The 236,368-nt window shown below is 45.1% G+C and overlaps 2 protein-coding genes and 2 long non-coding RNA genes across 13 annotated transcripts; 2 read left to right on the top strand and 2 right to left on the bottom strand.

Moving 5' to 3' along the window:
* Positions 1–3,227: 3,227 nt before the first annotated feature.
* LOC121855096 lies at positions 3,228–17,726 on the top strand. Its single transcript, XR_006086712.1, has 2 exons — positions 3,228–4,344; positions 13,121–17,726. It is a non-coding gene; the product is annotated as an uncharacterized LOC121855096 (long non-coding RNA).
* Positions 17,727–26,141: 8,415 nt separating this feature from the next.
* Positions 26,142–26,920, bottom strand: LOC121855094. Its single transcript, XR_006086711.1, has 3 exons — positions 26,750–26,920; positions 26,380–26,544; positions 26,142–26,254 (listed from the first exon to the last, which is right to left on the bottom strand). It is a non-coding gene; the product is annotated as an uncharacterized LOC121855094 (long non-coding RNA).
* Positions 26,921–45,249: 18,329 nt separating this feature from the next.
* On the bottom strand, positions 45,250–166,074 carry LOC121855095 (fasciclin-2-like). Of its 10 annotated transcripts, none has more exons than XM_042349928.1 (19): positions 165,694–166,074; positions 123,825–123,873; positions 100,700–100,775; positions 86,036–86,204; positions 84,137–84,145; positions 77,787–77,935; positions 77,405–77,539; positions 76,061–76,679; positions 75,382–75,587; positions 74,747–74,958; positions 74,268–74,412; positions 73,765–73,865; positions 73,096–73,257; positions 72,552–72,738; positions 69,879–69,962; positions 56,367–56,577; positions 55,218–55,340; positions 53,058–53,189; positions 45,250–48,098 (listed from the first exon to the last, which is right to left on the bottom strand). In XM_042349928.1, the coding sequence occupies exons 3-19, from the start codon at positions 100,749–100,751 to the stop codon at positions 47,987–47,989; spliced, it is 2,808 nt and encodes a 935-aa protein (XP_042205862.1). In that variant the 5' UTR covers positions 100,752–100,775; positions 123,825–123,873; positions 165,694–166,074; the 3' UTR covers positions 45,250–47,986. The 10 variants fall into 10 exon arrangements, with proteins under 10 accessions (XP_042205862.1, XP_042205860.1, XP_042205865.1 ...); XM_042349926.1 differs by having other exon boundaries at positions 123,806–123,873; XM_042349931.1 differs by lacking the exon at positions 123,825–123,873 and having other exon boundaries at positions 69,945–69,962.
* A 1,038-nt stretch (positions 166,075–167,112) lies between these two features.
* Positions 167,113–171,313, top strand: LOC121855099 (proline-rich protein 2-like). The gene is made up of 2 exons (XM_042349938.1): positions 167,113–167,175; positions 169,790–171,313. Exons 1-2 carry the CDS (start codon positions 167,113–167,115, stop codon positions 171,311–171,313), a joined length of 1,587 nt encoding a protein of 528 aa, XP_042205872.1.
* Positions 171,314–236,368: the final 65,055 nt, after the last annotated feature.

Raw genomic sequence — 236,368 nt, forward strand, 5'->3', positions numbered from 1 at the left:
CGAGTTGCATAATATAGTTGTTGACGACACGTATGATTTATGAGGAGTGAGTAAGCAAATAGTAGTTGATATTAGAGTGAACGGCTACAGCAATATACACTTTATTGGTGTAAATGGGATCTGCCAAATATTATTGATACGTAAATTGTATCGGTTTAATGCCAAAATAAGATTTTAAATCGGCGCGTCGCCGGTCGTTTCGTGTCGGGTAACCCATCGCGATGCCCGTGGGTTCACTCGCCCCAGACTGGCAAGTTATCCGAGCATTACGTATGCCCTCGTCGCGAAGGCCAATAATAGCACCTCTCGTCCCGTTGTGTCTTTCTAATAATTCCTCTGTTCATTTGATGTGTGATCCCATTATTGACCGGCACGGCGTTGGCGTCCATTTACGACACACAATGCGAATTTGCATAATGCGCGATCCGAATCCTCGTAGGATTTGCATCTTTCAAAAATACGTACAGTCGTGCGCCGGTTAACGTCCAACCGAACAACGTCCGATCGCACATACGTCCGTGGCCTCTCCAAAAAACACTTCCGTGACGCCTGCCGGACCACCACTCCACGACCCCCCGACGGAGACACGACGATCCTTCCCGTACTGGCCAGATATTATGTGTTAAAGGAATATCCTTCCTTAGGCTTTAGTAAGCATTTTCCTCCAGGTGTAATGTTAACCTACATCTATTGAGGATAAAATCTTTCACCTACAAATTGACAATAAGACATTTGCTGTAATCAGACATATCTAGTTGGCTCAACATTTGCAACTCCAGTTGCAATTGGGGTTGCAATTTCAAATTCTGTGTCATTACTAAGGAATAATGAAGTTTTTGGTGCACTGCACTCTAAGATTAAGAGAAAACGGATTCGCGCGTCCCGAAGCGAGAGAAAACGGACTCCTACGACGGGGGACGCGAGGACTCACACGTGCCACTTATACTGATGGACTTGACACTCACTCACTTGACAAGTTTTACTAACCATTAGTTGTCTAGTGAATTTAGTCATTATTGTACAGTACAAGTACACTGCAATACAGTGGTCCCTCGGTTAACAATGGAACAAACCTGTACTGTACATGTACTAAATGATTACGGTACTTAAATTGTTATGTCTATTGCAAATATAGATTGTTTATACAGGTATTCAAATACCATCTTACAAGAATCCCAGCAATGTAAGTTATATTCACCCAGGTCGTTTGGGTGGCAAATTAAGAGAAGAGCCGTGTCACTCTCGAGTAACGATAAATAAACACGCAAGCCTTCAGCGCCAACTGTCAAATCTTATGTCAAATAAATAAACAAACACCAGACACTGTCACCTCAACCTCCTCCCCCCCCCCTCTTCCCACGCTCGCTGGCTACCTCTCTCCTTGTGTTCCCAGACACAACATTGGTGATAATTTTATGCTTTAAGGTGTTTATTTTATATGATATCTCAGACTAAAGTTAGGAGATTACAATTTGCATTGCTGGAATCCTTGCAAGACAGCCAATAATTTGAATATAAACGTCATATATTTTGCTCAAGATATAAAAATTGTAGTACATTAGTATACAATACTGTAGTACATTTTATAATATAAAGTTTATCAACTGTATTTTTGGGTAGATTTACATAAATTTCTTCATTTATTGTCGTCCATTTACATGCACAGACCATACTAAAAGAAACGTAAAAGAAATAAATGACGTTAGTGCAAAGCTGGAGTGTACATGTACTTATTTGATTACGGTACTAAAATTGTTATGTCTAGTGCAAATTACAGCATGTCTATATTCAAATTAATCAGTATGTTACAAGAATCCCAGCAATGTTAATTATATTCTCCCAAGTCATTTCACTGTCTTTTTATAAGAGAGAAGCTTAGTCACTTAAGAACTGATAAATATACATGCGTTAGACCTGGGCCTGTGCCAACTGTGAAACCACGCCCCCTCGCTCTCTCCCTCTGCCCCATCTGCCCAGCTTTGCTGGAATCCTTGTAAAACAGTGAATAATTTTAATATAAACGTTATGTAATTTGCATAAGAGATAAAAATTAATCACCTGTATCACATTACAGTAGTGATTTAAGAGTAAAAGCGTATATAGTATTCCACATACACGTAAGTATAGATACAAAGTTTATGCGACGATCGGACGACGTCCATTTCGGTTAACGTCACGTTTCCAAGTACGTATCTAGGACGTTAACCGGCACATGACTGTATACTCATTCGTGCTCAAAGGTGTAGATGTAGAGTTAGCAACAATTCTGAAACGGGTTGTGTAACATTGCTCTGAAGCCTCGATTGCCAATATAGGAGCTTCTCGACAGACAAACGAGTCGAGTTCCCGAGGCTTGTTTGCGAGTCCAACTTAACTCTTGTAGATAATGATATACAGTACAGTAGAGCAATATATACCCAGCACATTACGATACGGTCGGTCCCCGACTTACGACGGGGTTAGGGACCGGCGACCGGGTCGCAAGGCGAAAATAATACTGTACATAGAAAATCTAAAATGGGCGTCTCTTTTTTCTTCTCGGCACCACGAGAACTCTCACTCTTACGCTTGCCAGCCATTTTAAAGGGAATTACAAACCAAAAATTTTCAGTACACGGCGCAATCACTAACGCTGGGATTTGAAAATAGGTAATTTGACAAAATTTTGGTACGACCGAGGCGGTCGTAAGTCGAGGAGTAGCTGTATTTAACTAATGATAACAGAAAAAGTTATTTCTTTAATGTTTTGTTTTTTTGTGTTTTAATGTTTTGTCAGCGAGTCACTTCTTGTCTTCAACGTTTAGGTCACGAGGAAGGCTTAAATATATCTAGAAAAAAAGTTTTTGCTCCTGCGTAAACATCACAATAGATTTGAACTGTCCTCTGATTGGTCACAGCAGATTATGTGAAATTCGAGTGAAAGATTTAAATAATAAATCCCGCAAAATTGTGTTTCTCCCGGCAGCACAATAAGAATCCGTCGACATCGTCGTAGTTTCGTTCTACGTCGGTCACGTCTGCGAAATGTAAACGCTATTGGACGTGTACGAAACCGGGCATGCCGATTAAGTTTTTGCTCGTCCGTCGCAAGAAGTCGGGTAGTTTAGATTAGGTTAGGTAGGGTTTTCAATGTTGTTTTTTTAACCCTTCATGTTTGGAAGATTCATTGTTTTTGTTAGTGTAAGGAAATTAGGTCATATTTATTTATTAGAAAAAATACATATAAAAACGGGTAAAATTATCGTTTCGGCCGTGCGCCTACTTTCCGAAGGTCATAAAAGTTCAAAATAAATAAAAAACCATTGGAACAAGATAATTTCAACCTACCCTAACCTATTTGAGTAATCAGTTTGTCCATGTGGTAGTAAACTAATAAGTAACGTTTATTTTTAATACAAAGTTGTTATTTGACCCGGATTCTGGGCCAAATAACCGTCGACTATTTGACCGGGACCTGCGGGGATCGTATGGGATTTTAGTGGGATTGTAGTCGGGATGGTTGGGGACATTAAACAAGTCATTACATTATGGTAATATTTAATTGTATAATTTCTGTGGGCAAAAGGATTTAGTTTTGTTTTAGATCTCGATCAAATAACCAGTGGTTATTGTGCCGAGTACTGGTCAAATAACCCCTGCTTCAAGGACCAACAACACATCTCAGTATGACAAGTTCAGACTCGACCGTACAGACCCGTCCGGTCTCGTATACGACGCCGTTAACGGCAACCGGAGAAACGCCGCCGACTCGTAGGAGGCGAGACCGACGTCGTCACTTCACGTCGTGTCGCCGGGCGTACAAGCCGAGTGTATTAGAGGACTTGTATTTAAGTGCACTTGTACAGTAATCCTATAAAAGTGGTCATTTATGTAAATGTTTGTGTATAAAGTCACGTCCCATTGGTGTCGGCGGTACGGGACCTCTCCACGTTTTCCATCCCATAGAAAATTTTGAATGTGTGTTTATTTAGTTTTTCTCTAAAGTACAGTACAGTTTATTAATAACTTGGAGGTTCGTTTTCAAAACATAATGTCATTGTTTATTAATTACGATTCTTTACAAATGTTGTACTACTTTTTATACCTTTTTCTGCTTGTATGTTTCAATTCAGTTAATGAAACTTTTATTTGCATAGTTTTGAAGAAGACTGCAGTACTTGGTACTCAGTTTAAATGTTTGCATATCAACAGTGCAGTACTTTATCTTAAGTAATATTTTCAGGTACTTTCTCCATCACTGCCTAAAGTGGACCTGAACATTTGGACCTGATGTGAACTAGAATGAAGTTGGCTGGATATAAAGTTAACTGGACCTGCAGTGAAGTGGACCTGAAGTAGTCTGTGGTATTGTATTTCATATTGTTGTGGTACTTTGAATGTTAGGAAAGTTCTACAGGCATTCCCCAGTTTATAAGAGTACCTGTACTGTGTGTTATAAAAACCTATAGTAAATCGAATCAATATTCCGATAGACTCACATTATAAAAGTCAAGATACTTTTCTACAATGTAAAAAGTTCCCCCCCAAATTATGTAGTCACCAAAAAGTATCGATAGATTTTTTAGCGGTAAAATTTGAAACGCTAGATGAAATAGATTGATGTGATCCCCAGTGCATCAGCATAAGTTGGTACAGGTACACCCGGTCACTATATCGGCAACGGCTATAGACTGCGGGTAGCGAGAGAGGGAGTCATCTTTGTGTGACATACAACTGTACAGTATATGCTTTACTATAATAAGAAATCCATTAAGCTATATTAATGTATGTATCGTGTTGGGTAGAAGCAAGGCCCCAACCGAGGATTACAATAATATCAAAATATACGTGAAATGGAAGAGTTTTGGAACGTCAGAAGCGAGACCGAGACGTACCTCGGGGCAGACATTTCACCGTCGTGTCGTCGTAACGGTTTCATTCGTACCGATATGCATAATATAGTTGTTGACGACATTGAATTGAAACATCTTATTTAGCCAGAAAAATGCAGATACAGAGTGGATAGAAATAACAATATTAACATGGCTGAGCCTACTTGCATATATATATATATATATATATATATATATATATATATATATATATATATATATATATATATATATATATATATATATATATATATATATATATATATATATATATATATATATATACACATACATACATACATACATACATACATATAAATTAGAGTGGAATTTAAAAACATAAGTATTATGGGGGAGCAGTACAACCTGGGTTGTGCAGTAATAAGGTTGAACAAGAGGACAGAGCTTTCAGGATTATGTCTAGTAGGCAACTATTTGTATTGCAATGGTAATTACTTATTTATTTACATGATAATTTCCGATGAAACTTATTTGGTGGTACAATAAAAGTAGGTATTGTAAATATAGTAAGTGTTACAAGAAATATTAATACTTCGACAATAGATATTTTTTTAGAGATGATTTAAAGGAAGGGAGCGTAGTCTTTGATGGATGGGTGGGGGTAAGTTGTTCCACACCTTCACACCATGATATTTTATGGAGGTCTGGGACTGAGAGGAGCGCATGGGGAGTGGTGTTAGTAGCTCAGGGTGCCTTAAGTTGTATCTCTGATTATTCCGGAACTGGAAGTAATTATTGTCAAGCAAGTGATTCATAGATTTGTAAACAAAGAGGGCACAGCAGTAAGTGATAATATCTTTGAATTTTTAAATTTTCAATATAGCAAATTTTTCGTTTGTGTGGTCTGTTTTTTTCAAGTAGGTCATTGTCTGTACAACTCTCTCTTGTGCAGTAACCAGAGATTGTGTTTTTGAATAGCCAGAGACCCCCATAGTGTGTGACAGTGTATCAGGTGTTGGTACAGAAGATCAAGATAGATTTCTTTCATTGCTGTGAGAGTGAGTGACTGTCGAGTGTGATACACGATACCGCACTGTTTAATGATTTTATTGTGAATGGCTTGTATGTGGTTTCTCCAGTTAAGTTTCTCGTCGACAATAACTCCGAGGAATTTAGTATTTTGTTCAAGTCTGGAGGCAAGTTTTTCTTCTGCGAAAGATCGTGTAGTGGATTTTCTGGAGATTTAGGGTCGGTTTATTACGTATTTCCCAGGTCCCGACTTAAGTTAATTTGGTGTTCGTAGTTCTCATCAAGGAATGGAGGTCTGAGTTGTTGGCATAGAGATTACTATCATCTGCAAATAAGTTGTATTTTATGAGTGAGCTGGCGTGGACTATGTCGTTTATGTACAACTAAAACGGTACTGGACCGAGAATTGAATCTTGGGGGAGTCCATACAATATTGGCTAGGAGTCAGATTGATGGATATTATAACAGACATACTGCATCTTGTTGGACAGATATGAGGTAAACCAATTGTGGGACGGGCCCGTAATGCCGTAATGTTCAAGATTTGAAAGGTGGATGGTGTGGTCGACAGTATCGAAGGCTTTAGAGGGGTCAAAGAATATACTGACCGTGAACCAACTGTCATCAAAGGCATTTAAGATGTCATTAGTAAAGGATAGTAGAGCACTGTCAGTTGACCTTCTAGCTCTAAATCGAAACTGGGAGTCTGTAAAGATTATCATTGGCATTGCAGAAGGAATTTAGTCTATAACATGCTAGCTTTTCCAGTATCTCACTGAAGGGTGGGAGGACTGCTATGGGGCGGGATTTCTTGAAGAGACTTCTGTCCCCAGATTTTTTATATGCCGGGCGAACTTTAGCAATTTGCAGTTTATCAGGAAAGACACCACTAGTGAAGGAGGAGTTACAAATGTGGAGGAGAACAGGTAGAAATAAGTGGGCCACTTTTTTAATGATGCTCATTGGTATATTGTCTTCGCCTGCTGCTGCATCTTTGGACATTTTAATGATTGCCAGTAATTCATCTGCTGTGACAGGGGATAAGAATAGTTCATTTTGCTGTCTGTTTTGCAGGTAGGCTCTAAATTCCTCATGGTGATCAGGGATGCTGTGCAAGATTTTTGCCAATATTAATAAAATATTCATTGAAGTGGTTGGCAATGAGGGAGGGTTGCGTTATAACCGAATCGTTTATCGTAAAAGCCGAGTGGGGGGCCGAAGGCCGAGTGTTCCCTTTCTGAATAGAATTTAGGACCGGAGCTCGTTAGTATAATAGTTACGTCTGGCATTTGTAACTGCCGGCGTTACTCTACTTCGGTAAGCATCACCGAAAGTTATGGGTCTTTTTGCAAATTTCCTTTGGAGTTTGTGTTTTTCCTTTATCGTTATCTTAATTTCGCTTGTGATATAGGGTTTGGAAATGGATACAGTTTTCGCTGACTTAGTCTTGAGCGGGAAGCATTTATCAAAGCGAGCATCGAAGATGCCAGAGAAGTTACGGCCGTTCACGTGAGGGTTGTCGTAGGCATAGACAAGATCCCGGTTAGCATTCATTAGGTTGTTTTCAAAAAGGAGCATGTTGTCGGTGTATTGAATTGAGACTCTACTAGACCTTTCAGGTCTTGTGGCTGTTTTATATATGGCAAAAACTGGGAAGTGATGTGAGATATTGTTATAAATAATTGCACTTGCTAGGTTGTTAGGAGTGTTGCTAGTCCAGGTATGATCTATCTCAGTGGCAGAGGTGGCAGTTACTCTAGTGGGTTTGGTTTTAGTGTTGAAGAAGAGTTTAGAATGACAGGTAGCAAGAAGGTCTAATACCGAGGTGTAGGTTTCTCATTTTAATAGATTGAGGTTGAAATCTCCCGCGACGAAGCAGTCTTTCCTTTCGGAACTTACGATAGAGATGAGCTCCGAAAATTTATGAAGAAAATTTCCGACATTAGTGTGAGGTCTTCCGTAGGTCATCCCCACTTGGATATTTCGGGCGTCGTTACGAAATTCAACGAAAACACTCTCCGAGTACTCCTCCCGAACCTTTAAATCCTCTCTCACAGAAGTGTTATACTCGACATCAACACACGGGGCGACGCCACCTCCACCGTGTCGTGACGTGTCGACGCAGCGTCTATTATAATTAGGAATGTTATACAGACGGTCAATATTGTTAGTGAGTTTGGTCTCACAGATTCCAAGTACATCCGATTTGTGGATAATAGAAGATAAACATCGATCTAAAAAGGTATCTAGATTATATAAAGATACGTACATTCACCATTTTAAACACGAGCACGCGGTCGGTCCATCGTTAAACTCGGGTAGGAAGTTGACGCTTTTGGAGGATGCACTCAATATATACGGTACTTATTTTGACCCACGATAAGGCATGCCGAGACAAATTTCACATCGTTAATATTGCATCGCCTCACATCTCGGCCTACGAGGCGACCGGGCGTTTGAGACGACCCCCAAAATTTCCATTTATAAATAAGGCTGCATGAGACTGGTACCCCAAATGTGACACTTACCATTGGGACCTTATGGACCCAGTAGTCCTTTACCAACCATCCTCGGTTTTTAAAAATAAGGCCAATTGACTCGAAGTAACGTCACCGGCGACGTCACTCGAGCGTCTGCCATTTACCGGCGAGTGGAATTAATGTTGGTGTGGAGTAAAATTTTTGCATTTACTTGAAACGGATTTACCGATTTATTTTTATATTTATTTATTTATAATATACTGTAACATATTAAACACAGTGCAAGTATTTTCTTTAATTCATGAGCTCGTTTCGCAAGAGACGATTGATCGGCGGCGGGACTGCGTTCCGACCGTTTATACAACGGGTACCGTGTTCTAATTGTGGCATTTCATTGGGATTCGAGCGAAAAAGATTACGCATCTACTGCGCACGTCGTGTCGTTCGCGGCATTTTACGATCGGAGTCGCGTACCGAATATTGCGCGTAAAAAAAATTAATTTTAAATGAATTATTTATGGGAGATAAGTATTACGATCGGTAAATATAGGGCGTCACCTTCCACTCGAGACACGGAGACGGGATAAAAGTAGCCCAATCTCCCTCTCTCACGGCTGCCGACGGGAAGCGCGTCGGTAAATAAATTTGATGTTTATTTTCGTCGTTTGTCTAATTTATGACGTATCAAAGTAATATTACTAAAAATTGTGTGGGTAGTAGGCAGCTACCAAACGGGTAGATACCATCGCCCGGGAAGACATCGGAAGCACGACGCGTGTCGTAACGGTAGACCCCGCTGCCCCACGGCATCACGAAAAATGGGACCGAGTCACGGGTCGCCGACGCGACTCCGTGCCCCGTTTACACGCAATTGCGGTTTCGACCCTTTGTGTTACTTTGACAACACAACATACATACAGTCGATTGTTTCTCACTTGTGTTTTTTTGTTTGTAATATGTGTGTTTATTTATGGTAGTTATTTAAAATAAGGCCAATTCACTTCAAGTAACGGCATGCGACGTCACCGGCCGGCGCGTCTACGTTCGGTAAATAGTCGCGGCGGTTTTCGTCGCGAACGGACGGAGTCCCGGGCGTGCCGAAGGCGGCCCGTGGCCGGCCTCCGTCTCGAGTCGGTCCGCGAATGCGGTCCCGCCGAAGTTTCGGCCATTGCGGAGCACGCGCACGGACGCCGGAGAACCGCCCGTCCGTTTAAAATGTCGCGTGCGGTTCGTTGCCCTCTCCAGCGACGGACCGGTTACGACCGCGCGCCGGTTCCGCCGCCGGCCCGGGACGCTCCTCCTTCCAGTCGACTCTCCGGTCGCCGACGCGCCGCATAGACGAAATCGATCGACGCGACATTGCACGAGGGCATTACGATTGATTTTTAATACCTTATGCAGTGGTTATAAAGATGTAGTGCAGTATAATTATTAGATGCAGGCAGCATTCACATTGCAAACTTAATCCACAGAAGAAGCCGCCTCGGGGAACGGCGGCAGTCGTCCGCGGAAGTGCGTGTAATGAGAGAAAATCTCACACGAAGAGGTAAGTTAGGAGTTTATAGTAGTAGAGTATTATAGCGAGAGGAAATGGTAGCGTGTCTCGAGGGTGTGATGTCAACACTGTATATTAACACAGGCACAGTACAAGTGTAGTATATAAAACACCAATGCGTGTTACAGCTTTATTTTACTAGTTCAATAGGGGGGGATTAATAGGGGTGTTCGTACACAATTTATGATAGACTATGGTATTCTCGTATAACCTAACCTCACAATTAGAATGGGCACTTCACTAAGTCGATCGTTGGGGAGGTTCGGGATCACTGCACTTCCACAGACTACACAGCCAGCACTTACTGTTACACGTGGAGTTGACAGCACTCTGTCGATGGACACGGGCTGAGACTTCGTTACACTTAGTGGCGGTCTTCTCTCGAGCGGGACTCGGGGACCTGGTAGCTGGCCCTTCCTGGTTACAGACACTCTCTGCGTGAGAGGAGCTCCAGCCCCTATATATTGGTCGAGCCGGGGGGGTGACCTCTCCTACTGAACTGGGTGTGTCTTGACCGGGTTGTTGGGTCAACAGGAGTGTTGGCTAATTAGCGGGTCCTTGAATTACTAAGGTCATGATGCCGGGTAGAGCTGATCGAGTGGTGGTGAGAATTCTGGTTCCCTAGTGTCAGGTCTGGACGGCTGTGTGCAGGTGTCGTCCTGCCCAGGTGTCTTGGTTAGGTGCGGTTGTAGGTCACCCGGCTAACTCGAGTCATTAGCGGACGAGGTCAAGTCCCTAGGGTCGACCCGAGGTGTGTCAACCCGGGATGTGGTGGTGCCACGAGGTCTGTAGTGTGCTTGCTGTTACATGTGACATAATTCTGGGCTGTAAGCTTTGGTCCGAACAATCAATCATTACACGCGAGCCGGGAGACGTCGGAAGGCGGGCGCGACGAACGACCGTCACCGCCGGCGGCGGCTTCCGGGACGGCACGTTCCGTACGGAGACGGGTCGGCACTCCCCGAGCGCCGCTCTCCGACGCAAGACGACCGCGGAGAACGACCTACGCGTTTTTCTATTTTTATGGATGCTATTTTAAGGATTAGCAAAGGTCAACGAACAGATATTTTAGCTTACGGTCACATTATACGCGTATTTGTAACGTACGGTATTTCAATAAGCGAGAACAGTAAAAGTTGCCCGACGGTTGACCCACAAAACAATGGTGGTGATGATTATGATGATGTGATCCAGCAGTTGAGAAGATGGTTTGATGACTATACCATCCCTCCTTCCCTGCACCTACCACCTGAACCTCCTTCCACATATCACCTCTTTCTCCCTCCATGTATCACCCTTTCCTCCCTCCATGTATCATCCCTTTCTCCTTCCACATAGCACCCCTTCCTCGCTTCACGTATCACCCCTTCACATACCACTAACTCTCCCTTCTTCCAGCTAACACCTTTCTTTCTCTCCACCTACCACTTCTCCTTCCCTTCCTCCACTTATTACTCTTCCTTTTTCCTTCTCTCCATCTACCACCTCTGCCTTTGTCCTTATACCACCAGTCCCTCTCTTGCTCCCTCCACCTACCAGCCTTCCCTCTCTCCACCTACCACTCTTCCCTTCCTCCCTCTACATACCACTCCTCCCTCTCTTTACATACCAGCTGTCTCTCTCTGCCACCGCTTAGCATCTAACACCCTTCCATCCCTCTCTCCATATACCACTTCTCCTTCCCTGTGTCCCTCCCACCACCACCACCACCACCACCACCACCACCCCCACTTACCACCTACCTCCTACCTCCCTTCCACCCCTCTCTCCACATACCACGTTTTCCTCCTACCACCTGTAGTTCATTCCACTTGTGTTTATTGAAGAGGTTTTATAGTATATGATGATCACCTTACTAATATTTTAACATTTTCTGTGATTACACGACATATATTTAGTCAAAGTGACCAGTTATTAGTGTTGATGTTAATAGTAAAAGTAATTGATAAGTTTATATTGGAGTTTGTTATAAAATATGTGAGTATACTTATAAAGTGTGAGTGTCAAGGCCGGGCGGAGGCGTTCCCGCGGACCGGTTCGCACCGCGAGAAAATTTGGCATTTTTATACGCGATTCATTCCGTATTTCGGACCGGGAGAACGCGGTAATTGGAAGAAATCGTTTTGGTCCGTAAAATATTGGAGACATTCCGTTTCTATTTTTCAATTAGGAATATAAAGTGACATTCTATCACGTCGGATACACTTCACGACGCACGGAACGTCGAAAATTGCACGTCGACGCCGTTCATTTGTACGCGTAATCACGGAATACGCGGTCGCTCCGTCCGCCGCGAACTCGCACGAGATACGGAAGGAAGTCCCGACCGGCGAGAGGGAGGAAACGAGACGGGAACGTACGAGTAAAAGAGTAGAACGCAGAGACGACGACCGAGAAACGAAAACGTCACGGACGACAAGACTCGGGTGCCGTCGAAAACGCGTAGACCGTAGAGGGATCGATATTACGAGCGTTATAATGCGAGTACTTAACTTAGCATAGAGGTATAGTATTGAAGGTCTCATATGTGGTGTAAAAGTGTTGGATACAATATGAAAAGTATTATTAAAACATGGGAGTTTAACCCACAAGCCACGGGTTAGGGCGCCACCGGCACGTACCCTCCCTTTCGCGTGGGGATAAATCGAGAAACGAGATCAACCCCCCTCTTAATAAAAAAACGGGGAGAATAGACGGACGTCGTGGAATGTGACCTCGGGTGTAAGGGTTAAGAATGTAGTAGCAAGTATATGTATTTCTGTCCTAATTTTTATTGTGTATTGTAAGTAGGTGTTATTGTATGTATATTGTGGGGGATATATTGCAATGCAGTATCGCGATCGTCTCCGTCACGACGGAGCGAAGAACGTCCCCGGGCGGGGGCCGTTTACGGTCGCGTGCGGTACGGACCGGAGACGGAATTTGGGGCGTCGCGCGGTCGCCGTCGCGGGCACTCGCGCACGGCCGAATTAACGCCCGCGGCACGTAATCGCGGGGCAGACGAGTGCGGCGGCGCAGTTTGTAAATTGCAGCGGGTATGCTCGTGTATGTGTGGTTTAGATGGCAATAGTGTATACTGTAGATATGTTTGTGTGGGGTGAGTGTATACTGTAGAAACAATGAATTCTGATGTTTTAATTGAAGTTTGTTTGGGAAGTAGGATACTCCGTATTATTACATAAATGTTTATATATTTTACGGTAATCTTTCCGTTTCGGTTGCAGACGAGCGAGAGACGCGGGCGGAGACGGAAGGCGCGGTCGGCGTCCGAGAGCCCGTCGGAGTCGCTGCGGACGAAGACGCCGTTCGGAGCGCCGGGAAGACGCCGGGGAACACGGGAAGAAGACGCCCGCCGACGAGGGAAGACGCTCGTCGACGCAGAAGAAGACGCTCGTCGACGCAGAAGAAGACGCTCGTCGACGGAGCGGCGCGACGTACATTTTGTGCCGGCGCAGCGGGATTCCCGTAAACAGGATTTTAATTTGTTTAGGCGTAAAAGTGATGCACGTCTTGTAATGATTTTGGAATAATGTATATCATTTGTGGACTTTGATTAATTTATAATGTTTGTGAACTTTGAATAGTCACGATGTTTTGTGGACTCGGAATACCGTATATCGCGTGTGGACTCGAAATATTTTTCATCCCGTGTGGACTTTGAATATTTTGTAATGTATGTGGATATTGAATAGTTGTGATGTTTTGTTGACTTGATATATTTTTCATCCTTTGTGGAGTTAGAATAATGTATATCTTTTGTGGACTTTGATTAATTTATCATGTTTGTGGAGTTTGAATAGCTTTGATGTTTTGTGGACTTTGAATAGTTGTGATGTTTTGTCGAGTTCAAATATTTTTCATCCTTTGTGGACTTAGAATAATGTATATCTTTTGTGGACTTTGATTAATTTATCATGTTTGTGGACTTTGAATAGCTTTGATGTTTTGTGGACTTTGAATAGTTGTGATGTTTTGTGGAGTTTGAATAGTTGTGATGTTTTGTGGACTTTAAATAATTTGTGTCCTGTGTGGACTTTGAATATTTTTTAATATATGTGGATTTTGAATAGTTCTGATGTGTTGTGGACTTGGACTAATTTTCAATGTATGTGGACTTAGAATAATGTATATTCTTTGTGGACTTTGATTAATTTATTATGTTTGTTGACTTTGAATAGTTGTGATGTTTTGTGGACATGGAATAATGTATATCCTTTGTGGACTTTGAATAGTTGTGATGTTTTGTGGACTTTGAATAGTTCTGATATTTTGTGGACTTTTAATTGTTTTATGTTTTGTGGTCTTAGAATAATGTATATCGTTTGATTAATTTATTTTGTTTGTGGAATTTGAATAGTTCTGATATTTTGTGGACTTTGAATAGTTTTCTGTTTTGTGGTCTTAGAATAATGTATATCGTTTGTGGACTTTGATTAATTTATCATGTTTGTGGACTTTGAAAAGTTTTGATGTTTTGTGGATTTTGAATAGTTGTGATGTTTTGTGGACTTTGAATAGTTGTGATGTTTTGTGGACTTGGAATAATGTATATTCTTTGGTGACTTTGATTAATTTCTAATGTTTGTGGACTTTGAATAGTTCTGATATTTTGTGGACTTTTAATTGTTTTATGGTTTTAGAATAATGTATATCGTTTGATTAATTTATAATGTTTGTGGACTTTGATTAATTTATAATGTTTGTGGACTTGGACTAATGTATATCGTTTGATTAATTTATAATGTGTGTGGACTTTGAATAGTTGTTACGTTTTGTGGACTTGAAATAATTTCCGTCTCGTGTGGACTTTGAATGTTTTTTAATCTGTGGACTTTGAATAGTTGTGATGTTTTGTTGACTTCAAATATTGTTCATCCTCTGTGGACTTAGAATAACGTATATCTCTCGTGGACGTTGATTAATTTATCGTGTTTGTGGACTTTGAATAGTTCTGATGTTTTGTGGACTTGGCATAATGTATATCCTTTGTGGATTTTGAATATTTTTTAATGTATGTGGATTTTGAATAGTTGTGATGTTTTGTGGACTTGGCCTAATTTTCAATGTATGTGGACTTAGAATAATGTATATTTTTTGTGGACTTTGATTAATTTATGATGTTTGTGGACTTTGAATAGTTTTGAGGTTTTGTGGACTTTTAATAGTTTTATGTTTTGTGGTCTGAGAATAATGTATATCGTTTGTGGACTTTGAATATGTTTTAATGTATGTGGACTTTGAATAGTTCTGATGTTTTGTGGACTTCAAATAATTTTTGTCCCGTGTGGACTTTGAATCTTTTTGTGGATTTAGAATAATGTATATCCTCTGTGGTCTTTGAATAGTTGTGACATTTTGTGGACCGTGAATAGTTTGAAATATTTTCCGTCCCGTGTGGACGTCGAATACGTTTTGACGTATGTGGAGTTTGAATAGTTTTGACGTTTTGTCGAGTTAAAATATTTGTCGTCGTTTGTGGACTTTGAATATTTGTTAATGTATGTGGACTCGGCCTAGTTTTGACGATTTGTGGACTCCGAATAGTTCCGACGCTCCGCGGACCGAAAATATTTTCCGTCCCGTGTGGACTTTGAATATTTTTTAATCTGTGGACTTTGAATAGTTCTGATGTTTTGTTGACTTCAAATATTTTTCATCTTTTGTGGATTTAGAATAAGGTATATCTCTTGTGGACGTTGATTAATTTATCGTGTTTGTGGACTTTGAATAGTTGTAATGTTTTGTGGACTTTGAATAGTTGTGATGTTTTGTGGACTTTGAATAGTTGTGATGTTTTGTGGATTTGGAATAATGTATATCCTTTGGTGACTTTGATTAATTTATAATGTTTGTGGACTTGGACTAATTTTCAATGTATGTGGACTTGGAATATTGTATATCCTTTGATTAATTTATAATGTGTGTGGACTTTGAATAGTTGTGACGTTTTGTGGACTTCAAATAATTTCCGTCCCGTGTCGACTTTGAATCTTTTTTAATCTATGTGGACTTGGAATAGTTGTGATGTTTTGTGGATTTAGAATAATGTATATCCTTTGTGGTCTTTGAATAGTTGTGATGTTTTGTGGACGGAAAATATTTTTCATCCCGTGTGGACTTTGAATAGTTTTGAGGTTTTGTGGATTTTGAATAGTTGTGATGTTTTGTGGACTTTGAATAGTTGTGATGTTTTGTGGACTTGGAATAATGTATATCCTTTGGTGATTTTGATTAATTTCTAATGTTTGTGGACTTTGAATAGTTCTGATATTTTGTGGAGTTTTCATTGTTTTATGGTTTTAGAATAATGTATATCGTTTGATTAATTTATAATGTTTGTGGACTTGGAATAGTTGTGATGTTTTGTGGACTTGGACTAATTTTCAATGTATGTGGACTGAGAATAATGTATATTCTTTGTGGACTTTGATTAATTGATCATGTTTGTGGACTTGTAAAAATTTATGTCCTTTGTTTATTTAGAATAATTTATAATGTTTTTGTACTTGGAATAATTTATATCGTTTGTGGACTTGAAGTTTTATAAGTCCATAAAGGATGAACAATATTCTAAGTCCACAAAGGATATAAATTATTGTAAGTACAGAAAGGACATAAAGTGTGACAAGTCCACAAAGGATGAAGAATATTCTATGTTTTTTGTGTACTTAGAATAATGTATAATGTTTGTGTACTTGGAATAATTTATATCCTTTGTGGACTTGGAATAATTTATAATGTTTGCGTACTTGGAATAATTGTGTATCGTTTGTGGACTTGAAGTTTTAGAAGTCCACAAAGGATGAACAATATTCTAAGTCCACAAAGGATATAAATTATTCTAAGTACACAAAGGACATGGAATATTCTTCATCGTTTGTGGACTTGTCAAACTTTATGTCCTTTGTGGACTTAGAATAATTTATAATGTTTGTGTATTTGGTATAATTTATATCTTTTGTAGACTTAAAGTTTTATAAGTTGACAAAGGATAAACAATATTCCAAATCCACAAAGGATATAAATTATTCCAAGTCCACAAAGGACATAGAGTATTCTTCATCCTTTGTGTACTTAGAATAATTTATATACTTTGTGGACTTGGAATATTGTTTATTGTTTGTGGACTTGTAATAATGTATTATGTTTGTGGAGTTGTCAAACTTGATATCCTTTGTGTACTTAGAATAATTTATAATGTTTGTGTATTTGGAATAATTTCTAGTATTTGTGGACTTGAAGTTTTATAAGTCCACAAAGGATAAACAATATTCAAAGTCCACAAAGGATATAAATTATTCTAAGTACACAAAGGACATGGAATATTCTTCATCGTTTGTGGACTTGTCAAACTTTATGTCCTTTGTGGACTTAGAATAATTTATAATGTTTGTGTATTTGGTATAATTTATATCTTTTGTAGACTTAAAGTTTTATAAGTTGACAAAGGATAAACAATATTCAAAGTCCACAAAGGATAGAAATTATTGTAAGTACACAAAGGACATAGAATATTGTTCATCTTTTGTGGACTTGTCAAACTTTATATCCTTTGTGTACTTAGAATAATTTGTATCCTTTGTGGACTTGGAATATTGTTCATTGTTTGTGGAGTTGTAATAATGTATTATGTTTGTGGAGTTGTCAAACTTTATATCCTTTGTGTATTTAGAATAATTTATATCTCTTGTGGACTTGGAATAATTTAAATCCTTTGTGGACTTGAAGTTTTATAAGTTGACAAAGGATAAACAATATTTCAAGTCCACAAAGGATGAAGAATACTCTATGTTCTTTGTGTACTTAGAATAATTTGTATCTTTTGTGGACTTTGAATATTGTTCATTGTTTGTGGACTTGTAAAAATGTATGTTCTTTGTGTACTTAGAATAATTTATATGTTTTGTGGAATTATAAAAATTTATAATGTTTGTGGAGTTAGAAAAATTTACAATGTTTGTAGACTTATAAAAATTTGTTATCCTTTGTGGATGTTGTATAGTTTTCATTTGTTGTGGACTTAGAATAATGTATGTTTTGTGGATCTATACAAAATTTGTCTTTTGTTTACTCAGAATAATTTATATCTTTTGTGGACTTTGAATAATTTATATCTTTTGTGGATTTTGAATAATTTATATGTTTTGTGTACTTAGAATAATTTGTTATGTTTGTGGACTTTAAATAATTTATATGTATTGTGGACTTATAAAAATTTATATTGTTTGTGGATTGTTATCCTGTGGATTTGGAAAAATTGACAATGTTGTAGACTTATAAAATTTTGTTATCCTTTGTGGAATTTGTATATTTTTCATGTGTTGTGGACTTGTAATAATTTTTAATGATTGTGGGTTTGGAAAAATTTCTTATCTTTTGTTGACCTAGAAAAAATTTATAATGTTTGACCTAGAAATGTTTGTGGACTTATTTACTTAGAAAAATTTCCTATGTTTTGTGGACTTGTAATAATTTTTAATGATTGTGGGCTTGGAAAAATTTCTTATCTTTTGTTGACCTAGAAAAAATTTATAATGTTTGTTGACCTAGGAAAATTTGTTATGTTTGTGGACTTAGAAAAAATTTCCTATGTTTGTTGACTTAGAAAAATTTCCTATGTTTTGTGGACTTGTAATAATTTTTAATGATTGTGGGCTTGGAAAAATTTCTTATCTTTTGTTGACCTAGAAAAAATTTATAATGTTTGTTGACCTAGGAAAATTTGTTATGTTTGTGGACTTAGAAAAAATTTCCTATGTTTGTTGACTTAGAGAAATTTCCTATGTTTGTTTACTTAGAAAAAAATTTATATTTGTTGACTTAGAAAAATATTTATAATATTTGTTGACTTAGAAAAAAATGTATAATATTTGTGGACTTAGAAAAAAGTTTATAATGTTTGTTGACCTAGGAAAAATTCTTATGTTTGTGGACTTGTAAAAGTTTTCTGTTTGTGGTCTTTTAAAAAATCTATAATGTTTGTTGACTTGGAATAACTTATTATCTTTTGGTGAGTTAGAAACTTTTCTTCTGTTTGTTGACTTAGAAATATTTGTTATGTTTCTTGATTTAGAAATTTTTTTTCTTTTGTTGACTTGGAATAATTTGTTATGTTTGTTGACTTAGAAAAAATTTATAATATTTGTGGACTTAGAAAAATTTCTTATGTTTGTTGACTTAGAAAAAATTATAATGTTTGTGGTGTAGTGGAATTCTCCCCTACAAACGCTGTTTGTCGCTGCCTAGCCGACCCCACCAATTCCCCAGTGTATGCCTCGTGTTCTAGGTCAACCAGCGCCGCCATACACCACGGAGCGGGGGTCAACTGCTAAGCCACGCCTACCCCCGCTATTTAAGACCTGACCTCGTGGTGATCTGTCTCTCTCTCTCTACCTACACCAACCAGCCAGCAACACCTCCGTCTGCCTGGTGGTCCTCTCTCCCGCTGGCGAGCATGGCGACCCACAAGCTGATCCTCCTCTGAGCGTCTTCACCAACCAGCTCTCTCTACATCACGCTTGTAACCATGCTGCCTTCCCAGCACCAAGCTGCACTGTACATCCAATACAACATGTATACAGAGAGCACATTGTGAGTTTCCTTTCTCCATCCCATCCTGAGTGTGAACCAAACATCTTGAACCCCACAGTGGACTTAGAAAATTTTCTTATTCTTTGTGGACTTAGAATAATTTCTTATGTTTGTGGACATAGAAAAAATTATAATGTTTGTGGACTTAGAATATTTTTCATCTTTTATGGACTTAGTTTTTTTTTTCATGTACACGGACATAGAAATATTTTCAATGTATAATAAAAGGAAGCATATAATTAAAGTTTTTATTTTTCACAAGTTAACATACAGTCAGTTTTGGACTTAGAAGAAAAAAAGCATGATGTTGTAGAAAACGGGATCACGTAGAAACTGGACTTGTAGAAAAAAGAGGAAGGGTTTCCCATTTTCTTTAGTTTCCCCTTTTCTTGAAATCGAACAGAAAACGGGGATTGTTTTTGATTTGTTATCTTTTAAGATAGGCCCTGGCCATCCCTTCCTTTTTTTTTTTTTTTTTTTTTTAGAGCCAACCGAGAGAGAGTAGTTATTCCATTTAGTTAAGTTGATGTTTTAATGTTTGTTTGCTCAGACTGTAACCTCTTGTCGGTACCGACAATAGGTTCAGTCCTCGTATAGCTCTCTCGACACAGATGTCGTGTCTATGGACAATGTCCGAGCTTACGTTTGCAAACATACATCAAAACACCAACTCACCAATGAGGAATAACTACTCTCTCTCAGTGGAAAAATCACCTTTGAAGCTCAATAAACACTCTAAAACAACACCACGTGTGTTCCCGTGTACCTGCAAGTAAAGGAAGAAAGAAAAAGAAGCATTAGAATTCACGCAATTATGTCAACACTTCCTATTATTCAACACCTTTACTTTACTTTCAAAAATATCTTATTACATTAACCAATCTCAATATCAACAATGCTTTTCAATTAGATTTCAACACCTTTACTTTACTTTACTTTACTTTACCAACAATCATATTACATTAACTAATCTCAAAGTTTCACACATTACCTTCTTATAATGCCTCAATCACTTGTCATCGTCATCCTCCACCACCTATGTGTGTTTCTACTTCACACATCATCTCCCACTCAAAATGCACATCAGGCCATAAACGAAACACAAAGTTCAACTCAAATACATATATTCTATACACATAGCAATATAATACAGTACAGTACATCAATTTCTGCTCCAAACATCATATTAATGGCTATACATTCACAGAACATCTTCTCGGCTCCATACACCCGGGTCCCAGGGACGACAGCTATACGTTCACAGAAGGTCTTCTCGGCTCCATACGCCCATCACAGGGACAACGGCTATACATTCAAAGTACCATCTTCTCCTCGACTACACGTTCAAAGGACATCTTCTCAGCTCCATACACCCCGGTCCCAGGGACAACGGCTATACGTTCACGGGACGTCTTCTCGGCTCCATACATCCATCACAGGGACGACGGCTATACATTCAAAGGACGTCTTCTCCTCAGCTACATACACCCCAGTCGCAGAGACGACAGCTACATGTTCACCGGACATCTTCTTCGAGTTTCCGTACACCCCAGTCACAGAGACGACGGCTATACATTCAAAGGACGTCTTCTCCTCGGCTCCATACACCCCTGTCACAGGGACAACGGCTACACGCTCACAGGACATCTTCTTCGAGGCTCCATACACCCCTATCACAGAGACAACAGCTATACATTCAAAGGACGTCTTCTCCTCGGCTCCATACACCCCTGTCACATGGACGACAGCTACACGTTCACCGGACATCTTCTTCAAGGCTCCATACACCCCTGTCACATGGACGACAGCTACACGTTCACCGGACATCTTCTTCGAGGCTCCATACACCCCCGTCACAGAGACGACGGCTATACATTCAAAGGACGTCTTCTCCTCGGCTCCATACACCCCTGTCACAGGGACAACGGCTACACGTTCACGGGACATCTTCTTTGAGGCTCCATACACCCCTATCACAGAGACGACGGCTATACATTCAAAAGACATTGTAGGGGTATCGAGATATTAATGTTGTCTAGCACTCAGGATGGAAGGAAACTCTAATGTGGTTTTCTTGTATAATATATAAGTTATATGAGAGACAGACTGGTGCTGCAGATGTCGTCTGGTGAGGGGCTGCTCGGTAGAAGACGTTCGGTGAGTAGCGTGTTGTAGGAGGTAGATGTGCAGGACCTTCGTTAGAGAAGATGTTGCCTGTTGCTGGCCTTCTGATTGAATGAATGCTGGACAGCTAGGAGCTTGCTGGAGGAGATGTTGCTTGTTCAGGAAAATGGGCAGAATCACATTTGGTTGGTGAGGAAGCTCAGAAGGACAGCTGGTGGGTCGCCATACTCGCTGGCAGGAGCGAGGACCGCCAGGCAGGCAAGGAGATGCGAGGGAGCCAGGCAGCAGCGGAGGAGGTGTTGCTTGTTCGAGAACATTGGTCAGACTGAATCTCAAGGGAGAGACAGAGCTTATATACCCAGCAGCCCCTATGAGTGGTGTTGGGAAAACCCAAGAAGTCGCCGACCTTTTGGCTCGGTTGCTAGGAAACGGCGGGCATTGGAATGCGGATACACTTGGTTGCTAGGGAAGACAGTAGCAGGTGATGTGCAGCTACACAGTTTGTAGTGGAGACGTCCACTACAATGTCTTCTCCTCGGCTACACGTTCAAAGGACATCTACTTCTCAGCTCCATACACCCCTGTCACAGGGACGACAGCTACACGTTCACGGGACATCTTCTTTGAGGCTCCATACACCCATCACAGAGACGACACCTATACATTCAAAAGACATTGTAGGGGTATCGAGATATTAATGCTGGCTAGCACTCAGGATGGAAGAAAACTCTAATGTGGTTTTCTTGTATAATATATAAGTTATATTAGAGACAGTCTGATGCTAGAGATGCCATCTGGTGAGAGGCTGCTCGGTAGAACACGTTCGGTGAGTAGCGTGTTGTAGTAGGTAGATGTGCAGGAGCTTCGTTACAGAAAATGTTGCCTGTTGCTGGCCTCCTGATTGAATGAATGCTGGACAGCTAGGAGCTTGCTAGAGGAGATGTTGCTTGTTCAGGAAAATGGGCAGAATCAGAATTGGTTGGTGAGGAACCTCAGAATGACAGCTGGTGAGTCGCCATGCTCGCTGGCGGGAGCGAGGACCGCCAGACAGGCAAAGAGATGCGAGGGACCCAGGCAGCGGCGGAGGAGGAGATGTTACTTGTTCAAAAAGATTGGTCAGACTCAATCTCAAGAGGGAGAGACAGAGCTTATATACCCACCAGCCGCTATGAGTCATGTTGGGAAAACCCAAGAAGTCGCCAGCCTTTTGGCTCGGTTGCTAGAATACAGCGGGCATTGGAATGCAGATACGCTTGGTTGCTAGGGAAGACGGTAGCAGGTGATGTGCAGCTACGCAATTTGTAGAGGAAAAGTCCGCTACAATGTCTTCTCCTCGGCTACACGTTCAAAGGACATCTACTTCTCAGCTCCATACACCCCTGTCACAGGGACAACGGCTACACGTTCACGGGACATCTTCTTCGAAGCTCCATACACCCCGGTCACAGGGACGACAGCTATACATTCACGGGACGTCTTCTCCGCCCCAATCGCAGACACGACGTATTCTCGGCACCGTACACCCCGGGGACAGCGGCTGTGAATTCAAACGACATCTCGGTACGCCGGTCGCGGCTACGCGTCGTCGTCGACGGCGAGTTAGCCCCCTTCCTTCGATCTGAAAAAGAGAAAACATTTAACAATTTCCAATTTTTCCACTCTCCCACTAAAGATGAACGTCACAATGGCCTCTTCCGTCAAATATATTACCCGTGCTGCGGAGTAGCCCCGTGCCGCTTCTTCCCGCGTCGATGGCACTCCTTCTCGAGGCTTCACCGCTGGGATCTGTTCTTCGCCCACTTCTGGGTGACGCCACACAACTCCCCCTCTGCACAATAATTCGTGACGCATTACCCGCTTCCGCTCGGGAGCGACGACCGGTACCTCAGGATCAAAACGACATACCCACAGAGGTTATTATAAACAAACCGCTCCTGCAAATGGATGGCCTTTACTCGTCTTGGAAAAGACAAATCTCGTATCCATACGGTAAGTAATACCTACGATATCCTAGGACTTGCCGGCTCTCTTCGCAGAGCCTTTCCCCGTCGTCGCCGACGCCCTCTCGTGCCCCCTGCGTCGACGTGCTTCTCCTGGTCCGACTCCCACACCTCTAGTGTCTACAGCCGATGCTCCGCTGAAAAACGGGGACGGAGTTCAAGAGGGGTTACGGCGTCCAATTCTTGCCCGTCGACGACGCCTCCCTCTTCTCGAGAGTGCGTTGCCTACGACGGACCCGCCTTTACCTCGGCTTGACCCATCTACGGAGAGCGCGCCTCTTCCGAGGCGCGTCGCCCTCCGACAATTTCTACCCTCCGCCGCCGACTCTTCACCCGCTTCCCTCAGTCAAACTCATCCGATCTAACTACGTACTCTACATTCACCGAGGCTAGTACCGATCATTACACAGCCTCGAGTGTGTAACAACAATACCAGCCTCCTACCAACAAACTTCACCACAACTGACCAATACTAAACAAATTACACTCTTCTAAAACATGCATTCCACTATAATAAACTCAATTCAAGTCATGGACGATTACTCACGCAATCGTTAATACTACGTCGGCTCCTTCCCGTACGTTATACTTCCTCCGACGAAACGCGCATCTCATTTTCCGCCTCGGCTGCTCTGCCATACCTCCGCCTTTTCTGCAACCCGGTTACGCTGCATCCTGAAAAACAACAACAACAACAACACTTATTTCTCACTACAACCTTCTATAAACAATCTTCCACAACACATACAAAAACATTACTCTATTTCATATCCATTCTTGGCTAAAATTGAAAATGGCATTTCAACTTACCATTCCTTTTATCCTCATCGGCTGCTTCGTCACGTCTCTCACTCCTTTTCCAAAATCTTCTTCCTCGGCTCCTCCATTGTTGGTCCTCACACTCGGTGCCATCGCAACACTCTGCGCTTTCTTCGGCTGTAGGACGAGCATCCGCCACCTTCAAATAACGACTGGCCCCTGCACGTGCTTATACACCTCATCTACCTCCAGTAGTAGTAGTAGTAGTAGTAGTCTACCACAAAACATACCTGCAAACATATTTTCAAACAACAACTAGTCATAATCCACTTAGGCAATTTTCTATTACGGCAACTCTTCACAAATGTCGTCCTACGCTCCGTGGCAACATCACTTACTTTTCACACGGCCCCAAGTATTACCTCAATTTACTCTCACCTTGCCCAGGTCAAGTCAAACCCACACACTTTTACCAACCCAAATGCAATCAATAGTCTCATAGCCCTCAACACACAATCCCTACCATAACTACACTATCAATCTAAAGGTCTCATACAAGCTTCCTACCTATTTCCCACGGACTCGTAACAACACATTTCATCCACAAAAAACTTCACCTACAACTCTTCCAATTTCACTATTACATGACAAAATTTAACATCACCGTATGACGAGTCGACGCGCTCCTCTCAACGAGTCGGCCATATTCCGCCACCACCAACATGAAACAAAAACAAAAACACATCAATGTTGCAAATACTGTACTCTACTCTTCAAATTATTAAACAGTATAAATGCACATTCAATTAACCAGTCTTCCTCCACGCACCACAATACTTACACCAAAACTGGCTCCAAAATTCAGTCCAGCGTTAATGTCCCTCTCCAACACCAATCACGTCTTATGCACGCCAACAACTCCTCCTGTACGATATATACAAAACAATTAGTACAAACACAAAACTTACACATTATTAACAACAACCCAAGACGCTCTTCATTTTCATATCACTTCAACCAGTGTACATTACCTTTCTGGAGATGGTGCACGGGCCGCATGGTTACAACACTTGGCTCCTTTCAAACATCAAAGGCTTCTCCCCCACCTCTGGATGGCTACCATACTTCCACTTGCTTAGTCTGCGCCATACAGGTAATAATAGCCTTTCTGCACTTGCCGCCACATCTCAAGCCTGAAAAATAACAACTCCTTCACACAACCACCATATTACAACACCTTTACTTTCGCCTCCACGCGTCCCTCCATCCTCGAAACTCTTCGGCCACCTCATATTTTGACACCTCCTCAAACTGCAAACATAACTTACTTTAGTATCACACAACAAACTCTATACCAATTTCACAAACAGACAACTCTTGCACAAATGTGCTCCTACGCTCCATGGCAACCTCACTTACTTTTCAAACATTCCCAACTATATACCTTGCCCGTCTCAAATATAACCCCCACTCTAATCTCTGACCAAGCAACGGTCCCTACCATCAATACAATATCAATGTATGATTCCTACCTATTTCCCCCACACATGTTACCATGGGGTCGTAACAACACATTTCATCGACAAAAAACTTCACTTACAACTCTTCCAACAATACATAACAAAATTTAACATCACCGTATGACGAGTCGACACGCTCCTCTCAACAAGTCGGCTATATTGCGCCGCCGCCGACAACATGAAAAAAAAACATCAATGTTACAAATACTCTACTCTTCAAATTATTACACAGTATATATACACATTCAATTACCAAGTCTTCTTCCAGGCACTAAAATACTTACACCAAAGCTGCCTCCAAAACTCAGTCCAGCGTTAATGTCCCTCTCCAACACCAACCACGTCTTATGGACGGCAACACCTCCTGTAAAATATATACAAAACAATTACTACAAACAAAACTTAATAGCAATAACAAAGCTTACACAATATCACAGTAATAACAACCCTACCGACAACACAAGTCCACCTGCAATCGGTGTACATTACCTTGCAGGAGATGGTGCATGGGCCGCATGGTTACAACACTGGCCTCCTTTCAAACATCAAACGCTTCTCCCCCACCTCTGGATGAGTACCCTACTTCCACTTGCTTAGTCTGCGCCATACAGGTAATAATAGCCTTTCTGCACTTGCTGCCACATCTCCTCAAGCCTGAAAAGTAACAAGTCCTTCACACAACCACCATATTACAACACGTTTACTTTCGCGCCCCAACATTTTCATCAGCGACGAAGCAAACCTCACATTAGCGACAATATAGACTACCGTGTCCACACCTTTACTCTACAACAACTTTCATTTTATGTTACTTCAAACCTATATGTCATAAACTCTCAACTACAAAATCAATACTTACCCACCAGTAATCCTCCAAACTCTTCGGCCACCTCATCTTTCCACACCTCCTCAAACTGCAAACATAACTTATTTTAGTATCACACAACAAACTCTATACCAATTTCACAAACAGCCAACTCTTGCACAAATGTGCTCCTACGCTCCATGGCAACCTCACTTACTTTTCAAACATTCCCAACAATGTACCTTCCCACACATTTTACTCACACCTTACCCGTCTCAAATATAACCGCCACTCTAATCTCTGACCAAGCAACGGTCCCTACCATCAATACAATATCAATGTATACTGCACATGAAATTAGTGGAAACGTCTCATACAAGCTTCCTACTTATTTCCGCCACACTTGTTACCATGGAGTCGTAACAACACATTTCATCAACAAAAAGCTTCACCTAAAACTCGTCAGATTTCACTAATACATGACAAAATTCAACATCACCTTATGACGAGTCGACACGCTCCTCTCAACAAGTCGCCCATATTCCGCCGCCGCCAACATGAAAAAAAAACATCAATGTTACAAATACTCCACTCTTCAAATTATTACACAGTATATATGCACATTCAATTACCAAGTCATCTTCCAGGCACTAAAATACTTACACCAAAACTGGCTCCAAAATTCAGTCCAACGTTAATGTCCCTCTCCAACACCAACCACGTCTTATGGACGGCAACACCTCCTGTAAAATATATACAAAACAATTACTACAAACAAAACTTAATAGCAATAACAAAGCTTACACAATGCCACAGTAATAACAACCCTACCGACAAAACAAGTCCACCTTCAACCGGTGTACATTACCTTGCAGGAGATGGTGCACGGGCCGCATCGTTACAACACTGGCCTCCTTTCAAACATCAAACGCTTCTCCCCCACCTCTGGATGGCTACCATACTTCCACTTGCTTAGTCTGCGCCATACAGGTAATAATAGCCTTTCTGCACTTGCCGCCACATCTCCTCAAGCCTGAAAAGTAACAAGTCCTTCACACAACCACCATATTACAACACGTTTTCTTTCGCGTCCCTACATTTTCATCAGCGACGAGGCAAACCTCACATTAGTTACAATATAGACTACCGTGTCCACACCTTTACTCTACAACAACTTTCACTTTATGGTACTTCCAACCTGTATGTCATAAACTCTCAACTACAAAATCAGTACTTACCCACCAGTAATCCTCCAAACTCTTCGGCCACCTCATCTTTCGACACCTCCTCAAACTGCAAACATAACTTATTTTTATATCACAACAAACTCTATACCAATTTCACAAACAGGCAACTCTTGCACAAATGTGCTCCTACGCTCCATGTCAACCTCACTTACTTTTCAAACATTCCCAACTATATACCTTGCCCGTCTCAAATATAACCCCCACTCTAATCTCTGACCAAGCAACGGTCCCTACCATAATTACAATATTAATGTATACTGCTCATGAAATTAGTGGAAACGTCTCATACAAGCTTCCTACTTATTTCCGCCACACTTGTTACCATGGAGTCGTAACAACACATTTCATCAACAAAAAGCTTCACCTAAAACTCTTCAAATTTCACTAATACATGACAAAATTCAACATCACCGTATGACGAGTCGACACGCTCCTCTCAACAAGTCGCCCATATTCCGCCGCCGCCACCAACATGAAAAAAAACATCAATGTTACAAATACTCCACTCTTCAAATTATTACACAGTATATATACACATTCAATTACCCAATGTTCTTCCAGGCACTAAAATACTTACACCAAAGCCGCCTCCAAAACTCAGTCCAGCGTTAATGTCCCTCTCCAACACCAACCACGTCTTATGGACGGCAACACCTCCTATAAAATATATACAAAACAATTACTACAAACAAAACTTAATATCAATTACAAAGCTTACACAATACCACAGTAATAACAACCCTACCGACAACACAAGTCCACCTTCAACCGGTGTACATTACCTTGCAGGAGATGGTGCACGGGCCGCATCGTTACAACACTGGCCTCCTTTCAAACATCAAACGCTTCTCCCCCACCTCTGGATGACTACCCTACTTCCACTTGCTTAGTCTGCGCCATACAGGTAATAATAGCCTTTCTGCACTTGCCGCCACATCTCCTCAAGCCTGAAAAGTAACAAGTCCTACACACAACCACCATATTACAACACGTTTACTTTCGCGTCCCTACATTTTCATCAGCGACGAGGCAAACCTCACATTAGTTACAATATAGACTACCGTGTCCACACCTTTACTCTACAACAAATTTCACTTTATGTTACTTCAAACCTGTATGTCATAAACTCTCAACTACAAAATCAATACTTACCCACCAATAATCCTCGAAACTCTTCGGCCACCTCATCTTTCCACACCTCCTCAAACTGCAAACATAACTTATTTTAACATCACAACAAACTCTATACCAATTTCACAAACAGGCAACTCTTGCACAAATGTGCTCCTACACTCCATGGCAACCTCACTTACTTTTCAAACATTCCCAACTATATACCTTGCCCATCTCAAATATAACCCCCACTCTAATCTCTGACCAAGCAACGGTCCCTACCATAATTACAATATCAATGTATACTGCTCCTGAAATTAGTGGAAACGTCTCATACAAGCTTCCTACTTATTTCCGCCACACTTGTTACCATGGAGTCGTAACAACACATTTCATCAACAAAAAGCTTCACCTAAAACTCTTCAAATTTCACTAATACATGACAAAATTCAACATCACCGTATGACGAGTCGACACGCTCCTCTCAACAAGTCGCCCATATTCCGCCGCCGCCACCAACATGAAAAAAAACATCAATGTTACAAATACTCCACTCTTCAAATTATTACACAGTATATATACACATTCAATTACCCAATGTTCTTCCAGGCACTAAAATACTTACACCAAAGCCGCCTCCAAAACTCAGTCCAGCGTTAATGTCCCTCTCCAACACCAACCACGTCTTATGGACGGCAACACCTCCTATAAAATATATACAAAACAATTACTACAAACAAAACTTAATATCAATTACAAAGCTTACACAATACCACAGTAATAACAACCCTACCGACAACACAAGTCCACCTTCAACCGGTGTACATTACCTTGCAGGAGATGGTGCACGGGCCGCATCGTTACAACACTGGCCTCCTTTCAAACATCAAACGCTTCTCCCCCACCTCTGGATGACTACCCTACTTCCACTTGCTTAGTCTGCGCCATACAGGTAATAATAGCCTTTCTGCACTTGCCGCCACATCTCCTCAAGCCTGAAAAGTAACAAGTCCTACACACAACCACCATATTACAACACGTTTACTTTCGCGTCCCTACATTTTCATCAGCGACGAGGCAAACCTCACATTAGTTACAATATAGACTACCGTGTCCACACCTTTACTCTACAACAAATTTCACTTTATGTTACTTCAAACCTGTATGTCATAAACTCTCAACTACAAAATCAATACTTACCCACCAATAATCCTCGAAACTCTTCGGCCACCTCATCTTTCCACACCTCCTCAAACTGCAAACATAACTTATTTTAACATCACAACAAACTCTATACCAATTTCACAAACAGGCAACTCTTGCACAAATGTGCTCCTACACTCCATGGCAACCTCACTTACTTTTCAAACATTCCCAACTATATACCTTGCCCATCTCAAATATAACCCCCACTCTAATCTCTGACCAAGCAACGGTCCCTACCATAATTACAATATCAATGTATACTGCTCCTGAAATTAGTGGAAACGTCTCATACAAGCTTCCTACTTATTTCCGCCACACTTGTTACCATGGAGTCGTAACAACACATTTCATCAACAAAAAGCTTCACCTACAACTCTTCCAACAATACATAACAAAATTTAACATCACCGTATGACGAGTCGACACGCTCCTCTCAACAAGTCGGCCATATTCCGCCGCCACCAACATGAAAAAAACAAAAACATCAATGTTACAAATACTCCACTCTTCAAATTATTACACAGTATATATACACATTCAATTACCCAGTCTTCCTTCCAGGCACTAAAATACTTACACCAAAGCTGCCTCCAAAACTCAGTCCAGCGTTAATCTCCCTCTCCAACACCAACCACGTCTTATGGACGGCAACACCTCCTGTAAAATATATACAAAACAATTACTACAAACAAAACTTAATAGCAATTACAAAGCTTACACAATATCACAGTAATAACAACCCTACCGACAACACAAGTCCACCTTCAACCGGTGTACATTACCTTGCAGGAGATGGTGCATGGGCCGCATCGTTACAACACTGGCCTCCTTTCAAACATCAAAAGCTTCTCCCCCACCTCTGGATGGCTACCATACTTCCCCTTGCTTAATCAACACAGTCTACTGCACTTCCCAACACGTCTCCACCCCATCCGCAAGCCTGAAAAATAACAAATCCTACACACAACAACATGCTTATTTTCGCTTCAACCTCTCTATTAAGGTGCGTCCACACGTGTCAATTCTACTACCGGCTCTGCTCGAATGCCATACATCGACCTTTCCTCACATTAACAACAAAATATACACGTGTGTCCACAACTCAATATTTATATTACTTCAAAACTATTTCATAAAATTTCAACACTTACCCACAGGTAGTGCTCTAATCCACCTACACTCTTTGACCACCTCCTCCACCTGCAAAGAAAAAATCATCAAACATTAACACCTTTCAGTCATTTTACTGTCAACACAAGTCGACATTTTACTCCACCATTTCTCATTACCACTTTTTAGGGGCAAGGGGATGTGGCACCCCTCCCTTAATCCTGAGCAACGTGAAGCGCCTACACCGCCCAACTAGGCACCATGCCAACTTCATGCTTGCCTTTATGTCTCATTAGTCAAGTGACCACAAACCTCAAGGACCATGGGATTTTCGGGTCGAGGGCATACAACCCCAAAGACTTTCTGGCCAACTTACTGGAACCTCCAACAACTTGCCCCCGAATACGAATTCGCAACTTTCGATTTACAACAGGTATCTACTTTACCACTACGTCAACAGGGACGTCTAGGAAGCGTGTCCAAACCACTTTCCACCGGCCCGGGATTCCAATCCGTCACGTCTCGCTTGCGAGACGAGACCGGTACCGCTGGCACACCCCCGCTTGCTCCAATGTGCAAAACTATTACAAATAGACTAGTCACTCCTTCCATTTTTAACGCCGCCATATTGCGCCCGTCCACCGCCACACACCAACCTGCAAAAAAACCACTCGTTACCCTCTACTTTCAAATAAACTCAATTTATCTTTAACCATTTACATTTCTTTTTAATGTACACCCGAGGCAGACAACGTCTCAGACTACAATTTAAACTTAACATGACCAAACTCGAGCCACAAACTAACTTCAACACAATGCTTCATTTAACTTTCAAGTACTCTACGGCAACAAATCATTTTAAAATTTCATAACATTTATTTTAGAAACTTTCAAATAACAATGTCACTTACCCATCAGTATTCCCTTAGTCTACCTCAAACTAATAACATTACCTGCTCCTTCCACCTCCAACAACCACCTGAAAACAAAACAATTAGTATAACCCGACATTTAAACAATTATCAATACAAATATATTAGCCATGAACCACTTATCAATTTTCATATTATACCTACGAACTGGACCTTAACTTTAGTCAAATACAATTACAGTAACAGCAACACCTTCCATTTTAAATACCGAATTCACGCTCCACCTCAAACCTTCTGCCACGTTTTCTTCTTTATTCCACAGTATAAGCCATTAGTCTCCCGTACACACACCTACCACCTGCAATAAAACTCGGTAAATTTCACTTTGTCAAAACCCAACATCAAATTACAATTATTTCACACGCCATATTAAACAAATCATTTACTCCAACAGTACTTACGACTCAACCTGCAAACTTACTTACATTTCAAAGTGCCAATTCAAAACTACTGAAACCAAAGCATATACACAATACAATTAGTCAACCTCTAATCAGCCTAACAATATCCAAAAATTAACTTAACCCTAACAGCCACCTCACCTAGCCTAACCTATATCTACGACAACTTCATATTCCCGTAAACACAACCAAAAGTGTAGTACCATTATATAGCCTCCAGTATATAACAGCACAAACACAACACCAGTCACAAATTCCCCTCACCTCACCTCTACCTAAACTCTAACTTCTGGGTCTACCTCGGTGCCGGTCACACCCACGGTCCGTCATCCACTTCACGCTAGTTCACTCCAACTTAACGCTCCTGCGGCACTCCTCTACAGCTTCCTCCTTACGGTTGCTGTAATCTGAAAATAAACATCTCTTATTACAATGATAACCACAAACACATCCACCAATCACCTAGTATTCACAGGTAAAATTGCGAGCACCAAATCCATGCTAGGGTCGGTGCATCCTTAGCCGACTCTACATTAAAACCTACGACTTTAAGCCGCTTATTTCTTCAAACATTCTTTTTTTAACTCATTTCATAGTCGACCAAAAACAATTTAATTTAAACTTAACCACTTACCCTATTGCCAACTATACGGCAAAAAACAAAAAATCATGCTTTGCAAATCCACTCTTCAATATACGACTAATTTACATTTTAACCCGACATGAATTATTTGCCATCGCCAATATTTCTCATTAATCATCAACATTCACACTACGCGCCCTTCCTACACATCACCTGACCATTCCAATAATTATATAACCGCTAGCAACACATTATCCAAACTCCCCTCATTTCACGCTAATAACCCACATTCTAACGCTACCCTCACAATACGTACTGCACATCAACTCAAATACCTATTACAAAACAAATATTAAGTAAATGCTTCTTGTAATCGAGACTAACACCAATTTTATTTTCTAGACACAAAAATTAGGAAATAACTTCAGTAATATACTCTACAACAGGTACCACTCAACTCGGCCTCTCAAACACTATCTTTTCCACGCTAAATAAACTCTCAATATCCATAGTCACTTACCTGCACATGTCCTTCTGGTCCTGTCCCCTCACTCATCTCCGGTCACTGTCGGAAGATTCACTTTCTCTCACATTGACGGCATCACTATATACACATCAAAACGCACACCATTATTCGTTAAATGAGGCAACTTCTCACTCATTTTCAACATTCCACCGCCATACACGGGATTCTTAAATAGATTTCACAGGCCTCAAGTCAAATACAGAGTACGACTTGTGTTAAAGACCTCAGAAAAACGTTTAAGAAAACCGTTCAACTGCAGCAAACTATTTGCCGAATGAACAAATGTTTTAACACGACTTCACATATAATTTTCTTTTCTTCTTCACCTTGTAATGTAGATAATACTACCACCAGACACTAGTATCAGATTGTAACTGATTCATCCTTGCTGGTCCAGCCTTTAAATACCCTACCTTCCAACCGACTCGCTGCTCGACCAAAAAATTAGTCGCTCTCAGCTCACTCGATCCACTCATTCGATTAACTTCCAATTTTCACCATTTTAATTCTTCACCTCGGCGTCAAACTACAAGGATACATTGAAAACTCTCGTGTAATCTTCAACAGTATTCAAACAAAGTCCATTTCGTGAAATATAGTCCAAATTTCTCCACCTCAAAACCGCCAGAGTCGTGCTTTCTGAGTCCCCGACACCCCGAACTTCTCCAGCAAACAACGGCACAACCAAACGAGGGGATTAGCCCCCCTCTGCAACATCGCGAGATAACCAACTCTTGGAGATTTACACCACAAAATTTGTGATAAACGAACAAATTATCATAGCAACTCACAGCCTACAGTGCCAGTATCGTAGTCAATACAGTTTCTTTCAACATACCCTTACAGTCACTCACATCTCCATTGCTTGGTGAGAACGCTCAATTTAATAAAGTCGCCACCAGCATAATGTTTACACATTACAGTAAAAGCCATATATTTATAACTTAATTATAACAATGTCAAAAACGCCATGTTACGTGTACTAATCCACATGATACTACATGTTATATAATAATTCCTGGAAATAAATGGACACTATATTATCAGGTACCACATTCACTCTACAAGGTACTGTACTGTACGTGTTTAACCTTTATCACTAAATATCTCTCTAACCAAACACTGGTGTCATAGACCTACCATGAGGACTATAACATATACCCGACGTAATTGACTCCCCTCGGGGCAACTTTACGAGTACAATATATTTTAGTCGTCCGCCGAGTACAAGCAACACTCTACTTGCTTTTAATGTGTAGGTTTTCTTTATATACTCACCTGTAGGATTTAAAAGCTTCTCTTAGTTTGGCTGTATGGTTAATTGGAAGTCAATGTTAATAATAGCTCAATGGTTACAATGTAATCTTATTTTACTCGTCGTATAACTTTTTACGCTATTCTCTTTAATTTCAGGAATTTTTTACATTACAATAATACTCATTTCATGTATATGTCTGACACTTAAAGTGACGCCAATATTGCTATTGTAAAACATTTTATACATTCGCAATTTCTACCCAGGCATTTTCACACCTGTAAATACGCTTTCATAATTATTTTTTTCACTTCTCTTATGTCACAATAAACTTTTAATCATTTACTCGTCATCAAATAGTCACTTGCACATACGGGTTCACAAACCTGCCGGCGTTACAACGATTGGCTCCGTCATAACGAGGTAATGTTCCCATTCGCTAACAATTAACCTAATCTATAACAAGCAGCTTGTGATTGGTCGGGGAATGTGGGCCGCCTGTATATAAAGCCCGGTAGACGGCCGTGAACACAGAGCACTGCAGCACGACGACCATACGACCTCTGCTGTAGTGTTAAACTCTGCTCAATATTGTCAGTGTATCTTTAAATATTTGCTTTACATATTATTTGTTTGTCAATATGTAGCTTTACTTTCACTCGACAAAATTTCGTTAGTCGTTGGATATTAACAAAACTATACCGTTTAATTAAGTCTTGCGTTGCACCATTCCACCGGGCTCAAACTATATTATCTTCTTGCTTTTTATTTGATCTTTAGAACACGCTCGTTAGACGAATTAGAGTTGACCGAGGAAGCTGCAGTGTGACCTACACCCCATCAGAACCGTTGGGATATTCTACAAAACTTCTCTTGGTTTCTTAACTGTTGCTGGAGAACAGTCGCAAGAGAGATGGGAGATGGATTCTTTACGCAACTTCAATGAGATACTCGGATTCCTTCTAAGTATATGTTGACCTACAAGCAATTTGTCTCTTCAAAACGACGGTTTCCTGCATCTTCGTCATTTCTTCAACCCCCCCCCCCCCCCTTTATGGATAGTGTCCAGGTGTATTCCCCGTAAAGACCTGTGTTGCATTATATACTCTGCAAGTGAAGTCGAAGGTGTATGGGTTGACTACATATTGAATTGTACAGTGTATGTAACGAATAAAATTTTAATAAAATTTGTCCATTTATATACCATTTATATTTTAGGGAATCATCTAATTCCTCGATTTTCCTGAATCGACACCTTGAATATAACAACTGGAGTAGGTCTGCTATTGGGAAAGTTTGTCCCAAATTTTTCTCAAATACTATACTTGAAGATATTAAACCCTTCTACGGCAAGGGCCGGATTTACCATTGGCCAAGGGCCAACCGATATCTGGTGGCCCACTGGTACTAATTTGTCGCACGCCGAATATTTCACTATATAATATAGTCACAGGGCCCCTGTACACTAAATATAGGCCCGCAGTGGGCCACGGACTGCCACACTGGGGCCCCTTATTCTAAGGGGAAATACTTAACTCTAATCTTAATTTCTAAGGGTCGCTGCCACCAGACCCCCCTCTGGACTAGGCATTGGGTTACGTTTTTCATTGACCAAGGGATGAAACCATAACGTGTCTAAATTAATTTATTCCTTATAAAGCAAACTGGTAAAAAGCATACAAATGAATTGCCCTTCCTCGGAAGAACAACGAAAATGTTCCTTAACCCGCTCGGAACCACACGTCTTACATTAATGGCGTGTCATCCACATACTCATTGCATAACAATCCGTGACCTCGGTCATTCCTTATCGCACTGCTCCACCTGTATGGAATATAGCACCGTCTCGACACACCTGCAGGTATGGGACTCCTTGTAATTTTTACGTATACATAACAGGCACACCGTCCTCGGTGGGTAAAGACGACGAGGGCTTCACCAACAGACATACCGGTACTATTTCTACGCCTGGTATTATAATAATAATAATAATTAACGGTTTATTGAAAAAATTAAGCAGCCCGAAGGCTGAAAATATACATTGGACATAAATGACTTATTACATACATTGGTGGTTTAACAAAAGCCTTCATTAGAGAAAGGTAAAGGAACGTACAGATTAATGTAGGTGTTGAACAGCAAACTCGTAGTGTAGTAACTCCCTCCCAGATGGTGTTAGGAGGAACTCGCGTGGTGTAGTAGTTCCCTCAGATGGTGTTATGAGGGACCTGGCGTGGTGTAGTAATTCCCTCGCAGATGGTGTAGTAATTACCTCACATATGGTGTTATGAGGGGCCTGACAATTAGTACTAATTCCTTCACAGATGGTGTTACGAGGGGCATCACGCGGTGTAGTAATTCCCTCACAGATGGTGTGATGAGGGACTTGACGTGGTGTAGTAATTCCCTCAAATATGGTGTTATGAGGGACATGTGGTGTAGTAATTCCCTCACAGATGGTGTTATATGAGTGAGGTTTGGTCTTAGGCCTTCCTATCGTAGACGGATTAACACATCGCTGGTTGTTGTTGTTGTTCGGTCTCACGGGCCGTTATCACTGGGTATCTGGGACCTCACTGTGTGAAGGTTAACTTGGGTACGACTGTTACTGTTGAGTTGTTCTCACTGACTTTGTTCACCACTGTACACCTCTGTTTAACACTGGTTCCGTTCCTTTCCTAAATAAAATTGTAACTTCTGGCGAGAACTTGTTCATATTCCGGTGGGGAGGAGGGTTCAGGGGAGGGGGTTGGTATGGGCCAACTTAACAGTTGACCTGGCTGCTCCGAGAGGAGCGCCAGGTACGTCTTGACCCTTCGGTGGTCAAGGATGTAGTGACGACCGCGGAGTTTCTCGCGGTCTCCTTATTTCTTACTACTCATTTGGGGTCATGTGCTGGGAGTAGTCAGTCACCACCTGGTGGGACGCTCACAGGGATAATGGCTGCCACGCAGCAAGGCACTCCGACCTGAGGTGACGGTACAACAGAGGCTACTGAGAAATAATGCCTCACGGCCGGTTATCACATTACTGCTACACCAGGCAAACCTTTAAACTGTAATAACTTCTATATAAACCTTTTTTACAGGGCGGGATAGGACACTGACCCGAGGGCAGTGCCCCGTAGGCCTACGGTTTCCAAGCTTTAATTTTTACTTTTATTTCTTACGGTTCTCACCCGAACACTCTCCGGTATATTGTCACTCGTGTCTCATATTTTAATCTTAAATTACACACTAAGGTAAGGTTCTGCTTTGCTAGTTCGTGGGTAAATTCATTGGGTTATACACTCGAGGCGAATGTTCGTGGCGTGGGTGTATCCACTTCACTTAAAACTGTAATTACGGATCCCCCTCTCACACATAACATTCACTGTACCTGTTGTGGGCATATGTCACGTCAGGATACGAGGTGTATTAAGTTCACATACAAGATATTTCCTTTCAAGTACACGTTCTGGCTCACTTCCAACACCTCACATAGTTCTGACACAATTATTCCTTTTCCAGATCGTGTATTTTCATATGCTATCTCTGGAAGGTATATCCGCAGACCTAAATAGTATGACCTTCAAACCATGATCCACCCTTGGTCCGGCTCAACTGGACTTTCCCTATCATCTGAGTTCTCCTTAATGCTATGAATACAAACAATTAACATTACATAACTGTACCTGGGTACAATACAACACATGATCTAGTAACATTGAGTAGGTGAGTTATCAATGTTTTCTGAGATTTTACAAGCGCGCTCGATTTCAATGTTATGTACCGTAATATGAATTAAAGTGACAATGATGTGCGCAGTACACTAAGGCCCTATAATAAAATGAAGATAATAAAAAATATTATATATATATATATATATACATTTTTCAAATGCCCGTGTCCCACCATCGATCTATCTATACAAACATATATACTGGAGACAGAGACAGAATAAAGTTCAACAAACCTTCAGCGCCTTGACGTGTGAAGGACAAGAACGTTACCGTTGGTTTGCAGTCACTCATTGAAACGTGCAAACATTTCTATAAATTTGGGGGCCCACAGCTACGTAAAGCCGGCCCTGCTGCTTCTACCTCTTACCAAATCCCGCTATATTCATCTTAAAATAGGATTACATTTTCACACAAAAAAACCCAAATGATGAGATTAATGTGCTCGTTTATATTTTCCAATAATTCAAAATGCCCATTCTCGTATCCAGAATGGGCAAAAAACCAATGCCCTGTACTGTAGATCGATCTTCACTGGTTTAAACTAATCTTCTTATTGTCTGATAACACCACAAGTGGTCACATACTCAATTCCAAACAATATATTTCAATATCTAACCTATAAATAAAAATATCAACTTCCATCTTTAACATGGGCCACAAAATATTGACCCCAAGTCTGTCAATTTAACACGACCAATGTTTATTCGAAATTAGACTCAAATTACAAGCCTAGTCATGTAATGAATTTAAGAGTTGCAATCCGTAATTTGGACATTTGCAAAACCCTTTTCTTCTTCTATTCAATTTCTGCCACAATGTATATTTTTAGAGTATTTACATCTATAAAATTGCCTTTTACTTGTTTAACATGCCAACAGCTTTGAAATTGAGGACAAATTGGCATTAAAAAAGGGGTTTCAGATGCAATGACCTCGGTCGTTAACGACAAATCTCAAACGTCGTGTTACACTTAAAACGTGTAGCTATGCCTTCTTTATTGAGTGCCCCGTCTGAGGCGCCCGTTTTCTCATCACTTCAGGACCTCTCCGTTTTCTCTCAATCTTACAGTGCACCCAACACTTGGTTATTCCTTAGTATGACAATTTGAAATTGCAACTGTGGTGGTATATGTTAGAAGGCTAACTTAGATAAGTCTGATTATAGTTGGAACATCCAAGATTAAAAGCTTCACCTGTCTTTATTGTTAGTAAAACTTGTCGAGTTTCCAAGTACTACTGAAATTTGTGATGCCCAAACATCACATCCAATTTACCAACCGTATTGAAAGACTTTGATACGCTCTGTACCGCCATCTACGACCTACCCCTGCCTCTGGCTGCTTCCACCGCCGCCTGGCGTCCACCTGGGGCCCTTCCTCGACGATTGACCGACCGCCGTGGGGAACTGCTAGTGGACTGCGTATCTACGCCGAAAAGAACGTCCCATACCGACCTCTCGTACTGCGCACGTCATAATCATTCCTAAAAACCCACTCGAATTCATATTACGCGATATAACGTTCAAATCCACCGCGCTTGTGCAATCTCACAAAATGGGAAACATTGATAAGGAGTTGTAGCGTACTGTATGGGCACACAAACGTACGTACATGTAGATATCTCACACTCAGGAATGAGGTAGGATACAAACTCACAATGCGCTTTCTGTATATATATTGTTGTACAGCGCAGTGCTTAGGAGTGACTAGGTGAGGAGAAACTTGCTCAGAGGTCCTGTAGGGCGAAGACGTTTCTGAGGAAGCTGGGTGGTGTGGAGCTGTGAGAGGTGCTGCTGGTCCGGTAGCCGAGTGTAGAATGGTCTCCCTGGCCAGGCATGGCCGTATTTATACAATTTACGAGGTTCACGATTTGGGGTGAGCGTAGCGAGAGGGCCAATCACAGCGGCTTAGGCGTAAGGTGTGAAAGGCTCTGATCCTGAACCGGAAGTTGATGGTCGAGACTCGGTCGGCGATCGTACCCCTACGTCCTCTGCATAGACCTATAGTCTCTCGGCATAGCTGGCTGTACGAGAAATCAAGGTCAGCTGCAAGATGAGTGAGGCCAGGTCTCAGCATAGTTGGAGGGTGCGGTCTACTCTAATTTTTATTGAGGGCATGCTTGCGCCGTCGCCGTGGCGGGGCGGTTCTTCCTCCGCGTTGGCCCTTTGCTTGCCCGGTCCTGCTCCCGCCCTCCCTCTGCCTCGTCCTGGTTGTGATTGTTACACCTACCGGGCACATTGCCTACCCCCTCACGCAAGCGCTGTTTAGCCACTGCACCTGTTCTCTCCTTCTACAATTCACTTCTATCCTCCCCCTGAACCTCTTTCCCCCCCGTCACTAGCTTTTTTGTCTTGTCTTGTGTGCTGTACGCTGGTAGGCGCGCGGCCGGAGCTCAGTTGGGAGTTGTAGGGGAGAGGAGCCACTACAGAGTAACTCACCTACTACTCAATGTTACTGAATTATTGAATGAATTGTACCCAACTACGAGCATATAATATTAATTGTATCAACTCGTAGCATTAAGGGCAACTCGAAGTATCTATAAGATGATTGGGAAACTCCAGTTGATCCGGAATAGTGTAATTTAGGACTACATGTACATCGTGGTTTCAAGGTTGTAATGTGGGTTACGGGTTATTTGGTTCACACTCTGGATGGGATGAACAAAGGAAACTCACTCTCTGTATACACATTGTATTGGATGCACAGTGCAGCTTGGTGCTGGGAAGTGGCAGCGTGGTTACAAGTGAGGATGCTCAGAGGAGGACTAGGTTGTGGGCCGCCAGGCAGGAGCGGAGAAGGTGGTGTTACTGTCTGTACCTAGAAAATAGAGATAGGTCACCACGAGATCACGTCTTATATAGCGGAGGTAGGCGTGGCTTAATAGTTGACCTCCGTCATGTAAGACGGCGCTGGTTGACCTAAAACACGAGGCATACACTGGGTCGGCGACAAACACCGTTTATAGGGGAGTAATCCACTACAGTACTATTTACGTCTGTTAACGTTTAGCGAACGTAACTTCCGCAGATATCGTAAGAAAATAAGTGAGAAAGATCATCTGGATAAAGGTGTCCGAACTATGTCAAGTGATTCAAAGCGAATATCTTGTATACCTGTCGTATGAGAAACTCCAGAGACAACTATTTGGTGACTTACAATATTATTGATATGGATATGTATTATTGTAAGCTTCGAGGAGGAAAACGTCAATATGTTTTGTGAATCCGCCCTAGAACGAATATGGGGGGAGAGACGCCATGCCGTTGTTTACATCCCGGGGGCCCAGTAGCAGGTGTGTCTTGCTCTGTTAGTGTGTGTTTGATAGATTGAGCATAATAAATGTTATATAAACAATGTGATGATCTCGTGTAGGTAGTCTGTAAGCCAGAATAAGGCTAATTCTAGCATTGCTCTCCAGACATTCACCCTGGAGTGAGTCTACACCACCCCCTGTGTTACACTGTGGGTTGGTTTTATTATTTAGTGTTTAATTCCTACGACTGTGTGGTACAAATATGACAACGGTTGATGCTTGTTTTGTAAGTATAATAACTAGTTATGTCTGATCTAGGTCCCAGCCTTTTCCTTCTCGGGTGATTTCTACAGTAAATAAATGAGACAAAACTACATGTGTGTGTCCTATCCCTGCTTTGTTACACACCCACGCCATGATGTAATGACCACGGTCATACACGTCAGTTAACGCCAAAATCAGACGAGTCATATTACGCCCACAAAACATGTAACGCTGCCTTCGTTTGAGTCCTTCATCTGACGAGTCCGTTTTCTCAAGACGCCTCAGTCCTCCGTTATCCCATTTTCTCTAACTTAGTGAAACCAACCCCTCTATATAATGAATTGGAATGTTACAGACAACACCCTTGTTTTCAGTCAACTTAAATAGGCTCGATTACATTTAAAGCATACAAGATCCTTTGTGAGTGATGTTGACAGGGCCGGATTCAGGGGTGGGCAGCTGCCCAGGGGCCTCCACATATTACAATATTTTATTGATTTCTTTATTCATTTGGATTATTTTTATTTTCATTCTTTAAAATTCATGTTTATCTATTCCATCACGTAAAACTAAGTTCAGCAAGAAGCGTGATAGAAATTAGGCTAGCTACTCCTTGAAATTCATGATTAATGCAAAGATTCATCTCTCTGTAATAACTAATAATATATTCTTTTCTGTCGAGTCTCTTGAAAATTTGGGACGTGTTGTGAGGGCGCGTGTTTCCACACTATCTACACCACCCTCATACTTACTTACTTCTCTTGGTTCTTACTCGTACTCAGTTCTGTCACCTATTCTTTTGGTAGCATGGACATTCTTTTAAACATTTATTTGCTGAAGACTGAAAGAGCTGTTATATGGGCCTGTAGTGGAATTCTCCCCTACAAACGCTGTTTGTCGCTGCCTAGCTGACCCCACCAATTCCCCAGTGTATGCCTCGTGGTCTAGGTCAACCAGCGCCGCCATACACCACGGAGCGGGGGTCAACTACTGAGCCACGCCAATCCCTGCTATTTAAGACCTGACCTCTTTCTACCCACACAGACCGGCCAGCAACACCTCCTCCACCGCTGCCTGGCGGCCCTCACTCCTCCTCCTCCTGCCTGGCGGTCCTCTCCCCCGCCGGCGAGCTTGGTGACCCACGAGCTGTCCTTCTCTGAGCGTCCTCACCGACCGGCTCTCTCTACATCATGCTCGTAAACGTGCTGCCTTCCCAGCACCAAGCTGCATTGTACATCCAATACAACATGTATATAGTGAGCACATTGTGAGTTTTCTTTCTCCAACCCATCCTGAGTTTGAACCAAATATCCCATACCCCACAGGCCCCTATTAATCGAGTTAATTGCAATCCATATTTTACGCCTAATATCATTTATTTTTGGCTAGCCTATGGAAATTTATAGCCTTTCATGTTATCATACGCCATATACATGAGAAAAGAGGCTAAGGCTATTGGTTAAATATTACAAAAACAAGGCAAAGTCTTGGCAGGAATGTTACTCGACCTCACATTTGGCTTTCGTTACCGAGGGATATTTACGGCTATACGACATTAATGAGATCTATCTGCAAGTTTACTCGGTCATAAAATATATTTTTACCCTAAGTGTGAACGATACAAACCTGTTTTGGTAAAAAATACTTTACAATTTGTAAGAAGACAAAAGATGCGTCTCTTCCGCACCGAGACAAATACAAACACTCGAGCCGCTTATTATGGCGACAAAACATTTTCTTCGTTATTCTGTGATAAAACAAGTCGAACGAGCATTATTACAACGTATGTCATTATTATTTTTTATACGGCAATCCCTCGGTTAACGATTTACCTTCCGTGAGATTCTTAACTTCGGTTAACGAGCAATCCCTCGATTGACGAGTTTTTTACGAGCCGACTTCGACACGTTTTCGCTCGCATTTGGCGGTCCGCCGGCTGTAGTATTAATCCGCCAATACAGTAATTGGTTTTAGGGCTTAAATTCCTTACTATTTTAGTAAATATGAAGAAGTTTATACAATTCAATAATTTTAAGTTTAATATTAAAATTTTTAGTCATTTTAACAATTATTGAACATAATTGAAGGTAAAGAAACTAGTTTCTGGCATGCCATCCAACCTGTTAACACACCAGACAGGAGTTAGTCTCTGTTTTCAGTGGAGGTAACATTTTGCTTGAGAGACTCAACTAAATGCTTTTTTTCTGCGTTTCCAAGCAAATTATTGGTCATTTTGAAATTTAGTTTACATATTGACAATATATAATGATTTAAAGAAAATAATCTTGAATTACACCAAGAGAACTAAAATTTTATGGGCGAAATGGTGCCATGGAGTGACTTCTCTTCTCCCTTCTCCTCCACCCCCATTCTAATTCCCATCATCATCATCCAGGAGCCTTCTACATACACACCTCAAAGTAAGTGTACTTTTCTACCTTTTTTGTTAATTTAGGCAATTTTCAGTGAGCTGGAACCAATTACCCAAAAACCCATTGAAACAGTGGTTTCGGTTAACGAGCAACCTGCCTAGATTCTCTCCGACAATTTAATGTTAGCCGATGAATACGCAGAAACGAGATTAATACATACCGTCGTCGTCTCGGCGTCGGCACGTGTGTGTGTGTGTGTCACCTAGAGAGTCGATACCCTGTGATTGGGACTTGGTATTCAGTCGGATCTCTATGTATTTTTGCTAGATACAGTATACACAAAAATACATAGTTATTTGTGTACTTCTGTAGTTGTCCCCTTTTCAACGTTCGTGTTCGTGTCGTATGTCTGTATCGCCTTTCCCGTGTGTGTGTGTGTGTCCGTGTCGTCGGACGAGCGTGTGGGTGTCTGTCCTCTTTAGAGGCTTCAACAATTGCCATGAAAGAGTTAAATTGTTATCCTCACAAAGGGTTAAACCATCATGCTCAAAAGGGTTATAAAACAAAATACAATAGCAGACATTTTATTTTTACCACACTGGAGTAGAGACAAGCTTAGTCATACACAATCGCAATAAAAAAGCCGGCCTTACGTTAATTCGCGGGCTGGGCGGACGCGCCCCCGGACTATCTTAAATGCTACCACACCGAGAGTACTGGATGAGTACAGACATATTTTTTCTTTACATTAAAGACAGAGCTATGACTCTAAAAGTGAGTTAGAGAGATGTCATTAAATTTAACATTACGAAAGTAACCATTTGGGTATTTTGGAAAATCGCATAGACGTAAAATTGTGCCGAATCGTCGATTTCTACGGCACCGTCGTGCCTCGACCGGCTCGCCGACGATCCCCGATTTCTCTTATTGTTACAAATATAAACGGATCGTTCCACTCGCGCCGACGTGCGTTCGAGTGCGGCGCTCTCGTCGACTCGATCGGGCGTCTCTGGCACGGCCAAAACTTTCGGTTAGCAATTTTTTGTTCGGACGTTCGGATTAATGTATACTGTATACGACCTCGCGGGGAGAAAGCCGAGCCCGCGACCGACAGGAGGGAGGCGCGTTCCGTCGGTCCGACGGACCGCGCGCGTCCGTCCGGGCGTCGACCGTGCGCCGTCCCGTGCAATGATGGCGAGCCGTACGGCAGTCAAATTCTTAAATGGCACTCGAGCGTGGGTAAGTACTCGTGACGCGGCGAGACCTCCACTCGACAGACCGTGCGGAGAGATCGGTCCGTCGCGTCGAGGGTCCGCGAGGTGCGACGCCCCCATCCGGCGGATCGAGTGGAGAGAGGTCCGTCGTGTGGAGGTTTCGCCGTATTGGGCCGGAGCGTCGGATGCCCGCTTCGGCGAGGAGAGACGGGTCGGGGAACCTGCCGTTTCCACTGGTCTGCGGCGACTCCCTCTCTCGAGGAACTTTCCCGATTAACTACGGTTCACAAAACTAAAAGGTTTTCTTTACAAAACACGAGCCTGTCACAGTACTCGGACTGCGCCGTGTATTTTATCCGTCGGCTCCAGCGTCGCATCCTTTGCCATACCGGTACGATGCGAGTCTTTCGCCGATCTGCCGTATCGATTATTCCGCCGAACCCGAGTGTCGTTTCATAATTTTTGGCGCTCTTCTGCCGCGACATCTCCGTTACGGTCGACGTGACGCACAGACGGCGACGGCCGTCGCGAATCGTCACGAGCGTCCCGTCTGCTCGTCGCGACGAGAACGCGGACCCGCCGTACGCGTCGGTGTCGCGTCGTCCTCGCGAGCGATCTTTCCTTCCGTCGTTTGAACTTATTTCTTGGCGAAGAATCCGCACCCAATTTCTAACCGCCGCACCGTACCGATACGGGTACTCGGGAAACGACGCGACGCCCGCGCCGACGCTCGCAAAAACTGATCGATCGGAGCAGAGACGGAGTTTGTACGATCGCAGACGTTCGACGGAAAATATCCGTCCGCGTGCGATTGCGACGACCTGTAAATTTACGTTCCGGTTTGTTGAACGTGCCAAAATATTTATTATTGTATATAACCATTGTGTAGTTTCTTGATTGCACCTACTGTACATTATGTCAAAAATAAAGGAATAATATTACACACAATAATAAAGTGTTACTGTATTACCAACAGTGTTTATATCCAGCCAAGTTTCACTTGTTGACTCTCACAACTATACAAACATTACATTTCTATTACAGTGAGCTTACAGCCTTGTCTTACAATAACTATGGAATGAAAACTATACATTTCTGTATCTCACTTGGCTATGCATCACGACCGGGCCTAGCCGACGAAAAGACTCCCTTCCGTAAAAATGTGCGACGACTGCCGGGGGTTCCCGTCCCCTAAAATTTCGGAGATACGAGAGAGGACCAAAACATAGAGCGGCTTAAACGTACATTAAAGGCAATGCCGAGTTTACGTCGTATTTGCACTAATTACTCGTCCCGTACGTTAAATACAATTATAGTAATTAGTTTGTGAACGTTCGAGTAATTATCCTTTACGCGATAAGGCTACGATCAGCACGGCAGAGATGGCGAAATCTCTCTTGCACATTCACACGAACATTACAGAGTTTTTGTACAAAATAACTTGCATTTAAAAGGAATAAGAATTACTAGTGTATATCACTTATATATACAATACTATATATATTCATTATACATATATATATGTTATGTATATATGTATATACAGTAGTATATATACTGTACAGGTATTTTATAAGGGAAGGAAATAAAAAACGCACTTCGCTCCGGTGCCGCACGGCGAGAATCGCGGACCGTCGTTCGCCGCCGGAACGTGCAAATTTCTCTCGCGCGACTCGTACGTACCGGAATGGTGCGGTCCGTCGCGATCTCGACGCCCGCCCGGAGTTCGGCTTCTCCGTCGTAGGTGCAGTCGACGTCGCGGTGACGGAATGCGTCGGAACTCCCGCGAGGACTCTTCCCCGAGGCGCTTCCGTTCCGCGCGACGGCCGCAGAACGACGGCGGAGACCGGCCGAACTTTTCTGCCGGGCGAACGGCTCGATGCGCTCTTGCGATTTCTTTGGCCGCCTCGGTCGTACGTCGTCGCGATGCCGATGTCCCGGACGATCTCTCTAGTTCGAATCGCATCGCGACGGTCCGTTTTCGAAAATTCTCTACGGTAATTTATTTTCTCTCGTTACACGCGAAGGAAACTAAAATAAGTCTCCCCGCCGGTGTATTTAAACTGTTAATGAGACTAGTGCTGTATCAGGCTTTACACTGGGGAGTCCTTTGTAACACTGCTCTTGGATTCACTTTTCTTCAGCTTCTCCTCTTCTTTTTCCTTCTGTTCCTCTTTCAAGATGGCCTCCTTGTCGTCCTTCTCCCTGTAAAAATAGTAACGCGAATCAGTGACCTGCGTAAAATAATTACGGCGATGCCCCGCACCTCTCGTTCCCCGTAAAATTAGTGGCACGTCAGCGCAGTGGCTGAAAATTACAAGTCCTTGACACCCTATCCAAAAATTTCTATTTGAGGATACTCTGTTATATACAACTCACAACTACAGATCAATTTGATGTCAACAGAATGATTCATAAACCAAATATTCAAAATAGTTTAGGTGGAAAAAAAAACAATGGGTGTAATACATAATTGTAAGGCGTACTATACTTCACAACATCATCCAGAATGTGTAAGCCATTCTAATCCTACCGGGAAGCATGCACGGGTTTAGATGAGGGTGGGTTGACCGTACGACCGCAGAGACGCGGACGCTTCCGTTAGACTTCCCAGGGATTTTGCAGAGCTCATCGACGACGGGGCGAAGGACGACGTCCGTCCCGGCGAGGGAGAAGAGTCGAGGGGTCCGTCGAGCTGGTCCGTGCTCCGACTGCGATTCGGGAATCCTGGATTTTCTCTCGGGTGAATTGTCGTCGGCGAACGTCTTCTCGCGTTCGCTCTCCGTGCCGAGGGCCCCTCTGCGGGCGTCGACGGCCGCGGACCGGACGGCTTCCGCGGGGGTGCCGGGGGTATTTTGGGCGGTCGCGCCGATGGCGCGGTCGGCGGCGTTCTGCCGTGTGCGGGCGCCGAAGACGAGAGGGTCGATTCCCGAGGCGACGCGGTTGGCACCTCCTTTTGTTCTGCTAAGCCGGGAGTATTAGGGCATTTGGCGATGGCTCTCGTGCCGGGTGGATCGTCGTACGGTGCAATTACGTATGCAACCAGAGCGTCGTCTCGGTTTCCGGAAGTATTCAGCGGCTGATACAGAGTGCTCGACGAACTTTCGCTGGGCGTCCTGGCCGGCTCACTCGCGTTTTGAATGTCTCTCGGTCTCCGATTCCGAGCTTCCTCGTTTCCCGACGTACCGTAATGACTCTTTGGCTCCTTATTCGGTTCCTCCCTGCTTCCTGATAACAAATAAGGACTTCTTGGTGCCTGGTTCAGGGCCTCCCTACTTGCTGACAAGGCATAAGGACTTCTTGGTGCCTGGTTCAGGGCCTCCCTACTTGCTGACAAGGCATATGAACTTCTTGGTGCCTGGTTCAGGGCCTCCCTACTTGCTGACAAGGCATATAGACTTACTTGGTGGTTCAGGCCTCCTACTTGCTGATAAGGCATATGAACAGGCCTGGTTCAGGGCCTCCCCTACTTGCTGACAAGGCATATGAACTTCTTGGTGCCTGGTTCAGGGCCTCCCTACTTGCTGACAAGGCATATGAACTTCTTGGTGCCTGGTTCAGGGCCTCCCTACTTGCTGACAAGGCATATGAACTTCTTGGTGCCTGGTTCAGGGCCTCTCTACTTGCTGACAAGGCATATGAACTTCTTGGTGCCTGGTTCAGGGCCTCCCTACTTGCTGACAAGCCATAAGGACTTCTTGGTGCCTGGTTCAGGGCCTCTCTACTAGCCGACAAGCCGTAAGGATTCCTCGACCCTCGGTTTAGTGCCTCTCTACTTGCTGAGATATAATAAGGATTTCCTGGTTCTTGATGAAGTGCTTCCCTACTTTTTGATAAATAATAAGGCTTACTGGGGCCTTGGTCCGGCGCCTCTCGACTTAGTGTCGTATAGTACGGACTTTCTGCTTCCTGATACAGCGGTTCTCCGCTGGCCGACGCATGACGGGGACTCTCCTCTCTCCGATTCATTTGACGACTTTCGGAAAGGATCTCTTGACTCCTCGATCTCTGCATATTTGAGACCCCCGTATTGGAGTTTCTTCTGGGTGGCGGCGGCGGCGGCGGAGGCTGGCGTTTCTCGTCGAGGCGATTTGCGCGTCGACCGACTTTTTCGAGTAACGGCTGGGAGTAGATGGAATCTTCCGAGAGGGACGTATCTAGAACGGGCGTACTCTTGCTGTTTTTCGTGAGACCGTACGTTAAGACGGGATTCTCGACGGCCGTCGTCGTACTTCTCGGGTGGCCGTTTATTCCGTGGGCAATATCTCCGGGTGTTTTCTTCTTGGTAAACACCTGTACAATCTGTGGCTGAGACGAGTGTATATTTCTACTTCTCTTATTATTCTCTTGGATAGGGATCATCTCTAAGTGTTTAGGCTCAGTCAGCTGATGTGAAAACTGATTTTCTGAATTTCTCTCATTCAGTAACTGTACTCTATCCCTCTCCCCGTTCTCACGTCCCTCGTTCAGTTGCTTCTGTACATTTTGCCGACTGTTATGAACTTGATTTTGGTTGTGTAGAAACATCCTGAAATTTGGTAAGCAAAATACAACAAAATATAAAACTGTTACTATGGAGAGAAAAAAAATATGGTTTGTGTCTCTTTGAAATTCGAATGACGAATTCTAACGTGTTAAATACTGTAGTTTATGATGGCTGCTAACGTGAACCTAACATAACCTAACCCAACCTGGTCTACTGTAATCTAACCTAACCCAACCCAAAACTAACCCCTGGTCGCTTGGTTAAGTAACTACCAAATAACACAGACCAACATAGCCAAAGGAATTAACCAAACACATCAGTTTGGATCATGAGAACATTAGCCCCACACTTAATTTCACCTAATAGTTATATACCCTTATGTTACCTAAGGAGAGGGGGATGGAGAGGTCAGGTTAGCATTAGGGAAATTAATATCAGGGTGAGATATGTTTGGGGAGGGGGGGAGGGAGGGTAATCTTCAGGTAAGACATTAGTTTTATTTATGCCTTTCTACTGCCATGAATTGTTCAGTGTTAAAGCCTACATAGGGAAAATTACAGGATATATTGTTTAATCTGTCCAAACTGCTTCTGTTGTCTAATCTGTCCAGTACTGCTTCTGTTGTCTAATCTGTCCAGTACTGCTTCTGTTGTCTAATCTGTCTAGTACTGCTTATGTTGTCTAATCTGTCCAGTACTGCTTATGTTGTCCAGTACTGCTTCTGTTGTCTAATCTGTCCAGTACTGCTTCTGTTGTTTAATCTGTCCAGTACTGCTTATTTTAAAGACAGGATGTGACGGCTATAAAATGTGTGTGTATTCGAAGCCCAGATGTGACAAAAATAATGCTTTCTCTTTCTCTCTCTCTCTCTAATATTCTTTGTATAAATACTATCTCAACTGGGACCCAACCTAACCTAACCTAACCAAACCAATTTGAATGAGATGTATGTATGTATGACAGTAAAGTATATGTGAGTAAGAATGTGTTTGTGTGTGTGTTTTGAAACCTTCCATAATGAACCTAAAACTGTAATGACTCACATTAATTTTTACCAATACAATATATACATGACTTCACTTTTAAAATATCATCACTGAATAGTTAAATAAAATACTTCTATAATGACCATTGAATAAACTGAATATAACCAAATGCAAAAATATTGTTTCACAGGGTCATAGAGTGATACAATAATACTCCCACAAATATACAAAAATACAATAATTTATCATACACCCACAAATACAATAATTTATCACACACCCACAAATACAATAATTTATCATACACCCACAAATACAATAATTTATCACACACCCACAAATACAATAATTTATCACACACCCACAAATAAAATAATTTATAATACACCCACAAATACAGTACATTGCTAAACAGACATTACATAGAAAATATTAAGTATTAAATGAACCATGAATACAATCTATCATAAATTTCTAACAAGATCAAATAGAAATTACAGTATGTATATCTGACATGTACAGAATACATATAATTCTTTAGTTTAAAATATCAAATTGGAAGAATCACATAGTTTTTGCTCTTTAAATATCAACAATCATATTTTACTAAGTATATAAAAACACATACAAAGAATTTATTTTTTACATGACACACACACACACACACACACACACACACACACACATAGATGGCTCACACACACATTATATTACAATATCTCCCTGACATACAATACATAAACTTGGAATCACAAGAAAATTACCCTTCTGTTTATTTCACCTATTCACTGCCCTAAAACTACCTCAATTAAACGGTCAAGCTGGGTTAACTTACTAATATGGTGGTTAATCTTGAGGTGAAATAAGCTGGGGGGGTTAATCTTCATGTGATCTTTAACTTATATTGCACATAAATCAGTAACTTACATATAAACTGACAGACAATATGTATCTTATGGCAATGGCGAGAGATTTCTTAGGCATTTAAACATTCTAAGTAAGCTGAGGTAAGGTAAGGTCAGAATGCTCTTCATTGTAAAATTATTACGATTTAACATGCATATGTCTGACAACAATCAAATTCTTCATAATGCCGTTTCAATAAGGGAAACCTTAAAAGTTGTTGGTATTGTACATTAATTAAAACTCTGTTCCATAATCCCTGATAACATTTACAAGAGAATTTGATCAAAAAGAGTAAAAAACAAATATCCTATAGATTAGAATGGCTTAGTTGATAATAAACACATAAAAACAGTTATTAATACAATTGGCATGCATATTATAAGTGGGATATTAATAAGTCTCTTTACTTTTATGAACTGTTAATGCAAAATTTGTGAAGTTTTAAACATGCACTATCAGAAGAACCAGCCATATTAATATCAATGGGTTTAGGATTCCAAGCATTTTAAACAAAAATTCCTCGAGATCAAGAGTTCAAAACGCGAGATCAAACGTCGTGGCTTTAATATTCTGGCGTGATTTTATTTTAACTTTAAAGAACAAGAAACACCATTCGTGCATAATACAGTACCATACAATAAGGTGTGTGATTTAAGCTTTAAGAAGAACGTGCAACGCGGGAGAAATAGACGAAGGAAACGGAGACCGAGAGATGGAGACAAATGGACGACACATAGACGAGGGACAGGAGACTAAGGGATGCTGGGAGGAGGAAGACTGAATTACCCTTGAATCATGGGAGTGGTTTCCGTGGGTTCGGTGGAATCCTTGGTCTTCTCCTCGGACTCCGGTTGTTCCTCTTTGGTGTCTTCGTCCTTCTGAGGTTTCATTTGACCGTTCCCCTCGTGCTTGTCATCGCTAAGTCGGGGGGGGGAAGTAGTGAGGTGAGAAGAGAACGAGAGAGAGAGACAGAATTTATAGGTTAGAACGTTCACATGCAGTACCAATATGCAGTACAATATCAAAAAACAATTATAGTTTGGTTTAAAGTGCACAATAATAAATACCCACATCGTTTAACGAGCATCAAACTACTTCGGCGTGGATAATTGGCGTATAATTACTGAGCTGCATTTACCGTACGGTACCTTTAAGATTATCGGTACTGTACGATAAATACAGAAATAAAAAGATCTGCTTCGGTAATGTTGTCGACTTCCGTCATTCCCGTCTCTAATGTTAATAAATTTCTTTTCGCTATTATGAGGGACAATAAACCATAGCCTAATCATTTACCTATACAAAAATTTTCAAAAATGGTAAATCCTGCAAAATTTTTGATACTAAGTATTTGTGGAAATTTTATATTGTACATATTAATAGTAATTTTCTCAAACAATGAATGTTAACCAAATTCACCAGAGACTGAAGATTCAAGTAGGATATTTTAATATGATGACAGTTATAATAATAAGCGAGGCCCACCCACGTAGCGTTAGTTTGGGGCATTAATGAATTGCCGGAGGTTATTTAAAATCCTTCGGGCAGGTACGAGTCCTCCCGCTTGTTCGTTGACGGGTCTCGGGTGAATTTATATTTAAGAATGATGCAGAACAAAATATTAACCGAGCAACAGTCAGAAAACTTAACTGCCCTTATCGACTGAGGTCCACCCATTTCTGGCGATCTCAATAATTGTACTTGACTGACTGTTGATTAAGTGAAACGTTTCTCTAAATTCTCAACTAAACTCTATCTGCAACGAGAAAATACCGCATAACTTTTCTCGTGAACTGGACGCTTTCCCTTACAAAAATTCATCGCAAACATTAAAAATAACAATGTTTATGAATTCACCAATGTGGCAGAATGACTAACTGAGCAATCCATTGACTTCTCACTACTAAAATAATTCTTAAGGACACCGAGAAGGGGTGGAACTTCTTCGACGGATTAATTCGCGTCACGGCGTGACTCGAGAAATGATTTAAGCTAGCGGGAAGAGAGCAATGAACACGAGCATCGTCTTAACCAAAACTTGCTGTTATTTCTCGACCTCGTATAAAGGGAAGACGCTTTGTCGTGATATCGTATGAATTTCTTTCCTTCGATGTGGTTTTGAAATCCTAAGTCGACGTTGACGTTACTTCACGGGTATCGCTACGAGCGTTTTATCGTTCGTTGGGCCGCGACGCAGCAGATTCTCAGATATTCGCAAGAGTGCGGTAAATATTTCCCGTAGTTTAATGATATTATTAATGTATCTGACTCGCTAACTTGAGCTAAAACATAAATATTACATCTTGAAACATCGTTATAATTACACAGAGACTATTTATTTAATCCCAGTTTGAAGATACGCATTAACTTGCACGATGTTGGAAATGGTTCGCTATATTAATTTTGTACCTCATCTAATCCTTCATGAACTTATATTTGATCAAATTAGTAAAGATTCTTAATATTCTGTTATATGTGGAAGATATATTTGTATCTTTGCTCAAGTTATTTAGTCGAGTGCAATCTTACGTCTTCACTTACGAGAAATATTCATCTAGATCCTTAATAAATGTGTAACTGCACTGAAAGCCATCCAACATTCTCATTAAATTCAAAACAAAATACAGTACAAGCATTAAACTGAATGGCGGGTGGGGGGAGAGGGAGGGAGGCGACGCATTTCTCAAATACAAATAATTCACACGTTCGGGCATTTCTGACCATTTAATCGTCATAAAACTGACGAAAAACAGCATTAAAACAATCTTTAAATGAAACTCAAACTCACTGTAAATGTTAACAAACAATGACATTCATCACCCATGCAAAAAAATGACCAATTAATTGAAGAAAAATAATATGTTTAATTTTTAACTGAAGTGCCCTTAAATGCAAGATAAAATATGCACAGTGATAGAGCAGCCAATAATGAAGCTTCGATCTTACGTCTCTTTCTCGATTTTAGTTTCGACTTTTTTCTCGGGGGATTTCTGGACCTCCTTCTCGGGGATGGGTTTTTCATCCATAGTTTTGGTTTCATCTCGGGACTCTTCGTTGAGTGTATCAGCACTAAGAAGAGTGGAAGAGGGAGAGTGTACAAGGGGAAACAGTTGTAAGGGGCCATTTTTGTTTGTGTTTATGAAAAGTCCCTGAAGGAAGTGATCTTACCAAAACACTGGAGGTACATTGTTTGTATGAGTATGTACATTATTTATATACCAGTACCTTTATTAGGTCCATTGTGTATCTGCATTGTTTAAATACATACAGTATAAATGTAAGTTTATAGGACTATTTTAATATATATATATATATATATATATATATATATATATATATATATATATATATATATATATATATATATATATATATATATATATATATATATATATATATATATATATATATACAGTATATTAAAATGCCCTATAATTTTATTTGAACATGGTAGACAACAGTGGAATACAGGGGATCCAGGAATATCGTAAAATAGGGGTCCAAGAAGTTGTGGGTGGGGGTTTGGGGGCAGTGTAAGCCCCCAACCCCCCCCCCACCCCAAGAATGTTTTATTTTATTTTTATTTTACCAATATCATGGGCATTTTCATGCCTAATGCTATGTGCACTTGATATTAGGAGATATTCTGAAATCAGTAGTATTTACTTTTTGCTATATAAAAATGTCCAAGTACAATACAGTATTACTGAATGTCTTGGAATTTTCTGAGGAAATGGGGGGGGGTGTCCAGACCCCCAGGACACCTCACTGGATCCGCCCTGAATATTATCTATACTCAAGACTTTTATCTCCTTCAAGAGACTCTTATAAACTCAAACATTAAGGGACCCTTCCAACAACACCCTGTACAGAGGATGACACACTACCATGATTGCTTGTACAGGTATTACACTACTTTATAAAGCACAAGTGAAGTACTGTATCTTTACAGGATAGAAAGCTATTGACAACAAAATATCACTGGTGTATACAATAAATATTTACACAAGCATCTAAGCTCACTAACACAATAGTCTACGTTTAGCTATCGTAGAAAATGGGAAGCTCAGAGAAAATGTAATTGGGGTAACTTACCTGGTATTCTTTCCATCTTCCAACATTGCTTCTTTGTCCTTATCCTTGGAGTCACGCTTACCACAGATGAAGGCAATACAACCGGCATTGTTTACACAGAAGCAGGTCACATCAATCACCAGAGCAATGATTAACAGAGCGATGACCACAATGAGGATGATGATGCCGATTCCAATCCCTCCATTCGCCTTTTCTTCGTCGGGAGAGGCGCCTGAAGGTACGACAGTGTCAGCTACGACCGCTACCGCTCACCACTACCGCCAAAGTCCCGTCAGCCCAAATACTCCGTGAACCGATCTTTCTTGGTCGGCACCCGAGTATTGCCGACTTTGGCTCTTTGATCGACGGTGGTGAGCTCGTCTCCCAATCTCGCTCGTGTTACGCAACAGAAACTTGGTCGGCTATTTTATTGTACGTAACTTGAATTTAATGGTCCGACTGTATTGGTTGGCAAATTGTACATCTGCTAATTTCATAGTGCCAATAATTTAATTTCTTATATAAAAAGTTTTGAACCAATCAGTGTAAAAATTACATTTACTTTTAGTCCATATGAATATAATTTCAATAATTGACTTTGTGTAATCTTAACGAGTTATATATTATTGAATTTTGGGTCTAAACAAAAATGTACGTTATTGACAATTCTGGAAACCATACGAAAATATTCAAATTATTGATAGTTTTACAATGGAAATTTTAGTTGGTATTTCTTGTTGTTTGTAATGGAGCGAGAATGGTTGCTTATTATCTGATGTTATTTTTTTGTTTTAGTAAATATTATTGTACTGTACCACGAACTATTGAATAACTCTTGCCACCTTAAGTTACATCTTACAAAGAAAAGAGTGTCCTTAAAGAGACCACAGTAGGTTATTGTACTTGAACACACTGAATAAATAAGAGACATTTGAAACATGTAGAACCTTCCTGCCCACATGGTATTTAGAAGACAGAGCAAGAAAGAGAGAGAGAGAGAGAGAGAGAAAGACAAAAACGAATGGTATACACTGACAGCCAGCTACGATAGTTGTAATGCTCAAGGGTTTAAATATATATGTATAAATATTATCACAGAGGCTGCTGTAGGGAAATCCGTTTATGGTGACCTCACTTACGGTGGTAATGGCTGCTCCCGAGTGCGGTAGACGGCGATGGCGGTGGTGGGTGAGGGTAAGGCAGCCATTGCCCCTGGCCAGCCCTACATAACCTTAGCGACCAGCAAGAATAACCACACCCCAACTAACGCGGGTGAGGGGGCGTGACGGCAAACGTCAGCGGGGGTTGGGGGAGAGGGGGCGTGGTAGGGAGTGGACAGCACATGGTTACGTAAAGATAAAAAGATGAATTAAGGGAGTGGAGAGGAATTTAAAAAAAAAGTTCTCAAGTTGAAGATGCAAGGCGTTACTTCGGTAGAACTTGCCAGCAATAGAATCGGGTTGTTTTGAGACTTCAAACACATCCCAGGAGACGATTATATGCAGATTGAAAAGGGGAGTTATTGTACGAGCTACCCGGGCAATGGGAGATGCCTTGTTAATCCGGGCTCAAAAGCAGAGGCAAGGTGACCCAAATAAGCCGGAACATTTAATTCAAGTGAACTCAAAATACTCGCACACGACAGACAAGCAAACGCATTAGATATTAAGAAAAGCGACCGGGTTACCCGAAGATTCACGCCTTCCCATCTTATTTCGCCTTAAGATCGACCGCCCTAACACTCGTCTAATCTAACCCCACCGGGTAGCACTGGGGTGGAAAATCTTCAGACGAAATAAACTGGGCGAGCGTATCTTTGAGTGATCCGAGCAATCTGTCGCACCGTAATTATTAGTCTTTTTATGTAATACTCATATTCACAATTTTCACATCCATTTTTCATTTTATAAAGCTCATTAAAGTTTTGCTTCGGCGGTTTCACAAATCGGATCGCTACGACTCGGTCGAGTGAAAACGCAAAAGGATTTGAAGGCGCTGCACCCTCGAGGTTAGGTCAAACGCGCATGCGCCGAGTGACCGCACAACGGGGCGAGCCCGGCGTGTGGCGGTTGTGTGATGCCGAGACCGATATTGGTCCCACTCTTAAACAGACCCCGGTCAGAGCTAACCATGAGAATTGGGGCTCAATCCCAGTAACCTGGTCCTAATATGTTATTCTCAATTGCATGTTAAATCATTTTTGGCCATTAAGCTTCTTGGGGACACTAATTCGCCTCACAGACTGTCTCTGCGCCACGTTACGCTTACCCGCACGTCCGTCGAATTCTCCGTGCCGTGATCGAAGCCGCCGCGATTACGCTTTCGTAATTATAACCCCACTCCGCGCCTGTCAGAACTAAATCTTTGCTCCACACACTTATTTCGTGTTTATAAAATGACGGTAATTTTGAAACCGTGAAAATAGTTAAGGGTTGTCAATAAACATTCGAATGTCATTTACGTTTTTTGTTTCAACTTCATAACCTAACCTAATATGCAGGGTAATTCAATAGCTCTATGGCATTTACTTCTATTCATTCTCACTTGAAAATATTACATAATTTTACTCAACCAAACTTTATCAATTGTAACTCTTCCTGGTCCGAGGCAAGAGTAATTAAACGGACGTATTTCTCCTCGTCCGTTCGCACTGCCGTAAAAAATAGTTTACCGACGAGTTTCCTCCCCCCCCGGGCTGTCCAATCACACTGACACACACACGCTGCTGTTTCCTGAATGTGTTCTTCACCCCATCCACCCTCTTGGTCTTCCTCTCTCTAGATATCATTCCTTCTCTCTCTCCCCATCTACGTACAGTTTGCATCGGAAGCGAGAGAACGTGTGGCCGATGGACATGTTTGGCATCTCCTCGAGGTAGTGGGTAATATTTTCTTTATGCCAACTGTATATAAAAAATAGTAAACATAAAGATAATTTAGTAAGTAGTGAGATTGAATTCATAATTGGGGAACTATCAATGATATAAGAATATGCTCGAAAAACAGTTTAGAACGTATGTCCGACTGCGTCGACGAATTACGAGGACTCGGTACGTGCACAACGGGCAGATGTTAGCGTTGCCGGTACAGTGGTTCGTCGTCGGCATCGACTCGCCCCATAACCCAATAATCCCACCGAGGTCAAGTTTATTTCTCGTGCAGGAGGTTTTAGCCCGAACGGAGAAACCGAGTTCGTAACGGAGGTAAGACCGATTGCTCCAAAGGCTGGCGAGGTGCGAAATGAAAGTAATTTTACAGCACAGGAAATGTGATGAATCTATAAGGGAGAGGCTTACTAAGAACTGTTATTTCCATGTATTGAAAACTAAGAGAAGTCAACCAGAATTCCCCAATAACAGAAGGATCCTGCACCATAACATGCCTTCACATTTACTCAGACCTGACACTGGGCATTGGAGGTTGTAACAATAAACATATCAATGACTTGAATGGTTATTAAGCTAATAAGTGGTGAAAAATAGTACAGTACAGATATATAATTTAGATACCGAGATAATGTCCCATATATGCTACTCGCCTTACTTTATTTTGTCTGACTTTTATATTTTCTAAAGTGTGTGGTAACTTTTAGATAAATATCACGGGATACCTTAACATTAAATAAAGTGCCTCTGTACACACGAGGGCATCTACTGGCGATGAAGCTCGTGTCGGGAAAGAGCTTCGAGCAATGAACGGTAGGGAACAACCCGAAGGTTCCATTCGCCATCTGGGGACGGTTTGCCGAGACCGAGTTCGGCGGCGAGACTGGCACACCGAGAGGGACGGGATAAATGCGCTTTTAGAGAATCGTTAATGCGACGCCGCCGATATTCCACGACTACTTTTCCGTCTATGCCGTCAATCTCGATGCTCATTTGATGGCCCTCGCAACGATCTTGATTTCGATAGTTAAAGCACGGGGGATCGGGATCTCGGGTCAAAATCAGCCAACGTCAAAATAAAATAACAATAAAAACGGATTTCCAAGAGGGTCGGGGTACTTTGGATGGAAGGATTAAGGTATACAGAAATTATTCTCTCGGGCTATTAACTAAAGATGGGAACCATAGTCTTTCTACTACTACTACTACTACTACTACTGTACGTTGAAGTTTATTGTGATGATAAACCGACTTCATCCTTCCTCAACTACTGGTTCTGTGATACTAAAACTAATCACATAAAATCCAAGTTCGTTAAGTTTCTTTGGGCTATCGGGCTGCACGTGGCAAAACCACTCCGGTTCTTCACACGTTCAAGTGAAATGCTTCCGCTGATGTCATTTCTTTACTTTCAATTTGCCTGGACGAGTGACCGTACTCGTGTTTCAATCGCCGCACCTGAAAAAATGGTGTAGGCAGATGCAGTACACAAATCTTCTTCCTAGGAATCATGGGGAGAAAAACACCTGAGAAATTATCGAGAGTTCTCCCTCGGGCCATGCAAAAATCTCTCTCTCTCTCTCTCGTGAGCACGCTAGTCTCGGGCAGCCAAAGAAAGTAAGGTCAGTGTCTAAATACTTCTCTATATAACTCGGGGGTAAAAAATACAACACACACAGAAGACTGTCGTACGCGACAAAAAATTCTACGGTGCCACAAACTGAACTCCAGGAAACGAGGCGGGTCGGGCATAACGAGCACTGTAAGCACGAGCACGGCCACAGCGCATGACTGGTCTTACCGCTAGGAACTTTAAGGGGTGTTCTGTAATAAAATGATCTGCCTATTGGTGACGGGATTTGGGCGAGTGATCGGACGTGGAGGTGTGAATGATGAAAGTTACAGACGTGTGATGGATAAAGGCACGGGTAAAGAGGATATTCCTTGGTTACCTAGCGTTCACATGACAAAATTACTTCCACAAAATGTGATTTCCTCGACTTTAAAGAGACCGACAGACGAACATAACCTCGACCGAGTTTCGTCGTGTCCTTGCTGGTTCTCGCAGTTCTGACTTGACGACCGTTTCCCCTAACACTCGTGCTATACTGACTCACTAAACTTTACTGTTCTTTCATTATTTACCCTCGCAATTATGAGTATAAAGTGACACGAGTGCCTTTAAATATAGATACACACAAACTAATTGATTATATTAAAATGACAATAAATGATAATGTATTTAAACAACCAATTGAGATCCTTTTGAGATATTTACCATCAGAATATACTGTACTGTAATGATAAAATTGACAATGAGGATAAACAGCTGAAGCTCTAATCTATTATTGTACGTAGAGCATAAACAGAACCGATAGATCTTATAACGGGCGAGATACGTTTGAGGCTGGTCCGCCAGACGAAATTCCATTGGCCGAGGTTCTGTTAGAAAAGGTATGACGAACTGTATTTTGGGTAAGGTATTAACTTCCCTGAAGGAATATTACGAAGTTACCACTGTGTTGACTCGCTAACAAGACAGTAAATGAAATCCCGTACGGTATACAGTATATAATGAATAGCCACCACATCAAAGGCGAACCGACAAACTCGCACTTGAATCTTAGCGTGCACTTTAAAATCTGAAGACAGTCTTTTTTTTAACGTTATGGGCTTTTCGACTACGGATTTTTAATGTTTGAAAGTAAAAGTAAAAAAAAGTAATGTGGTAACTTCGCCTCACTCGGCACAAAAACTTTTAGTCGCCTATCTGTGATGTAAACCGAGGAACACTTGTACGGACAACTTCCAACGATACACAAACTCGGTTGCCTTGTGGGAGATCGACTAAACAGCGATTGGGTAAAGATTGGCCGAACGTATGCGAGAAATTAAGCAAATATTAAGATTGATTCATTGACGGGGATGATATATTATTGATAAGGTAGGAATAATGGTAATGAAAGAGTTCAATACTACGGACAGTGGCAGATCAGGGAGGACACACATGGCAGTAATGTATAAAGGAACAAGAGGATACAGACCATCAGACTAAATACTATGTGTAAAACCTTTAAACATCTATCTATTCCTAAGACTCGTGCAACTATGGGGAGGAAAAGAGCACTGACAGGGTTAAATGTAAGGAGATGCATCAGATAAATCATTACTATTAAAAAAAATATATGAAAAAAAAACTACTAATTGCAATTTTCTTCATGAAGTTACTACACACTACCGAGACGACGCCTTAATGATCTGCCGAGCCGACGTTGGACTTCTCGGACACGCTGCTCTGACCTTCTCGACGGACTACGGGTTAGCGATCATTAAGGCTTTGCTCTTCTCGTTCTCAATGTGATAAATAAAAGTTCCACCTTATGAATATCTTGTATTTCCAAACAATTTGTACAATATCTTAATTACATTCAGCATCAGAGTAAGTGGGCAACTGGTTCTCAGCCAAAGGCATTTGCTAATTATTGCCTGTGGTAGATTAAGTCACCAGCATAATGGAAGTAAGGAAACAGTAGGTATGAACCACCACACAAGAGTAACACGAGGACTGGGAGAGAGCCGAGGTGGTAAGTCTAGATGTAGGGTCGGGCAGGCGGGCGGGTGGGTAGACGGGTGAGCGGGTGAGGGAGCTAAAATATTTTGAGAAGCACCACCAGTACCTGGCTAAATATGGTTTGGTAATACTGGAAGGTTGACGTCCATGTCGCTTCTACTCACTACAGTACGAGAACCTCCATAACTTATTCACATTGCAAAGCCACCGAGGTGTGTGGCATGACTGCACCGTGAGTGTTGTCTAAGAGGGGTTGAGGCAAGGTTTATCAGCACCACATTTAGCACAATGCAGCCATATTATCACACTAACCATACGAATATTACCCACAACCTCACCACATCCAATCATAAAAAAAAGTATACAAGTAAACTTGTGTAAATCCAAAAACTGTTTCTAATCTATTACTGTTTGTGTGACCTATCATTAATTAACTCACCTTGGGAATATTTCCTTTACAGTTTTTAAAAAGTGGCTAAATCTTTAACATACTTTGTAAAATATGTAATAGTTAAAGAAGAAATCACACTGACAAAATTTCAAACATATCTTTTCCTCTTATGATTCACATGCAGTATTGTGAGAACACAGGGCTGGCTTCACCAAGTCATATGCAGTGTCAAGAGAGAGACGCATTTCGGCTTGGGATCCTCGGGTACGCGTACGATAAAAAACAAAACTCCGGGGATGCAGGCGTGGCCGAGTTAGTTCGACGCACGTCAAGTGGTCGGTGCTGGTGTGTGAGGCCGTGAGAGCTACAGGTGTTTGAGCGACGTGCTAACATGCATGTCTTTTGGATATATAGGGCAGCAATAATCGACTGTTGTTAAAATTGGGGCTTACGCACTGCAATGACCAAAATTTCAAATACACGTTAAACTCGCAATCACGTTCTGGCACGAACCGTATTTCTTCCTGTACCAATGAGTCAATACAGTACAAGGTATAAGACAATACTGCCCTGGTAGGTGGCTATACTCCCCTTGCACTATGACCTACAAAAACTCTCCATGAAAGAGAGTTTAAACCAATGTGTGTGTGGAATGATTCTAGGAACCTGTTATCTGTACCCCCTCCTATCACTACCTACCCTCTTCTGCCACTACTCTTCCCTAGTACTTTCCCTCTTCCTTTGATATTGTCTATACCCTTTTCTCCACCCTATGCACGGAAAAGATTACACACACACACGTATAGATTCTACGAGTGTCATTTTTATATTGTGCGAGGATTGTGCCGCGACTCCTGACTACTGGCGTAAGGGCTGACAAATATGTGGAATGAAAACTTACAAAAAAAGTTTGATCTTGATAATTTTTGCAGTTGTTTTCGGGCCGACAAACCGGATGTCGCACGAGTAGAATTTTCTTCGTATTAGTGTGTACTCCTATTGGATATCAATATAATCCCTAAAATAAGTCTCATGAGTTTATTTATTTTTCATATACTCAATGGGTTGCTGAAAATCCTCATCTGCATTCGTAAATTGAGAAAAAAATTTAAGATTACTTTGCCTAATGAGACTAGTTTTCCATATGTTTTACACTCACGATGGCTTTCAGAGTAAGGATGAAGGTGGCACGGCTAACTAATGTCCAAATTTTACTTCTGCTACCAAAATATACTTAAAATTGGAGAGTAACTATTGTAAATTAGTCCGTGATGGCAGAAGCTATGTGTACAGTCCAAAAACAGCCGTCGCCAATAATAAACTAGGAGGTAATTGTCGTGGCTATCTTACACCGCACCTAATGACTGGTCCTTATAAGACTGATTAATGTACAAATTTCCCCCATATAGGAAAGAAGACTTCACGAGGTGGACATAAATAAACAATGTCTTTATGTGACTCAAACTCGACTCTTCTGGTAATGTTTATATACAGTGCCACTACGAGTGTTATATTACCAATGATCACTATCTTAATTCTTCAATCTTCCAGTCTTTTCCCACTGTGATGCAGGGTGGGTGGTACTGAGGAGAGACACACACAAACCCATCAAAACTCCTTGCCATTTTTCATTCATCTTAACTGCTACATTACATTACAGTACTTCCCATATACAAGGTGCCAAATATCTATACATTCTATCCCCATCAATTTAAAAGACTTATATCACCCATAACCAACACAATCAACCCTAAAGAAAATGCACAATGCCCCGCAACTCTCTGGTCACTTACACGCATCGCTCCTTCCTTCGTGTCTTCTGGCGCATCTGCCGTAAGAGAGACGAAACCGAGCTACTTGTGTTGGTATTCCAATATTGCATTGTCTTCAGTTTTACCTTTACCCACATTATGCCAGAACAGTTGGGGGAGGGAAGTGAGTATAAGCCAAATTCATACCAACAACCAGAGAATATAAGTTAAGGACTAATTTCACAGCTTAATAGGTCACACGATACTAATTTTGCCTCTGTATTTCTAAATCACTTTGCTTTGGTTTATCCTCAGTGGCACAGAGAATAAAGTCAGAATTGTGTGTCGACAGACCCAATAATCACCGATATCTCGTTAACTGCGAATCTTTAAGGGAAAACCCAAACCAATGTACAGATATGCAGCTGGTCTGGAGGTATGCAACTTCCCAAACCACCCGAATCTTTGTACGCTGTTTAGGCGTCGCCTACGTTAAATGTTCACGACCGTACTCGAGTGACCCGAGTGATTTTTGAGTCCACGGACACGCGATAAATATTTTCGGGTCTTCTTTACGCGAGTGCATTCGCACGCACGCACGATCCAAAATCGGTATCGGGCCACCTCTCAACCCCTGAAATTACCAACTTAAACAAGAGATAAATATTCAGCACATAACACTTCCTCATAGCATCTTACATTTTCAATTCACAGACAAATTTTCCACCATTTTCATGAACACATTCCTTCGTGGCTTCTGAAATCATTGGGTTAATGCGTTTGAGGGGGGAGAAGTGCGCAATTACCGTGAAGTGGAACGAGGGTGCGCGATGGCCGACCCGACGTGAGGATGCTCGAGTCGTTGGCGTTGCCATCGAGAGCCACGCCACTTTTGTTGCCCTCCCGGAGCCGATTATAGCCAGACTACGAGAGATACTGAAAACGTCCAGGAAACTAAAAACGGATTTCCCTACGACTGATATGACGTAAAACATTCACAACATAAATATAAATAACATAACAGATCATGGACAAATTAAACCAAGAGGAGTAGTGGAAATGTACACAACATAAACCAGTAAAACAAACACTGAAAAGATTTAATCAGCAATCTTGTGACAAAACAGTTGGTAAAGATAATGAGACTCGTGGGTAGCAGGACGCGACATCCCACGAGCGTCTCGACAACGCATGCAGACTCACCGACCGTCACCCTGGGGGCTAGCCTCGACGTCCGTGTCCCTTTGATCTATTACCGGAAGACTAAAATAACCCCGATCGCTTTTGAGAGATATTACATTACGATCGTCTAGACGTTAAAATTGCAATTGTATTACCCGCCACTGGCCGACGAGGAATTTCTTGCCTCGTCGACTCGTCGACGTGCGAGTTCTGTCCCCCAGGGTGAAGACGACTAAGGAGTGCTGTGAATAAAGTTTGCTGAGCGCTACTAAAAGTGTTAGGGTGCTGGAATGTGGTGGCGCCGGAGCGATACCCTCGTGATCCACTTACCATTGCTTGAAATGATGCAGAGGAATAGAACAGAGTCTTTGTAAAAACTACTTGTCTGCCGACAAGTACTGTCACCAAATTTAAACTCCCAAGAATAATCTAATGAATGTGAAGTGAAGAAAACATGCAGTAAACTAGAAAACAAAAGAAAGAAATCTCAATATATAAGACACATTATATTCTCTCATATAATACAAAGTTGATAATTTAAAAGGTTTAGATAATGAACATAAGATCTAGCAAACTGTTAACAAGAATACACAGGACTTGTACTGCGCTCTCGAGGTCCGACAACGTTCGTAACTCATCGCTTATTCTTTATCGTCTGCGCGGTTGGTTCGCGTCGACTCGTGTCGGGTCGACCGAATATTATAATCCGGAAAGAATAACGTCGGTGTGAAATTCCTCTCCGACATTATTGGAAGGGAATAGAAATGCCCCAACAGAGTACGGGAGTTCTCGAACTAGCCACGTGGGTCGCTCGAGAGAGCTCACCGTGGGCTTCGTCGATTATTCGTGATCTTGTACAAACAAAAAACTTGACAGAGCAATTTAAACAATCTTATTCATAATACAAGTCATTGTATTAAGTGTGTTCTATTAATTAATTTATATCATTACTGTCTCTTTAATCTCAATTCACACAGAGACACTGAGAAAATTCCAAGACAAAGCAAATTTACTTTACCTTTAATGGCACTTAAGTTTAAAAGCAAAAACTCGCACTATTCTTTTCATATGAACCAAAATCAAGATGAACAGTGGAGAGCAAGTATGGGTAAAGTAAGGCAATGGCAGGAGGATCAAAAGTGTCCTCGGCGTTCCGCCCGCTGCGAGCCTCACGGCTAGGGGGCTTCTCCTCCGGCGCCACCACTCCACGGGAGGAGGTAAAGGGTAAAATTGTGAGAGGAATGAGGCTGGACTCTCCTACCTCGACTCTGCCGCATTGTAGTAGTCGTGGAGTTGGTTAAAGAGGAGGAAACAGAGGGGAGAAAAATAGAATGATTGAGCTTCAGCAAACACAACAATGCATAATAAGAAAGAGTAGCCCTTTGAGTTTTTTTTTCTGTCACGCCGCCACTACATCACACAAATATACTATTGTTTTTTTTTTAAAGTCCTAATGATTATCACTAACAATGAGGTCATCTTTATACCGTGACACACGCTAAGGTTGAGGACAGCATAATAATCATCAACAACTTGTATTATTTAGTGTAATATCATCACCACCAACATATTTGAGACCTAGAGGCTGTATCAAAATATTTAGTCAAACACATACCTATATGTATGCTCTCAGAGTTGCTGTTAAGGATTACATCTGATTCTACTTGGAAGTTTAAGACCTTAACACCAACTCTTACATCAATTATATGATAAACCACTAACAACAACGTATCAACTACGTGTGTGTATGCTTGTTAGTTTGTGTGTGCGTGTGTGTGTGTGTATTATTATATACATATTATATATTATTACTCATATATACTCATAAATCTGAATGTATTATACAGTACTTGTAGCTGTGGTAAATGTTTGCTGGGAAGATGGTAAACAATTACTGTATTTAAATGGGGCTTGACAACAACCTAAAGTATGCCACAGCAAAGGAGAGAGAGAATGTAAACAACAAATGGCAGTGCAGATTGGCCAAGACAGTTCAGACCACAGGATAGCCCCCAGGAGTTGTTACTGCACCTTATGACAGGGTTAAAATAACACGGGCCATCCTACCATCGCCCGAAACAAAAATGCATCACATAATTCAGGGATAACCACAAGGGCCGACGCGTTCGCCTTTCGCCCAACGACAAACAGTTGGGTGACGAGACGATTGACTTCTCATCTGCCGAGCTCTAAAATTTATAAAATATGACAAGATTGAAAAGTTTTGGTGCATTATGAAGATTTATGGGTACAATCAATAGATTATGTATGAGTAAAAATATATTATATATATATAAATATTTACTTATATTGTTTTACTCATTCTAGCCACACAGTATAATGTTCTGATTCACTGTAGACAACAATTCACCTCACTCAATGACTTAAATCTTATTCTGTGGTGATCCCTGTAATTATTTTATTACTGTACTTGTAAATGAACAAAATCACAACACCAGCTGATCAAAACACAATGTCCTGTATAAATTTCTCTGATTAATCTCACATTTATGACATAAAAAACTTCCTTGAAAAAATAAAATGAAATGTTTTTCTTGTGACTACACTACCAAAAACATTCAGCTGGATGAATAAATAGGAGTCAGCATTTAGAGGTCTGAACTGCACATTCTAGGCATCTTTTCTGACATGCTGATAACACAAAAAAAAATATTTTCACTAATTCTTTTTTCCATCTACACTATCAGTTTAACTTGGTAAAATGATGCACACATTTTCAAAAGCTTAGCTTACATATTTCAAAAGCTAAAAAATTTCACTGGTCATTAGAAATGTGCATTACACATTGTAGTAATTATAATAGCACAACAAAATACTTTTTCTTGGAAACAATTTTTATAAAAAATTCAAGAATTGACCAGTAAATGAAAATTGAAAATGCTCTAGGAAAATTTCCAATCAAAACAATAGACGTGCGGTCGGTTCCGAGTGCCGGGCACGTCCGCACGGTGAAAAAATCCCATTTCCGTGTTCTGTGTATATCTTACAGAATCCAAAAGAAAAATGTTTCGGCATTCACTATAACCTATCAAAATTACTACTCATATCACGAAGAGTTCACACAAATGTACACCAGAAAAAAGTCTTTGGATAACTGCCCCACAAATGAGGCCTTTAGCTCTACTGTACAACCCCAGCTCTGCACCTTGGGGACCACAGGGTCGCGAGTCCACAGGTTCTAACGGTCTCGTCTTCCAGAAAAGACGAAAGATTTTTCACTGTAACACTGGCAATTTCATTTGACATTCCTTCATCGACTCATTAAATCTATCTTTGTGAAGTCGACGTTTATCTCTACGGTAGTCTGTCGACGCGTGAAGCTCGGCAACTGAAATGAACGTTCCGATTTACTCGCAGCAATTTTCCTGTCGTCCCTAACGTTAATTCCCTTGCTATTTGGAGTAAAAAAATAAAATAAATACCGTTTATGGCGACGGAATAATTTTACGGCAAATTTTTTGTTTTGTTCGAAGCTAACAATTGGGCGTTTGTGACGGGATCGACTGCGATTATCGCCCGATGGAAACTGAAAATGGAGTCGTTTCAGCCGTCATTAATCACTTATTCCTACATTATTACTTCTTGTGAGTTTTGGTCCTGACACCATAAAAATTAGACTGATTCCTAGGTGAGTATTGTTAAGCATGGGCGTGTAGTGATGTGGCCTAATGCGTAGTGGCGGCGGTGAGGGCAGAGAGAAGGCAGCAGCAGCAGACAGTAAGCAGAAAGGTACCGTGGGCGGGGGCACTGGTGGAAGGGGCAACGCTACTGTACTGCTCGGACGGCCCCGACCCGCTACCTGGAACTGCCGATGGATCTGTAACACACATAACAACCCCACACTCAGCGACAACAACCCCACACAGAGACATAGAGAGAGGGGGGGGAGGGAGTTACCCAACATAGGCGCTGCCACTCAACAGACATACACACACACACACACACACGCAGCTACGACACAAACTCCATTTTTACATATATACTTACAATTAACTTAAACACAGAACACACATACTTACCAATGAATCAAGTGACTCAAGATATGATGTGTAGTCAAGCAATAGAGTGAACATTACTAAGATTTAGCTGTACTGTATTTAAATTTTAAGAGGCACTTCCATTACTCTCAATCACAAACACCGCAACACTCGCCAACGTACACACTCCTTAGCGCTTCATCCTGTGCATCTGTTACTCAAACTGTCTACAGTACTCCAGCAAAATTCAATTGAACTATTGAGAATAAATTAGCAAAACACTACTCAAAAACTGCCTAGATCAGCAGCAATTAACTGAATTATTTAGAAGAGAACTTTGCAAAACATACATTAGATAAACTTACAGTGATATGACAGAAAATGCTGTAAATCTATTGAAAGCAAAAGACAGAGCAATCACTCACACACCAGTAGATTTAGAAAAAATTTACATATTAAAATTGATTAAATACTGATAGATTCTGCTTGGTGTTGAGTCTTACCAGTACAGTACTTTAACTTGTGCCAGAGGTTCATGGTGATGCATTACTGTAAGCTGTTACCGATGAATCAAACCGAAGTTAAATATATTCAGAAAGTGACTAATGAGAGGGGAGGGGGGCAATCAGCTTAGAATATAAATTGTTGGAATATAATGAAATAATGTAATTTAGTTTATGTCTTAAGTAAATTGAGATAATTAAGTTTACAATGACAAGTACGATGAAATAATTCAATTTATAATTTCTCGCTCGTAATGGGACTCGTCGGTGAACTAGACGCGGCAAAGTACTGATAATGTTGTGCCTGAACGCGTAATGCATTACCTCTTCTTTATTCTGTACTGTAACTGTAGCAATAATAGACCGCGGTAGACCCGTACGTTACCGGAGTGTTGTATTTGCCGAGGAGAAGAGGTAAAGACAGCCAGAAAATGAGGACTTGGGGAAATTATCTTAAAAATTAATCATGCATTCGAACACAAGGCCGACAATGTTAATCACAGGTGCCGGTAAGACGACAACCGGCAGTATCTTACAGTGAGAATACGAGCAATTCTGGGTAGCCATGCACATGTAACACACAGAGCACATTAATCCTGATTGGTAGAGCAAGTGCTTTATGTACAACTTGTAGAGAGAATACAAAATGAAAATGAAAGTTTACTATCTACACAGAAACAGTGACAATACTGTATAGTAAATAGCCGATACAATTTCTTAATACAGATGAAAAAAAACTACATCAAACAGAGAGAAATTATATGACATAAGCTAGAAAACTGCATAAAAAAAGACTGTCATTAGCATATGTAAATCATTTAGGATTTAGAAGATATATATACTCCTCAAGTACTTTTAATCATCTATTTCTGCTTCCTCTTGAAACTAAACATTGAAGGAAATAATCAACTTCAAACCTGGGCATTCTATTATGGAAGAGTTATTGAACACTCAAATGTAAACACTTGTGGATACCTTACTTTATCCCGCGTGCGTTAAGGTGGCTGGGCAGACGGGGTACTGTGCCGTTCTACGAGGGGGCCAAGCTATACGATGACTAAACTGGCTCCGGTTATACACGAACTGAACTGAAGTACGAGTGGGTCTGGGCCATAGCCTAAATATATACTCAAAATACTGTTGTAACGATGAGGAATATATATTAAAATCCGATACCCTACAAGTGCATTCTGTGCCTATATATACGTACATTATACATATTTTTCTTGTGAATAATCTAAAGTACGTTTTATAATAATTCAAACCAGATTCATTACCTACAATTAACTACTCTACTGTGGTTATCATCTCAATTCCTTATTTAATTCAAAACAATAACTTCAGTAACATCCTTAACTCAGTTTTTGTCAAGATAAATGATACTTAAACTTCTGCAGTAATTAAAATTCTTGAACGTATACAGCCAAGACATCAATACACACTAATTCGTAGATGTGAGAAACCGATTGGCCGTTTCCCAAGGTTTAACGGGGGATTATGGGTCAAATGAACACCGCTTAGTAAAATAATGAGACTAATTATGGCATATATTAACTTTCTAATAGACTATAACCAAGTACTTAATCAAAAATTTATTTACAAGAATTCCTTTTCAAATTTATCTACAATTTTTACTTGTACACTCGAGGTCAATAGTTCGCTCTCTGCCAAACTGAAACGGCATTGGCCCCAGAAGAAATAAAACGGACGACAGTCGGGGTAAGTGAGTAAGTTCGGAGATTCATTCCTGTGATTCGGTTTTACTGCAGGGAGCAAGGCTTTGGTCAATGACTTTACATACAGGGAATACGTACTTGCTTTGGGTGTAAAAATATCGACTGTATACTCATCGTGAACCAACACGTGAAAAACTATCCCTACGCCTAAATAATCCTACTCTGTGCATAAGGATTACGATGAACATACCGTGAGCAGTCTTGATAACTGCTTCAGCTGGGATTGAGAAGCCGATTTCGTTGTGGGCGCGCAGTTCGATCCTGTAGTGGGTGTTGCTGCGCAGGCCGTCGATATTGTAAGTCGTCGAGCCGGGATATTCGACCACCTCGGTTGTCTTGGTCCCGGTGCTTTCCCAAGTTCCCGACACGTTGTGGACCTGTGAGTTCGGGACATTAAGATATCTCCAGAATCTCCTCGACTACAGTTTAAAATATCATATCCGACTGAAGACTTACAAATTCTTTTAAGAGGTTATGGGTTGTAGTAGACCCTACGGATGGTGCTTCATAGCCCTCGTAGTTGCACCACCTCAAACTAAGACCTAGTAAATGGTTCTTAATAAACCCCCTAAATTAATACTATACCCTAACCTAACCTTACCTTGAAGACATGCACCCTCTTATCCTGGCTTACGATACAGCATATACTGCAGTACTGTTTAAACTACACAATACTAAACGATACTCTTTTAATTTAACCTCGAGAGTATTTAAAGCACCACTCGAGCACTTACCTGGTAGTAGATGATCTGGAAGTAGTCAATCTTTTCACCATTATCAAGAGGAACTTGCCACTGTAGCATGTACTGATCAGGGTATGGCAATTCATTCACGGCTTTGTCTAGGTTGAAGATCAGAGGCTCCTCCGGCTGTGCTCGCCTGGGCATTTCTTCGGTCTGCAAAAGATATATGTAGTTTTAAAATGGCCAAAAAATGTGTGTGTTGGCTTCAGTACACCCTAACTTACTCTCAGGCTGGCATAATGCTATCAAACGCATCATTCCTGTTGCTTTTAACTGCTCCAAAATGTAGTTTCACAGACTTAGTTCACTAGTTATCAGGAATTAATGATCTGATGGCATTGATGGCTTCCCTTGGTCAAATTACCCTTTTCTTACTACCGTTTGTATATCTTCTTTATCTACATTATTTATACATCTGCAGTATGTGCAATAAACCTTAACTATGTACATTATTTATATACAGTACCTACACTCTGTATGTTTACTGTGTTCCAGCACAACTCAATATAAACTTGTATGATAATTTTACTTCCTGCTTAAACAGATTACAAGGGGTGTCTGCCGAGCCTAACACACTCCGAGAAGCATCGACTATATCCCGGGATGACTACGCTCGATATCGCTCGGGATAAAATCTTGGTGAACCGTAGTCAAACTTACCTTCTCACCACTCCACTGACCTCTTCCGGCCTCGCTACGGGCGGCAAAGCGGAACACGTACGTCTCCTGGGGCTTGAGTCCATCCAGGGTGTAAGTGGAACCTAAGAGTTAAAGTGTACAGAATAAAGCTTCCATTTACAGGTTAATTTATCATAAATGTCACCTGTAACAAAAGCTATAGTTTCAATGTATTTCTTTTATGAGTTTATCCTAACCTGACCATAGAGATAAAGAATTATTAGTAACCTTTACCTATCTTATCTAACAAAACCATACATAACCTTTACTATTTTTTATAAGATGTATTCTGTGATGGTTTTCCTCCTCTTCCACAACAAAGTATGTATGTATGTATGCACTGTATGTATGTATGTATGCACTGTATGTATGTATGTATGCACTGTATGTATGTATGTAACTATCTATCAACTCAACCAATCACCAGATATATTATAATTTCTCAAGCCCAAAATACAAAAAAAAAAATTGCACTAGATGTAAACCTTTAGTCCAGAAGCGTTCCTCGGACTCGTCCCAAGTCTCGCCCTGCAGACGGTACTGCACGAGGTATCCCTGAATGGGCAGTCCACCGTTATCCATGGGGCCTATGATATCCCAAGTGATGGTAGTTGCAGTTATCTTCTCGATCTGTGAAAGCCACCATCGTTCTCATTAGCTCGTCTGCTTAAAATTACAATCTTAGGCATGTGTATATGAGTTGGTCTGGGTGAGAAGGAAGGAAGAGTTGTATGAAGCATAATATTCATGAAAATATTACCAGCATGTATGAAAAAGTTATTCATCAAAAAATTACCAAAATGTATATAAATGTATCCACAAAAAATAAAAATATACACGAAAAGACCGTCAACTTTTTGGTTGCACTATTGAGGGGTATCAGAAATTATTTTAGACACGAGAAAAATTATCGTCGTCCGGTGTTAAAGTTACGATAAGACGCGTTACGTCGCCGGTCGTTTACCTTGGCGCTGGTAACCGTTCCTGGGGCATGGGCTTCCCTGAGTTCCAGATCCTGTTTTTCCGTTCCGAGCGTGTTGGTGGCCTGGCAGGTGTAAGTTCCAAAGTAGCTCTGGCTGACGGGGTTAACTTTGAGGACGCCAACGGGACCATGGCTTAGCAGTTGTAGATTTTGGTCGTTTGCGTCGACTTCTTGGTTACGAAGGTACCACTGAACTGTAGGATAGAAGGAGAAAAAAAAACTGGTTATTTTTCCATTCTTGTTAGTCCTTTTGTATAGTACTGTATCGAGTAGCCCATGTCCTGAAGGGTCAGCTGAAGACTACAACTTCCAGCTTATTTAACCTTAAGATTAAACCGCCTTAACACTAATCTTATCTAATTTAACCTAACCTAACTCACCCCAAGCAGTGTACAGGTGTTAAATTAGCTTCAGGTCATATCACATATTTATTACAAAATCAAAGTATTGTTTATGAAGAACAACACCCCAACTTATTCCACCTTAACATTAATTACCTTTAACACTAACCAAACCAAACCTAACCTAACCTAACCCCCAAGATGTTTTATTATTGGGTGAAATAAGCTTAACGGACTAATCTCTGGGTCGTCCAACACTCTCTATAAAAATCTCACTAGTTGCGTTGGGGATGGAGGTAACGAGGCAGGTGAGGTTGACGGGCTGTTGTTGCCATGACCACAGTTCATCGTAAGGTTGTTCCTCAAATGAAGGAGGGAACTCCACTGTGATGTGTCCCCAGGCCTGTGTCTCGCCACCTTCGGATTCGGCCGTGCAGGTGTAGAGGCCGTCGTCTTGGCGCATGACACCTCGGATCTTCATTCTAGGTGATGGATGTAAAACAATAGAATTACCTATGGTGGATGCAGAGAGAATAAAGAAGGGAAGCAGAACAAACAATGATGATTTTACTCAATATCTAACTATTTAAAAAACAAAAAATCTAATGACCAACAAACAGGTAATATATATGTCTCACACTGTTAAGAAACTTCAACCTCCAGTTACCTAAAAAAACAAACCAATCGCATTGTGCAAGTGTTCCGTAATGTGCCGTACCAGGTAGCATTACTTTACTGTTTCTTAACCACTGGTGTACAGGGTTACCTCTGTTAAATAAATCATCTTCCATCGGTCAAATATTAAAAGTGGCATCCTAGTATTGAAGTAGACAAAACATAAACCTATACTACGAGTTATTGAAAGATCTGGCTTCTCGACTCCTGGACGTGAATGAGTTTATTGTTCCAGGTAGATAATTGGACAAAATACTGTACCGTAATGCTTAATACTTACACCCCCATTGGTCGTCCCTGGTCGTCAATCTCCTGCGACACCTCAATTCTGTCGTCTTGGTTTATTCCGTTTAGGAAGGGATGCTCGTTTGTTTCCTTCTTGAACACCAGTTCTGGGGCTGGGTCACCTGTAGCGATGCACCTCAACTCTAAATCTTTATTAACCGATTGGGTAACGTTGATCAACTGTTCGATCTTGGGTTTGGTCAGAACCTGCAAGTTGGCCGATGCGACGGCGTCTCCCGCCGGGTTCGTTGCCGTGCACCGATAGGTGCCGGAATGTTCGGGTCGGAGATTCATTATTCTCAGGATGCCTTTCTCGTTGTCGACAAAGTAATCGGCGTTACTTTCGAGGGGTTCGTTATCATTGTTAACCCAGGCGTATGATGGGTTAGGCTTGCCAGTGGCTTTACAGTTGAAGGTGACAGAGTCTCTCTCGACACCCTTGGCATCTTCTGGGGGCGTGTCAATGACTGGGGGAATGTACACTTCCACCTGAATGTCTCTGTGTTCGATGGACCCCAACGCAGGCACGCGAGCGCGACACCGATACGTGCCTTCGTCTTCCTCCGTTACTTTTTTTATCAATACGCCATCTTGCTGGATGATGTGGTTGTCATCTGGAAGAGGAAATAACTTTAGACAAATCTCTACACATACAGTACAATGTAATTAACATATTCTCTCTCCACAATTCAAATGATAAAGAATAATTAATACTGTAGTGACATTACCATATACAACACTGATGAATAAGGTTAAAACATCAATGAAATAAGATGCAACGAACACGAGATTCTGGCACCGGATTGTAAAATTATAGAAAGAATGAAAAAAAAAAGGGAGCAAGCACAACACACAATTAGATAATACAAATAAGACTCGTAAGTAAACCTCGTCAACCGTACAGAAAAGGTAAATGAATCCGAGTTAGAGAATTGTATTGTACAATAAGGTCAGCACAACATAATATGAAGTAGAGCAATAATGTGTAGATTAAAGAATTGGTGACGTGTTAATGTTGCTCTTTAACTACCGTACTACTGAGGTCTTCAAGTACACAATATGAGATCAATTACAGTACAACTACTATCAGTAATAGTACTACAATATTACTACAAATACTACTGTACTGTACTATACTGTATTAACACAACAAAATAACAATGAATACTATTATTGTACCACAACAACAAAAATAATAATTACTACTATACTATTACAGTACTGTACTGTATTTATAAAACCAAAACCTTATACAGTACTGTAGTTCACACAATTCAACATGGCCATTTCTTAAACAACTTGAGCACAGCCACGACAGAACTTGTACAGTTGAACGTACCATTACTGAGGCGTACAAGGTCCTTCAGCCAATCAACAAGGGGCGATGGCTTGGCACTTGGAGAACAGCGAATCTTGGCCTCCGTTCCAATGTGGGGCGTCTGATGGGTGGGGGTGTCTCCAAAATCGATGTCCACTGTTGGCAAAATAGGAAAAATTAAACTGTGAATATATCTTTGTCTTATCCACAGAGCTTTATGTGTAATACTTTACTTTATCCTCTTCGCCACCGATTGGTTTGTTAGCCACTTGGGTAGTCGGTCAGGTCTTTTACACACTGTTGGCGAGTACTGGACATGAACAGTGTTGCTCATAATGATTAGTTAACATTTTGACAAAGGTGTAAGAGCCTAAATGTTTATCTAAATATCGTTGGCACTTACTGAATGACTCGACGGCCAAGCTAGCAGAGAGCTTCTGGTTGCCGGCGTAGGTGGCGGTGCAGTTGTATATCCCGGTGTCTTGTTCTTCGAGCTTGTTGATGAGCAGGTCGAGCTTACCAGGAGCTTCTAATCCCTCAAGGGTGATTATCCTGGTGGAACAGACAAGCTGGGTTGACACCGAGACTCATAAACAAGAACACAAATAAATGTATATACAAGAAGCAAAATATTGTAAGGTGGCAAGAGTTTGGCTCAAAAAATTGTCAAAGTTTTCAAGTTAAAAAATCTACAAGTATGGGTCAAACATTTTCTCTAATCATTTACATAATTATTTTTTCTCAATTATTTAAGAACTTTTTATTTCAAGATCTATTCCTACTACATCATATATAATATACTACATTGTAGCTAAACTGTATACTGTATATATATTTATTCAGTATAGATGTAATAGTGTATAATTCTAAATGATCAAATGAATGTTAATATTTGAACAGTATAGTTTTCAAGGAATAAATTACACTGTGTTGAGTTGGCTGTTCAAATATGTAAATACAAAAATTAATTCTGCTTGTGTTGAAAGCCTAATAATGTATACTGTACCTCCATAAAATAGAAGCATAGAGACTAATAAAAAATCACTGGAATATTGAAAAAGAGAAAAGGTGATGAACTCTTAATTTCTTTTGGCAAATACGCAAACTTGCTGAAGAAAAAAATACAGAGTTAATAAAAATTGTATTGCAAAAAGGATACAAATAAGTCTACAGTAATTGTTTTTTGTTTGTTTTTATATACTGTATATAGAGAATAATGTGATGATAAAATGCAGGTGAACACTATAATCACCTGTAATCGCTGAGCTATTCCCAAAATTGCTTCGTTAAGAACCAATTTTAAGCCAATGAAGCTGATTATTTGCTGGTTGTTTAAGTGAGAACCAAAACCACAGACAAGTATCCATATGGCCATTTTTCTTCTTCACTTTTGTACTAAATATCTAACTCGCTATAATTGTCATTCCTGATTAGTGGAAAGGGGCGGGAAAATATGGCTCGAGAGTTAATGCTGTAAAGACTAAAGTAATGGTTGCCTTCTAAATTGGAAATAAATCCTAAAATAAAATTATGGTAGACAACAGGGGATCTTAAACTAGTGAAAAACATTGTTTATTTGTGAAGAAACATTAGCTGTGATGGTTGATATTTGGAAGAAATCTTTAACTAAAATAGGGTAAGCAAAAGCAGCATTTAATAATCTAAAAGACCTAATGAAATGACGTTAACTTCAATTGGGTAGAAAAAAAAGGTCTGGTGAAAGATTTTATATGGCCAGGACTGATGTACGGGTCAGAAGCGTGGACCACTTTCAGCAGACACCAGAAAGATGTTGGGAGCCTTTGATATGTGGTGTTACAGGCAAATATTAAGAATAAGCTACACTGACAGGAAAACAAATGAAGAAGTATTAATATTAGCAAAAACTTTAAGAGATAAACTTGAAATGTATAGAAAAAGAAAAATTAGATACGTTGGTCATATATTTAAGGACGAGGGGATAACAGATATATTAATGGGCAAAGTTGAGGGTCCCCCAGTGAGATACAAAACCATGGCGGATTGATAATGACAACCCGAGAATGTTTAAGAAAGGAGTACCGGGGTTGCCAAAACTCGGATATGAGGTTGGTACTCCGATTGACTGATTTCCATTCAATTATTGATTTGGTTAAGTACATACGGTGTCTGTATTCAAATTAATCTACCAATTACCCAACCGATCAACCGATCAATCAGACGTTAAATTCGCGGTTCTTCTCGGTCCGTCGCTGCGTTGCCGAGAGTCACTTAACAGCCAGCAATCAATCGAGAAATTGTAACAGTCGCTTAGAACGCCATGATGTACGTGAGGCGGCTCCCTAACTGTGTCACTGGCTGAGAAATTATTGTCATGTGTCTCAGTGACAGAACATTAAGGCATTATATTGAGATTGAAATTCAGAGAAGAAAAATCCTCTAGCAAACTCAAGCAAGAGATTCTTATATATTAGTCTGTGTTATCATTCCATTGTTGAAATACATTAGAGGTAGATTGGTAAAATTGTCTCCAAAATTAGAAAGCCAACGTGCACACACACACATCCACAGGTTTAGCTTCAGTGAGGAGGTAAAGTTTAATCTATTTTTTTCCATCTATATCCAATATAAACATTTATTATTTTTATGAGGAAATTTGTCTTTTGTTGTCTTAATCCAGTGACTAGGAAGACTGAGTAGTGCTGTACTAAGTCATCGTTCATTACCTATCTGCAGTGTTTCTGAGCCTGTGAAACTTTATTAAATATTATGTAGTACAAATTATTGAAATCTTTTACAACTACAGAACACAATTATATTTTGTTTCTAATCTAATATTGTATTGTAATTTAACCAAGTCTTACCAGCACTAAATACTCTCTTTCTAATATTTTGATGACAATCCCATTACAAATTATTCATGCTAGAATGTGATAAAAGCTAATGATGAAGTAATGCATATTTAGCTTAACTGGTTAGCCATGGAGACAGGTGGCAGCACCACAACCCTCGGATGGTTCAACGCCGTCAGTGATGGTGACACGCACCAGTACTGACGGTGAGACTACCATAGTGAGCTGTTAACATGACAAACACTCCGCCATCCTAACACCATGACTCACTGTAACTACCATGAATTGCCATTTGTTGCCTGTATGGTGACACTTCAACTATACACCAACCAGACTGCCCATGCAAATCTCAACTAACTGTTAGGGTCTAAACATGTTAGTCTCAGGTCCTAGCAGCACCACAGTAAGGGATCTGGCCAGGCTCTGTCTCTACACTGTGGGGTGGTAAGTTCACGGTACACCTAGATGCTGACGCCCACCTAACAGTCATGCAACAAAGGCATGCAAACGTACTATCATTTCGCCGATTTGGAACTTTGAGTATCATAGGCCAAAATTCTGAACAGGAATAACAGCATGCCAATTCATGGCAAAACTGATGCATTACACTGGCATTCCATACATAAATAATTAATGATAAACCTATGGCACATAATCCACTAGGGTGCATTACTCCTCAAACCTGCTCTATGCATCAGAATTTGGACCCAAATTTGGGTATTTTTTTAACTGCACTGTGTTTAAGATGAAATTGATAGCACAAGTAAACTGGTCAGTAAAATAATGAGCAGCCAGCAAGGCCCAGCATGTACGGTACATGTTCCGCAACAGAGGCAAGATGTCCGGTCAGCGTACTCCAGAGACCCAGAACCTTGGTGGGAGAAGTGTCTTGTGTTGCCTCTACATCACAGTAACTGATACTCATCACTTGTCTCCTCCTCGTGAGTGACAGTTTCTACTTGGTGGCAAAACCATATAATAAAAATAAATAAATACATATAATTATAAAATATGACTTGAGTCTTATGCTTACTGGTACAGTACACACAGGTTGTATGTTTGTGTGTGTGTGTAACATGCAAGCATATGCACATACACTCAACAAGCACTGAAATAACCACAATCACACTTATTGTTCACTCATATAAAACAGCAAGCATACTGACTGACTGACTGACTGACTGACAGACAGACAGACAGACAGACAGTCCATTCATATAAAAGACCAAACCTGTTGACACACACACACACACACACACACACACACACATATGTACAGGAGACCAAACATATCAACACACACACAACCAAACTTCACTGCTTATCTAAACCAAACCCAGAATAGGACAGACAAGTGGGCTTTCTCTCCCAGCCCTCAATATATAACTGATAATGATGAATGGAACGTAACAAAGGTCAGAAATATAGTACATGACCTGGATATTGGGTTTCTCGAGGTTGAACAGCCAATATGGGTACTTATTAGGGTATATTAATTTGAATATTGGCCTTCCCCTCCTCACTTTATACCACCCTAATGCTTACCTAATCTACCCTAATGTAACTTATTACTGTACTGTATTTACCATAACCCTATCTACCCTAAGCTAATCTAACACAAACCTAACCTAACCTACTATAATTATCAGGTGAAATGAGCTGCCTCACTTTTAAAACATATTTTCTCTTATTAATGAACTCAAGATTGTCCAAAGTTTGAGTTTTATGTAGTGGTGATAACTATATTACCTCCATATATATTAGTTAAGTTATTTGATGTAGCACTAACTGTAAACTAGAAGACATGATGTGTGGTATATGAAAACACCTATGAGATAAAGCTATTGTATGAGGGAGGAAGTGGCTGATGGAATGAACTGTGGGGCTGAGAGATGACAGAATATCAGGTTACACAAGTCACTTCCACCTACCACCACCCTTAACTTGTCTACGCTAATTCGACATATTGTGCACCTACTGCTATTGTCAATAACCCTCAATTACCATACTGTATTCCAATGACTTTAGGTGATTACAAGTCGAATATGTGAATTAAACAGATTGAGTTTTGACCACACTTTAACCTAACCCTCTCACCAGAACCTAACCATACTCTGTAGACTTTACATTCTAAGTCAAATAAACTGAGCATTAAAGTATTTTATGTACGTTTTAGTTATAGTTACGGATCACCTGAAGAATCTCCACAACCCCAGCTTATTTCACCTAAAGGTCAACCACCCTAATGCTATTTGCTTAGGTTAGGTTAGGTAAGCGATAAGGTTGGTTAATCTTTAGGTGAAATAAGCTGGGGTGGATGTTCTTCAAGTGATCCTTACCTGGAGGAGGATAAATGGGGAAATGTCATTATATTTGGGCCTTTTAGAACAGCCATGGGAATACTGGAGTCAGAACGCTGTAATTCTTCCACCAATTAGTAAGCAATACAGTATATTTAGGGTATGATTTTACTTAATTAGACTTCTATAATGATCCTAATTATCTAACCGCTAAAATAAAATTAAAATAATTAGGACAACACTTTTTTCGATGCTTATTTCTATAAAGGCCATAGAACAACACCCAAATGTGGAAGTTTGAGACAAGGAAAAAATATATGAACTGTTCTTCAAGCACAATAAAATGTGTTCTACCGATAATGTTCTCGAGGTTATTAAGTTTTAAAATGGGTCGGATATTTATTTTGTCTCTGGGTCGATGCATACTGTCACAAATAGTCGGCTACCACATAAAACACCATCTTTAAAAGTGCCATTAATGTGTGGGTGTGTTTGGTGTGTTTGTTGGTGCTAAGGTGAAACATCTATACTACGTAACCAAAAACACCGCTTAATTTGTAGCCTCAAGACTTTACTTTTTTTTTTACTTTTATTATTTTTACATAATTAAACCAACAACATATTTATTTTACTGCTAAATTCCTTCATCTATGTATACAGTGACGGTGTGTAATGTGGTGTTACTGCTTCTGGTGCTAAAGGTTCCATTAAGGACAAGCTAAGTGAGGTATTATACTGGGTAATGTGTGGGAGGCCATGGCTAAGGGAGGGGTAGGAGGAACAACTGGGCACCTCACTCTCTCTCAAAACTTTTGCTACAACATGCTCTACCACGGCTCAATCCTCCCTCCCCTCACATCTTCACTACACTACCTTCACCTCTCACTTACACCGAGGAATATTTTTAAGTGTATGTGTTATGTGTGTGGCAAGACCATCATTTGTCGACTTATAATACACGGGCAGGTATTAAATACGGGATGCTTAATAAAATGCGAGATTATGTTTCTATATACGGTCAAGTGTCCGCTTAACCTACACGATGCGTTCAGTCAAACCCGGAACGTTAAGCGAACACCCACTGTATACCTCAAACACCAAGTACAGCGGGACATTTTGGGATGCAGGTCCGGCTAAAAAAATAGGTTACATTTGCATTCTCGTTCACTAAGACTGGCTAGGGTTCTCTCTCTCTCCGCTACACCCTCGACTTAAAGCACTCGTTGCCAAGCAGGGGGGGAGGGTTAAGTGATATCACAACCCCTCCTCCCAGGCTGGTGTAATTTGGGGGGGGAAGGGGGTGATGGGTTTATAGCAGGGGTATTAAGTGAGGAGGGGGTAAGGCAGGGGGCTACAGAATAAGGAGGGGTGGGTTGGGAGGGGGAGGTGGAAGGGTGTTGCAGCAGGGATGATGGGCGGGAAGGGAGGAGGGGGAGAGGGGGTGACAGCCATAACCTCCTTACAAGACAGGAGGGGGAGGAGGAGTCAGTTGATAGTCGAGCTTGTAACAGTTTAGCATCACCTGAGGGGGGAGGAGTTACAGTAGATGGGGGGAGAGGGGGGCGGGTGGGAAGGTGGGTGGAGAGGTAACCCGCCAGAGCAGCGCACCACCCACAGCCTACCTGCGAGGCCTGTCGCCGCGGAAATAAAGGGGAAAAAAACAGGAAAAAGCAAAAGATCAAGTCACACGGTTTGAAGAGGAGGTGTAGATTAGAATCCAAACACCCCAATGACAATAAGTGGCATTATAGCCTGTGTTTGAATCAATTAAAAGAGTATATAAGACATTAGAGAATAATTAATAAAAATAAAGCTGAAGTATTATTATTATTGTTATTAATTTTAGTTAATAATATAGTAAAGAAATAATTCATGATGTGTACAATAAAATATCAATCAGTATACATGATGTACCACCAGACCATTTGTTGTGGTTACCTACCTACCACAATCCTGGCCCCTACCACTAGCTAGCTAACACCATCCTGGCCCCTACCACTAGCTAGCTAACACCATCCTGGCCCCTACCACTAGCTAGCTACCACCATCCTGGCCCCTAACACTAGCTAGCTACCACCATCCTGGCCCTACCACTAGCTAGCTACCACCATCCTGGCCCCTACCACTAGCTAGCTAACACCATCCTGGCTCCCTACCACTAGCTAGCTACCATCCTGGCCCCTACCACTAGCTAGCTACCACCATCCTGGCCCCACCATACCACTAGCTAGCTACCACCATCCTGGCCCCTACCACTAGCTAGCTAACACCATCCTGGCTCCCTACCATTAGCTAGCTACCACTATCCTGGCCGCTACCACTATCCTGGCCCCTACCACTAGCTAGGTACCACAATCCTGGCTCCCTACCATTAGCTAGCTACCACTATCCTGGCCCCTATCACTAGCTAGCTACCACCATCCTGGCTCCTACTAGCTCACTAACCACCCTCCCTCCATGCTACCCCCTCCCTCCTCCTATCTCTCCCGTCTCTCCACTGATAATTTCCTTCCGCCTCTCTCTCATTATTCCACTTGTGTCTGTCTCTTATGTTCTGTCTGTCTGTCCCTGTCTACTTGTGATTGTCATTCTTCGTTTCACTCTCTCTCCTCACACCCTCCCTCTCTCCTCCTCCAGCACTCCCTCTCTTCTCCTCCAGCACTCCCTCTCTTCTCCTCCAGCACTCCCTCTCTTCTCCACCCCCTCACTCCACTCCCGGGTGAGCTTAGTCCCCATCCACCACATAATCCAACGCCTACAATGTAACCCTGATCTTACAGTCAACAATGTCATAAACCGACCTTGACCTAGTCTCTGCTGCCGCCACCACACTCTAACCACCATACTGCATCACACTCCATTACATTGCATCACACTATACCACACTGCATCACACTCCACCATACTGCATCACATTCCACCACACTGCATCACACTCCACCATACTGCATCACACTCCACCACACTGCATCACACTCTACCACACTGCATCACATTCCACCATACTGCATCACATTCCACCACACTGCATCACACTCCACCACACACACACTGTACTAAAGTCTACCACGCTCCTTCCTCTATCACCACAACCCACTGTACCACCATACCACATGACCACACATCACCACTACTACCACACACGTCACCGTAACACAATGCCAGCACCACACACCGTCTTGGCATTGGTGTAAGGGAGGGACACACACACACACACACACACACGGGGTAGGGGGGGCTGAGTGTGTGCACCTTATCATGACCATCTACCCGAAGCTGGTCCTCTTGCCTACCCTGACAAGACTGACTCTCTCTCTCTCCACCTTAAAAAACCCCCATCCCCCTTATTCCTTTTCATCCTTCCTAACACCCCCTCCCTAATCCTCCCCATCCCTCCTCATCCTTCCTAACACCTCTCTACTCCTCCCCATACCTCCAAACACCCCATCCCTTCCCCCCCACTAACATATAAGAAGACTTTAAATGGGAAAAGTAAAATACGACCGTCGTATCTGACTTACGTCCCGTCACTGTTGGGGATGTCCCTTCCATTGGGACCTGACCATTTCATCTCTGTCACTAGTTCAGAATCGTCGACGTTAGCGGTGCAGGAGACGTAGACCGCCTGCCCCCGCGCCTTCAGTATACTGGAGGGTAAGAGGTCCAAGGTTGGTTCCTGCGCCACGCTCACTGTAAAGCAAAAGAGAGTTGAGGTGCGGTCAGTTAAATCATGATCTGTGTGTGTGTGTGTGTGTAGTAAAGTAATGTTGATATGGTAACAATAACAACAAGAATGGCTTAAACAATGTGAATAATGAAACCAACAATAACAATAACCCCCTAGAGCTGATGCCAACGAGTATTTTTTTTTTTTCATACGGGTTCATGGGATAGGGCCACAGTATAGGGCCACGCTACGGGGTCACGAAATAGGGACACATTACGCGGTCATGGGATAGGGCCACACTACGAGATCACAAAATGGGCCACACTAGGGGATCATGGCATGGGGCCACATTACGGGGTCACGAGATGGGCCACACTACGGGTTCATGGGATAGGGCCACAGTACAGGGTCACTAGATGGGTCACACTACGGGATAGGGCCACACTACAGGTTCGGGCCACATTACAGGTTCATGGGATAGGCCCACACTACATCGTCGACTTACACGCGATGATAATGGCCACGTGAACGAAGAAGGCCATGGTGGGCGGATATGTGGACGAGATGGGGGGTGTGTGGCCACCTCAGACACCCTTATCTTGGCCATCAGCTGTGTCTTGTGGCCCCGCCTACCCAACCCTCACTCCGACAAGCAAATCCAGGAACCACTCCAGAGGGAAATACAACTTTACCGATATTATTTCTTTTAGTTTCAAATTACAGCAAAATGAAAAATAATCCTGTATTTTGTATTGCTTTTCAGGGATAAAATACAGTCCTGGAATACATAAATGACTGTATTGCTGTATTTTTCTTTGGTAATTATATAATGTTTTAGTGCATGGTAAATACACCTTAGGACTTACACGCCATTAAACTCATAACTTCAACAAGATGAGTCATGATGAATCTTGTTTACGTGTGTTTTTCAAGACGTAAACATTGGTTATTGTTATAAGTCACTAACACCAGTTTTAAGTCACCTGTTGAGGCCTAATACACAACAGGTACACGTCACGTAGTTTGTAACATCTACGTGGGTGTGTGGGCACGTGGGTGGTGGGCACGGGTATGTGGACGAGTCACTCCGCCTCGGATGAGAGACCTCCCGAGACTGGCATCACCTATCTGTAACCTACCTCACCCCTCCCAACCCCTACCCTTCTTCAGATCCTCCGGCACCCCTACCCTCCCCCAGGTCCTCTCCCCACCCTTATTCTCCCCCCTCCACCATTGATATAATAAAACACCTGGACTCGGGAACCAAAAAGAATATAGTCTAGTGCATCGCCACGTTTTGTGATTGGTCAGCTGCACGTGCTTCAGGTTGACTGGTGGGCGGGGCTAACAAGTGCCTCTTGGCGTTCCGGTTGCCCGCCATCTACTGATAAGAACACCGATGACCCCTCCCCCTCCCCACCACACCTACCCCTCCCTCATAATTCAGGTCCCAGCAAAGAGTTAAGTAAAATAACAAACAAAGAAATTACTTGTTGCCACATGTCAACATCACAGTGGGAATATAAGAACCCCACCACCACAATCCCTCCAGCCCCCCCACCCCAGCCCTTCTCCTTCCAGCCCCTCCTCCTTGAAACCCTGGGTCAACATCGCACCTTCTGCTGCTCCTGAAGGTAGAGGACACCACGTCTTCCTCCTGCTGGCGACAGAGGTCAAGGTCGTGAGGTGAGGTGATGCTGGGTTACGTCCGACCCCCCCCCCCCTCACCCTACCTCCTCAGGGGCTATAGATCGGCCAAGACAAAAGTGTGTGTGTGGGGGAGGGGGAAAGGGAGGAATCTGTCGCGTCCAGCACATCCTGAAGCCTGTTGTCACGTCTTATAAATACTACCACAACTACTACCACAACTACAACCACAACTACTACCACAACTACTACCACAACTACTACTACCACAACTACTACTACACATCCTTAACCACACGGTGACAGGTTAATTAAGGTAAACATTATAAAGTTAACACATTACTAAGTTAACATCTCCGGCCAGGTAACTAACTACATGTGTTAGGGAGACGTGAACGCCACAATTAAGTGCCATAGTGCCATAATTAAGTGCCATGGTGCCATAACTGTCAGCGAGAGGGGGAAGGAAAGGAAGAGAAAATGTAGAAGGAGTTAGGAGAAAGAAGGAAGATGTTATAAAAAGGGGATAAAGAGGAGGAAAAGGGGGAAACAAAAGCCTAGGCCTACAGAGGGGATGCCTACGTAATCACCCTTATAACGAGGGGAAATAATCCATAGCGGTATTTTTCTCTTCCGTTATCTTTGCTGACAGTTCTGGGAGCAGCTCACAGGCCCTAGGAGATCACTAAATATCTCACTTTCTCTCTCTCTCTTTCTCTCATTTTCTCTCTCTACCTTATCTATCTATCTACCTATCTATCAATGTAGCTTGATAGATAATTACCATAATAACCTTTACTATTTATGAGAGGAATTCACCATGTGCTTGGTGTGTGTTTCATGGGGAAGGGGGAGGGTATGATGAGAGGGGGACACGTGTTTTAGCTCAAGTGGGAAGGGGAGGGGGGGGTAAAGGGGAGGGGTTTAGCGCAGGGAGCTCTTCAGGTGCTTGACGGCTCTCACGGAGCCTCCTTCAGTATCCACGTCGACCCCACACAATATATCTGATTGTGACCCACACCCTACGAGACACCCCACCCCACTCCGCCCATTCCCAGACACTCTCCCCTAACTTCCACCACACCAACCCCCCTCTCTCTCTCTCTCTCTCTCTCCTCTCTCTCTCTCTCTTTCTCTCTCTCCTTTAAACATAGCGTCAAAAATACCCAAAAGACTTGACTGACGACCGAATACAATCCCGCCTACATTCTCCTTCCTTTCTTCCTTCTTCCTTCCTTCCTTCCTTCCCCATCTTCAGTTAAAGAAGAATATAAAGGAGAGAAAGGTTAGAGAAGGGATCAAGGGAAGGAGGAGGTAAGAAAGAAAAAGAAAGAGGAAAGGAAGATGAGAGAAATAAGAAGAAAAAGGAAGGAGGGAGGAAGAAGAAAGGAAGAGAAGACAGCCAGGTGGGACGGAAGAAGTACTCAAGTTACCATGAGAGCGTGACCTACACACACACACACACACACACACACACACACACACACACACACACACACACACACACACACACACACACACACACACACACACACACAGCACAGGTAATACAAACAATATACATAGAATAAGTAGACAGACAATGTATATAGACCAATATTGGACAACAAAGCCAAGCCAACACTTCCTTAGCAATCGTCAGGGGCGGAGAGAGGCCGCAAGAGCGCTAAATAATGGAACACTGAAGCCACGAGTGTTTGTATAATCCTCTTCAGTTCACAAAAGGCGTCCTGGGGAGCCTCGGATCGGGCTCCGTTTTCTATGATACACTACCATCACCAACCAGAGAAAACGGAGGTCATTTTATCCCCAACTAAACTATATTGACAAGAGAGAACGGAGGTCATTTTATCCCCAACTAAACTATATTGACCAGAGAAAACGGACCATGTCAACCCTAACTAAACTAATATGAAAACCAACTTTACTACCGAGCTGTACAAACAAAACAATATATAATAATTATTCAGTAAGATCAAGCAAACAATGGTAAAGAGGAAGACAATTTAACCAAGTATAATACGATACAAACAAATGTAAACAATAAGTAGATTTAACCACAGGGAGTGAAGGTATACAAACAATGGTGTGTCTACAAAAGTCTCCCGTGTTGTCTGTTGTTTATAGATGACACTAATGACACGATAGACCTAATGACACGATAGACCAACAGATGGAGAGGTAAAGACTGAAAACATATACTGCATACATATATAGATACACATAGAATCACACAGACAATTGATGTTTATGACAAATACTGTTGACACTGTGTATGTATGTATGTCTGTATGTATGTATGTATGTATGTATGTATAATTTTCAGTCACATTAAGTTACTCAGTTAAACATTTAAGAGAAAATTAGAATCGTATTAAGATAAATAAACATTTGGGTTAAATATATTTGAGAATAATGTTGTGTTTGTGAGGTTAGGTTAATGTTTAGTCACAGTTTATTCCCGTGGTGACAACTGGTAACTTTGAATCACCTGAGGACTTGTTGCTACCCGTTAATTAGCTTGATGATTAAACACTAACGCTAACCCTAACCTAACTTGACACTAACTTACCTAACCACACACACACACACACACACACACACAGTATAAACAGACGGTTGTAGGTACTAGTAGTGATGCCTTGAGAGAGAGAGAGAGAGAGAGAGAGAGAGAGAGAGAGACGCGCAGCAGCTGGGGAGAGACGCGACACCGAGGCGCCGCTCTTCCCTCGCTCGGGTGAAAACAAAGAAAAAAAATGTATACTGGTCGGTTAGTTGCCGAGGCTGCCGCAAAACACTCTCAAGGTCACTCTTCTTAACACTGGACTACAACCGCTCACAACACTACACCGACATTCTTCCTCACCATCTCGTTTATTCACGGATATTTAACCTAACCTTACGCTACCTGGTGGAACGGAGGCGGACGAGAGGGGGGTTAAGTTAATGTTAGTTTAGGTGAGGTTAACTTAAGTTACTTCAGGTTAGATTAGTTTTAAGTTAGATTAATTTAGGTTAGGATAGGCTAGTTTAAGTCAGGTTAGGTTAGTCTAAGTTAGATTAATTTAGGTTAGGATAGGCTAGTTTAAGTCAGGTTAGGTTAGTCTAAGTTAGATTAATTTAGGTTAGGATAGGCTAGTTTAAGTCAGGTTAGGTTAGTCTAAGTTAGATTAATTTAGGTTAGGATAGGCTAGTTTAAGTCAGGTTAGGTTAGTCTAAGTTAACTACAAAATGAACAACGAATTTGAACTAAAGTCGTCAACACACCAACACTTATTACGATAACAGAAAGTCGTATCCTAGGAGTGTCTGAATCTGGGACCTTGACTGACTAGCTAAAGTAAACATCGCCACAAATTACTCAACATAATCTCCCTTAAGAATAAATGTTGTGGTCTGTAAGAGTTATATGCACGAGCGACCATGTTGAATAATCTCTTGGTTTTAGAACAGATTGGCGACCATTTTGGATATCTTGGTGTTGTGATATTTGGAGTGTGGTTTTAGGGCAGATTGGCGGCCATTTTGGATATCTTGGTGTTGTGATATTTGGAGTGTGGTTTTAGGACCTGACCTAACCTAACCTAACCTAACCTAACCTGACCTAACCTATAATGGATGGACCCGGTAAATACACCGCCCCCCTTTGTATTCTGGCTCCCGGAAACTACCACCCTAGTCCCTGGTCCTGTGCCCTGGTCAACCTTGAACTAGGGCCTTGGGCAGTGGTGGTGGTGAGGCGGGCTTGTAGTAGTAATAGTTGTGGTAGTGGTTTTAGTAAGGCGGGGTTGTAAATAGTGGTGTTGTTGGTGGTGGTAGTGATGTCGGTGGTGGTGGTGGTAGTGATGTCGGTGGTGGTGGTGGTAGTGATGTCAGTGGTGGTGGTGGTAGTGATGTCAATTGATGGTGGAATAACTTTAACAGGAGAACTTGACCCTTTGAGTACGTCGTCTTAACCCTTAGATTACTTATAATATCCGAGCAGGATAGGACTCGTAGCAACGGATTTAAGTTAGATAAGTTAAGGTTTAGGAGGGAGATACGAAGGAACTGGTTCACAAATAGGGTGGTGGACGAGTGGTACAAGCTTAGCAACTTTGTAGTAAGTGCTGGAACGCTGGAAAGCTTTAAAAGGAGGCTAGGTAGATTCATGGTTGATAGAGAGTGGTAGTAACTCTCGACAGGAGCTGCCATGCACAGGCCAACCGGCCTACTGTATTGCAGACTCCTTATTTTCTTAATATTCTCAGGAGGTTCGGTCATCGTACTCAAGGGGAGGCGACGGTACTCCAGGTATTGTCGCCAGGTGAGGAATACGGAGGGCACGTGGTGAGGGAGGGAGGAGGGAGGAGGGAGGAGGGAAAAGTCTGGGAGAGTGAATGTCAGGTAAGGTGGGTGGGAGGGAGGGAGGAGGGAAGCTGTGAAGGAGTGGGAGGGAGGAGGGGTTGTGAAGGAGTGAGTGGGAGGTAGAGGGATTCAGGTGAGCAGGTTCCCACGGTGAAGGAGACGGCAGGAGCCTCAAGGTGAACCACCACCTGCATCCCTCCCTCCCTCCCTCCCTCCGTCTACACTTCCCTCCCTTTTCCCCTCCCTCTAAACTTCCCATTACTAACTTCAACCTCCCTCCTCATCCCATCCCCCCCCCCTACATCTCTATCTTCCTCACTACCCCCTCCCTACCACCCCCCTTCCTCCCTCCCTCAAAATTATGTCTAAAACTTCCAAAACGAGAATACGGTAAAAAGCCGTTAACTCGCGCTACGGTTAAAAGTTTAAATTTGGGCGTCGGTTAGAAATTGCAAGAGTAGGGTGAGCGTAGGGGTGGGGGAGGGAGGGGAGATGCGTGGGGGAGATGGGTGGGGGAGGTAAGTGAGCCAAAAGGATATAACTGCCCCACCTGCTATACACTTAGCCACGTAACTCCCCTTCCCCCATGCTCGTCTCACGCTTACCCCTACACCTCTATCTCAAGCCCCCTGCCCCCATCCCAGGATCCCCACCACCATCCCATGTCCAAGAAACACGTCCTCCCATGTCCTCACCTCCCTTTTCCCTGCCCACCCCTTCTCCCCCTACCCCTCCCCCATGTCAGGTCATTCTTAAGTGTCACCCATTTAAGGTAGGTCGTAATGAGAGGTTAACAAGAGGTATTTTAGGTCACTTGCCCTATGATCTCCAAAAGGAAACAATAGACTGTAATTTAGGTCACAAAGAAGAACAAAAATCTCACTAATAGAACAACAGAACAGAACAAAATATAAGAACAGAACAGAACATAACTCGCCTCTAGAACAACAGAACAAACGATATCTAACCCACAAAAGAACAATAAAGAACAAAATCTCGCCACAATAACACACTTAGAATTGAGCTGAGTGTGTGTGTGAAGACCCTCAAGGAAGCCAAATTATGGGAAACTATTTTATTACCAATATTACCTTACTATAAGAGCAGTCTGAGGGGGGGGGTTAGGTTAGGTTAGCTTGGAAAGGGTATACAGTACATAGAGTCCGGGACGTTCCATGTTGTTTTATTGTTCAGTTGGTCTGTTCTTGGCCATTTACCCAGCCTCATGGCCACTTAAAGGCCACCCAAACCTCGTAGATTTTAAGTGGCCGCTTAAAAGTTACCCCTGCCTCATGGCCACTTAAAAGCCATCCCTCCCCATGTCCACTTACCCTGCCACCCCTCCCCATGGCCACTTACTACCCCTCCCCATGGCCACTTACCCTGCCACCCCTCCCCATGGCCACTTGCTACCCCTCCCCATGGCCATTTCCCCCACTCTAGGTGTTACATCGTTATGCAGTAGTGTTGTGGTTTGACGTGGAGGTTGTTATGGCGTTATTGAGTGTTGTGGCGTAACGAAATAACATTGTGGTGTTGTTGATATACAGAGAGTTTATGACCGTATGATGTAGTATAATGGTGTGGTGGTGTTGTGGCGATGACATAATGGCGCAGCACCACCACTACCACCATCATTGAGGTAGTAACATCCCCTCCATCATTCACTCGTTCTTAATGGCTCTACACTCTTGATATTTGTAGCGAGGTATGATGGCGTTACGGTCTAGTGGTGCTGTGATGTAGTGGCGCTATATCTGCACCACACAACCGTTAATAATGGTGATATCCCTCCGCCTGCCGGCCTCCTAACACCCCACTAGTACGGAGGAACACACTCAGGCAACACAAAGTCGACTTGCAACAAATCGCAGTAAAAATAAGATTAAATTTTAGTCTCTCTTGAAGAACTAGTCAAATATTTTCATCTATTTAATGTTATACAAGCACGAACACACTGTGAGGGAGGGAAGAGGGAGGGAAGGATGTGTGGAGCAGTGAAGAAGTGCAAAAGGGGTAAATGAGAGGGGGAGGGAAGCTCAGTGAGGAAGGAAGAAGGGGGAGGGAGGGTAGGTCAGTGCGGAGGGAAGGGGAGGGAGCCGGACAGACAGGGAGCAACAAACACAAGTACCATTACCAACAACGCTATTGCCCCTCCACTCCTTCCCTCCCTCCTTCACACACACACACACACACACACACACACACACACACACACACACACACACACAGTCATAATATAAGAGTAATATGGTGGTCCAAACAAGAGATGGCAAAGGTAAACAATTGCTTTTATTGTTTACACAGGTGATAGGTGTGTGTGTGTGTGTGTGTGTGTGTGTGTGTGTGTCGGTACAGCCAGGTAACACAAGACACAGGTAAGTGTAGCGCCCCGCCCAGGTAGACCCCCGAGGCTGGGTGGGTACAGAAGGGGTAAGTCCCTCCTCCTCCTCTTTCTTCATCTTCTTCTCCTTTCTTCCTCCTCCTTTTTCTTTTGCTCTTCTCTTTTCCTTCTCCTCCTCTTCTCCTTTCCTCCACCTTCATCTTCCTCTTCTCCTTTCCTCCTCTTATTCCTCCTTTTTCTTCTGCCTCTTCTTTCCTCCTCCTCTCTCTATTCCCTTCCTTCTTCCTCTCTCTCACACCATCATCCTAACCTAACCCTAATCTGGGGGTGGCTAATCTTCAGCTGATCCCCCCTACCATAACCTATCCACTCGCCCGTGTATCCGTGACAGACCGCGACTTGCTACTAAGACCAAAATGTCCTCACAACCCAATGGGACTTTTGACCGTATGGGCGAAAGTGGAGTAGCACTGTTTTACCCCCAACAGGTAATATTGGCCAGAGGCGTGACCTAAAATACGTTAATTATTTCTTATATTTAATGGGGAGAGAGAGAGAGAGAGAGAGAGAGAGAGAGAGAGAGAGAGATCTTATGCTGCTCTACATACGGGGACACATACGTATTTGGCAGTGAATGTGCGCGTATTTAGGCAAACATACTGTATATGCGTAGGATATAAACAGATGCGTAACGGGCCTCGAGTGTGGAATGCGTCCCTGCGTAAAAATATGAAGGGAATGAGGTTACAGACCGCGTGGGTGTGCGTAAAAGCGTTAGGGTATGAAGGAGTTGCGTAACGTGCCGCGAGTGTGTAGGCGTCCATGCGTTAAATATGCGCAACGTGCAATTATTTCAACACCACAGCAAGTTATCAGTGACAGCTGTTGCGTATCCCGCTAGCCAGGAGAGAGAGAGAGAGAGAGAGAGAGAGAGAGAGAGAGAGAGAGAGAGAGAGAGAGAGCAGGAGAGAGAGAGAGAGAGAGAGAGAGAGAGAGAGTTGAGGTATCCCCACATATGCCTAGGGCTGACCCACATGCTCCTGACCTCCCACAGACCTCAGCACCCCCCCTAGAGGTCAACAAACCCAAGTTATATAGCAATAATGGGGAACTGGTTTTGCCCCTCATCCCCTCACCTCACCCTTCCCCTCCCCCCCACCCTAATACCCCTTCAGCTAGAGGGTTAATGGGTGGGGGTATACGGGTGAGTGGGTGGGTGATAATAGGTGGGGTGGGTGAATGGATGGGTGAAATGAGTGGGTGATTGTGGGTGGGTGGATGAGCAAAACAGAACATGAGGGAGATGAGGTCACTTCAAAACCATACTCCATTCTACTCCCACTCCATTCCCACCCACCCCACCCACCCACCCTGACCGTACAGCTGTTTGTCTCACCATTAGACCAAGATCAACACAAAATCGTCATCTTGAAACTCTATCCGACTGTTGTTTTCGGTTCACCAACGTCAAAGTATTAAGTATTATGAGTTTATCTTCCAAAATATTAAAAGTTTCGTCCTTTAAACGTATAAGCAGTTAAAAACTTCCCCCAAACTCTCTCAAAGTAGTAATAGTTTTGTGCTATGTAACCCAAAGTATTAAGTAAGTGGTGTTAGACGTTCTTCCAAACCCTTCCAAAGTATTAAATAGTTTCGTGTTTTCTTTCATGGCTAAACGGGTAGTGATGGGAGGGGGAAGGGAGGGAGAGGAGGAGGGAGGGGGTAAGAGGGAGAGGGGGAAGAGGAGGAGGGGGAGGGGGTGAGGTAAGGGGATGGAAGAGAAAGAAGAGGGTGGGGAGGAAGAGGTGTGTGTGTGTGTGCGTAAGAGTAGTGACGGAGGAGGAAGAAGAGAGGAGGAAGAAGAGGAAGAGAGGAGGAAGAAGAGGAGGAAGAGAGGATGTGGGTATAGTGCTGGGTGTTGCTAGGCAGCGTGTAGGGCATCCTTAGTCCCTCCAGGTAAAGCACGGGTAGGCAGAGGGAGGGGAGGGGGAAAGAGGGGGAGGATGGAGGTAAAGGCAGAAAGAGGGGAGAGGAGGAGGGACAAAGAGAGCGGGAGGAGGAAGAAGAGGAGGAGAAGGGATAAGGAGAATGGATGAAGGGAGGGAGAGTGGAGAAAAGGAAGGAATGGCAGAGAAGGAGGAAGGAGTACAAGAGAAGGAGGAAGGGAGGGGAGGAGGAGAATGAGAGGAAGTGGAGGAGAAGAAGGAGGTAAGTACCACGTGTGACGACTCTTAAACACCCTGGAGGACATAGATTTTCACACTCTGCTATCCTTTCCTTCCTTTCCTTGTCTCCTGGAGTAGTAGGATGGCTAAGGGGGGTGGCCGGGGGTGGGGTGGCTGAGGGGGGTATGGAGGGGGGGTGGCTGAGGGGTGGCTGAGGAGGGGTGGCTGAGGGAGGGTGGCTGGAGGGGGGTGGCTGAGGGGGGGTGGCTGGGAAGAGGGGGTGGCTGAGGGGGGGTGGCTGAGGGGGGTGGCTGAGGAGGGGGGTGAGAGAGGGTGGCGGCAGTGGCGGATCTTGCACCACACACAGACACACACGTTCCTCTGTCCGTTGCACGCCCAGGAGGTAACTCATACACACGGTTCTGTATGCACGCCCACACACTTCTCCCTCTCTCTCCACACACGCCCACACACGCCCGGTCATGCTCAAGGCGTCATCACACACACACACGGACCTTCACCAGTCCCAGTACTAACCATGGACACTTAACTACCCCCACGGACACTCAAGGACACTCCACAGACAATTACGTACGTCCACGATCAGCCCTCGAACACCTCCCTACGCCCACGACCAGCCCTCGAACACCTCCCTACGCCCACGATCAGCCCTCGAACACCTCCCTATGCCCACACCGTAACACTTCATGTCGTCCCACTCCAGACCTAACCTAACCTAAACGCCACGACGAGCACTAAACATCGCCAGGCATTTCCTTCTTACCCTGTAACATCACTCACAAGACCCCGCGGCAGTCGAACGATTGCCAAGCTCAATAACAAGAGGACAGATGCACCGCAACGCCAGTACGAGCGACCCATTCACAGCCTGTATTGTTAATAATGAGATAATTGGGTGGTAACGAGGCACGCTGGCTACCTCCCCCTGACACACAAAACACTCCACCATCACAAGTGCCACTGTCAACCCACCCCCCTACACACCTTAAACCCTATTACAGGCAGAGATACATACATTTAATAGTAACATAAAGCCAAGCATTTAATCACTGAAGGTCCTCAACACACACACACACACACACACACACACACACACACACACCAAAGGGTTTCATTAAGGCAAGCCGTAGTTAATGGAGGCTGTTAGGTGAATCAAATTGAATGTGTCTCTCTCTCTCTCTCTGCACGAAGGCAAACAGTTAAGTTCAGGAGACGCAAATTGTCACCCTGCAGGTAAAACAATTGCAAACAGGTGTCTCTATCACACACACACACACACACACACACACACACACACACACACACACACACACACACACACACAAAATGAATATATAATTAAAATTTACTTTATATACACACAAGCACTTAAGTTCAAACACTTTACACTTACACAACATGGGTGTGAGTGTGGTGAGGGGTGGGTGGGGTGGAAGGGTGGGTGGGTGTGGGTGGGGGGGTAAATGGATTGGGTGTAGAAGAACAAAGAAAAGGAAACTCAAGTGTGGGTGGGTTGAGGTGGGTGGATGGTGGGTGGGTGGGTGGGGGTGGGTGTGTAGGTGGGGTGTGGGTAGGTGGGGGTGGGTGGGGTGTGGGTGGGTGGGTGAGACAATCCATTTACGGTAGAGGATACAGTAGGTACCTAGACTGTATCCTGTGTCGGAGCGGTGCCTCATACAGTCATTCCCCGGCTGTAATCTGATTAACACAGAGTAACAGAGTAACAGCGCCAAGGTTAGCTCTCTCTCTCTCTCTCTCAATATATACATCAGAGTTAACACGTGGTCGTGCAGGGAGCCGTAGTGAGGGAGTTATTGAAGGCAAGGAGTGTTTCACTCCTCCCCTAGCAGGTGTGGTGGGTGCAGCTGTCACACACACACACCTGCTACCTCTCATACACACCCTCTCACACTCTTTACACACACCTGCCTCTCACACTGTTACACTCCACACTCTCTCTCTCACTGACTCACCACTCTCTTCGTGAACTGACTTCGATACTTTGATGATAAAGAATTCCAAGAAAAGTGTGTGTGTGTGTGTGTGTGTGTCTGTGTGTGTCTGTGTGTGGTGTGGATACAGAAGCCACACACATTAAAAGCTTATGTTTGTGGTTGGTGTGATTTGATAGCTGATAGCTGTGTGGTGGTAGGTGGTGGTTGTTGTTGGGTGGTAGTGGTGGTTGTTGTTGTGTGGTAGTGGTGGTGGTTGTTGTGTGGTAGTGGTGGTGGTTGTTGTTGGGGTGGTAGTGGTGGTGGTTGTTGTTGTTGTGTGGTAGTGGTGGTGGTTGTTGTTGTTGTGTGGTAGTGGTGGTGGTTGTTGTTGCTGGTGGTAGTGGGGTGGTTGTTGTGTGGTAGTGGTTGTTGGTGTGGTAGTGGTGGTGGTTGTTGTTGTGTGGTAGTGGTGGTTGTTGTTTGTGGTAGTGGTGGTGGTTGTTGTTGTTGTTGTGTGGTAGTGGTGGTGGTTGTTGTGTGGTAGTGGTGGTGGTTGTTGTTGTGTGGTAGTGGTGGTGGTTGTTGTTGTGTGGTGGTGGTGGTTGTTGTTGTGTGGTAGTGGTGGTGGTTGTTGTGTGCTGTGGTGTGGTTGTTGTTGTGTGTGTGTTGGTGGTGTTGTTGTGTGTGAGTGGTGGTGGTTGTTGTGTGGTAGTGGTGGTGGTTGTTGTGTGGTGGTGGTGGTTGTTGTTGTGTGGTGGTGGTGGTTGTTGTGTGGTAGTGGTGGTGGTTGTTGTGTGGTGGTGGTGATGGTCCTGTGTGGTGACCTGATGATGAGTGATTGTGGTGAGTAACTGTCAGGTAGCAGTATGGTGGTAGTGAGGTGGTGGTTGTTGCTAGTAGATCGTAGTTGTCGTAGTGAGGTTGTAGGCTGGTGAGTTAGGGCAGGATGGTGGTAGCAGCCGAGAGAGAGAGAGAGAGAGAGAGAGAGAGAGAGAGAAGAGTAATAAACCTGACTCCTACCAATACCAGGTGAAAAAGAATGTTAATGACACGTCCCCATTTCTTCCCCCTCTTTCCTCTTCCTCCCCCACCACTTATTATACAGGGGCCAACTTGTTGATGGGCAGGGGGGTGGCGGGTAGGGGGGGGTGGCGGTAGGGGGGGTGGCGGGGGGGGGTGGTGGTAGGGGGTGGCGGGGGGGGGCGGTAGGGGGGTGGCAGGGGGTGGTGGTAGGGGGGTAGGGGGGTGGTAGGGGGTGGCGGTAGGGGGTGGTAGGGGGGTGGGTGGTAGGGGGTGGTAGGGGGGTGGCGGTAGGGGGGGGTGGCAGGGGGGGGGGTAGTGGGGGGGCGTAGGGGGGGGTGGCGGTAGGGGGGTGGCGGTGGGGGTGGGGGTGGGGGGTGGCGGGGGTGGCGGTAGGGGGGTGGTGGTAGGGGTGGCGGTAGGGGTGGCGGTAGGGGGTGGCGGTGAGGGGGGGGAAATGGGTTGACTTAATGAATAAAAAAAGCCGCCACGTTCTCGTATAATGGCCCCACTCTCCACCCCCACTGCTACTGTACCATACCTTCCTGTTGTTGTAGATTATGTAACCCCACTCCTACTTACCTCTGACACATAGAGGAGGGGGGGAGATAAAGTGAGAAATAAAAAGGAAATATCTCCAAGAATCAATTTCCAGCTAACGTTACTTTAGCTTTAGTCCTAACAGATAAAGCTGCTGGTGATTGGCACACGTCGGGCGTACCAGCTGGCGGGATTGGAGGACGCTACCAGCTGTTGAGAACTCCCAGATGGTTGAGAAGTCCTCCATAAGAGAACTCCCTCAAGAGAATTCCCGTCACGTCGTGGTTAAATTAAAAGCTCTCTCTCTCTCTCTCTCTCCCAATTAGAGCGAGAGAGAGAGAGAGAGGGAGGGAGGGAGGATAGAGAGGTAGGGAGGGGGGGAGAGAGAGAGAGAAAGAGAAGGATAACAAAGAGGGAAGGAGGAGAAAGGGAGGGAGAGCCAGAGGTGAGAAGGGACGCAGGTGTACACAATCATGGTAGTACAACTTGTTTACACTTACCATGTAGTAAACAGAGTGTAGTGAGGATGGCGTAGACAATGAGGCCAGACATCTTGGTGATCTAAGCCGTCACAACCTGTAAACAAACAAACAAACAAACATTAGTCATCGTAAACAATACATAGGAGGAGGGATAAACAATTTAAATCACCATATTGTATACACTAAACAAAAACAAACAAGGTATCACATCATAAACAACAAATGATTTAGTCGTTACGTCACAAACAACAAACAGGAAATAATACATAAAATATCAGAAAGCAAACAAATCCCAACACCAGGGCATTGTAAACAAGAGCCACTATCAAGGAGGCAAACAAACACACGAGACTGTAAACAAAACACAAAGAACAGTCTTATGGAGTCGTTCAATAGAGGATAAATTTGAATATAAGTAAGAAGAGGTGGTGATGATGATGATGATGATGATGATGATGATAATGAGGACACGCTCAATATACTGTACAGTACATAACCTGTTAACATCTTAAATATAACTCACATGTTACAACTGTTGATACATCAGGAGACAATTTGTATGATATGATCAATATACAGTATATAAATAACACTTATTAAAGTTATTTAGAGTTCTCAAAGGATTTAATAGTTCACTCACGTTTTGGGTCTAGGGTTTGACCAACGAGAACGAATACAATATCCTCCTGGTAGATGTTGGCTGAACGTTAAATCAAGATGTTGTCTCTACGGTAGAAGGTGAGACTCTGGCCCTCAGGCAGGGACACAGCTGCTACCAGCTCCTTCTTGCTTAGTAAGCTATTCTGAGTTGTAAACAGTTTCTTTACTTAACATGTGGCCGACACTTAACAATGATGAGGATGATGATGGTAATGGTATAATGAAAACTACCACTACAACAACTACTACCACTACAACAACTACTACCACTACGACCACCACTACCACAACATAACAAAAGGTGCTCCACACTTCCCCCTACCACTTTGATGACTTTCTAAATCCTGTCATATGAAACAGCTTACCTGACTAATCTGCAGGAGGGGAGGGGAGGGGAAGGAGAGGAAGGAAGGAGAGGAAGGGAGAGGGAGGTCTATAAAGATGACAGACAGATAAGGAGGTGAGCTGTACAGACCCCGCGTGTAGGGACAGACATAGTGAGGGGATAATCACCTTCTCACCCCCCCACAATACTGATTAATATCTCTCAATATGGCGGAGGGAGGAGAGGGAGGGAGGGAGGAGAATGAGATAGAAGGAAGGAAGGAAGGAAGGAAGGAAGGAAGGAAGGAAGGTGGGTACAGGTAATGGCGGTTGCAGGTAATTGGCAGGCAGTGGGTGGTGGGTGGGAGTGGGGTTGGTGGGGTGGTGGGTTGGTGGGGGGTGGCAGGTGGGAGTATTAGTGGAAAGGATGTGGTTGGCGGTGGAAGCGGGGGGCTGGTGGTGGAGGTGAAGTGGAGAGAGAGAGAGAGAGAGAGAGAGAGAGAGAGAGAGAGAGTTGTCTACAGGCGGGCAGAGATTCCACTGTTCCTAACACACACACACACACACACACACACACACACACACACACACACACACACACACACACCTGTTTTTATGCACAAACAAACGTAAAGTGAAGCAATTCAACCTTCTTCCGCTCCATAACCTGAGGGGGAGGGTCTTCCGGGAGGGGGGGGATAGAGGGGGTGAGGGGAGAATCTTAGAGTGGGGTGAGGGGGAGAATCTTTTAGAGGGGTGAGGGGAGGTAATTTATCAACATTTAATTCATAAAAAACATTCAATTACAGGTCAGGAATTACTTTTGTCCAATAGTTTATTTCAACGGACAAATCGGCTGACAATTTCGCCAAAAGTATATTTCAGACCATCCGTGACCAAATTTACGACCAGGTAGACGCCAACTCACAATCCCTCGCCAAATTTACGACCAGGTAGACGCCAACTAACGACAAAGAAACGACAGAGAACGATAAAACGCCTTAGTTGTCGAGACCCTGCAATAAAATTACCCCATCATTTATCAGTACCACATCTGACGACACCACACACACACACACACACACACACACACATGTACGTACGTCGAGCTGACAATAAAGAACGTGTAATAGGATGTCTCTTCTTACTTACCTTTTCAGCCAAGGTGAGGGAAGGTGAGGGGAGGGTGGGGGGTGGGATGAGGGGGGTGTTGGGGGGGTAGGCATGGAGGGGTATTGGTGGTGGGGAAGGTGTAGTGGAAGGGGTGAGGGGTGATGTTTGACTGTTTGATGGGGAGGAGGTGATGAGGGGTGTTTGGTTTGGGGGAAATGAAAAGGGAAGGGGTTGATGGGGGTGTTTGATGGGAGGACAGTGGTGGTGAGGAGGGTAGGAGGAAGGGACAATAGTGAAGAACAAGAACAAGAAGAACAAGCAAGAAGAACAAGAAGAAGAACAAGAAGGCAGAGGAGGAAGAAGCAGAGGTTGACCACAATCAACAGAGGAACATGGCCCTGTAAGACACCACCCACCATGACACCAGTGATACCGATCTGTCGTAACGCTACACCCACCGCCCTCCTACCACCCACGCCACCAACCACCCAGGAGCCTACTATAACCACCACCCACGCCACCCAACAATCACCCAGAGCCTACCACAACCACCATCCACACTACCACCACCAAAATACAAATTGATGAATTGCCACCCACACACACACACAAACACACACACACACACACACACACACACACACACACACACACACACACACACACACACACACACACACGATTGGATCTTTTACAAACAAGGAACTACTGAACAGATATCTAGATTACTGTGCTGTTGAAATATGTAAACAAACAAACAAACAAACACACACGCATACTACTCAGCTATCCAAACACCAGACAAGGAATAAAAACACACACACACAAACACACACACAACAGAGTCCCGAATGCTAGTCCCTGAGTTTACAAATATATGATGGAAAATACGAACAGGTAAACAGATGGTAAAGGTTAATGAGAGGGGTTTATGCAGGTAGTGGGGCCGTCTCTCTGAACCCCGAACCCATCCGAACCCCGAATCTATGCGAATCCAATAAAATCTCGAACTCATGTGAATCCCCAAGTAAACCGAATCCCGAACCCAAATGAACTCTGAATCCTCACATCATCATCAACAGAAGGTAATCCAACGTTTGGTTCGAATATCACGTCTCCAAAAGGGTGTACAGTAGATTATATACCGTATCATCATCATCATCATCATCATCATCATCTATCATCATCTATTTCACTATTCTTTATCCCAACGGAATCAGTTAAATACGATCTCACAATATCATTAAAACCTCAAAAAAAAAAAGTCATACGAATTTCTGAGACTAAGCGACGTAAAATTCTCATAAATTTTAAGTTTTTATTGAGACTTCATTCACCGAGACTCCACACGTTCTTATATTTCAACTTAGGATAAAACACAAAAATCTCGTAAGATTCTGTGTGGCTGTGGGTGATATTGGGATCCATTCAACATATCCTACTAATGGCTTGAATAATCTAGCCTCCTCTCGCTTCCTCCTGCCCCCTCTCGCCTCCCCCCGCCTTCTCTCGCCTCCTCCCGCTTCCTCCCGCCTCCTCGCAATGAGTTCCGTAGACAGTAATGCCACCAGGCTATACCCTTCACCTAGCTGGCCGGGAGTGAGATCTAATACGTGTGGATGGGGCCTTATGGGTGTGGATAGGTGGATGTATATACCCGCTTCCCTCCTTCGCTGGCCACTGTAGATGGGATTTGTTTAGGGGGAAGAGTGAGGGAGGAAGGGGGGTGAGGGAGGAAGGGAGGAGGGAGGGGTGAGGGAGGAAGGGAGGAGAGAGGGGGTGAGGGAGGAAGGGGGAGGAGGAAGGAGGAGGAAGGAAGGTGAGGAGGAAGGGGTAGGGAGGAAGGGGAGTGAGGGAGGAAAGGGGTGAGGGAGGAAGGGGGTGAGGGAGAAGGGGGTGAGGGAGGAAGGGGTGAGGAGGAAGGAAGGAGGAGGAAGGGGGGGGTGAGGGAGGAGGGACTGTGTTTTATAACTAGGAGGGAGGAGGAGGAGGAGGGAGAAGAGAAGGAGGAAGAGGAAGAGGAAGAGGAGGAGGCATCAAAACACTGCCTCTCTCGACCTTCCCAAGAGTAATCAAACTTTGTTAATCCTCAGCCTTCTCAACCTCTTTGTTCCTCTCTCCTCTTCCTCCTGTTATTTTTCCCTCCTCTTCTTCTACTTCTTCTTCTTTTCTCCTTCTCCCCAGAAAAAATGGAGGACGGGAAGACAAGGAGAATTAGGAGGAAGACAGCAAACGAAGAATGGAAGGGGGTGGAAAGAATATAAGTCAGGGAAAAAGGCATAATTGTGGGAAAAAAGTAAGAATCGTAGGGAAAAAAGGCATAATTGTGGGAAAATAGAAGAATTGTGGGAAAAAAGTAAGAATCTAGGAAAAAAGGCATAATTGGAAAATGGAAGATTTGTGGGAAAAAAGTAAGAATCATCGGAAAAAAAAAAGTAAGAATTAAAGAAGAAGAATGGAAAAAAAATACAATAAACATACACAGGAAACAATAACAGACGCAATAAATAGAGAAAAACGAAAGATAAAAAGAAAACAACCAAAAGAGAGGAGAGAGAGAGAGAGAGAGAGAGAGAGAGAGAGAGAGAGGTAGAAGTAAACCAGATAAATAGAAGGAATAAAAAGGTTTAATTTTGTCTCTTAACTGGTGCTAAGTGAACAGATCTAGTATGTAGAGAGTCTCAGTAGTTAAGGTAGAGAGTCTCAGTAGTTAAGGTAGAGAGTCTCAGTAGTTGGGGTAGAGAGTCTCAGTAGTTAAGGTAGAGTCTCAGATCAGATGTAGAGAGTCTCAGTAGTTAGGTGTAGAGAGTCCAGTAGTTAAGGTAGAGAGTCTCAGTATATGCAGAGAGTCCAGTATAAGGTGGGAGTCTCAGTATTCAGTATGTAGAGAGTCTCAGTAGTAAGCAGAGCTCTAGTTAAGGTAGAGAGTCTCAGTAGTTGGCGTAGAGTCTCAGTAGTTAAGGTAGAGAGTCTAGTAAGGTAGAGTCTCAGTAGTTAAGTGTAGAGTCTCAGTAGTTAAGGTAGAGTCTCAGTAGTTGAGAGTCTCAGTAGTTGAGAGTCCAGTAGTTAAGGTAGAGTCTCAGTAGTTAAGGAGTCTCAGAAGATGTAGAGTCCAGTAGTTAAGGTAGAGTCCAGTAGTAGGGAGAGAGTCTCAGTAGTTAGTAGAGTTCCAGTAGTTAAGAGAGAGTCTCAGTAGTTAAGGTAGAGTCTCAGTAGTTGGTGAGAGTCTCAGTAGTTAAGGTAGAGTCTTTGCAGTATGTAGAGTCTCAGTAGTTAAGGAGAGTCTCAGTACGTAGTAAGGTAGAGTCTCAGTAGTATGAGAGTCTCAGTGTAGAGGTAGAGTCTCAGTAGTTAAGGTAGAGTCTCAGTATCTAGTTGGCGTAGAGAGTCTCAGTAGTTAAGGAGAGTCTCGCAGTTAAGGTAGAGTCTCAGTAGTTAAGGTAGAGAGACTCAGACGAAGTTAGTAGGAGGAGTCTCGTAGTTAAGGTAGAGTCTCAGTAGTTAGAGAGTCTCAGTAATTAAGAGAGTCTCGTATCTAGTTAAGGAAGAGAGTCTCAGTAGTTATGTAGAGTCTCAGTAGTAAGGTAGAGTCTCAGTAGTTACAGAGAGACTCAGTATCTAAGTTAAGGTAGATAGTCTCAGTAGTTAAGGTAGAGTTTCAGTAGTATGTAGAGAGTCTCAGTAGTTAAGGTAGAGTCTCAGTAATTAGGTGAGAGTCTCAGTATCTAGGTTAAGGGTAGAGTCTCAGTAGTTAAGGTAGAGTCTCAGTAGTAAGGTAGAGTCTCACCTAACCTAACCCCATAACATATGCTAAGATAGAGTCTCAGTGTGATTTGGGCGCCATTTTGAACCTTATCTTAGTGAGCAGTGACCAACCACACGGGGTCCCTGGAAGCACTGATAACAGCAAGTCTCTAAGCTGGTTCTAAATCCTTGATCCACTGATAACACGGTCACCCACTCACACGGGAGGACACGGCTGTTGCGTACACGGCTTGGGGGGAGATGTTGACCCTCGAGTTCTTGCGTACACGGGTGGTCAGTGCATACGGGTGGTCATTGCGTACACATGTGGTCATTGCGTACACGGGATCATCCAACCTAACCCAACTCAACAAATTTCAAAGTACAGAACAGATTACAGGTTACAGAAGCCATTACAGGTATATGGCAGGTTACAGGAGGTGACTTTGGGTAGTGAGGGGGGAGGGGGCACAATGGTTGTCATGGTAACGCTCCTGTAGTTACGCCAGAGGGAGGGCGCCCCCACCCCCCACCCACTACTCATCTCCCCTCTACACACCATACTGTAGGGGTTTAATCATCATACTAAAGGGGTTGTCGAGAGAGAGAGAGAGAGAGGGAGAGAGGAGGGGGAGGAGGAGAGAGAGAGAGAGACTTGTAGTGGGGAGATTGGAGAATGACGAGGAGGGGGAGGAGGGCAGTAGGTGACGGAAGAAGGATATGGTGGGGGGATCGTCATTCGTGTTCAGTAAGTGCATCTCCTCTCACCCTCCTCCCCCCTCCCTATCAATGCCATATCATCCACCACAGTAGTAACCACCACCCCCAACCACAATACCACCCTTATCTCACCTTACTAACCACGATAGTATGTCCTTCCCACCACACTAACCACGCCACCACACTAACCACGCCACCACATTCAACCCCCACCACCTCTTCCGCTTATAAAGACAACATCACCACCACTGACATTCCCCACCACACCCCTACTGATGTGCCACACCTACAAAGGCGAGAGGGGGGTGGGGTGGGGTGGGGTGGGGTGGGGGGGGGTGGGGTGGGGTGGTGGGTGTGGGTGGAGGTGGGGTGGGCGGGCGGGGGCGGGCGGGCAGGACACAGAAGCACGTGACTGTAGTTGTAGTAGCAATTTCCTGGAAAGATCAGGAGCATCACGTGCCTACCTGGGTTCACCTGGCCTGATTTCCGGGTCTAAAGAACCAGGGTCTTTAGAACTGTTGGTCTATTAAAACTGGGCTATTAGAACTGGGGTCTATTAAAACTGGGGTCTATTAAACTGGGGTCTTTAGAACTGGGGTCTAGTAGAACTGGGTCTATTAGAACTGGGGTCTATTAGAACGGGTAATAGAACTGGGGTCTAATAGAACTGGGTCTATTAGAACTGGGGTCGAGGGCATTAGAACGACTGGGGTCCATAGAACTGGGGTCTATAGAACTGGGGTCTATAGAACTGGGGTCTAGTAGACTTATTTGAACTGGGGTCTATTAGAACTGGGGTCTAATAGAACTGGCATGAACTGGGTCTATTAGAACTGGGGTCTATTAAAACTGGGGTCTATTAGACTGGGGTCTGTGGGAGCTGGGGTCTGTGGAACTGGGGCTAGAACTGGGTCTGTGAACTGGGTCTATTGGAACTGGGGTCTATTAGAACTGGGGTCTGTGGGAACTGGGGTCTGTGGGGGTCTATTAGAACTGGTCTATTAGAACTGGGGTCTATTAGAACTGGGGTCTATTAGAACTGGGGTCTATTAGAACTGGGGTCTATAGAACTGGGGTCTAGTAGAACTGGGGTCTAGTAGAACTGGGGTCTATTAGAACTGGGGTTTATTAAAACAGAGAGAGAGAGAGAGAGAGAGAGAGAGGCTAAATCACATCACCCACCGACCAAAACACTTAGCTAAGTCACCCGTCAGTTGTACACCAAATAATATAATAAATATCACCTTTTTGTACACACTTAGGTAACAAATTAACGAACAGTGAAGCCTACAGACCACTCACACACATTAATGATATTGCAATCTCAAAAACAAACACGATATTGCAACTTGATACCATTAAACGCGTTATTGCAACCACGTCAAAATTGCAATATAAAAGGTCTAATATAGCAAGTTGATGACCTCTTGTAGTATATAACGTAAACGATATTGCAATGCACATCTCAGTTCAACGAGATATTGCAAGTTGATAGACGCTAATATTGCATCATCATCATCAACCCGTGCATGTTAGAATTGCAACTTGAAATCAACGTCATAATGCAAGTTTATTTTATTGTAGTGATTTTATTAATATATAGCACTGGGGGATGTGGGAGGGAGGGGGAGAGAGGGGTGTGGGAGAAGGAAGGTGGAGGAGGTGAGGGGAGAGAATTTATATTATTTTTACTTCCTTATACAGTATTTTTATTATCATAAATCACTACTACCACTACTATCACCACCACTATCACCACCACTATCACCACCATCACCCCCACCACTATCACCACCATCAGGAGACAGGAGCCCGCCCGCCAGCCCGCCCAGCACGGTGTTAAAGGTGATACTGAGTGAAGTGTCTGGTTGACCCCACACCGCACCCGCCCGACAACAGTACGCCCGACCCACACCGCACCCGCCCACGACAACAGTACGCCCGACCCCACACCGCACCCGCCCGACAACAGTACGCCCACGACCCCACACCGCACCCGCCCGACAACAGTACGCCCGACCCCACACCGCACCCGCCCACGACAACAGTACGCCCACGGCCCCACCGCACCCGCCCACGACAACAGTACGCCCACGACCCCACACCGCACCCGCCCGACAACAGTACGCCCGGCCCCACACCGCACCAGCCCACGCCCCACCGCACCCGCCCACGGCAATACGCGCCCCACCGCACCGCCCACGCCCCACACCGCACCGCGCCACAACAGTGCGGCCACACCACACACACACGACAACAGTACGCCCACCCCCAGTGCATCACACACAATACTCACTATACTCACTGTTTTTAATCATCTCGCTTCCTCAGGTAGTTAGGTGTGGTGTGTGCTGAGCTTATGGGTCTCTCTCTCTCTCTCTCTCTCTCTCTCTCTCTCTCTCTCTCTTGATCGATATAGCATTGGTTCGATCGACTGGTAGCTGATCTCTCTATCGAGAGAGAGAGAGAGAGAGAGAGAGAGAGAGAGACCTCCCTCAACACCTCCTTTACGAGATTAAGAGGAGAGAAAAAATAAATAGTCATTCCTTTATTGATTCCTCCTCCTCCTCCTCCTTCTTCTCTTCTTCCTCCTCCTCCTCTTCTCTTTCTTCTTCCTCCTCCTCCTCCTCCTCCTCCTCCTCCTCCTCCTCCTCCTCCTCCTCCTCTTCACACTATACGAACGCTAGTGAGCAGAAAACCTACACCCCCCCCCACTTCCCCTCCTCCCATCCTCTCCCTCATTTTGTTAGGGAAATTAATGTGTTGGACGTGAGGGGGGAGGGAAGGAGAGGTGAGGAGTGATGGGGAGAGGGAGGAGGGCTGGCGATGAGGGAGATGAGGTGTGAGTGAGGGGTATCATGGTGTGGAGAAGCGAGGAGATAGAGAAGGAAAGGAGAGGAGAGTAGAGGTGTAGGGAAGGGGAAGGAGGGGAAGGGAAAGGGAAAAAAAGAATAGTAATAAAAGATAGTAAAACGGGTGAAAAAAAGGGGCGGAACAGAAAGAGGGAAATAAAAGAATAAGAGAAGGGAGGAAGCACATGAGGGAAAAAGAGGGAAAGAAACGGTGGGGGGAGGGAGAGGGAGGGAAGTCTCAGGAGAAAGGGAAAAAAGAGGGAGAGAAATACTAATAGCTGTCGAGGCATAGGATAAGAGAATTGCTTTTTACATCGAGGGGACACAGAAGTAGAGACCTGGAACGACGGTGAGAGCTGGCATTATGTTAACGCTGATGAGGGATGGATAGGTGGGGGGTGGTGAGGAGGAGGGGTGATAGAGCAGTGGCATTATGCTAACAAGGTGTGTTTTCATGAGAGAGAGAGAGAGAGAAGAGAGAGAGAGAGAGAAGAAATATAAACACACACACACACACACACACACACACACACACACACACACACACACACACACAAGCGATGAAAACAAACGTTGAAGAGTTGAGATATTGATAGTGAGAGGGAGGGGAGTGGGGAGGAGGGAGGGAGTGGGAGGAGAGGGGGGAGGTGGGGTGGGGAGGGAGATGACCTTTCCAAGAACGAGGAGCAGAGGAAGAACAAGAGGAACAAGGAAAAGAAGAGGGAAGAAGGAGGAGGAGGGAGGAGGAGGGAGGAAGAGGAGGAGGAGGAAGAGGAGGAGGAGGAGGAGGGGGAAGAAGAGGAGGAGGAGGGGAAGAAGAGGAGGAGGGAGAAGAGGAGGAGGAGGAGGATAGTGTGTGGAGGAGGTACAAATCGTTACTTCAAGTTATCCGGGTGAATGGTGAGCACATGCCTCTCTCTCTCTACCTCCTCAAACTACTCTCCAACCTCCTCCTCCTCAATTACCAACCTCCAACCTCCTCTTCAGCTAACTCACCTCACCTCCTCCCCTCCTCCTCTCCTCATTTCCTCACCTCCCCTCCTCAGCTCCCTCACCTCAACCTCCTCCTCAGCTCCTCACCCTCCAACCTCCTCCTCGAGTCCTACCCAGCTCCTCCCCCCAAAGCGTAGCGGACAACAAATCCAATCAAGCGTGACTCACCTCAACAAGGCCAAGGGTGATTACATTACACAAGGTGATTGTATTAACAGTGATTACACACGACCTCAGCACTGGAGAGGAAACAAGAAACGGGGCTTAGATACGGTTCACGACGGACGGAGACGGGCGGAGAGGGTGGGCGGAGAGGGTGGGCCTAAGGTGGAAGGAGGGCGGGAGAAAAGGTAGGCGGAGGTGAATGGAAGGATGAATGAAGGTAGACGGATAAGAAGGGTGTGGGGGTGGAGAGGGGAGGAGTAGGAGAGGGAGTGGGAGAGGGGAGTGGGACGGCCTAGAGGTACTATGAAGGGGGTGATGGAGGAGAGGCGGTGGGGGCGGAGAGGGGTGATGGAGGAGAGGCGGTGGGGGCAGAGGGGTGATGGAGGAGAGGGGAGGGGCGGAGAAAGGGTGATGGAGGGAGGGGAGGGCGGAGAGGGTGATGGATAGACTTGAGTAAAGACAATTTTTTACAATTTGCTCGCTAGGGGCTGGTTTATTGGGCACCTCTTGACGGGAGGTGAGGGTCAGAAGAAGAGGTTAGGAGGAGAGGAAGAAGAGGGAGGAGGGAAGGGAAGAAGGGAAAGGGGAGGGAAGAAAGGGGGGAGGAGGGGTAGGGCAGAGATGAAGGACGAATGAAAGAAAAACTCCAGGTGAGGGCAGTGAGGGACCCCAGTGACTCTCCCCTCGCGTGCGGTGTGTAGTTCAGGGCCCAGGTGGACCCCCAACACAGTGGACCCCATTGGAAGCTGAATGACCTTGAGGGCTGTGGTAACAATACTACCACGTGAGGGGAGGTGAGGGACGTGAGGGGCGTGAGGGGCGTGAGGGGACGTGAGGGCGTGAGGGGGGCGTGAGGGAGGGACGTGGGGGGCGTGAGGGGGTGGGACGTGAGGGGCGTGAGGGTGAGGGGCGTGAGGGAGTGAGGGGACGTGAGGGGTGGGGGCGTGAGGGGGTGAGGGGGGCGTGAGGGGGTGAGGGGGCGTGGGGGTGAGGGGCGTGAGGGGTGGGGGGTGAGGGAGTGAGGGGGACGTGGGGAGGTGAGGGGTGAGGACGTGAGGGGGGGCGTGAGGGGGTGAGGGGGGCGTGAGGGAGTGAGGGACGTGAGGGAGTGAGGGGGGGCGTGAGGGGGTGAGGGCGGAGGAGTGAGGACGTAGAGTGAGGGGAGTGAGGGGGGGGGTGATGGAGAGTTAGGTTGTGAGGTGTGAGACAAACAACTGTTCTCTAAGACAGTCACAAAATGGCCGCGATACTACACTGAGACTCGACAAAATGGAGTCAATATCACACTAAAACTTCAAAATGGCGGCGATTATGTACCAGAACTCCTCCTCCTCTTCTTCTTCTTCCCAGTACGAGGAAGGGAGGGGGCGGGGGGGAGGGGCAGGGGTTGATTAACGATGTCACTACCTTTGAGAAGTTAATTAAGTCATCTCGTGAATATTGTAAACACGACCAGGTGGGTGGTAGTAGTAGTAGTAGTAGTAGTAGTAGTAGTAGTAGTAGTAGTCCTCCTCCTCACTTTCTCCCTCCTCCCTCCCTCCATCATCATCCAGTTGTTTATTGGTCATTCAGTACTAATTGCTGGTCTCTCTCTCTCTCTCTCTCTCTTCTTCAGAATAACATTGGTCCCATTAATTTTCATACGCGTCTCAAAAGGTCAGACAGAGACAGACAGACACTCAGACATACAGTAAACACAAACTGACAGACAGACAGACAGATAACATTTCTTCACCCACTCGAGCTACGTCACGAGAGAGAGAGAGTAGTTCACACAAGTGGAAGATAATTTTAAGACGCTATCGATTGTGCTAAGTTACTGGTGTGTGTGTGTGTGTGTGTGTGTGTGTGTGTGTGTGTGTGTGTGTGTGTGTGTGTGTGTGAGAGTGTGTGTGAGTGTGTGTGTGTGTGTTTTGTTGTGTGTAGTCTCAACCAACCATATATCTACCCCTCGCCTTGTTTGGTGTTGGTGGTAGTGATGGTGATTGAGTGGGGTGGTTTACACACACACACACACACACACACACACACACTAGGAAAATCTGTAGTGAAGGTCAGATTTCGTCATGTCATCTGTTTTTTCTTCCTGAGTTCCAAGGCAGACCAGTCACGGATTTTTTGGGGGAAATCAACCTGCACCGAACACGTAATCTGTCAGATTTTTATGCAAGTCGGCACAGAATTGTCAGATTTTTAATGCAAGTCGGCACAGAATTGTCAGATTTTTAATGTAAGTCGGCACAGAATTGTCAGATTTTAATGCAAGTCGGCACAGAATTGTCAGATTTTTAATGCAAGTCGGCCCAGAATTGTCAGATTTTAATGTAAGTCGGGCCCAGAATTGTCAGATTTTTTAACGTAAATCGGTCCACTGATGTTGCGGTATTTTGTGTAAATCGGCTCACTTGTGTCAGATTTTGGGGTGAGGGAATCCGGCCAACATATCGATTTTTGTCCGATTTGCATAATATACAGATTACTGGGTACGATTAACGACCCAACGAGGCAGTTTATGGAATGGTAGTTGATGGGATGGGAAATGATGGGAGGGGAATTGATGGAATGGGAATTGGTGGAATGGGAATTGATGGAATAGGAATTGATGGAATGGGAATTTATGGAATGGGAATTGATGGAATGGGAATTTATGGAATGGGAATTGATGGAATGGGAATTTATGGAATAGGGACTCAAGGAATGAACTCTAGTGGAACAGACTGATGGAATGGAGAAAACTGATGGAACAGAATGGAATAGGAATGAACTTACCACTGGATTGAAGAAAATCAGCTCACCCGTCTGTCAAGTTGAGGGCGGTGATAGGGGGAGACGTGTGCCGGATAGACGGTGTTGACAGACTAGATTGACAGACCAAAAAGGAGGCAAGCGTTGATGGACAGGCTTTGATAGACAGGAATTCAAGATAGGATCCGTTGATAGACAGAGATTGATGCCAAGATCCGTTGATAAACAGGAATTGATGCCAGGATCCGTTGATAAACAGGAATTGAGGCCAAAATCCGTTGGTAGACAGGAATTGATGCCAGGATCCGTTGATAAACAGGAATTGAGGCCAAAATCCGTTGGTAGACAGGAATTGATGCCAAGATCCGTTGATAAACAGGAATTGAGGCCAAGATCCGTTGACAGACAGGAATTGAGGCCAAGATCCGTTGATAGACAGGAATTGAGGCCAAGATCCGTTGATAGACAGCAATTGATGCCAAGATCCGTTGATAGACAGGAATTGATGCCAGGATCCGTTGATAGACAGGAATTGATGACACGTTGATTGACAGCAACTGAAGACACGACCCGTTGATAGACAGGAGTTGAAGACAGTATCAAACAAAACACTGTCACACACTAATGAAGGGCACTGTAAAACGACCCCTTTGTTCACACGAATTTACTGTTTACACCAACTAATCCAGAACACAGTGGAGGGAGGTAGTGTGGAGGGTGGGGTACAGTATAGTGAAGAGCTCTTTGTGTGTGTGTGTCCAAAGGCCCTCACTGCACAAGATGTTGAGACTAACTGCTCTCAGGCGACCCACACGACGACTGGTGTAGGCTTGTGTGTGTCATGCTTTAGTTCGGGCTCTTTCGGATGTTCTCGGTGACTCAGCGGAAGGGGAAGGGGAGGGGTGTGGTGAGGGAGAGTGGAGGAAGGGGGTGTGGTAAGGGAGTGGTGTAGTAAGGGAGGTGGTGTAGTGAGAATGAGGGAGGGTGTGGTCAAGGCGGGGGCGGAGGGCGGAGGGAAGGGGAGACGGATGTAATTTCTAAAGGATGCGACAAAAATTTTTCCCGGAATCCTTTGTTATATGTGGTGACTGTATCATTGTAGTGTGATGATGATGATGACGATGATGATGATGATGATGATGATGATGATGATGACGATGATGATGACGATACTGGTGATGATGATGATATTGACGATAAATAATATATAATAATATATATATTAATAATAATAATAATAATAATATGACTTTATCTTACTATGACATTTAACTCTCAAAATAATATAGTGAACATTAATAATTGTTCATATTGTTGTTCTGTGTTCTAGATGATGAACAAAAGTGAACAATATCAGTTGTTCATCTTGTAACATCACATTGTGGGGAAAAATAGAACACACACACCAAGGCCTCCCCGCCCCCTCCCCACCCCCCTCCCCGACCTACATCCCCAGCTCAAGCAACAGGAAGACGTCACCAGTTATCTTGTCCTGTCCTGTTCCGTTCCGTTCCGTTCGTTCCGTTCCGTTCCGTTCCGTTCCTGTCCTGTTCCGTCCGTCCGTCCATAAGAGAATTTGTATTCAAATTTTCCTCTCTACTATCTCGCTAAGTTATCCTTGGAAATCACAGTCTTGTTACGTGTTAGATGGGGGATAGAATAGAGGGGAGAGGGTATGAAGAGGGATGGAGAGAGGATAGAGAGAGGAGGGTAAAGAGGGGAGAAGAATTTCATTAGTAGGACGTCTTTAATCCTAGAGAGAGAGAGAGAGGAGAGAGAGAGAGAGAGAGAGAGAGGAGAGAGACTTTCACCTTCTTCAATTCTCCTCACTATCTCCCCCCCTCCCCCCTCTCCCCTCCCCTCTCCCTACCCTAAACTGCCTTTCCTTCTCTCCTTCCTCCATCAGCTAACATAGGGAGAGAGGGAGAAGGCTCAAGAGGACAGTGTCAGATAGCCTCCCTTGCTAGATAACCTCCCTTGCTATTATCAAATCAGACGGGGCTAAATCGGACCGCCTTCACCCTGGGTCCAACCATAAACAAAGGCTGGCTGAGTGGTCCATGCTTTGTCAGCCCCCCCAAGAAGTTATTGGCAATTTATCCGCCCGTTCGAATCCCCCCCAGAACTTTTACCCAATTATCCGGCGAGTACTCAACATCTGGTAGAGTACATGAAATCGAGTACTCAGGATTAGACGAGTACGTATGATTTTGATGGGGTTAGGTACATGAAACACACCAAAAGAATGTCATTTGAACTACCTAACCTAACCAAAACCTCAAACCAAACCAACCTCCAAACCTACAAGCCTAACCAAACCCAACACCTCCTCTACCAAACCTAACCTACCAAGCCAAACCTAAGCTCAACCAACCAAACCAAACACACAATCTAACTCACCAAGGTCTATCTTTACACCTCGATAACAAAAGCTAATTATAACCAAACTCTAGAATCCCATGTTATAATTAAAGCAACAGGATATGGGCCGACAGGATATACTTCCATGATTATCTTCAACAACACCCTAGCTGCTGATAATTTTGTGTTTTTTTTGTTTTCTAAATATGTTTTTGTTTTATTTAACTGTTCATATTTTATTCAGTAGACATTTTATGATATTTTTATTTTCATTTTACGATTAATATATGTCTGTCTGTCTGTCTGTCTGTCTGTCTGTCTGCCTGTCTGTCTGCCTGTCTTGTCTGCCTGTCTGTCTGTCTGCCTGTCTGTCTTCAAGTGAATTTTGTTAACTACGCATCGCATCGCATCACACACACACACACACACACACACACACACACACACACACACACACACACACACACAAGGCCGAGTGTGTGGAGCGTAAATTGACATGATTAATAGTGAAGAAATGCATGACAGGAGTGTATTATGGATGGGCGTTCTATACATGTGGGCGGCCTATACATGTGGGCGGCTCATTACACCCAATACCTATTCTTCATGTAAAATGGTGAGGAAAATGGGAAGGTTTCTTATTAAAATTGTTGAGGAAATCAGTCGTGTTTTCCTTTCTGTCTACCAATTTCCTCATTCCAATCCCTCCCCTTCTCCTCCTTTCCTCCCTCACAAAGGTGGTGATGGAGGGGGAGAAGGTGTGGTGGTGGGGAGAAAAAGGTGTGTGGTGGTGATGGAGGAGGAGGGGGAGGGAGAGGTGCGACCAGTTATCATGCAACATCCACCTGTTGGTTACCTGAGTGGGGAGGGGGAGGGAGGGGAGACGGGGGGGAGGGAGGGGAATGCGGAGGCCTAGTAGAGGTTGTATCTGGCCTGGGTGATGGTGACAGGTCAAACGGGCCCCAGTCCAAATCTTATGGGGCCCCAGTCTACCAATCTAACCCAACCAACTGTGTGTGTGTGTGTGTGTGTGTGTGTGTGTGTGTGTGTGTGTGTGTGTGTAGTCATGTCCTTATACACATGACTCACTTCAACACACTCACCACCACCATCACCACCACAGGATACCTCCGCACCTCCTGTGATGACCAGAATTTAATGTCACAATATATATATACCATTTGTCATCTACTCCTGTCTACCTACACTAATCTACCGTCTACCCACACTAATCTACCGTCTACCTACACACTAATCTACCGTCTACCCTCACTAATCTACCGTCTACACACTAATCTACCGTCTACCCACACACTAATCTACCGTCTACCCACACTAATCTACCGTCTACCCACACTAATCTACCGTCTACCCACACTAATCTACCGTCTACCCACACTAATCTACCGTACACACTAATCTACCGTCTACCCACACTAATCTACCGTCTACCCACACTAATCTACCGTCTACCCACACTAATCTACCATCTACCCTCACTAATCACACGTCTACCCACACTAATCTACCGTCTACCCACTAAATCTACCGTCTACCCACACTAATCTGTCTACACTTAATCTACCGTCTACTCATCAATTTCGTGTTAATCCTCGTTCTTCATCAACTTTCACTCAGTTATTCTACTCTCTACTTTCACTGAGAGAGAGAGAAGAGAAGTGCTACGTAACGAGGGAATCATGATACCCACTTGAGGGCAGTTAAGGTGACAGCGACCGGCGTGTTAGAGAGATTCCAACTTGGTACTGGGCATGACACACACACACACACACACACACACACACACACACACACACACAACAGGAAAGGTGTTTACATGGATTATCTTACGTTCACAGAAGAGATAATCGGCCCTTTGTATCGTGTGTTACTGTGATGTGTCAAGACTCTCTCTCTCTCTCTCCTTCCTTCTCTCTAATCTTGTCCTCATTTCTCCTCCCCTCATCTCCTCCCCTGAACTCCTTCATCTCCTCATCTCCTCCCCTGAACTCCTTCATCTCCCTCACCTTCCCAGTCCCTCTTCATATCCTCCCCTCCGCCCCCCCTCCCTCCACACACTAGGACGCAAGTGAAAAGGTTATCATGAGGGGAAGGTGAGAGGGGGAAGGTGAGAGGAGGAGGAGAGGAGGGGAGGGAGGAGAGGGGAGGGAGAAGGAGGAGGAGGAAGGAAGGGAGGAGTAGGAGGAGGGGGAGGAGGGAAGGAGGAGGGAGGTAGGAGGAGGGTGAGGGGAGAGAGGTATTGCAACATTAGCAACACGCCCCTAGCCCTGCAATAACGGGCGGGTTAGACGTGGCATCAAGAGCCCCATTGAGAGGGCGGTGTAAGGGCTGACATGACCCGCCCACACACCCGACCCACCCACACCACTACGACCCACCCACACACACACACACACACTACAGCCCACCCACACTACATGCCACCACACACACACACACACACTACGACCCACCCACCCACCCACACACTACCCTCTCTGTTTACCTCCTCAACACGCTACTGTGACGTCCGCATGTTAATTAAACTAGAGTCAGGTCGATCACCAGGTCAAGTCACCAGGTCATAGTCACCAGGTGAGTCACCAGGTCATGAGTCCTGGGTCAGAGTCCCAGGTCATGAGTCACCAGGTCATGGGTCACCAGGTCACGAGTCACCAGTCATGAGTCACCAGGTCATGAGTCACCAGGTCACAGTCACCAGGTCATAGTCACCACCAGGATCGACTCATTATGGTGACGTTATTATCTAGATTAAGTCACAGATGTTGTCACCGTGTGTGTGTGTGTGTGTGTGTGTGTGTGTGTGTGTGTGTGTGTGTGTGTGTGTACAGCAGCAAAATGCGAGGAAAAAACAGCACGCACGACAATCGAGTCTTTTACCCACTAACACTTACGGATTTTCAGTTTCGGACAGATAAATTTAATGGACCCGATAACCGATACGATAAGGAATGGGGGTGAGGGAGGGAGGAGGGAGGGGTGAGGGAGGGGATGAAGCGATAGAAGGAGAGGGAGACTGTAGGGGGGAGGAAAGGAGAGGTGAAAGGGAGGAAGTGTAGGTTGGGGAAGAAAAATGAAGAGTTTAGGTTATGGGGGCTGTGAGGTGGGGGAGTGGAGGGGTTAGAGCCAAGGCACATCATGGGTTGAGGTGTGGGCCGGACCAACAGTAGCGGAAACAACACTATGGGTATGTGGGCGGTGGCTTTTTAACCTATAACAGACCCCTCCTCACCACCCCCTCCCCCTCCTCATCACCCCTCCTCTCTCCCCCCCACTACCTCCTCACGATAACGACACACAATGATGGCGTTATCAACACCACACACACACACACACACACACACACACACACACACACACTTTCTCTCTACGTATAAATTCTTATCGAGAGAGAGAGAGAGAGAGATATGTCAGTGAAGGAACCCACGCCCACACGCCATAACCCACGCCCACACGCCCATAACCCACGCCCACGCCCATAACCCACGCCCACACGCCCATAACCCACGCCCACACGCCCATAACCCACACCCACACGCCCATAACCCACGCCCACACGCCCATAACCTACGCCCACACGCCCATAACCCACCACAACCCACGCCCACACGCCCACAACCCACGCCCACACGCCCATAACCCACGCCCACGCCCATAACCCACGCCCACACGCCCATAACCCACGCCCACACGCCCATAACCCACGCCCACACGCCCATAACCCACGCCCACACGCCTATAACCCACGCCCACACGCCCATAACCCACGCCCACACGCCCATAACCCACGCCCACACGCCCATAACCCACGCCCACGCGCCCATAACCCACGCCCACGCGCCCATAACCCACACCCACACGCCCATAACCCACACCCACACGCCCATAACCCACGCCCACACGCCCATAACCCACGCCCACGCGCCCATAACCCACACCCACACGCCCATAACCCACACCCACGCCCATAACCCACGCCCACACGCCCATAAACCCACACTACCATAGCACCACCACAGAACTTTCAAGTATCACACCACCATACCTTCACCACCACAGTTCTACAACCATCACCATCACCACCACACCACTATGACCACCATTACCACCACAAAGACGGGACAGGGGCGGCAGGTCTCACTATCACCACCTCACACCATCACCACCATTACCACCACAAAAGACGGGAGAGAGGGCGGCAGGTCTCACTATCACCACCACACCACATCACCATCACCACCACACCACCATTACCACCACAAAAGACGGAGAGGGCGGCAGGTTCTACACGACACCTGCAGACACCTGATTCAATGGACCAATTTGCCGACTGCCCTGTGATGGAGGGGGGGGAAGGGGGGGGGGTTAGGGGGCGGGAGAGAACTGTGATTAGAGGAAGGAGGGAGGGAGGAGGGAGGAGGGAGGGAGGGAGGAGGGAGGGAGGGAGAATACAGTGGGTGGAAGGAAGGAGGTTAAAGGCAGATGGAAAGGGGTGAAGGAAAGCCCCTGAAGACAAGAGAGAGAGAGAGAGAGATGTATGAGTGTTGATCTTTACTTAAATTACTTATTAGACGGACTCTCTCTCTCTCTCATTTCCATACATCCATTACATAACCTCGTGGTAAGTGTGTGTGTGTGTGTGTGATCAATATACACATACACATCGACATTCGTCCCATTGTTTACCGCTTTTGTCATGAACGATGTGCTCTGGCTCCCTCCTCCTCCTCCTCATCCCTCCTCCTCCTCCTCCTCTTCTTCTTCCTCCTCCTCCTCCTCCTCCTATCCTTCACCTTCCTGTCCCATCCCTCCTCAAGGATTACCCACACCCCTCGAGGATTACCCACCCCCCTCACCACCACTAGTCTCCCATACAAACCGCTCTTGATGTATCGAGTGGCACTTGAGAAAACTATGAGGAGTGGGGGGAGGAGGAGGGGCGAGTGGGGGGCGGAGGGGGGGATGGTGTGGTTTATATTTCACACTATGGCCTGGGCGGTGGTCCAGCGGTTCAGTGGTCCACAATGGTCCAGAGTGTAGGGGGGTATGGGGGTGTGGGGGGCTAAGGGATGACTCTGGCCTTGATAGAGGTGAGGTAGAGTGGAGAGGTAGAGTGAGGGAGGGTGAGGGAGAGGGAGGGAGGGTGAGGGAGAGTGAGGAGGGTGAGGGGAGGGTGAGAGAGAGGAGGAGGGTGAGGGAGAGTGAGGAGGGTGAGGGAGGGTGGAGGGAGGGTGAGGGACTGGACATGATGGTCCTCCAGTGTCTCAAGTACTCTCGGGTCAATACAAGGATACACTGAGAGAGAGAGAGAGAGAGAGAGAGAGAGAGAGATGCTTCAGAAGTGTTTTAAAGTTGCTCATTAAATAAAGTGAGTTTAAGGTGTAAAGAAAATGTTAAAGTTAGTTTTAAATGAAGAAAATGTAACTATATAGTATAAGCTTTAGATGTAGGTGTAGAGATAGTTTAAATCGTGCTTCTCTCTCTTCTCTCTCTCTCACACACACAGATAGACACTTCAAGAGACTACTGGAGCGTACACAAGCAGGTGGGCGTAACGTGCATGACGATGGGCGGGTGGAGGGGGGGTCAGTCACCTCGTCACGGTGTGTAGAGAAGCATAAGGTGTGGGTGGAGGTGTTAAGGGGTGGGTGGGGGTGTTAAGGGTGGGTGGGGATACAGAAATGGGTGGAGGTGTAGGACCTGGCAACACTAAACATAGTGTTAACCCATAATTAAAGACGTCACCCATTGCCTAATTGGAAACTCGGCCACAGCACAGTTATTAACATGCTACAGTGAGGGGGGGTGAGGGGGGGTAGGGGGTGGAGGGGGTGGGGAGAGGGGAGAGGAGGGGTGAGAGGGGAGAGGTGGGGGTGGGGGGTGGAGGAGGGAGAGGGGAGAGGAGGGGGGAGAGGGGAGAGTGAGGGGGAGAGGGGAGAGGAGGGGGAGTGAGGGGTACTATTACTACATGCTAATGAGTGATCTGTGTTCCTCGTCCCCCTCTCTAACTACCACCATCCCTACAACCACAACTACCACCATCTACCACTATCATCATTATAATCACTATTATCACCATCGTTCATCCATCATCACTATCACTCCCTTTATTATCATCACTATACCCTCACCATATCCTCAACATCACTATCACCACCACTACACCATCACCACGCCCCTATACAACCACCACCAAGCTCTCACCATCACCACCACGCCCCTACACTATCAACACTACACCCTCACCACCACGCCTCACATAACCCACAAAGGCACCATTAACAACCCTATTAGAGGCCTGCCAATTGCATCACCACCAACTACAGGTACCCAATTAGCGGGAAGTTTTTCTCTGTTGTGGCTCTTCCTCCATCTTTATTATTTATCTTTTAATTCCCATCTTTATTTTCTGCATCGTGTTGTTTTTTATTTGTTTTTGTGTCTTCTTTATCTTCATTCAAATGTTCTCTTCCTTCCTTCCTTCCTTCTTTTCTCCTCCTTCCTTCCTTCCTTCCTTCCTTCTCGTCCTCCTCACCCAGGTCTTGGTATCACTAAGGAAGAAGTAAGGCAGACCACTCTTTCTTCCTCCTCTTCTCCCTCTTCCCTTCCTCTTAAACACCGTACTGTCTTCATTAAATTCTCCCCCCTTTTCCTTCCCCCTCCCTCCTTCCCAGATCTACTGAAGGTTTCAACTCCTAGGAGAAACCTGAGTCAGAGCTCTGAGTATTGAGCCTATTGTCAGGGACGGTGGGTGATGTGTGGTGGGTGTTGTGGTGGGTGTTGTTGTGGTGGGTGTTGTGGTGGTGAGTGCTGTGCTGTGTTGTGGTGGTGAGTGTTGTGTTGTGGACATCATCACAACCAGCATCCCTCACTCCCCCAGATGAGATCTTTGATTACCTTACACCTGGTATTGGCAGGTGGTAAGTTGTTCAAGAGATTGGTGTGGTGTTGGAGGTGTGTTGGAGGTGGTGGAGATGTGTTGGAGATGTGTTGGAGGTGTTGGAGATGTGTTGGAGGTATTAGAACTCGCCCTCAAAGACCTCGTCCTCCACCCCCCGCCTCACACTTCAGGATCATCTTTGCCAACCTCAAGTATCGACTCTCTAAGAATCCCCTTCATATCCCTCCTCACCTCATCCCCACCACATTCTCACCCCCTACCACACCACCATCCCAATACCACTTCCCTCTCCTCAATATATCGTGAAATCGGCACCAACATAACTCTTGGATATCGCAGTCACTTGTTATCGGTGTCTGGGGTTGCCCTAACGAATGGCTATCGGTATTTACGGGATATCGTCTGTATTGGATATCGTCTGCTAGATACTGTATGTAATGGATATCGTCTGTATACACTATAAGACACCACCTATCACCATAAGTAACCACGGGCACTATACATCACACCAGGAGTACAACTTACTAGTGATTCAGGTACTCACAGGTACTCAGGAAGGTACTCAGGTAATGCAGCCAATTACGTCAACACACCTGTAGAGAGAAAATATTGGGTAAGTTAGGTTTATAGATTAACAACAACAAGAATAATAATAATAATAATAATAATAATAATAATAATAATAATAATAATAATAATAATAATAATAATAATAATAATAATAATAATAATAATAATAATAATAATAATAATAATAACAAAAACAACATGCCGCCTCTTCTTGCCCCTATCCAATTTCCGACCAATAATAACTATCTAAATTTAGCGTCCCTTCCCTCTAACTATAAAAATGTCCCCCTCCCCCTCCTCCTCCCTCCTTCAAGCATCACAATTTTCAACACCCAATAATAATAGAAGCCCCCCACTACCTTACCTCCCCATCTTATACCCCACCTCCCCATCCTATACCCCACCTCCCCATCCTACACCCCACCTCTCCCCATCCTACACCCCCACTCTCCCCAACCTAACCTACCCCACCTGCAACATTCAACTAATTGGTAAAGGTATTTAATTTTCAGACAGTACAGGTAAGCGCTCAGGTAACCCCAAGGTGTCTAGTCTCATTAACTCACCTGTTGTGTATAAACTTTTAGAGGTGGGAGAAGAGAGGGAAATATTTTCGAGTAATTTACAACAACACTAACTAGGTAATTGAAGGTTGTAACAAGGACTAATTATCGTGGTTGTGGTTATTTGTTTATTGTTGTCATTACCATCTCATGACGTCATCAGTTTACGCACCGCCTAACCTAAGGGGGAGGGGAGGGGAGGGAGGTGGAGGGAGGTGTCAGACAGTTCCTTGCTGACATTCCTCTCTCACTATAAAACGACACACTCGGCTGACAGTTCGTTGCACTGACACACCCGACTGACATCAACCTGAGATACAGCTGACACGCCCCTTGCCTGACGTGCCAAGCTGACATTTCGAGATGCTCAGCTGACACAATTAAGTGAATAACCATCCGTCCTTGTCAGCTCGCTACACCTGCCTGACAAATCCGGCTGATAAATAAAAAAAAACAAATGCTGACAGCCCCTTGTCTGACGTGGCCCAAAATCTCTGACACACACACACACACGGCTGACGTTCTCCTGACGCCCGGCTGACACGCCCGGCTGACGGCTCGTGTTGCTCAGCTGATGTTGGTCACGCTCCTCAACCTAACACCGCAAACCTGACTTGGCTCATGTATATTTTTTCTCCCTCAAACACCTGACTGTCCTCCAGCATGCATGTATGTATGTATGTATGTATGTATGTATGTATGTATGTATGTATGTGAATCAGGTTTCAGCCCTAAGACTGATGAGAAAACAAACAATTGGTAAACACGTTGGGAACATGTATGGGGTGAGTACACAACGGGGAAATGAAGTGGTGGTAGTGGTGGTGGTGGTGGTGTAGGGATGGTGGTAGTGGTAGTGGTGGTGGTGGTAGGGATGGTGGTAGGGATGATGGTGGTAGTGGTGGTGATGTGGTGGTAGTGGTGGTGATGAGGTGGTAGGGACTGTGGTGGTGATGGTGGTAGGGACGGTGGGTGGTAGGGATGGTGGTAGGGATGGTGGTGGTAGGGATGGTGGTAGGGATGGTGGTGGTGTGGTGGTGAGTGATGGTGTGGTAGGGACGTGTGGTGGTGATGGTGGTGATGGTGGTAGGGATGGTGGTAGTGATGGTGGTAGTGTAGTGGTGATGGTGGTAGGATGATGTAGTGGTGGTGAGGTTGGTAGTTACGAAAGAAACAAATTATAAAAGAAAGGAAAATAGAAAGTCAAAGAAAAAAAATAGAAAAACAAAGACAAAAATGAGTAATAAAAGAAAGGAGGAGGAAGGAAAAAAACAAAAACAATAGCGGTTGTTGGAAGAGAGAGAGAGCTGTCAGACTGGTTCAATCTCATCGTCCTGGGAATGGTTACCTACAGTCACCACTACCACACATACATCCACCCACTATCCCACCCAGCATCATCTCCTGCACTCTCCACTCACTACCTGCCCCATCCCACTGCCCCACACCTGCCACCCTCTACTAGGTTGGAGTGTGAGTTGGGGGGGTGAGGGTGGTGGATGAGGGGGTGAAGGAAGAGGTGGTGGATGGGGAGGGGTGAAGGAAGGGTGTGGATGGGGGGAGGGGGTGAAAGAGGTTAAAGTGGTAGGTAAGCGGTTGGGGGTGATGGGAGGATAGGGTGGGGGGTTGGGGGTGGGGAGATGGGGTGACGATCCTGTGGTTGTGGTTATGTTTGTGTTATCGTTATCACCACATCCTCACCCCCCTCTCTCTCTCTCTCTCTCTCTCTCACAAGAAAGAAGAAGAAGAAGAAAGAAAAAACATCATTTAGTTATATCACGATAAATCAATAATTCCTTGCATAAATTATCCACAGTAGTCTTAGTGTGGGTGGATGGGTGGGTGGATGGGTGGGTGGAGGTGGGTGGGTAGTTTGGGAACACCATCACAACTTGAAGCACCTCCGCTCCCCACAAGCCACCACCCTTCCCCGCCGCCACCCACAAGCGTCGTAACCACCCACGAGCTACCACCCTACCACCCACTAATGGCGGCCTCGTGTCGCCGCGATAACACCCTTGATGCTTCGTCACCTTCACCACACACACACACACACACACACGTACGTTTTACACCTACAACACTTCCACTCTCCCTCAACCCACTCCAAACCCTCTCACTCATTCCACCCACTCCACACCCTCCCACTCCACCCAGTCAGTCAGTCAGACAGCGGGGCTTTTGATAAACACCGCCTCGCTACCTCCCATGGGACTAGAATAAGGTGACCTATTCATTTCTGCCCCGCCACGTCCCTATCCTGCCCCACCCCGTTACGTTCTTGCCCCACCCCGTTCCGTTCTTGCCCCACCCCGTTCCGTTCTTACCCCGCTCCGTTCTTGCCCCCATCCCCACCCCATTAAATCCCTGCCCCTATCTCATCTCACCTTGCCCCGTCCCTGCCCCATTCCACCCAGCCTCTACACCCACCCCACCCCGGCCGGATATCAATTTTGTGCGATAAAAGCCTGATAACCGGTCCTCCTTCCTACCTTCTTCGATCGCCCAGGGAACATCTTCACAAAGCGGGTATATCCGGCGGTCCCGACAGCTACTTTCTAGGTTACATCCGGCTTTCAGTGTCAAAGGAAGAATGGCCCAGGGTAATATCGGATTAGTTCTGGCATGGATTTAAGTGTATCCGGCCTTCTTGAACGGTAATTTCAAGGCATAACCGGCTTTCAGTATCAAAATAATAGCCCAAGTTCATATCTGGTCATTCTTTTTCTTATCCGGCCGCTTCCTTAACTAAATTTTCTGGTTATATCCGGCTCTTGTGAACGATACTTTCCAGCTAGCTACATCTGGCTGACAGTACCAAGAACGCCCATTTCACAGTTTCAGGCTAAGTTAGCAATTTCCGCTACATTTTTCACCCACTTGGCAACACTTGCTAAAGAGGGCAACATCTGCCGCACCAACTCCTCACAGTTATGTAATGTAAACACGAGCGAATATAAACAGGTAGTCTAACCAGCGAGTCCGCCCTCACGCCCACGCCTATCTTCACGCCCACGCCCGCCTTCACACCACCTTGGAAGAGGGGGAGAAGGAGGAAGAGGGGAGGGGGAGAAGGAGGAAGAGAGGAGGAGGAGGAGGCAACAATAGCGAGTGGCAAGGTGAGACAACCACAACATCCGGCTTACACTCTTCCTCCAACACCCCCTCCAACACTCTCTCTTCCGTACACACCCCTCCACCACACTCTCCAACACACTCCCTCTACCACACACCTTCCACCACTCTACCTCCATCACATATCCTCCTCCACCACCACCCTCTCTCCCTCCATCACATCTCTATACCTCCTCCAACACCACGTCAACAGTGGGAGCGTCATCGTCAAGGTGTTGGGGAAAGGGGGGGTGGGGGTGGGGGTAGTGGGGGGTGGGGAATCATTTGTGTCGGCAGGAAGTTGTATTGGGGGAACACCTTTCCTGAATTTATTGGACCTCTCCCTCCTACCCCCTCCCCCCTCTCATTCTCCCACTCACCTCCTCTCCCCCTCCCTCTCCCCACCCCACCCACCTCTCCAGAATTAATAGGATACAAGTCCAATCCGAATAACTGAGATGAAAGTTCGGTCCGGATTAACGAGTAGATCATTCAGTCCGGATAAATGAAGCGAAAAACACGAAGTTCAAACCTCGCCATATCGAACCAACACACACGAAAGTCAGCAGTCAGTCGAGCGGGGGACGAGATTATCCACTCCGCCACACACACACACGCGATCAATGTCAGCACAAAAGAGCACTAGTGACGTGTTCTGTGACATGACCAAACAAACATATAGACATGAACAGAACGTAATGATATGACAACTGACACTTACACACGACATGAAAATAGTAATGTCATTGATGGTGATTTATCTGCGTGTTAAGTTGTGGTAGACCAGTGTCTTGACTACCACTATCTTGACTACCACTATCTTGACTACCACTATCTTGACTAACCACTATCTTGACTACCACCTTGACTATCTTGACTACCACTATCTTGACTACCACTATCTTGACTACCACTATCTTGACTACCACTATCTTGACTATATCTTGACTAACCACTATCTTGACTACCACTATCTTGACAACCACTATCTTGACTACCACTATCTTGACTACCACTATCTTGACTAACCACTATCTTGACTACCACTATCTTAACTACCACTATCTTGACTAACCACTATCTTGACTAACCACTATCTTGACTAACCACTATCTTGACTACCACTATCTTGACTACCACTATCTTGACTACCACTATCTTGACTAACCACTATCTTGACGTTAGAATGAATAAAAAACGAAACGTGACAAAAACACTAAAACAAGTATAACAACTAATTAAAAAAAACACGAAAATAAACCCGAAAGTAAACAAATAAACAAAAGAAAACAACCCCCCAAAAAACACGAATTAAAACATAAAACAATTAAATTAAACACAACCAAACAAAAACCAAAGAAACAAAATCAACCTAAAAAACAAACAATATCAACCACACACAATCAACCACAAAATCACCAACCACGCAATCAACCACACACCATCAATCACAAAACCACCAACCGCGCACAATCAACCACGCACAATCAACCACGCACAATCAACCACACCAACATTACATGGCAATCAATCAACTTCAGGGATTGTGGTGTTGCAGACTCTACCACTGGGGCAAAAAGTGAGAGAGAGAGAGAGAGAGAGAGAGAGAGAGAGAGAGAGAGAGAGAGAGAGGCAATTTCATTAAGTCTCGTTGACATGCACACGATCAATGTCCAAACAAAAGGGAGGCTGAAGACGTTGCTATTGAGGCTAGACACAGCATCACCACAGCATCTAACAGCATTGGGGCAACACTTAACACAGCATCTAACAATCTAACAGCATTGGGGCAACACCTAACACAGAATCAACAACATTGGCGCAACACAGCACTGAGGCAACACTTAACACTCAACTGACAGCATTGGGGCAACACGTAACACAGTATTGGCACAGCACCTAACACAGTATTGGCACAGCACCATCACAGCACCTAACACAGTATTGGCACAGCACCAACACAGCACCTAGCACAGAACTGGCAGCATCGACACAAACCGATCACAGAAAATGAAAATATTAACTCAGATATCCACGATCACTGACTCAATAAACGTGGCTATTGTTGCAGAACGTTATTGCAGAAGGCTATTGTAGACATGGTTATTGTTGCAGAGGCTATTGTAGATGTGGTTATTGTTGCAGAGGCTATTGTAGATGTGGTTATTGTTGCAGAGGCTATTGTAGATGTGGTTATTGTTGCAGAAGGCTATTGTAGATGTGGTTATTGTTGCAGAGGGTAATGTAGACGTGGTTATTGTAGACATGGTTATTGTTGCAGAGGCTATTGTAGATGTGGTTATTGTTGCAGAGGGTATTGTAGACGTGGTTATTGTTGCAGAGGCTATTGTAGATGTGGTTATTGGTGCAGAGGCTATTGTAGACATGGTTATTGTTGCAGAAGGTTATCAGCAGAAGTCGTGGTTGTTGTGGTTAAAAGTCCCGTCAATACAACTTTCGGTGAGGCAGAAAACGCCGTACAGAGGGCGCCATCATCCGGACCACCACACATATACAATGGTCGTCTTGAGGAGGTCACTGCTGAGACGCCCTTTGTTCGACCTGCAGGACCTCAATGATTCTGGTAGGATCTCGGTGATAGGATATAGTGCTTTTGGTAGGACCTCAGTAATAGGAGACAGTCACAAGCTGTAGGATCTCTTATAACTAGTCTTCTTTTGGTAGGATCTCGATGATAAGAGGAAGTTACAAGCGCTGGAGGATATTAAACTATATCAGAAGTTCTTCGTCAGGATCTGAATGAATCGTAAGTTCTTCTGTAGGATGTTAAAGAAAGGAGTCACAACCAACGAAGGATATCATCACTCAAGGATCTTAAACAGGAGGACCACAAACGCTGAAGGATACCAAGAATAACAATGTATAATCCTTTTCGAAAATTTCAATAGGATCTGTTACGACCGTGTCGTATTTTTCTATTTTTTTTTATATAACAGCTTCCATGTTGCTCCATATTATTCCTGTAATGATGTGTTATATTACTATTATATAATCTAGTCACCTTACCCTGTGCTGTTAAGGTTTTACCTGTTATTATTTGTTCAAGCCCATCTTATTTCTTCATTTAGTATTGTAACAAACATTCTTTGTTGCTCTAACGACCATCTGCATCTTTAAACAACCCACCGACGGGTCAATTGGCGGGAGCCGACCTTACATATAGCAGTTCAGTCCTCTTGTCATACAGTTCACATCCTCTGAGTGCCATCCGTCACCTGTTATTATACTTCATTTATTTGTGTTGTTCCTGTCGTCACCAATGTGGTATATCTATGTGAGTACCTATTTATGTCTCTATTTATGTTCATCAGTATTTGCTAAGTTACATTTAAGTAATTCAGTGTTGTTTCACGTTAGTTAATTTCGGTGTTAGTTTTTACATGTTTATGCAGTGTTAACGTAATCCAATGCTTTATTTTTATTCTTTTGATGTTTCGATGTTTAGTATCATTTGTGTCTTAAAAGTTTCGATGGTGAATCAATTTGTTGTGACAGCCTACGAGGCTCTTTATTGTGTTAATATTTAATTAATTAACTTCTTAAAGGTTTACTTCATTTATTTTTATTCCCTTTTAATTTACTTCACTTTTTTGTTTGGTTACGCCTAGAACCTGGATATTTAAGTAAATTAAGAGACGGCGTAACAGATTCTAATGAAAGACAAAGGGTATCAGGACCTCAATGATGGGAGAAGGTTCAGGACCGACCGACCAGGAAGGACTCGGGGCCGACTAGTTAAGCCAGCCAAGAGGAAGTGGATTTACAGGCTTCATATGAGAGACAGAGAGATGTGAGTATTATGAGTATTATGAGTATTTCGTGAGTATTGTGAGTATTATGAGTATTTCGTGAGTATTGTGAGTATTATGAGTATTTCGTGAGTATTGTGAGTATTATGAGTATTTCGTGAGTATTGTGAGTATTATGAGTATTTCGTGAGTATTGTGAGTATTATGAGTATTTCGTGAGTATTGTGAGTATTATGAGTATTTCGTGAGTATTGTGAGTATTACGAGGTCACTAGGTCTTGGTAATTGGTAAAAAGGAAGCTTCCCATTGGCTCATACCTTAAAATTGCACTAATGAGCCTCTAATTGGAGTCTGTTGTTGTTTTGACCAGGTAGTTAATTAACTGAAGGGCGATGACATCTTAAAAGTGTGTGTGGGGGGAGGGGTGGTGGGGGAGGAGGTGACTTAGAGGGAGGGGTGACTTCTCTTCTTTCAATTCGAATACCATTTTATTCATTCATTGTCTGTCTGTCTGTCTGTGTGTGTCTAAGCGTATAAAAACGACCATGAAATCTGTCCTCACACTATGTATGTATGTATGTATGTGCATGTACTATATGTGTGTGGGTGTGATTGTACTGAGTGTGTGTGTATGTATGTATGTGTGTATGTATGTATGTATGTACTGTGTGTGTGGCCCACTTGACCATGGGCCACACAATAGAGGCTGGACCCCTGGCTTACACTGGGCGCCTTCAGTCGTAAACACAAAGCGGATTTACGTCACAATGACCCCAGCTGACCTTGAAGTCCCTCGCTGCTGGAAAGTTGGACGGACGGACGGACGGAATTTTGGGCAAACGGACGGAATTTTGGGCGAACGGACGGAATTTTGGGCGAACGGACGGAATTCTCCACGTCCTTCCTTCAGCCTCTCCTTACTCTCCCCCCCTTCAACGACTGCCAGTAACTTTAATAATTATTCCTTTTTATAATCCATCCCCTCCTTCCCATCACCCCTCCCTCTCCTCACCTCTCGACTCTCCCTACCCCCACCGCTTCCTCACCTCCCCACCCCCCTCTCCACCCCTCCCCTCAAACTTCAGGATAATAATATTGGGAGAGGAGAGGGGAAGGGGGGAGACACAGGGGAGGGGGTGGGGTGGGGAGACACAGGGGAGGGGGTGGGGTGGGGAGACAAGGAGGAGGGGGTGGGGTGGGGAGAAATTTTAATAAAGCCAGGCTGGACGAACTCGTTATAGATTATTAATACTACGGCTCCTACCTCATAATGCATTCCTCCCCTCCCCATCTATCCACCCACCCCACAGTATCCCTCCCCTCCCCATCTCCCCACCCACCCCACAGCATCCCTCCCCATCCACCCCACAGCATCCCTCCCCCCATCTCCCCACCCACCCCATACAGCATCCCCTCCCCACCCACCCCACAGCATCCCTCCCTCCCCACCCAATTCCCACAGCATCCTCCTCCCCCACTCCCACCCACCCCACAGCATCCCTCCCTCCCATCTCCCCACCCACCCCACAGCATCCCTCCTCCCATCTCCCTGACCCACCCCACAGCATCCCTCCTCCCCCATCTCCCACCCACCCCACAATATCCCTCCCCATCTCCCCCCCACCCACCCCACAGCATCCTCCTCCCCACAATAACCATTCTCCCGTTACTCTCTCCCCCATCCTATCTCACATATATTCTCTTCTCCCCAGAACATCATAAATTCTACCCAAACACACATCTCAAACACCCCCCAAAACACACCCTCCCCCATACACATCCCCCCAACACACCCTCCCCATACACATTCAACCCCCCAACACACCCCCCATACACATCCCTAAACACCCCCATACACACCCCCCAACACACCCTCCCCATACACACATCCAAACACCCCATACACACCCCCCCCAACACACCCTCCCCCCCCATACACATCTCAAACACCCCCCAAACACACCCTCCCCCATACACATCTCAAACACCCCCAAACACACCTCCAACACACCTCCCCCACACATCTCAAACACCCCATACACACACCCCCCCCAACACACTTCCCCCCATACACATCTCAAACACCCCCAAACACACCCTCCCCCCATACACATCTCAAACACCCCCCATACACACCCTCCCCATACACATCTCAAACACCCCCATACACACCCCCAACACACCCTCCCCATACACATCTCAAAACACCCCCAAACACACCTCCCCAACACACCCTCCCCATACACATCTCAAACACCCCCCATACACACCTCCCCATACACATCTCAAACACCCCCCATACACACCCTCCCCCCATACACATCTCAAACACACGGACTCGCATAGATAAAATTTATCCCTCGACAATAACAATGAACTTACGACATCAATAAAGTTGCTAAGTTGAGTTTGCAATATTGTTAAGGCTTGATGCAGCAGTTAAGGGGTGACAGATATTATTGTTGTTGTTGTGTTTAGGTCTTGTTTGTTGTTTTTGTTGTGATGGGTTGTAAGTAGTGTTGTTGTCGGGTTGTTATTGAAGTTTGAGTTGTTATTTTGTTATTATCATTATTATGGTATTATAACAACAACTACAACTAATACTACTACTACAACAACTACAACAACTACTACTACAACAACTACAACAACTACTACTACTACTACAACTACTACTACTACTTTTTTTTTTTTAACGTGGCCTCCAGCCTCCCCCAATAGCCACACCTTCGCCACCATTTATTTACCTTAATATTAACTATCCTAATACATAAGCAACTATCCTATCTGTGTTAAATTAGTTGAGCCGCAGATCGATGCAGCATTCGGTGACTGTAGCCTCATAGTCGATATCTGCAGCAGTTGACGGAGTAGGGGCAGAAGCTCTCGTTCCCCTGAGGCAGAGCAAAGCCGACCGAAGGAGAGAGAAGGACAGTCGACATCTCATCCAGGCTGTGACATAACTTCTGGGCTGCTGCTTCTGTTCGGAGATCAGCCCCGCGAGTCTGGCGTAGAAACATCTTGCGCTTGGGCCCATCCCACCAGAGGTTGTGAACACTAGCGGAGTGAAGCTGCCTTGATCGACATTTTGAATTCTCTCCCCATATGCCCTTCTCTTGTCGTTCTCGTTCCTCCTATGTGCAGCATCGAGAGCTAGGTTACGGTGACAAACGGCCATGGGATCAAAAATCCTGATGTCGAAGAAGGCTCGCTGTCCCCGCGTCCAGAATCCTCGAGCACTGACGTCCACACGGGCTTCGTTAGATGTGTTTGAAGTCCTGTGTTGGAGGATCTCGCCATCCAGTGGAAGGAGGGTCGGTTCTACCATGACGTCCCGGCAGGTTTCCTTCAACATATTTGCTGTGAGATCCCTTACCTCGTCATGCCTCATGCATATGAAGCCCCCCTTCTTGCAAACCATGGCGTGATCGCCATCATAGGAATAGCCACACACGCATTGGGAGGGCAAACCATCTACTGGCCAACCGTACCTTAGAGCAATGGCATCTGTAAATTCTTGTTTGTTAAGGCTGAAACCATTTGCCCTTATCGGTAACGTAGTTAACCAGTTCGAGGCGCCCACCTCCTGCGCTATAGCTATTTTTTTTGTCAAATTTTCTGGAACCTGCAGCAATAGTTGCTGCAACATGTCATTTTGGCAGTGCTGCGATCTGTTGTAATGGATCTACGGATCTTATTAACTTCGCTGGTGTCCACTTCCCCTGTTGCATTCTGGGCTATTATGTATTACTACTACTACTACTACTACAACTACTACTACAACTACTACTACAACAACTACTACTACTACTACTACTACAACAACTACTACTACTACTACTACTACTCTGGGCCAATAATAACCACAAGATATTCTAAATGTCAACACAGCCGTTACCATGACAACGTACACACAGGTCTCACCTTAACTGGAACATCTTAATGAGGAGAGAGAGAGAGAGAGAGAGTGAGAGAGGGAAAGTGGTGATATAGAAGAGAACAGAGAGGACTTTAACTAGATAACTCTACTGAGACTCTACCTTAACTACTGAGACTCTACCTTAACTAGAAACATTCACTAAAGCACCAATTAAGCATGGGTGGGTGTGTGTCTACTCCAAACATCGATTTAGTTGTCGAGTGTGTGTGTGTGTGTGTGTGTGTGTGTGTGTGTGTGTGTGTGTGTAACTAATTAATTAAAACTTACAATAATACCAAAAAAACCTACAGATTAGGTATTTAATTATCACGATCTAATTACAGTAGGATTTTTAATTATTTCACGACGATGGTAATTAATGTAATGTAATTTATCGTATAGTATTTATTTTTGAGCAACTGTGAAATATTCGTATAATGAGTTTTCCTTTTAATATTCGACTGACGGATATTCCAGCTTAATAATCTTCACAGGGGGATATCTGTTTCAAGTATATTTTTTAAATGAAGATTCTGGGCATAATTTTAGTCTCCTAACTGGTGGTGCTAAGTGAAGGTATCTAGTTAAGGTAGAGTCTTAGTGTTAATTTTGTCTCCTAACTGGTGGTGCTAAGTGAAGGTATCTAGTTAAGGTAGAGTCTCAGTGTTAATTTGGTCTCCTAACTGGTGGTGCTAAGTTAAGGTATCTAGTTAAGGTAGAGTCTCAGTGTTAATTTGGTCTCCTAACTGGTGGTGCTAAGTTAAGGTATCTAGTTAAGGTAGAGTCTTAGTGTTAATTTGGTCTCCTAACTGGTGGTGCTAAGTGAAGGTATCTAGTTAAGGTAGAGTCTTAGTGTTAATTTGGTCTCCTAACTGGTGGTGCTAAGTGAAGGTATCTAGTTAAGGTAGAGTCTTAGTGTTAATTTGGTCTCCTAACTGGTGGTGCTAAGTGAAGGTATCTAGTTAAGGTAGAGTCTCAGTGTTAATTTGGTCTCCTAACTGGTGGTGCTAAGTGAAGGTATCTAGTTAAGGTAGAGTCTCAGTGTTAATTTTATCTCCTAACTGGTGGTGCTAAGTGAAGGTATCTAGTTAAGGTAGAGTCTCAGTGTTAATTTGGTCTCCTAACTGGTGGTGCTAAGTGAACGTATCTAGTTAAGTTACTTTTTGGCAACAAGTTTGACTTCATTAACGACGCAATTTCTCCCCGTGTCTGAGAACCAAGGGAACAAGTCAAGCACTAACTCGCTTCACCCATTACATACAATGGTCACAGCACAAACCAACAAGAATAGGTACCCCATTATAACCCATTGTCCTTAAGTCTTTCCCCCATTAATTTCAATAACAAGGAGGCGAAAATCCTTACCTAACAACCTCAATAATGGCTCTAATGATCCTTAACGACCCTTTAATACGAAATAACGCCATCTAATTGTTCATGGGGGTAATTAGCGTGTACACATTGGAGTGGAGGACAATGGGGAGGCGTGTGGGGTCCGCTCCAGGTGGTGATGGGGCGTGGGAGGGCGTGTGCGTGGACAGCCCCAGGTGGTAGTGAGGTGCGTTGAGGGGCGTCGGGGGGGGTGTTGGAGAGTCAGTGGGTGGTGGAAGGAGGGTTGGTGAAGGGCGTGGGGAGGGAGGGAGGGAGGGCGTGTGGTGTGTTACTGGGTGGGTGTAGTAAGAGGCGGGAGAGGGTGTGTGTCTGGAGAGGGGGAAGAGAGGTGTGAGGCGGGGGGGGCGGAAGCAGGGGTGAAGTTCGTGGGGGGTGAGATGCGTGAGGGGTGTGTCGCATCGAGTGTAAAAGGGCGTGGCGAGGCGGCGGGCGCGTGGCAATAAGCTTGTCTCGTTGCATTAATGATGAAGTTGTAACACGAAGAGAGGGGAAATGCAATCTTTTGCAACCTCTTACCCTCCCTCTCCCCCCTTCCACCTCTCCCCTTACAGGAATCTTTGGAATATAATAACATAGCAAGCAAGCAAGCACACACACACACACACGATAAACAGCTGCCAGTGTGTTATCGTTTATCAAGAAGTTATCACCTGTTATCTGTCCTTATCTCCAGTGTTATCGGCTGGCCTGTACCTTGCCTACACAACTCACGACAGACAGAGGAATGTGGACAACACCTACCAAGTCATTTTGTTCGCTGATGATAAACTGTTGACGGATTACCTGATTATTAGCCTACCTTTAGCTTATTGCACCTGAAGATATGATTAACCTAACGTAACCTAACCTAACGCAACCTAACCTAACCTAACCCAAATTCCAGCTTATTTCGCCTGAAAGCTAAACACCCTTATCATATATAACAGGGTTAGCTTAGGTTAAGTTAGGTTGGGTTAAAATCTGGTTGAGTTTGGTTAAATCAGATTAGACTAACGTTAGAGTGGCTAATCTTCAGGCGTTCTAAATTAATAATTACCTGTATGGACTATAATCTTACCTTAATTAACAACAGGTGACCAGGTAATGCAGTGGTAAGCTGGGGTCTCGTGTACCGTATGTCTCTTCCTTATGCTTATGGTACAACAATGGTGTACCGTATGTCTCTTCCTTATGCTTACGGTACAACAATGGTGTACCGTATGTCTCTCCCTTATGCTTATGGTACAACAATGGTGTACCGTATGTCTCACCCTTATGCTTATGGTACAACAATGGTGTACCGTATGTCTCTTCCTTATGCTTACGGTACAACAATGGTGTACCGTATGTCTCTCCCTTATGCTTATGGTACAACAATGGTGTACCGTATGTCTGTTCCTTATGCTTACGGTACAACAATGGTGTACCGTATGTCTCTCCCTTATGCTTACGGTACAACAATGGTGTACCGTATGTCTCTTCCTTATGCTTACGGTACAACAATGGTGTACCGTATGTCATATCCTAGCACACCCATGACATGTAAACACACGGGTCTAGATTCATCCGTATCTATTTAGGGTGTTAAGTCCTCCTGACCCCGGATGTGAGTCAATGAGTAAGAGACCAAATCCAACAATCCTTTCTCCAGCACTGGCACTGTAACGCTCGAGTGAGGTTAGCATGAGGGCATATCCTGACGCATAAAAACAGGATATTACACCATACAATGATTCCTCTTGACTCACACCCTCATGATCTTCAGTCACTAATCGTTGACTCATACACTTGCGTCAGGGATGGGCTTATTCATCACCCTTGGGTATAAGTGTCTTAGGGCGTGATGAGTCCGTTGCTTATTCACTATTCATATGTTTTGATTCATCTGTTGAGTTCACTGTAAAGTTTTATTCATGAGTATTGTTATTTATGATTCACTCGTTGCGTCATTGAGTATAGCTATTGATGATTCACTAAATGCGTCATTGAGTATACAGGTAAGCTATCCATGACTCATTCGTTGCGTTATAAATAGTAAAGTTATTCATGATTCACTACTTGCGTCAGTATGAGAAAGAGAGAGAGAGAGAAAGAAAGAGAGAGAGAGAGAGAGAGAGAAAGAGAGAGAAAGAGAGAGATTTCACGCCTCATTACCCCCCCCCCCTCCCTCCACCAGTGAAATCAACAAGCGCATATCCTTGTTCGACAATACTGGCGATCAAACTCCAGACTGGCGTTCACGAGGGAGAGTTCACATAGGGATCACTAAGTCTATCTTGCAGGTGATGTCCCGATACGTCTAGTAGGCCCCAGTCCCAATGGGCCCTAGTCCTAATGGACCCCAACCTAACCAGCACGATTGGACCAAGATTAGATCAGAGTTGTGTTAAGGTTTAAATTTAGTCAGGTTAATACGGGGCCTAACTACAACTGGGGTCTAATAGCACTGGGGCCTAATAGCACTGGGATCTAATAGCACTGGGGCCTAATAGCACTGGGGATCTACAGCACTTGGGGGTCCACGCAACCACACACCATCTGCTCACCAATTCTGCAGCACTACTAACTCCACCTCACCTCACACCGCCACCCCACCCCAACCCCACTCCCCACCCCCACCCCACCCCACTCCGTCACCTTGGAGATAAGTCCCACAGATAAGATATGAACAAGATAAGAGCCCCGTTCCTGTGTTGTGAGTCAGGAAGGAAGTACAAGACAGATAAGATGAGAGGATGTAGACAGGCAAAACGGACAGATATAGACAGACAGATTCAGGGATAGACAGATCGACAAACGGACAGATATAGACAGTAGTAGGTAGTTTAGACAGATATCAAACAGGGTGGTACTGGGAAGATATTGGAAGCATAATGTGTTGTCTAATGGTAGGTCCTGCTGCCATATGTGAACCAAGTTGATGATCTGACTTTCTGCCTCATTTACACACAATTGTTTCTCTTACTATTGACAACATATATATATATTGTTTCTCACTCTAGATTTATTGTTTTATATATATATTGAGAGACAAACAGAGAGACAGATAGTAGTGATAATGTGTGACCACCTTCCCTCACACCTGTTCATAACACTGGCACACCTGTGAGGGAGTGATTCAGTGCCAACACCTGTTTAACCAGGCACAAGTGTTTCCTCTTGATACCTCACCCTCGACCCTTCCGTGAGTCAGGTACATCAAAGACGAGGCTGAGTGACTCGGCCTCCAAAATACCTCACCCTCGACCCCCTGGCCACAACACATGCTAATTACCACGACAACATTATTCAACAGATGAGTGTGTCCTACCTGGAGGGCCTTACACAACACACCTGTAGTTTACCTTTGGATTCTATAATAAAACAACTTGGTCTATGGTAACTTAAAACACACACACACACACACACACACACACACACACACACACACCAGTACTAATAACTATTCCTTCGTGTCTCCCATTTTGTGAGGGAGGAGGAGGAAGATGGAGGAGGAGGAGGAAGAGGGAGGAGGAGAGAGAGAGATTCTTTCACCATTACAGGAAATTGCACAATTAAGACCCAACGACAACCCTTAACACACACACCATATCTTACCACACCTCTCCCTTTCTCCCTCCCTTATTGTATTCTCCCTTCCTCCCTCTTTGTCTTCTCCTTAACTCCCTTCCTTCCTCCCTCTTTGTATTCTCCCTTCCCCTCTCTCTCTGTTTTTTTCCTTATCTCCCTTCTTCTCTATTTCTTCTCCCTTGTGAGAGAGAGAGAGAGAGAGAGAGAGAGAGAGAGAGAGAGAGAGAGAGAGAGAGTATCTCATCTCCCTAACTCGCCATCCTGGGCTGTTAACAAGACACTGGGAGGCCAATTTAACAGGGAATGAGGTGATTAGGGTGGTAGGTGGGTTGGAGACGTCTGGGCGGGATTACCTATTGGGAAGAACGGATGGTGGGCGGTGTGGTGGTGGGTGGTGATGGGACCCTGAACAACTCTCTCTCTCTCCCCCTCCAAACGCTCCTCCTCGAGTGAAAGGTGCACCTCGACCTACATACGAGGCAACACGACACACCAAACACTCCAACCAAACCAACTGTATTACCCAGCAACAATGACCCGGGAGGAGGGTGTGGGGGGGGGGGGGTGTCAGGGGGCGGAGGGTGTCAGGGGGGTACCAGCCAACCACAAGAGGTTACTGGTCACGTGATGTTAAGATAATTGTGGTTGGCGTGATGGTGGTAGGAGGAATGGGGTAGAGGGGTGGTGGTGGTAGAGGGGGTGGTGGTGGTAGAGGGGGGTGGTGGTAGAGGGGGGTGGTGTAGAGGGGGTGGTAGAGGGGGTGGGTGGTAGAGGGGTGGTGGTGGAGGGGTGGTGGTAGAGGGGTGTGGTGGTAGAGGGGGTGGTGGTGGAGGGGGGTGGTAGAGGGGGTGGTGGTAGGTGGGGTGGGGAGAGGATGGGGAAGCTATTAGGAGGTAGTGGTTGATAAATTAAAGGGTAGGGGTTGAGAGAGATAGGGAGGAGGCAGGGAGGAGGCAGGGGGAGAGAGAGAGGAAGGGAGGGAGGAAGAGAAATGCCTCGTCTAGATCCTAAACACGGAGTTCAAGGACCTCTCACCAACACTGAAGCATCAAACAGCTGACTCGTGTGTGTTTGTTACGTCTCATCAAGTAGACAGTTAAGTAAACAACACATATATAAACACAACGTATGTCTTCCTCCTTCCTTGTTTGGTGGGGGTAGAGGGGTGGGGAGGGAAGGGGGGTGGGGTGATTCCTTCCTCCTCCTCTCTCTCTCTTTTGTATGATGGGGAGGGGGATTTCTCCTCCACCACGTCATCTAGTAATTAATCCCCCCTCCTCCCCATCTCCACCCATCATCCACTTCCTCCTTTCCTCCCCTTCCACATCAACCATCCACCCCTCCTCTTCCTCACTCATCCACCCCTCCCATTCCCCACCCCATCCACACCATTCCTCTCCTATCACCACATCCATCTCTCATCTCCCCACCCCTTCCTCTCCCACCCCTTCCCCACCCCACCCCCCACAGCAGCCGGGAACAGCAACCTCTCGTGTTTGTACATTTAAATTAGTGATTAATTTACATAACAGAGGCCGCCCATTTTGCTGCCTTACCCAACCCACACTGTCACCACCAACCCATAGTCTCCTTGGTGTCTGGAGCCCACAGTGGGTTATGCTCACACGAACGATTAAGTATGACAGTTAACCACCCCATGACAGTTAACCACCCCATGACAGTTAATCACCAGCCATGACAGTTAATCACCCCATGACAGTTAACCACCCCATGACAGTTAACCACCCCATGACAGTTAATCACCCCATGACAGTTAATCACCCCATGATAATCACCAGCCATGACAGTTAATCACCCCATGACAGTTAACCACCCCATGACAGTTAATCACCAGCCATGACAGTTAATCACCCGCCATGACAGTTAACCACCCCATGACAGTATTCACCCCATACAGTTAACCACCCCATGACAGTTAACCACCCCATGACAGTTAATCACCCCATGACAGTTAACCACCCCATGAATGTAAAAAATACAAACAAACATAAACAACCAAATACAGAGATAAGAAACAAACAAATCTACATACATAAATACACAAACAAGTAAACAAAATAAACAAAAACAAGTAAACAACAAAACAAACAAAAACATGTAAACAAAATACACAAACACAAGTAAACAACAAAAACACAAAAACAAGTAAACAACGAAACAAACAAAACACAAACAAGTAAACAAAATAAACAACAAACAAATCTAATCAATATATTCCAAACACGATGGACCGTTCCTATTTAATGATACCCTATTAATTACCTATTTAATTATGTAATCAGTTCTCAATAAAACCCAATTTAATTACATCCTATTAAAAATAATATTCCGGGGCCTATTATGACTGTGGGGCCCATTATGACTGTGTGGGCCCATTATGACTGTGTGGGGCCCATTATGACTGTGTGGGGCCCATTATGACTGTGTGGGGCCCATTATGACGGTGTGGGGCCCATTATGACTGTGTGGGGCCCATTATGACTATGTAGGGCCCATTATGACTGTGGGGGCCTATTATGACTATGTGGGGCCCATTATGACTGTGTGGGGCCCATTATGACTGTGTGGGGCCCATTATGACCTTGAAATTGACCTAAATCCAAAGGACCAATTGACCTCGGAGAACCAGTGGAGACTTATCATGACCTTGACCCCTCTGTCTCTCCCCTCCCCTCTTCCCTCCTCTCTCCCCACACACATTAATGTTGCATAAAACAAACTTAACTTATCTGACGGCGAGCTTGGGTGGAGGAGGGGGAGGGGGAAGAGGGGGGAGGAGGAGGAGGAGGAGAGAAAAAGGAAGAGTAAGAAGAACAATAGGAACGAGAGGGAGGGAAGGAAGGAAAGGAGAGGAGAAGGAAGAGGAGAAGACACGAGGGGGGAAGAGAAAATGAAGAAAATGAAGATGTAAGGGAAGGGGAAGAACAGGAGGAGAAAGAAGAGGGGGAGGAGGGGAGGAGGGGAAGAGGGAGGAGGGGAAGGGAGAAGGGGAGGCACTCTCTATCGTCCTCTTACCTGTAAAGAAAGAAACAAAACACGTTAACATCACGTTCAGTTATACATTATGACGTGTACTTAAGAGTTAACAGGTTAAATAAGAACGTCCTCCTGGCTAAACTAACTTAATCTGACCTAATATAACCCACATTAACCTGACTTAATCTAACCTAACTTAACCTGACCTTACATAGCTTAATATAACCCACATTAACCTAACTTAACCTAACCTAACTTAACCATCTACATAGCTTAATATAACCCACATTAACCTGACTTAATCTAACCTAACTTAACCTGACCTTACATAGCTTAATATAACCTACATTAACCTAACTTAATCTAACCTAACTTAACGTAATTTAAACCTAACTTAATCAAACCTGACCTGACCTGACCCAAATCAATAATTAAGATCGGTAGTCAGTTCTAATAGGCAAGATGGAGCATTTGACACATACTGGTCCCGAACACGACCTGAACACGACCTGAACACGACCTGAACAAGATATAAACACGACCTGAACAAGATATAAACAAGACAAGACGTAAACAAACACCACAATGACGATATTCTTAAAAATAAACAAACAATAAAAACAGAGGGATAGAATAACTTACAAGTGTCAAGATGAATTATTAGTGAGGGAATAGAGAGAGAGAGAGAGAGAGAGATCCATGCACTAGGCCTATGGTATAATAAAAAATAATAAAAATAAAACGAATTTGAAACAGGATTCGAACACAGTAGGGAAGATACAGGATGCCCGTGGCGAAGGTTAAACCCAGTGAGCCATTACACACACACACACACACACACACACACACCTGAATACTGCACCACTACTTAAATGTTACTACGCAGCTCTCTCTCTCTCTCTCTCTCCACTCTTACCCTCTTCCTCCTCCTATCTTTCTCCCTCCTCCTCCACTTCTTCCTTCCCATTTTTCCTTCCCTCTCTTTCTTCTCTCCCTCTGTGTCACTTCCCACCCTCTTATTCTCCCTCTCTCTCTCCCTTTCACATTATCCTCCTCCACCACTCTATCTCTTCTCATTTTTAGTTCTCTCCCTTCTCCTAATTATCCTTCACCTCCTTTCATCATCATCATCTTCCTCCTCCTCCTCTGTCCGAGAGAGAGAGAGAGAGAGTAGTGTGGTGTGGTTCTGTGGGAATAAGGAAGGAACAAGGAAGAGTCCCTGACCCACAATGCCCAGGGTGAGGGGCGTGGCACACACACGAGGGCGGTGGTGTACAGCTGGTTTTTTTTTTTACTGCACTAGTCTTGGACATATGGATGCAAACGCCCCTCTCCTACACGATACGATGCGACACGTTAGGTTATTAGACGACACGCTAAGGTAGGAACATAAGAACATAGAATGGAGGAAACTGCAGCGGGCCTATTGGCCCATACTGGGCAGTCCCGTTTACACCCAACCCCTATTGCTCATATATCCACCCAACCTGTGTTTGAGGCAGCGTATTCGAGTTAATGATGATATTTGGTAACTTATTCCATTCATCCACTACTCTGTTTCCAAACCAGTGTTTTCCTATTTCGCGCCTAAATCTAAATTTGTCTAATTTAAAACCATTGTTACGAGTTCGCTCCTGGTTGGATAGTTTGAGTACCTTTGTAATGTCCCCTTTGACATAGCCTGTTTCCCACTTATACACCTCTATCAAGTGCTTAACTCTAAATCTCTCGAGAGTGCAAATTAAAATGCTTTAACCTGTCTCTGTACTCAAGGTTCCTAATACCCGGGATTAGTCTTGTCATTCTCCTCTGAATTCTTTCTAAGGATTCTGTATCCATTCTGTAATACGGTGACCAGAACTGAAATGCGTAATCCAGGTGTGGTCTCACAAGCGCAAGATACAGTTTTAGGATGACCTCGCTAGTCTTGTAACTAACACTCCTTTGTATGAACCTAAGTATTTTATTAGCCTTGTTACGAGCAAAAACACATTGTTTACCTGGCTTAAGGTTCCTACTTATCATTACTCCTAAATCTCTCTCGCAGTCGGATTTCTCTATGGCATCGTTGTTCATCTGGTTTCCCTGTTTACATCTCCTATACTGAGCACTTTACATTTGTCCACGTTGAATTTCATCTGCCATTTTTCAGACCATTCGAAGAATTTGTTTAGATCTTCCTGTAGTTTTGCGGAGTCCTCGTCAGATTTAATAACACGTCCTATTTTAGTGTCATCAGCAAATTTACTTATGTTGCTGTCTATGCCGATATCTATGTCGTTTATGTATATAATAAATAATAATGGTCCAAGTACTGAGCCCTGGGGAACTCCACTAGTGACGTTGCTCCAATGGGACTTAGTGCCGGTTTCCTGTCCTGTAACCACGCCCTAATCCATTTAAGGATATTACCTTTGATGCCATGTGCTTCTACCTTTCTAATTAGTCTTTCGTGGGGGACTCTGTCGAAGGCTTTGCTAAAGTCGAGATATACCACATCATAATTGTGCCCTTCGTCCACCGATTCGAAAACTGATGAAAAGAATGTTAATAGATTAGTTAGACATGAACGCCCTCTTGTGAAGCCATGTTGGGAATCATTGATCAACTTATGCTTCTCCAGGTGGCTTCGAATAGAGTTTGAAATGATTGATTTACCTACTATTGATGTTAGGCTGATTGGGCGGTAGTTAGAGGATAGTGATCTATCCCCCTTCTTGAAAATCGGTATTACATTCGCTATCCTCCAGGATTCTGGTACTACACCTGTATTTAAGGACATGTTAAACAGCTTTGCTAAGGGCATACTAAGCTCTTCCTTACATTCCTTTAATACTCTGGCAAATATCTCATCGGGACCAGGTGACTTATTAGGCTTTAGTTTGTCTGTTTGCTTACTAACATCGTTACTAGTCACTACTATCTCGCTTAATTTGTCTTTTTCACTATCTCTGAATAGAGCCGGTGCCTCGGGTATCATGTTTACATTTTCGGTAATGAAAACTGTTGAAACATATTTATTCAAATTATTGCTCATTTCTCCGTCGTTGTCAGTGAGCTCGCCGGTATCTGACGGTATTGGTCCAATCTTTTCTCGTGTTTTAGTTTGATACATTTGGTAGAATCCTTTGGAGTTTGTCTTCGCCTCCCTTGCTATCCTTACCTTATTATTCCTCTTGGCTTTCCTTATCTCGGTTTTTAACCCTACTCGCCAATATCTTATAATAATCCTGGAGGTAAATTTCGCCACGATTTATCCTTCTACCTATAGCCTTCCTTTGGCCAATGATGTTCTTTAAATAATTATTTATCCATTTAGGGTCATTGTTGTCTGATCTGAGTTTTTTGTATGGTATGTTCTGCCTTTGTGCATTAAGTAACTCATTATTTAAATTGTCGTGGAACTCGGCTATCTCGGATCTCGTTATCAGGTCGGAGTCATCTGTCAGGTTCACGCCCAAGCGCGACACCCCTTCTCTCAGCTGCCTCTTTAAACTGTCAAAGTTTGCCCTTCTGAAATCTGGTACTTTAGTGGAATTTTCCTTACGTCTGCCCTGAAAATCTAACTGGAATCTAATTTCCTTGTGATGATGATAATAAGCGTGTAGTGTAGTGTTAGTGTAGTGTAATGTAGTGTAGTGTTAGTGTAGTGTAGTGTCGTATCGTGTAGTTTTTGGATACGATATGACACTACACATCAAGGTTCAATATTACAAAGTTAGGATCCGACACAACTCGATACAACACTTTAGGGACATCACGACACGACACAACACGACACGACACAACACGACACAACACAACACGACACAACACAACACGACACCGACAGTTTTAACACGTCTGGACCCGACTCAACACGACACGTCCCTCCCTCCAGCCTCACTAGAACCAACATTTCCTACACAATTAAACCACCTGATACCTCACCTCCCTTCTCCCTCCTACTCTCACCTCCCTTCTCCTTCCTCCTCCCTTCTCCCTCACTCTCCTCCTCCCTCACCTCCCTTCTCCCTCACCTCCCTCCTCCCTCACCCTCCTGCTCCCTCACCTGCCTCTTCCTCCTCCCTTCTCCCTCACTCTCCTCCTCCCTCACCTCCCTTCTCCCTCACCTCCCTCCTCCCTCACCCTCCTGCTCCCTCACCTCCCTTCTCCCTCACTCTCCTGCTCTCTCATCCTTCCTCTCCCTCACTCTCACCCTTCCTCTCCCTCACCAACTGATTCATCCTCCCTATACACCCACTACAGGTGGTGGGCGAGTGGGTGGGTAGGTGGGTAGGTGGGCTGGAGTTGTTGGTGGTGTGGGTGGGTGGTGATATGGGTGGGGGTGGGTGAGTCAATAATGATGCTTTAAAGTATACAAGCTGAATGAGGGTGGTAGTAATTGATGTGAATGAGGGTAGTGGGGCGGCACTGTGTGGGTGGGCAGTACTATGTGGGTGGTTAGATTAGCTTATAGTGGTGACAGACAGTAATGGTGGGTGGGTGGGTGGGCGGCAGTGGGTGTGATATCAGCTTAGTAAAGTTGACTGAATAATGTATATAAACGAAGGTGGATGGGTGGATGGGTGGCACTGGGTGAATGGGTGGCATTGGGTGATGGGTGGCACTGGGTGATGGGTGGCACTGAGTGGGTGGCGAGGCAGTGGTGTGTCCTGGAGGCCCGGCAGTCAGTTAATGAGCTGTAAACCAGCACTTCCCACCACACACACACACACACAAGCTACAGTACATTTTGAAGAGGTAATACTTAGAATTATTTCCAGAACAGAACAATAAAAAAGTTCCAAGCACATTTATTATTTTATTTCGAACAGGGAACATTTCGAACACCTCAGAGAGAGAGAGAGAGAGAGAGACGCATCACACCAATGCAGAACAACGAATACTCTCTCTCTCTCTCTCTCTACCTGGGGGGTTAGATTAGGTTTAGATGGCTTGTAATAAAGTCAGGTTAGGTTAGGTTGTAGTGTGCATTGTGTGTGTGTGTAAGAGGGGTGTTCTAGTGTATGTACGTACGTGTGTGTGTGTGTGTACTGTATGAGTCACGGCTCGTTATACCTCACTTAAAAGACGTGGAGGTGGGGGGAGGTGGGAGGGTGAGGGGGTGGGTGGTGAGAGGGGAGGGGTGAGGGAGAGGTGGGGTGAAGGAGGGTGGCTGGCTACACAAAGGTTCTGTCCAGTTAATTTATTTTTCCCCCTAACAGGTGCTAAGTGAACGTATCTTGTTAAGGTAGAGTCTCAGCACATCATTAACGCCATTTCCAACCACAACCACAACGACTCAGACCACCAAACACTCACCCACTACGATACATTGTCAATATCTTTAGTTTTACGAGGATTTTTTTTTTTTACTTTACGATCCTTTGTGAATTACGTTCCTAGAAGCTCGTTCCTGATGCAACCTGAACGGCGCCAGACTGTGGAACGTACACTAATAAAATGTACTCCTGTCTGCCTGGGCTTATTCGCACGCACACGCACGCACACGCACACAGACACACACACGCGCACACACACGCACACACACAGGCACACACACGCGCACAATTATATCACCACTATATCTATGTCTGGGCATACACTCACCTTTCTGACCTACATACATACATACATACATACATACATACATACATACAGCCATACATACATACAACCATACATACATACATACATACATACATACATGATCAGACTCACAAAGGGCTGTAGTGGTTATTGATTACAGGTGAAATATACCCGAGAACAGGTGGAACAAATCACGTGATATATATGACAGGTAAAGACAATTACCTAAATGAAATATACACAGGGACAGGTGAATTAATTAGGGCAATATACAGGTGGATGGTCTAATGGGGGGGCTAGTCCTCGTGTGGGTTCCAATCTAATAGAACCATCAGGATTGGGGCCTAGTCCTAATGGGCCCCAATGGTTAGATGGCATTGGGAGATCCAGTTTGAACCCAATCCTAACTAGCACTAATCTAACCTAATCACCGGTATTAAGGTCGTGTCCTAATTGGCATTCAGTGGGTAATGGAGTCCGATGGTAATTAGATAAGAGTGGACGACTTTATTAGTGTCGTATACAGGTACATGACAGGTAAGGGGGGGGATGACCTGGCTGTAGTCTCCAACACCTGGCTGTAGTCTCCAGGTAGGGGGATGACCCAGCAGTCTCCAGGTAGGGGGGGATGACCGGCTGTAGTCTCCAGGTAGGGGGATGACCTGGCTGTAGTCTCCAGGTAAGGGGGGGATGACCTGGCTGTAGTCTCCAGGTAGGGGATGACCTGGCTGTAGTCTCCAGGTAAGGGGGGATGACCTGGCTGTAGTCTCCAGGTGTCTCCAGGGGGGATGAAGGGTGGGATGGCTCCTGGCTGTAGTTCCAGGTAAGGGGGGGGGATGACCTGGCTGTAGTCTCAGGTGGGGGGGATGACCTGGCTGTAGTCTCCAGGTAGGGACACCTGGCTGTGATCTCCAGGGGGGGGATGACCTGGCTGTAGTCTCCAGGTGGGGGGGGATGACCTGGCTGTAGTCTCCAGGTAAGGGGGGGACGACCTGGCTGTAGTCTCCAGGTAGGGGGGGGATGACCTGGCTGTAGTCTCCAGGTGGGGGGGGATGACCTGGCTGTAGTCTCCAGGTAAGGGGGGGGACGACCTGGCTGCTCTCCCAGGCAGTGGGGATGACCTGGCTGTAGTCTCCCAGGGGGGGGATGACCTGGCTGTAGTCTCCAGGTAAGGGGGGGATGACCTGGCTGCAGTTCCAGGTGGGGGGATGACCTGGCTGTAGTCTCCAGGTGGGGGGATGACCTGGCGAGTCTCCAGGTAAGGGGGGGGGGATGACCTGGCTGTAGTCCCAGGTAGGGGGGGATGACTGGCTGTAGCTCCAGGTAGATGACCCCAGGTAAGGGGGGATGACCTGGCTGTAGTCTCCAGGTAGGGAGCAACTACCTGAAGTCTGTAAGTGGACCTGTTAAGTCTCTGCCACCACAAGCACCGCCATACCCACCTGTCCCGCTTGGTTGCCCATCCGCACACACACGTACACACACACACGTACAGACACACACACACACACACACACACACACACACACACACACACACACACACACACAGACACACACACACACACACACACACACACAGCAAGTCATTTAAATACTGGTACCACGAAAAATCTATTACAAGGAGCAGCGAAGGATGACGGAAACGCTACCACTATCACCATCAACCACCATCAACCACTATCACCATCAACCACTATCACCATCAACCACCACCAACCACTATCACCATCAACCACTATCACCATCAACCACCATCACCATCAACCACCACCAACCACCATCACCATCAACCACCACCAACCACCATCACCATCAACCACCACCAACCACTATCACCATCAACCACCATCACCATCAACCACTATCACCCACCACCAACCACTATCACCATCAACCACCACCACCATCAACCACCGTGGTGTAACTAGCGCGTCACCCTGCCACTTCACGCTACAGTGACCACCACACCACCACCACCTCCTCCTGCTGCTGCTGCCACACCACCTTCACGTTAGCTTCCTGCAGTTAGCTTTGTTCTGTTTAGTGTCTAGCTTTAATACCTCTAAGATAGCTTTGGGCCTCTATAATATAGCTTAGGTTAGCTTTTGGTGTCTAAAGTATTCTCGTCTAGCTTCATCTAAGATAGCTTTGGGCCTCTTTAATATAGCTGGAGTTAACTTTTAGGGTTTTAAAGTTCTCTAGTTTCATCTAAGATAGCTTTTGGTAACATTTAGTTTAGCTGAAGTTAGCTTTGGGGTTCTCATATAGCAGTATAGCCAAGTAATCTTAGGGGTTATATTCTAACTAATTTAACACACCTTCACGGCTTTATTTATGACACACAAACACACACGCATACACACACGCATACACACACACACACACACACACGCACACACACACACACACGTCTATACTGCCACAAGACACGAATTTTCTTCATATTTAATGCTTGAAAATCGATCCAAGACCAAACAAAATGAGTCAGGCCTTACTATTGAGTCACGTTAGGTTAGGTTATGTTAGGTTAGGGTTTGGTTAGGTTAGGTTATGTTAGGTTAGGTTATGTAAGGTTAGGTTATGGTTAGGTTAGGTACAAGTGGAATATAATAATTCCTTAATTCTTGACGATCGATCTGAAACCACGACACACACACCTGATGCCACGGTCAGCCCTTCACCTGACACACACCTGGCACTCAAGAGGTATAGACCATATAACACTCCCCACCCCCCCACCACCCATTACTTTCTACCCCAAACTTTCTATTTTATTCTCCTTGATCTGAAAACTTTATACTTTCTAATACTCAACAAAAAGTTAAGTATTTTGGCTACATCAACAACTTTCCTTTAACTTTTTACTTTCTCTTTGTGTGTACTTTCCCTCCCACCCTAAAAAAATACTTTCTAAACTACCTTCTAACTTTCTTTGTACAATTTTTTCACTTTTCCACTAACTTTCTTCCTCCTTAACCCCTCTTTACTAACCTTTCTTCTCATACTTTCTTCATCAATATTTTTTCACGTATTCTCTAAGTCGCCTTTCTCTCTCATTTTCTTCCCCTCCTCTCTTCCTTCGCCCTTGTCTCTCCCCTACCCTCCTTCCTCTCTTCCTCCTCCCTTTTCTATCTCTGTTCCTACCCTTCCCTCCCCCCCCTTCTCTCTTCCTTGAGCCTCTTATGGTCTGTCTGTCTGTCTGTCTCACCACAATATTATTATTCCCCGCCGCTTGAGTCAGGAACGTGTTTATCATACTGACCTCTCCGCTAGGCACGCGACGGGATGCTCTAAGGTCAAACGAGTGACTATGGTAATTTCATATCAGACATCAATGAGTCATTTCTCTAACCCAACCTAAAATAACCTAACCTAAACTAACCTAACCTGTCTTTAACTAATCTGTCCTCAATGACCCCAAAAAAAAAAACCAAGCAAATTAAAACAAGTTATAATCAAAACAACAAGAATTATAATCAAAACAAACCAAGAACACAAATCAACCACCACACAAATAACTAACTATCAGTCGACACAGTGAACCATGAACCCACCAGCTACTGTTTCGACACACTAGTTCGAACCACGAACCACTGAACCTCTCATAAAGAACCACAGCCCACGCTTGAATACACACAAGCAACAGGAGGTAGGTGAGATGCCTAGAGCCATAGCCAGGTAAGGTGTAACCTCCGTATAACGGATTTTTCTCCCTATAACGGAATTTCCCCTCCATATAACGGAATTTCCCCTCCATATAACGGAATTTCCCCTCCATATAACGGAATTTCCCCTCCATATAACGGAATTTCCCCTCCATATAACGGAATTTCCCCTCCATATAAAGGAATTCGCTCTCCATATAATCCGTTAGATGGGACCAAATCCTTAAGTTTACCAAAGCAAAGGCCTCAATTGACTAAGCCTAAGTCCTTGAATTTACGGAGTGAGAGGTGTTAAATTTACAAGTCAAAACAGCACGCAATCCAGCAAAGAGGGAGAGGGGAGGGGAGAAGAGGGAGGAGGAGAGGATGGGGGAAGAGGGGGTAGAAGAGGAGGAAGAGGGGGGAGGAAGAGCGAGGAGGGGAGAGGGGAAGAGGGCTATGATGAGAGGAAGAAGGGCGGATGGTTTCATTTTATAACATTAAGCCTTAACACTTGTATACAGTTTAAACACAACAAAACAGTAAAAACATCACAAAATAGTTAAATCACTTCAAAACAGTTAAAATAACACCTCAAAACGGTGAACGGCAGATACACTGAACGGGTGAACGGCAGATACACTGAACGGGTGAACGGCAGACACACTGAACGGGTGAACGGCAGATACACTGAACGGGTGAACGGCAGATACACTGAACGGGTGAACGGCAGATACACTGAACGGGTGAACGGCAGATACACTGAACGGGTGAACGGCAGACACACTGAACAGTAAAATGTCATCAAGGTTCTGTTTATAATATCAGGTAAGCTTGTGGGTATCAACACTCGACCCTGACATTCTTCCGTGTGAGTGTGTGTCACGCCCCCAGCCTACACACGTGTTGATAGTCGATTGGCATTCTCTCTCTCTCTCTCTCTCTCTCACACACACAGAGGCATGACACAGCACCAAGGAAACACAGTGTATCATAAACCCTGGTCTAGTCTAACAATGTCACATTCAATCTTGGCCTATTAGCGAGTCCCTCCCCCACCACCACACCCGGGCTGGTCTAGGCTACCCTGTGGTGGTGTGTGGTGAGTGATTGTGGTTGGTGGTGATTGTGGTGGGTGGTGTGTGGGGGGTGATTGTGGTTGGTGTGTGGTGGGTGATTGTGGTTGATGTGTGGTGGGTGATTGTGGTTAGTGGTAGGAGGTTGTGGTGATCTAGTGGTAGTATTGGTGATGCTAGTTGAATACTGGTATTGTTGGTGACGACAGTAGTGTTGGTGACGACAGTTGTGTTGGTCATTGTACGACTGAATGGCAAGGTTGGCGTGATTAAAATCGTTCATCAAGTGCTTTTAATCGATTATTAGAATCAGATAAAAAAATCATTGATGATAATCCAAATTACTTTAGTTAAATAAAATATTCTAAAAAAAATATATATATTATACTATTGTGTTCTCAGTCTCACAGGCGTAGTTCAGGGTCAGTTCCTGCCTGTTGAGTCATGACTTGTATTGAACGTGTCCCAAGGCCGTATCAGTTGGGTAAATTTACTTCATTATCATTGTTATTTTCATATCTGACTAATGTACCGATACTATGGCCTGACTAATGGTTCTTCTTAACGTAACCACTAGTCGGTAACACTTCCCAGAGCCCAGATCACCCAGTGTGGACCATCAGCTGGGTGAAGTAACTGGGTGAATTACTCGCTGTCATCGTCTGTGTTACGTGTACAATAGGTTCCTCAATCTCGGAACATTTTTTTTTATAAGTGATGATTAGTATTTTCTTAAAAGGTCATGTTGTTTATAGTAACAGTATAGTTACCACCAACCACTACTACTACCACCAACCACTACCACTACTACTACCACCAACCACTACCACCAACCACTACCTCCAACCACTACTACTACCACCACCCACTACCTCCAACCACTACTACTACCACCAACCACTACCACCAACCACTACTACTACCACCATTAAAAGATCCTGGTGTACACTGGAGAGAGAGAGAGAGAGAGAGAGAGAGAGAGAGAGAGAGAGAGTCCTGGTGCCCGCAGGTTGAGAGCAGTGCTTCAAGAGTGGGGGTTCCAGTTCCGGGTTGGTGTGCTTCACGGTAACCATCACACCATGACCGCATTCTCGAACATTGATGACCGTAAGTGAATTTATGTGTTAATTTGGTCTTCTAACTGGTGGTGCTAAGTGAAGGTAGAGTCTCAGTGTAATATGGCCGCCATCTTAGCTTCCTTACAGTCACCCAACTCTCGGTATATTGAACCAACAGTCAATATGTAGTGAACTTTACCCAAGACAGACAGACAGACAGATAGACAGTTAGACAGACAGTTAGACAGACAGACAGACAGATAGACTATGTTTCTCTGTGGGAGGGAAGTAATATAAAGAACCAATACTTCCGGGAAAGGGGAAGAAATAGGCAGAACTCCCCCTTCCCTTCCCTTCCCTTCTCTCTCTCTGGGAAGGCACTGAAACAAATGAACAGTCTTCCACAAAGGTATATCAACGCTACAACAATTCCCTGTCAGTCTGTCTATCTGTCAGTCTGTCTATCTGTCAGTCTGTCAGTGTAAAAATTACCTTTTAGTGAGGAATAAACAAAGAAAATAATTCAAAGGCTCTAAATCTCTACCAGAAACAAAATTCTAACCAATTCTAACCAAACCTAACCTAACCTAACCTTGATTTTGTTGTAATATATCGACCTGTCAAGTTACATCGAAATTGATCCATATCTGTTAACGTTATCGTGTTGACAAGACGGACGGACGGACAGTCATGAATGAGTTGTAAAAGACGGAGGTGTAAATATCATTCTTTGTTTACACGACTGGAGAGAGAGAGAGAGAGAGAGAGAGAGAGAGAGAGAGAGAGAGAGAGAGAGTGTGTGTGTGTGTGTGTGTGTGTGCGTGCGTGCGTCACAGATATACACAGAGCTTAGTAACTCAATGAGATCTTATGATAAATTTTACGAGAGAGAGAGAGAGAACAGAGGGTCAGGGCCAACCAGTTGTTGCTGCCGCCGCCACACACTAGGGAGGGCCACGGGTAGGGCCATCAGGGAGGGCCATCAGGGAGGGCCACGGGCGGGGTCATCAGGTGCACGGTAACTAAATTATAAAGCGGAGACTAAAAGAGCAGTGAGCGCCATGGCAACAGTGTCCGTCCGTCCGTCCGTCCGTCCGTCCAAGCGTGTGTTTGTGTGTTTACGTCAGTGTGTTGCGTGCGTCCGACTATCTGCGTTGCGTGTGTCCGACCATCTGCGTTACGTTGTGTCCGACCATCTGCGTTGCGTGTGTCCGACCATCTGCGTTGCGTGTGTCCGACCATCTGCGTTGCGTGTGTCCGACCATCTCCCGTTGCGTTGCGTCCGACCATCTGCGTTACGTTGTGTCCGACCATCTGCGTTACGTGTGACCATCTGCGTTGCGTGTGTCCGACCACCTGCGTTGCGTGTGTCCGACCATCTGCGTTACGTTGCGTCCGACCAATAGCCACTATCCCCCACACATCCTGACGACTTACATTATAACGAAAGAAATCTTATATATCAAACAGTCGAGTCTCCGTGTAAATTGAACGCCATTAATCGGACAATAAATCTTTTACGACACTCAGGACTTTTCCCAATCTAGCCAAAGCCATTAATTACCATCTCGAGTCTTCCTTCTTCTATGTGTATATATACTTTACCTGTCCAACCAATTATGATTTCACCTGAGTCATTAATGTTTACTAGCCAATAACACTAACATCTCTGTATCACCTGAAGATTACCTACCCAGCTTATTTTTCACTCTCCCCCCCCCCCAAAAAAAAGCATTAGGGTGACTAATCTTCAGGAGAAATAAGCTCAGTTAACTAATCTTCAAGCGATTCGAAAAATTTTAAGCATAAAATCTTTGAAACACACGTTGGAAATATTGTCCAACACACACACACACACACACACACACACACACACACACACACACACACACGTCAATAAAGACCACTTAGCTATGGTTGGCCGGTTGAGGGAGGACCTTAACGCCCACAGCTGCTATACATGTACAGTTAGCTGTCTCAACCCCAGGAGCGTTAAGTCGGGGTCAGATACCGGCTGTTGGCTCTCTCTCTCTCTCTCTTTCTCTTCCCATTGTCTTTCTGTCTCGTTATGTAAGTCTCTCTCTCTCTCTCTCTCTCTCTCTCTCTCTCTCTCTCTCTCTCTCTCTCTTTCTCTCTGTCTCTTTCTCACTCCTTCTCTACCTCTCTCATTCTCTCTGTCTCAGTCTATAAGTCTCAATTCCTCTCAGATTATTCCCTTATCTCTCTTTCTTTCTTTCTCTCTCTCTCTCTCCGTCTTTGTTATTGTCTCATTTCCCTTTATCTCTTGTTATTAATTCCCTGTGTTTACGTCTCCTCTTTGTTTACAACGTCTCTATCGTAAACAACACAATCTATCGTAAACAACACAATCTATCGTAAACAACACAATCTATCGTAAACAACACAATCTATCGTAAACAAATTCTATCAAAAAACAATCGTAATCACAATCTATCGTACACAAATACTCTACACTACAGTATCAACTCATAACTGGTGTATAATAACCTTTTAAAATAACAATTATACACATACATCAGTCGTGTATAACTCCCATTAAATAATTACCTGAAAAATATGACCCCAGAATATCAGGTCACATATATACATTTTTTATTCCCTTTTTTTTTGTATAATTAAGAGGATTTTCATACATAATTATCAAAATATCTCACCTAACCTAACCTGACCTGACCTGACCTGACCCTAACCTGACCTGACCTGATGGGTAAATGCTGTATGGTATTATTTTACATGCTCGGTTTCTATGGTATGTATGTATGTATGTATGTATGTATGTATGTATGTATGTATGTATGTATACTTTGCAACATTAAGGGTGTGTGAAATTCAAGTCATGTTCACGGGAAACGCACACAATATACAGATACGTACACACATAATACACACACACAATATATAAAGACACAGACAGACAGACAGACAGACAGACAGACACACAACGCATTAAAATCACCACAGTACACATGGGAAATACGGCGTGGTAGGACCGTAGAGTGTGTGTGTGTGTGTGTGTGTGTGTGTGTGTGGCAGAGGAACGTAACCTGCCCCCCCCCGCCCCATCTCTGTTGTCAAGCAGTAGTTACACCATGGCCACGCCGGGATGAACCATGGCCACGCCGGGATGAACCATGGCCACGCCGGGATGAGCCATGGCCACGCCGGGATGAGCCATGGCCACGCCGGGATGAGCCATGGCCACGCCGGGATGAGCCATGGCCACGCCGGGATGAACCATGGCCACGCCGGGATGAGCCATGGCCACGCCGGGATGAGCCATGGCCACGCCGGGATGAACCATGGCCACGTCAGGATGAGCCATGGCCACGTCAGGATGAGCCATGGCCCACGTCAGGATGAGCCATGGCCACGTCAGGATGAGCCATGGCCACGCCAGGAGATGAGCCATGGCCACTAATGACTTTCTCAGTTCTACATCATGGCCCTTATATAGTGGCCGGTACCTCTCTACCTCACTTAACTTACTGCGATGGCCAATACTTAAAATATCTTTACATAAAACCTTTATTTAATGATTTTTTTTCCCCAGTTTGTTATGAACATATAGCAGCTATTCTACTTAGGTCTGTGTTAAGTGACGTACTTTTTGGCACCCCCCAATCTACCCTCCCCCCCATCATCACCCCTCCCCTCCCCCCACGTTACCACCACAGTATTTCCTGCCTTACATAATCATCTCAAGCACCGCAAATTCTATCCCGAGGCAAGACGATGATGGTGGTAAATTGAAACCAGTGTAGTAATGTGTGTGTGTGTGTGTGTGTGTGTGTGTGTGTGTGTTTTGTTTGCCTCAGAGGAGTGGTGGTGGTGGTGGTGGTAGTGGTAGTGGTGGTGGTGGTCCAATATGGCTGCCAACATAAACACGACAACATTTGAATTCCAATTTTTTCCCCTTTTTTTCAGGATATTTTCAAATTTATTCTCGTAATTATTTTTTTTGAAGGAATTTAAATAAGCTATTATATATATTTCTTTATAGATAAGAATTAAATACGGTGGCCGAACGAAGTCGTTACGCCCCAATTCAAAAATATTTCAAATTTATTCTTATTTCGTTATTTACCTTGAAAAAAAAATTACGTAGATGAATATAATAAATTACTATCAAAAATATATAATAGAAAACGAAGCTGAAAGGACGAAAATCCGTTAGGGTTAAACAGCAATTCAACCCTTATTAAATATTACCTCAATTTATCTTCCGTTTTTGTCAACTTGAAGTAAAAAAATTCCCTTCAACAATACCTAACGACTCTATCCTGCCACAAATTACCATACAAGTGTAAGACGGTCCGTGGGTATTGGCCTGACTCCACTAACAAGAGCTACTACAGTCCCCTTCACTTGTGCGTTTACAGGGGCTCGTCACAGTCCCCTTCACTTGTGCGTTTACAGGGGCTCGTCACAGTCCCCTTCACTTGTGCGTTTACAGGGGCTCGTCACAGTCCCCTTCACTTGTGCGTTTACAGGGGCTCGTCACAGTCCCCTCACTTGTGCGTTTACAGGGGCTCGTCATATAGCCTTGGTACAGTCCCCTTCACTAGTGCGTTTACAGGCTCGTCACAGTCCCCTTCACTAGCACGTTGCTACAGGGCTTCGTCACAGTCCCTTCACACTTGTGCGTTTACAGGCTCGTCATATAAACTTTCCACAACTCATTATTTTTTTCAATGTTATAATATATTAATTCCATAGTATTTTTCCTACTGTGAGTTTCCTTCTGTCGACTGTAAACAAACACAGGGTTGCCACACTGCATAAAACCTGACGAGTCCCGTAAACGCACTAGTGAAGGGACTGTGACGAATCCCTGTAAACGCATAAGTGAAGGGGACTGTGACGAGTCCCTGTAAACGCACTAGTGAAGGGGACTGTGACGAGCCCCTGTAAACGCACAAGTGAAGGGGACTGTATAGTCCCTGTAAACGCACTAGTGAAGGGGACTGTGACGAGCCCCTGTAAACGCACTAGTGAAGGGAAGAGTTATACAATATGTGAATGACTTAGTGAAGTATTGAATAGCATCTCTTGGCGATAGTAAAATAATATAAATAAATAAACGCTGAATTAGGTTTGTAAATTTATATAGTACTAAGTTAACTTTGTATGTATGTATGTATGTATGTATGTATGTATGTATGTATGTATGTGTTTCGTTCCACTGGTTTGAAGTAATAGATTACATTAGTATCAGAGTCCCTTGAGTACGATGGCTTAATCCCTCGAGTACGATGGCTTAATCCTCGAGTACGATGGCTTAATCCTCGAGTACGATGGCTTAATCCCTCGAGTACGATGACTTAATCCTCGAGTACGATGGCTTAATCCCTCGAGTACGATGGCTTAATCCTCGAGTACGATGGCTTAATCCTCGAGTACGATGGCTTAATCCCTCGAGTACGATGGCTTAATCCCTCGAGTACGATGGCTTAATCCTCGAGTACGATGGCTTAATCCTCGAGTACGATGGCTTAATCCACTATTTTTTTTATCATTATCCCAAGGCATATTTACTGAAAAACAAGTGACGTCACTAACCGTTCTTCTAACCTCAATAACAGCGATCCGGTTTCAGAATCCGGACTGAAAACGTGAAATCCAGATTCATTGAAGCCAAGTGTCGTTTTGTTGACTGTATCTAACGAATTGAACCCCAAGAGGCGATCTAAACACATTTGAACCAAATGTTGTGTTTTTTCTGTGTTTTTCAAAGTAAATCGATGTTTTTGGGGGAAGGTTTAATTAGATATTTAGGATTTTAGGTTAAAACTTAAAACTCCTTCAATAATCCAAGAAAACTCAACCCTAATAAGTATGGTTTAGTTACTATTCAATGTGTCATACCATAATCTTCCTCGTGTCATATCATACCCTAATCTCCCTCTAATAGGATCTTTCTCCCTGTCTATATTCCTCCCGTCACGACACCATTACACCGTCACCTGGGGAAGCTATTACTGTCCATTTCTGTCACACGCTATGATACAAACCACACACTATTACTTTAACCTGAACCCTAGCTAAGAGGATTAACTTAACCTAACCTAACCTCACTAATCCCTGTATAACGAGATAATCTAACCTAACAAACGTCAACATGACCTAACCTAATCTAACTAGACCGTAACCTATCCCAACCAAACCCCAGCATAACCTAACCAAATCCTAACCCAACCAACTTAACCTAACCCAGCCAACCCAACCAACTTAACCTAACCCAGCCAACCTAACCCAACCAACTTAACCTAACCCAGCCAACCCAACCAGCTTAACCTAACCCAGCCAACCCAACCAACTTAACCTAACCCAGCCAACCCAACCAACTTAACCTAACCCAGCCAACCTAACCCAACCAACTTAACCTAACCCAGCCAACCCAACCAGCTTAACCTAACCCAGCCAACCCAACCAACTTAACCTAACCCAGCCAACCCAACCAACTTAACCTAACCCAGCCAACCTAACCCAGCCTTACCATAACAGGAATAACAGCCGAATAATACCAAGAACGCGGCCATTTGTCACTAATAAACTGGTTAGCGTCGTTCATTTGAGTTAGTTACCTTTACTACACTGAGCTGGTCACGTTCGCTATTTAATTCAGGATGAGTTACGTTCACTAGACTTAGTTAAAGTTCACGTGATTAAGTTAATTACGTTTGGATTAATTCAGGATAAGTTACGTTCACTATGACAATTAATGAAATCACGTTCGTTTCATTGGCTACGTTCATCAGGCTGTAGGGTAGGAGTAAATTGCGTTCATTAATTACAGTTGACCTGGCAGACAAATATGACCAACCCATCCGTTCTAATTACTTGACAAATGACTCGTCTATCAACACAAATTAAAAACTAATTAGGCCTATGGTTCATTAATTAGGCCTAAGAATCATTATTTAGGCCCAGGAATAATTAATTAGACCCATGAATCATTAAATAGGCCTAAGAATCATGAATTAGACCTACGAATCAATAATTAGGCCTATAAATCATTTAGACCTATGAACCATTAATTAGGCCTATGATTCATTAGGCCTATACCTTACATTATTACTATAAGCTATACACCAAAAATATAATGAATCGAAAACAGTTAACGAATCTCAATTAGCTATAATCTACTAATTAGTACTGATCCGATAACTGCTATCTTGTCCGGTAAAATAATGACGCCATCAGGTTCAAATATTTAACGGAAAATAACGGATTCTTTCTCCAAATAACCGATTCTTTCTCTCCAAATAACCGACTTTCTCTCCAAATAACCGACTTTCTCCCCAAATAACCGATTCTTTCTCCAAATAACCGACTTTCTTTCCAAATAACCGATTCTTTCTCCTAATAACCGACTTTCTCTCCAAATAACCGACTCTTCCTCCAAATAACCGACTCTTCCTCCAAATAACCGACTTCCTCTCCAAATAACCGACTCTTTCTCCAAATAACCGACTCTTTCTCCAAATAACCGACTCTTTCTCCAAATAACCGACTCTTTCTCTCCAAATAACCGACTCTTTCTCTCCAAATAACCGAGTCTTTCTCTCCAAATAACCGAGTCTTCCTCCAAATAACCGAGTCTTCCTCCAAATAACCGACTTCCTCTCCAAATAACCGACTCTTCCTCCAAATAACCGACTCTTTCTCCAAATAACCGACTCTTTCTCCAAATAACCGACTTCCTCTCCAAATAACCGACTCTTTCTCCAAATAACCGACTCTTTCTCCAAATAACCGACTTCCTCTCCAAATAACCGACTCTTCCTCCAAATAACCGACTTTCTCTCCAAATAACCGACTTTCTCTCCAAATAACCGACTTTCTCTCCAACGTCAAAATGTAACATATTAGTCGTGTTAATTTAGGAAAATGTTACATATATTCTGTATTTACGATGGTGTTATGAAATACAGGGAACAAGGTGGTGGTGGTTGTTGTTGTTTATGTAATTTGGATTTCAGGAGGACTGTAAACCTATCGACACAACCAGTGAACGTGATGGGAATTTCAGTGATGGTGAACGTAACTTAACTGTAATGCCTTGTATAGTTAATGATGGGTGAACGTAAGGTGGTTATGTAACTGATGAACGTAAGGTGGTTCTGTAACTAACTGGTGGTGAACGTAACGAGTCTTATATTAATGATGGTGAACGTAAGGTGATGCTGTAACTGGAGAACGTAAGGTGATGCTGTAACTGGTGAACGTAAGGTGGTTATGTAACTGGTGAACGTAAGGTGGTTATGTAACTGATGAACGTAAGGTGGTTCTGTAACTAACTGGTGGTGAACGTAACGAGTCTTATATTAATGATGGTGAACGTAAGGTGATGCTGTAACTGGTGAACGTAAGGTGATGCTGTAACTGGTGAACGTAAGGTGGTTATGTAACTGGTGAACGTAAGGTGGTTCTGTAACTAACTGGTGGTGAACGTAACGAGTCTTACATTAATGATGGTGAACGTAAAGCGATTCTGCAACTGGTGAACGTAAGGTGGTTATGTAACTGGTGAACGTAAGGTGATGCTGTAACTGGTGAACGTAAGGTGGTTATGTAACTGGTGAACGTAAGGTGGTTCTGTAACTAACTGGTGGTGAACGTAACGAGTCTTACATTAATGATGGTGAACGTAAAGCGATTCTGCAACTGGTGAACGTAAGGTGATGCTGTAACTGGTGAACGTAAGGTGATGCTGTAACTGGTGAACGTAAGGTGGTTATGTAACTGGTGAACGTAAGGTGGTTCTGTAACTAACTGGTGGTGAACGTAACGAGTCTTACATTAATGATGGTGAACGTAAAGCGATTCTGCAACTGGTGAACGTAAGGTGATGCTGTAACTGGTGAACGTAAGGTGGTTCTGTAACTAACTGGTGGTGAACGTAACGAGTCTTATATTAATGATGGTGAACGTAAGGTGATGCTGTAACTGGTGAACGTAAGGTGATGCTGTAACTGGTGAACGTAAGGTGGTTCTGTAACTGGTGAACGTAAGGTGGTTCTGTAACTAACTGGTGGTGAACGTAACGAGTCTTATATTAATGATGGTGAACGTAAAGCGATTCTGTAACTGGTGAACGTAAGACGGGTAGATAGACAGAAAGACAGACAGACAGACAGACAGATAGATAGATTAATAGACATTAATACAGTATACAGAAAAAAATTACAGAAATTCTTAAAACAAATTAATTTCGTTGGTTTTAAAATTTACTGTTAAAAACATGTAAAATAAAAATCGCTAAAATCTTTGTTAAAATAAGAACCTCATTTTAACCTGTGAATATTATAATTTAACACCTGTCTAACATTAAATTTATATGAAATTAACTAAACTTTCACAAAATATCAAAAATATCGTCTGAGAATTCACAAAAGCCTTTTTTTTACCAATATATTTCAATAATTCATAAATTCAACTTATGGTATTCACTAATTTTTTTTATATATTTTTGTGTTCTGAAATACAAAAAATAGCTTTATATTTTTCAGGGGGTCAAAAATAGCCGTGAAAGTTTGGCTATTTGATTTCAATTTTATGTTGCTGAACGATCTTGAACATAAGCTGAATAATGAACGTATATTCAGTTGAACTTTTAAACGTAAGTCGGTAAAAATGGTGAACGTAACTTGAACGTAACTTGAACTTTGGTTAGGTTAGTTTTGGTTAGGTTAGGTTAGTTAATAGTAGTGAAATACAACAATCTCACTTAGTTGCTGGGCCGGTAAACGTAACTTCTTGTCCTGAGTTCGCTAGGAAAGCAATCCCAGCAGGTCTTAACTAGGAAAATAAAATCCTAGGACACCTCAGCTAGGAAAAATCTTCTAGAACAGATCTCAACTAGGAAAACGCACCTAGGAGACCTCAGCTAGGAAAACGCTCCTAGGATAGACCTCAGCTAGGAAAACGCGCCTAGGAGACCTCAGCTAGGAAAACGCCCCTAGGAGACCTCAGCTAGGAAAACGCCCCTAGGAGACCTCAGCTAGGAAAACGCTCCTCGGACAGACCTCAGCTAGGAAAAATCTTCTAGAACATCTCAAGCTAGGAAAATAATCCTAGGAGAGAGCTCAACTGGGCACACCCTTACCTAGCGTGAACAGAAGAGCAAACAACGGAAGCGTCAACAGGAACTTAAACAACAGAAGCGTCAACAGGAACTTAAACAACAGAAGCGTCAACAGGAACTTAAACAACAGAAGCATCAACAGGAACTTAAACAACAGAAGCGTCAACAAGAACTTAAACAACAGAAACGTCAACAGGAACTTAAACAACAGAAGCGTCAACAGGAACTTAAACAACAGAAGCATCAACAGGAACTTAAACAACAGAAGCGTCAACAGGAACTTAAACAACAGAAGCGTTAACAGGAACTTAAACAACAGAAGCGTCAACAGGAACTTAAACAACAGAAGCGTCAACAGGAACTTAAACAACAGAAGCGTTAACAGGAACTTAAACAACAGAAGCGTCAACAGGAACTTAAACAACAGAAGCATCAACAGGAACTTAAACAACAGAAGCATCAACAGGAACTTAAACAACAGAAGGTCAACAGAATAAACAACAGGAACTTAAACAACAGAAGCGTCAACAGGAACTTAAACAACAGAAGCGTCAACAGGAACTTAAACAACAGAAGCGTCAACAGGAACTTAAACAACAGAAGCGTCAACAGGAACTTAAACAACAGAAGCATCAACAGGAACTTAAACAACAGAAGCGTCAACAGGAACTTAAACAACAGAAGCATCAACAGGAACTTAAACAACAGAAGCGTCAACAGGAGACCCACCTTGACAGGGGATGAAGGTAACACCCGCTTACTTGTCCCCACCATCACCACTACCCACACCATCTCATTACATTAAATCACCTCAAACTACCCAATTAAATTACCCAAATCTGTAAAAAAAAAACTTAATCTGTTGATGTACGGAGAAGGAAATCCGGTTAAGACTTGGGTTTGTTGATTTTAACCGGATTTAACTTCAAGTACGCACTCTACAGGTAGGATGGTGGGAGGGGGTGGGAGGGAGGTCCGTCTCAGTGTGCCTCACCTTCCCGCTCAAACACTGAATTCTCTCTCAAACACTGAATTCTCTCTAAGTTGTTTTAAGTTATTAAGACAATGTATTAACTTACCTTATTCTTGAGTGTATGATGGGTGTTTCTCCCACGTGTGATGGTTGTGGTGTCGTTAACTCCGCGAGGGATTGTTTGAAGTTTTTATCAACACACGAGATAAGGTTTGGTTGGCTCTACCAAGACCACTTGTTTCTTATAACAAACAACTTGAGTACCACACCTGGGAGGGATGATTCTTGCCACAAATAATGACTAACAACACCTGTCACAACTACTCACACACCTGAGCCTCGACACTTTTTTAAGCCTTGTGATCTAACATTTCTTTAGATCTTAACATACCGTCGACATCAGTACAGAGCGAGAATAGAAGGGAGAAAGAGCAGCGCGCGGAGGTCAGCCTCACCACACTGCCAGCCACTGCTCGACTGAAGAGGGCGCACCAAGCGCGGCGCATTCAACTCCCGGCGCAGAAGGATACCAGTTACCATTTTACTGCTACTCACTAGCGAGGAAAAAAAAAACCTCAAATTTTGTTTCCAGAATATATTTTTTCACTACTAACGAGTATATTTCACCTCACGCTGCTGATCAAAACGTTGAATATTCCACGCGCTAATGATAGCTACACCATTGATGTCACCCACTCAGGAGCGGCACAACAGCTGTCTATGGACGTTGTGGCGTGTACATCAACACAACTACGTAAAAAGATGATGTTCACTATAGTAGTCCTCATGCCAATCTTATTCTCCGCCATAATGAGGCGGCGAGAACAAAAGAAGAGGAAAATATATAACAGTTATTGAGGATAATTTATCGTAGCGTTGGACCACGCCTACCCTGACCACTAGGGCGGCGGGAGGGTGGGGGGACGGGTGGTAGTGGGGGCAAGGTGGTAGTTGGGGGCAAGGAGAGGTAGTGGTGGTGTGGCTGGTGGAAGTAATAATTGCGTGTAGATGCAGTAGTGTGAGGGAAGGATGGTGTTAGCAGTGGATTGTTGTGGTGATGGTAGTAATACTAGAACCTGTGGTGGAGTATATAGTGATGCTAGTAGGAATGGTGGTAGCTGTTTGTATACATTGTGTAGTGTTGATTGCTTACCAGTGGCTAAAATAGTGGTGTATGAAAGACACACACACACACACACACAACCACACACACACACACACACACCACACACACCCACACCCCCACACACACACCCCCCCCACACACACACACCCCACACCCACACACACACACACACCCCCCGCCCACACACATCCCCACACACACCCCCACACCCACACACACACCCACTCACACACACACACACACACACTCACACACACACACACCAAACCCCCACACACCTCAACACCCCCACACACACCCCACACACCCCCACACACACACACACTCCACACACCCCCCACACACACACCCAAACATCATCACTACCAACAGTCAATTCGAACACCAATTCCGACAGCGATGACTGATGACCCTCCAAGTCATTTTATTTACTGCACTAAGAACCTGGCGACGAGTGGAGACGTGAGATATCTCTTTGAGGTAAAAGGAGAGATGTATTATTTAAGGAGAGTGGGGAGGGGAGGGAGGGGGGAGGGAGGAGGGGAGTGGGAGGGAGGGGAGTGGGAGGGGAGGGAGGGGGAGGGATGGAGAAGAGTGGGAGGGAGTGATAATTTGAACTCTGAGTGAAGCATTTAATGACGAGACTTGAATTATTATTGTGGTTCGAATTTTCTGTTTCAGTGGTGAGGTGGAGGGGAGGGGGGTAGGGAGGAGTGATGGAAGGGTGGCAGAGGAAGCGGTATGGGAGGTAAATGGGAAGGGAGAGGGGGGGTGGTGGTTAGGTTAGATGAGCGTTAGACTTAGGTTAGGTTAGTAAGAAGCAATATTTATTCCCGTCCATGGTGGTGAAGGTCTCTCCCACCACCACTAGGTCTCTGTCTCCCTCCTGTTTATGATATATTTATGTGATGGAACTACTGGGAGACGAGACGAGATGGGAGGAGAAGGGGTGAGGGGAGGGTGAGGGAGGGAGGAGAGGGATTGGAAGGAAAGATAGCTAAAGAGATGTGTGGTAGAGGGAGGGGAGGAACAGAGGTAGGGAGAGATAGAACTAATGGAGGGAAGGAAAGGAACTAGGAGGGAGAGAGAGGGGGGAGCGAGGCAGGAATGGAGAGAGGAAGCGAGGGAGAGAGGGAGGATGACGGGGCAGGTGTGTGTGTGTGTGTGTGTGTGTGTGTGTGTGTGTGTGTGTCACGCTCAACACTTGTATGCTCGGACATGCCAGGAATAATGTGTGAAACGGAGCAGGAGACAGCCACTCTACCCTGCCTTGAGGGACGCCAACACGCTGACCAAATACTCTACTATGAAGACTCCACATACAGTATATTGTCCCTTCAGTCATACATGCTTATTAACTTGTAGATACAATGGCTTATTTATACTACATGTTGTCAGAGAGAGAGAGAGAGAGAGAGACAGAGAGAGGACAGAGACAGACAGACAGACAGACAGACAGACAGACAGACAGACAGACATCAAAATAAACTGCCCTCAACTGGCCAATCCCATCCGCTATTACCCCATCCACTTGCTTCAATAATTACTACCTAAAAAAAAAAACTCATTGAAATATTTTATGTAATTGCAATGTAAACTTATGGTTAGGTTAGGTTACAGGGCTTAGGTTAGGTTAGGTTTATTATTTGTTATGTGTTTGTGTCTCATAGTTCAATATGTTCATTTTATCACCTAATTCGTGCTAAGTGAACATGTTGAACCTAACCTAACCAAACCCAACCTAACACTAACCTAACACTAACTTACAAGGGTGACGGGAGAAAGATGGAAGACGAAGGCAGGAACTTTAAAATACATTATTCATGTTTTGTTTTTTTATTGTTTGTGGAGAACCAGAGAGAGAGAGAGAGAGAGAGAGAGAGAGAGAGAGAGAGAGAGAGAGAGAGAGACTACAAACTTTGCCAACTATGATCCATCACACGAGACCTACAACTTTCCCCAGCTTAAAGTCCTCGTCAAAATATATATATGTACACTTTTTTTGTACTTTTAATAAGAAAAAATATAAAGACAAAACACTATCCATTTTTATCTATATTTTATTTATATTGACACACACACACACACACACACACACACACACACACACACACACACAATAGGGGGACTGGGACTAGGGGGGACTAGCATGGGGAGGACGGGGTGCCAGATCGCCTGTAAAGACCTCCGTGTGTGTGTGTGTGTGTGTTTATGCCTCACACACACACACACTGTCAGCCCATCAGGATACTTATTGGATATCACTCAACATCCTGGTTATCCTGCACGCCCCTTGTAAGCCCACCAGACCATCCTCACCAAACGGCAGGTCCTGGGATATGTCTTTTGTCCCCAGATGGTCCTCATATCCTACCTACCACAATCTTCCCCAACTACCACAATTTTTCCTCAACTACCACAATCTTCCCCAACTAACCCCCACTTCCCCACCTACCACAAATGTTGGTTGGTTGTTGTTGTTGGTTGGGTTATTGGTTGTTGTTGGGTTTGGTTGTTGGGTTGGTTGGGTTGGGTTAGGGTGTTGCATCTTTAGGTTGAAATAAGCTGACGGGGTTAATCCTCAGGTGATCCGGTTAATTAACAGTCTGCTTACCTGGGCACACTGTAAACACAAACTGTGAAGATGTTACATAAACGTTCTGATCGACTTCGACAACTGACTTTATGTTCGACCTATCCGACCTCCGTACCAGATTAAACCTCCCTTATTCGACCTCATTATCAGAATAAACCTCCATATTCGACCTATCTTGCTATTTCACATCCTTCAACGTCTAGCCTCGACAGGAAGGATTCATCGACCCTTGTAGGATGAGAGAAGCGGCCGTGTTTACAATAGGATAGACACAGTGGGTAATATCCTGCCTGAGGGATCCCCGCCTAGGACCTGCCCCCCCTCTCCCCAAGGAACACCCAGGACCACTACCCAGCACTAGGACCCCCTCCCCTTCACTAGGAATTCCACCCTCACCTCCAGGACTCTCCACCACTCTCAGAACCAAAATCACCCACAGGAACCCATTAAACCACCCACAGGACCCCAAACCACCCACAGGACCCCAAACCACCCACAGGACCCCAAAATCACCCACAGGAACCCATTAAACCACCCACAGGAACCCAAAACCACCCACAGGAACCCAAACCACCCACAGGACCCCAAAACCACCACAGGACCCCAAAACCACCCACAGGAACCAAACCACCCACAGGAACCCAAAACCACACAGGAACCCAAACCACCCACAGGAACCCAAAACCACCCACAGGAACCCAAACCACCCACAGGAACCCAAACCACCCACAGGAACCCAAACCACCCACAGGAACCCAAACCACCCACAGGAACCCAAAACCACCCACAGGAACCCAAACCACCCACAGGAACCCAAAACCACCCACAGGAACCCAAAACCACCCACAGAACCCAAAACCACCCACAGGACCAAACCACCCACAGGACCCCAAAACCACCACAGGACCAAACCACGCACAGGAACCCAAAACCACCCACAGGACCAAACCACGCACAGGACCCCAAAACCACCCACAGGAACCCAAAACCACCCACAGGAACCCAAACCACCCACAGGAACCCAAACCACCACAGGACCCCAAACCACCCACAGGAACCCAAAACCACCCACAGGAACCCAAAACCACCCACAGGAACCCAAAACCACCCACAGGAACCCAAACCACCCACAGGACCCCAAACCACCCACAGGAACCCAAACCACCCACAGGACCCCAAAACCACCCACAGGAACCAAAACCACCCACAGGAACCCAAACCACCCACAGGAACCCAAACCACCCACAGGAACCCAAACCACCCACAGGAACCCAAAACCACCCACAGGAACCCAAAACCACCACAGGAACCCAAACCACCCACACAGGACCCCAAACCACCCACAGAACCCAAAACCACCCACAGGACCCCAAACCACCCACAGGAACCCAAAACCACCCACAGGAACCCAAAACCACCCACAGGACCCCAAACCACCCACAGACCCCAAAACCACCCACAGGACCCCAAACCACGCACAGGAACCCAAACCACCCACAGGAACCCAAACCACCCACAGGACCTCAAACCACCCACAGGACCCCAAAACCACCCACAGGACCCCAAAACCACACAGGAACCCAAAACCACCCACAGGAACCCAAACCACCCAGGACCAAACCACCCACAGGACCCCAAAACCACCCACAGGACCCCAAACCACCCACAGGACCCCAAACCACCCACAGGAACCCAAAACCATCCACAGGAACCCTAAAACCACCCACAGGACCCCAAAACCACCCACAGGACCCCAAAATCCACAGGACCCCAAAACCACGCACAGGAACCAAACCACGGAACCTAAACCACCCACAGGACCTCAAAACCACCCACAGGACCCCAAAACCACCACAGGACCCCAAAACCATCCACAGGAACCCAAACCACCCACAGGACCCCAAACCACCCACAGGACCCCAAAACCACCCACAGGACCCCAAAGCCATCCACAGGAACCCAAAACCACCCACAGGAACCCAAAACCATCCACAGGAACCCTAAAACCACCCCTCCTCCCCCTCCCTCAAAAACATCCTTCGTTTCTACAGGAGAGGAAGGACCGTTAGGACACGCCATCTCCTCCATCACTGCCCAGGAAAGATGATATCCTTTTCAGACTCGAACTTGAGTGTAAGTGCCTCCTCTAAGCGTCTCTGGTAAAGCCTTAGTGCCTCTCATAAGGATGTCTGGAGATGCCTTGGGGGGGGTCTTCATCATGGACATCCTAACCTAGCAAAGGATCTCAGGAGGGAGGTGTCCTATACAAAATGCTCAATCAGTGCTACCAACCGTATGTCCTTTGTTTGTTCAGTGTTACCAACGGTTGTGGAGTATAGTAGGCAGACAGAGAGACAGACAGACAGACAGACAGACAGACAGAGAGACAGACAGACAGACAGAGAGACAGACAGACAGACAGACAGACAGAGAGACAGACAGAAAGAAAAATAGATAGACATAGAGACACATTGGAGAGAGAGTTAATCCGATCAAAATCAAGGAGACAGTTTTACCCCAAGAAGTTTAACAAGACGTAGGCACTCACTTTACCCACAATACCGGAGGAGGAGGAGGAGGAAGAAGACAGGGAGGAGGAAGAGGAGGAGGAGGAGGTGGATGATGGGAGAAGAAGAAACAGGAAGGAAGGAAGGAAGGCAGGAAGGAGAAACACACTGAAGATAGAACAAGAGGCATCAAGACCTCTCTCTCTCTCTCTCTCTAATCTAGGTCAGGCTGGGGCCCATTAGCCCAACGGAGCCAATTATGGTGTTGTAGAGGTCACCTTTGGCTTAATTACCTAATATAATAATTTGGTGTATGGGTCATAGAGTCATTTCCTGCTAACCTCCACCTCCTCCTCCTCCTCCTCCTCTTTCTTCTTCTTCTCCTCTTCTCTTTCTTCCCTTACTTGCTTATCTCTCTCTCTCTCTCTCTCTCTGCCTTCGTTATGTATATTTGAGAGAGTATCGATACTGTTGACAAAGGATAAAGACAATGAGATTTTGACGAGATTATCTCTAAATATAAACTCATTATCTCTCTTCTCTCTCTCCATCACATTGAACTACCCTTGTTGAGCCCCCGGAAGCAGTTTTAAATCGCCCGTTTGATGCCGTGGTTTAGTTTAGTAATTAAATAAAGTTACTTTTACTGTCAATATCCGTCAGTTGGGTGGTGAGGTGATTTGTTATTGTGTTGTTGTGGTGGTGGTTGTTGTTGTTTGGTTGGTGGTGGTGGTGGTGGTTGTTGTTGTGGTGGTGGTGGTGGTGGTGGTGGTGGTGGTGGTGGTGGTTGTTGTTGGTGGTGGTGGTTGTTGTTGTGGTGGTGTTGTGGTGGTGGTGGTGGTGGTGGTGGTGTGGTTGGTGGTGTTGTTGTTGGTGGTGGTGGTGGTGGTGGTGGTGGTGGTGGTGGTGGTGGTGGTGGTGGTGATGGTGGTGTGGTGGTTGTTGTGGTGTTGATGATGGTGGTTGTTGTTGTTGATGTTGGTGATAGTGGTAGCGGACGATAGCACAATAACATGGGCGGATGATGATGATAATGGGCGGTGTTAGTATTAGGTAATGGGCGGTGGTGGGCGGCGGTGAGGGGGGATGGGGTGAGGGGGGTGAGGGGGTGAGGGGGTGAGGTGGGTTGGTTGGCAAAGCTGGATCGTGGTTTGAATATTGTATACTTTAAAGGACGAAATACCAGCAGCCACTCTCAACACATGGGAGAGAGAGAGAGAGAGAGAGTCTGTTTTTCTCAAGAACATTTTTCAATACTTTTTATCTTCTAATAAACTTTAAGACGCCTGGCTGACCGTTGCCTGGCAGGAGGTGGGGAGGAGATGGTGGGGAGGAGGTGGTGGGAGATGGTAGGAGGAGGTGGTGGGAGGAGGTTGGTGGTGGGGAGGAAGTGTTGGGGAGATGGTAGGGAGGAAGAGGGGAGGTATTGAGGAATGGGAAAGAAATGGGGAGGAGAATGTGAGAAGAAGCTGATGGGGAGGAGATGGGGAAGTGTTTAAAATGGTGGGGGAGGAAAGGTGGGGAGGAAAGGTAGGGAAGTCAAGTGAATTGGCGGAGAGAAGAGATTCGCAGAAATTACAAAAAAAAAATCCCCAAACATAATAACAAAAAAATGTTGCAAAAATCAGGTAAAATGTTGCAAAAAATTTAAGGTCTCGGCAAAAAAAAAAAAATACTTGCAAAAATTGACAAGCATTACAATGGAAAAAAAATGGCACAAGTTGAAAATAAAAGGAAAAATAAAAAGAAACTGTTGCAAAAGTTGACCAAAACATTGCAAGAGGATTCAATGGGGGACGAAGCCAAAAGACATACACTAAACATAAACTAAACGATGATAAAAATGTCTTTCCTCACGTTCAGAAATACTTGCAAGAAATTACAAAAAAATACCCCAAACTTTAATCTGGCTGGCGAGGAATTTTTATCAAGCCGTCACGAGAGTAAATAAAATGTGTAGCTCTAGCAAATAAACAAACTCGTGGGAGAGATGCCCCCCAAAAAAATAAATAAAAGTAAATTTGCTTGCATGTTTACGAGATATTTGCATAATCACACCTTAATGAAAAGAAATGGAAAGAAATTGGAAAATAAATCAATCCTGGATATTTACGTGTTGTGTGATGAGTCTGATACGAGGGGGTAATACTTGGACCTCACATGACTGATTGGCCACCATACACCACACACACACTATACTAACCCTTCAGTACACAAGGTTACTAAATGGCCGGCACTATACTTGACCACCACACACCACACACACACTATACTAACCCTTCAGTACACACGGTTACAAAATGGCCGGCACTATACTTCACCACCATACACCACACACACACTATACTAACCCTTCAGTACACAAGGTTACTAAATGGCCGGCACTATACTTGACCACCACACACCACACACACACTATACTAACCCTTCAGTACACACGGTTACAAAATGGCCGGCACTATACTTCACCACCTCCACACCCCAACTATAAAATCAGGTACCCATTTACACCTGGGTCGACTAGGAGTACCTGAGGATAGACCCAGCTACCTCCAGGACTAAGGGGTGAATATTGTATCCACTCTGCCACCGCACACCTAAAATACCAGACTCATTTCCCATCCTAAACGTTCCTGGTTCGATCCTAAGGGCACCTATAGTCCAGCCAATTGTCATAGATGCAAGTGGCTGTGGTCGAGAGGAAACAAATACTCAACTCCTAACCTAAGAGTCTCTAGTTCGATCCCCTCCCGTGGCACCTGTAGTCCACCCCTCTATAAACAGGGACCAGGATCTCAGCCACGAGGACAATATGACACTAAAGTTATGAGATATCTGAGAATGCCGCGGCCATCCTCCTCCTCCTCACAGCCGCTGAGTAACTGCCGGGGAATTTCATCTTCTCTGGCAAGTATGTGTATAAATTTGAGTGCCAGAGTGCCAGAGTGCCAGAGTTACAATAAGGTTCCCTCACCCAGCCAGAGATACAATATGACCTCTCCAGTCCAGTCCAGTCCAGCAGAGCCCAACCTAACCTAACCTAACCTAACCTAACCCAACCCAACCGAATGTAAGGTATATAGGTAGGTCTCTCTCTCTCTCTCTCTCTCTCTCTCTCTCTCTCTCTCTCTCTCATTCATTCTTACTGCTGTAATAGATGTGTTAAGTTAAGTTTGGGTGGGTGGGTGGGCGGTACTATGAGGTGGAGGTGGTGAGAGGGTAGTTGGTTGGGTGAGTGGGTCAGGTGGGTGGGTCAGGTGGGTGGGCGGTACTATGAAGTGGGTCTCTTAAGATTGGCGCGAGCGACCTACATTTTCGCAAGTGCTCGACGGTGGTGGTGATGACAGTGGTAGTGGTGGTAGTAGTAGTGGTGGTGGTGGTAACAGTGGTAGTAATGGTGTTTGTTGCCGTAGTAGTGGTGGTAATGGTGCTGCTGCAGTAGTAGTAGTAGTAGTAGTAGTAGTAGTAGTAGTAGTAGTAGTAGTAGTAGTAGTAGTAGTAGTAGTAGTAGTATATAACCTTCCAAACACAAACAAACTCGCCCCACTAACTCACAACCTAACCAAACCAAACCTAACCGAACCTAACCTAACCTAACCTAACCTAACCTAACCAAACCTAACCTAACCAAACCTGCCTTAAGTGATGTACAATTTATAGAATAACACTGTGTACACCTTATGCTGAATGACGCTTGTATACCTGTGTGTGTGTGTGTCTGTGTGTGTTACCTATGTGTACCTGTGTGTGTGTTACCTGTGTGTATACCTGTGTGTGTTACCTATGTGTACCTGTGTGTGTGTGTGTTACCTGTGTATACCTGTGTGTGTTACCTATGTGTACCTGTGTGTGTGTGTGTATGTTACCTGTGTGTACCTGTGTGTATGTTACCTGTGTATACCTGTGTGTGTACCTAAGCGGATGTATACAATTTGTGGCGTGAAAGTGTGTCAAGGGAGATTTATTTCGTGCTGAGTAAAGTTGCCTTTTAATGGTCTGTTGGACCTCGTGCAGAACCACTAGGTTAGGTTAGGTTAGGTTAGGTTAGGTTAGGTTAGGTTAGGTTAGGTTAGGTTAGGTTAGCGTGGACGAGAGGATAGCTAGGTGGGCAGTGGCTTATGGGGATGATGGAGGAAGAAGAGGAGATGGATGACTGCAAATGAGGAGAAAAGTGGATGATGGATGAAGAGGAAGAAACGGATGGTAGTAAATAAGGATCAAGAGGAAACGAATGAAGAAACAAGAGAAATAGTTAATAGTAAATGAAGAAAAAGATTAAAGAATGAATTAAATTTCTCTAACTTTCACCCACCTGGCAGAGAGAGAGGGCTTGACCTCAATAGTGGAAATAATAACACGATTAAAAAAAATAGAAGAGAATAACATAAGAGAAATAATAATCAAATAAATGGGTCAGGTATTTCCAGGTATTTCCAGGTACTTCCAGGTACTTCCAGGTATTCCATGTCATCACGTTTAGTAGAGTAGGTAATCATCTCTCTCTCTCTCTCTCTCTCTCCCTCTCCCTCTCTCTCTCTCTCCACCTCCCCACCACCACTTCCCCAGGATCTCCCAAGCCGGAAAACACCACTTACCATGAGTTGCCACTGACGTTTCCTGAGCATGGTTGAGCCACTAGTCTGCGCCACTACCCCGACTAGATCATTATCACCACACTAGGCCACTACCCCCCAGACAAGGCCAAACAGACCTACCCCAGACAAGGCCACTATCCCCAGACAAGGCCACTATCCCCACACCATACCAACATGGCCCACTACGCCACTATCGACTCGAAAGTGGGTTAGTCTGTGCCACTACCCTGGGCAGTAGCAATACCATCACCATCACCACCACCACTACCAATATACACCACACCACACCACACACCACCACAACACCACAACCACAACACCACCAACAATAACATTCCTTCGTATATGACAAAATTCCAATGGGACGAGGAACAATGGTGATGCCGGGGACGATAGCGACTTACACACACATATTGCAGGGGATACAATGGAACAACAGACACAATGTACCCAACCATGCCACGTACCCAGGTTAAAGAGGTTGCTTCTTCACCTCTCCCTGCCCAGCTGCTATGGAATCCTGGCAATGTTAAGGAGTTGTATTGATTTGTGTTGTATTTTGGGAGTTCTGTTGCAAGAGGAGTGGATGAGAGTGGATGAGAGTGGGTGAGTGTGGTCCTACTGCAAGTGGATGAGAGTGGGTGAGTGTGGTCCTATTGCAAGTGGATGAGAGTGGGAGAGTGCGGTCCTATTGCAAGTGGATGAGAGTGGGTGAGTGCGGTCCTATTGCAAGTGGATGAGAGTGGGTGAGTGGGTGAGAATGGACGAGTGGGTGAGAATGGACGAGTGGGTGAGAGTGGATAAGTGGGTACGATTGGGTGAGTGGATGAGATTGAATCTTGATAAGCTTTAGTTGGATTCCACGAAATAGTAAAAGACTACCACTACTACTACTACTACTATTACTACTACTACCTAAAACCAAACCCACTAGCCCCATCACAACTACCACCACTACGGCCCCTCCCCCCCCAAACCACGATCCCCCACAATCACCTTTACGACTACCAGCTTATCAGAAACACGTCCCGAGGGTCGTTAGTAGCTTAAGGTAGTTTGGTGTTGACCTGACCTGACCTGACCTGACCTGACCTCACTACCACAGGATCATACGTAACTTGAAACCCTCACAGGTGACTTATGTAGGTGGCAACACACACACGCACACGCACACACACACATACACACACACACACACACACGAAGCCTCTTGATGGACGATGGCATACACTCGAGGCACTTACGCATCGGAGAATAAGCGACTATAAACATCACTGACCGCGCCTCGGAGTTTAAGCGACCCAAACATTACCGGACCTTCGCTAGGGAAAGGAAGTACTGTAGTGTGTGTGTGTGTGTGTGTGTGCGTGCAATCACCCACACCTGTATAAAGACATTTCAGGATGTTTCTTCGTTACTGAATAGAGATGCAGTATTCTTGAAGCCATTATGTAAAAAGCGACCAAAGAATCAGTAGATGTGTCTCTCGGGGTGTAAGCGATCCAAACATTACTAGACACCCGTCGGAGAGTAAGCGACCAAAACAACAAATCTCTCAATAAAAACAACCTAAAACAACAACCTCCCAAAATAAGGAATTAAGCGATCAAAACAAAATTCCTTCTCCCCTTCCTTTTCCTTCCCGCCCGCCCGTCGTAGTAGTAGTGTAACCGACCAAAACATTAGCGGGGGGGATGAGGATCGTATCGCTCTCGGCTCCTACACGGGGTAACATTCCTAGACTTGGCCAGAGTTCAACACGGCGTCATGATATACGGCAGCATTAAACGGGGAGCAGCAGATTCACTCGGTCTCTGGCAGAAAATGATTAATAGAATCATCTCCTTGAGTGAGTCACAGTTTCAAAAGCCATTATCTCCAAGTTCCAGTGTGTGTGTGTGTGTGTGTGTGTGTGTGTGTGTGTCCACTTCCAACATTAACTTTAACCATTTCCAATATTTACAGTCACTAAAATAACACAATAACAGAAATATAACAAAGAACAATATCTCTAATTGTTCTAACTGCACAGGGACTTTTCAATCACCTAAATGTACAGGGACTTTTCAATCACCTTATATAATGCACGTCTCTCCCTCTTGGCTGGACATCTACTCAGAGATCACGGTGATAATCTTCACAAGTCGTCCGGAGACACGACCTTACCTGTCGAACCCTGCAGGTGATAATTCTCAGGTGTGCAGAGTAAACATGAGGTAAATCTCGCTGTCATCTGTAACAATATGAACACAACACCACTGGGGGTTGTAAGGGAGGGGAGGGGTGGTTGGGGAGGTTGTTAGAGGTGGTGTGTGGGAGGTTGTTGGTTATGTGAGGTTGTACTGTGGAGGTAGTTGTGTGGGGGGTTGTACTGTGTGGGGTTGTAGTGTGGTGGTGGTTGTGTGAAGGTTGTAGAACGATAAGCAAACAAAAAACAAATGTAAACAACATCTACAGTACATGTAATCAAGAGCTATTGAGCGGCGTGGCGGGAAGCTGCGCGCGCATATGTAAACACAACCAACATGGGTTTCGCGCCCTTTTTTTCCCGCGTTTTACCCCCCTCTCCTCCCCCGGGCGATAAAGGGCGTGAACCAGCGGACTGAACAAGAGACAATGACTCCCCGGATTCTCAGTATCTCGTACGGTAGATTTCCTTTTTGTCGGAAGTTATTATTAGAGGATGACTTGTGTTTCCAGGACCTCAGTGGCCTATGGTGATACTTGAGGCCAGCTATCACTCGACCTCAATTGCCTTATGATGATACTTGAGGCCAGCTATCACTCGACCTCAGCTTACACGAACCGATACTTGAGGCCAGCTATCACTCGACCTCAATTGCCTTATGATGATACTTGAGGCCAGCTATCACTCGACCTCAGCTTACACGAACCGATACTTGAGGCCAGCTATCACTCGACCTCAGCTTACACGAACCGATACTTGAGGCCAGCTATCACTCGACCTCAGTTTACACGAACCAATTTCCTATATTCCTACATTCTAAAATAAAACAACTTACGATCCCCTGATGAAACTTACGACATTAATTCTTAAGAGTGTCGTAGTTAACTTAAGTATAACAGCAATAATCTTACGTGTATTTAAGAGAGGAAATTTAACGTAAGAACTTAAGAGAAGAATTAGTAAAAGAATTAATCCTTGTCTGGAGGTTGGCCCCGTGTGTGTGTGTGTGTGTGTGTGTGTGTGTGTGTGTGTGTGTGCGTGTGTGTGTGCGTGTGCGTGTGTGTGTGTGTGTGTGTGTGTGTGTGTGGGGGTCGTTCAGGGATTTACTACACCACATTAGGAATTTGATAAGAATTAAGAGGTCATGAACTCCTTACTGCTAATAACACACCTGACACACTAACACACCTCTTTCATTCTAGTCCCCAATTCTACCCTCTATCCATTACTACTCTACCCTACAGTACACACATGTACTCACCCCTATACATCATCAAGTGTAGCAGAACCAACAAAATTTATGTATTTATAGGTGGGGGGAGTTGGGGGTAGGGGAAAGAAGAGATGAAGGGGAGTAGGAAGGATGAGGGGATGAGGGAGGGGAAGTGGAAAGAAAGGGGTGAGTAGAGAGAGGATAGTGGAGGGAGAGGGGGAGTAGGTGGAGGGACGAAGGGAGTGGGTACAGATGGTAAAGGGGTTGGAGGGGAGTGAGGAGAGATGGAGTGGGGAGGGGGTGGAGTGAGGAGAGAAGGAGTGAGGGAGGGGGAGGGGGGGTGATGTCTCACATTTACATATAGAACAGGAAGATGTATGGTGTTCTGTTTAAACCATTATGGAGCTGGTGGTACGGGGGGGGGAGAAGGGAGGGGGAGAGAGGAGAGGGGGAGAGGGGGGAGGGAGAGAGATGGAGGAGGGGAGAGGGGAGGTGAAGGAGGATGGGTTTTGGGGATGGGCGGGAAGGTGGGGAGGGACAGAGGGGAGGAATGGGGAGGAAGGAAGAAGCAAGAGAAAAAAGGTTAGAGGGAAGTATCGAGGAGAGGGAAGGAGAGGGGGGGAGTCTTAAGAAGACAGGTGGGGGGGAAGGGAGGAGGACAGAGGAAGTGGGGGTAAGAAGGGGTGGGGGAGGGAAGGGGGTAGTGAAAGGGAGAAGGAAGAGACGGGGAGGATAATTAAGCAAACAAAGCGACAGGTGACGGAAGAAGAGGAACAGAAGTTGTGGAAGGGTGGAGAGGGAGGATGGGGGAGAGGAGGATGGGGGGAGAGGGAGGATGGGGGGGGGGAGGGAGGATGGGGGGGAGAGGAGGATGGGGGAGAGGAGGGATGGGGGAGAGGAGGGATGGGGAGAGGAGGAGGATGGGGGAGAGAGGGAGGGGATGGGGGAGAGGGAGGATGGGGAGAGAGGGAGGATGGGGGAGAGGAGGAGGATGGGGGAGAGGAGGGAGGATGGGGGGGAGGAGATGGGGGAGGAGGGATGGGGGAGGGAGGATGGGGAGAGGGAGGATGGGGGGGGAGGAGGATGGGGAGAGGGAGGATGGGGGAGGGAGGGATGGGGGAGGAGGGAGGGATGGGGGAGAGAGGGAGGGGATGGGGGGAGGAGGATGGGGGAGAGGAGGGGATGGGGGAGGAGATGGGGGAGAGGAGGATGAGGGAGAGGGAGGGATGGGGGGAGAGGGGAGGATGGGGGGAGGGAGGATGGGGGAGAGGAGGATGAGAGGAGGATGGGGAGAGGATGGGGGGAGGAGGATGGGGGAGGAGGATGGGGGAGGAGGATGGTGGAGAGGAGATAGGGAGGAGGAGATGTGAGAGGAGATGAGGGATGGAGGTGAAAAGCTTGCAAGTGAGGATTATGTTGCCTCCACCTCCTACACCTTCTCTTCGTTCTACACTCTTCACCAGTAGAAATCTCCTCCTTCCTCTACCTCCTTCCTCTACCTCCTTCCTTCTCCTCCTTCCTTCTCCCTCCTTCCTTCTCCTCCTTCCCTATCTCCTTCCTTCTCCCCCTTCCTCTACCGACTTCCTTCTCCTCCTTCCTCTACCCTCCTTCCTCTCTCCTTCCTTCTCCTCCTTCCTTCTCCTCCTTCCTCTACCTCCTTCCTTCTCTCCTCCTTCCTTCTCCTCCTTCCTCCTCCTTCCTCTACCTCCTTCCTCTACCTCCTTCCTCTACCTCCTTTCCCTTCTCTCCTTCCTCACCTCCTCCTCCCTTCCTCTACCGCCTTCCTTCTCCTCCCTTCCTCTACCTCCTTCCTTCTCCTCCTTCCTTTCTCCTCCTTCCTTCTCCTCCTTCCTCACCTCCTTCCTCTACCTCCTTCCTCTACTCCTCTCTTCTCTCCTCCTTCCTCTACCTCCTTCCTTACCTCCTTTCTACCTCCTTCCTTCTCCTCCTTCCTCACCTCCTTCCTTCCTCCTCCTCCGTGTTGCGTCCCTCCTCCGTCACGACACTGCTAGAAATGACCCATTCTCTTCTCTCTCTCTTTCCCTTCTTTCCCTTTGTCCTCTAGTGTTCCTTTCCTCCCTTCCCTTCTTCCTCCTCCACCTCCCCCCTTCCTCCTCTCCTCCTACTCTCTTCCTTCCTCCCTCCTATCATTCGTAACCTGTCACATCTCTTTACAAATAAGAAAATTTACTCACTCTTCTTACCTAATTTATCGTCATATTTCTCTCCTCCTCCATTATCCTCTCTCTCTCTCTCTCTCTCTCTCTTTCTACCATTCTTCTTCCATTCATCTATCTATCTATCCAATCTTGATAGACAGATAGATAGAGCTTTTCTCCCCCTCCCTTCACTCTCCCCCCTCCCTACTCCCTCACCTACCCCTCCTTTACCCCCTTCCCCGCCAGTGAGCCCTCAACACACACTTGTGTGAGCCCTAGAGCCTTTTGTGTTATAAATTGGTTGTCTGTGAATACCAACTTTCTTTATATTGATAAGTAGACACAAGTGGATGAGCTGGAGGGGTATGGAGGGGTGTGGAGGGGTGTGGGGGTGTGGAGGGGTGTAGAGGGGTGATGAGGGGTGTGGGGGTGATGGAGGGTGTGGAGGGGTGTGGAGGGGTGTGGAGGGGTGATGGAGGGGTGATGGGGGGGTGGAGGGTGTGGAGGGGTGAGGTGATGGAGGGGGGTGGGAGGGGGGGTGTGGAGGAGGAGGAGGTTAGGTTGTAGGTTAAATCCCCCCCCCTCACCTATTCCCTCCATAACACACACGCATCTCCAGTCGTCAATATGCAAATGAGGCCTGGGATAATCTCCACTAATCCGTTCACCTAATCCCGCTAATCCCCAATCCTTTAAAACACACGAGTGATACATTGAGTGTAATTAACGCGACAGGATGTTAAAAAAAAATGATAACAAATTTAACTAATGATTTACCTGGTCGTTTTATAAGAACACATCAATGGCAGGAATCAGTGTGTGTTAGATTTGATAAACTCAAACACCTGCTGACTTAGTTAAATGGTTTAGTCCTCAAAGGGTGGGGTGAGTGGGGTTAGTGGGTGAGTTGGGTGGGGTGGGTGGTTGGGTGGGTGGTAGACTGACTGACTCATCCGTGGGTTAGGTGAATGAAGCAACGAATGAAGGATAAAAAGGAAGGGAGGAAGGAAGAATTAAGGAAGGAAAATAATTGAAGAAACGAAGGAAGAATGAAGAAAGAATGGTCGTGGAAAAAAATATTGAAGGAAGGAAGGAAGGAAAGGAAGGAAGAAACGAAGGAAGGAAGGAATAAATGAAAAAGGAAGGAATGAAGGAAGGAAGGAATAAATGAATGAAGGAAGGAATAAATGAAGGAAGCAATAAATGAAGGAATGAAGGAAGGAATAAATGAAAGAATGAAGGAATAAAGGAATAAATGAAGGAATGAAGGAATAAATGAATGAAGGAAGGAAGGAAGGAAGAGCAGTAAAGGTAGACAAAAATACAGGTAATATGCCTCAATATGAATTACCTGGAATAGTGAAGCTTGGCCAACCTTATGACGATTGTAATGACCCCGAGGAGAGGAGGAGAGGAGGAGGAGGAGGGAGGGAGGAGGCGAGGAGGAGGGCGAGGAGGAGGAGGAGGGGAGGAGGAGAGGAGGAGGAGAGGAGGAGGGAGGAGGGGGCGATATCTTATAGACAGACAGACAGACAGACAGACAGACATAATTTTGTCTGAGAGCTGAGTCTTAGATATTGGTTATGTTATGTTAGGTTAGGTTAGGTTAGGTTATGTCACGAACCAATTACATGACCTTAATTAGGAAGAAAAATATGTAAAATCAAAGCCAAATTTTCTGTTCATAAATAAAAGGATAAAATATTTCTCGTGTTAGTGGCGTCTAGTGGCGCGGATTTCCTCCAATACCTCACCGGGAGAGAGAGGAGGACCCGATAATGCAGCTGCCACTCCAGGGTGCCACTCGAAGGTGCCACACAGCCAGGCACTCGTCCGCTAACTGCTGGTGTGGGAAAGCATTTAACTGGTGCAAACTGTTCATGTGAAAACGTATCGACTTTAAGATGGATTCTGTTTCCTCCTGTTCTAACTGACTCACTTGTAGGTTAGGTTAAGGGTCCCATAACGACTGTGCCCCCAACCAAAATGATTCCGTTACGTGAAATTGGGGCCTATTAGAACTGGGGCTCAATAGGACAAAAAAATTGGGGCCTATTAGAACTCAATAGAGCAAAAACCCTAAAAACCACAACACTCAGATTACACCAAGTTGGGGCCTGAATGAAGGTCAGGGGCCCGTTTGCTACCCAAACTCCTCACCCAACAATGCACCAACACACTCACCACCACCAAACACACCCACCAACACCACAACGCACCAACACACTCCACCAACACCACAACGCACCAACACACTCCACCAACACCACAACGCACTAACACACTCCACCAACACCACAACGCACCAACACACTCCACCAACACCACAACGCACCAACAAGGGGTGGGGGGGAGGGGGGGGCGGTGGGGGAAACGGAAGAAAGGATTGAGGGAAGGGAGTGTGGGAAGTAAACTGGATTGGTAAGCTCCCTTCCTTCGACACCATCTCCCCTGGGCGTCTCTACACACTTCAGACCCAAGGGTGAGAAATGACGTGTCAATATCTCTCATCTCTTGATGACGACGTGAGAAACACACTTACACCTCTAACACTATCTCCCACTCTCCTCACACTCCCCCTCTCACACTCTTCCCTCACTCCCACACCTCCCCCTCTCTCCCTCCTCACTCCCACCATCACTTCCACACCTCCTCTCTTCTACCCCCTCATCACTCCTCTTCTTCTCTCAATCCCCTTCTCTCACACCCCCATCACTCCACACCCCTCATCACACCTCTACCCACATTCTTCAACAAGACATCCAATACGTAACAAGGATTTATTTCCGCGTTTGGTTGGGTTAGGTGGATCAGGAGGGGTGAGGTGGGGTGGGGTGTGGGGTGGTGGGTGGGGTGGGGTGGGGTGGGGTGGGTGGGTGGGGTGGGGTGGGGTGGGGTGAGGTGGGGTGGGGTGGGTGGTGGGGAGGTGGGGTAGGTGGGGTGGGGTGAGTGAGGGAGTGGGTGGGGTGAGGTTAGGTGAGGTGGGGTGGGGTGAGGTTATGGTTAGGTTTAGACTCCCAGCAACAATAACTCCCCACTGACCAACCGCCACCTAAGTAACTCTCGTGTACAACTTTCTCAAGACAGTTGGACAAGTATAATGATCTTTCTGGGACACGGAGACACGCAGACACGGAGACGCAGAGACACGGGGACACGGAGACACTAACGGAGACACGGAGACACGGAGACGGAAATAGACACGGGGACACGGAGACGCAGAGACACGGGGACGCAGAGACAAGGGGACACGGAGACACGGAGACACAGGACATAAAAGAGGAAATTGACGTGGAAATGTAGTGTCCCAACCTAAATTAACTTAATCTAACCCCTAACCTAATCTAGCCTTGAGATTAGTGGTGTGTGATGGTGATGGTGGTTGTGGTAGTAGTGGTGGTAGTGATGATAGTGTTGGTGGTAGTAGTGGTGGTAGTACTAGTTATGGACCTTGTAGCCTTGGGGAGAGTACCATTCTGTTGCTAAGAGAACCATCATTCCACTTACCATCCTCCACTACACAACCTCTTCCACTCCACTACCACCCTCCTCCACCCACTACCACCCTCCTCCACCCACTACCTCCCTCTGTCCACCCACTACCACCTCTCACCACTCACCACCCTCCTCCACCCACTACCACTCCTTCCACCCACTACCCCCCTCTGTCACAATTCATCCTCACCCCTCCACCTTCTCACTGGTTACCCCTCCTCCACCCACTACCACCTCCTCCACCTATCACCACCCTCCTCCTACTCACTACCACCCTCCTCCACCCACACCACCCTCACCCTCCCTCCACCACCTCCTCCACCCATCATCACCCTCCTCCACCCATCTACCACCCTCCTCCACTCCACTCACCACCTCCTCCACCCACTACTACCTCCTCTCTATCACCACTACCCTCCTCCACTCACTGCCACCCTCCTCCACCTCACCTCCTCTCCCTACCTCTTTTCTCCCACCCTCCAAAATAGTCCCCTTCTTCCTTTCCTGCCATTCCTTCCCTCCCTTCCACTTGTCTCCTCTCCCACTTCCTCCTTCCCACCCACCTCTCTCTCCCTCTCACTCCCTCCCTCCCGCCCACCTCTCCTCCCACTCACCTCCCACCCACCTCTCCTTCTCTCCCACTCACTCCCTCTCCCTAAGCAGGTTATGACTCCACCTACCAACAGAGCTTCCAACACGCCATTACGCACCCTGAATAAATGCTCCAATTTGCTTGTACACCTTTATCTAGATTCCCTACGCAGCGTGGCAATGTCGTTCCTGTGTGGACCCGCCAGTGTGACTCAACCCCTGAGGGAGGTAAGGGGAGAGTGGGGGAGGGAGGGTGAGGGGTGTGAAGGAGGGGGGTCCGTGGGTGTTCTTTTTGTCGTCAGTGTTATTGTTAGTATGTCATTTATTCGTTGTTGTTATACCATTCAATTGGTGGATTATTTTTGTTTCCTCTCACACTACTTCTCCGTACCTCTCAATACTTTTCCTCCTCTTCCCCTTTCCTTCTCTTCCCCCCCCTTCTTCCCTGACAACCTTCTCACGATGATTAAACAATAATCCAACACACACTGTGTATTTCGGATTTAAACTCTGATTAAGAATTTTACCTACTCTCTCTCTCTGGAACAACAACAACAATAAGAACAAACAAACAAAATCAACAATGATGTGGAAGGGGGAGGAGAGAAGAGGGTGGAGGAGGAGTATCTAGGGAAGGTGTAAGGGGATATTGGGGAGATGGAATATAAGGGTGGGGTAGATGGGAAGGAAGATTAAGTTTGGGGATGTTGAAGAGGAGTCAGGTGTGAATGAGGGAGAGATTAGAGAAGGAGGAGTGGGGAGAGGGAGAGGGGGAGAGGGAGTGGGAGGGGGGGGAGAAGGGAGTGAGGGGAGAGGAAGTCCTGAGGGGAAGGTGTATTGCTGGAAAATGAGATGAAAGGGATAGAGAGGAGAGAGAGAGAGGAGGAGAATAAAGGCAACACAATACCTCTCCACTTTTCCCTCATCTCCTTTTCCTTCAACTTCCTCCCTTCCTTTCTCCCACCTCCCCTTCCTTCTCTTCCATGTCCGTCTGGTGCTCTGGTCTCGCCTTCTCCTGCCTCTATAAAAATTCTCGTTCGCCTTTTCCGTATTTCAACTCTCCCTTCCGATTCTCAAAAGACCGGAAGGATAACTTTTCCGATTTACGATAGTTTTTTCCCTGATTTACAGAGGGACTTACGATAACTTTCCCGATTTACAAAAGGACTTACGATAACTTTCCCGATTTACGTAAAGAAGAAGGCAGTGAGACATCTCCAGGGTCATCTCAGTGCCAGGCGACTGTCTCCAGGGGTGGCACTGAGACAGGAGGCACTGGTCTAGGAGAAGATTTAAGATGGTCACGACACGACACGACACGACACGACACGACACGACTACGACACACGACACGACACACGACACGACACGACATTGACACGACACGACACGACACGACACGACACGACACAACACAACACAACACAACAGGTGGATCAAGAGGGGAAGGTAAGTGTGCAACCATTCACCTGAGTACAAGGACTTAAAGAGAAAACCCTACCACCTCTCACTCTTCATATCTCCTCTCCTCTCATCCCTACCATCACCTCATCTCACTACCTCACCTCTTCATCCCCATCTAGTAGGCACAATACCCTCGTGGCTGTCTGTGTGTCTGTCTGTTCTGTTCGTCAGCTGATGAAGGTTGAGTCTTTCATCGCAATAATAACAGGAGAGGAGAGGGAGGAGGAGAGAGGAGAGAGAGAGAGGAGAGATGGTTGGGTGCAGGATGGTGTAGGGGATGAGGGGGGGGGTGTAGGAGAGGTGGGGTGTAGGATGAGGGGGGTGTAGGATGAGGGTGTAGGGAGAGGGTGTGGGGATGAGGTGGGTGTAGGATGACGGGGGGTAGGATGAGGGGGGGGTGAGTGGTGGATGAGGGGGGGTGTAGGATGAGGGGGGGAGGATGAGGGGGGGTGTAGGATGAGGGGGTGTAGGATGAGGGGTGTAGGGATGAGGGGTGGGGATGAGGGGGGGTGTAGATGAGGGGGGTGTAGATGAGGGGGTGTAGGATGAGGGTGGATGAGGGGTGTGAGGATGAGGGGGGTGTAGGAAGGAGGGGGGGTGTAGGATGAGGGGGTAGGATGAGGGGGTGTAGGATGAGGGGGGTGTGGGATGAGGGGGGGGGATGAGGGGGGTGTGGATGAGGGGGTGTGGGATGAGGGGGTGTGGGATGAGGGGGGTGTGGGATGAGGGGGTGTGAGGATGAGGGGTGGTGATGAGGGGGTGTGAGGATGAGGGGTGTAGGATGAGGGGGGGGTGGGGATGAGGGGGGTGTGGGATGAGGGGGTGTAGGATGAGGGGGGTGTAGGATGAGGGGGTGTGGGATGGGGGGGTGTGGATGAGGGGTGTGGGATGGGGGGTGTGGGATGAGGGGGGTGTGGGATGAGGGGGTGTGGGATGGGGGGGTGTGGGATGAGGGGGTGTGGGATGAGTTGTGGGATGGGGGTGTGGGATGAGGGTGTGGGGATGGGGGTGTGGGATGGGGGGTGTGGGATGGGGGGTGTGGGATGAGGGGGTGTGGGATGGGGGGTGTGGGATGAGGGGGGTTGTAGGATGGGGGGGGTGTAGGATGAGGGGGTGTGGGATGGGGGGTGTGGATGAGGGGGTTAGGATGAGGGGGTGTAGGATGAGGGGGGTGTAGGATGGGGGGTGTGGGATGAGGGGGTGTAGGATGAGGGGGTGTGGGATGGGGGGTGTAGGATGGGGGGTGTAGGATGAGGGGGTGTGGGATGAGGGTGTAGGATGGGGGGGTGTGGGATGAGGGGGTGTGGGATGAGGGGGTGGGATGAGGGGGGTGTGGGATGAGGGGGTGTAGGATGAGGGGGTGTGGGATGAGGGGGTGTGGGATGAGGGGGGTGTGAGGATGAGGGGGTGTAGGATGAGGGGTGTGGGATGAGGGTGTAGGATGAGGGATGGGGGTGTAGGATGAGGGGGGTGTAGGATGAGGGTGTAGGATGAGGGGGGTGTAGGATGAGGGGGGTGTGGGATGAGGGTGTGGGATGGGGGTGTGGGATGGGGGGTGTGGGATGAGGGGGTGTGGATGGGGGTAGGATGAGGGGTGTGGGATGAGGGGGTGTAGGATGGGGGTGTGGATGGACAGGATGGGGTAAACAGACCATAGGATGTGACTAGGATGGTGTGACTTAGGAGATAGGATACAGGATTTATGAGGAAGAGTGAGGAGTGTCTGGTGAATAGGGAAGAAGAAGAAGAAGAAGAAGAAGAAGAAGAGAAGAAGAAGAGAAGAGACGAAGAGAAGAAGAAGAAGAAGAGAAGAAGAAGAAGAGAGAAGAAGAAGAAGAAGAAGAAGAAGAAGAAGAAGAAGGGGTCATCAGTAGGTGGTCAGGCCAGAATACCTTACACAACCCTCATTCCACCGCCAGTGTTGTCTCTCCCCACCGCCAGTGTTGTCTCTCCCCACCGCCAGTGTTGTCTCTCCCCCGCAGTGTTGTCTCTCCCCACCGCCAGTGTTGACGCTCCCCACCGCCAGTATCACACGACTATTTACTGCTCCTATTTTTTTATTCCTTGGCCACTTTAGAGGGGGCATTACGGTGTCTGGGTGTCCATTTGTTCCCTGAAACTGTGACTGTGTGTGTGTGTGTGTGTAATAATAATAATAATAATAATAATAATTAACGGTTTATTGAAAAAGTTCTGCAGCCCGAAGGCTGAAAATATACATTGGACATAAATGACTTATTACATACATTGGTGGTTTAACAAAAGCCTTCATTAGAAAGGTAAAGGAACATACAGTGAACATACAGATTAATGTAGGTGTTGAACAGCAAACACGTAGTGTAGTAACTCCCTCCCAGATGGTGTTAGGAGGGACCTCACGTGGTGTAGTAGTTCCCTCACAGATGGTGTTATGAGGGCCTCACGTGGTGTAGTAATTCCCTCACAGATGGGTGTTATGAGGGGCCTCACGTGGTGTAGTAATTCCCTCACAGATGGTGTTACGAGGGGCCTCACGTGGTGTAGTTCCTCACAGATGGTGTTATAGGGGCCTCACGTGGTGTAGTAATTCCCTCACAGATGGTGTTATGAGGGGCCTCGTGGTGTAGTAATTCCCTCACAGATGGTGTTATGAGGGCCTCACGTGGTGTAGTAATTCCCTCACAGATGGTGTTATGAGGGGCCTCACGTGGTGTAGTAATTCCCTCACAGATGGTGTTATGAGGGGCCTCACGTGGTGTAGTAACTCCTTCACATATGGTGTTATGAGGGCCCTCACATGGTGTAGTAATTCCCTCACAGATGGTGTTATATGGTGAGGTGTGGTTCCAGGCCTTCCTATCGTAGACGGATTAACACATCGCTGGCTGTTGGGTCTCACGTTATCACTGGGTACCTGGGACCTCACTGTGTGAAAGGTCAACTTGGGTACCACTGTTACTGTTGAGTTGTTCTCACTGACTTATGCACTGTTCACCACTGTTCACCTCTGTTTAACACTGGTTCCATTTTCCTAAATGAAATAGTAACTTCTGGCGTGAACTTGTTGATATTCCGGTGGGGAGGAGGGTTCAGGGAGGAGTTGGTATGGGCCAACATAACAGTTGACCTGGCTGCTCCGAGAGGAGCGCCAGGTACGTCTTGACCCTTCGGTGGTCAAGGATGTAGTGTGTGTGTGTGTGCGTGTGTGTGTGTGTGTGTGTGTGTGTGTACTAGCAGCAGATGAGGAGTGGAAGAAGCACCCAAGTGGAACAGCCTCACACACCTACGGGTCACATACCAAACATTCCTCTAACCTAACCTAACCTAACCACAACCTAACCTAACCAAACCTAATCTAACCTTCAAGAGACAGAGAAACAACGGCTTTTAATGTCTCTTAATGTCTCCTCGGGCGTGAGAGATAAGGCGACCTCCCGAAGTCTCTCTCAAAGCTTGATTCTCTGGCCTCGTGACCTCCTAAATGGACATCACCCGCCCAAGCCTCGACTTAAGCCTTACAAAGATCCTCCTTGTTTTCATGGCCTCCTAGAAGCCATTGTACTCAAGGGGTTAAATCATTGTACTCAAGGGGTTAAATCATTGTACTCAAGGGGTTAAATCATCGTACTCAAGGGGTTAAATCATCGTACTCAAGGAGGTTAAATCATCGTACTCAAGGGGTTATATTGTACTCAAGGAGGTTAAACCATCGTACCAAGGTTAAATCATCGTACCTGGGGTTATATTGTACTCAAGGAGGTTAAATCATCGTACCAAGGGGTTAAATCATCGTACTCAAGGTTAAATCATCGTACTCAAGGGTTAAATCATCGTACCAGGGGTTAAATCATCGTACTCAAAGATGGTACTCAAGGAGGTTAAATCATCGTACTCAAGGGGCTAAATCATCGTACTCAAGGGGTTAAATCATCGTACCTTGAGGGGTTAATGTACTCAAGAAATCATCATACTCAAGGGGTTATATTGTACTTACAGGAGGTTAAACCATCGTACTCAAGGTTAAATCATCGTACTCAAGGGTTATATTGTACTTAAGGAGGTTAAACCATCGTACTCAAGAGCTTCAACCATCAAACTACCAACCAAACATACGGCGACGACCAATCCAACACACGAGAGAGAGAAACCACTTAAATGAGACAGATTTTTTGGTAAAGAAAAAATGAAAAAATAAATAAAATAAAATAAGTAAATAAAAAATTACTTCCGTCTGTTGGATAATTACGTCTGGTGAGAGAGAGAGAGAGAGAGAGAGAGAGAGAGAGAGAGAGAGAGAGAGGAGAGAGAGAGAGAGAGAGAGAGAGAGAGGTCATTGACAGTTAAACACACAAAAAAAAAAAAAAACAAACACAACACACACACACACACACACACATTAGCTTTAATTCAGCAGAGACAAAAATTCATTGTCATTCCCTATTGAGCTTCACAAAATAACTATGTTGAATGAGTGTGTGTGTGTGTGTGTGTGTGTGTGTGTGTGTGTGTGTGTGTGTGTGTGTGTGTGTGTGTGTGTGTGTGTGTGTGTGTGGTTAGGTTAGGTTGGGGCCTGTTAGGTCAGGTTGGGGCCTAATTAACCTACCAACATGAGCCCTCCATCACAAGCCCAGGTATTGCCAGATTAATATACGACAATTTAACATTTATAACATTCATAATTTAAACATCATACAAGATCGATGTTAATGGAGGTAATTACAGAGAGGTAGAGGTAGAGGCCAACAGTGACAGGTAAGACAGGTGAGTTATAGCACCTGTTCCACTAATTGGCTGCAGGTAGAGATGTGTCGAGGTGTTGCCAACATAAACACCTGGTCAAGAGTGACCTAGGAGCTGCGGTGCACAACCTAACCTAACTCAAACCTAACCTAACCTAAACCTAACGTAGTATGACATCCAAGCCACCAATTCCATTATGCCCCCTTAGTGACGGGGGATCATATGAACCTACAACTCAGTATTATTTGAGGTCATAAAGTTTGTGGTGCGTAACATGAATGGCCGATGTAACAGGGCGTAGTCGACACTGGGGGAGGGAGGGGAGGAGGGGGAGGGGAGGAGGGAGGGGGGGTAGTGAGTTTATAAGAATAGAGTTATTTTGTTTGGGGGGAGGAGAGGGAGAGATGAGAAGGGAGAAGGGGGAGTAGGGTGGGGTGAGGGAGAGAGGAGAGGTGAGGGAGGGAGTACTACTACTACATTATTAATACTGCGCAACTATTACACCCCTTCCCATCCCCTTCCACTAAAATAATCTCTCCTTCTCCCCCTCCTCTCATCCACTCTTACCAAAATACCTCCTTCCTTCTTATTATCTCACCAAAATACTTCCCCAATTCAATTAAACACCTCCCACCCACCAAACATCCCCACCCACCAAAAACACCTCCCACCCACCAAAACATCCCCACCCACCAAAACATCCCTCACCCCCCACACCCCACCCAATTCATCATACTAACTCCCACATATATTCTCATATCAGTGGGCGGGCAGAGCAAAAGATGGCAGCATTACAAAGCTAACGAGTCTTAGTGCTTGAAGCCAACGAGTCTTTAATAATGAGTATAGAGTAGTTTGAGTCTTAAAGATTAGACACCCTTCAGGTAAAAAAACTAGGGTGCTAATGTTCAGGTGTAATAAACTAGGTGTCTAATGTTCAGTGTAATAAACTAGTGTCTAATGTCTGGTGTAATAAACTAGGTGTCTAATCTTCAGGTGTAATAAATCTAGGTGTCTAATGTTCAGGTGATCCATGTGTTTGTGTTGTGTTGGGTCATATATAACATAAATGTTTACTTATTTGGGGAGAAGATAAATTTACTGCAATGACAAGAGTTGTTTCTCCTGGGTGGAAAGGGGGGGGAGGGGAGAAGAGGAGAAGTAGAGAGAGGGCCAAGGGAAAGGACCTGGAGGGATCTGTTTGTAAGTCTGTCTGTTCGTGTGTCTTCTGAGAGTACACACACACACACACACACACACACACACACACACACACACATACACACACACGATCTGGTACTGAGACACCACTGTTTATCAAATCGGTAAACAAAATTCTCTCTCTCTCTGGTCGCCATCATTACTATCATAGTAATGTGGCGTAGACAGTACTATATCACGTCCTGCCTATCTATCCTCAACTATCTTTAATGTTGGTGGTTCTTGGTATGATTTTGGGGGTGGTGGGGGTGGGGTGGGTTGAAGAAATGCAGGGAGGAGTGGGGGATAATTTCCTACTTCCTCAGTCTGGCAGGACCCAAATAAGCTTCAAAAAAATATTACACCTTGTGGAATGATCTGTCCTGAGTTCCTGGAATATCCTCATATATTCCAAGTTTTAATATTCTTACAGGAATGGGAACCTCTTGTGTTTTGGGAATATAATGATTATATTTTGTTACTGGGAATTGGAATATTGTGTTACTTGGAATGGGAATATTGTGTTACTTGGAATGGGAATATTGTGTTACTTGGAATGGGAATATTGTGTTACTTGGAATGGGAATATTTTGTTACTTGGAATGGGAATATTGTACTTGGAAGGGAAATTCTTATCATGAACACCAACACCTTGCCACTTCAACCCATGTCCACACGTCCACCCCACACCCCAGTCCACCCCACACCCAGGTCCACCCCACACCCAGGTCCACTCCCACACCCAGGTCCACCCACACCCAGGTCCACACACCCATGTCCAACCCATGTCCACCCATGTCCACCCACACACCCATGTCCACATCCACCCCAGGTCCACCACACACCCATGTCCACCCTACACACCCAGGTCCACTCCTACACACCCAGGTCCACCTCACACGTGTCCTGATAATCCCTCACGTCCGACGCTGTTATCTCCTCCAGGCAGCCGTGTGACAGGTCCTGAGTCAAGTCCTAAGGGGGCCAGGTCAAATAGGCCCCAGTCCATAATAGACCCCAGTCCTAATGGGCCCCAGTGTAACCTGACATAACCAGAGAGAGAGAGAGAGAGAGAGAGAGAGAGGGGGGCGACCATTGGCATCCCTCACCCCAAACTCGGCAAAATACTGACCAAAATCCCTATTCCCACCTAGTAATTACCTGGAACACACATACCAGGTAAACGGCAGGAACCTAGGGCCAGTAAGCACCATGTCGAGCCAAGTAACATCCCTAGACCTGAGGATTGGCTATCCTTACATTGTCCCCCCACCCACCCCCACCACCCCCATTCTCCAATCTTCCTTCCAACTTCTCAACCCTCCTTCCTCTTCCTCCATCCTCTACCCTCTTTCTCTCCTTCTCCCACCCTTCCACCTCCTCCTCCTCCACATCTCCTCGTTCTCTCCAACTCATAGTCGCCATCTGAAGCTCACCACCACCTCACCACCACCACCACCACTCACACACACACCCACACTCACCACCCACACTACCTACCATTCTTTTATATCTCGCTGGGGTACCAATACAATGTTTAAGGTACCAATGTAACTATGCACGTATAGGTAAGATAAATCTAACGTAATTGGCACCTACTATACTTAATTAAGGTACCAATGTAACTATATAAGGTACCAATGTAACTATATAAGGTACCAATGTAACTATATACGAATAAGATAGGTTTCTAGTTAATATACCAATGTTATTATATATTATCCAGGCATATAGCAGCTATATTAAACCACTAATATATAAAATGTTCACCTAACCTCACCTATATCTCTTCCTATAGGTGAATCAGGTGAACACAAGACCAAGTTCACCTGATATAAATTCATTTGAAATATTAGTCGGAACTCTGCATACCTGGATCTAATTTGCATATCATTAAGTGCAGGTAATAAAATCCTTCAAATTGAGAAATGAATTAGAGTTTTGTTATTTCTTATGGGACAGACAGACAGATAGACAGACAGACAGACAGACAGCAGTTTGGTCAGGCCTAGGTTTGAGTGGTGGTGGTGGAGGGGGGGGGTCCTGTGGTCAAGGCCTAGCTTATAGAAGTGGACAAGATTAGACTCCGTGAACTGAATGTAGGATAGCCTGTAGGAGTAGCAGCAGGAGGAGGAGGGAGAAGACCTGTTTGGTAGTCTGGAATCATGTCCTCGTGTCTTCCTCACCATCACCCACCCATCACCCATTATCACCCACCCACCATTCACCATCACCCACCAGTTTCCAGGGCTTGAAGGTAAGTCATCCATCACCCTAAGTTTAATTTTAGTCCCGCGGTCCCTGGAGGGTGATGCTTGTGGCTCATCCAACTCACCCTTTGGATGGTGTTGTGCTCTCTCCACACCACAAAATGAGTAAATAGTGGAGGCAGTAAGAAGGGAAGAAACTGGCTGAGGAACCTTCCGAACACCAGCTGGGACAGATGAAGAGTCAATATCCTCACACAACCATCTGGCGTTATCACTGAGGCCACGATGCACCTGCTGTGGGGGGGGGGAACCAGCTGTAAAATTTGACACCTGTAGAACTTCTGGATGTGAGCTATTAGGTTAGGTTAGATCTACTCCACTAATTCCCACGCCCCCTCCACCAACTTCCATCCCACCCACCCTCCCAACCTCCATCAACCACCCCTCCTCCACCCCTTCCACTCCCATCAACCACCCCCTCCGCTCCACCACGCCCCTCCTCCGCCCACCACGCCCTCCTCCGCTCACACCAATGATCATCAAAAAGAATCACCTGGACCAAATCAATTCTCCCTACAAGCAAAGTTTCCACTACTGAGAACGCCAAGCATCCAACCCCCTCTCCTGGATGGATGTGTTTTCCAGACTTCCAGCAAGCAAATATCTCTCTAAGATCCTGGAAAGAGAAGTCCCAGCAAGGTCCTCGCGCTGGGTAAACACGTCTGGTATGAATTGAAGACAAGGTTAGATTTATACCATGTTGGGAGGTGCTATCGTGTTTGTGGTGCTGGAAGGACTTATGGGGTGCTGGAAGGGCCCTTTTTGGGGTGCTGGAAGGGACCTTTTTGAGGTGCTGGAAGGGCCCTTTTTGGGGTGCTGGAAGGACCTTTGTGTGGAAGGACCTTATGGGGTGCGAAGGACCTTGTTAAGGCCCTTTTGGGGTGCAAGGACCTTGGGGTGCTGAAGGGCCCTTGGGTGCTGAAGGGCCCTTTTGGAGGAAGGGCCCTTTTAAAGCAAGGAAGGACTCGGGGTGAAGGAGAAACTTATTTGGTGTTGGAACAAGGAGTCAGTGTTGGAAGGAGTCAGGTATAAGTCATGGTAGGAGGTGTTGGCCAGCAGGTGTGTTATCACGTGTGTAAGAGTCGAAAACATAAGATATCAAATATTAATAGTTGAAAACAATCTTCTCAGTAAAACCTAACCTAACCACATATTGACAACATACCCAACATATCCAAACCACATATTGACAACATACCCAACATATTTAAACCACATATTGACAACATACCCAAACAACATATTGACAACATACCCAACATATCCAAACCACATATTGACAACATACCCAACATATCTAAACCACATATTGACAACATACCCAACATATCCAAACCACATATTGACAACATACCCAACATATCTAAACCACATATTAACAACATACCCAACATATCCAAACCACATATTGACAACATACCCAACATATCCAAACCACATATTGACAACATACCCAACATATCCAAACCACATATTAACAACATAGCCAACATATTCCAAAATTAATCAGGTACTTAAAAATAAAAGTCGGAATATCCCTAAAAAAAAATCCCTAGACGGTTTTAGGTTACCAGTGGCCCTTGATGTCTTACCCCCACCACCCCAATAATTTCCCTAGGGAGGTGAGGACCCAGCCAACCATACTAGGGACTAGGGAGGAGGAGCCTTGAGTTTTACCCCCTTCTTCACCTCCTTCTTCAGCCTTGACAACTTTATTTACTGAGCTGATAAACTAATGTCCCCTTCGTGGTGGTGGTGGTTGTTGTTGTTGTTGTTGTTGTTGTTGTTGTTGTTGTTGTGGTGGTGGTGGTGGTGGTGGTGGTTGTTGTGGTGGTGGTGGTGGTTGTTGTTGTTGTTGTTGTTGTGGTGGTGGTTGTGATGGTTATAACTTATTTTATGGGTGATGGGTGAGGTGGGTTACTCTAGTGATGGGGGTGGGTTTTGGTGGTGGGTGATGAGTTGGGTGGTGGTGGTGTTGGTGGGTGATGGGTGTGTGATGGTGGTGGGTGATGGAAGTGGGTGATGGTAGGTGATGGGTGTGGGTGATGGTGGGTGATGGGTGTGGGTGATGGTGGGTGATATAGCTAGCTGGTGAGAGAGAACTTCATCTATCCCCTCCGCCTCTTCCTCCTCCTCCGCCTCTTCCTCTTCCTGAAATTATCTTCCTAAATCTCCCTCCTCCTCCTCCTCCTCCTCCTCCCCAACCAATTCCACTTCAAAGAGGTTCTCCCTTCCCTTCCTCTTCCTCTCTCTCTCTCCCTCCTGACCGAGAGAGAGAGAGAGTGAGAGAGAGAGACCTGTACATCATCAGGTCTCCATTACTACCTGGTCAGGATACTTGCAGGTGACACCAGGTAGAAATCACCTCACTGTGACCCTGAAGTAAGATCCGGGTGATAGTACAGGCATGTTGGCCGGGTTGTGTTGTGGCCGTCACAGCTGACAGAGGCATGACAGCCCAATAGATGACAGATATGGACAGGAATGATGAATTTCAGGAGAGAGAGAGAGAGAGAGAGTCTACCCCCCTCCCTTAGTGTCTAACTCCCTTACCCACCCTCCCTTAGTATCTATCTCCCTTACCTACCCTCCCTTTACACCCTCCCTTAGTATATAACAGGGAAAGGGACCCCCCGCCGCCCCTTTACCCATCAATTCACTAAACTCCTACCGCTGGGAACTGCCAGGAGGCGAAAATTATATACGTGTTGTGTCGTGGTGTCGCCCGATGGTGCCGTAAACATAACGTGAGCCGGAACTAAGAGACGATTAAGAAGTAAGAGAGAAGAAGGAGAGGGAGATAACTGATAAAGAAAGGAGATAGCAGTGATAACGAAAGAGAGAAATAAGAAGAAAGTGATAACGAAATAGAGAGATGGTAAGAGGGAAGGGTGAAGGGATGGGAAAGGAAGGAAGGAAGGAAGGAAGGAAGGAAGGAAGGAAGGGGAGGATAAACGTGTGTGTGTGTGTGTGTGTGTGTGTGTTAGACATAAACAAGTAACAGACATACACACACACACGTAATGGACACATAATAATTAGAAGCAGATGAGGTGAGACAGCTGCCGTGACCTGGCGAGTGACCCCAAGCTGACCCCTTACTGTGAGGTCATGTTCTACCCCTCCCTCACCCTCACCCTCCCTCCCTCCATCAATCTGACCCCCCCTACCCCCCTTCCTCCATCACTTCCTCTGCCATCCTCCCTCTATCTATCTATCTATCTATCTATCTATCTATCTATCTAACCAAATCAATATGTAAATTTACGCTACCAGATGGATTACATTAACCTAACCTAACCTAACCCAACCTAACCTAACCTAACCTAACCTAACCCAACCTAACCTAACCTAACCTAACCTCATCTTCCTGGGAAACAGATTGGTCCACAAGATAAACAGAAAATAAATCCCTTTAAATCCACTAAGATGATTCGCTAATCCTCATGAAGATTATACGAGTAGAAATGAGATTGGAATCCCTAATCTTCCTGAGTATTGCCATGAAGAGGCACTAATCCGGGCAGCTGATTTAGGCCAATAATCTGAATCGTTAATCGTCTAATCCTCTGTGGTTAATCCCTTGTTTGTGTGGTGATTAGGTCGGTATCAGAGGGTCCAATCTTGTTAATTGTCTTGGTGGTGTTAGGTTAGGTTGTACGTTCGTCTGTCTGTCTGTCTATCTGTCTGTCCATCTCTGTCTTTGTCTGGATCTGTCTGTCTGTCTGTCTGTCTGTCTGTCTGTCCATCTCTGTCTGTCTGTCTGTCTGTCTGTCTCCAAGCTTAACCTAATCAAACTCGCTCTTTTAACGAAAATTCAAATCCGGGTTCGGCTCCGGGTTCGGCTCCGGGTTCGGCTCCGGGTTTCCTCTGCTTTGTGAACACTATTTTAAATTTAGTTTCAGATCCGTAACTAAATTTTTCTCCTCAAATTACCCTAATCTCCCTTAAATTTCTCCCCAGTAAATTTCCTACCAGTCACGTGTTTTTTATCTTATAAAACTTAGGGATAACATTTTTAACCCACACGTATACAGTTGTTTGGGAGGGAAACTTAACTTAATGACTAGGAAATGCTTTAGGGGAAAATATTGTGTTTGTTAGGGTAATTCTCTGATGGTGGTTCCTGTCACTGTAATTCTGATAGTGAGGGGAATTTTTATTTACGTGTGAAGGAATTTTTTTTTTTTTTTAATAGCTAGGAATTTAACTGTACTTTGTATCAGGGGGGGGGGGGGGAGAGAGAGAGAGAGAGAGAGACCCAGAATACTAATGACTATATTTTTCATTTCACCAAAAAAATTCAAAACACTGGAGACTCTTTATGATGTGTTGTTGTGGTGTGTTGAGGTGCAGGGATGTGTTGCTGTGGTGTGTTGAGGTGAAGGGATGTGTTGCTGTGGTGTGTTGAGGTCATGGGATGTGTTGCTGTGGGGGAGAGATTGTGATTGTTGCCATGGGATTAACGTGGGGCTGTGTGTGTGTGTGTGTGTGTGTGTGTGTGTGTGTGTGTGTGTGTGTGTGTGTGTGCGTGTGTGTGTGTGTGTGTGTGTAACACTATCAACCAGCTATATTTATCTCCCCATCTCAGTCGTGTTCCCTTTACTCATGTTCCCTGTGGGGTAGGGGGGGTGAAGTCTAAACCAATAAGGAACACCCTCATAAGGAACACTTCATATGAACACCCTCATAAGGAACATAGATAAGGAGCCTCTCTCTCTCTCTCTCTCTCTCTCTCTGCCTTCTTCTGGACAGGGCAGGCAGCAGGCACGCACACACACACACACACAGACACACACACGCACACACGCACACACACACACACACACACACACACACACACACACAAGGCAAACTCACTGCTGGGTATTTCTAATGGGTGGTGATTGGGCTGGCTTCTCCTCCTCTTCACCTCCCCTCTTCTCCTCCCTTTCTCCTCCCTCCTCCCCTCTTCTCCCCTCCCCTCACCTCCCCCTTTCTCCCTCCTTCATCACGCTTCCAGCACTCCTCACCATTTAGCTTTTAGCTGTGTGGAACGTCAGTAAAAACAGCTATTATTGGGGGTGGAGGAGGGAAAGCTAGGACTGATTTATTACTAAAGCTCTTGGATTCAGCTAAGTGGTGGGTGTTAGCTTTGGAGATGGGGAAGAGGAGAGGAAGGGGTGAGGGGATGAGAAGTGATATTACCATCACCACCAACCATCACCATCACCACCACCAACCATCACCACCATCACCATCACCATCACCACCACCAACCATCACCATCACCAACCATCACTAATTACCAACCATCACCACTTAACTCTCCACCAACCATCACCACCACCATCATTAAACCACCATCACCACCAACAACAACCATCACTACCACTACACCAATCACCACCACTAACCACATCACTATCACCATCAATTACTACAACCAATCACCACTATTAAGACGAAAATCACCACCATTTCAATATATTACGCCATTATCCTTGGATTCCAACTGACCTTCATATAAAAATACCATAAACATTAGATTTCCTATATTAATAACAATAAACAATAACAATAAATAATAACAATAAACATTAACAATAAAAATTAACTATAAAACGTAATTAGCAGCTGTTTATTCACAAAGGCTCAAGTTTAATTAAAAAGAATTCTGATACGATAGAATTATGTACGATTAAATGGACTAGTAATTAATTGTTGGTAAATACAGTCTCAATTTACTGAGATTCTGTGAGTTAATTTGGTCTCCTAACTGGTGCTGCTAAGTGAAGGTATCTAGTTAAGGTAGAGTCTCAGTGTTAATTTGGTCTCTTAACTGGTGCTAAGTGAAGGTATCTAGTTAAGGTAGAGTCTTAGTGTTAATCTAGTCTCCTAACTGGTGGTGGTGAAGGTATCTAGTTAAGGTAGAGTCTCAGTGTTAATTTTGTCTCTTAACTGGTGGTGCTAAGTGAAGGTATCTAGTTAAGGTAGAGTCTCAGTGTTAATTTTGTCTCCTAACTGGTGGTGCTAAGTGAACGTATCTAGTTAAGGTAGAGTCTCAGTGTTAATTTTGTCTCCTAACTGGTGGTGCTAAGTGAAGGTATCTAGTTAAGGTAGAGTCTCAGTGTTAATTTAGTCTCCTAACTGGTGCTAAGTGAAGGTATCTAGTTAAGGTAGAGTCTCAGTGTTAATTTTGTCTCCTAACTGGTGGTGCTAGAAATGAAGGTATCTAGTTAAGGTAAGTCTCAGTGTTAATTTGGTCTCCTAACTGGTGGTGCTAAGTGAACGTATCTAGTTAAGGTAGAGTCTCAGTGTTAATTTGGTCTCCTAACTGGTGGTGCTAAGTGAAGGTATCTAGTTAAGGTAGAGTCTCAGTGTTAATTTGGTCTCCTAACTGGTGGTGCTAAGTGAAGGTATCTAATTAAGGTAGAGTCTTAGTGTTAATCTAGTCTCCTAACTGGTGGTGCTAAGTGAAGGTATCTAGTTAAGGTAGAGTCTCAGTGTTAATTTGGTCTCCTAACTGGTGGTGCTAAGTGAACGTATCTAGTTAAGGTAGAGTCTCAGTGTAAATTTTGTCTCCTAACTGGTGGTGCTAAGTGAACGTATCTAGTTAAGGTAGAGTCTATTATATCGAGGGTCCGTTAGATGTGAAACCCCCCTTTAACAAACCTGTGTCTCGGAGAAGTTGTCTCTGTCTGTCTGTCTGTCTATCTTACACATCTCTTACCTGTAATTACCTGTAACCTAACCTAACCCATTAAAATAAGGTTCCATTAAATTCTGGATCTATTAAAATTAGGACCCCATTATAATTAAGATCCACTCGAACTAAACAACTATTAGAAATGGTTGGGTCCTATTAGGGGTGGGGCCTAATAGGAACTGACCAGTCACCCTATTGACCTTTGACCTGATCTGACCTCTATCGACCCATTAACCTTAGGTCGATGGTCATAACAAGTTCGGCACGTGACCAATGCGGTTAGGAGGGTAGGAAGGGATGAGGAGAGGAAGGGGGAGAGGGTGATTGGAGGCGTGGGAAAGACTTAGTTAATCATGAGAGAGTAGGTAGGTAAGTCCAAAATACGTATTATTACCGATGAAAATTGACCTCTATGACTTTTAACACATGTACACATGTACTAGCAATAACAAATACTAGGAAATAGCTGTATCTATCAGTTCCCTATACTAGCCACGCGAGTAGTGCCACGGTGTCACACGAGTAGTGCCACGGTGCCACATGACCAAAGGAGGCACTGGCACATTACACCTGGAGGCACCTGTATGTTAGTCAGTTTTAATTATCTGATGTAAATGTAAGAGGGGTAACACACTCTCTCTCTCTCTCTCTCAGTGGGAAGAGGGAGTGAGGGGTGAAGAGAGGGGTGAGGGTAGGGGTGAGGGGAGAGGATGGGGGTGAGGGGAGTGAGGGAGAGAGATGGAAAGGAGATGGAAAGGGGGGAAGTTAGGGGTGAAGGGGGTAAGAGGGGAGGCGAGAGGGGAGGTGATGGGAGATGTGAAGGCGCCGCCCATCACTCCAGTGAGGGGATGCCAGAGGCCAATTAGTAAGGGGTACTACTCCTCGGCCTGTCAAAATTATTTTCCAGATTCTTCTACATTTTCCTCAGATTTCACAGCGTAGGGGAGTTGGTGGGGGGAGGGAGGTGGGGTGGGGAGGGCTGGGGAGGGGAAAGGTGGGGAGGGAGAGGGAGGTGGAGGGAGGGAGGGGAGAGGGGGAGAGGTGGGGAGGGAAAGGTGGGGAGGGGAAGGTGAGGTGAGGTGGGGAGGTGGAGGTGGGGAGATCGTAAGGGAGGATACATTATAGTGGGGAGATATAGTGAGGGAGGGGTAGATGAGGGCTATGAAGGGAGGGCGAGGGGAGATGAGGGGAAGGACCTGACCACGACTAAACCCTGGCCACTACCCCTCACCCTGGCCACTACCCCTCACCCTGGCCACTACCCCTCACCCTGGCCACTACCCAGTATGGAAATAGTTTGTGGTCACTTCAGTTCACTAATTACTACTGCCTCATCTATCTAGCTTTGAGAGGAGGAGGAGGAGGAGGGGGAGGAGGAGGACGAGGAGGAGGGGAAGGAGGAGGAAGGGGAGGACGTGTGTGAGGAAAGAAGGGAGGAAGAGGAGGACAAATTAAATTCATTCAAAATAAATAAAAGAACTGGGGCCTATTAGAACGGGGCCCTATTAGAACTGGGGCCTATTAGAACTGGGGCCTATTAGAACGGGGCCCTATTAGAATTGGGGCCTATTAGAACTGGGGCCTATTAGAACTGGGGCCTATTAAAACGGGGCCCTATTAGAACTGGGGTCAAACTGGGGCCTATTAGAACCAGGAGCCATTTGTCCAGTCACAAGTGAGGGACGGAGGCAGTGATGTGTGGCGTACTGCAGGATAGGGCATAAGAACCATCTCTGTTTATCTTACCTACTGTCCTGAACTAAACGAGTCCCTCCCTCTTTCCCTCACCTCTCTCCCTCTCCATTACTCTCTCCCTCTCTTTTACCTCCCTTTATCATCGCTAATTACTCTATAAAGTCGTGTTTTTCTGTCGTGTTTTTGTTGTGTTTGTGTTTTAAAGAGTTGTTCATTATCATGGTCAAGTGAGCATAGAATGAGAGGAAGGGTATTAATTATTTTTATTTTCTGTACGGTTTATTTATCAGTCTATCTATCTATCTATCTATCTATCTATCTATCTATCTATCTATCTATCAGTCTCTCCCTCTCAGTTTCTTCCCTCTCCTCAATCTTTTCTTCTCACTTTCCTTTCTCTCTCTCTCTCTCTTTCTTCCTCCTGTTCCCCCCTCTCTCATTATCTCCACCCATCTTCCTGTTTACTACCGTTTCCCCTTCACACTAATTACTACCTATTATCATTCTCCTCCAAATTTTACGCTTCTCTCCCTTCGTGTGAGCCTCTTCCCTGTTCTATCTCACCTCTCCCTCTCTCTCTCTCTTTATCTCTAATTATCTATGCCATCTTCTGCCTTTATCTCTCTTCTGCTCCGTTCACCCCTTTCTTTTATGAAATTGCTCTCTCTCTCTCTTTCTCTCTCCCTCCCTCCAACTCTCTTCCTGTTTCCCTCCCTCTCCCTCTCTCTCCCCCTCCTCCTCCCTCCACAGTATGATGCCAACGTTGGAGGTGTAGACGTGATGTTATGACGATCTTTCTGTCATCAGGAGGGAGGGAGGGAGGGAGGGAGGGAGGGAGGGAGGAGGGGAGGGAGGAGGGAGGGAGGGTGGGAGGGGAGGAGGAGGGAGGGAGGGAGGGAGGGAGGGAGGGAGGGAGGGAGGGTTAGGTGTTCAGCCGTGCAACCTTTAGTTTCATCAAACCTAAACCAACCACACTTTCCCACACACTCTCTCCAACACATTCCCTCACCTCTAATACACCCCTACCTCCCCCCTCACCCTATCCCCCACCATCCCCCCCCTTACCCCCCACATATACGGGCGGAAGGGATAGTTTTCTCAGACAACTATCCACTGCCCACGAAACAACAAAGGACCCAGCACTCTGCCCCGAGACCTTGCGGTACACCATATTAACTGTACGTACGAGTCCTTGTACACAACACACACTCGGACACACTCAAGATGTGTTTACCTTTGTGAGTTAAGTAAGAAATGTGGAGAGAGAGAGAGAGAGAGAGAGAGAGAGAGAGAGAGAGAGAGAGAGAGAGAGAGAGAGAGAGAGGAAAGGTCTGAGAAAACAGATAAATATTTCCACACGTACCGCAGGAAGGAGGAGGTAAGAGGGACGGATGGCGAGAGACAAGTGAGAAGAAAGTGACAGGAAGGTGCTAAGTCAACAAGTAGAAATATCCACACGTGTATATTGGTTCATACCCTCAATTTATATACATACATACATACAGTCATACATACATACATACAGTCATACATATATACATACACAATACATACAGTCATACATACATACATACACAAGTTTGAAGTGCTCTCCTGCCTTCCCTTTGTCCTTCTTCTTCCTGCCATTCTTCCTTGCATCACTTCTCATTCCTTCCCTCACTCCCTCTACCTCCTTCCTTCCTTCTTTCATTCACTCCTCCTCATTTCTCCCGTTTCCCTTCTTTCATTCTTCTCTTTTAACTCCATCTCTTTTCTTCTCCCTTCCCTTCTCCTCATTTCCACTCCCTCACCCTTTCCACTCCCTCACCCTTTCCACCCCCTCACCCTTTCCACCCCCTCACCCTCAATTCCCACTCCTTCTCCCCCTCACACTTGTCTCCATCTGCCACTCCTCACGACCCAACCTCCCCCTCACCTCTCCCCCTCACCCCCACCTCACCTAGAACACGATGACTGACAGACACACACCACCTTCATTAACCCCCTCCTTCAGGACGCTTCCACACCCTCGAAGGACTAAGACTCGACTCGAGGCTTAAGTTCTAAGTACCAACCACGAGGAGAAATATCAGCCCAAGGAGGAAGTAGCAATGATGAGGGGAAGTAGCCATGCCGAGGGTAAGAACATGAGGGCAAGAAAAACCAGCATAAAGGAAGTAGTAGTGGCCAGGGACCTTCATTTGACTCTCTCCACTCAGGGCCCTGTCGCCCTGAATGAGCAACGTGGAGAGGGGTGGAGAGGGGGAGGGAAGAGGAGAGGCAAGGGGAGGGAGGAAGACGAGAGGGAAGAGGAAAAGAAGAAGAGGAGAAGTTGGAGGAAAAAGGAGGAAGAGGAAAGGAAAGAAGAGGAAGAAGAAGAGAAGTAGGAATCCGCTGTTAAAATATTTGAATGAAGTGTAACCAGGCTTGGGGCTCATTAGAACGGGGCCCAATAGGACTTGGGGCCTATTAAGACAGGGACCCAGTAAGTCACAATCACCTTAACGCTTCCCATCTCAAACACTCACACACACACACACACACACACACACACACACACACACACACACACACACACACACACACAGACCAGTACGCCCTAGGGAGCTCTTAATGACCCTGCCTTGTCCTTCCGTTGTGACCTTGACCTGTGTCCAACTGTGACCCAACTTCCGTCCAGTGCAGTTACCATAAAGACGTCCGAAGAGTCATTCAAATTAGTCCATTAGGAGAGAGAGAGAGAGAGAGAGTCTTAGTAACTAGTGTGAATGTGGAGAGAGAAATAGGAAGAGAGAGAGAGAAGGGAGAAAGAGAGAGAGAAGAGAGAAAGAGAGAGAACCGACACTATCTCCAGACTACGACTTTTACCGCCAATAATTGAACGGACCTGAGAGAGCGAACAAGCCACTAACGCCTTAAAAATTGAGAACTACATCACCAATTACCACTAACTGCAAAGACCTTTAACTGTTATTCCCCACAAACTATGTCTATTGCTCCAAGATAATCCCCCCCCCCCTCTCTCTCTCCCCATTGGTCAATCAGCATCCATTACCACACCCGATCTGAGTCTGGTTCATCCTGGGGGAAAAAATAACTTGTTTGTTTACATTGGCTCTGATTGGTTGATGCTTCCCGCCAAATCTATCAGCTGATGCCGGTTTTTCGCGGGAAGCTTAATACTACACAGCCATATATCGAGATGGTATGGTTAGGTTAGGTTAGGCGCCACAGTGATATTTGGCTCAGAGAGTGAGTTGATCGAGGCACTCTCTTCTGGCTGACTGACTGACTGACTTGAATATGACTCATTTACAGACTAACTAAGCGACTGACTGACTGACTGACTCATTTACTAACTAACTTTTTCATCTCAAAGTCGAGGTATTCACCCCAACATTAGCCTTGTGACACTGAATGGCACACTGGTTACTATGTTGGCACTAGAATGTGACACTGCCTCAAGTACAGAGAGAGAGAGAGACGGTGGCACTGGAGGTAAGGGGGAGTGCCACCTACCTCCTAACCACCCCTCCCCTCCCCCTGCTTCGTGCTCAAGGGTCCGTCAAGACGATGAGGCCCCGTCTTTCATCACCTGCCTTATCATCGTCGTCATCGTCATTATTATTATTAATATTAACATAAGTTTCATCATCATCATCATCATCATCATCATCATCATCATCATCACCTCGATCTCTGTAAAGGTCATGTGTGTGTGTGTGTGTGTGTGTGTGTGTGTGTGTGTGTGTGTGTGTGTGTGTGTGTGCGTTTATTTCTTCTCATTTGTGTATATTTATGTATGACGTCAATGAGTTCGAATTGTGTACGTTCCTTCATTCGTGTATGTATGTATGTATGTATGTATGTATGTATGTATGTATGTATGTATGTATGTATGTATGTATGTATGTATGTGTGTATGTATGTATGTGCCCCTGTTCTAATTGAGTTCAACCTAAAGTCTCAATTAAGAGTATGTATAAAGTGTGTGTGTGTGTGTGTGTGTGTGTGTGTGTGTGTAGTGAGAGGCAGGATCCAGTCTTAGGAACCTGTTCGTCTAATCTACCTGTGGCCTTACCTGTACTCGCTTACCTGTAGGGATCACCACCCACCCACAGCCCACCCTCAGTCACATAACCCACCGACAACCCACAACCCACTCATAGCTCACCTTCCGACCCACAACTCACCCACAGCCCACCCTCCGACACTCAACCCACAGCCCACCCAGAGCCCACTCTCCGACCGACAACCCATCCTCCGACCCACAACCCACCCATAGCCCACCCTCAGTTACATAACCCACCCACAATCTATCTTAAATCCCACGAAGAGAGAGAGAGAGAGAGAGAGAGAGAGAGAGAGAGAGAGAGAGAGAGAGAGAGAGAGAGAGAGCAGATCACTTACAAGATGAGAATGTTTCATGTCAGGTAGTGAGGGTGGTGGGTGGGTTGGGAGGGTGGGCGAGGAGTCATAGCTCACACCTGGCCCACCGTAATCCTCACCACCTGCCCACACCTCCTCCTCCTCTTTCCCCTTTCACCCTAAGATTCGTCACAGGTGAAAGATACCCCTTCACCATAGCCGAGATACATAGAGACCTGAGAATAAGACCCATCAACCAGCAGCTGCACACCCTGGCCAGCAGAATCTGGCAAAAGATAGAACAATCAGAGCAAGAACTCCTTCAAAGACTCCCACCAGATAACGACAACAACCATACATGGTTCCCAAAAAGTTACCAAATCTCAAAAGGTCCATTACCACCCCCGGCCAGGCAATAGACAACCTCCCTAGACCAGCATCCGCCAGTAGGGTCGGCGGAATATGAAACAAGGCCCTTAAAACACCCATATATGGGACAGGGTAGGATGTCTAGTGCCTGTACCGACAGACAATAACTAACCCATGACACAACCCTAACACACTATTAGCTTAGCTAGGCGGTCAGCCCGCCTTCTCTTACCTCCTCCTAAATTTCTTCAATTTCCGAACTCTAACTTCCTTCCCCCACCTCTAACCTTCTTTCACCCCTCCTTTCACCCCTCCTTTCTCTACACACACACACAAAATGTTCCTCTCTCTCCCTCTCACACACACTTCCGTAAAATGAATCTCTTTGTTTACTTTTAAAACTTTTGCAATATGGCGGCCATAAAGAGGGAAGGAAACCTGGCCTTTTAAATCCCACTCACCCCACTCTCCTCCCTCCCAACCCTTCCCCTCCCTCCCTACCCCTCCCCTCCCTCCCTACCCCCCTCTCCTCTCCAGGGTGTAAAACTATCATCGTCTCCCTTAATTACTCTCCCTTTCTCCCTCAGTGGAGTGCCTTAGTCTAGGAAATTTCTTAAGGTGGAGGTAATTTGATGGTTTAATTAAGACACAGGGAGGGAAAGAGGGGGAGGGGAGAAGGGAAGGGGTGAAGGGTGAGGTGGAGGGGAACAGGGAGGTGGAAGGGGTAGGGGAAGGTTGAGGAGGTGGAGTAGGTGGAGGGGGGTGGAAGAGTTGAAGGGGGAGGGGAAGTAGGAGGAAGGGGGTAGAGGGACGTCGTTACATCATAGAGGGGTGAGGGGGGGGAGGAGGAGCTGGGCGTTTATGACAACGTATGGGCGAGGAGGAGATGGTGTCGGAGGAGGAGGAGAAGGAGGAAGATGAGAGTAGGAGGAGTAAGAGGATCAAAGAGAAGGAGGAAATGGTGAAGAAGAAGAAGAAGAAGAACAAGAAGAACAACAACAACAAGAAGCTGGGTTGTTGTTGACATTTGGCCAAGAGACGAGGTAAAGAAACACCTCAAACTAAGATACAACTTCCACATATTTACTGTAGGTAGATCAGGTGTGTGTGTGTGTGTGTGTGTGTGTGTGTGTGTGTGTGTGACAATTACAGTGACGACGTCTTCTCCTTTCCCTTCACCCCTTCAACCTTCCCTCTCCCCTTTCATTTTCCCTTCTTTCTAACTTCCCCCTATTCTATCTCTCCTCCCCTCCCCTTCCCTTTATATCTTCCCCTTCCCTCCCCTCCTCTATCTCTCCCCTTCCCTTCCCTTACCACCCCCTCCTGTAGCCTGCTGTAATCGTCATGTCCAACCCTCACCAAAATACAACCCACTACAGCAGCCATTACAGAGCGGCTCCCTCCCTCACATAACAATCAAGACACCTGAGTCAGGCCAGCCGGCGCACACAGGTAGACCAGGTAATTATAAGGACTCGACATTGCAATCACTAATACAATGACCAATATGCAAGAGTGGGTCATTGATTGCAAAGTGGGAGGAGAGGATTGATTGCAGGAAGAATGGGTAGTGATTTGTGGCATCTATCTATCTATCTATTAATTAATTTGTCTGTTGGTTAATTTTTCACCATCATTATCTCCTCCCTCCCCCCCTCCCTCCCTTCCCCTCTCATTCCTTCACCCTCCCCTTCATCTCCTCTTTCATTCTTTTCTCCTTTCATTCCTCTCACCCCTCCCTCCTTATCCCTCGCCCCCCTAGGCATGGATGTTGGGCAGGAGGCCGTGCACACGCAGGAGTCTAGAGGGCTGGGGACTGGCGCGCCCGCCACCCCACACCAGGATCAATACACATGAGTCCTGCTTCTCTCTCTCTCTCTCTCTCTCTCTCTCACACACACACACACACACACAAAAGAAGGCCTCTCTAACCTCTCAAACCCACAACCCTGGCCTCTCAAACCCACAACCCCGACCTCTCACACCCACAACCCCGACCTCTCAAACCCACAACCCTGACCTCTCACACCCACAACCTCCCTGAGTGGTGAGAAACTTAATGTGTCTTGCCTGCGTCACCAAGTTCCTCCCCTGAGAGAGAGTATATACCCAAGAGGGCGCCAACACAAGACGACCTGAAGGAGTGACATATCCTCATGTATAATAATAATAATAATAATAATAATAATAATAATAATAATAATAATAATAAAAAAAATAATAAAAAAAACGTTTAATTCTCCTGTGGCGTCATTAGGTCATGTAATCTTGTGGCTGTCCTTAGAGCACATGGAGTGATCCCCAGAGAGGCTTGGAGGTAGAGGTTTTGGAGGTAGAGGTTTTGGAGGTAGGGACTTTGAGGTAAGGTGTTTGGAGGTAATGACTCTGGAGGTAGGACAGACGCCACAAAATACCTGCATTAGTCTAATTTTGGTGTCTTGAATTGAGTTATTTTTGGAGGGGGGATGGAAGGGGGAGGATGGAAAGGGGGAGGAAGAGGGGGGGAGATGGAAGAGGGGAGATGGAAATGAGAGATGAAGAGGGGGACGTAAACAGCAGCGAGGATAGAAGTATCTAGGAGGAGGTGAAGCTGTAATGTGTTAATGAATTCTTTTCTTCTTCCCAGTAAGAGGTGATTGGTCTAAAAATTAATTACCTGGAGCTATTCAGGTGAGTTATTAGCAAATGATTAATAAAAGTGACATAAATACTACTATATACTTTTAATGTGTATGTATGTATGTATGTATTTCATGTATGTATGTATGTATGTATGCTGACAAGGCCCTAACACAATTCCACCTGGGGACCAGACTGCTGCCATTAACAAGTGGCCCCTGTTCAACAACTATTAGCATATCCAACAAAATATACAATATTTATGCCCCCTGTATAAATATATATCTTCATTATACACGTGGGAGTTGTATTCTTTGGTGTATAGTGCCAGTATACAGTGCCATGAGTCTATGTATATAGTGTCATTATATAGTGCCATCAGTCTATGTATAGTGCCAGTATATAGTGCCACGAGTCTATGTATAGTGCCAGTATATAGTGCCACGAGTCTATGTATAGTGCCAGTATATAGTGCCACGAGTCTATGTATAGTGCCAGTATATAGTGCCACGAGTCTATGTATAGTACCAGTATATAGTGCCACGCGTCTATGTATAGTGCCAGTATATAGTGCCACGCGTCTATGTATAGTGCCAGGCCAAACTGAAAATCTAGTACCAAAACATGAAGAAAAAAATTAAAACAAAATACGATAACAAAAACATAACAAATAAACCCCGCATCACCACACGTCACACCATACAACACAATGATGTCTGTCTGTCTGTCTGTCTGTCTGTCTGTCTGTCGCCAATCAGTAGCGTTTCATTTGATTCCCATCGGCAACATCTGTCAACTGGATAACAAAGGCATGTAGTTTATGTGGTGTGGTGTGAGGTGTGGTGTAGTGTGGTGTCGGGAGGTGAGGTGTGGTGAGGTGTGGTGCTTCTGTTGGTGTAAGAGGCGTGTCACTGGCCCCCTTCTTCCCCCTCCCCCCCTATTTTCCTCCTCCTAACCACCATCCCCCCCATTTTTCCCCCTAATCATCTTCCCTTTCCTCTCTTCCTCTTCCCCTCACCTACTTTTTCCTTCCTCTTCCCTCCCTCTTCCCCCCTTCTCCCCCCCCCTCCCCTCTTCCCCTCACATTGCCGACAGGTGTTGGAAATCCTCGGGCATCGGTAACTCATTCCAAGTGTCGAGGGGAAATGAGAACCACGGGATTGAGGGGAAGACCGGCAAGCCGTTCCTCTAGTGTGAGTGAGGGGAAACTGTGTATAACTTTCCCCTCTCCCCAAGTCCCCCGCCCCTCCCCTCAGATGTTGACCTGAACTTGGAATAACCCTTTCCCTCCTACCACCCTCCCCCATTTCCCCTCATCCAAGACCCCTCCCCTCATCCTCTCATTCCAAGTCCTCTCTCCCCTCACCTCAGTCCCCTATTCCCCTCTCCCCTCTCCCTTATTAGTCTCCCCAGGTAAACTAAGACGATATCCAGGTAAACTAAGACGATATCCAGGTAAACTTAAGACGATATCCAGGTAAACTTAAGACGATATCCAGGTAAACTTAAGACGATATCCAGGTAAACTAAGACGATATCCAGGTAACCAAGACGATATCCAGGTAAACTAGAACGATATCCAGGTAAACTTAAGACGATATCCAGGTAAACTAAGGCGATATCCAGGTAAACTCATTAGCTAACTCCACTAAGCGACCTCATCCTTACCTGTCCGATATTATACTTAATGATAAGTCGTTGGTGCTTCTTGGGCCGAAAACTTGAGTACATGAGTTAAAGCTGTAGTGGGGGAGTGGGGAGGGGGGAGTGGGGGGAGGGAGGGGGAGGGAGGGGGAGTGGAAGAGGGATGGAGGGATGGTTAGAAGATGGAGGACAGGTGTGGCGAGAGATGGAAGTAGTGGAGGGTAGATCACCATCAACCACCCTCACCACCTCCACCATCACTCTTCACCACCACCCTCACCACGTCACCACCATCATCACTACTATCATCCCTCACCACCACCAACATCGTCCACTCGTCATCGTCACCACACACACACACACACACACACAACTCTTGGCAATTACCCGAGGCTTTTAATTAGCCGGGGTCGTCGTGCGCTAACGACCCTTAAACCAGCCCGGGGCCAATCATTCCAACCCGTAACTGATCTCTTCCTGGAGCCCTCTGGAGCCTACCCTGGAGCACACCCTGACCCCTGGAGCTTACCCTGACCCCTGGAGCACACCCTGACCTCTGGAGCCTACCCTGACCCCTGGAGCCTACCCTGGAACACACCCTGACCCCCTGGAGCCTACCCCGGAGCACACCCTGACCTCCGGATTCCCCTGGAGCCCACCCCGGAGCCCCCCGGAGCCTACCCTGGAGAACACCTTGACCCCAGAGCCCAACCTAACTCCTGGAGCCTAACCTTGGAACACCTTTGAAATCTCCCCTACACCCTAGAGCCCAACCTGATCTCTGGATCCCCGTGAAGCCTCCCCTATCCCTTGGAGCCTTCCGGAACCCCCCTTAAAACCCTGGGAACCCGTGAAACACATAAAACACTTAAACTGGAAACCTCGTAATATCTGGAATCCCCAAACGTAGATGAAACCTCACCTTAGCTCATTCAAGTCACTCTTACGTCTCTGAAACCTTCTGGAAACATCTCAATACCTCTTTCATGACACTAATCACTTCCATTCCTTAAAAAGAAACCCTCAAAACCTACTGGAAACCTCAAGATTGAATCCTCCCCCTGAAGGAAGATTTCATCCTCCTGCCAACTTTATCAGAGCAACGCGTCGCCTACAGGAGGAGGAGGAGGAGGGGGAGGGGCACGGGGTCCGGCATCCTCCACGGCTCCCTACAAATCAATAACAAACTGTGTGTAGGGTGTTGGTCGGCTAGTGGCGGTAGTAAGACCGTGTCTGGGATAGATAGATGGATAGAAAGATAGAGAGAGAGATAATATAGATTAGATAAATAGAGAGAGAGAGAGAGGGAGATAATGATAGAGAGACAGAAAGATAGAGAGATAGTCCGTGGATGGATGGATTAACACGAAGAGACAAATCAACGTAATAAAGTAAGAGACAAGAGAGATGTCAGCTTCTCGAGAGACGCCCCGCTGTGAAGAAGTACCCCGGGGATCGAACCAGAGACCCTTAGGACGGGGGTTGAGTGTTGTATTCACTCTGCCATGGATCACCTGGAGATTTTATACAGCCAAGATTATTTCACCTGGGGTAGGTTAGGTTAGGATTAGGTTAGGTTACGTTTGGTGAGCATCAGGGTGGTTAATCTTCAGGTGATCCAATGTTATTACCCTAAACTTCGACACTAAAGTTGTAAAGTTACAACCATTTCACAACATCAACAACAGTGACTGGTGAGCAGGGAGGCGTGAAGATGTATTGCTCACCGCTGCTCTTGAAAGCCTACATCAGGTTGCATTAACACGCCCATTTATCTGGTTCCTGATGATACATGATTGGCTGAGGCTTTAGTGACGTAACAGAAGATGATACGTGATTGGTTGAGATCTTTGTGACGTGGTAGAAGATGATACGTGATTGGTTGGGGTCTTTATGACGTAATAGTAGATGATACGTGATTGGTTGAGGTCTTGGTGACGTGATAGAAGATGATATGTGATTAGATGAGGCTTTAATTGGATATTAACTGATGATATGTAATTGGATGACGCCTTAGTGACGTATTAGGAAATATTTGATTGGCTGGTGACTTAGTGACGTATTAGGAGCTAATATCTGATTGGCTGAGGCCTTAGTGACGTAGTGCAAGATAATAAGTGATTGGATGAGGCCTTAGTGTCGTACTGGATGATGATACTTGATTGGCTGAGGCCCTAGTGATGTAATAAACGATTATAAGTGATTGGCTGTGGTCGTAGTGACGTAGTGGAAAATGATACGCAATTGGTTGACGCCTTAATGACACACGTTCATTTCCTCTCTTCCATAAACATCAAATTATTCCTCCGTCTTCCTTCTTCTTCTTCTTTATCCCTTCCATTATCTCCTCCTTCTTTCCCTGACACTAATCTTCATATTCTTTACCATCTTTCCCATAATTTAGTTTCCCTTCTTCCTCTTCTCCCTCTCTCTCCTCCCCTCTTTATTTTTAACCTCTCTCCCCTCATTCTCTCCTCTCTCATTCCTCTTCCATCTTTCTCCTTGTGTATCTGTCTCCCTGTTCCATTTCTTTTCCCTCCTTATCTTCCTGTTCCATCTCTCCCCTCCAGGCTATAGCATCTTCAAACGATGGGAGATGAAGGGAAAGGAACCTGGAACAGACTTTATTGACCCTTCCACGGTTTAGTGCTGACTCCCCCTCTTGCTCTTCCATCCACTCCTCATCTCCCTCTCCCTTCTCCCCTCCCCTTCCCTCCCCCTCCTCCCTCTTTTCTCTCTCCTCTCTTCATCTACCTTCCTTCGCTTCCCCTTCCTCCTACTCCTTTCCACCCCATGTTCCTCTTTCTCCCTCCCCCTCTTCCCTTCCCCTTCCTCCTCCTCCTTTCCACCCCCATCTTCTCTCCTTCTCAGCTTTTTCCCTCATCTTCCTCCTTTCCTCCCCCTCCCTCTTCCTCCTTTCTTCCTCTCAGTATATTTGCAAAATCTGTGGTGAAAAATTTGCATAATTCCGATTGGATATGCAACACCTCTGCAACACTCGTGAAATAGGTTAGTTTAGGTTAATGTCAGGTTAGATTTGGTTAGGTTAGGTTTGGTTAGGCTTGGTTAGGTTCGTAAGTTGCCCAATTTGCGTCATTAGAAACATCTGTTCAACATATCCGTCAAATTATTGAATCAATTAACGAGTAAATGAACAAAAATATGATATTACATGACTATTGTAATGGGTTAAATGGGGAGGTGTGAAGGAGATATGGGGAGAAAATGGGGGGGTGAGAGGTAAGGTAATGGAGAGAGGAGAAAATGGGGAGAAATGAGGAGAAATGGGTGTAGGTCAGAGGTCATATAACTCCCTATTTAAGGTCAAAGGTTAATTAACATCTATTTTTTGTGTCATTGTTAAATTTCCCGTAAAAGTTAAAGAAAAAAAATAACAGACAGTATTTCATGTTGATTTTTACTGTAGTTTGTAAGTATACCTGACCTGACCTGACCTGACCTGACCTGACCTGACCAAACCAAACCAAACCTAATCTAACCTCACCAAAATCACCCCTGACCTGACCTGACCTGACCTAACCTAACCTAACCTAACATCACCCCCTAATCTCTCTTAATCTCCCCCCCCCCTTACCTACCATTAACAGGAGTGGCACTTTAACACCTCTTCTCTCACCCTCTAATCCCCTTCCTACCTGAGCCCTCTCTCCCCTCACCTTGCCCCTACACCTCCCGTCTCCCCAATCCTCCCCCAACCCTATCTTCCACCCCTATTCCTCCTCCCCTCCCATCATCACTCATCCTCTTCCTCCCCATCCTCATTTCTTCCTCCACCTCTTCCCTCCACCCCCTACTCATCACCCCATTCAGTAAGGGAGTAATCACCCCATACACCCCAGGACTTTTATGAGTGGGGAGCCAACGAGGGGGAGAGGAGGGAGGGGAGGGTAGGAATGGCCTCTTCTCCCAGCCCTTTACTTTAGTCTATTTCTTCAGACCTTTCCACCTGAGTCATTTGATTTACATATATATTCTTAAGACGACGAGAGAAGGGGAGGAGAGAAGGGGAGGAGAGAAGGTGGGGAGAGAAGGTGGGGAGGAGAGGAACTGGGGAGGAGAGGAACTGGGGAGGAGGAGAGGAGGTGGGAAGGAGGGGAAAAGAGGAAAAAGAACAAGAGAGAAGAGGAAGACGAAGAAGGGGTGAGAAGAATAGAATGCGAAAGAGGGGAAAGGGGAAGACAAGAAGATAAGGAAAGGAAGGGAAATAACAGATACCAGAAGAGGGGAAACAGAGAAAGACATAATGAAGAGGGGGATAATGTAGGAGATGAGGAGAATGAGGGAGGAGGCACGGGTCCGATAATTGAGGAGAAAGAACAAGAACAAGAATAACAACAACAACAACAACAACAACAAGAAACAAACACACTTACTCCCAATGTTGCATAAGAAAAAGTCAGTTTTATTTACATAGGCGTAGTGGTGTTGTGCAGGGTGGCGTGCTGTGCCTCTCGCGTGACCTAATTGACACAGTGCCGCTCCTAATGGTGTAATTTGTTGATCAGATAGTGTGATGTCGCGACAGAAGGGCGTGGCTGCTACTGTAGGCTGGCACTGTGAGTTAATGGTGTAGGCTGGCACTGTAGTCACTGTGAGTTAATGGTGTAGACTGGCACTGTAGGCACTGTGAGTTAATGGTGTAGACTGGCACTGTAGGCACTGTGAGTTAATGGTGTAGGCTGGCACTGTAGGCACTAACTAATTCATCTAACCTAACCTAACACTTAATATTGGGGCCCACAGTTCTAATAGGCCCCAAAATCAATATTGGGGCCCACAGTTCTAATGGGCCCCAAAATCAATATTGGGGCCCACAGTTCTAATGGGCCCCAAAAATCAAACCAATCAACCAATCAATGTCAGCATCAACAACCAAACAACAACAACAACAAATTATCAACACCCCCCAATAAAATAATAATAACAATAATTACACCTCATCTTTGGGTTAATTATCCGGTAATTATAATGGGAATAAGGAGGTAATTACACACCTCATAATTACCGTATAATCGAGGGTTATAGATCATATAATTAGACGCTAGAGTACGTGATATAACGAGGGGGTAAAGTAGACAATATACCTGTCAAGGATTATTTCCTGTTTGGGGGATATATTCTGTTAACAGGTAAACGGTAATGTGACTGATAAATATACGGTAGACATAAACGGTAAAAAATAAAAGGTGGGGGGGGTGGGGTGGGTGGGGTGGGGTGGGGTGGGTGGGTGGGGTGGGGTGGGGTGGGGTGGGGTGGGGTGGGGTGGGGTGGGGGGGGTGGGGTGGGGTGCGGTGGGTTGGGTGAGGTTGAAATCCTTAAAAATCAGTCTCCACAGGTGTGAAATTCGCCCGATTTTATACACGAATTTCAACAGGTAAGACAATTAATTAAGCCACTTGAACGAACTGTGTAGAGACCCGATATACGTTCCCGATATGCATTCAATTATAAGCCAGTGATATACACCTTCCGATATCGGGGTCATAAACGGCTTGGAACGTAAGATAATAAACTCATTCCTTGATATCGGTATGTCACCTTTATCGGCTTACCTTTCCGATATCCCGAATTCGTTTTTGTATCCGATTAATTCTGGTTTAATTTTCCGATATTGACTTCGTTTGGGTTACCTAGACAGACACAGACAGACAGACAGACAGACAGGCAGACAGACACAGACAGACAGACACACACTTCGACTGGTGACAACTTGCCTGCCAGCCACCACAGCCACGTCAGCCACCACAGCCACCACAGCCACGTCAGCCACCACAGACAATGTCAGCCACCACAGCCACCAGCAGCCACCACAGCCAATGTCAGCCAACACAGCCACCACAGCCAATGTCAGCCACCACAGCCACCACAGCCACGTCAGCCACCACAGCCACGTCAGACATAACACTGGCTGAATTTTGATCATGGCTGGCAGACATCCAGGGTTTATGAGACCATTTTTAGGGATTCATGAAGTGTCTTTTTTAGGCGTCTGTCTGTCTGTGTCTGCCGCCCTCTCTCTCTCTCTCTCTCTCTCTCTCTCTCTCTCTCTCTCTCTCTCTCTCTCTCTCTCTCTCTCTCTCACTTCTCTCCCCCATAGGCGTACTTGGCGCCTGGGCCGTGTAATTAATTAGTATTCCGGACGTCACTTCTTAAACCCTTCTTTTCCCCATTGTACCCCCATTCCCCATTGGTAGCGACCCCTATTACCTATGCTAATTACTGCCGTCCTCCCATTCTCCCCCATTACGGTAGTATCCCTCACTCCCATACTGTCCCACTCATTAGGCTCTTGTGTGTGTGTGTGTGTGTGTGTGTGTGTGTGTGTGTGTCCGGCATGAGAATCTCCGAAACTACTTTACCGATCTGTAGTGATGATGGATGGTGTTATATGCGATGATGGGTGTAGTTATATGTAGATGATGGATGGTGTTATATGTAGTGATGATGGGTGGTGTTATATGTAGTGATGATGGATGGTGTTATATGTAGTGATGATGGGTGGTGTGTATGATGGGTGGTGTTATATGTAGTGATGATGGATGGTGTTATATGTAGTGATGATGGGATGGTGTTATATGTAGTGATGATGGATGGTGTTATATGTAGTGATGATGGATGGTGTTATATGTAGTGATGATGGATGGTGTTATATGTAGTGATGATGGGTGGTGTTATATGTAGTGATGATGGATGGTGTTATATGTAGTGATGATGGATGGTGTTATATGTAGTGATGATGGATGGTGTTATATGTAGTGATGATGGATGGTGTTATATGTAGTGATCTTAAAAAAATCCGACCCGACCCGACCCGACCCGACCCGACACGCCTGAGAGAAAGAGAGAGAGACTAACGGTCAGCCCGGACGCACACACGTAGAAAAGTCGTATTCCCTCCTATGATTTACAGCTATTTTGATCCTTAGGTTCTCGTTCATTATGGCTTACTTTTCTCTGCATCTAACCTCCATCTGTTACACCACACAGAGGTTGAAAACTCGTATCCCATCCCACGTATTATAGCTCATTTTATCCTTATGCTCTCTCTCATTACAGCTTACTTTTCTTTGATCTCTAACTTTTCTAGGCTGTCCATTCTAACAAGGTAGGTAGGTAGGTAGGTAGGTAGGTAGGTAGGTAGGTAGGTAGGTAGGTAGGTAGGTAGGTAGGTAGGTAGGTAGGTAGGTAGGTAGGTAGCCCATTCTAACGAAGTATGCCAAACAGTATGCCAAACAGTATGCCAAACGTACGATATTTCACACCTGGCCTAACAGAAACGCCGCCCCGACTAGTAATAAAATAAAATAAAACAAAACACAAAGGAGTTTCTAAAGACTAATTAATCAACAGGTGACAACAGGTAGGAGAGTTTTATCGGAGAGAAACACTGAGATAAATGATGGGGGAAGAGGAATGAGGAATAATCATGGAATTAGGTTGTGAGTCTGATGAATGAGGTGGCTAAGGGAGAGGGAGAGGGTGGAGGGTGAGGGTGGTGAAGGGTGAGGGTGGTGAAGGGTGAGAGTGGAGGGTGAGGGTGAAGGATGAGGGTGGAGGGTGAGGGTGGAGTGGGAGACGTCAGAGGGCCAAGAACACTGACATTACACAAACCAGGATACTGTGAGTGCCAACAATGACGTGTTTACCCCAAGGTGCCACATGGCTGACCTGACGAGAAGCCGGATATAGTGCCATGACTGTGTGAGGTGCCGGATAGTGCCATGACTGTGAGGTGCCGGATAGTGCCATGACTGTGAGGTGCCGGATAGTGCCATGACTGTGAGGTGCCAGATAGTGCCATGACTGTGAGGTGCCGGATAGTGCCATGACTGTGAGGTGCCGGATAGTGCCATGACTGTGAGGTGCCAGATAGTGCCTGGTTCAGAAAATTTAAGGTAAAATATAATATCATAAAGATGGGATTCTCGTAAGTTCCTAAGTTAAATTTTTATCGTTAATTAGTTAGATTAGGTTAAATTAACTTGTATGATAATTAACAAAGACTCTACCTTAACTAGATACCTTCACTTAACACCACTTAATAGCCTGGTGTTAGGAAGGTAGAGTCTCGGTGTTAACTTTGTCTCCTATCTGGTGCTAAATCTATCACCCTGTATGAGTCACCCCCCTGTATGAGTCACCCCTGTATGGGAATTTCCCCTGTATGAGTCACCCCTGTGAGTCACCCCTGTGTGGAGTCACCCCCCTGTGTGGAGTCACCCCCTGTATGGAGTCACCCCCTGTATGGGGTGCCCCCCTGTATGGAGTCACCCCCCTGTATGAGTCACCCCCCCTGTGGAGTGCCCTGTATGGAGTCACCCCCTGTGGAGTCCACCCCCTGTGTGGAGTCACCCCCCCTGTATGAGTCACCCCCTGTGTGAGTCACCCCCGTATGAGTCACCTACCCCCCGGAGTGAGGCGTCTGTCTTAATAAATTACCGCATTAATTCACAAAATTTTACTACATGTTTATAATTAATTTCCAACTTAGTCTCTGATTTACAGCACTGCAGCCCCCCACTGTGGCCATGCTGAACTTGGCCATGCTGTAACCTGGCCATGTTGAACCTGGCCATGCTGTACCTGGCCATGCTGAACCTGGCCATGCTGTACCTGGCCATGCTGAACCTGGCCATGTTGTATATTAGATAACTGACTGTAATTACGGTAAACTATTTGGCTATTTCAAGTTTACATAATAACAGTAAGATGAAGCGAGACGATATTTCAGGTTTACGTAACAATAAGGTACAAGTAACAAGTAACGTTATTTCAGGTTTACGGAACAAATAAAAGTAATCAAATTTACAAATAAATAAATAAAGGGTTTCCCAGCAGCCTCGCCAGCCGTTCCCAGCAACCTCGCCAGCCGTTCCCAGCCAGTCGTTCCCAGCAACCTCGCCAGCCGTTCCCAGCAGTCCTAGCAGATCATCAACAGGGCTAGGATGATGAAATTAATTTACCTGAGACCTGCCCGCTGGGACAACCTCTCAACACCTGTTAATTACTGCGTCTATTAGTCTCAGAGGCTATCACCTGAGTCTTCTGAGTGGGGTTGAGGCAAGGAGGGGTTAAGGAGGGGGATGAGTGGGGGGCGAGGGGGATGGAGTGGAGGGCAGGAGTGGGGGAGATGAGTGGGGGATGTGGAGTGGGGGGGATGAGTGGGGATGAGTGGGGAGATGATAAGCAGGAGGGGGGATGATGGGGGGTTGGAGGGGGTTAAGGAGGGGGGGGGATGAGTGGGGGGGGTTGAGTGGGGTTATGAGTGGGGTTAGGTTAGGTTAGGTTCTCACTAAGCCCCCAACACACTGCCCGAGACACGAACACCAAGGGATAATTTAACCAACGTGACTTAAAGGAGTTGAAACCGGATTAAGACTGACACCATAATTACATTCAACACCTTTACACATTATGGCGTAATATTGGGGTCTTAGTTAAGGGTTTAATGGGTGCTGATTAATGGAACTTAGTATCAGGAAGGTTTAGATGGGATCTGGGTTCTAATGGGGTCTGAGGTTCTAATGGGGTCAGGGTTTCTAATGGGGTCTGGGTGTTAATGGGGTCTAGGTTCTAATGGGGTCTGGGTTCTAATGGGATCTGAAGTTCCAATGGGGTCTGAAATTCTAATGGGGTCTGGGTTCTAATGGGGTCTGGGTTCTAATGGGGTCTGAAGTTTTAATGGGGTCTCAGGTCCTAAGGATCCAGTCTTAACAAACAAACAAACAAAATGACATAAACAAAGAAACAAACACAAATTGGTAAGGTTTATTGGTTGATTGTGACGTCATTGAGTAAAGGCGTTCGTGTAAGGACGTAAACAAACCGACGGGGCCAAAACAAACCGACGGGGCCAAAACAAACCGACGGGGCCAAAGAACGACGGAATTCATCTCTTTGGCCCGAGTGTGTTGTTGTTGTTGTTGTTGTTGTTGTTGTTGTTGTTGTTGTTGTTGTGATTGAAGTTATTGCTGTATTTGTTCTTATTGTTGTTATGATTAGAGAGAGAGAGAGAGAGAGAGAGAGAGAGAGAGAGAGAGAGAGAGAGAGAGAGAGAGAGAGAGAGAGAGCAAATTAAAACAAATCCACTAAGCTATTTACTCTCAGCTTATAGCCAATAGCGTCCGTCATTGTATACACTATTTGCGTGCGTTAAGTGCGTGCACAAGCGTTTGAGTGCGTTGTAGTGACGCACCAACACTTAACTGCACCAAATACTTCTCTCTTATGATTACAATCCACTTGGTGAAAGATCCGCATTCTCAAAGGTTCCTAAGTTAAGTTTTCCTCCTAACTGGTGATGTGAGAACGTGTCTAATTAGGTCGTTAAGTCATTATGGACGGATTAATTGCATGCCGTATTTCACAAACATATTCAGTATACACACACACACACACACACACACACACACACACTCTCTTCTCTCTCTCTCTCTCTCTATTCACTCCATCTCTTCGGCAATTGGATGAGACTCTTGGAGATGCCAGAAGTGCCATTTAGTGCCAAGGGCCGCTGCAGGAGGCGACACAGCCGAGCCTCAGTGCCAGGAGGTCGTGTGTGTGTGTGTGTGTGTGTGTGTCACTCTCTCTTCCTATGTGTCAGCAGCCACCTAACAACGTCAGCACCCCACCTGACACCCCACCTGACACCACCCCACAACGTCAGCACCCCACCTGACACCACCCCACCTGACCTCAACCATCTCCCCACCTAGAGCAGCACCTCACGTCACCGATGCTAGCAGGATCTTAGGTCAGAATTATCGGATCAACTGAAGATTAGACACCCCAGCTTAACCATGCTAACCTAACCCACCTTAATCTAACGCTAACCTAATCTAACTAGCGTTAACCCAATTCAGCATAACCTTATTTAACCTAACCTAATCTAACCTAACGCTAACTTAACCTAATTTAACCTAACCTAATGTAACCCCTTCAGGTAGCGTTAGGGTGAGTCCTACCCCTTCACCTCCCCTTCCCTTCCTCCTTTCTCCTCTCCTTCCTTCCCTCATCCCCTTCCGCCTCTTCCATCTACCCCTTTCCTTCCTCTCTCCTCCCTTCCTATTCTCCCCCTATCACTTTCCTTCCCCTCCCCTCCCATCCTCTCCCCTTCCCTTCCCCTCCTCTCCCCTTCCCTTCATTCACCACCGCATTCTCCCCTTCACCATGCCTTTCACCTCCCCTTGGGTGGTGGCAGTATTGAGTGCCAGTTGATTGCCACAGTGCCAAGGCTTCAGTGCCAATTTGAAAAACTCATTCCTAGCATACAGGCAAGACTCCAATGGGGCAAAATTCTAGTTAAATTTTTCTAACAGTGAATATTGCAACTTATTTTGTATTTTAAATGAATATTGCAACTTATTTTGTATTTTAAGTGAAAATCGCATCTTATTTTGTATTTCTAAGTTAGGATTCAATATTTTTTTAACTATAAGTAGGGTGAAATTTATATTCTTTTAAGTAAATATTCCACTTATAATCGTATTTATAAGTGAATCACATCTCACAGTCAATCCCGTCTTTCAATTCAAGAACTTTACACCCCGACTGGCTCTCCCAATTAAGGTGTCGTCCCGGCCAGGTAAACTCAGGTAAACCCTCTTCAATGGTCTTGTATTAAGCGACGTGGAAAAACACCTGAGGCTTCATCCACTCGGAAACCCCCAGAGTTGAGGGTTCCGGCCTGACAAAGATGAACGTATCTCGAGTCTCCGTGTAAATATGACGCCATTTTGGACGATAATTCCCCCCCCCCACCCCTTTTATGAGTGAGATCCTAATAATTACGAAGGACTCTGACGGCAATGGACACAAGCAAAGGACTTCCCCAGCAGGATAAATAGGATCTTGTTGGCCAGGTGTCGGACGACCTCGAGGACGACTTGATGGACAGAGGAGGAGATATTAAAGAAGGAGAAGGAAGAGAATGAGGAAGGAGGAGGAGAAGGAGGAGGAGGAGTCGCATTCAGAAGGCTTTGCCATGACCTGAAGCGTGACTACTGACGAAGGAAGAGCCTCGGAGTAGACAATGGTTCACCCAACCTGTTTGAGCATCCTTCAGTGTTCTCCAGGACGCTCTAACTAAGGCCTTGAAGGATGCCTGGATCTTGAAGGATGCCTGGATCTTGAAGGAGTCCGTTTGGTTGATGAGGCCCCCAGTTCTAATGGGTTCAAGTTCTAATAGGTCCCAATTATAATGAGCCCTAGTTCTAATTGACCCCAGTTCTAATAGGTCCCAGTTCTAATAGGTCCCAGTTCTAATAGACCCCAGTTCTAATAGGTCCCAGTTCTAATAGGTCCCAGTTCTAATAGGTCCCAGTTCTAATAGACCCCAGTTCTAATAGACCCCAGTTATATTAAGCCCCATTTCCATTTGTATATCCAATTTGATCCTTTAACATCGAAACAAAGTAAATATAATTTCTCTCTGGTAGTGTAGTTTAGTGTAGTGTAGTGTAGTGTAGTGTAGTGTAGCTGTAGTGTAGTGTAGTGCAGCTGTAGTGTAGTGTAGGGTAGTGTAGTGTAGCTGTCTGGTAGTACGGTATAGTGTCCATCGTCTAAGCACACCATCATCTCCCTATCTCTCACAATAATACAGTGTCATCAGGCTAAGAGACTTCAATATCTCCCTGACAAAGAGACAACGTGATACGATTAGGTTAAGAGACTGAGTTCTGAGTAATGCGGATTTGCATACATCACGCCTTGTCAACTGACCTAAGCCGTATAGACTGTACATCGCTCTATTGAATCTGTCCCTGCGTGTGTGTGTGTGTGTGTGTGTGTGTGTGTGTATGTGTGTGTGTGTGTATGTGTGTGTTTATGAGTGTGTGTTTATGAGTGTGTGTATGTGTGTATGGGCATGATGTGGTGTGTCTTTGTAAAAGGGATATCGTGTGTGTGTGTGTGTGTGTGCGTGTGTCAATCACCCTTGTGTCTACAGATATCAAGACTCAATATGTACTCTAAAGGGAAACAAGTTCGTCAACTAACACACCTAGGCGTCTTAAGAAACAGCGAAGGTTCCTGACAAGACGATTCACCCTACAGAACGCCACGCATGCTCTCCACCCCATGAGTCATAAGCTTTGTGAGTCTCAGGTGAGTAAATGAGTCTTAATTTGATGATGAGTCGTAGGGGCAGGTGAGTCCTAGGTGAATCGTGGACAGGTGAGTCTTAGGTGAGTCTTGGTTAGGTGAATCGTGGACAGGTGAATCTTAGGTGAGTCTTGGTTAGGTGAATCGTGGACAGAATTCCTCTCTTCTCCTACCATTTAATCACTCATCCTACGCCTCCCCCCTCCCACTCCCCCTCCCTCTCCCCCCCCTCCCTCTCCCCCCCTCCCTCTCCCCCCTCCCTCCAGGTACCTAGACTAAGCACTTATTTAGTCTTTATCTTAATTAATCTCAGCATCTTTTTTTTAATAAGCCCTTAATTAGCTTTAATGAGAACCCGTACATCCAGGTAATAGGTAAATTGGGACTTTAAATGGATACCTATTACGAGGTTAACCTGTAATAGACTCAATCTGATTTACAAAAATAGTCATGTTGAAGAAAATTGTCCCGTGTAAATGTTTTTCTCTTTTTATAATTTTAATACTGATTTTTTTTACGATTTTTTTACAAGTTGGGGTAAATTTTGGTGTTTTTTTTTACATTTTTTTCATTTGTGTTTTAATATTTGTTTTATTTGGTGTTTTTTGTCGTAGTGGTGAGCTGGGTGGTGATATGATGAGGTGTGGTGGTGATATGATGAGGTGTGGTGGTGATATGATGAGGTGTGGTGGTGATATGATGAGGTGTGGTGGTGAGGTGTGGTGATGATATGATGAGGTGTGTGGTGGTGATATGATGAGGTGTGGTGATATGAATACATGAGGTGGTGGTGATTTATGGTGGTGAAGAGATGAGGTGATCAAATAGTGTCATATAGTTAGTCACCTCCAACACACCTCTTCTCTCATCCTCCAACACACCTCACCCTCCAACACACCTCACCTCCAACACACCTCACCTCCAATACACCTCACCTCCAACACACCTCACCTCCAACACACCCCATCCTCCAACACACCTCACCCTCCAACACACCTCACCCTCCAATACACCTCATCCCTCCAACACACCTCATCCCCTCCAACACACCCTCATCCTCCAACACACCCCACTCTCCAACACACTCACCCTCCAACACACCCCTTCACCCCTCCAATACACCCCATCCTCCAACACACTCACTTCCAACACACCTCACCCTCCAACAACACACTCACCTCCACACCTCATCCTCCAACACACTCACCTCCAACACACCTCATCCCTCCAACACACCTCACTCCCCAACACACCTCACCTCCCACCACACCTCACCCTCCACCTCATCCCTCCAACACACCTCACCTCCAACACACCTCACCCTCCAACACACCTCCTCACCTCCAAATACACACCTCACCTCCAACACACCTCACCCTCCAACACACCTCACCCTCCAACACACCTCATCCTCCAACACACCTCACCCTCAGACCAAACGCAACCATTCCTTTTTTTTTTAATTAAATTTCATTGGATAAACAACAAGCCACTTCTCTATTTGCCGATACAGGATAATTGGTTTTGACAACAACTCCGACAAGGTTTTAATTGGTTTTATCGGGTTTAATTTTCCTATTTTATTGCCCCGGGTTGGGTTAGGTTAGGTTAAGGTGGTTTGGGTGAGAGAGAGAGAGAGAGAGAGAGAGAGAGAGAGAGAAAACATAAAAAACAAAAAAATTACAAAAACAAAAACACAACAAAGAAACAGAGAAAAAAATGCGAAAATAAGAGAAAGTAGAGAAGAAAAAGTGAATAAACCTGACCTGACCTGACCTGACGTGACCTGACCTGACCTGACCTGACGTGACCTAACCTGACCTGACCTGATGCGACCTGACCTAACCAAACACTAATAGGTCTCCTTGCGGTAAATCAATCGTAGCCTTAGCAGAATTGGGTCTTTTATAAGGACTAGGCCTATTAGAACTGGGGCCCATTAGGACTGGGGCCCATTATGACTGGGGCCCATTAGGACTGGGAACTATTTGACCTACTAAGCTCCTTATACTAGGTGTCAGGTGTCAGGTAAAGGGCTCCTCATACTGACTGTGAGGGCCTCCACACCTAACACGTGATTAACGACCCACTCAAGTGCTTGTGTTATCTGAGTGTGCAGGCAACATCCATCTCTCTCTCTCTCAAGGTGCACCTCCAAACCCCCTTTCTCCTCAACCGTTGCCTCCACTCTCTCTCACATCACCTCCCGCCCGCCCCCTCGCTTCCCCTCATTAGAGTCTATTTAATTCTGCTCACCTAAAGACTCAATGGTAATGGTGACTACTGCCTCAGGAGTTGCTGTACTGTTGTGGCTTAACAGACTTATAATGGTGATAATAAATAATGTCCCTTCCAATGTGGGCCTTTAGACACACACACACACACACACACACACACACACACACACACTAGCCTCCTCGGGGCAGGGTGAAGGAGAGGGTTCAGTCGGCCAGACATCCGGTAGACGAAATACTTCTATTCTTTAACCGGAAGTTATCCGGCCGAATAAAATTACGATAAACTTAACTTGAATATGAATTTTACCCTGGACAGAGGCTAGTTTATTGTGCACACTATATCCATCCCGCGGACAGCTAGTTTATTGTGCACATCACATCCATCCCGTGAGGTACTAGATGCCAAACAACACAAACAAACAAAGACAACAACAACAAACAACAAACAACTACCATCTATCATTAACACGTGGACAATTATACACAAACTACCTACCATCTCTATAACACGTCTTATGCAATTACAGGTCATGACTTCGCCTGACCTCCTCCAGACGGGGCACATTCCTTACTCGTGACCTCTAACCTGTCTTGACCCCCTTCCTACCCCTCCCTCCTTGATAGATAGATAGATAGATAGATAGATAGATAGATAGCAACCCTCATACAACAAGTAAACAAAAGTACACAAATCACAAACACCCGTAGATCAAATCAAACAAATTCCTCCATACGTATAAGGCAAACAACATAAACAAACAAACAGTAAACAAAAACAAACAACTACATAACGAGAGAGAGAGAGAAGTAAACACGCGAGGGCCGCAATTACCTCACCATAATTTGTTTACAACACGCTGGGGGGGGGAGGAGGGGGAGGGGGACGTAGGTAGTTGTCAGCAGTCAAGATCCCTTCGTCAGCTCTCCACACACCACCGTCAGAACAACACCGCGTCAGCTATTTCGTCAGCAGGGTTCTCAGGGCCAATTAAACGAGATGATCTGGTCTTAATTATGGTCTTGGGGGATCTATTAGGACATGGGGTCTATCAGGACATGGGGTCTATCAGGACATGGGGTCTATCAGGACATGGGGTCTATCAGGACATGGGGTCTATTAGGACATGGGGTCTATCAGGACATGGGGTCTATCAGGACATGGGGTCTGTTGGACATGGGGTCTATGGGAACCTGGGGTCTATCAGGACATGGGGTCCTATCAGGACATCGGTCTATCAGGACACCCTATCAGGACATGGGGTCTATCAGGACATAGGGTCTGTGTAATGGGACATGGGGTCTATCAGGACATGGGGTCTATCAGGACCTTCAGATCAATCCAGGACATGGGGTCTATTTGGACACGGGGTCTGTTGGACATGGGGTCTATTAGGACATGGGGTCTAAATAGGACATGGGGTCTATGGGACATGGGGTCTATCAGGACATGGGGGTCTATCAGGACATAGGGGTCTATCCAGGACACGAGGTCTCTATCAGGACATAAGGGTCTATCAGGACATGGGGTCTATCAGGACATGGGGTCCTATCCAGGACATGGGATCTATCAGGACATAGGGTCTATCCAGAGATGGGATCTGTATCAGGACATAGGGTCTATCAGGACATAGGGGTCTATATCAGGACATAGGGTCTATAAGGACATGGGGTCTATCAGGACATGGGGTCTATCAGGACATAGGGGTCTCTATCAGAACATGGCGTCTATCATGGTGGGGTGGGGGGCTCTTAATACAGGTGTGTTAATGACCATACCAAATTTACAGGTACTGGGGGTGGGGGATGACCAGTGACTCAGGTAATTACGTTTCTTCAGGTGTAGGCTCAGCCGACCCTACCTGCTGCTGTGACATGTGACAGGTGTGTGTGTGTGTGTGTGTGTGTGTGTGTGTGTGTGTGTGTGTGTGTGTGTGTGTGTGTGTGTGTACTAGTATGTGGGGAGGTATGAGAGACAGAGAGGAGGTGCAAAGTGTGAGGTAGAGGGAGAGGGTCGTCAAGGAGGAGGTCAAAAGGGGTTAAGAGCTGGCAGGCGTCGTGAGAAGGACCACTGACCTCAACAGTCAAGGGGGCGAGGCAGGACAGCAGAAGGCGTTGGTGGGTGATGGTGGGTGTTGGTGGGTGATGGTGGGTGTTGGTGGGTGTTGGTGGGTGATGGTGGGTGTTAGTGGGTGATAGTGGGTGATGGTGGGTGTTGGTGGGTGTAGATTTTACAGATTAAATTAATATATTGTTGAGATATTCTTGACGCGCAGAGAGAGAGAGAGAGAGAGAGAGAGAGAGAGATTGCACACAAGGAGTTACTGACTGGGCCTCTCTCTCTCTCTCTCTCTCTCTCTCTCTCTCTCTCTCTCTCTCTCTCTCACCTACAGTCACCTGACCTGATCTTACCTTAACTGCTAATATACCTAATCAGTCTCCAACCTAACCTAATTAACCTACATTTGGTGCACCTGAGGGCCAGAGGTGTGTGAGATGGTACTAATTTTAGCTTATTTCACATGAAGATTAAACACCCTAATGCTAACCTAACCTAACCAAACTTAACCTAACCAAAACATGCATATAAAGAACTTCCCTCCCAATATAATCAGTTAAATAAAGGTTTTACTGAACCTTCAAAAATTACAAACTACGAAAAATAAGATAAAAATTACGACTTATTTTACGTATATTTCGACAACTTATTATGTCAACAAAACCAACAATAATACCAGTGTTTACATCATGGTTGAGAGGCGCTGTGATCACTCGTGTTACCATGGAGACCGCTAGGGTGGGGGGGGGGGTGTACACTTCTCTATACACTCATTGGTTATAACATACATAATACGTCACCTTACCTTTAGTAGTAGTAGTTGTTGTTTGGGAGACTTGTAGTTCTGAAATAAATATAAGATTATTATTATTACTATTATCATCATTATTATTATTATTTATTTTTAACACATCCTCAATATCACATTACCTCCTACAACGTGAGGGTAGTCTAATATTGGCAACAGCCCACTCCCCCCACCCACCCACCCACCCCTCAGCCCACCTATGCCCTCTGCCCACCCACTGGCTCCACCCACCACCCAGACTCTTCACCCAAGGACAGCTCCCAGTCCTCACTTACCTGTTGATGCGTTAACTAGGTGACTGGTTCAATGGGCCCCAAGTCCTAGTGGGCCCCAAGTCCTAGTGGGCCCCAAGTCCTTACGAGTTCAAATTTAGATTAACCACTTGCACTGTGGCCCAATCCAAATGGTTGTTTGGTTAGGATAGGGTAGGATAGGTTAACGTAGGTTTAAATAGGTCAGGTCAGGTCAGGTCAGGTTAGGTTACATTAGATTAGGATAGGTTAGGTTAAGTTTGATTAAGTTAGATTAGGTTAGGGTCAGGTTAGATAAGGTCAGATTAGGTTATGTGAGGTCAGGTCAGGTGAGGTCAGGAACCATTAGAAACAGGACCACCGCCTCACCTGTACATTTACCTGTCGCTATAAATTACACCTGACTTGAGTCAATCATTTACATAATTTTTTCTGCACTGTTCTCGCGGTATTAACAATCCTAAGCTCGTTAATCCCTTCACTAATCCGTACGTTAATCCCTTCGTTAGTTCCTAGGTTATTTCCGTTAATCCCTACATAAATACTTTCGTTAATCCCTACATTTTCGCTTCGTTAATCTCTTCATCAATCCCTTCGTTAAACTCTCCGATAATCCCTACATTAATCCCTTCGTTAATCCCTTCATTAATCCACACATACTAGTGACAGGGGGTTCAGACGTTACCAGTTGATTGGGAGTTTGTAAATATGGTCAGAAATAAATGAGGGATGTGGGTGGGGTGTGTCTCTCTGTGTAGGGGTGTGTGGGGGGGATGTGTAGGGGTGTGAAGGGGTGTGTAGGTGGGGTATAAGGGTGTGTGCGTGTAGGGAATGCAGATACGTGTGTGTAAATCTCTTTCTCTCACACACACACACACACAACGTCCAGCCCAGCGCTCTGACTGACAGCCTTACCCAGCCAACCCCGACTGCTCACTCACGGCTGACTCTCGCTGTCAGCTCTTGTCACTCCTTGGCTGACACTCTCTGTCCCGGACCCAGCTGACGCCTTGGTTATAATGGAGTCTTATGCCTGAGTGAATGTAAGTCTCTGTGTGTGTGTGTGTGTCAGGGGGGGGACACACACACACACACACACACACACACACACACACACCAGTATAACAATTCCCTTAAGGTAATAAACGGCTCCATAAAATCCTGTAGACTCAGCTCTTCAAGATACTGTCTGCTGACCTACGTGGTGGTGGGGAGGAAGGTGGGGAGGAAGGTGGGGAGGAAGGTGGGGAAGTGGATGAGTGGGTGGGTAATGGGTGAGTGGGCGGGCGGTGGGCGGAGAGGATTAATAGACTACGATAGGCGGCAAGAAAGAGGCCGTAGATGAGAGGGTTGGGCGTAGTACTGTAGGGCGGTGTAGGGGTCGTGGGCGGGCAGGGTGGGCGTGGGGAAGGGAGGGGGGGGGACGTGGGGAGTTAGACCTACACGCCACCACCACCATCAGGTCAGCCACACGGAACAAGTTGATGGGTTGGGACGCCACCGAGACTCCTACCCCCTGGAGACACCTTTGTTGTGGCGCCCAGGACCTGTTTCTCTCCCTGCGTCACCTAGGAGACCTATTTAAGCATCATACATATACACAAACATTAATACATACATAAACACCCATTACAAAACATACATACATACATACATACATACATACATATGCCATACATACATTACATACATACATCAATACCAGACCCTAACAATACCACAGTGAGCAAGAAAACAACAATTATCTCCTCCTAACTGACACACCCACCTGACCTGACCTTAGGTGATGAGGTCAAGTGATAAGACCCACATTAGGATATCGAACCCGGGCACTCGACAGGTATGGCCGGGGTGAGTAGAGCCATGGCGCCAATATACTACCTGCCTCCTCTTATGCCGTGACGTCACTTGTAAACAATAGGAGTGTGTGGGCTATATTTTATTATTATTAATTACCTGGAGATAAGGCACGCTAACCTAACCTAATGCTAACCTAACCTAATGCTAACCTAACCTAATGCTACCTAACCTAATGCTAACCCAACCTAACAACTAACCTAACCTAATGCTAACCTAACCAATGCTAACCTGATCGAACTAAACACTAACCTAACTTTACCCAGGTGAAATAAAGTCGGGTGTCTAGAGAGAGAGAGAGAGGGGGGGGGGAGCCACACCCCTGTGTACCCTCTGAGAGACCTCAGTGCCGACAGAGCCAGGCACTCTGCTTAGGTCAGATGAACCCAATTATAGATGGTGATGGTTCCCCTGTGATGTAGTGACCTCATCACAACTACATCACCAACATCAACACTACATCACCACTGTCACCACCACTACACCATCATTCATCACACCACCTATCACCACTGTCACCACCACTACATCACCACTGTCACCACCACTACACCATCATTCATCACACCACCTATCACCACTGTCACCCACCACTACACCACCACTGGTAAGATGACAGGCCTCTCTCTCTCTCTCTCTCTCTCTCTCTCTCTCTTCTCCTCACCTTCCTCACCTCCTCCTCCTTCCCTCCTCCTCCCTCCTCAAGCTTCATGACTCTCAAAGGTTCATTACTGAGGGTTTAAGAACTCAGCTTAACTGCCTGATTTAAGCTGAAACACGAAAGACTAAGTCCAAAAATTTATTGAAATTAACACTTTAGACCCTTGCCTTAACTAGACACGTTCAGTTAACACACACACACACACACACACGCACACCGACACACACACACACACACACACACACACACACACACACACACACACACACACACACTGACACGCACACACACTGACATACACTGAGATAGATAGACAGACAGACAGACAGACAGCACGAGGCTAAATGTTAAACAGCGTCAACCTCTGGACAGAATGGTAACAGGACTCACAGGAGAATCTCAAGAACCCCCGTTCGAAACCCGAGGAGTTCACCGCCCACTGCCTGAGTATCTAAAAGCACACGAGGGCCCAGTAGGTGACTTGTTATGGGTACAGGTTAATTGGGCCCCAGTCCTAATAGGCTCTAAATCTAATCCAGCCATAAGAATTGGGGCCTATTGGGACTGTACCTAACACCTAATGGGTTAAGTTGGGGCCTGTTAGGACTGGGGCTTACTAGAGTTGGGGGCCTACTAGAACCAAGGTCTACTAGGCTTGGGGTCTACTAGGCTTGGGGTCTACTAGGCTTGGGGTCTACTAGGCTTGGGGTCTACTAGGCTTGGGGTCTACTAGGCTTGGGGTCTACTAGGCTTGGGGTCTACTAGTACACTCCCTACACACCCAATGAAACAGACAAGGGGGAGGGGAGGAGGGAGGGGGGAAGAGGGGGAGAGGAAAGGGAGAGGAGGGGAAGGAGGGGAAGGAGAGAGAGGGAAGAGGGAGGAGGGGAAGAAAGGAAAGAGGGAAGGAGAGGGAAGGAGAGAGGGAAGAGGGGAAGGAGGGGAAGGAGAGAGAGGAAGAGGAGGAGGGAAGGAGGAAGGAGAGAGGAGAGAGGAAGGAGGGGAAGGAGAGAGAGGGAAGGAGGGGAAGGCAGAGGTACCAGCATTGCCAAACACCCAACGACTTTCACCTCCCTCACATAAGAGTGTAACTGTGGTGGAGGGGGAGAGGTGGGGGGGGGGTCACTCCTCCTTGGCAACACTGTTTATACTCGAATTACCTCTGCCGTCACATGCAATTACCGCCCTTATGTACCATCAGCTGTTGCCACGCCCACCTGTCCTGTTACTATGGCAACCAGTGACGCTGTGAGAGAGAGAGAGAGAGAGAGAGAGAGAGAGAGAGTCTTGCCTAATAAACCATCTACATAAACCAGACCTTTTCATCATGTTAATTAACAGCCGTCAACAGTCAGCCGTTAACAGTCAACAGTCAGCCGTTAACAGTCAGCAACAGTCAACAGTCAGCCGTTAACAGTCAACAGTCAGCCGTTAACAGTCAACAGTCAGCCGTTAACAGTCAACAGTCAGCCGTTAACAGTCAGCTACAGTCTTTCTTATAACTGTTGGCTCTCCCAGTCTCAGTTTGGTCTATGGCGAGTGTACTGTTGTGAGTGTTGTCCAAGATGACTCAGTGAGAGGGAGGTGAGTGAGAGTGGGGTAAGAGAGAGAGAGGTAAAGGGTGGAGAGGGAATGAGGGGTGAGAGGGAGAGAGAGAGAGAGAGAGGAGGAGGAAATACCTGGAGGGTGAGATAAGCAGAGAGGAAGGTGCACACTCAAGGATATAACCCAACAAACACACACACACACACACACACACACACACACACACACACACACTACTGTATTCAATTCACTAATGGAACTACATGAAGAAAGGCGACTGTAAGCATATTCTCTCTCTCTCTCTCTCTCTCTCTCTCTCTCTCTCATCGTGTATCTCCAACCATCCACATTTCTCTTTGTCTCTCCTCTTTATCTCTCCTTTCCTCCCTCTCTCCCTCACTTTTTCCTCCATCCTTCACCCCCATTTTACCCTCCCTGACTCTTCATTTCCTCACATCCACTCTCCTTCTCTCCCTTTTCCCCTCAGTCCCCCTTCACCCTTCCCCAGGTGTACAACAAATCATAAACACAGTCGGGTGACATAAAATGATCCTACACGTCACAGCGACCACAGTACAGACCCACAGCTCGACACACATACATCACCGTGGCAATACTGAAGAGGTACCAGCAATAGCCTTTAGGTACCCCGGGATGGTCTATAGCTGTGGTGACTGTCATGTCTTTTAGCTGTGGTGAATGTCCTCTCTTGTGGTTACTGTCCTCTCTTTTAGCTGTGGTGAATGTCTTGTCTTTTAG

This window comes from Homarus americanus, unplaced genomic scaffold (assembly GCF_018991925.1).
Source record: "Homarus americanus isolate GMGI-L3 unplaced genomic scaffold, GMGI_Hamer_2.0 scaffold6565, whole genome shotgun sequence".
NCBI lineage: Eukaryota > Metazoa > Arthropoda > Malacostraca > Decapoda > Nephropidae > Homarus > Homarus americanus.

Excerpts from the sequence above, each read along its gene's own strand:
- LOC121855095 (XM_042349925.1), bottom strand. The coding sequence starts at position 100,751 with ATGTCTGGCCTCATTGTCTACGCCATCCTCACTACACTCTGTTTACTA. Across the intron at positions 56,578-69,878 it reads CACCAGTGCCCCCGCCCACG|GCGCCTCTCCCGACGAAGAA; the intron begins GTACCTTTCTGC and ends TCGTACCTTCAG. Across the intron at positions 55,341-56,366 it reads GAAGATGGAAAGAATACCAG|TGCTGATACACTCAACGAAG; the intron begins GTAAGTTACCCC and ends CACTCTTCTTAG.
- LOC121855099 (XM_042349938.1), top strand. The coding sequence starts at position 167,113 with ATGACTGATGACCCTCCAAGTCATTTTATTTACTGCACTAAGAACCTG. Across the intron at positions 167,176-169,789 it reads ACCTGGCGACGAGTGGAGAC|GACCCCAAACCACCCACAGG; the intron begins GTGAGATATCTC and ends AACCACCCACAG.